General features: G+C 34.3%; 2 non-coding genes across 2 annotated transcripts; both read left to right on the forward strand.

Annotated features, from left to right (window-relative positions):
- Positions 1-246,555: 246,555 nt before the first annotated feature.
- Positions 246,556-246,627, forward strand: Trnae-cuc (transfer RNA glutamic acid (anticodon CUC)). Its single transcript has one exon. It is a non-coding gene; the product is annotated as a tRNA-Glu (tRNA).
- Positions 246,628-286,272: 39,645 nt separating this feature from the next.
- Positions 286,273-286,344, forward strand: Trnaf-gaa (transfer RNA phenylalanine (anticodon GAA)). The gene has a single exon. It is a non-coding gene; the product is annotated as a tRNA-Phe (tRNA).
- The last annotated feature ends 2,014 nt before the right edge of the window (positions 286,345-288,358 follow it).

Genomic DNA, 288,358 nt, shown 5'->3' on the forward strand with positions numbered 1-288,358 from the left:
GGGAATTGTTTATCAGTATTAAAAAATTATTTCGATCAAATTACTTGAATTTTATATCGGCAGTGTTCTGTGCAAAGTCCGTTGAGATTTTTAATAACTCATTCAGCTCTTGTCACAAACATTTTTGATAACAATTTGGTTTACCTCAACATAATAATTATTGATAGACATCATTTGAACATCATTTTTATATTTATTGTTACACATTAAAGTACTTTTAACGGAATTAAACGCGTTTTATTTTAACCGTATTTTTTACGTAGTAATAAAGATTTTATATATTTTACAAAGCAAATCTTATGACTATATTTGCAATACTATGACTACATAAAATTTAAATTATCATTACGTGGAAGCGTACCAAGAATACTGGCAGCATTACCGCGTTGGATAGCAAGGCTGATCCGTTGACCGAAATAGCTACCAGCACTTGGGCTTCCAGTAGCCTTATTGAGGTGCGAAGATAGTATTTTGTACATTCTCCGCGCCTGCCCCACGGGCAAAGTGTCTCGACACCAAACGGCACAAAGATGTATGACTCACTGAGACCAACATATTTGCGACGCTTGCTGTCTTCGGCAGTCGAAGCAGCAGCCCCAGCACCAACTGACGTTACTAGGACATGAAAAGGAGCCAGAGTGTCGACGCAAGTAGCGTCGCACAACAGCGCCCTTCCCCGTGCCCAAGCCACCAGCGTCATTCCATCAGGACGCTTGCCATCGCGGCGGGTAAAACCAATTGGCTCTAAGACAGCTGGTATATTAAGAGCGGCAAATGCCCTGCGGATGACTTCATTAATGTTGGCGTGATGACAGTTACGGCCTGCCGATTTTAGGCAGGATAACCCGTGACGCCCAAGACCAAATATTATGATTTTTTAATAATAATTTGGATGCTTTACTATAACATTGCGAAATATAATGATAGATTGAAGGAATTGAATTTTTAACTTCCCTATCAACAGAGTTCAATACCACCATCTTTTTTCTTAAGAGAAATCATTTTTACGTATGTATTGCAGGGACGCGTTTTCAGGGTGTCTGAAAAAAGCAAGGTCACGAAAGGTCGGGTTATATAAATAATTAATAAAAAATAATGGAGTAAATAACAGAAACATCTTATATAAAATATAAATTGGGAGTTTTAGAGACTGCCGGTAGAACATAGAACTTTAGTTTTAACATTTTAATTTTCATAATTATGAAAAACAATTTATTTTAAACATATTTTCAATAATATAATAATCACACAAAACACCAAAACACTAATTCAACAATTCACAATGATATAAACACTTTGATATTTTCACTAAATCCATTCAATTTCACTTATGAGATATACATAGCACTAATGTTGCACAATACGTCAGCTGTATAGCTACAGATATACTGCTATAAGTATTTTGGTGACGCAAACTCAGGAGATTTCACCCATACAAAAAGCGTCCAACTATATATATTTATTTTTTAATTATTTATTTATGCGCGCTCCAGTCAAAAGCATTTCGGTGACGCGAACCTATAAGTTTTTACTCTACCAAAAAGCATCCAACACGGTTAAAGAAGTTTTCACTTCAAAAATACAATTAAAATTACACGTGTGTTAATCCTTCAAAAGGAATTTTATTCGTATATATACATAATTTATATATTATTGCAAAGCTGCATAACTTTGTCAGTAATATCTCATTTATAGAGAATTGTTCAAATATTCAATCCATGTAGGTGTCTTGAGTTATAGAGTCCGTGATAACCCACTCGGGTATGCATTAATTAAATAATTATGACATATTGTGCGACCGTTCAATGAAAGGCGGGGCTGATAGCGCTAAATTATGGAAGGTCCTGGAAGTTGTTGAATATGATACAATGTATCATTTTATGATAATATTATTTATAATTTGTTTTGATAACCGTACATATTGGAGTACTATTCATAAGGATTATAACTATAGAATTCGGACGGACAAAGAGTGCAAGTGTACTTTATTGTCATAAAATGCGACGCGGCGACTATTTCTGCCGTGAAGCAGTAATGTGCAAGCATTGTTGTATTTTGGTCTGAAGGTCGCCGTAGCTAGTGAAATTACTGGGCAAATTAGACTTAACATCTTAAGTTGTGTTAAGGTGACGAGCGCAATTGTAGTGCTGCTCAGAGTTTTTGGGTTTTTCAAGAATCCTGATACCATCACTTGAACGTCCTACGTCTAACGCTCGCGATTTGTATGTCACTTTGTGTGTCACCAGCCAGCAACGCATGCAGCGTTGCTGGCTGGTAATAGAGGTAAACAGTCGACTTCAATTTTTTCGACGTTTTTCAGTCTCATTTATCCTCCTCTTTTATAAAAAAATCGTAAATGAGTAATTATTATTATGAGAACATTCTTTAAACCTAATTATTTTCAGTCTCATAAATTTTCATGAAAGTTACCGATAATAAGGAATTTTATGATATCATTCAGCCGTACCATAATCATTTGCATATTAATTAAAATATATAAATATCCTTTTCTTTTTAAACACACAGCTCGTTAAAGGCTTGTTTGTCGGATTCGATTCAATTTGCTCGAATGTTTTAATTCGTTTTGTTTATTGATCATAATAACAAAATGGGTTTATTTAACGGCTTTATTTGTGCAAATTGCAGCCACCTTCAGGCTAAAAATGTAATGTCTTTTAGTATTTTACATTTGATTCCCTTCGGTTCGAGTCAATGGCGTTATTAAATTTTATATGATATGATTATTTGATAATTTATTTTTATACTATTTTGAAATCAATCTCGACAAAAAAAAAAGTTAAGTAACGTTAAAAGCTTACATATTGTAAGTAAAATCTTAATATATATAATTTACGTGTCACGTTATTTGGCCGCGATGGACTTCTAACTAATTAACGGATTTCAAAGGGGATTACTTCATGGTGTGCAGTTTAGTCCAACTTGAGAGATTTGGGAGAACGTCATTGTTTGGGACCAATAATTATTTTTATTTCCAACTAGTTGACCCGACAGACGTTGTTCTGTATATAATAAATAAAATAATGCATTTATATGAATTTGTCATAACATATCATAACATCAAAAATTACTTCGTAAAATATGCACCCTGCTGTCGTAATGAAATTGTTTCACAGCAGAACTGTCAAACCGTGCGTCAATAAATTCTCTCATAGAAATTATGTATGGACACATTAAAGGAAAAACAAATTTGTTGTTTTTATTTAATTTAGCAGCATTTTCCTATTTATTCACCTTTTAAACCTTCTCTGGACTTCCACAAAGAATTCAAGACCAAAATTAGCCAAATCGGTGTAGCCGTTCTCGAGTTTTAGCGAGACTAACGAACAGCAATTCATTTTTATATATATAGATATTTGTTTTGTGTTGACATCTTTTCTGTGACAGATTATATTGACGCACGGTTTGACAATTCTGCTGTGAAACAATTTTATTATAACAACAAGGAGCATATGTTACGAAATAATTCTTGATGTTATAAAAAAAATATTGACAAATTCATAAAAAACAGTATTTTATTTATTATGTACAGAACAACGTCCGTCGGGTCAGCTATAATATTATATACTCGTAATAATTCGCACGTAACTATTTGTAATAGAGAGTAAAGCCATTGAGAATGGAGATATAATTTGTTATCATCATACTATTGTAATTGTATTAAGAGTCTAATATTAAGTGCCATATAAACGAAATCTCCAAAGAAATTGAATCCTCATTCGGTTTCAGTTACCAACGGCGACAAATAAAATTCCCGAATACGAAACAACGTCTTATTATCAGCGAACTGTATTTTATAAACGACAGTAGGTAGACGGCTGAAATTATAACTTAGTGCCAATATAATGCCTAATTACAAAATGGCAAACATCTAGCATAGGGTCTGCCTCTGTGACATACCCCTTGAGGTCTTGTAGACGTGTCATATGTCCCACCTATTTCCGTTTCATTACATAATTTCATGTACATGTATATAATGTGATAGTTTGTATAATGTTACGTAACCTTTTGTATGCAAGTCCGAATTGCACTAACAGTTTTTTCTCTATGATCTTCCCTTCAGTTAAGTTCAATTAACCTTATATGGTTTTTAGTATGTTTTATTGTAACATCAGAAATATTATACTGAACCCAGTAACCATTCTGATAGTTACTTCAATATGATCTAAACATGATGGATTATAAGACCATTCAGTTTGGAGTTAACATAAGAGTTCTTATGATCATTGTGATGTATCACGCGCTGCTATTGCGCTATGACGGATCACTTCCTTTTACTAGTTGAATACAAACATTAAGAGTTCCAATTTTTAAGTAGATGGTTTTAATAATTGTCTATCACATTTTATATCAGTGTCTTTTTCAACAATGTTTACTGAACTCCGTTTATCATCATCCACATTTTGATTATCTTTAAACTTTCTGAAGCTGATGTAAGCATGTCGATAGGATTTCAAAACTAGCACTTTCAACATAGTGGAAATTTGAATTGACATTCATTGTTTCATACAGTGAAATGAGTAAATAACCCGTTGTAGTAAAAATAACCCAATTAAACTTCCAATGGTTTGCATAATTTTACCTATTGTTCTTCTTTCATTACAAAATATCTTTGAATTTATCGAGGGTGTAGTGATGACAAAAGACAAGAAGAAAAAAGTCATTACTCTATTACACAAAAATTGTAATTTGTACGTTTGTACAAAAAAAAGGAGGAGAAATTGTTATGACAATATGTAAATATTTGTTCAATTGGCATTGGCGATCTTTTCTTAATAAAACTAAGTGACATCACCTAATAAAAGTCAAAAAAACTACCACCCATTCCAAAATGAATGCATCATGCCTGAGGAAAAACTCAGCGAGCATAAATATTTCGTTTTATGAGAATCTGTCTCATTCATAGTGTTACGGTACACGTCTGTATCTTCGGGTACTTAAAGTACAACTGCCAGCAAACAAATGCAAGAGTTAGACAGCTTTAATAAACCATTACTTCAAACATTCTCAAACAAATATTTCTACGCAACTGTACACTTTTGATTTAACATAATATCCTTTTTTACATATTCACAAATCGTAAGCTTAACATTTAGAAGTTAAAAATAGCCAAAAAAATGAATCGATACTAACTCTTGACTAGAGAATCTTTGAACATTGATGAAGAGTTTAGTTTCACTTTATCAAGTTGTTTTTTATATTGTAAAAGCGCATAGGGCACAGCTATCGTAAATAGTTATTTTTAACTTAGAAATCGATTTGCATCCAAGTTAAATCAATTCGTTAGTCAATTACAAAATTACGCTAATCTTATAAATGAATGTAAGTATGATAGTACTTCTTAACACAACAATAAAAAAATCTAACGTAGTTTCAATTAAGGAATTATACAAACGTGAATGTAATTTCAATGAATTATAAAACATACAGCATTGAAATTTAAATATTTACAAAGAAGTACGCTTGTGTTATGCATTCAAAGTGTTGAAGTGGCACGTGGCGAAGTTGTGTGTCTTTTATTCCAAAACAGTAGTGAGTGTCTTCCATGACTACAGAATATGAAAACCTTTTAACACTTTTGAATGTTTTATTTTGTTTACTCGAGTTTTGTAACGACTGTTAAAGAGTTTGTTATTTTTTTAAAGTGATATTGCTCACTTTTGGGATTAAATATACAAATATAATTTGTAGCTAAATTTATGAACGATGTGGGATTCAAACCACAGCCTTAAAGATTACGTCCCAACCTTCTTGTTTCGTTCCCTCGTTCTGCAAAAATCTTGGTATATTTTTTTTCAAATTTTGTAAATGGGGCTACAACCACAGTACCGCATAGTCCGTTAATTTTGATCCAAATTATATTTGTATTCTGTTAAAGAATAATTCTAACATTTGCATCCCAGTTTAAAGTAGTTTATATAACACATTGCAAACTGTTTACGCCAAAAACAGTAGTCGTAACCAAACAAATTGTTATTCCTTGTTCAAACTTTGCAGTTCAGGTTTGGAAAAGTGTACCTACTAGTGGATAGATCATTTACTTCAGAAATTGTAATGAGCAATTGAATTAATATATATTAATTATTTATGGGACTAATTTGCTAGTAAGTAATTAGGTGATGCAGCTGTGAGTACTTTAAGTTCTACCAATTAAAACAAAAAATAAAACTGCACTAGTTCCACGACACATATTTTGTAAAGGGTTTTTCGATTCTTAATCGGACGTAATTCCAGAAAATCGTTCCAAACCACAATCATGTCGAAATTGAGTTAAGAACACAAAACTGCTCACGTGATTCATATTAACGGACGACAAAAAATGGCAGCCCTACTGTCACTCTTAAATGAATCATGACTTAGTAGCCAAACCCACATGTATGGAATACAATAATATTTATTAAATTTTAAACACGAATTCCTTAAAATGTGATGTTTGTGGCTTGGAACGTTTTTCTGGAATTACGTTCATGATCGAAATTTTATTAATCATACTCTTATTTCATATTAAAAAAAAACATTGAACTTCCGATTTTGTATGATATTTTTGCAAATGTTTACTAAAAGGCCAGCAAGATTTCTTCTGGTATTGCAAGAGATCTACCTTCATGTGATATGTATGCTTATTTGTCTTAAAAGTCATTAAAAGTCAGTTAAAAAAACCATCATCGCTTCGGAAGCAAATGGTATTCCAAGAAAGAATAAACATAAAACATACAATCTAAGTGGCAAATCATAGATATAATATCGAGAATCCAACCCGCAAACAGTTGTGCATGAAATGCCTGTAAAGAAGTGACACCAGTGGGAGGCTCCTTTGCACAGGATGCCGGCTAGATTATGGGTACCACAACGGCGCCTATTTCTGCCGTGAAGCAGTGAATGTGTAAACATTACTGTGTTTCGGTCCGAAGGGCGCCGTATCTAGTGAAATTACTGGGCAAATGAGACAAAACGTCTTATGTCTCAAGGTGACGAGCGCAATGGTAGTGCCGCTCAGAATTTTTGGGGTTCTTCAATAATCCTGAACGGCACTGCAGTTTAATGGGTAGGGCGTATCAATTACGATCCGTCCTGCTCGTCTCGTTTCTTATTTTTGTAAAAAAAACTTCTCTTATCTCGCCTTGAGAATAATTGCAAGATTTACCAATTATTAAAAAATTCTAAAAAAAATTTAAATGACTGATTTACACCTTGCTTACATTTTGTACAGCCGACATTCCAGAATAATCCAACCCATAAATTGCATCACCACAGATGGAGTGATATAAATCGTATATTGTATAAAAATGATACACAGCAGAAAGATAAAATATACAAGCTCGCGACATCATACGATATCAAAAAGGGTCGATATGGGCCTTTGTTCTTCGACACGCGATGCAAATGTATCCTGACCCGCTTGATTTACACACATTATAGATTCAGAAAAGTGCATTGTTTCAATAGAATGTGCTATTGTTTAATTATAAACAGTTATTGGGTTGGTTTTAGCTTTCGTATCAGAATAATGACACCGGATGGATGCAATATCCTTTTGTTAAATATATTTTAGTGTGTAACCTTTTTCCTGAGTGCTGTCTTTATTATAGTCTTAGAAATTAAAACTGTTTTAAAGCTAATTAAATACTATTTACCTGGCTTCGAAAAAGAGGAGGTTCTCAATTCGATTGGTATTTTTTTTATGTATGTACACCGATTACGCAGAGATTTATGATTCGATGTTGAATGTTTGCCATTTGGTCCCATTAATATATTTATAAAATACTATTATTTGTATGTGCTGCCTAGGTAGGTTTGAAGTCGGTGCCAAGCCAAAAATAATAGCAGGTACCTACACTCGTCACGCGTGAATTTCAGCGGGTAGCTTCGTCTAGAACCAAACAACCCAAGCTGGCAAGCACCGGTATCAAAATCTTATATTTGCATAAGAGTTGTATTAAATTAAATCTCTATTTAATACTTTTGAGTTTTTGAAGTCTGTTTTTTTAAGCGTAGTTTTTTTTCTTTAGTAGTTTCTTTGTTTAACGGGAGTGCTACACATTTATTGAAATAAAACACAATTTTAATGGATATTTTCTAGTATTTTATTGCAAACATAAGGTGATGTCTGATTCCAAAAACTGTTGAATTTGTAGTTGCCAAAGGAATATTAAAATTTCATACGGTTCTGATACTTGATCTCTCAGTTTTGTAATTATTTTCATTCCAAGAAAATTTGAAAAAACTCACTCCCCTCTTTTTGTTTATGGTTAGTGATTATAATAATTATCAAAATTATTACATAATTATTTAAATTATTGTTATTGGCACGCTTCACTAAGACTCTAAGTCTATGCAGCACAATTTTGAGGCAATTATAACATAATACATACTGTAAAGATTTTAGGTACGTTTGAACGATAATAGCTGGCATAATGCAATAACATCTCTTAGTAAGTTACGATAGCGTACAAAACAAAGTATAGAAACATCAATGAAAAACTACGGATGGGAAATTTTGACTAAGAAATTATAATTTCACTCACCTTCACGCCACATAAATATAATAAAACAAATAATGGAAATAAAAATAATTATGCGTCCCAAATCGAAGTAAAAGCTATCCTATCTCTCAAGTTGGACTAAACTGCACCCCATGAAGTAATACCCATTAAAATCTGTTCATTAGTTTAGGAGTTCACTGGGAACAAACGTCAGGACACTGCATTTATTTATATACTAGCTGACCCGGCAAACGATGTTTTCCCATTTAAAATATTTTTGAGTTAAACCGTTTCTTGGACTTTGCAACATTATTTTATTTTTATAAAATAAAAGAATATTTCCAAAATTAACGTCGCTTAAGTTACTCCTGCCAATAAAAGTCCCGTCAAAATCGGTCCAGCTTTTTCAGAGATTATCAGAGACAAAAATTGTAAGAAATGTTATTTTAGTGTATATGTATTGCATGTAGTAAAAAACGGTTATTTAAATATTACAAACAGACACTCCAATTTTATATATATGTATAGATAAGCATATAAGTACTGTAGTACTACACTGGTGTACCGATACAATATTAGCTACTTCTATTCTTGCACAGAACCACAAACATAAATTCACAATGATGCGCCATAAATTTGTCAAATATGCAATTAATCGATTCACAAGTTGTTACAACTTATTGTGTTGGCTATAAAGTAGACGCCTCTCGTTGGTCTGTTTCTGATATTGCTGTATTATTTATAGGATATTGTGTGAAACTCAACACGAGAGATTGAGATGCCTTTTTGGTTTTTGTCAAGCAGTTTCGATAGGTTCATGGCGTGTCTATAAATAAAATATTATTGAAGGCTTTGTGCCGCACAGCCTCAGAAAAAACTAGTTCCACTTTTTAGATTCCCCTGTTTCACTCTTTATTTTTTTGCTTGCTCGGTTTTATCATATTTTTATAAGATAATTGCAATTTTCTTCAGATTGGGTTATAAACTGTAAATTAGATCCTGTAGATGGAGCCACAACCTTACAGTTGAACAAGACATACTAAAATTTGTGAACGATAAGTCACTCGAATGGTTGGCTCAGTGGAAGAGCGCTCGGGCGTAACCCAATAAGTCACGGGTGCGAGACCCGCATCACTCATAAGTTTTATAAACAAAATTATTCTCTTATTTAATATTATATATTATGATATTTTTTTATATAGTAATAATTGAAACATGTTTTATTCTTTCAAAATTTAGAAAAAATAAAAATATTTTTTATAAAATATGACTTTAGTTCTGACACTTGCAAAAACAAGTTTCATTTATGCAATAATATTTTATTTATATGGCTTTATATAGCTTTATATAGGATCATCAAACCGCATTTTAATGCATTTAAATCCATTTACAGTTACAGCAGTATACGACAATATAAAAACAAGAGGATACATTATTCCAAGCTTATTATCGGATGTTATCTTAAATATTTTATTCATATTGACGCCGTATATCAAAAATGATCCGGGCTTAACACTAACTGGAATTTATAGTTGTAGATATCACACGACAAATCGTCCAGCCGACCTATCATCTGCCGACACTTGTATTGTTTGGCTTATCAATGTCACAGACTAATGTCATATAGATTGTACAACAATAATAATATAATATGAATTTGATAAAACACTATTAAAGGACGCGTGTAATTGTTACTGTGTTTTACTTTAGGTTTTTGCGTAAAAGTTGCATTTTCATTCCCCCTTTTAGTCCCCCTGAAAATGAGATCTTGAAAGGTTTTGCATCGTCGTGTTAAATAAAACAATAATAATATTGTAACTTTTACGCAAAATTCTAATTTAAAAACATAGTTACATTTACACGCGTTTTGATCCTTTAAAGAAATCATTCAATGAAAATACTACATAGTATTTTTTTACGAGAAATGGATAACATGATTGATTGTGGAGCTATTTGCATACATATCACATTAATTTAAACATGAATGAAGCTTTGGACTTTATATGTTGGAATAATATTTTTTATTTTAAATTAAAATTATCAAATGAATCCGATACTTACTGTGCAACTCAATTTCTTTCTATTTTCATAAATATAATTTTTTTTTAATATAATCCCTCCAAACTGATGACGAAATAAAGGGCATCGAATGATCGATAAAAACATATCGATATATTACAATCGTCGAGATTTTTAGATTTTTCATTTGAATCCATTTTTAAATATTGGTTGCCTGAATGATAATAGTGTAAGATTCCTTCAAATTGTAAAATTGTACTACTAGCGAAGAAGGCTTAACTTTTTTATTTCTCGCAGGTTTTATTCTGATTATTCAGTACTCTGTGTTTACTTAGCAATCCGTATCGGATCGAAGGCGTGATTTAGTGCCCGATATCTTTCCAAACTGATTGTGAATGAACTCTCGCTTTCTATAAAATGTGTTGTTTTATCGATTTTATGTTACCATAGAGACGATTTTGTTTTTATCTCAAGTACAGACGCGACTTTATGCTAAGATAATTCCGTAGATTTTTAGTGATGCTTAAGTATGGCCTTCGTGATATAAGGTATCAGCAAGTATTAATTTAGATTAATAATGAACCTTATAGTGCACTTAAGTTAGGTTTATATTTATTTGTAAGTTTTAATAAAATTACAATGATATAAATTTATATTAAGTCGCTCAGTTTTTCTAACATCGAAAAAAACAATAAAAATATAAACTAAAATATATAAACTAAAATCTAGCAATATAGTGGCGATCTTACTTGTCGTTAAATAAGTTTCGGGCACATTAACAATGGCAGTAACAATGAATGTGCAACCTACACGATTTTTTGTTAAATAGTGTAAAACAACTAACCCCCTTATTCATAATGGTCCGCTAACTTTAAATAGCCGCTTAGGTGTGTTTTTTCTCATTCTGACTTAGGTCAATAGAAGAAGACAGAATGAGAATTAGCAATGCTTTAAGTTAGCAGACTATTATGAATAAGGGGGTTAGATTAAGGATTGGTCTCCGCTGCGTACCAACTAGATACTGCAGGCGTAGTCGCAAAGTGTGGTAACCACAGATAATCTAAACTATGGTGGTAACTAATACTACGCCCAAGTGGGCGTACTCGAGCAAGTCTCGAACAATGTGTGACGATGACGTGCCACATGTTCTGTTAAAGTTTGCTAATAATTGAAACTTAAATACCGGGTTGCGTAGTAAAACTTTGTAAAAATATTGCTAAAAGTAATGAGAAAGACACTGGGATCACATATCATGAGTAATTATTTTGTATTTTATTAATTTCCATGTAAAATAACACGAAGCGTATGTTACAAAGTTTGAAAGATGGCATTGAGTGTCAAGATGCCACGCACACTAGCTATTAGATATATTTGTTCTAAGGTACAGGCAAACCTGAAATAAATTGAGAATAAATCTAAAATATTTATTAAAAATAATAGGTTATAACTATATTGTCATGTATTTTTGGTGAAAACAAATCATGTTCGTTGATAATATAAAATTTAGAATTCACCTTATTCGATATCAAATGAAAAAAAATAAAGTTCTTTTAAAATAAAGATAAAATTATTCATTCTTTAGATTTTATGATAATGGCAATAGGATTGGACGTAGTAAACGTCTGTGCATACAGATAAACACTTTGTTTTAGACGTTCTTCAGTTCGTTTATAGCTTCTTAGCACGATATTCTATTGATTTTCTTTCAACAACATTTGCTGGTATCGTTTCGGTGCTACTTCAAGACTTGGTACAATTTTATTTCAACGAAGTTTTTCTGAGTGAGAATAAGCTAAGGGTTCTATTGACTGTGCTGTGGCCTACCATGCGCTTTCGAGTTTCTTTTAACCAGGACTAAAAATAACAGTAGAGACGCTGTGTTGATGATATATAAATATAAGATACATAATAGCTTTAAGGGTAAATGTATACACTTTTATAATAAAATCCTAGCCACTGTTCAGGCATTATCTATAAATAAATTTAAAGGTTTTATTAAAAAATGGCTTTGTCATAAATACTACTAACCCACAGCTGAATATCTAAGTGATCAGACAGCCTGGGACTAGATAATGATTATTTTATAGCAATAGCAAAGACAATGCAATGTTGTATATTTTAAAAAAGAGCGCAAAAAAATGCTGGGAGAGTTTCTTGCGCCGCTTCTTCTCTCACAGAGCGCCATTTGTTTCCGAAGCGGTAGTAGTGTCTAATATATTAGAAATTACATCAAAAAGAATTCTAAAGAAATTAATTTTGAGAAAATAAATGCCTTTTATGTCTCATTATGCCTTTTTAATAAAAAGACAATATAGGTTGATAACCATTGGCAGTTACTAGAATATTCGTTACATGATTTCAGATCAACAATTTTTCAATTTTTTATCAAGTCTTGGATAGTATTCAATTATATTTCTTTTTGGGATAAGCACTATAGATACAGGGAAACATTTACAAAATATAACATACAAATATGAATAAAACTTTCAAAACGTATGTAGAAATAGATAAATTCTAAACAGAATCTTCTAGAAATTGAATGGATATATGTTATTGCAACATATTTAAGAAGATTGAAGATATTGAAGATGTTCCAATGCGTAAGCCGTGTTGTTTAGTTTTGTTTTGTTTTGTCACTCTCTTCATAAACGTAATAAAATTGATCACGTATTTCGTATTAAGATGCCTTTTGCCTTAAAATGGATGTTATATTTATATATTTTTGATAATGTAATTAATGTATGGTCATAGGCAAATAAGTGAATTTGCTAGAAACTTTCATAACCATAATGTTAATACCAGGAACAGACATAAACTTATAATGACTACTACTCAGCTAAGTCGAATTAGTTAGTCTTTTGAGGGGCGATGTATAATATGCTTTTACAACAAGATCCCAGAAAATGTTCAAAACAAAAGTATTGAGTTATTCAAAAGAATTGTTAAAAAACGTTTGTGTGGTAAAGGTTACTATAACATAAAAGACTTTCTTAATGATACCACAGATTGGGAATAGAGCGACCGCCCTTTAGCTATTAAATAATAAGTTTAATTATACAATATAACTTTGTAAACACATTTTTTTTGATGAGAATAAAGGCCCGTTGAGTTCGTTGTGCTCACTCAGGTCTGAGGTATTTTATTCGAATTGGTGGTAGATTTTTACTTTCAATAAGTGATGTCACATCAATATTTTGAATAAAAATATGTGAATTTGAAATTTGAATATTATTATATTCTACAGTTTTGACATCATATACGACATAGGCACAGTAGACATGTGCATACTGTGACATAGGTAGGTACAAACAAAACTTATTTAGAGCAACTAACAGAATATCAACAAAAAATGAAATAATATCAGAACGCGTTCTCGAAATCACGTTATATGAATTCAGTAAACAAAAACGCACATAGCTCAATATCGAATTTGCGTTTGATTTATTAAGCATCAACAACGCACGAGCTAAAGCGATAAAAGATGAATCACCGGGAGATTAATATTGTTTTCCCAAGAGGGCTTATCAAGAACATTATGTTGGCAAATGGTTCAGTGGATGGGAAACAAATGAACATGGGCAATGCGTATTTGACTTGTATCTTTGCCTCTGAGTAATGGTAGATGCGATCACAACTATAATGTGTTTGTTGTCTTATCGAGATGATGTGTTGGGCTCGAGCGAAGAGCATTTATTGTGAACCTAAGTGTTTACTTGTGTTTCTTGTATCATAATAGAAGATAAACTATTCGTAAGAGTTTAACTTTTTATTCTCAACTTCATTCAAATTCATATAATCTTTACTGAACTACATACTTGAGCCCGACGCTCAAACTAGTAAATTTTTAATGGTGATGAAATTTTTAAATTTAAATATAATGTATGTTCTAAAAGAGTACGGTTCACAAGAGTTGCCACTGTTTTTAATCGTAAAAATTATAACGGTTAACAATTAAAGTAATATCATGAAAATATATAAATACATTTTACTATTATAGAACCTACAGATATCTCACATAATAAGAATAACATCAATTAAGACAAGATAGACATGTGCTAACATACGATATACTATGACGAATAACATTACAAGCCAAACTTAATACTTTACTAACTAAAACAAAATTTTTAACAAATGTTGAAAAAATCTAGTTACAGCAGTTAAACTTTAAAAAATCATTTTCAATCTAAATAGACAACGAAAAAATATTTTTAATGCATGAGAATAAATTTTCCTTAAATAATTAAAATAAACCATATATTCATCGTCAGAGATAAATTTACAATTACCATATTATTTTATTTTAAAACAAAATTTGCATTGTCACAGTAAGGGTCAGTAAAGATTTCGCAATAAGCAGCATTTTACTTGTATAAAATTTTAACGAATAAGAAATGTTTTAATTGATTTATTACTGCGTTACTTCCGAAAGAAAAAAAATTCTAAGTTACTCTCAAGACACGCCTTTAAATTTTTTAATACACAATACAAAATGTGAATAAAGGTATTGGGAATTATCGATCTTAACTGCAACGCTTAAGATGGAGATGTACGACATCGAAATGAATGTTTTAAAAACTTCTATTCCCTTTAAGACCTTTTCAATAAGCAATTTGTGAGTTGGGAGATAAATTTATTTAATTACACAATGTTTTTGTCTGTGGCAAGTCATTAAAAGGTCCTCAACGTAAATCTGAATCCACGCAAGTAATTATTAGCATAAGACACCCACAAGCCTTACAGAATCTGTCAGTAATAACAAATTAGGGTAAAGGGACGAGAAGGGATAAAATAAGAACAATGCAGAATAATAAAGGTCCAAATCATTGAACAAATTATATATTTAATGTAATATTAATGAATGACCGTGCCTGAAGTGTTTAAAATAAAAAGTCATAAAATATATTAAAATATTTTTTGGGCTACAATAACATTATATTACAAAACAGAATTTAATAATTACAATATTAATTTACAAAAACTAAGCAAGAACCACGATAAACCTTAAAATTCATTCTCTAAATTCTCATGGTACTATTGACGCTCAGATGCGTTCAACATAAGAAGTTCTTGTGAGTTGTATAAAAAATAATTATATATATTTAAATTTGATACCAAGCATATCAAATAATGTACGGTCTACATTATAAAAGTAATAACAAGTATTATACTCACGACAAATCAGCGATTTGTGAGAGAGGGACAAAGAGAGAGAGAGAAAGAGGAGAAGAGAGAGAGAGACAAAAGTATTATAAAAGAATCTAAAGATACGACAATAGCCACAAAGTTAAAAGTGTATCGTAATTTGGTGTATTACTAGTAATACTTACTACTGTATCTACAAAGTAATTAATTTTATATTGGTTATTGTTTCAATTTTAACTTCACTACAAATATAACTATTGAGATTAATACTAATAGCTTGCAAGATACTTAAGTTGGAATGAGATATTCATAAAATGGTAAAACTTATGATCCATCGGATATGGAACCAATCTTTTAAGCAAAGTTCACGGGACAAACTTTATTCAATTTCAATCTGTAAATTTATAAGTTTAAAGATTTGTTGAATTTGCAATGTATGTTTTAAAAAAATATAATATTTAGCTTTTATAGTTCAAGTCTTATTTATCAATCTAAGAGTAAAGTTTGAAGTTATGTAATCAAGAAGTTAAGGAAGTTAAATGTTAAGGCTTGGCTAAGCTAATGCTAGATTAGATTAGATTTGTTTTCTAGCGAGACCTTAGTCGATAATAAGCGGGGACCATCTGAGATAAAACCTTGTTGTATTAGCATCTGCTTGACGCCAACAGTCGTCAGGATCCAAGCAGTGCTTATGATTCGTTGCCGGCACCTGACGCCACTGAGATGGCCACCTGTCCCATTCTCAACGTGCGGATATTCAATAGCATAATACGAGTATTTTATATCGATATATCAAGGAACGGGTTGTGGGTATAATACTGGGTAGAATATTTTAATAACTCGAGTGGTAGAAGAGTGGCTTCAAAATTTTAATCACCGTTCGCAAATGCGGATCAAAACCAGATTAGTCTTGATTAAATTTTACAGGCCGGTGAAAGTACAATATTTTCTGCAGACTTTGGCAGGCAAAAAATTTGAACATTGTATGAATTTGTATTATGTTTTTTTATTGATGATGAAATTTGTTTTTATTTTCCGCTATTTATAATAATTATAATTTGGGATATTTTAGAAATATTCCAAGTACTCCAATTTAAAATAAAGTTATAAGGTATAATATGATGAAGACCTTGTGTGTGAAATATTTTTTGTAGAAACTATTTTATGACTGTTATTTATATAAAATTTATAAATAAATTTTGATTGTATTAAATTTAATCAAATGGAATTTCAACATTTGATTCGTCCAGTTTCATCTATTATAATTTTAATAATTTTCACATTGTTATTATCATATTAGTCAGAAGCAGCTCTTATTTACTAAAGGAAGATACAAATTTTTATAGTTCTATATATCATTATATTCCTGTCAAATAAAAAATGTGCCACGGTAAAGAGATTAAGAAAGAGACCGAGAAAGAAATTGAGACGGTACATATTATAGCGGTCATTGGAAAATTTTTCCTTACAATTTGTGTTGTTTGGTCTATCTCTTAAATTTATTAGCGAGTGGTTTCGGCTTGGTAGTGTGAAGCAACAGTTTTTTTGCTGTGAAGCAATAATGTGCAAGCAGTATTGTTTTTGTTGTTTCGGATTCAAGATCGCCGTAACTAGTAACATTACTGCACTAAGGAGACATAACATCTTATGTCTCAAAGTGACGAGCGTAATTGCTTGAGTGGTGCATTCTATATACTACTGCATTGTAAAGACTTACTATCAGATGAACGCAGCGATACGTTCTAAGTCTTGTCAATATTTTTCATATAATAAATACCCATACCAAAAGTGCCCCACTTGCCCGACTAAGTTTTCGCACAAAGTTTAAGTATCGATATAACATATAATTTTAAAGATTTATTATATTTTGTTGTAAATGTTATATTTATACATCATTAATACACATTACATAGCTATAATTCAATAATATAATATAAAATAAACATTAGTTTGTACCTCTCAAACAATAACTATTAAATTTGTGGCTAAAGAATTTTAAATAATATATAATATAATATTGACAACTTTTACACAAATTATCTTGCTCCAAACTAGGCATAGCCTGTACTATGGGTACAAGACAACGATATATTTAATACAATATACTAACTTAAACATACATAAATACATATAAACATCCATGACTCGGAAACAAACATTCATATTCATCATATAATTGATTGCACCTACCGGGATTCGAACCCGGGACCCCTAGCTGAGTAGTAAATTATAGAAGTATTTATCTTTTTAGCCATAATTTTAATTTTTAATGAATTATTATATTAGGCATCTCTTTAATATTTTTGGAAGGTAGTTAAAGACCCTAATACACATAACATTTGCGTTATTTTGATGAAGTGCTGTTCTACAGTATGGCAACAAAAGGCGAGTTGGATCTCTTAATCCTAATATTTTAATTTGATATATAAAAATGTATATAATTATGATAGCCAAAAAAACAGTTGTAAATCCTCCCGGAACATAATAGGCGTCAGTACAAATCGCAAATGTTACTCAGTTGAAATCCTCTACGAACCGTACGTGGCCCATTCTCGCTTTTGTCCTCGCCCCAGCCCGTGCTAATTGTGTTTTTGTTTGCCTCTTTATGGACAGTCCTCTCGTAATTTCAGATTTCAATTGCCCTCGATGTTCAGTGCGGGCTTTGTGAAAACGACATGTTTGATGACCCGTTCCGATATACATTTTGTTAAAGTTTAATAGTTCGCGATAAAAGTGGAACTCGATTCTACTACATTGTTCTATTTAACGTTCATATGGTTGACAATGTTTTTGAGTGAATGATAGTGAATTATTATTATCATTTGGTTTGCTGTTGTCTTTTTAAGTGTGGTATATTAGTTAAACTCAATTGATTACAATATAAATTAGATGTTCACTGAAGCACTGATATATAGAAACTCTTAAATCAACTCTTATAGGTTATAGGTTATCACGGGCTATTATCCGCAACTCGACGACTACAGCGCGCCTATTTTGCGTGGTGAGGAGGGCGGCTAATCCTGCCACCCTAGTTCCTCAAGGTAATGTATCAAACCTCTGATGTCACCCATGACCTCGGGGAGAGTCCTCGGTGACCCCAGGTGTTTGGCCCGGTATGAGGCCACTAAATCAACTCTTATTAATACTCTTCAAATAGGTGACAAAAGCCATGAAGTAAATGGTATGGTATTATTTGGTGCTTCACTTCAATAAAGTTGTTTAACTTTTGTATTATTATATTTGATAACATTTCTATGATTAATTTGTATGATCTCTATCCTTATTTTGATACAGCTAAGTCCGGTCATAATGATATAATATTATAGTATAATTTGATGATCGTGAAATTGAAGTGATAGTTGGAAGGGCACATAGCTCAAAGGTAATAATAGCGTAACATGTACTGGAAAACACAGTGTTGGTAGGCCTCCCAAAAGATGGATCGATGATCTGGTTAAAATCGCTGGAATGGGCTAGATGAGGGCAGCGTAAGACCGATTGTCGTAGAGATCTTTGAGGGAGGCCTTTGTCCAGCAGTAGATGTCATTCGTCTGATAAGTAACTAAGTATACATACTCTAAGCTGATTACTCCAAAGTATTTAGTAATAGGTGTACTAATCTAGTCCGAATAGCTGATGTTAGGTAAGTAGTCAATAATAATAGACGCGAATTGAAACTTCTGCCACATTAATTATTACAGTTTTACAAAGCGATTTCAAAACCGACAATATACTTGCAAGTCCAGACAGTGTCATAGTCATCAATATCTCAAATAGGTATATCAATTTAAAATTCGATTTTGTAACCATTTATTCAATAGAATGCCAATATTCTTTTGTTGTAGATTAATTTGTATTGTTAATAAATTCATTTAATGAAATAGCCTAGAATCATAATGCTAAAGGTTTCTTAGTATTTGATTGTTATATTATACTAACAGTAGGTATATATAACCGTAACATTATCACATTCGACATTTGGCTAGCCATTCGCTAATTTGGTGTGGCAATAAAAGAATGTCAAATAATCACTCTTTCAAATATCAGCAATCCAGGATAAACCACCCCCGTCATATCACCCATATGCCAGCACTGACAATGGAATTAGTCGGCATTCAAAATACCGTAGTGAATTCGCGACATATCTGTATAACGTGTAGCAAGTGCACTTATGGGGAACGCTCTGAGCCCCAATACTGTCATTATGTGACAGAGGAATAGGGGCGCGACACACAATGGACAGTCATCGACGCCCTACATTCATGACTCTACGAACATTGAATATGAAATTCGAAGCAGAATTTTAAATTGCCAATTCACCTCAAATAGACTATCTGTAAGCTGTTGCAAATAAGGGTCTATGAAGCTTGCATAATGTACCAATACTATATTAACAAATTAAATCTGTTTGCGAATCAATACGATCGGGGTAGGTAAGAAAAATGTATCAAGCCATCCTAAAAGGAAAAAAAACGCTGTCACTACTGACGAAACTTTTATAAAACTAAAATGACCGACAATATTCTGTTTAAAAGCGAACAAGTACAATTCTGACTTGCTCACCAATTGTTTCTAACTTATGAAATAAAAATAACAAATACCTAAATTGTTCCTCTAAAATGTAGATTTAACTTATCGTAACAGCAAAACACAAAATAAATAATAATAAATATCTTGATTTTAGGTCACAAGGACAATGTTTTTTTTTATGGAATAGGAGGACAAACGAGCGTACGGGTCACCTGGTGTTAAGTGATCACCGCCGCCCACACTCTCTTGCAACACAAGAGCGTTGCCGGCCTTTAAGGAAGGTGTACGCGCTTTTCTTGAAGGTACCCATTTCGTATCGTCCCGGAAACACCGCACAAGGAAGCTCATTCCACAGCTTCGTAGTACGAGGAAGAAAGCTCCTTGAAAACCGCACTGTGGAGGACCATCATAACTCATGGCGTGTCGTGCGAAGATGAAATGAATGATGAATGAATGAATGAAAATCGAAGCATCTTGCTAATATAGCTTGTGTTCTCAGAGGGAAAAATCATGCAACACCACAAAGCATAATAGTTAATCTGTGTATTGAAATTCCAATGACAATCGTTATATTCTCTCGAGCATACCAATTTGAGAGGGAAATAAATTTAAACCACAATTCCCCATTTGAAATATTCAATGACGAGATTTTATGAAGGAAAAAATCTCATTAGCATCTCAAAAGAGACGCGAATTAATGAAGAGTTTTATATGCGGCCCACGTAAGCCGCGGCTACCCTTTACTCGACACTTAAAAATTAGACGAATAAACCTTAAAACTGAAGTAGTAACAAACATATTAAAAACAAAATTATGTGACTTCCTTTGAACTTTTTTAGGGTTTTGCGTAGTTAGTGTTTAGTATAATTTAAGTAGCTATTGATCATACTGCTAGATCGGGAAATAATATTTCAGGTATACGATTTTGTAGTAGATAAGTTGTAGGGCTAGGAAATAGTATTTAAATTGACTTTATATGTTGATTTTTGCAATCCTTAGTCCTACTTCCATGGTTTTTAATATTATATTTTCCATAATTAATTTTAGTTACAAAGCAAAAAATAGTATTTCTTTGATAAACGCGTTATCACATGTTTATTTACCGTGAAGCTAATGAAACATCGGAACAAATAAATAATATAAACAATATTCTAATAATAGATGTAAGAAATTTAATAAAATACATGTTATAATCAATGAATTTACCACTTGAAATGTTTAGTTCATTAACATTATAATCATAATTTTATTTAGATTTAATTATGACAATAATTAATAATATATCTTCATCATCATCATCATCATCATCAGCCGGAAGACGTCCACTGTTGGATAAAGGCCTCCCCCAAAGATGTCGACGACGATCGTGCCTGCGCTGCCTTCATCCAACGTATTCCGGTGATTTTGACCAGATCGTCGGTCCATCTTGTGGGGGCCTACCAAAAATGCGTTTTCCGGTACGTGGTCGCCATTCGAGGACTTTTCAAAGATTTAATTTATTCTAATATTATTTAAGAGAAAGCAAGATATATATCTTTCTATTTCTTAATGACACAAAAGAGGAAGACAAACGAGCGTACGGGTCACCTGATGTTAAGTGATCACTACCGGCCTTTCAGAAAAGGCGTGAAAGAAAGTTCCTTGAAAACCCAACTATGAAGGAACCCCATACATCACACCTGATGCTGCGGATAATATCCTAATTTGTGACGTTTAGTGCTAAGGTGGAATTGGGTGGCAGGAATCAAATCAAACAGCTCTTCCGTGTCTCCAATTTACAAATTAATAATTATACTTTCAACTATTCTTAATTTGAATTAAATTGTTTTTATACTATCTTTACGTAAGTATATAATTTAACCACAATATTATATGAAAATATTTTAAATATGTTCAATGGAAATTTACCATTCAATGACGGCCCAAATGAAATTAATTGCTCCGGTCATAACTTCCCGATAAAAGAGTACTATATAATTATGCAAATGCAGATAAAATCTTCAGATCACGTCATCGATTCAAGAGCCGATTCTAAAATGCGGGACCAATTTTATCCAAGAAACATTCGGCTCGATAAGATCTAAGGAGACTCCAGAACAGTCTAAGCTGATTTTAAAACAATAAACACAGACTATTGTTAGTGTAGAACTGCTGATTTGTATGGATATGGAAAGTTGGGACATTGTTTTTGTACGAAATAATAAGGTCGTATACTTTTATTTCTTACTTAACTGGTGCTTGCATTTTTGCAAATCTATTTACATACATACATTTTTTTTTGGAAAAGGAGAACAAACGAGCGTACTGGGCAACTGGTATTAAGTTTTTATTTAAGATATATAAATCAAATGATGAAACAAACAATGAAGAGATTTAAAAATTCTGTTGATATTTTGTTTGCTGCAACAAGGAGGTAGTTAAATAAAGGTAAATTAGAACAACCCAAAGGTAGTTTATATTTTATTTATGACAATAAAAACTTACTTACTATCAGCTGAACGTCCTGCTCGTCTCGTTCCTTATTTTTATAAAAAAAGCTACAAATAACTTACAAACTCGACTTAACCGCATGTATAACAAGTTATTAAGGTTATATTAATCACAATTTCTGAAAAAAATAAATAATGTGCTTATGTACATTATCAAGAGTTATCGTTGAGTTTTAGTTAATCTGCTATTTATAAATGCTATATATAATAATAAAGAAAAACGCCAAAAGCCTACTGTAGCACAAGATCATACCAGTATCGGCTGCATATTTGGCCCATAATTATATACGAAAAGACATAATGCTGTGAAATTAACTTTGAGCTTTTCTGACCAATTTCTATATATATATCTTTGAGAAATTGAAAAAGATCATAATAAATATAGCTTTTGTGCTAACAACAAAGTTAAGGGTTGGACTAGTTTTGTTTAAGTAAAATGTGAAAAACTGAAGCTGTTCATATTGACTAAATAGTGGCCATTAATGTATTACTATGTCTTCTCATTAAAGTTCAACTGTCCCTAAGACACCTCTATGTTAATGCTGTAGGAGAAAGAACGCTAATGTTATAAAAAAAAATAACAAAAAACAACCGACTTCAAAAACACTATTCCAAAACACTAGATAAAATGTGCACTAAAAAGTATAAAAAAATTCGTATTTTTATACAATCTAATTAATAAATCTAATTCGAGTTACGATTATTTTATATTTTTTGATATTTTTTGAATCGGTGTTCTTCCGCAGCCACCCGCTTTCGCCTCTCGCCTCCTCAAGCCTCAAGCACATCTCACCTTAACTATGTATGTAGTAACTATAAACCTATCTTGGATGACACCGACTCCAAAAACTAAAATAATCGTATCTAGAATTAGATTAATTAAGTAGAAAATACGCAATTATTTTTATACATTTTAATGCACATTTTATCTAGTGTTTTGGAATAGTGTTTTTGAAGTCGGTTGTATTTTGTTAAAAATAATATATTTTATAATATTTTTGTGAATTTGACACTAACAATTTGTCTAAATATGTGTAGATATACTAAATTTTTCAATGCAGCAATGAACGTAAGTGCTTTGCAATTTGATTACAGACAGTTAGAAATTCTGCCACAGATCGTACCCTTACTGCAAGTCGTTAAGGAGTTCCATTGGTCATCATATTCGACTACGACAATTACTTGTAACTAGATGACTTAAATATCCGAATAGCATAATAAAGATTCAGCCGAGTATCGTTAATTTGCTCCTAAGAATTGAAGAGTTCCGTTACTTTGTTATGGATTCCGTAATCAGAACCTTACCAAACTCTCACCAAACTATCTTGAAGTATATCCTTTCCAATAAAAAATGAATCATCGAAATCGGTTGGCGCAATATTGAGTTATTCGTAAATTTATCATCCACTTTGCTATACTACATACACTTTGGTATAGCAAATATAAGACTTTTATGGTTTTCTCATGGATACCATAGTCAGATCTAGACCAAATTACAATGGAACTATACGGGAAGCACCAGCTTTCAAATAAAAAAAGAATTATCAAAATCGTTTCACCCAGTCGAAAGTTTTGAGGTAATAAACATAAAAAAAAACATACCGACGAATTGAGAACCTCCTCCTTTTTTGAAGTCGGTTAGAAAATAAACTAAATGATTGCCTTGGAAACACTAAGTAAAGTATAAATCTATAATTACAATTAGCTATTCATTTAACAATGTCACGAATAAAAACTCGTGCAAGCAAATTAAGAATTCAATCAAGCGCTTTTTATCTGAAGCAAGAATTTTCATCAAACTAAATCCGATGAAGATTCGCTTAAAGAAAAAACCATGATAACGGCGTCAAAATCTGAGTGAAGTCCCAATTATTATTAAAATCTCTCGATAAAATCGAGTTAATGAAGAACGGTATTCGATATCTCGATCAACGCGTACCAGCTAAAATTGATTCTGTTCCTTTGAAGCGAGTCGATCGTATCACTGATACGATTTGTGGAATCGATTTGCTTTTCAGCCAGTATTCGATATCAGATAGCTTAAAAATGACTTATTGCGAATTGTTCTTCTATTACAAGTTATCATATTTTATCAGTTGCTAGAATGAGCAAGTTACATTATTAGCGTCTATGGTACTCTAAAGTTTTTAATATTTGAGTATCATCTATTGTCAGTTTCAAAAACTTTTATGGGAATATGTAATAATAGTATAGACCCATAATAGAAACAAAATGATGTAAGTGTAACACGCTATAAAATATTATAAGGAGTAGTGATCTGCGAAACGATCTCCAGTATATCAGACAAAATTAAAAACTGATTTTTTTTATGAAAATAAGGGACGAGACGAGCAGGACGTTAAGCTGTTCAGGATTCTTGAAAACCCCAAAAATTTAGAGTGCCACTACAATTGCGCTCGTCACCTTGAGACATAAGATGTTAAGTGTCATTTGCCCAGTAATTTCACTAGCTATGGTGCCCTTCAGACCGAAACAGTAATGTTTACACATTACTGATCACGGCAGAAATAGGCGCCGTTGTGGTACCCATAATCTAGCCGGCTTCCTGTGCAAAGGAGCCTCCCACTGGTACTGATCAAATATGAGTCAAACTTCATAAGAAGCCTTCCCTGCCATTGTACAAGATATTATAACGCTATAAATATTAAAATACTTTTCTAAGCAGCAACCAATGCGGGTGCTATAAAAATATTATGTAAGAAAATAAATTTTAGATTTGCCATTTTTTTTTATTATTTATCATTATACCGGCAATAGTACACGCTATCGGTTCTTCATGTGTCTGAATGCTGTTTATTACTACGGTTTATGTTTTAATGCCGCTGAAATCCGCAGTAGCCAATAGCGATTGTTAACAATATGTTGTCGTTACTATTTGACCAATGACGATACGCCGTGACTTTTACCTGATCAATAAGCATTCAGTACCTTGCACCCGCTTACCTCGGTTGGTTAATTGAATAGTTTGCGGAGCGAACATAGAGGAATAAGGAGTATTTTACTCCGTAGTTAAAAGGTCGCTGGCCTTCGGTTACAGAAGTCTAGAAATGTTCTATTCTTTATTAATATTATAATTTTTGCATAATTATAATGATAGTCGTATTCAAGAATTGCTTGGTTAATTATACTTCATACACTTTAAGTGACACATATGAAGGACTTATTATAAATTTCTGAACTCCAGATGTTTTGGCCGTTTTCCAAGTGCCATGATCGCGGGTTGATTTTAAAATACTTATAGTAACTAACGTAAACTCTTGGACTATCATGCAGATAATAACATAACTAAGTTTCCCAAACATTTGTTGCCAAATAGAAATGGAATATAGTTGACTGATATTTGATATTAAGCAAACAGTCAGTAAGCCGCGCCCTCGACATTTGGTATGTCAAATGTAATCGCAGATTGAAACGGTGAATAAAATGATTAACCCTGGTCGTATAGGGGTGAGCATTTACAATGTATTTGCAATAAAACTACACATTGCAATTATTATAAATATGTAATTTAGTTATTGCCAAGCGAAGCGGATTTCATAATGCTTTTAAAGCAGATAAGAATTATAGGCACATGAGATATAATATAATAAATTTGACACACTTTTTCACAAATTATCTTGCCCCAAACTAGGCAAAGCTACGGGTTCAAGACAACGATATATTTAATACAATGTACTTACATAAACATACATAAATGCATCCATGACTCGGATATACACATCCATATGCATCATATAAATGTTTTCACCTAACGGGATTCGAACCCGGGAATCTAGCTCTCTAGCTCAGTAGGCAAGGTCACTAACCACTGGGCTGTAGGGGTCGTCATATATATGATTTGGGTAGCATAGTATTAGCCATGCCTATACTAACTGACATTTAACTAACTGGCTATATCCTATCTAAATGAAAAAAAGATGTTTTTTTTTTTTATTTTCATAAGCCATCACGCATTTAGAAGCAAAGTAGTTGGCACTGAAATTTTTAGGATATCCAATTTGTCTGTTTTTTGGAGTTTTCCCTCAATAAATTAACTACAGAAACAAAGCATCTAAAAGCTTAAAGATATTCCAACACGAATCAATATTACACAAATTAAATTTGAAAATAAAATTTATGTACGATGCGGGACTCAAGCCCGCGACCTCTTGCGTTCCGTGCGAGCGCTCTTCCACTAAGCCAACCTATCGATGATAAATCTTGTATGTCTTGTTCAATCCTCAGGTTTCATTTTTATCACTTTAAGAAATAATAAATTGTTTACGAATCAATATATTATGAGTAGTTATGTATAACAGGATAATGTATGGAACAAGATATTGTAAGATTTATTATAGTGAATGATTACATAGAAGAAGACGTGGATAAAACTAAAGTGAATAACTTTGTAAAATATATAACAACTTAATAAATACAGTTATATAATTTAATCATAGTTTACTCTTTCAAAATCATATCAGACTGTAAAATGTTAGATATGTTATACAAAATTCAGTATTTAGGTAAGAAAGAGTTTGAATTTTTTGAGTTTTTTAATATGTTTCTCTTTCGATATATTATCTATACATATAATAAAACCTTAACAAGGAACAAAAAAAATACCGAATCCAAAAAAATTTTTTTTGAATATTTTTTCGTTTTTTCCCTATTTCGCAGAAAAGTTTCACATTTTCTCCGAGCACCACAATATTGTAGTAATTATATTCAATTTCAATGTTAAACCGAAATAAGGTGGTGATGACAGACATGACACTTGACGTTAAACACGTGATTTAAAATAATACTAGTAATAAAAATATATGAATTGAATCGGCTGCAAATTCCTAGATTTAGTGTTTTGTAGATTTTATCAATTACAATTAGTTTGTGTAAATTGTATGAAATACAAACAATATTTTAATCTTTAGTGATGACACACAGCAACACAATTTACGTAAAACAATAAAGTCATGTATCATTAACATTGTCGTATTTATTCAATCTCGCAAACAAAGCAGGTTCATATTTTGATTTCGTAATATCAGCCATTGTTGATACAAATGTCAACAGTAAATTCGGTTCAGAGGGTAGACTCGAATATGACATAAATTTAATATTATTGTGAACCCCTGTTGGCTGAGTGAAATGAAATAAAGACCATATGTACGCCAGTTCATATTACACTAGAGGTTACCGATGCTAATTCCCTTGAAGTTTTAAATGATAAGCGATAGCGGTTCACAAAATGTATATATTATGTATTACATATCTTCTTATACGTAATAATAATAATAAGTATTTTATTATTATGATAAAGATTTATGCCAATAGTAAATATTTTTTTCTTGAGTATTTATTTATTTAGAATCACCAGTGATCATTACAATATTACATTTATAATTATTATGCTACAATTACAAAGGTCTTATTACTAAATGCATTGCCGTTTAAGGTGAATACCGCATGCGAAGAAATGTGTGAAATAGTCATATAAAATAAGTATAAATTATAAAACAACCATTCAAGGATGTAGCGAAATTAGGATAAGAACAAAATCTACCAAACAAGTCGAGATATAGATCTTGACTTGTTTGGTAGATTTTGTTCACTACAATTTTTTGTAGTATAAAATAAATAGTTAGTTTAGTTCGTTAGTTAACATCTCATGTTAAATCTTTAAGATATTATTTTATATAAGACTAGGTATATAAAATACAGAGATAATATATAAAACTTCAAATAAATTTGAATTATAAATAATCACGTTAACATTATCCTATAGGTGTGTTAGTGTTGTGTTCAGATACAAGTCTAAGAAAAATATACCTTTCCCAAAACTATTGCTAAAAATTTCAAAACATTAAGATTCATTTAAAAAGTATTATCATCTATTACTTTTAATTGATGAAATATCCAAAGAAATCTTGAAATTAGCTATTTATCATAATATTGTTCAGCATTGATCGCTTATGAACTTGAACCATTTCAAAACTCTAAACACAAGTTCAGTTATTTCTTGATGTTCCTGAATCAATGTGACAGTTTACTGCGGTAATAATTATGGGGCATTGTTCATTTTATTAACAGCAACATACGATGTGAGTGCACTTTATATTATAAACTTATTTCTAATTCTTTTTAAATCATTTATATAAAAGTAATATGAAGTGTTGGTTTGGGATGCTATAATGAGAGTTCTTTCCTAAATATAATATCGACTTTTACACAATACTAATACTAGAATACAATTTTTAAGTTTTTATGTCTATCTGCCTATTTATCTATTCCAGTATATCTTCAAAGTGGTTGGACTGATTTAACGCGACTTTCACTGATAGAGCTATACAAAGCTCATAATATTAATGAACTTATTAAATAAAGTATAAGGGCTTGTGTTCGATATAGAAAACAAACAACTTTATCAAAGAATGTCAATAAGGGTTCCAAAAAAAAAAATTGTATTTTTTTATTTTTAACCGACTTCAAAAAAGGAGGAGGTTCTCAATTCGTCGGTATGTTTTATTTATGTTAGCTACCTCAGAACTTTTGACTGGGTGAACCGATTTTGAAAATTCTTACCGGTCGGTGACAACAAAGGTAGGTTTGTATAGGTGAGATGTGCTTGAGTCGCACGCGCGATGTGAGGAGGCGAGACGCGAGAGCGGGGACGCGGCGGAAGGACACCGATTCCAAAAATAACAATAACCGTAACTAGAATTTAATTAATAAACTAGATTATATAAAAATAGGTATTTATTTTTATACTTTTTAGTGCATATTATATCTATTGTTTTGGAATAGTGATTTTGAGGTCAGTTATTTTTTTTATGTAATTTTTTTTTTTAAATACCAATGAACTTACGTTTCAAATGATGTAAGTAACGATTGTAGCCCACTATTCTGCAACACCAGAGGAATCACAGGAGCAATGGTCTTTAGAAAAGTGGATGGATGCTCACCTTCTTTTGAAGAAACCATTTCGTATCGTCCGGATGAGTCGGAAGAGAATGAGCTTCCAACACCGAGCAAGGAAGCTCATTCCAACTTGGCTGAAAAGCCTTGAAAACTGCGCTGTAGATAAACGCTACACATTCATATTGTGATGAAAATATTGGAAGTCTGTGAATTTGTCGTGAGAAGGTGAGAATTCGGTAGACATTTTAATTAATTTCAACTCTCAATTAATCGTCGATAGTTACATGACCAGGTCACTAGATTTTTCAGATACACAAAAACCCAAGAGTGCCGTACGGCACACTAGTCCCTCACTAAGCTTTGACCCTTATTTTGTTTATAAGATGGTTTATTTTGCATTGTCTTATAGATTTTTTCAATAGCTTTCTGATATATTCACTTAAATCATACTAATTATAAACTATATACGCCTAAAATAAAACACATTGAAAGAACGCTGCACCAGCGCCAAAATCACGCCGATCTGATGCATACCACGAAGGTTAAACTGTAATTTTGTAAATAATCGCAAAAAAAAAAGTACAGGTGAGTTTAATAATTAGCATAAAAAGGCATAAAAGGCATTTATTTTCTCAAAATGTTTCCTTTAGAATTCTTTTTGATGTCATTTCTCATATACTAGATACTACTACCGCTTCGGAAACAAATGGCGCTCTGAGAGAGAAGAAGCGGAAAGAGAAGAAACTCTCCCAGCATTCTTATTTTGCGCTCTTTTTGATAAAAATATACAATATTGTACTTTCATTGCTTTTGCTAAATTGCATAATCTAGTCCCAGTTTAATTGTCATTTGTTCACGACCGATTAAGTGATTTTACACCGAAAACCTTCGATAGGCATTAAGTTTGAGTAATAACCTGCTAGCAGTAGAAATGAAAATAAAAGATTAATTCAATACATTATTGAATGACCACATTTTATCGCGTAAACTAATTAAGGACACACACACATGAAACCACCACAAAGCAATATAATTAAAGTATTATTATTCTGTATTTCTCTTTTATTGCCTCTGTTAGGTGACTTTACTGCTACAATAGTAATGTAATTGTAGGCAGTTTGTTACTAATGTTACCAAATTATCGCAAAAGTCGACAAAATGCTATTTATGATATTAATTGATTACAGTAGGATTCAATTGGGAGTTAATAATTGTGGTGTATACGTTTATCTATCAGATAACCTATGTGTTACGATACTTTTTTTGTATAAGTGGAGGCAAACGGGCAAGAGGCTCACGGGATGGGGAGAGGTGAGGTAACCGCCCATGAACATCCGACACAACAGGTGTCGAGAGATGCGTTGTCGGACTTTAAGGTGTATGTACTGTTTTTGAAGGTCCCTACGCCGTATCGGTTCGGGAAAACAGCAGCCAGACAAGCACGAATTTCTTTCAAAACATGCGGATGTGGAATGCGAGACGTCAACGTGATGCGGGTGGTACTTTGCATTTTGACCTAATGTGCGGGATGAAATTCGGCCGCTGTAATCAACCCGAACAGCTCCTCTGACCACTCCCCGTGATAAATGCGGTAGAAGATGCAGAGTGAACCCGTGAAATCTGTACGCAACGTCAAAGAAGCAAGCCGTCCGTAGATAACTTCGCCGCTCTTCGTTGTATTCAGTCAAATGGAATGGATGCTGGAACTATGGAGCGCCCCCCAGAGGTGAGAACAGTACTCCATGTGAGGTCGAATTTGCACCTTATAAAGTTTCAGGCGGTGGCTTATACTGAAGTACTTTCTCGCCTTACTGAGTACACCAACCTGTTTAGAGGCCAGTTTGGCCTTCTCTTCCAAGTGACCACGGAACTGAACGTCGCTCAACATATTGACGCTTTCGACGATGATTTCGGAAGGTTTAAGGTATCAATGAATTACGGCGTTATAAAAGATTTAAAATCATCTGTTATACAATGGAATGTTTGATAAATTAATAGCCTGTACATAAATATTTCAGAGATAATATATATCGCGTACTCGTGACGTAAAGGCACATCTAAATTATGACGTTCCAGCTATGAGCTAACAGCTCCAGAAGATACTTGGTGTAGAAGCAAAATACGTGTGGAGGTGATAATAGGTGAAACTTATTTCATATTATTTATGCCTCAGACTTGAGAAGAACGAGCGCAAGACTCTGTGGGGTTCTTTTTTTTTTTCATAAAAACATGGTTTCAATGTAAAATCGTACAATAAAATTTATGATTTAATAGCCTGATTGCGGTGGCTTCATTCCCAATCTGAGGTATAATTAAGAAAGTCATACAACTCTCATATAGTTTTATTTACAATACCGACCATCGACTTATACTATCAATAATAACATATTGGTAAAGTATGTATCTCCGTGAACCCCGTGGAAGTTGTTTGAGACCCAACAGCTGCACAATTCGATCTTGTTTACGTAACTGTAGTTGCGTTCGGGAATTAATTTGCAATACAGATGAGGATTTTGCGAAATAAATTAAAAAATAATTCCTACTGACAAGGCTTTCTTTGTTGTCAATTTTTGCAATTTATTATCAACTGTTGTAGTAAAATTTCGTTGAAATAAGCAGCTTAAAATTATTTCAATTCACCAGTGGCGTGGCACTGCCTTTTAACAACAGCTTTTCTTCGGTTATATTTTAATAATTTAACACAATTTTAAGATTGTTAACTTATTTATAGCTTTGAATAAGCTTTATATATATAAGAATATTTAAATTGAGCTTACTATAGATACGTATTTTTTGTTAAGAAGACCGTTTCATTTAATTTTTCATAATACATTTTCATTTTACATTTGGCACATACTGAAATATTTTAAACAAATAAATTAACTTAATTTAAATGATTGGCGATGCTTAAGCAATGCATCGTCAAAGTAAGCAATATGAAACTTTAATACCATTCCCTATACTTATTTATTTTCATAGAAAAATTTTCAGTGTTCAATATAATGTGCGTGACATATCATACCTTCATAAAATATAGTTCAAGACGACCAATAAAAGAGACCATACATACGGCAATAAGATTGATTATATATACGTCCTAATTAACGAAACGAGAATAAATTTAGTACGCGTAAAATCTATATTATTTTAAATAATTATATATTATTTTAAATATTAAAGATAGAACTGGCGCTGGTGTGGAACGAGACTTGCGTCGACACTCTGGCTCCTTCTCATCTCCAAGTTACGTCTGTTGGTGCTGAGACTGCTGCTTCGACTGCCGAAGACAGCAAATGTCGCAAATATGTCAGTCTCAGTGAGTCTTACATCTATCTTACTGCCGTTTGATGTCGAGACACTTGGCCCGTGGGCCCAGAGGCGCGGAGTATGTACAAAGTACTATCTTCTCACCTCAATATCGCTACTGGCAACTATTTCGGTCATCGGAAAAGCCTAGCTATCCATCATGTAAATGCATGGAATGGGTTGTATAGGCCAGCACTTTCTTGGTTATTTAAAAGTAAAAGCAAAGAGTTATTTCCTAAGTTCTTACAAAAATGTATCGTTTTCAGAAAAAACAACATAAATGAAATATCACGTAATTGTGTTTATGGTTTTAAAATTATCTTAATATTTCACATATTCTACATTTAGATATTTGGTATATTACTAATAAATATAACAGAATAAAATGCAATCGTGTGTGCGAAAATCAATACCACTGAAACCGGATAACTTTTCTTTAATAAAACTTTATTTGGTCACAGATCTCCGAGTATTATAGAGAGGCTTATTGAGACTTCAGTTCGATATCAAGTCAAATAATATAACAGCTTTGGGACTTTTTCTCTCGTCGAGGAAAATTTTATTGCTTTGTGTGTTGAAATATCTTCTGGATACAATTTGCAATAATGTTGATTATTGCTTAAAGAAAAATTATTAACTTTAAACATGTGTACACCACGATGTAATTAACTACAGTTAATTTCGAATACTACTGACTTAATTTCATACTAATGTCAATATCTCGCTACCCGCGGGCTGATTACAGTAGAAGAATATTGATGTGGCATGTGTGTGTTTTCTGTTCACTTACGGGAGGAATAGTGCAGCACTATGTATCAATTATAGCGCTTATGTTGATTTAACAAAAAAAAAGTAATATTCTACAAAGTGTTTGACATTAGAACAATATTTATTTTTAATTTAGTGTGGGCTTTGTTTTTTGTTATACTGTCATAGTTTAGGTGTTATTCCAAAATACTTGGCACAGTCGCCGAAAAGTATTAGTTTATTAGTAAGTTTCCTTTTTTGTTATGTTCAGATGCAGATGACGAGAATTCCATGAACCCTACCTACCTGTTCCTTATTGGCATCTCCACTAGCTAGTCTAATCTCTAACGTGATCTCCTGTGAATGCTGGTGTTGAAAACTTTGTTAAATATACTGTCATAACCCTGCAAAAAATATAATAGTGTTTAATTGGATTTGCATTTTTAACTGACATTTAAATCAAATAAGCTCCTGGACAAAACTGCGAATACGTAAACCTATTTTAGTTTTAAATTATATTACTTATAGATTATTATTTATATAGATACAAATAAATTAATCGAAATATGTTATTATCATGTTACATCATATACAATATATTAATGGTATCAAAATGAAAATGAAAATGAAAATTGTAAGCAATTATTTCAATAAAAACATACACAAACCTTACAAATTTCAAACGATCAAAACACTAGAAGGGTTTACAAAAAGTTAGCTTCGATACTATATAGGTGATTCTTATTACTGTCTTTATAAATACTTGATTGTTGTTATTTTGCTATAAGGTTCAAGAAACGAGCATACTGGCCGACGACGCATCTCTAAAACCCTGGTTCTGCGGATGTTCATGGTCGTCTGCCTCGCCACTCCCCGTCACTTGAGCCTCTTCCCGTTTCATCATCATCATCTTTTCAGCCGGAAGACGTCCACTGCTGGACAAATCCCTCCCCCAAAGATCGCCATGGCGATTGGTCCGGCGCTGCCGTCATCCATCCTACTCCGGCGATATTGACAGATCGTCGGCCCATCGTGTGGGGGGCTTACAAACACTACGCCTTCTGGTACGTGGTCGCCATTCGAGGACCTTACTGCCCCAATGGCCATCTGTCCGTCGAGCTATGTGCCCTACCCATTTCCACATCAGTTTCGCAATCATTTGGGCTATGTCGGTGACTTTCGTTCTCCTACGGATCTCCTCATTTCTGTTTCGATCTCGTAGGGAAACTCCAAGCACAGCCCTCTCCATTGCCCGCTGAGCAACAATAAGCTTCCTCATAAGGCCCATACTTAGCTACCACGTCTGCGTTCCGTATGTCATCACTGGCAACACACATTGCTTAAAAACCTTCGTCTTCAGACATTTTGGACGAGAAGATTTTACAAAGCTTCCCATTTACTCCTCTTATATAAAACTCTGTTTAGTATTCTTATATAAGAAAAGCTTTTCAAGAAATGAATCACTACACTACATTACAACGCTTGCTACAATTTACGTGGTACATAATTTGAGTGATATCCGCCCATCAATCATGTCTGTACACTGTACAGCATTCGGGATGGGGAATTGATTCGTAATTAATCTCTCGAACCGTGCTGATGTGCTAATCTATGCAGTTGGCCAGTCGTATTATGAATTTGTGTTGTTTGAGTTCCATCAACTACAGTTTGATTTACAACTCTAGATTCATATGAAAGTGATTTACTCTATTCTGTCGCCAAGCCAACACAAAATATACTGTAATCCTAAATCAAGGCAGATGACAATTGAATAATTCTTCAAGGCGAGGTTAGTAATACCAGTAATCCGAAATAGAACAATTTTATTTCTTCTTTATTCGTAAATTAGCATTTACAATATATGTATATCTTAACAAGCCAATCCAATGATCTGCCCATTAGATAAAAATCTGGTAAATTTTATACAGACTAATCATACTCCTTTAGTAGACTAGAGTCGAGCCGACGTTTAATCGCAGGTCTCACATTCGCTTAGCTCTGCTAAATTCTAAACAGATATATAGACAGACACAGAAGCATAATACAAAATTGACTGAAGATGATGTAAAAATAAATAATTAACAATTAAGACATAATATCCTGATTACTAAAAAAAACTAGAGATCGGAAATAACTAGAACTTCAAACCCAAAAAAAGACAATCAATAATTGCTGTTCCCCATTATTTTAGTTAAAATATACATAATATTATAGAATAATAACTTATTCATCGCAGTCCATATACTTTATTTAATTTGAATAAGATACCGACCAAATGTGAATTCCTATGTATGTAAATCTTGTTACCCTCACTACGGATGGTTTCCCATGACAAGGCCTCACAATGGCAGACATAGCGTGCACGCGTGACGTACAAGCCGTGAAATAACGTTAGAATATGTGGATTCTGCATCCCCCTGATATTGGTGGAACGCGTCTGTTTCCACTATCATGCATACACTACATACATACGGGAAGTCGTGTTTATTTGCAATTTTTTCTTTTATTTTTCTCTGATTGCAGGAGATATGTCATGGTAGTGATTTAATGGTCAACCACATAATATTTTCGTACTTAAAAGCACCCTTCTCTTATTAAGTAAGGAAGTTTACTACTGTTTAATGTCTTCAAAAATATTTCGCTTAAAGGAAATTATATAAGCAATGTATTACTTAATCCGTTAAGAATGTTAATCCTGACTAATATTTTTCTAATATCAAGTACATTACAGAGGTTTCCCGAAATTTTGAACCCCATATATTGTAACACGGATGAAATAACCAATAATTAACATTAAATTAATCTTTTAAGACCACACACACACAGGCAGCAAGCGGAGACAAGACCACACACACACATTTTAAAAGAAACCAATATATATTATTGGTTTCATTTGGCTAATCGCCTGAATTTCATTTTATAAAATAATATGAATTAAATTGTATTTTACAGACAATGGAAACAAACACGGTGTTACTTGGCATGTCGATAAGTTCAGATATAATTTTTTGATATCATCAGAGGAGCGCTTTGACACCGCCGAAGCGATTCAGATAAATTCGAATCTACAACCAATATCAACGTTACTAAAAAGGAATTTCTATAGAGGAACGCGATCGAAACGTTCTGCATGTTAATCTCCGTCCATTTTATGATCGCCTGGTACTAATCTTAAATTGTTAACTTGTTTGTTTTGATTCTTACGGTATTTAAATTATTTTACGACTTCTTTGATTGACTATTGATTCGTGTTAAGGAATACAAAATCGAAATGAATTGTTTTTAATAATTTTGTAACTATCATGATATCTTGGAGGACAAATATATAATATTCGTTGTGTTATGCATAATGTTTTCTAGTTTATAGAAGCGTTGTGATAATTTGTTTTAAGTTCAATTAAGAGTCTCTGCAGACTTTCTATCTATCTATGTATATTATTTTGTGTAGATGTTAATATGATGTCACAATGAAATATTATGTTCTGTTATGTTAGAATTTTATTGTTATACAATGACGTGGAGCTAATGTAATTTGCATGCCCTTTTTAGCTAATGTGTTGATATGTATAGTATTTTTTGTTTACTTTAATACACACATTATGCAAATAAATAATTATTATATTATTATTATTATCGGACGATAGTTTGATCGGCTGCTTAATCAGTATGAAGAGGTATGCTAATGCGCATATTACAGCAATTCAGTATCGGCCGATAAAAAGTTTGATGGGCTTCACAATTGCCTTGATAATGAACTATCGGAAAACTATCGCGCGTCTTGATCAGTACGGCCGCGGCGCTCTTCCCCGTCCATACACTCGCCGATTGATTATATCATCGGCCGACTGCGTTGAGAAGTTCTATTTCTTACTATTAGTATTGACACGGGAGTGGGTCAGGGATTGGAAATAATACTGCGCTTATAGGAACGAGTCTTTATTTGCGTTCACTTTTTCTGAACTTGCACTTCGCCGGTCTGCCGCTGTCCCTCTTGTGGGCGGCGGTACCTTCAACGCGTCACACCGCACCGAACACTAAGTCTCTTCTATCTTCTTCCTCTTGGAACACTTCTACTTTTCACTACTTCTTCTTTTCTTCTTCTTCTTCTTTACACTTTCGAGTCAGAACTAGAACTGCCGTAGGCCACGCTTAGTACGGCTTATATACCCCTGGATCCGTTCTATTTTCAAAATGATTCTCCCATTCCATCTTTAAATTTAAATTGTACTAGAAAAGTCTTTTAACTATTTTTATCCTGCTTACGCATTTTCCATCCCTTTTTTTACTTTCGATTTGATCCTGAACTTACTAGAAATTTCCTTTAACTTTACAAAACCCAAAAAAATCCATACACTGGTAGGTGTATCGAACCCGGGTCTACAGCGTCTAAAGTAAACACTTTTCCGCTGAGCTACGAGTATTGCTGACGGAGCTGACGAACATCGGACGGCTGCCCAGTACCAGAGGGAAAAAAGGATGAAGATGATTCATTCTTCTTTGTATGTAAAGTATAATAATATTTCTGGGCACCGTTCCACGCGTGTGTTGCTAGTGTGTGTTGCCAGTGAAGGCCTTGTGAGAAAGCTCATGGTCGCTCAGAGGGCAATGGAGGGGGCTATGCTCGGAGTTTCCCTGCGAGATTTAATTAGAAATGAGGAGAACCAAAATTACGGACATAGTCCAAATGATTGCGAAACTGAAGGGGCAGTGGGCAGGGTACATAGTTCGACGGACAGGCAGCCGTTTGGGCCAGTAAAGTCCTTGAATGGTATCCACGTACCGCAAGACGCAGTATTGGAGGCCCCCCTACAAGATGGGCCGACGATCTGGTCAAGATCGCCGGAATACGTTGGATATGGGCAGCGCAGGACCGATCGATGTGGGAGGCCTTTGTCGAGCAGTGGACGTCTTCCGGCTGATAATGATGATGATAATGTTCCACGCGTCTGATCACCAACTCCAGCTAATGTATCTAACGGGCAACTGTTGGTTGGCTAATATTTGCACCTACGTCCAACCCATCTGTTTTGTTGGGCCAGTATGCGCACTAGCAGAACAATCCGACCAAACTATTGGATGATAGAAAGTGTGTAGGCTGCGGGGACTCTTATATTCACTTAGAATTATAAAAGATAATCAAAGGAAATGTAATAGATTTATTTGCTAGCGTACGTGTGGTCTAAGTAATATAGACTCTTTCCGTTTAAATACGGCACAACTTGGAAGTGTGCAAAGACGAATATCATGAATAAAGTTACATTATAACGAGTCAAGTTTTTGCGTTGTTAACATCGCTGTGGGTTTTTGCACGCGAATTGCTCGTTTTTAAAATACTGATTGAGAAATAACAACTTGGTTAATTACTTTATTTTTGAATTAAATTTTTGTAAGAAATGTTGCTTTTATTATTTTAAATGAGTGCAATTAACATAATTTTAATCTTATTTTTTTTAATATTTGAATATATTTTGTAATTTTAATGGAAGAGGGGGAGGAATGAGACGTTCGGGTACACTGATATTAAGTTGTCACCACCGCCTACAATTTTTCTGCAACACTAGAGGACTCACAGGAGCGTTGCCGGCTTTTAGAAAAGAATACGCGCTTTTTTTAATGGCAGCCATGTCGTATCGTCTTAGGATTTAGACTTAATCACGAAGTTGTTATGGGGCACTGTTTTTTGGAACTATTATTGTATATTATCGTATAATATACATATGTGTTAATATTCAGATCGAATGGTATTTGGGTATGCATATTAATCAATCAGGTAGGTAACTAATTAGCGGGCTTGTTAGACTAATGTCGTTTGTTGCAGAATGCAGTCCCGGAGACAATAATAAGGTTTACTCGTAACCTGAACAGAATACACAGAGGCAAAATACTAACCTTCCACTGTCCTTTAAAAAAGCACTAATTTACCATTGGCACTCCAAAGGCAGCTCTTTATGTAAAGGATGCATGGAAGAAGAAGTAACACAAACCACGTACTTAGAGAGTGCAGGACAGATGCCGAATAATGGGCAAAAATATATTCAGATCTCCGCTCTTGCTTCCTGATGCCTGGAACAGTCTGAACAGGCTGCCAGCTTTCTGGTTTTTTTTTTTTTGACTGAGAAGATGAACTCAATATGCTTATTGCGTAAACAGTCCAGTCAAACTATCTTTCTATTTTATAAGAAGTCTCTTGACAAGAGTAAAACATGGAGAAAAATTTAATTTTAATTCAGACCTGAGAATGGGCTTCCTTTTTTATAAAAATATGGTTACAATGTAAAATCGAACAATATAATTTATTATTTAATAGCCTGAGATTGGTTGCTTTGTTTCCAATCAGTAGTATCCTTAAGTAAGTCATAATTCTAGTAACCTTTACCAGACAAACGTTTTTTAACAATTTTTCTGAAAAATACTTACTAACTCGAATGTTAATTATTAATGATTTCGACTGCTACTTGTTTCTGTTTTAATTTCAAATTCTTACCTTCTACATTTTAAAATACAAAATTTATGCGGCAAACATCTTTACAAAAAGTAAAATTAAACCCATGAAGATTGTCAAAGAGCAAAGATAACATTGTTTTTGTTCACACTTTGTCTTTCGAAAATTTAGTCCATTTTATCGATGCTATCACCTCTCGCTTTGTTACATTGTATTCAGAATAAGGGACTAGAGCGTCGCAAAGATTGTATCCAGGGATAACGTAATATGCTCTGACGTGTGAATAAAAATAATGGAAGATAGATACCGTATGAGATAATGTTATGTTTTAATTAAATCTGTTGCTACGTGTCATAACTTTGATATTCCCACTATTCATACTGATAACATAATATTATACACAATAGACTCTGGCCTAAATACACTGTACTACTGCTTTCTGCTCAGCACCAATCCGTGGAATTATCTCAAAGTTGTTCCTTGTTGTACCTTGGGTTTTTTATTTATTACCTGACAATGGATACTAGTCCTTCAATCTGAATAATAAAGTAGTTTTCCAGCTTGCAGGTTTAAATGTTGCCCAATGTTTAATTTTTAATATATTGACCGTTTGTATCAATGAATGAAATATGCCAGTGTGGAATACACGGGCCGATTTATGCTCAAATTGTAACATTTATGAAAGTAACACATATTTTAATTTATTTGATGAAATATTCACGCTTTACACAGGTTCGTACATTATGATGTTGGTGAGTGTTTGATTTTTGTTTGTTTATGTTGATGTTTGTTTCCGAGTCATGAATATTTATATGAATGTATGTATGTTTAAGTAAGTATATTTTATTAAATATATTGTTGTCTTGTAGCCATAGTACAGGTTATGTCTAGTTTGGGGCAAGATAATTTGTGTAAAAGTGTGTCAATATTTATTTATTAATGTATTTGGGTAATTTTTAAAATGATCAGTTTGTATCATATAAGTCATTTGTACAGATTTAATCACAACAATGTTTGAATAACTGTTTAGTATTTTTCTTTATTGAATTCTCAGCTTAATTAAAACACGATGGATTTACTTATGCATAGTTTTTTCAAATCAAACAATACACTCAACATCAAGACTTCCTTATGATCATGTTTCTCAGGATGGAAAACACTTTTATAATTAAAATTTTGAGTTGCTGTGAAATCGGTTTAAACAAATAAAGACTTTCACTAACAATTTTTTAAGCTATTATTAACCTTTCGTTAAAATATCGTCTAGAATTGATGTCATTATTCCAACTAACAGTATCCAATCATTTGAAAATTCTGTTGAGCTGCCAAGCGTGGCTGACTGTTTACGACTTGTTAATCAAAATCGGTTACAGTTACAATATTTGCTTTTCTTTTCTATCTTGCTGTATCTCCATAAGAAATGTGCTCTTGCAGACTTAGTTAGTCTAGACGCTATTATATTGTAAGCCTAAGGTTTCAGTGCTTTAAAGTAGTCTAGCACCTACATAATCAAAAATATAAAAAAGCAAAAGGGAGTGAGACAGGTAATGGTGATATTGATCTTAATGGAAATAAAGCGGCCAAGTGCGAGTCGGACTAGCCCATGAAGTGTTCCGTAGCAGCAAGTAACATAATATAAAACTTATATAGAAAGGAAAATGACATCAAATTATCTGAATGGAAGAGGCAAAAAATCTTTGCTCAAAATCATACAGTGCAAATGAGCTCTCATCTTTAAAAAAAACTACTGACTCGATCTCGTTCATACCAATTTTCGGTGGAATTTTGCATGGTAATGTACTATATTTTTTAGTTTTATTATTCTCTTATTTTAGAAATTACTATGGGTTTAAAAAAAATTGTGTGTTTCAGTTTTAAGCATTTTACCAACCAAAATTGATTGTTTTTTCTATTTTTGTGTGAAAATGTTCATGCGGTAACAGAATACATCTACTTATCAACAACAACTTTCAACTTCTTATAGTTTAAGACATGACGAATCCGTTATTTGCCATTTGGCTGCGGAACCCTAAAAAATGATCTTGTCTTATAAACTAAGTTTATATTTTCTGCTTTCTGTCGAGAACGCTTGTATGGAAAAATTGCTGCTGATGTTTGCTGTTTTGTCAAAGAATGATGAAATGTTTTCCTAAGCTATAAGTTTTTCTCCCACATTGCATGACTTATCATTGTGTTATGTATCTTCTAGATTTATAATGAAAATGGTCTCTTTTCGAGGCTCAATCACTAATCGTACCACCATTCGATCCGAAATATTAATTTCGGATCGAATGGATCTAGATGGTTAATGGCTTCTTATTTTTTGTATTTCAACGTTTCTTCCTTTTAAAATTTGTCCAGCAAAACGGGCGGGAACGGCTAGTCTATATATATATATAAATAGTGAAAATGGTCTTTGTTTGAGGCACAATCACGCCTAAACCACTGATCATATAGACATGAAACTACCACCATTCGATGTGAAATTTATCTAAGATTGTTTATGGCTTCTTTTCTTATTTTTCGAATTCCAACGTGGAACAAGGAGGGATCCTTTTAAAATTCGCACAGCATAGCGACAGTAGTAAAAATAGAGTATCTTAAAATAATTTGATAGTTTGGATTTCAATTAATTTATATTTTCAGTTCGTTTATTATAAATCATGTAACGTCTGTATTGTACAATATGTATGCCTTTTCCCCACCTATATCTATCAACCCTAACGCCCTAAGGTGAAAAGCCATGGCTTATTAGGGGAACTTACGATTCCAAGCCAATGTTTATCTACGTGGCTTGCTGTCTTCTCATTACGCCTATCCCCTTTCCTTTTTATCATTTGGAAAGAGACAGAATTATTAACGAAAAGTGCCGAAGGCTCAGGGGAAATATGCAGAAGCTGAATAAGTCGTTGGGGATGAATGTACGAAACGAGTTCGTCATGTGTTTTTCAATTTGTTTATGTTTCGTACTTCGTAGTAATGCTTCATTGCCACGGGAACTACTAACGGTATGGATAAATATGTTTATGTTTATTATGTTATGCGTTTAATTTCGATTCTAATATCTTTGAAATAAGTTTCCTTCGCAATAATAAATTGAAAAAGCTATTGTCTTTTTTAAGGTCAAATATAGTTACGGAGGCAAATCCAAATTGTCTTTGAAGGATCTGGACTCATCTGGCCGGCGGATTTATAGTGTTATAGAAGGACCAGCTCTGGCTACATATCGAGTATTTTTAGTTTCTCTGGTTTGGTGCATACCAGTATCACACCTCGAACCTTTGGTTCGCTTACAACGCAGAGCTGCTTGAATTGTCAGTGATCCCACTCCAATGTATTTCTTAGAATATAAATTCTTGGAAAAACTGTAGGAATCACAGGGATGTCCCTGTCCTTTTGAAGGTAATAATACCAGTGGGAGGGTTCTTTGCACAGGATGCTGGCTAGATTGTGGGTACCACAACGGCACCTATTTCTGCCGTCAATCAGTAATGTGTAAACATTATTGTGTTTCGGTCTGAAGGACACCGTAGCTAGTGAAATTACTGGGCAAACGAGACTAGACATCTTATGTCTCAAGGAGACAAGCGCAATTGTAGTGCCACTCAGAATTTTTGGATTTTTCAAGAATCCTGAGGGGCACTGCATTGTAATGGGCAGGGCGTATCAATTACCATCAGCTGAGCAACCTGCTCGTCTTGTCCCTATTGTCATAAAAAAAGTTATCCTAATCGCAATATCGTCCTGGAAATATCGTGCAAGGAAATTCATTCCCATTTGGAAAATCTTTAGTATATTTATATCGTATATTGCTGTATACATTTAATATTGTAGTACTCATAGTATACAAAATATTCCTTGGTTTCATCTCGTTCTTCCTAATAAGTGTACAAGGAAAAACTGTTGTTAATAGTTCGTTAACTTCAGCAGTCGTTCGTGGCATTAATACGACTACGAATAATATATTAGGAAGCTTAATTCTATTTATCGTAGTAGTGAATGTTTGGTTTTTTATGAGAAATGGACATTATATGTTGCGTGATGCGCTTTTTCTAGTACAATGGAGTGCTAGATTCTTATTTGATTGAACCTATATTTCTGAGTGGCATCACAGTTTCGGTTGTTAATTCCAGAAATAAGATGTTATAAGGCGCATTAGCCAGTAATTTAGAAATACGGCATCTTTCACAACAAATATGACGTCCTCTATAGCCTAGTGGTTAATGACCCTGCCTACTGAGCTAGAGGTTCCGGTTTAGAATTCCGGTAGGTGCACACATTCATATGATGAATATGAATGTTTGTTTCCGAGTCATGGATGTTTATAAGTATTATATATATATTTAAGTAATATACCGTTGTCATGTTCCCATTGTACAGGCTATGCCTAGTTTGGGTCAGTTTAATTTGTGTAAATAATTAGTGTGTGTGTCATTAATTATTTATTTATTATTTATATCACAACATACATGCGGGCAGAACCTAATACAATAGTGATTGCACATTACAGCTTGATAGTAGGAAAAGTGACCGCTATGGGGCATCAAATCCTTGGTGGAATTCTGTGAAAGGAAGCCTTCCACTGGTAAAACTTTAATGTACATGCTTACCAAGTTTCTTGAAAAATTACAAACTGCGCATATTATCAATCCTGTCGTTATTTGAAAATCCTATTGATTTTCAAATACCCTACATAAGGTTTATTATAACATTTATTAAAGACAATATGGATAGCTGTTTAGTCCATTATTTTGAGGTTGACCTTAATAACTAATTAAATAATAGCCTGAGGACCACATTGCAGAAGAAAATACCACTTCTTCCTTCCTGTGACTTAAATCTACGTCAGTCCTCAAAGCGTTTAAAGAAGTTTTTACTAATATATCATATTATGTGCTTTAAAATTTATAAACACTGCAAACAATCAATCACCATATTATTATATAATTCATTGCTGGCTTCTTCCGCACAGTTCACTCATTATTTACAAGCTCTAGTGCATTTGCTACTAAAGTTCTGATCATCAAATATACACCTAGTCTTCCAGCTTTCCTTGTAATTCCAAACATCAAATTTCATAAATTTTAACTTTCATCCATTTTCTTAATATGACCAAACCTTTAATAACATTCATGGATGTTTATATGTATTTATGTATGTTTAAGTAAGTATATTGTATTAAATATATCGTTGTCTTGTACCCATAGTACAGGCTATGGCCTAGTTTGGGGCAAGATAGTTTGTGTAAAAGTGTGTCAACATAATTATTATTATTCAATTACATTTTTTTTGACTCCATATTGCAACTCTCTCTCTCTCTCCCTGATAAACATCCACTCCTTTTTTCGTAACTACTACAATGACCACATAATCGTTATTCATGTGAAATAGTATAAGTTAAAAGCTTACCAGTTAAAAATATTTCATTTCAATTTTATCATATATTTTATTCGTCCATCCTTCAACAGAGAAAATTAATAAGAAGTCGCGCCAGGTGTCATTGACGACTGGATGTCAAATTGGTCTGTCGACGCCGACTACATTATGCCCTTATTAGGGTTCACGGGATTATTTTACAAATTTAATATAAAAGTTCAACATTTCAATATACTTTGCCATTCTTTGATATTGCGTTAATTGCTACGACATAATCAAAATGATATTAAAGGTTTTAAAGAAAAGAAAAAGAACTTGTTCCATATGTTTGACAGCAATTTTTGTGCCTATTTGAAGCGCCACTGCCAGCGTCCAAAGAACTAATTTTGACGTATAATACAAATGGCTGCTATAAAAGAATACGTACAATAATGTGAAGTATTTTTGCATTTTGAATTAATTTATTTCGTTTTCCGTGTTATTTGTACTTCAAGAAGCAACGTAACAATTTTTTTTATAATTTTCCACCATCTATCGATGTTAGCTGAGGTTGTCATCACTAATTTTAGTACCGCAGACTCTCGGTACATGCCCAACAGCACCAAAATGGCGAATATCAAATAGGCACAAAAGCACTTTGTCCAGCGGTGTATTGTGGAGGTCAGTGGTACATAGATATAGATATGTATTTTGATCTCATCATTGAGATTGGAGGACAAATGACCATTTCAGGGTAAATACTTAATGCCGCCAATGCTCTCTAGGAACACCAGAGGAATCACCGACTTGTGGAAGTACTCATGTAAAAGTTTTTTGAAAAAAATATGAAAAACGACCGAGAGAGAAGTCTCGTTCTAGAGTTTGGCGAGTCCAAGATCTCCTGAGAATGTCTCGTATAAAGGCGAATTACCTGTTGAATTAGTTTAAACAGAGTTTTTTGGTGCTGATTAACCGAGGCGACTGGTGGACTGATAGTTCAGAGTGGGTCAATTCTTCAGAGTAGGGTGCGTATAACACTCTAAGCTTTTCAGGCGGGTGTTAAGGTTTAATCTGCATGTAGACTAACAAGTATTAGTAGAAATATCACTAAAGATAACTGATACCATTAAGATAATTATGGATTTCCGTAAAATAACGCCTAATAAAAAAAATGTCATTAATTCTGCATGTTATTATTTATTCTGCATTCGTTAGTAAGCCCATGATCATAACACATAAAACAGCTGCAAACAATAGAGAGGCTAACCGTTAATGAGAATTAAAGTATGGAACCAATAAAGCCAAATAAATTATATTATGTAATATCATCATCGTCATTATAGACGACCTACATATCCCAGTGGTTAGCGACCCTACCTACTAAGCTAGAGGTCCCGGGTTCGAATCCCGGTAGGTGCAAACATTTATATGATGATTATGGATGTTTGTTTCCGAGTCATAGATGCGTATATGTATTTATGTATGTTTAAGTATGTATATCGTATTAAATATATCGTTGTCTTGCAAATGGCTTTGCCTAATTTGGAGCGGGATAATTTGTATAAGTGTATCAATATTATTATTATCAGCCGGAAGACGTCCACTGCTGGACAAAGGCCTCACCCAAAGATCTCCACGACGATCAGTCCTGCGTTGCCCTCGTCCAAAGTATTCCGGCGACGTTGACCAGATCGTCGGTCAATCTTGTGGGGGGCCTACCATCACTGCGTCTTCCGGTACGTGATCGACATTCAAGGACCTTACTACCTCACTAACTACCTGCCCATCGAAGTATGTGCCCCACCCACTGCCACTTCAGTTTCGCAATAATTTGTTACATTGGCGAAACTTCCTAAAAAGTCTAATTTATTCTATGATCAGTTTTACCAAGCGTGACGGAATAAGAATACATTCAAATATTTAAACTATACGGAACCTTGTAACAAAAACAATGCTTTATTATATGTTGTTCCACCATCCGTGCCACCTGCCGCGCCCATTAGTGCCGGAACTGAATCCACGACCGCGCGAACGTTACAAATAAATATAATTATATTTTGATTACACCTCCTAATGTTTGTTTTACGGTTATTGAGTCCTCGTCGCCAACCACTCATAAACGTAACACATGCTGAAATCTACTTTATTAATAGGCTTTAGGGATTGGATTTAGTTTAATAGTCTATTTAATGATGTTTATGGTGATAGCTAAGTGCAATTTAATATTTAAAAATCCATACAGTTTAGTGACAATCACGTGTAAATAAAAATTTATTATGTGGTTCCTTACAATCTAAGTACAGACTAAATGTAGTACTAAACATACTAAACACGTATATGCTGTACGCAGCAGGCGGTGATGGCCACATCAAATGAAAAACGTCCAAGTGTATATGTGTGTCCATAGTATGTTCCATTGTAATCAACGGAGAGGGCGACCGCGGGGGGAAGTAGGGATTCCTCTCAACGCGGCATTATACTCAACTGTAACCGTGCGTACATTGGGGCCGCGTACGCAGTGTTGTACGTTAAGTTCACGAGACCTTTACCGCAAACTCACGCACGCGGTGTGGCGCGAGAATATATCAACGTCATCAATTGATACTTTTGCGTGAACTGAATGTGGTGGCATAAATTTTTCATAGAGTTTGAAGTAGTCTTTTAAATATATTATGTTACCCAAAACTTCCTATTAGTCCGTAATTCTTCATACAGATTGTAAAATTCCCCTTAAATATGGCTTTCTTGGTATCACTTCTAAATACTTCACAGCTGTAGGCACTTGTATATCGCCGGAATACGTTGGATGAGGGCAGCGCAGGACCGATAGTCATGGAAATTTTTAAGTGGAGACCCTTATCCAGCAGTGAACGTATTCCGGCTGATGATGTTGATACGCACTTGTCGGCGACTGTGGTGCGGAGTGATTTGCCGAGATGATAAGATGGTGGGAATCGCCCGAACACATGATTGTTAAATGACATGACTACAATTTCAGGGGAACTCAATATCAAAACATGCTTAGGTACGTACTATCAATACTATCTATCTATATAGTTATCAGTAAATCCTTATACATAATTATGACATGCGAACGAAGGAATAACTTTATTATTTTACTTAAATACCTTTTATGAGAAATGCACAATAAGCGATTGCACATTGCGTATTCCTTCCTTATATCTCAATGACAAAAGAAAATACCAAGTACAAGTTTAAGATTTTAAAATAAAAAGAGTTTTTTCTAGGAGCTCAATAGTCGAAGATAACTTCATAAATGAATAACTTTATGTACTAGTTATTAATAGCGAGAATTATCAGATTTATCAAGAAAGTGGCTTTCTTATCTAAAGGCATTATGCATCAAAATATTGTTTGGGGCAACAAAGTTCACCATAAACCATCGACTTTCAATATTTACGATATCTATTAAGCCCAGTTTAAGACATCTTGGCTACAAATTGTCTTTTATTAGCACATGAAACATTTATTGTTATAGGCGGGGCTAAATACATTGTACTATATTTGTGAATCATTTTCACATTGTTACGATAATCTTTAACACTACAGTTATTTATCAAAACATTATTTTGCTTGGTATTTTCTTATTGATCCACTTATAGATCTGTTTTTTACCAATGGGAGGCTCCTTCGCACAGGCTAGATTATGGGTACAACAACGGCGTCTATTTCTGCCGTGAAGCAAGCGTGTAAACATTACTGTGTTTCGGTCTGAAGGGCGCCGTAGCTAATGAAATTACTGGGCTAATAAGACTTAACATCTTATGTCTCAAGGTGACGAGCGCAATTTGTAGTGTCACTCAGAATTTTGAGATTTTTCGAGAATCCTGAGGGGCACTGCATTGTAATGGGCAGGATGTATCAAAAATCTGGGTTTGATTCTCGGTAATTATCTCCTGCAAAAATTAATAAACTGTAGCAAAGTATTGGAAACTGAATGGAAAGGCTTCATTCATTCTCCGCTTTCTGCAGGAATTTCTTCGATTATTATTGTTTGATTTAATAAGCTAGGCTTCTGTTTGTGGTTTATTTAAATCAGCCATTTGAATCACTTTTTAATCAAAAAAGCAAAATATTTAATGATGATTCAATATAGTAGTAGTAATATATAATTGAATTATTTAAAAAAATATATTTACCTAATTATATTAAGGAGAAAAGAGTCAAGTTCTTTTCATAATGTTTATTTTCTTATTATAATAATATTATACAAAATATTATAAGAGATGAACCGCTAAGGAAACGCCAATTACAAATAAATAATGCTTTTTTTGATGTTAAAACTTATTACGAAATGTTTTCAGTCAATGAATTCACTCTAGTGATGAAAATTAAATTAAATCAGTTATTTCACGTAGAAATATTTATTGGTGATTTTGAGCTTCATTATTTACGTATATATTACGACGTAAAAAAGATAAAATACAAAATTAAGCCAGGCCTACTACAATTACAATCTATTTTAAATTAAGATGAAAATGATAAAAAAAAGTATATTCTTCACCAGAGGGAGAAAATTTACGTTACGAAGGTAGATTTAGCAAGGCACTTTTTAAGCCTATTATATATATAGACTTAATTTAAATGTTACAAGCCAGTATTGGCTTCTCTCAAAATATTTAATAGCTGAACAAATACAATTGGTGAATACGTTACAAATGGAAATCCATAAATTTGTTATGGCCGCGTGGTTTACCACGCTAGAAATGGATTTTATACATACAATTTTTCTGCCAAAATATTTGCACGATATGACGTAAAACAATAACGCAGTTCAGCTTAGTTGTTACATCAATACAAAGGTACTTTCCGAGAAAAAAGAGAGAGAGTGTGTGAAATATATTTTTCCTTAAAGATTTGTAAGCATGAATTTGAACTGCAGCAAATGGGGTTGGTCCTACTTTTAGCGATTTTGCTCCATACACTCACTCACGCCTTGTTCCCGTCGGGGTAGGCGGAGACAATAGAACGCCATTTGCTTCTATCCTTACAAACCTCACGCGCTTCCTCTACATTCATTACTCTTTTCATACATGCTCGCCGGTTGCGGGTGCTTCGGACCTCCCCTTTTCTCAAAACGTCCCCAATTTGGTCGACGAATGTTCTACGAGGTTTCCCGCGACCGACTTGCCCACACACATTTGCCTTATATATTTGATGCGTCATTCTTTCATAGTGATTTTGATTACAGTTTATTAAAGTACTAATTAAATATTTTGTTGATATTCATAATTTAAATTGTACATGTTAGATTTTAATCACTAACCCTCTAAATAATCTGATAGCATATAACTGGCCTTGCATTAAAATTGTTATATTTGATTTTTTAATTTTGTTAGTAGCATTTTTCACGACCTTCCCACAGTTTTATTCTATAATATCATATATAAAATTCTCATATCTCGTGTTTGTTACCAAACCCCTCCACAATGGCTGAACCGATTTGCATGAAATTTTGTGTGCATGTCGTGTACAAACAATTTTTTAATAGCATTTTTTTATATAATAAATAATAATATTAACAAATTATTTTGCCCCAAACAAGGCACAGCCTGTACTATGGGCGCAAGACAACGATATATTGAATACAATATACTTACTAAAACATACATAAATACAAATAAACATCCATGACTCGGAAATAAACATTCATATTCATCATATAAATGATTGCAATATATATGGATGGCAATATAATGTTTGCTGGGTCAGCTAGTATTATATAAAATTATTATTGTACGCAAGCCTTTAATAGTTCACAAAACATGTTATTATTCATTGTGTTATTTCATTCAGCTGTTAATTTTCTAGAACTACAGGCCAACAACGAGCATATGGGTAAATTGATGCTATGTAATCACCGCCGCCCATAGTGTTCTGAAAAACCAGCGTATCAATACAATTAAACACTACGGTGTTGAAGTGATAAGATCATGTGACAGAAAACTACGTGAATACGTTAATAATACGAAGTACAACTAATGCTCATACATAAATAATATTTATAACATTTTAATATAACTAAAATTTTGTTTAATTAATCTCATAAATTAATTTAAGTTGACTTTACCCGAACCAGAATGACAGCTGATTTTAACTCAATATTAAATAAAAAATTAACGTTTTACAAGCAAGTGGCTGGTCTAAAGAAAAGTGAAAACCAGCCGATCATGGGTTTTCCGCAAAATCAGAGAAGCCTTCTGCCTTACAAGATAAGCCTTTGAAGTATGCTCTATCCGTGAAGCAACCTAAGTCGTACCGGAAAAATAAAAAAAACTCTATACTTAGATTAAGGATTGGTCTCCACTGCGCTCCACCAAGATACCACACTATCTAAGAACGATAGCTTTTTTATTACGGCAACTAAATAATGTAGTGTGTATTGGCTATTTGTAAAGATGCTTGTATGCGTGGCATCTTGACACTCAATGCATCCTTCAAATAATGTAACATACGCTTCGTGTTATTTTACAATGACATTAATAAAACACAAAATACTGATGATGTGTGTTTAAAAAAGCTATTGTTCTTAGGTAGTGTGGTATCTAGTTGAAGCATAGCGGAGGCCAATCCTTAATCTAAGGCAAGCTTATCTTAATAATTTTGACAATGAGGAGTTCAACTACAATTTCAACAATTCCAATCAAAGCTCGGAACAGGTTCAAAATTTAACGGTTATTACCGATAAAAATCAGTTTGCATCTATTATTTTCGGAGTGTAAGTGTTATGAGACTTTTTTTATTACCCAAAGTAACCGGTTGGTTCACCAAGAGTCGACATGAAATGATCGTAGATACCAAAGGATAGACTCTAACGCTGATTTTGTACGGTGTAGTAAAACAAATATTGAGAGAATATCACTAAAATTGAATTTCACAAATTACTCGCCGTAGGAAAAAATCATGTAAAGCGGTTTATTCTAGAAAACCGTTATAATGAACTTTAGCCAAAATTGAAAAAAATCGGTTTGTACTTATGTACTACAACATTAAATTGTTTGTTATAACACAAACAACAGAAAAAAAAGGCATTTATTTTCTCAAAATTGATTCCTTTATAATTCTTTTTGATGTCTATTTTAATATACTAGACACTACTATCGCTTCAGAAACAAATGGCGCTCTGAGAGAGATAAAGCGGCGCAAGAAACTCTCCTAGCATTTTTTTGAGCTCTTTTTAATCAAATATACAATATTGTACTGTCATTGCTATTGCTACAAAATCATCATAATCAAGTCCCAGGCTGTCCGATCACTTAGATATTCAGCTGTTGAGTAGTAGGACTTACGATAGAGCCATTTAAATTTAGTAATAGAGAATGGCTGAACAGTGGCTGGAACTTTATTATAAAAGTGTGTACATCATACAATAACAAATAAAATAGTAAGAATTTTCTCGTTGACAAACCTTGCTACTAACTTTAAAACTTTTTTAAGACTTTTGTTTGACTAAGTATATTATGCTTTAAAAACGTGTAGTGATTGTTACTTTAAACATAAATGACAGAAATGATACTACAGATTGAGATTGGAGCAAAAAGCTTCAGGCTATTTAATTAATAAATTTAATTGTAACGAATCTTATTAAAAATAGAATCCCATTGAGTTTCTTGCGCCCTTTCTTTTCACATATTAGGCACATATTTTCGAATGCGTTTGACGATTAATAAGTAACATAAAAAACTCTTTGAATAATAATATTATATGAATTTCAATTTGGTTCTTTTAATGAAGAAACTTTACGTAGACATAATGAAAATACTTTGTGCCCTGTGCTGCCCCGGTGCGTAAAAAGAATAGGGTAGTCCTAGGTCCAAGGGTGTCGTAAGAGGCGACTACGGGCTTTTTTCGGGCCAGACTCGTCTGGGTTACTTACCACACTCGCACAGAATACCGGCGTGAAGTAGCGGCCTAGTGCCGCTATGTTTCGCATAGGTTAGTGTCGAGGACCGCAGGCCATGCCAGACCGATGCCTCATGCCGGGGTATGTGTGTACGTTAGGGAGGATATCTGCTGTCGCCGTCTCGGCAAATTTGAGGGTAGGGGCCTGTCTACTCTCTGGCTCCGCGTAGATTTAGAGGACCGCGTCCGCATCTATGCGTGTGTCTACAGGTCCCATAGTGGTAACGCAGAAACGGATCACCTCATGGGCTGCGTTCAAGCGGCATTTGATGACGTGCTTGCACAGATCCCCACCGCTGAAATCGTAGTCTTGGTTGATTTCAACGGGCACAATGCCGAATGGCTTGGATCACGTACCACAGACTACGCAGGGCGATCTGTGCATAATTTTGCATTGGCGTATGGTCTGTCCCAATTGGTTGAGTCGCCGACGCGGCTCCCGGATGTGGATAGCCACATGCCGTCCTTATTAGATCTTCTGCTGACTACACATCCCGATGGTTACCAGGTCTCTGTCGACGCCCCTCTCGGAACGTCCGACCATTGCCTGGTCAGGAGTGTAGTGCCTATCCGACGCCAACGTCGCAGACCACCAGCGAACCGCAGCGTTCGGCACTACAAGTCAGCAGATTGGGATAGGATGCGTTCCTTTTTTGCATCCTACCCTTGGGGCAGGGTTTGTTTCCCTTCGGATGATCCTAGTGCCTGCGCTGTTGCAGTAGCCGATGTGATACTGCAGGGCATGGATATTTTATACCAAGCTCTGTAGTACCGATCGGTGGCAGATCACAGCCCTGGTTCGATGCGTCAGTTAAAGCAGCATCTGACTGCAAAAAACAGGCGTATCGAACTTGGGTTGCGGCGCTGGGCTCAAAGGATCCGAAATGCAAAGTTCTGAAGAGGAAATATAACCGTGCCTCCAGATTTTTTAAGCGGCAAATCACTCGTGTGAAATCGAAGCACGTCGTCAAAATTGGCAAGCAGCTTTCCAGTTACCCGACCGGAACACGCAAGTTCTGGTCGTTGTCGAAAGCTGCTCTTGGTAACTTCAACCAGCCGTCCATGCCGCCGTTGCACATGAGGAATGACACCCTGGCCCATACGGCAAAAGAGAAAGCCGATCTCCTGTGCACTTTTTTGCCTCCAACTCGACTCTTGATGACAACGGAAAAACACCGCCGACCATCCCGCGGTGTCGGAGCTCCATGCCTGAAGTACAGTTCCGACAAAAAACTGTTAGGCGAGCTCTGTTTTCGTTGGACGTCAGGAAGTCCAGCGGGCCGGATGGCATTTCTCCAATCGTGCTTAGAACTTGTGCCCCTGAGTTGACGCCGGTGCTAACGCGTTTATTCCGGCACTCTTATTCAAAAGGCGTAGTCCCTGATTGATGGAAGTCAGCCCTTGTCCATCCGATCCCAAAAAAAGGAGACAGTTCGGATCCGGCAAACTACAGGCCTATTGCTATTACCTCCCTACTCTCCAAAATCATGGAGAGCATAATTAACCGCCAGCTCTTGGTATACCTTGAGGGTCACCAGTTGATCAACGACCGGCAGTACGGCTTTCGCCATGGTCGGTCGACTGGCGATCTTCTGGTATACCTAACACATAGATGGGCGGCGGCTATTGAAAGCAAGGGGGAAGGCCTGGCAGTTGGTCTGGATATAGCGAAGGCCTTTGATCGTGTATGGCACAAGGCGCTCCTCGCAAAACTTCCATCATTTGGTTTTCCCGAGAGCTTATGCAAGTGGACCTCTAGCTTCCTCACTGGGCGCAGCATACAGGTCGTTATCGACGGTTATTGCTCGAATCCCAAGCCCGTGAACGCTGGAGTGCCCCAAGGCTGTGTGCTATCTCCCACGCTGTTTCTTCTGCATATCAATGATATGTTGGACACCGCCAACATGCATTGCTATGCAGACGACAGCACTGGTGATGCCGTATACACGGGCCATGCAGGTCTCTCTCGGGAAAACGTCGACCAGTGCCGGGAGAAACTTGTGTCTTCTATCGAGTCCTCTCTCGAGAAGGTCGCGGAATGGGGTAAGTTGAACCTTGTCCAATTTAACCCCCAGAAGACTGAAGTTTGCGCGTTTACTACTAAAAAAACCCCATTTGCCGTTTCACCGCTCTTCGAGAACACTTCCCTTAAAGCCTCGCCTAGTATCGGAATACTGGGTCTCGAAATCTCGAGCAATTGCCAATTCCGTGGCCATCTGGAGGGCAAAGCCAAACTGGCTTCAAAGAAACTGGGCGTCATAAATAGAGCACGGCAATACTTCAAGCCGGCCCACATTCTAGCGCTCTACAAAGCGCAGGTCCAGCCTCACATGGAGTATTGCTGTCATCTCTGGTCTGGTGCACCCCAGTATCAGCTCGATCCATTTGACCGCGTGCAACACAGAGCAGCTCGAATTTTCGGGGACCCAGTGTACAGTACTCTGTGAACGGCTGGATGCCTTGGCGTTGCGTAGAGACGTCGCTTCATTGTGTGTCTTCTACCGCATTTATCACGGGGAGTGTTCCGAAGAGCTGTTCAACCTGATTCCTGCCGCCGAATTTCATCTTCGCATGACACGCCACAAGTTACGATATCATCCCCACCATCTGGATGTGTGGCGGTCCTCCACAGTGCGGTTTTCAAGGAGCTTTCTTCCTCGTACCACGAAGCTGTGGAATGAGCTTTCTTGTGCGGTGTTTCCGGGACGATACGACATGGGTACCTTCAAGAAAAGCGCGTACACCTTCCTTAAAGGCAACGCTCTTGTGATTCCTCTGGTGTGGCTGGAGAGTGTGGGTGGCGGTGATCACTAAACACCAGGTGACCCGTGCGCTCGTTTGTCCTCCTATTCCACAAAAAAAAACTTATACGTCTAGATAGACTGTGACAGTTGTGAAAACGTCGAAAAAAAACCTGAGGTTGACCTGTATTTTGAGCAATGCACGCACACTGATACAAAGTGATATATAAATGGCGCGTGTAAGACATAGCTTGTCAGGAACACTAAAGTAATAAACCCGCCCTGTTTTCACCGAATGTCTAGTAGCGAGACGCTCAATCTACACGTATATTTATTTTGAAGAAAAAACATTTATTTCACAAATCACTCACAGGATACACTTACAAAAATAAAATAAAGGTACATACAAAACAAAACAAAAAATAACGTATTTAAATAATGATTGATTTAACATTAGAGAGTTCCTGTGCACTACAGGAAATGGGTCGCCGACTCAAGATTATCTGTGACACAACCATGGCTATGAAACATCACTGATTGTCAAATTATTTGAATTTTCAATGTAACACATTTAAAATAACTGAAATAAATAACTCGTCTAATCTGGATGTGTGGCGGTCCTCCACAGTGCGGTTTTCAAGTAGCTTTCTTCCACGTCCTACAAAGCTGTGTAATGAGCTTCCTTATGCGGTGTTTCGACGACGATACGACATGGGTACTTTCAAAAAAAGCGCATACTCATTCCTTAAAGGCCGGCAACGCTCCTGTGATTCCTCTGGTGTTGCAAGAGATTGTGGGCGGCGGTGATCAGTTAACAACAGGTGACCCGTACGCTCGTTTGTCCTCCTATTCCATTCCATCAATGAATTTCAATCTCACTTTAATAGAGCAACAAATGTATTCAAAGGACAGCAAAAAAACATATCAACAAGACGTATATTTATAGCAAGATATTAAATTGAAATGAAATGTACTTTTTATAATACAAAACATTAAACATTGCGGAACGCAACCCGTCTTTGCGGACGCCCGCTAAATTATACAGACTGGGTCGGCGGTACCCCATTATGTAGGAAATACCCACTAATGCATCTCATTCTCTATTTGTCAAATTATACAGCGCTGGTCGTAATCTTGAAATAAGATAATGGCGAGAAGTGAGAGTATGTCGTGAGCGATGAACAAAATTGACATTCGCCGTAGAAAGTTTTGAATTTTAGCCGTTACATGTCTAATAAATTCTTATTAGATATTAAAACTAAGAAAGATTAAGTACTTATATTTAATTACTTTTTTAACAGTGGGAGGCTCCTTTGCACCGAATGGCGGCTAGATTATGGGTACCACAATGGCGCCTATTTCTACCGTGAAGCAGTTATGTATTTGCTGTTATTTTACTGTGAAGAGAGCTGTAGCTAATGAAATTACTGGGCAAATGAGACGTGACAACTTATGTCTCAAGGTGACGAGTGCAGCTGTAGTGAGCTCAGCATTTTTGGGTTTTTCAATCATCCGGAGCGGCACTGCATTGTGATGGGCAGGGCGTATCAATTACCATCAGCTGAACGTCGTGCTCGTCTCATTCGTTATTTTCTTAAAAAAAATACTTTTTAGTCATCAGTCCTCGTGAAAACATGCTCCTGCAAAAGTAATGAAACTTCAAATATATAGCATATAATATGAAATTAATAAATGAATGACTCCAACGGCGCTTATTTCTGCCGTAAATCATTACTGTGTTGCAGTCTAAAGGGAAATTCCTGGGCAAATGAGACTTAAAATCTTATGTCTCAGGGTGACGAGCGCAATTGTAGTGCCACTCAGAGTTTTTGGGTTTTTCAAGAATCCTGAGCGGCTCTGCATTGTGATGGGCAGGGTGTATCAATTACCATCAGTTGAACATCCTGCTCGTCTCGTACCGTAGTGGCATAAAAAACACAAATTTTGTGATATAATAAATAAATTCAATTTAGCCATAAGAGCAGTCGATTATAATTTCAAACGTTACTAAAATGTAAAGGGAATATACGCAAAACGCATTCACATAAAAAGTACTTAGCAACTACAATTATTTATATCTACCATTAGTATTGCAATGAACATGTAATAAGCACAATTCAAAAATAAGAACCGTATTAATTATAGACTGTGTACACATACATGGTCAACGTTCATAGGTGTCTACTTTGAAAGGTGCAATTATTAGGTACAATCTCGAACAAAAGTGAATTTTTCTTAAATTAGATTTTTAGTTCAACGCATAAATATTTAAATTACTACTGGAAAATTGATTTATTCTAGATACAGATAAAATATGGCTAACGAGGCTTTATTTATCCCTGAAATTGTATTTCCTTGGTTTATTTCCTTCAATTATTTTATGGTAAAATTGTACTAATTAAACTACTGTTAATATAATAATAGTACCTAAGCAGTCAGTTTCTATGAACTGGGTAATTATTATTAAACTAGGGTTAAAAACTTTAGAAAACAATTGAAATATTTAAATCGTTTGATGTGATGTAATTAATCATTTATTAGATTTTTGAACAGGAGTAGATCTTTATATTATTTTTAATGATTTTAGAGAACTATTAAAGTAAATTTTATTTTGTAAATCTTTTGCACTCGTGTTAATATATCGATGTTCATTGTGTCATTATAACTAATATGGTACAATTCAACATTTTTAACATGACTTTCGAATTTTTTCTTAATTTTATTTTATAACATTTGAATTCATTTTATAAAAAAAAACATTCATGTTAATTAATATAAATTTATTATAATTACGCAAATTTGACGACAAGTATACATCTCCCATTATCACACAAACAAAAGTGAGGCAGATATACTAGATAAATTGTAGCGATAAGCTTCGGTGAAAGAAGTGTACAATAATTACACGTTAGTTGTGTGAAAGCGCGAATTACTTTCGTCTAAATTGCTCCCATTTGAGGGTTTAATTTACATTACATTTCAATTTCATAATTATTTCAACTTACAAATCGGTATTTCTTTGTCGACCACTTAGCACACTGACTAGTAGCCGCCGATATTTAGAAGCCTAGCGCTTCCAGAATATGTTAAAATATTTTTAAGTTTAAATCGTATATGAATATATTTTTTTTCGATTATATTTTTATAACTTTATTATCGCTGTCCGGCACCTAATTTGGGCCTACACTTGACATTAACTAATTATTGTCACTGAGGGCAGAGAAAAGTTCAGTATAGATAAAATTTAAAATGACTTAAGACGGTTGTTTTCTTTCGTCTTATTATATTTTTCTTTCGTTATAGTTGTATGTAACATAAGTGCAATAGAATTACTGTTGTTAATTATATTTTATTACATTGTTCTTATTTCAATTTCGTTTTAGAACAGGTCCTCATATAGCGAAAGACGGCAAAAAAGAGCGTGATAGAATGTGAAGACCGTTCACTAAGAGTCGTTGCTCTTTGTGTGTACCCGGCATAAAACGAAAAAATAATACGAAAAGCGTCCAAAATCCTACAGTGTGATTGACGCTTCACAGCTGTATTACTTATTAATTATGTAGAACGATATATTTCCAAATTCAAATATTTTTATTCAAAATAGGATTCAAAAACACTTATTGAACATCAAAAACTACCCATTCAAAAAAGACTGCCTCAGGCCTCAGAAGAAGGGGCGCAAGAAACTCAGCGGGCTTTTTTTTACATAAAAATATGTATTACAACGTTATATCGTACAATAAACATTTATAATTAAAGAGCCTGAGGGTGTTCGCTTCATTCCCAGTCTGTGGTGTCATTAAGAAAATCGTTTATGCTATAGTAATCTTTCCCACACAAACGTTTTTTAACAATTCTTTTAAATTTCGTAACACATTTGTTTTGTACATTTTCTGGGATAATATTGTAGAAGCATATACATCGCCCAACAAAAGACTTACTTACTCGACCCAACCGAGTAGGCATTACAAGTTTATGTTTGTTCCTCGTGTTAAAGGGCCAGCACTGAAATGCTATACAACAAGGTTAATTAAATATGACTGTTTAACTTTATTTCAACCAATTTTGATTCACACTACACTATTCATTAAATCAATTAAAATTTGCGAGCAAATAGATTTAGTACTCCTGACATTTGAACTTTATCGGAATTCTTTTAACAACGCTGAAAAAGTCTCATTACGCAAATATTTAGAGAAATTCACACACATAAACAAGCAACCGAACGATCATTAGCAATTAAGGTCAATATTAATACTTGCAAATCACTGAATTTCAATTCAAAAGACCTCATATAAAACTTTTCTCTCAGCAAATACCTTACGGGCTTAATTTATGATGTGAAATTAAAGAAATCTTAAATCCAGACCACGTCAATTACAGAGTCAGGTAATTGGAAGTTTTGAGATTGTTTTAAATGATCTGATGCAGATTTTGTGAACTTGATACGCAAGGACTTATTTAAAAACCTGTGCTCCACATAAATGCTATAGTTGTTAATTTAAAATTTGTTAATTTTAATCATTTTAGTTTTTTTGGACTGATTGATATATAATGGGTATTTTGCTTCCTACTAGTTGATAATATTACTAATCTTTAAATATGCAACACGGGTTATTTTTTTTGTTTATGCCAATAAGGGATTTGACTAGTAGAACGTTCGACTGATGGTAATTGATACGCCCATCCCATTACAATGCAGTGCCGCTCAGCATTCGTGAAAAACCCAAAAGTTCTGAACTACTACACTACACTTTCGGTCCGAAACACAGTAATGTTTACATTACTGAAGTCTGAGTCTGAAGGGTGCCGCCAAATGAGACTTAACATCTTACGTCTCAAGGTGACGAGCGCAATTGTAGTGCCGCTCAGAATTTTTGGGGTTTTCAAGAATCCTGAGCGGCAATTACCATCAGCTGAAAGTCCTGCTCGTCTCCTCAATTTCATAAACAAAAAACAAATTCATTTGATCCAATAGCTTGCATATAGCAATTAACTAAAGTATTAAATATCTGCGCAAACGTTGGACGAGGTTCATAATAACTTGATATTCTGATACCGTTAAGGGATTATCTTGAGTGACGCAAAACTCAATTAAGTTCGCGACGTTAAACAGGAACGGATCACGCTACGACTCTTTATAATGTAAGTGACACTGAATACTTGAAATACGGCTTGCACGATCTTGATAGCGATCGGCTGCAACAGTTCTGGAACAAAATGGCGTTAATGTTAATTTCGCACGGGTAACTGAGTAGGGTATTTATTTAATTAAAAACAAAATTAAAAGGTCTTTGTATGTTTACCGGAGAAATAAGAATGCACCTGCAGTCCAAATACTTTCGTATACGTTAACATTCATTAATTAATTATAAGAATATAGGGTTATACTTCTAATAAATGTAGTATTTATTCCTTTTCATATAGATTATAATGGGTTTTCCAATAAGGAGTTGACAACTTTTTTTCAAAATAAAATGAAAACCATTTGAGATATTTCAAAAAGTTTATTATCGGGTTGAAGTACATTCAAAACATTTATGAATGGAACTCGACTTCGCTCATATGGTCAACGCAGGCACGTTTCCAGGGGTCGATTCGTTGGACCCAATTTGTCATGACTCGGACACACATTTCGGCCGAAACGGCTGCTATTTTGGGAACAATGTTGGTTTTGAGCTCTTCCAATGTCGTCGGCTTACTAGCATTGACCAATGACTTGACGTAGCCCCAAAGAAAAAATCTAGAGGCGTTAATTACGACCGAAAATCGGAGTTGACGGTCTTAAAGTAGGGGCCACCGACTTTGAATTTCTGTAGCAACGTTTTAAGATTTGCAGAAGTTGTTCGTTCGTGTACTTCACCATGATGAAAAGGTTATGTCTATTGAATAAACTGACAGCGTCAGTTCAATGTTAAGTTAAAAGGTGCATTCACAAACTAAATTCAAAATTGTCAAGCAGCTATTGGAAAACCCATTACAAGTGAATTTTAATAATTATTGATAGTGAATATTTGTATATTTAATATATATATTTAATAGGCATATTTTAATTTTTTATTCAAAACATTAACTCATTAAGTTTTCTTTATCACATAATATTTTGTATTTGTATTACATATGACTATATTATATGTACCATAACGGTAACTATTTCTGCCGTGACGCAATAATGTGTAAGCATTATTGTGTTTCGTTCTGAAGGGCGCCGTAGCTAGTGATATTACTGGGTAAATGAGACTTAACATCTTATGTCTCAAGGTGACGAGCGCAGTTGTAGTGCCGCACAGAATTTTTGGGGTTTTTCAAGAATCCTTAGCGGCACTGCATTGTAATGGGCAGGGCGCAACAATTACCATCAACTAAACGTCCTGCTCGTCTCGTCCCTTAGTTTCATAAAAAAAAAACCATCAGCTGAACGTCCTGCTCATCTTGTCCCTTATTTTCATTTAATTTAATCGTACCATCTTTAGTATTCTCACAAATATAATGTAGAATGTATCTAGGAACTTGATAATAGAAATACAAAATTGATAAATATAGCTTCACTTACGTGATTTTCAATTATGAAGATAATATACAAGGTTTTTAATATCACGCGCCATGTTGATCCCGTTTTCGCGTTAATTTGTGCATCCAGGTAGTTTTTTTTTGTATAAGAGGAGGCAAACGGGCAAGAGGCTTACGGGATGGGGAGTCACGGAGATAGAGAGGGATGCGTTTCCGGCCTTTAAGGTGGAAGTATGCTCTTTTATTGAAAGTCACTGAGTCGTTTCGGTTCGGAAAAACAACAGTCTGTAATTGATTCCATAAAGAGGCTGTGCGAGGCAAGAAATTTCTTGCAAAACGCGCGGTTGTGGAATACTAGACGTCAACGTGTACGGGTGGTATTTTGTAGTTTGAGATCTTACCCTACCCCTCTTTCTTGCAGCCATGGAAAGGCACTTTTTCACTACATATTTTTCGGTACTTGTATAGGCTTGTTTGTAATATAAAAGCAAATTCCAATCAAGACTGTTACTTTTATTTTTAAGTTAATAGCTGGCGTTATTAACTTACAAAAAAAAGGATAGGCGCGTTGTTTCGTTTCAATTTTAAAGCTTGGCCTAGGACCTCAATCAAAAGGGTTTATTAAATATAATTGGCGTCTGGCCATCACCATATGGTGAGAGCAGGTTAAAGAATTATAGGCTTCGGTCGCAATAAAACATAAGAGAGGTATTCATTAATGCGTAGCGTGGAAGCAATATGTAAAAGCTATTAAAATAAAAAACCTCACATCTATCATATTCAATTTTTGTTAAATTGTTTCTCACTTTCATTATAGATTCAAAATTTATTTCCTAAAATTAAAAACGACATTTTAGTTTAAAACTTTTACCGCTAGTATAATAAAACATTAATAATTATTATGCATAATACAATAATACCATTCAATATTGATAGAAAATACAGAAATGAATCACTCGATAAAATAGAATCTGGATTCAGACTTAAAAAGATAAGTTCGTGTTTATAAATTCAAAGCTTAGTATCGGATTACCATTGACAAAGGACACTGCTTTGGCATGAAGATATTGAAGTACTAATATTGTAAATACCAAATTGCTTTAAGACCTCGTAGCTCTAAACTTGGCTGCCTTTTGAAAGCTTAAGATGCCTTAATATCAAGAACCCACTAAGTTGTTATTGAGTCTAATATTATTTGATTGTTTGTTGTATTTTTAGAGCAGGCTTACAATATTATAATTAAAAGCATTATAAAATATTAATATCTAAAATAGGAATAAAAAAATGTAAAACAAGAGGAGAGGTGAGAGCCTGCTAAGTTTATTGTGCCCGTTATTTTATGATCTGAGGCATAAATTCACGAATGTGATTTAAAATCCTATTTTGAATAAAATACTTTGCAGCCGTAAAATCATCGTAGATTTTTTTTATTATCTAGTGATGGCGAAGATATTTTGTTATCATTAACATGTAGTATAAACATTAAATAATCTGCAGTTTTATCGTAGCACATTATATTTTCTGTGAGAGAATTTACTAACGCAGGTCTTGACAATTCTGCTGTGAAACAGTTTCATTATATTGTAAAGGGGAGTATATTTTACGAAATACGTCTTGATGTTTTTTTTTAATGGAAAAGGAAAACAAACCAGAGTACGGGTCACCTGATGTTAAGTGATCACCGCCGCCCACATTCTCTTGCAAAACCAGAGGAATCCCAGGAGCGTTGCCGGCCCTTAAGGAAGGTGTACACGCTTTTTTTGAAGGTACCCATGTCGTATCGTCCCCGATACACCGCACAAGGGAGTTCATTCCACAGCTTCGTAGTACGTGGAAGAATGGTCTTTGAAAACCGCACACATCCAGATGGTGGGGATGATATTCTAACTCTTCTCTAACTTGTGGCGAGTCGTGCGAAGGTGGTATTCGGCGGCAGGAATCAGGTGATGTTATGAAAAATTATTTAAAAAACCATAAAAAACAGTATTTTATTTATTATGTTGAGAACAACGTCTGTCGGGTCAGTTAGTAATGCATAAAAAAAGCAAACACTCATTGCACACTCGCCTGAACTCAGTGCTAAGATCTGTAATATCGGTTCGTTACGCTTGTTCATGTTAAGTGAATGGTACTTTACATTTTATGTCTTGTTAATCGAATAATCATGTAGCATAATATAATCTACTCAAGATAGTTTTATTTCGTTAAGAATATGATGGTTTTGTTGCATTTGACACGTACATTATCAGGCATACATCGTAATGATAGTAAATTACTTTAAATATTTATAGAAGAAATTTAAAAGGCCTGTAATTTTAGGTGTGTTTTCACATTAGGTTTATGCCTATTTTTTTATTATAAATTAAGTTAGCCCGAGGTTTCGTGAACTTTGCTGAGTATTATAAATTAAGCTATATGCGTAAATTGCATTTGTATACAATAATAAGATATAAATAGAAAGCTAAAGTGTTATTCAAATTTAAATATTTTAATTCAAAACAGGGTGTGATATCGCTTATTGAAAGTCAAAAACTACCACCAATTCCAAAAAGTATACCTCAGACCTGAGAAGAACGGCCGCAACAAACTTAGCGGGCTATTATTTAATAGCCTGAGACTGGTCACTCTATTCCCAATCTGTGGTATCATTAAGAAAGTAATTTATGTTATAATTTATGTAATGTTACCCTTTACCACACAAACTTTTTTATAAATATTATTTTGAATATCGTAATGCATTTGTTTTGAACATTTTCTGGGATCTTGTTGTAAAATCGCCCCACAAAAGACCAGTAACTCGAATTAGTCGAGTAGTTAATTATTTTGATTAAGTATATTATCTGTTTTAAAATAATATCGTCCTGTTACTAATTGTATAAATATCTACTTATTCCTTACAAAGCATGAATAGCAAAACATTTATGAATTCCAAATTGATCACTGAAATTTTCCCCATTATTTTCCGTTTCTTCTACAGAGAAGATTTTTTGATGTGGTGTTAGTCATTAGGCTAATATAAAAAAAATAAGACAGGAAAAGGTAGTAAATGGGAAAAAAACCTGATGTGACGCTCGTCTGTTTAAGACCGATGATCAAAAATAAATTCATTATTATGAAAGTTTGTTAAGAAAATTAATAACAACAATAATCTTACGTCGGACACTCACTTTGTGGTAACAATACCGGTTGCAGTTTTCCTAAACCCATTCTAAGAGATTTTTAAGTCGAGAGATTACTTTCAACTTTAAGGCCGCTATCCCAACAAAACGCCAAAAGAGCGCATAAAAGAAACCATTTCTTGAAGCTTATATTTAAACAAAAAATAATTATGTTATATCTACAGGATATGAGAAGAAAATTCATTTTTTCTTTACATTTCTATTTTTTATAGACAGTGCGAAAAAATCACCAAAAAACCTCATATTTTTACTGTTGGAGCCATGATAATCATTCAATTAGGTAAAAATTGTACAAAAATTTATTAATTGTACACCAATACTATTTAACATGACATAGTTTTGTAAAGAAAGTTGTATTATGTTTGTAATAAATTAACAATACTTCTACTTCTGAATTAAAACTATCTTGTGCGAGAGATCTAACTTAGCCCCGCTCGGTTACTCAAGGCCATTGGCTCGGTGCCCAGCCTTAAGATATACTCCAACCCCCGGAGTTGCGGATGTCCATGTGCTGTTGCATCAGAACTGTCAGCAGTTCCAATGTGCCTATTGCCTGTTTTCCGCCTCTTAAATTAGTAATAATATTATTAAGGGAGAAAGTTTAATTATGTTAGCCAAATTTCACGACTAAATCGTGTTGGGTAAAATTACAGTTCTATTTGCTTCTAATAAAGCCAACTAATTTGATGAGTTATATTATTTCATTAGCGGTTTACGACCACATTACCAAGATTAAGGTGTAATAACAGTAATTCATTACCAAAACCGTAAAGCCTCTGTTTTGTTTAGATGTTTGAAACGAAATGAAATTTAATACAGTGCCGTGTATTGAACATGGCTTTGTAAATAAGATTGTTCATTTGTATATAATCGTAACTACAATATAAACCAGTAATCAACAGTATTTCAAATGCGTAATAGTATACTACTTCTTCTATTTTATAATAAAGCTAAAAATCTTATACCTTTAAACGAGCTATTCTTGTATATATATAATCTGAATCTCGGAAACGGCTCCAACGATTTTAATTAAATTTAGTATACAGGTAGTTTCGTGGGCGACAATTCGATCTAGCTAGGTTTCAATTAAAATATTATGTAGTTTTATCTGTATTTTAATGAGAAACTGCTACAATAACATTAGAATACAAAGGTAAATTTCGCCATTATTTACAAGACTATAATAGCATTTGCACATTGGGTGATCCGGAAAAATAGGAGACCTCGGTTCGAATCCAGATGTCCTATTAGTTTTTTTTGTTCAAGTTTTGTAACTTCTTAAAAATCCGAGCATGGCTCGATCGTCCAGCTACTGGTGTTTTAATTATGATACATGTATGCGAATTTATTCACTGTTACACAGGAGAAGATATCGTGCTTGAAAGACGGCGCGCTATAAGACAGCTAATAAAAGCGTTATGCTCAAGTATTTCTTCTTCTTCTCACACATTGAAATGGGTTACAAGTTTTAAGAAAAATGGTAAAAATGATCAAAACTTACATAAAAATTTTATGAGAGAATTATTTATCCTATTTGAAAAGTTAGTAATTGTGAAATGCGGGTAATTCGTAAAAAATATGTTTTTGTCAAAATTAATGTACACATTATATCTTGAATATAAACTCTTTATTAGTGTAAAACATATATTTTGTAAAATCATTTCACTTGCATATAATAAATATTTATTATAACACTAATACAGTAAGTTTAAAATAACTCCTGCTTATTATCTTAGAATATGTTGTTTAAGATACGTTTAACAAATTTAAATTCAAAGGAACATGCAATTCAAATGTAATTACAAATTTGCACTTTAAGCTGTTGAAAGCAGGAAAATGCTGAAGCCTAGGTTTTCCGTTAGTATCGAGATAAACAGGTTAAAACTTTAACCCTTACTAAGTCATAATCTTATAAGTACGCATGCACGCATAGCAATATTGTAATTAATAATTATAATAATGTTTTTTTTTATTTGAAAATATAAGTTTACAGAAAATTGTGGCCGGAGTAACCTTTTAGTCAAATAATACCTGCAGGTGGCTCCGCTCTTCCATTACAAGAATATGTTATTTATAACAAAAGTTGGGTTATTCAAGTGATAAAAGATAAGTTTTATTGACATGCTAGTTAAATGATAAATATCCGGACGACCGCGCCTTGCTCGGATTTTTAAGAATGTACAAAACTTTAACAAAAAAATAACTAATAGGACATCTGGATTCGAACCGAGGTCTTCTGCTTTCCGGATCACCCAATGTCCCATCTGAGCTATTACAGTCTTGTATATAGTGGCGAAATTTACCTTTGTATTCTAATGTTATTGTAGCTGTTTCTCAATAAAACACGGATAAAACTATATTTTTTTAATTGAAACCTAGCTAGATCGATTTATCGCCTCGGAAACCCCTGTATACTAAATTTTATGAAAATCGTTGGAGCCGTTTCCGAGATTCAGATTGTATATATGCAAGAATTGCTCGTATAAAAGATATAAGATAACGTTTTGAAATGAATAAAAAATAAATTAAAATTGACAATACAACCTAAACAATGCAGCGATATAGATTTACAGATATTATGAAAATAATTTACTTCTTAATGTACAGGTAAGTACATTTTTTATATCAACTTAAATGATAAATTTGTGTATGTATATGTGTGTGCATTTGTGTGTGTTGAATGCATTTGCAATTGATAATACGTATTATTAAAGTTGTTGAAGGAATTTCTCTGTTTCCTCATAGTCGAGAGACTTTTACCACTCCTCTATGATTTTTTATAAGCATACGTTGCTTGCAGTAATGTGTGTATTATTGAAATGTTCTTAGACTAAGGTACTATTACGTTTTCTGTGGCCTAGCTCTGTTGTGACTTCATAATCCACAATAAATATAAAAGTGTTCCATAACAAAATATGCCCTTGAATCTGTGTCACAATAGTTACATGTGCTTTCGAAATGAGACTATGTGCCTTGTTAAAATCATATCCGATTGACAAGTCGAACAACCGGAGTCTACCGGCTTAACTTCTAATCGGATTAGCAGGCAAGTGCAACGGCTTAACTGATTGCGTTTATCATGATGTAAGTATCGGTTGTCGGCCCAAATCAATCCGATTGAAAATTATACATTTAATGACACCTAGTAATCGGATTTGAGATTCAGAGATGAGTCGGTCGTTTAGATGAGCCGACTATCCTAATATTTGTTCGGCATGTCATTGTTTTGTTTGCTTGTAATATATTCCCAAATGGTTAGTCATCATCGAAGGAAGAATATTACGGGTCTGATTAAGCTATTTCAGCTTAGTATCATACGGAAGAAGACTGCTTAAGACTTGTCTAATTCGCTCTAAATGTTACTTCGTATGTAAACTTCATATAAGGTACAAGGTCTGTCATTAATTTTCATCAACATTACGATTCTGTAATCATTTCTTGTACACTTTTATTGTAGTATTATTTTAATTCTAATAGGTGTGAGTTTTTGTTTTTTTATGAAAATAAGGGACGATTCATGCAGGACGTTCAGCTGATGGTCATTGAGACGTCTTGCCAATTACAATGCAGAGCCACTCAAGATTATTAAAAAACACAAAAATCTGAGCGGCTCTAGGTACAACTGCGCTAGTCAAGTTGAGACATAAGATGTTAAGTTCATAAGCCCAGTAGTTTCAATAGCCACGGCGCTCTTCAGACCGAAACACAGTAATACTTACACATTACTGCATCACGGCAGAAATAGGCGCCGTTGTGGTGCCCATTAACTAGCCGGCATCCTGTGCCAAGGAGCCTTCCACTGGTAAATTTCTTGAAAACTTATGTGAAGCTTGATTTTTGATCTCTAAATCATTTAACATCTCGTATTCCTGATAAAAACCGCCTTGACAGATCAACTGACAGATGACCTAAAAACATTGCATATCTTTGTTTTAGAAAACGTAACATGGTACATCTTAAAACAATAAAAATGTTTCAGTCAGCTAGTATAAATTTCACAGCTCATTTCTCACGATGAACGTTTTAGGCTTTATTGGATACCAGGAAGGAAGGATTGAATGCTTAACTTGAATTCTTTCGTGCTAACTACCACGATAACAATGGAAATATTGAGAAATGCGAGCTACGTGTTCCGGCTTGAGTTTCTGCAATGACGCACTTTAAAGTTAAATCGGATTGATTTCAAATTTCAATGAAAACAAATTGGTGATCGTTCACAGGCAATTGACGTCAATGAAATCTTGAAGTATATGATGGGTTTTAAAAGCATTATACAAACGGACAATAGAACTGCCTTGAATTGAGATTATTGTTTCCAAGTGTTTTAAGTTTTCTTAAGTGTTAATTCCGCCAATATTTGTCTTTAAACAATTCGACACGTGTTTCACCTCTACACGAGGCATCCTCAGGACATGTTGACTCGCTAAACTCTGGTACGAGACAGAGACAAAGACAAATATTGGCGCAATTAACACTTAAGAAAACTTAAAACATTTGGATAATTATGCATTTCCGCAAAGTAACGCCTACTTCAATAAATTTTATTATTGTTTCCATTTCTTAATAATACTTAAGAAATACGTTACTGCTACCACTAGCAGCAAACCTTAGTCGGTACTCTTGACATGGCATAGACTGCCGTACCACAAGAACTTCCGAAAAAGTTAGTGGTCAACGGATGGTCAGGCTTCTCAGACTGTGGTGAAACCCAGGTTAAGTCCAATAACCATATACCGTGTATGTTTTTTTATATTATATAAAAGAGGTTAAATGGACATCCGCAAGACCAAGGGTCAAGAGTTGCATTGCCAGCCTTTAAGGTGGGAGTATGCTCTTTTCTTGAAAGTCCCTAAGTCGTAACGGTATGTGGCGAATAGAAAGGTATTGTTTGCTATGCGCTTTTACCGCCGGGCAGAACCATCGATTTGGATACTGCTAACAACTGATCAGATTAAAGCAAGACGTTGAAAGATAGTGGTTCAAATTAATCAACAGAAAGAGTGTGGTCCCTCACCACGATAACACTAGATCACACACATATGTAGCCATTCATCAAAAATTAAGAGAGATCGTTAGTGTTTGCATCCACCACATAACCTTGACCTTGTACTTTCAGATTTCAACCAGCTGTTTCGATCTCACCAGAATTCTTTAGGCAGTGTCGGGCTAATTGCCAAAACTACTCATCGCGTTTCTTGATGTTGAATGGAGTCGAAAATTTCTAGAGCAAAGGGATCATATCACTACCTACAAGATGGCACATATTTAGTGAAAGTAATAAACTTTGAAATTGTGACCGACATAGCTGAGATGAATGCGGCTGATGATAGCATACATAGCGACAGACAGCTGGAAGCGAATTTGTTTTGTACTATATTGTATTGATTAAAATCAAGCTACTAAATTTATCCAATCAAAAGATACGACCTTTTGTACATATTATTTTGATTAAGATGTAACCTTTACATTTTTTTATCAATGTATTGCTTAAAAAGCTGGAAACACTCAAAACATTACGCAATCACAACAAATAATCGAGGACGTTCTAATTCTGTTAGCAAATACCAGTAAATAGCTGCGCCAAGACAAACAGACCGCCGTGACATGATAAATTATCTGAATATATACATTAAATGGGACGTGCCTACTGTTTCCCGTCTGAATTAAAGGAAATACAGGAGTTGCAATATTTGAAATTTCCTAAGACTTGATACTATTTAACAGAATGTTATTTATTAAGTTGGAGATTACCAATAACTTTGTACAATTGTTGCAGAAGTATCTTGCGATTTTTATAGTAACCAATGGGTATTTTACCTGTTCTCTATCCATGTGATAAAAAAAATAAGAAATTAAGAATATTTTGGAATGGTTAGGGAATAATTTCTCACGAATTGCTTTATTTATCAGTATAAAAGTACTAGCATTTATGTGGTTCAACACAATATTAATTTATTGCGCTATGCTCCGCAAAAATGACAATTTACGTTACATAAAAATTTAACACTTAAGAACTATTTATTACATAAAATATTTATCTCTCAAAAAAATTAACCTTCATCCATCATTTCCACGGCTGTCTTACGAATTTTCGATCAGGTCACGTGTCCTGACGCGAGTTTAACATTTTATACCCGTTCAATAAAAAGTGCTCAATGCCGCTATAGAAGTTTTCACTGCAAAAAATTCAAAACTCTTACACGATAAAGCTCACTAAGGTATGATAGTATTTCCTTTCAAACGCCTTTGTAATTAAAAGTTCTTATTAGGTCTACGGATGTCATTATGCGTGCCTTATTTCAATTTGTAGTGAATAAATTAATAGGTAGTTCCAATTTAACATATAAAATATTCCATATCGATGCTTTGCGATATGCTACGTCATAAGTCGTTTTGTGATGTGTTAAGATGGAAATCATACTATCGCTACTTCTACTTACTTTGTAATTTATATTATGTTTCCTTTTGTAAGTATTTATTTCTATTATTTATATATTTTTCTACTAACAACGACAGTTGGTACAGATAAAGATAAATTTCTACCTTCTATTGTCAGTATAATAATGTCAAGCTGTCCCAATATACCCGATAAGTCATTCTTATCGCCTTATATTGGGATGCGTGAATTGCAATGCAATTCCCATGCAAACTTCTATCGCTGGTATGCTATACGTCCTCCCATTGACAGACAGCGTGTACGGATAAGGTGAGTTACCGTCGATAAGTTTATTGGGACACAAAAGTCAACGACAGTTACGATTTTTATCTCAAGAAGGACGCGACCGGAGATACCGATAACCGGACTGAATATTGGGAACGGCCGTTAGACTTTGCTCAGTCTTTACTTACGTAAAACTCAGCTAAGTATAAGAAAACGTGAATTTGATTTTTGCATTGGGTTATCTTAGCGTAATTTTTGTTAATTTCAACTGTCGAATGCTAAGTTTACACTCAGCTAAGTATTATGTATGTGAAGTCTGAGAAAGTCTAAGTACGCTTTTAGATTTCAGCCTTAGAGGCGATAGCGTGCTCTTACTTAAAGTATAATACAGTAGATGGATCAATCCACACAGTCATATCGTAAAAAAAATAAAGGCATTATGCCAGCATTTTATTAGCTTTTACATAAAAAAATTATGTACTTAATAACTTTCATTTAAAAAAATTAAGATTTTAAAAGAAATAAAAAAATGTAAATCAGATTTCCCGGTGAGAGGACCATCCAGCCAAAACAAGCAGCGCACGTTCACGAGCATGACGCATGGCCTCTCTCGAGGACAGCAGAGGCAACCAAATCCAAGCATCTGTGCTTACACACTTACCTTAGCAAGAATTTTTATACAATTTTAAAAAGTGATATGCGATTAAATTTCGTATACCACACATTTACATCCACGTACATCTTCAAAATGAAAAGCATCACCCCCTAATTGACTGACTATCAAATACATCGCCCTTCAAACAATACCGCCGCTGTTATGTCGAAATCAAACCATCGAAACCGGTTTGAGTAAGGATTAAGTGATGCTATTTCAATCTCCGTGTACAAGAGTAAACAAAGACAATCCAAAGATTAAAGAGCTATCTTGTAAACAAAAGACGCATTAGCCCAGTTACGACGTGTCGATATTAAGGTTCGGCTAACGAAATTTAATTAAGGGGCAGTCTTGTTTACACGGCTATTCTGCACACGATTCGGGGCACACGATTTGCTTTATCATTATGCGCGCATCAATGTTGTTTAATAGTTGTTTATGTCACTGGGAAAGTCCTGTATCAACAGATTCCTTAATTGGTTCATTTAATTCATAAATAAGTCGAGTTAGTATATCGTATTGGGCGCTCAATATGCTTATACAATATGATCTCAGAAAATGTCCAAACAAATGTGTAACCAAATTAAAAAAAAAATTAACGTTTTTGTATGTAGGTTACTATAACATTATTTTTTTTTTAATGATAATGCGAATGGAGCAAACTCCTCCAGGCTATTTAATTATAAATTTTATTGTACGATACTAGACATATTGTAATAGAGTTAAGAAAAAAAAAGAAAGTCCGCTGAGTTTCTTGCGCCCGTTCTTCTCAGGTCTGAGGCATACTATTTCGAATGTGTAGTTTTTGACGATCAGTGATTTTAAGTTTTATTTTAAATAAAAATATTTGAAATTTAATATAAAGTCATTAAAAGGTCATTCTGATTAATTATCATTATAAATAAAAAATTGTAAATAAAAAGATTTGATTGGAGTTTGTGTCAAATATCATTTTATATTGAGATATATAATAACGTGAACAGTGACTTATTTATAATATGTGAAAAAAACAATGAACCATTTTTTATTCATCACTTTTTCCTCCTAAGAACTAATTGTGTTAAGAGAAAATATGGTTTGGTAACTGATAAACATATAAATTCCTTCAACAATTTGTAGAAGTACCATAAGAAACATGTATTATATATTTGTTTGAAATCGCTGGCTACTTCAAACGTATCAAAATTGATTGCCAAGATATTAAAATCCAATTGGAATCGACTTCCCCTTAACATTCACGTATGAGAGTTTTACTGCTGATAGAAAGATTCGTGACTGTGGAATCACAAAACGGTAGCCGGAGTCGGAAATCAAATCCAATTTTCTTCATTTGCTCGCCAGTAAATTTCACATCTAACTCTTGAATTGAAAGGATTACCTTCCAAATGAAGTTCCAACTTGTTCGTATTTACTCGGACTGCATCGCTTTTATATAAGCCCTTAGACATTAAATTTTACTTATTTCTAATTTATTGTGACTTATTCGCGTTATTATTTTTATTGTATTACCATGCAATGTTTTGTTGAAATTTAAGTTAAGTATACAGACACATTTATAAGATATCTTTATATTATACATTAAAATAAAAATGTTTTAAATTGAATGTAAATAATTAAGAAAAAATAAATAAAATAATATTTTACATTAGTTTTAAAAATTATAAAACACGCTAAAAGCACAAAATTCTCTTTGGTATTCGAAATTTTTCCTAATTAGTCGGTTAATGATAATGGTTAAAATTAAAAATTAACATCAATTTCTGCCTTGTCAAAGACAGACAAAAGTTTTAGAAATGAACATAAAACTTTTTTTTTTTTGAAAAATGAAAAATTGAATAATTTTATCAAATTAATGTAATGTTATAGGTCTTCGATAAATCTACAAAGTTTGACCGAAATCTGGCCGTTTAAAGTGGGTCAAAATCGCGCCCAAATGTGTCGGTCACACACAAACATACAGTTGAAGCTGTAAAAAAGGCTTATTTTTTTGCTTATTTATAGTAAAACGTTTTAATTTGATAAAATCTAGGTTTTTCTTTGCTAGGTCAATATTATAGATATATTATACATGGTTATTATATTCAAACGACGGTGATACAACAGATAGCACCGTTACTCTCACCAAGGTACAACGGGTTCAATCGTTGCCCGCCTTGTAGTAACAATATTTTTTGTCTTTAGTATTCATATTGATTATACAAATGATTAAAGTTTTCTTTAGTGTTAATTCCGCCAATATTTGTTTTTAAACAATTATACACATGTTTCGCCTCTAAACGTGGTAATCTGGATCAATCTGGTCAGATTCTGGCGAGACAACTCGTAATGAGGATGCCTCGTTTAGAGGCGAAACATGTGTATAATTGTTTAAAAACAAATATTGGCGGAATTAACACTAAAGAAAACTTAAATCATTATCAACCGCAAAGTAACGCCTACTTCAATAAATTTTCATTCATATTGATATTTATTCGAGGATTTGTAAGGTCGGCAATATTTATGATTTCTTTTGTGTTTATTTATTTATTTAGAAGGGAGTATGAGTCTTGGTGATCACATACCATCAAGTGACCAGTATGAATGCTAGTATATCCTCTGTTTCCATAAAAAACAGAAACCTTTGAGATTCTGAAATTCCATCTTCTCTCTGCACTCCAGTAGAACATGGATAGTTGGAAAGTTGCCGTGACTTAGGGCTGCACATCACGTCATATCACATCTTAAGTCGGACGGAAGACTCACGTATTACCCTTCCCCGAATTACCACCAGCTACTCAGTACTCGCTGACATCTAAGTACACCGTCCCCGCCAGCGTCTGTTACCCCGTGAGAAGGTCGCGCACGAAGTTCTCGCAAGTGGGCACAGCGTAAAGGTAATTTGCCTTGCCTGTAATCATGCAAGTTGTACCCACATTGTTGGAGCAAATTCACCATAAACATGTGTAATGTTATTAAAAGACCATGCTCGTATCATAAAACACGACCAGTAGTTAAACTCGTAATAACAACTAGCATAAAAGTGGAGTTTAATATTGTATCTCCCTTCTAGCCAACGTCAGATAAAATGAAAGTGCAGCGAAACAAAATAAAATTAGAATGTTTGTAAAAATACACAGCGCAGCGTGCAATATAAACGGAAGTTCTGTACCATCTAGAAAATAAAATAACCATTAAGTAAACAGATTTTATCCATAAAAAGTTAGGAGCGAGATAACGTATATTTTTTGCCTTCGAACGGGTCACGCAAAAAGAGTTGCAACTTTTTAATAACGGAAGCCTCAACTCGAGCGATATTTTAAAAGTTATGATTTAAAATATTCAAAACTGTGTGCGAAGTTTCATTTGCTTAGCCGTTACCTAATTGAAAGTAACTACCATCGCCATGCACTCTTCGAATAACAGGAGCGTTACTGACCAGCTATGGAAAGACTATGCGAGTCACCTTCGTCATAAAAAGGCATAAAAGGCATTTATTTTCTCAAAATTGATTCCTTTACAATTATTTTTGATGTTATTTCTAATTTACTAGATACTACTACCGCTTCGGAAACAAGAGAGAGAAGAAGGGGAGCAAGAAACTCTCCCAGCATTCTTTTTTTGCCCGTTTCTTAATGAAATATACAATATTGTATCGTCATTGCTATTGATGTCGGATCACTTATATATTTAGCTGTGGAGTATATAGTAGCATTTACGGCAGAGCTATTTTTTAATAAGTCATTTAAATTTATTTATAGATAATGCCTGAACAGTTGCTGGGACTTTATTATAAAAGTGTATACATTTACCATTAAAGCTATTATGTATCCTGTATATTACAATAATCTATCTCGATTCCTGTCCTCTAATGTATCATATGTATTTAGGCTGGAGAAATTTAACTATCTATGTCAGTGACATCACTACCAAGCATCGTCACTTTGAAACAATATGTTGTCTCCCTAATCGAGTAACTTCATTATCTACGGCTCCTTTCAAATCGAAACACAATAATAATTGCACATTAGTGTATCCTGTGCAAACAAATCCCCCAATGGTAATACACCCGACTTTTGTGATTATAAAACTTTTATGACGTATGTATATGTGTAGCGCATGCAAATCTATGAATTTGTATCACAATCTTGTATCTTGAAAAAAATCAATATAAAATTCACCCATCCAAAGCAATGCTATGTATACCTTTACCATAGATATTTTATATTAAGTATTAATTATAAGAAATGTAATATTGTAAGGAGTATTTATTATTCATCTTCTTGGTAAGCTTATTTCAAATAAATAAATAAAGTGTTAAATCTTAAGATATATAAATTACGTGACACGTTGTTTGTCCGCGATGGACTTCTAAACTAATGAACGGATTTAAATGGGGATTACTTCATGGAGTGCAGTTTGGTCCAACTTGAGAGATAGGATAGTTTTATTTCGATTTGGGACCCATAATTATTTTTATTTTCAATATGTTTGGACATATTTTCGATGAGAGAATTGAGTGACGCACGGTTTGACAGTTCCGCTGTGAAACAATTACATTATAACAGCAGGAGAATTTTTTACGAAATAATTCTTGATGTTTTGAAATTTTGTTGGCAAATTCCTATAAAGCAGTATTTTTTTTTATTATATACAGAACAAGCTCTGTCGGGTCAGCTATATGTTATGTTAACAAAGCAGTTAATAGTAGTACAATACAAAGTAGTTCCAAATAAATATTACAAAAATATCTTAATAAAATAATTTATTATGTAGGTAAATGTTTAAAAATAAGGATTGTAATTGCACTTTTGACACAAGTCTATATCTGAGTAAAAGTAAATTTTATAAAAGGGATATTGATTTTTTTTTATAATTAAACAATCTAGGTTATAATGATTTTGATAAGCAGAGTAAACAACAGAGCAATAAACTAGGAGACACTTGGTTTAATGAGGCAATAAGACAAGAAGTAACTATAATAGTTTCAGTTTAGTATCAGACATATACGAGTACACAGACTACAGTTCAGCTGGCTATAAAACACGATATTTTCCACAATATAATAGTAGTCATATTCTACTGAAAGTTTTTCAAAGGATTTAAGATACATCAAATCAAATATCATTGATTAATTTAAGTCACAAAATTTTCACTCCCATGTCAAGTTTAGAAAGAGGTTTTAACGATTACCAGAGCCTCGGAAAAGTCACGGATTTTTTTTATAAACATGGATTTTGGACGAGACGAGCAGGACTTCAGATGATGGTGATTGATACGCCCTGCCCATTAAAATGCAGTGCCGCTCAGGACTCATGAAAAGCTGAAAATTCTGAGTGGCACTACAATTGCGCTCGTCACCTTGAGACATAAAATGTTAAGTTTCATTTGCCTAGTAATTTCACTAGATACGGCGCCCTTCAGACCGAAACACAGTAATGCTTACACATTACTGCTTCACGGTAGAAATAGGCGCCGTTGTGGTACTCAAAATCTAGCCGGCAGGATGCAATGCGCAAAGTAGCCTCCCACTGGTAACTTGACTGGTAAGTTGACTTTATGACTTTTTTGTATGTTATATCTTTATATATATATATTTCTTGTGTGCGTGTGTATGTCACTGAACTCCTCCTAGACGGCTGGACCGATTCTAATGAAACTTTCTGTGTGTATTTAGGTGGATTCGAGAATGGTTTAGATTCACAATTGAACAACCTCCTAAACGGCTGGACCGATTTTGATGATTTTTTTTGTGTGTTGCAGTGAATTTGAGATTGGTGTGTGTCTTCAGGTGGATTTGAGAATGATTTTGATTCACAATTGAACTACCTCCTAAACGGCTGGACCGATTCTGATGATTTGTTTGTGTGTTCCAGTGAATTTGAGATTGGTTTAGATTCTCAATTCCGTCCATATAGTGTATTTTAGAGGACTCCTTCTAACAGCTGGACCGATTTTTCAAATTTAAGACGTGTGTCCGAAATTTCCGACAGAACAACGTCTGTTGGGTCCACTAGTATTGAATAAAAAGAAAAATATTATCAGGAATATTATTTAACTATATTAATTACACCGACCTTCCGCTATGATTTTGAAGGTATGATGTGACCACTTAGATACCCGTAACATCAATATTTATGAATATAAACTTGTATCGACAATTTTTTACAGACATAATTCCAAAAACAAAACAAGTTATCCATAAACTTGACTATTTAGGACAGCTAATAACATTCGAACATAGTATGAGTACAAAATTAATATATGGAAATATAAAAATGATACCCATAACTAAAAATAGGTTGAAATTAGTGCAAGAATCTTTCGTTTTTATCGAACAACTTGTCTTGTCTTCAAACAATACGTACACACCCTAATCCTTTCAAGGCATAAAAAGGCACAAAAGGCATTTATTTTCTCAAAATTGATTCCTTTAGAATTATTTTTGATGTCATTTCTAATATACTAGATACTACTACCGCTTCGGAAACAAATGGCGCTCTGAGAGAGAAGAAGCCGCGCAAGAAACTCTCTAAAAGCTAGAAAGGCGATTCCACTGGTGCTTCCATAAAATAATCAACGAGGTTGACTTTATAACAGGACTTCCTCGTTGTATACATTTATGCGCTGATGATATTTTTTTATTTATTCATTAGAGGGTTTAGCACTATGAAATAAAAAGCCATTTATGCGAACGTATAATATGTGGACGATATTTAAAGCACTTAAAAATTATGACAACGGACATGTCACGGACTAGTAAAAAAATAAGGACTCCGTGTCACCTTACGTAACAGTGTAGCACCAAAACAAGCCGATTTACGTGTAAATACCTATGTATTTGTACGTGGGGCTATCCCCACGCACACACTTACACTACTACAGGCCGATAGACGGCCATTATGATAATTGTCATCGTCTGTGACAGTCGAGTTTGCGTCTCAATAAAATATTTTTAAAATGCCGTCGTGCGTTGTGAAAAAGTTTAAAAACGATACTATATAAGTAGTTGTGGCCATATATGATTATTTAAGGGAGAAAAAATTGTGTAACTATTGTACCCCGTAACCGCACACACACTAGCATAACGGTGCTTCACTTGCTAATATCACGGCGCGGAGTCCTTCTTTTTTTACTCGTCTGTAGACAATCGTATAAAGTTGAAAAAAGTCTCGCGACCATGCTTACCACATTTTCTAAAGCAATCTAATATTCAAATTGCGTTGTCACTTCATAATAAGGCAGTAAATGCCTTAGGTTTAACTTAACTTAGGTTTAATTGAAACTACTAACAAAACAGAGGTTGAACCTTGTAATTAATATAAATATGTAAAGAGTATTACTACTATGTAATACTAATTCCTTAAGATGACTTGACACTTGAGAAAGATTGGAATGTCTTGGTGAAGTGTAACCTAAAAATAGTGATTAATATTTAATATTAAGAGATTCGAAATTTAGAAAAGATAATATTTTATAGGCTTTAAATGTTTTTTTTTCATCAAAGAGAAAAACGCAATCAGGCTTTTCTTTCATACTCTTAAGTATGATGGTATTATCATTATAAATATATAATTTTAAGTAATATTTTTACGACTATATTTATTTAAAAAAATGTTCTAAAACAATCAAAAACTCTGAATGCGATACCAATTTTCCAAATATTTATTAAAACATGAAACAATTTTCCATCAACGCAATGCAAAGACAAAGGGAACGTAAATTTAAAATGATGTAATCGAATTGTTCATTTGGCATAATTAAAATAAAGCATGCCCAGGGGAATTATAACAATTCACAAGTTGAAAATTCCATTAAGAACCAACCAAAATGAAATTACTTAAGCCCTAGAGCAAACGATACAAGTTTTATTGTAAAAAAATTGTGTTTTTATAATATAATACATTTTCTGTATAACCTTTTTTCGTGGGCCATTCTGAAAGTTTCTAGAATGGTCATTAGTAATTCAAATATTTAAAAAAATGAAGTATTTGAAATAATAATTGCCCGAGTTGAAAAAGTTTGCCCTCACAACAAAGCCGCTCTTCTTCCTCACTTTCATAAGTTTTTGATGGCCTCAATCAATCCACAAGGCAGTCCTATCCTTGTGATTTTTTTGGTCCCGCATTATCGCGTAGTTTTACGTTTCTTCCAATACGATGTTAAAATAGAACTTATATTATGTTGCAGGGATATGATAATGACAGAGATTTGGTTAAATTCCTAAGTAATTTGATCAAATCACGAAGTATGTAAAATAAACAACACGATATTATCATTCCCGAAACAAATCTAGTGCTATCTAGGGCTATCGAGGGCAAAGGGGAGGGCCTGGCAGTTAACCTGGATATAGCGAAGGCCTTAAATCGTATATGGCATAAAGCCCTTCTCTGTAAACTTCCATCATTTGGGCTTCCCGAGAGCTTATGCGAGTGGACCTCCAGATTCCTCACTGGGTTATTGCTCAAACCCGAAGCCCGTGAACGTTGGGGTACCCCACGGCTTTGTGCTATCTCCTACACTGTTTATTTTACATATCAATGATATGTTGGACACCTCCAACATGCAGTGCTATGTAGACGACAGCACTGGTGATCCCGTATTCACGGGCCATGTAGGTCTCCCTCGGGAAAACGTCGACCAGTGCCGGGAGAAACTTGTGTCTTCTATCACCGCTCTTGGACAACACTTCCCTTTCAGTCTAGCCGAGTATCGGAATACTGGGTCTCGAAATCTCGAGCGATTGCCAATGCCGTGGTCATCTGGAGGGCAAAGACAAATTGGCTTCGAAGAAGCTGGGCGTCAAAAATAGAGCACGGCAATACTTCATGTCGGCCCACATTCTAGCGCTCTAGAAAGCCCAGGTTCGTCCACATATGAAGTATTTCTGTCAACTCTGGTCATTTATTTAAATTTAATCTGGTATTCAAAATTAAGTGTTTCTTTACATTACGTTTCATAAAACAATAAATCTAATACAGAATACAAAATTATATTTTGATCTTACGACAGACGATAATCGTATCAAATAAGAGGTTAATACTCGGATCGCTACATCAAACGAAATGAATGCGAACGTGATCACTTGAATTTATTATCAAAACAACAGACAGATTGAGATCAGATTTAACTTATTATAAATTGAAGTCCAGAAGGGAATACTGGAGTATTAATAAGAGGAGACATTCATTTTTAAATTTGTTGATCGCCGAGTCACGTTTCAAGGATTTCGGGAACGCTTAAAAACGCTATTAGGTCGATCGTTAAACTTTGAATGAGTGACATCTTTAAGATAACCAACACAAACTTACGTCTATTTCATCTAAAATTGGATTATTTTAAGCCTTACGAGATTGAAATAAGCTTCACATAGCAGCTCCCGAGAGCTTAGGTTAATTGGTAATCATGAGTTGTCGACTCCTCAGTCGAGAAGTCTTTTTTGAATCGTCACTTGCGTTTGATGCTTTTCAAGAAATGGGAGGGATTAATTTTAGTTTTAAGATGAATTGTGACAAGTTAATGATACTTGTAAGTTTAGGAATATATTATTTTGAACGTGACAAAGATCAATGATACTAATAGACAAAAAAAATTGTTAAGTATTGTACCAGATTCTAGGTTAAATACCTATTTGTATAAAACATTTACATAACGAAAAAATATTTGATAACACTTCTAGATAATTCATATTAATTAATTATAATTTATAATGAGAGTGTGAATTAGGGTAAAAATAAAAAATAAACTCGTATTAGGCTTAGTATTGGGTTTGTTTTGTCATAAAGGATATTTGGAACATTTTTTTGTAAGCTTGAGTCGTTAATAATGTAATTTGTCCTCTTAATAAAAGACAACAAAAAGTTAACCCATTAGTGTCTGTCCCAAATTATTTATCACATAAATACTTGTGTTTATGCATTACCAATTATAGAAATAAATTTCCTAGTATAATCAAAGATATAGCCAGCACGTAAATTGAAATTCTATCCGATAAACTTACATCAATTTAAATTACAACTTACATCAACTTAAATTACAAAAAATAAAATAAAATTACACCAGATTGTTTTAAGGACTTTTCTACTTTGTTCTCAAATGGTTTATTTTATTGATTTAGTTTGTAGGAGATTAAGCTATAAACTCCGGATACAGCGGGCGCGAAGCTGAGCACCGCGGGATGCAAACGGCTGTGAGCATTACACATTTTACAACTATTAATGAGCGCCTTTTCAACATACGATATCTTTTGATTAACCATTTTATAACAAATTTAATTTAGTGTTCATAAATTGAAAATAATGTAACATTTGTAAATGTTTTACTATTTAAGTTATTTGATCAGTACTGAGTAGGTTTGAAGGGTATACCTTTTACGCGTAGCATAGACAAAGATAGTTAGTGTTTAGTTTCTATTTTAATTATTTTCGCAGTCTCATTGGAACATTATTAAAACATTTTTTGCAGTCAGATAGTCTGCTAACAGTCACGTTAAAACATTAATTAAATACGAAAATTATCTACCTAGCAGCTAAAAACCTGTCATTAAAAATACAAAATTTTAATTTGAAGGTAAACTTTAAATTCACGACACGACAGCTTCTCGAAATTAATTGATTTACAGGAATGATGAAGTGTAAAGTCAGCAAACCTACTTTTGAAAATATTGTTCCTTACTCAATCTAGTTACAAGAAAATCTGTGAAGAAAATATATTATAATAATTATTTGGACGTTATTCCAGAAAAAAGTTCCAAACCACAATCATATCGAATTGTATTCATATTAACAAACTGATAAAAAAATGGCAGCCCTACTGTCACTCTTTAAATGACATCATGACGTATAAGCCCAATCCACATGTATGAAATACACTAATATTTATAAAACGTGATGTTTGTGGCTTGGAACGTTTTTCAGGAACTACGTCCATTTAATGTCGTAATAGCTAGTGTGTTCATCATACGATACGATGTCGTGTCGTGCCTATAAATGCACCTCTCTTCATTTTACAACTATTAGTGACGGCATGTGGGTTTATAACCATGATATTAAACAACACATCACGCAATGAGACGACGGTACAACTCAAAGTTGTTTAAACGTATTGTTAATTTACGGTAATGAGACTGTGTGAAGATTCTTTATTTTTTACTGCGCTGTAACTTAAGTATCGTGCCAGTAATAAGCCGGTAATTATAATTTCTGTACGTTTATATGCTTCAAACATGCTAGTTATTGGCAACACATCCTGTCTTATATATTGTTTTTATATTAAATATAAGGTGGAATTTCGATTTTTATAGAGAATTTTGTTATTAAATTTGGTGGAATATAATTTTCGATGCCGGTATGATTGGATTTCTGTTAATCTATCCTCTAGACGGCGTCCAATATCCAACTACTATCTACTACACTCACAATTAGTGAGCATTTTTAATGTCAGATACTCCAGATATTTCTAATGACCTTTCGTTTCGTCAATAACTGTTCGCTGAGCAGCTTTGGAGAGATGCGTTTTCGATTTCAATTTGGATTCTAGTATAGTTTGCCTTGGTATATATGTGAGAGTGTAGGATTCGTCAATGACTATTCATTGCGAACTGCTCTGAAAAGCTACGTTCTCATTTTTAATTTGGGTTTCCGTATAGTTTGCCTTGATATATGTTTGAGAATGTAGGGTCTATCAACCTATTTTGTATTTGTAGGTTTCTTTAGCTTATCTTTCTTGTTTAATATTATTATATGTGTTCTTAATTATGGCAAAGATTTCCGGAGCTCATTAGATAATCAACCCATTAAACAAGCAAGCTGTAGAATGAACTTCCTTATGCGGTGTTTCCAAGACGATAAGGCCCGGTATCCACCAAAACGGAGAGTAGAGGGGATGAGAGCAGATAAGCCACAAATATAATATATAATATAATATATAATATATATATAAAAACTGATTGGTTATCAAAATACACTTCCTCTCCTCTCCTCTCCTCTCCGCTTTGGTGGATACCGGGCCCAACACATGGATACCTTCAAAAAAGCACGTAAAAATGGCTCCAAAGGCCCGGCAATGCTCCTGTGATTCCTCTGGTGTTGGAAAAGAATGTGGCCTGGTGGTGATCACTTAACACGAGGTGACCCGTATGCTTGTTTGTCCTCCTCTTTCATAAAAAAAAATAATCAGTTAACGTCTGTAATGATTTTTCAGTAACATTGACGGGTAAAAATTAATCCAATTGGATTCTATGACTGCATAAATAAGTTATCACATAAAAATATTTCAAACGAATAAACACCTACTTGATTCGTTTATATAATATATTTCCACTCGTATTATCTATAATTAAGTTGAACAGTTGCATATTTATTCCAATTCCTACTTTATTCGCGACTTGACACGGACAACTATAAATTAAAATGCCAAAACCAGATAACTTAGTTAAGGTTGACACTTGACACGTCAAGGCTCATATTCGTTTATTTTTGTAAAATTATATTTATTACTATAAAATGGTAAAATATATCTAAATTCTGTGCCAATAATTTGACAAAGTAAAAGAAGACCTGATTGATATTTGAAACATAAAATATACAAGTGCTTTAGTCTCGGTCTTGAGTTTGCGGATTGCATTTTAACAAGCAAAAATTTTATTATCGATTTTATGGACAAGTGTTATTATCTATTATTGTGTGGTTCAAAGTCTTGAAAATATAATTTCAAGGGACACAACCACCCTACCAACGTCTCCATGGCGCCCAGTCGCGGTTGATGGTGCGACGGCGCTCTGTGTCCGCCGGCCCTGACGCCTGTCTATTATAGTGACATTACTAAAAAGTGTTTTATGTGTACATTTATATTATTGATTTCGTTAGTTATTTTGTGTGTAAGTATTTTGTGTTTTTTCTTACGTTGCAAAAATATTATGTTGCAGTCGGCAGGCCTGTTCCATGTTATTCGAACGACTGATTAAAATAATACAACTCTGTTAGTATGCCCACATTGTTCTCCAGCTCGAATATTCACATTGGTAAGGCACATAAGGTACTCTCCCAATGCGACCAGTCAAGTCCCCCTATTCCCAGCTTAACTTCAACAAGTCATTACATTCAACAAACACATTCTCTGTCTCAATCGCAACAACAACCATTTTGGCAAAATATTTCACAATCGAAATTAAATACTCCAATAATTAAGAGTATTCCGCGTGGTGCGAGGATAGTTGTAGCACAGAATTTATCAATTAAAATTAAAAAAGCCATCAATGAAAACTCAGAATGTGCTTGGGAGCAGCTGCTATACTTTCCCTTTCAGGTTCTACATGCCAATTCCAAACATAAATCATTAACATCCACACTTAAAAATAATTGTACAACCACGGCCCCACAGAACATAAATTTTACTTCCCCAAATACTTTTAATAAGAAAAATTATAGACAACCACCGACATCAACACGCTCTTTATCCCAGAAAGTCGAGTCTATTATGACTAAACTTGCTGAAAAGTTTCAGCCACTCCAGCTAGGATTTGGTTCGAAAGGTGGCTGCGAAGCTGCAGTACACACGCTCCGTTCCTTTTTGAAAAATGATGGAGGTGAGGTGGTTTTGAAAGTGGATGTAAAAAAATGCCTTCAATTCTGTAAGTAGATCAAGCATTTTATGAATGAATGAATGAATGAATGAATGAAAACTTTATTAATAGCAAACACAAACCACACAGAATAATAAAAGTAAAAAAGAACTTACAGAGGTAAAAAAAATTAAGAACTAATAACATAAAAATAATACAAATGACAAAAAAAAACAAGTATATGTATAATATTATAGGAATTATCTTAATTTAAAAGTACTGTGTAGCAGTTATTGTTATTAAAAGGAGCTGACTCAGCGTCATGCTACGTTGGTATAATACCAACACAGCGCTGCTTTTCAGCAGCCCCTTGGTGACCCATTGAGTAACTACTATTGTTAAATATTTTTTGTTTTATTAAAGGTTCCATTAACTTATTTACTTTTAAAAGATGAAATTTGGTACTACTGTTCAGAAATTAGGTACATAAATATTAAAATAATTGCAGTTTTAAAAATATTGGCAGCAATATAAACTAAAAGTTCGATCCCATTATGTAATATTAATAGATATATCTAATAAAGTCAGACTTATGCACACAATTTATGAGCATATACGTCATTAATTAAACAGACATAAGAGTAAAGTTTTTAACCTTTTTCCGGAAAGTTCCAACAGTCTTTAAGCTGCGAAACGGTGGTGGTATATCAGTATGTTTTTAATTATGTCAGCAATGTATAGAATAAAGATAAGGGGCCCTAAAATAGAGCCCTGGGGAACTCCCCTCGTTATATTGGTACGTTCTGAAAAATTTGTGTTACCCTGCTCATCTATCACTGAGACCGTCTGTGTTCTATTAGTGAGATAACTTCAAACCACTTAATACTATTTTCACTAAAACCGTAGTAGGCTAGCTTGGAAAGTAGGAGATTTATATTTAAAGTATCAAAAGCACGTGAGAAATCAAGAAGTATTAAGATTGTTACTTTTTTTTCCTCTTGCGCTACTAAAATATTATCTACTCGTCAATGAGGGCCGTAGTGGTGCTTCGCTGTTTCCTGAAACCGGATTGATGATCCGGTAGTATATTTTGTGTTTCTAAGTAGCTCATCAATTGCTTATGCACAATTTTTTCTATAATTTTTGAAGGACACGGAAGTATACTAATTGGTCTTAGGTCGGAAAAATTGCGTGGTATGTCATTTTTTGGCAGAGGACGAATCAGGGCATGCCGCCAAAGGTCGGGAAAAGTATTAGTTTTGAAAGAAATGTTAATAATATGTGTTAGTATGGTTAAAGTTAGTATTTTAACAGAAATTCAAAATTCGATTCCAGAAAAATTTAGCTATCATTGGCAATGTTATGGTTCATAGTCAAAATTATTTTATAGGGACAATGTTATCCAGTCTTCTACTGGTTGTCAACAGGGCGATCCACTCGGACCGGCAATATTCAGTCTCGCTATGCACCCAATAATTAACTTACTAAACTCTAAATTAAATATGTGGTACTTAGATGACGGCACTTTAGGAGGTGAAACAAATACAGTTCTAAAAGATCTCAGTTTTTTGATAAAAAAGTTTTATGAAATTGGTTTAGAGCTAAATTTTTCAAAGTGTGAACTTTTTATCTCAGATTTGGTACCTTTTGATAGAAGAGATGCGATGATTAAACAATTCAACATTATTGCCCCAAATTTAAAAATTATAGAAAAGCAATCTCTTCGCCTTTTAGGTGCACCAATTTTGGAAGAGTCTTTCTCAGAATATATAAATGAACAAAATTCAAAATTTGAACAATATTCAGACCGCTTACTATGCATACATTCCCACATGGCCTATCATATAATTCGGTTTTGTCTGTTTGTCCCCAAGCTAACCTATGTTCTCCGATGTTGCCCTCTTTGGAATCATGAGATACTTTTGTCAAGTTTGGATGATTCTCTACGAAATTTACTATCAAAAATATTAAATCGTTCATCGTCTGATATTTCTTGGTGCCAGGCTTCTCTGCCCATTCGTTTTGGTGGAATTGGCATCAGAAAAATATGTAGTATATCCTTAACAGCATTCTTATCTTCTGTTCACAGTTCTTCAGTGCAAAATCATTCAAAAAAGGATATTATTATCAAATCACAATATTTCGGATCAGGCTCGTTTTATTGCTGTTAGCGAACGAGATTCAGGGTACTGGCTTCAGGCCACTCCTTCGAGTAACATAGGGACACTTCTTGATAATTCTAGCTTCTCAATCGTAGTTGGTTTACGCCTGTGTATCCCTAGAACAGTTCCCCATATGTGTCGCTGCGGAGGCAATGTAGACAGCCTTGGTCACCATGGCTTATCTTGCCGCCGCAGTGCGGGCCGTCTCTCACGCCATGCCGCCTTAAACGACGTCTTGCGTCGGGCCTTTACTACCCTCAACGTGGATCAATGGAATTTCACGTGATGATGGTAAGAGGCCTGATGGCATGACGTTGATTCCTTGAAGTCGTGGAAAGTCACTGGTGTGGGATGCGACTTGTGTGGACACGCTAGCCCCCTCTCATATTCAAAATACATCGAGAGCGGGAGGTGCAGCGGCGGAATATGTCGAAAACCTAAAGCGGAGTAAATATGCACCACTCGGTGATGGATACATATTTGTTCCCATTGGGGTGGAGACGATGGGTCCTTGGGGTTCATCGGCACCTATCCAGGCGTCTAAACGATTTAACAGGTGACTCAAGATCTGGTACGTACCTCTGTCAAAGGATAAGTTTGGCTATACAAAGAGGTAACGTTGCCAGTTTAATGGGCACCTTAACTGCCGATAGCGATCTTAATGATATTTTCTTTTTGTAGTTAATTAATTTTGTTAGATTACTTAAGTTTTATTTTATTATTATTTATATAAATAGCGTTATTAATTATTAAGTCATATGTACATAATTTGAAATAAAAATATTACTTAGTTAATAATTTATTATTCTAGTCACAATTCTTCTTTCTTCTTCAACCTTGATCTACCCAATGCTGAGTAAAAGTCTCTTCCATTTTAGACCATTTTGTGCAGTCCTGAGTTTTCCGCATCCAGTCCTTCCCAGCCGTTCGCATCAAATCGTCCGTCCATCTTGCTGGCAACAACTTTTTACTCCATCTTCCATCGGACCTACGACAAATATGGCCCGCCCGCTTCCACTTTAGAGGCTATGGGTTTCGCTATGCCGTTAGTTAATCCCGTTCTCTTGCGGATTTCGGTGTTCCGAACGTGATCGCGTAGAGAAATCCGTCAAATGGTCACAATTATGTTTTGTAAACTAAACAAAAAAACAAAAAAAATATAGATTATTGTATAACTTTTAATGCACATTAAGTAATAGGTTAGGTTACGTACCAATTATTATGTATCCGTGAAGGCGTTCCAAATCCAAATTTCAAACTATTATTTTAATTTCATAAATTACATAATTATTATTATTATTATATTTTCAATTTGCTTTTTTTTATGAAAATAAGGGATGCGACGAGCAGGACGTTCAGTTATGTTATGTCAGTATGGTAATTGACACGCTCTGCCCATTACAATGCAATGCCGCTCAGGATTCTTTAAAAACCCCAAAATTTCTGAGCGGCACTACAATTGCGCTCGACGCCTTGAGACATAAGATGTTAAGTCTAATTTTCCCAGTAATTTCACTAGCTACGGTGCCCTTCACACCGAAACACAGTAATGTTTACTGCTTCTCGGCGCCGTTGTGGTACCCATAATCTAGCCGGCATCCTGTGCAAAGGAGTCTCCCACTGGTTCTTCGTAACTTGCTTCTCCTTAAATTATATAATCTTAGTTATTATAAAATTCTTAACTGAAAGTAGCGATCGCTTTTGTACACGTTTCTATTTTTTAATTAAAATTCAGATCAAATACATAAATAATATCCGCTCAATATAAATAAACATGTATGTATATCGAACGAATATTCTACTTTTTATCCAAAAAAATTATAAATTGATAAACAGCACACACAGGGGAATCCAAAATAATTGTCTCATAAAACTTATACTTCAGGTACTTTTAGATTATGACTACCTATACTAAACATACACAAAACCCCACTCAATGTTTACAGTACCAAAATCGTAAAACGATTCAAGCTGTTCTAGATTTACCTTGATTGTAATAAAAGCGAAAATTGCGTGACTTGTTTGTATCACCAAATGTGTAGTAAGTAGTGTCTGGTCAAAAGCAACGTAGAGGTTTTAACGACTTTATCTCATGGAATAATGCCTACTTAAGCACACGGCCGAGTCGGTGCATAACTATACACAATTTATGGCATTAAGAATCGGCGTCTAAAAATTATAAAGATTCCTCAATTTATGGCTCTACGACCGGCATTAATCCGCTTAACGTCATACAAATTATTGAGTGGGACTTAGGCTGATATATTTTTCCCGTTTACAATTTAAATTTATGCAAGTTTGTTATTTATTAAGGATACCTACCTTAAAACCAATAAATGCCAGGCTTATAAGAGCTACTATCTCAAAACTAGCTTTCGTCATTACTTCAAAAATTGTCGAATCATCTAAAACCGGTTATGATTTCATATAGTTTTTGAGAGGTTGGGTAGGTTTAGGTAAATTCTTAAAAACAGGGCCCATAATATGTCGAAAATACGCGGAGACTGACTAAAAACTTCCCCTATGCTGGTAGGGTCATGGGGACCAAATTTGTAGCTCGCAAGCGCGGGACATCTTTTTAATCATTCATAAAATAAAAATATAATGCAATAAAATATTTTGTTCGGCACACCCTTTGAACCCCACAGGGTTCATACTCACACTCCCTCTCGAGAATCGTAGCTTGATTCTGGCGCCTTAGACCATTCGGCCAGTCTGAATTAAAAGCAGTAGATGAAATTCAACGTCACCTCTACCCCACGGCCGGTCGTAGAGCGACACGCGTTAAGTGGACGCAAAAATTGAGGTGATGTAATAAAATTTTTGACGTTTGTTCAGTAAATATATTCATGGGTCATACTTAGATAAGGGAAGGTTCAAAAGTAATAGAAACTCGAGCATCAATTCCGGCCAAGTTAAATATTTTCTTTATTTTTTTTTAATAAGAAAGGGACGAGACGAGTATGACGTTCAGCTGAAGGGAATTGATTCGCCCTGCCCATTACAATATAGTGCCGCTCAGAATTCTTGAAATACCCAATAATTCTGAGCAGAACAAATATTGCGCTTGTCACCTTGAGACTAAAGATGTTAAATCTCATTTTCCCAGTAATTCCACTAGCTATGGAGCCCTTCAGACCAAAACACACTAATGCTTACACATTACTGCTTCACGGCAGAAATAGGCGCCGTTGTGGTATCCATACCATGGTACTTACTATGTGTTCATTTCAAGTATTTCAAGAAAATTTAGGTTTAAAATTAGCAACAAACGATCGAGCGAGCCAGCTAAAGTAGTAAGGAATGTAACGACCCGTCCCACGATTCCACCACAAGCAATGATATTTTGGCGAGGAATCATCACGAGATGGAAGCAGCTGCGCAAAATAGAACTGACTATTATAGGTTCTAGCCAGAAGCGCCCCGTTAGTATGAACGATATAACGTGCTTATTAACAGTAGCTTCAATGAAATATGGACACAATAATATTTAATTCAATGGAAACAATCTTTATAAACACAAATACACGTTTCTCATTGATTTAAATCAGACTCGGATAGTGTCACGTAGCGCGGTTAAGTCGCACGCAAACGTTCAAATATTCTTAGTTTCAATTTATATTGTAAGGGTTGTTTCATCGCAGTTTTTGAAATTCTGGAAAAAATACATAATATTATGGTTATCTTTCTTAGATAAGTACCTATATACACTTCTATATCTATATCCATAGAATACTGTGGGTATCTAATTAGGTTCTTCATTAGCAAAAAAGTTATGTTTTTATGATATTAGTATGGTACTTCATTTGATCCATGGAAAGTGATATCTGCCACAACAAAGGAATCACATTCATACCTAAGTACCAAGAATTATAAGCAAACTATCTTAAATTTCATTCCAATATATATATAGTATAGTAAATAATCAGTCTACTACATTAAAAATATATGTAACGTCGTATTAAGTACTAACGTCGTACTAAATTAAGTGTTAAGAGCAGGACGGATATATATTTTTTTAATCATTTATTTCTGATACAACATTACAAAGCGATAAATACATATTATGATAAACAATTATAGTAATAATTGATGAAACATTTACTAATAATTATAAGAGAGTCTATGCCCACAGAATACCTTTATTTATTTACGGTGTGTGCGGATGATGCAGCTACTGTACTCAATAACTTTTGTTTTCTATTAATTTACATTTACTTTTTTGACTTACTCGTGTAAGGCATTGACTATTTGACGTTTGCGCATGTTTGTTGCATCACTTTACATAATATTATATTGTAATTGAAATGATTCGTAAATCGATGAAAATGTAAATCTTGATTTAAGAGTTGCAATCTTCTTATTAGCTCAACCCTTTACGAAGTAGCAGTAGATTCAATAAGAAAAAAAAAATGACATTCATAAGTGTCATTTCCGTGACCTAAGTATATGAATAAAGTGATTTTGATTCGATTTGATATAACGAAGCCGTTATCGTGCCAGCAGAGCTCAAATAACTACTTTGAAAATATTTTTTCTATTACCTCTTACAATATTTGTCATTACTGAGGTAAGAACATACTCGTCTCCTAGAGATTAAGTCCATTTTCGCTAGGTCCTATGTATAGGTCCTATATACTTGCCTGGTCTCTTCCACTCCCATTTTTAATATAGTAACTGACAGATTTTTCATTAAAAAATACACATAATCTATGGTTCACGTAAATACATACACAAATATTCATAACTCAAAAACAAATATATGCATTAAATTTGTGTTTTCATCCACCGGCATTCGAACCTGGGCCTATGGAGTCGTCAAAACAACCACTAAGCAAGCTCCTTTTCATGTATCCCTTTTAGTTCCTGCTCTTGAGTTTTTAACTCATCCCCAATAAAACCGTAGATGATCATACAGTTCTGCCTTTCAAAACAATTCAATCAACTTTCGCTAAACCTCAACTATGACAAAGAGCCATGAATTGATATCATCAAAGTCATGAGTGAAAAATAATACCCGAACAGTTTCTCAACAGACGCACCACAAAACAATCAACACAGTAACAAATATCAATATCGGGTATCATCGCGTAGTGGCATCTTAAGTTTCATCATTACTAGATTCATATCACGAACCATCGGGATGATCGAATAAACAAATGATACTGTCGAACAGGGTCGTCGGACTGTGCTGTCAGATAAACGATATCATCCAACAATAGGAATCTATGCGATGAATAATAACTCATTGTCTTACTTTCCGTTCAACTAATCACTTTATTGTTTCAATCGAATAATCAATTATTCGACTAAGTTTCGTGTTGGATCGAGTCCTGTTGAGTTCTCGATTTTTTGTCGATCTATCTTCCCATTCAAAGCTGGTTATAATTATTAAAGTATTTGTAGTCTTCGTTTTATTAAACAAGGAATTCCTGTTTTTCTTTTATTTATTTTTTATGAAGGACAAACGAAACCTATATATATTTAAATAGAGATAAATATAAAACATAGATACTAAAACACATATTATAATTATATAACTAGCTGACCCGAAAGACGTTGTTCTGTACTTAAAAATAAAAGTAGTTTTAAAAAACTAATAAAAACACGCTTGAAATTTAATAGGAACATCAATTCTTGCCTTATCGACGATAAATAAAGAAATTATATAAATTAACAAAAATCTTATTTTGCAAATTGAAAAATGTAATAATTTTATCAAATTCATGTATTGTCATCGGTCCTCGATAAATCTACGAAATTTGAACGAAATCTGGCCATTTAAAGTGGGAGAAAATCGCGCCCAAATGAGTCGGTTACAAACAAAGATACATACAAGTGAAGCTAATAAAATGCGTGTAATATTTCAAACCATCAAGAATTATTTCGTAAAATATGCTCCCCATTTTTATAATAAAATTGTTTCACAGCAGAACTGTCAAACCGTGCGTCAGTAAATTCTCTCATAGAGAATATTATGGCCGAACAAAACAAATATTGGAAATAAAATAATCATGGGTATCAAATCGAAATAAAAACCATCTCTCAAGTTAGACTAAACTACACACTAAATCCGTCCATTAGCTTAGGAGTTCACTGGAAAAAATCATCAGGATTTATATAATATATTAATAATATCAAAGAATTCAAAGATCAAACACAACATTGGTAGGCAACTAGAGAGGATCGAATCTACGGAACCGTGATGAGGGTCAACGGTTCTTCGTTTAGTTCCATAATTTTTATATCGCTTTAACCGTGCTAATTTTTGAAATGGATAGATTTTCAGTCGCTAGTCGAAGGGAAATGTAGATAATATAATTATGCTTTTATGCTGATACGCCCTGCCCATTACATTGTAGTGCCACACAGGATTCTTGAAAAGCCCAAAAATTCTGAGCGGCACTACAGTTGCGCTCGTCACCTTGAGACATACGTTATATGTTAAGTCTCATTTTCCAAGTTATTTCATTAGCTACGGCGCCTTTCAGACCGAAACACAGTAATGTTTACACATTACTGCATCACGGCAGAAAAAGGCACCGTTGTGTGTACCCATAATCTAGCTGGCATTCTGTGCAAGGGAGCCTCCCACTGGTTCACCATACACCATCAACACAGTTCTACCGAAAAGGCATAAATAACCTCCCTATTAGATGGCAGCAATGTTTAGATAATAATGGTAATTATTTTCATTTAATGAATATTATGTTATGTTCAATAAAAATTAAAAATAAAAATAAAATAAAATACAAACGAATTTAAATTTTTCAGTACAAATCGGCAATTTCATTACTTAACCCCTAATGCTAATATGATTTTCTTAATGATTCCACAGACTGGGAACGGAGCGTATACCCTCAGGCTCTTGAATTATAATTTTTTATTGTACGATATTACATTGTTGTTCGTATTTTTTATTTATAAAAAAAGTCTGTTGCGTCCGTTTTTCTCAGGTCTGAGGTACACTATTTTGAATGGGTGGTAGTTTTTGTCGTTCAATAAGTGATTATAAATCCTATTTTAAATAAAAATATTTGAATTTGAATTTAAGGAATCGCGATCGGTGTGTGTTTTAAATTATGAATCGAGAGTCTATCTTGTTGCATTTACAAAAGTATAAAAAAATACATAGTGTTACAACTTTTTAGTTAGTATAGCTGTGCTGTTTACACACACACTTAGCCTCTTGATTGGGCTATTGTGCGTGCATTGTCTTCTTACTCCAACCAGCCCAGATCGTTCCAAAAGTCTAGCAGTATTTTTAAATTTGAGCAGGCATCCGGGAGCGATGCTAGAGATCAGAGGATTTGTGCCCGTTGCTCAGCCACACTCCTGCACTCCATAAGCACATGTTCTGGCGTTTCTTCGGCTTCCATGCATGTTCTGCACAAAGGGCTGTTCGTTACATCTAGTACGATAGTATATAATTTTTTTATGCGATGGCTACTCGCACTTAGCCACTTTTATTTCACTATAAATACTTCTCAAAGTTCCACATTGCAGATTTCTTACAATACAGAATGGCTGGTCTGGTGTTATTACTAACAAAATATACAATATGTATATTTAAAATTGTTATTTCAATGAAGCCACCAGATTATATATTTTGTTTCATTTTGCGCAAAAGATCAAATTTGATTATTTTGACTGCACAATGCTCAGACACCTTTAAGGTCATTAACAAGAAAATCTTGATTATATTTACCTATAATCGGCTTAAAAACTAGCACCCAAGTAATTAAACACACTTTATATTCTCACGTCCGTGTGATACACATCTTTAGGATGAAAAGAGAATTATGTTTATGTTTTATAATTGCCTTTAATGCCATCTTGGCCAGATCTGATATCGGCTGTTGCATATAAATTAATACCTTGCTTTATTTGTCGTGGCGATGTATTATTGGTTTTGAACATCTTGTATTTTTAAGTAACATCAGCGTTCTTCTGCAGTTGCATCTTAAATTGAGTTCGAAGTACATTAGCATTATATTAAAAATATTGCTTTGTAGATAAAATTAATTATTTATAGCCATGTATTGCCTTCAGTAAAGCAGTATTCGTGTAACCATTGATCAGGTCGGTCCCAGTTACCATTTAACCATTCGTCTATAACAATATATATTATATATTATAGTTATTTAACAAGTGCCATAGATTATTTTAGTACCTTAACGAAATAAATATTATAACCATAAAATATAAAATATTTATAATATCTACCCCTAAGTGCATCCCTTTTCATGGTCCTTCGAGCCGGACAGTTTTATTTAAGTAGGTATATATACACAATATTCGTTTTTTCTTACACTATGGCTAAATTATTATTGATTTTTGTATTGTATTTATTGGGTAAAATGAACCTTGATACGTTTTACTTCTAAAAAAATAAGATTGCCCGTTGACCTGCAAGCGCTTTTAATTACACAATAAAACTTTCAAACGCCTTCTTTCAAACAGAGTCATCATAGATATAGAACAGTGTACATACAACCTCAGTTGACCAATCAAACACCCATTGTTCTCATGATGTCCCGTCTGCGTACAGATTTACTTAGATATTATCACTTCTTTGTCTTAATTTTGTATTGTTTAACATCCCGTACGATTCACCCACGCGTTTGATTTCTTAATTTGTACCACATTAATAAATCCGGCCCAGTGCGGTTTGAAGATGGTTCCGTTTAAAAAAATAATTAGTATTTATAATAAATTTATTGTTAAATCATAAATATAAAAATTGATGCATTTTATTACAAGCCAAACACTTGTATAAGTTTAATTGAGTTTGAGTACTTTTATTAGACAAAAAAAAACTTATTTAACAGAGAATATTTTTTATGTATCAATCAATTTAAAATGGTGCTCTAATAAGAAATATTAGTAAATTAAATCCATCAATTATATTGATCAACTATATTTACGACCCATATAGCCCAGTTGTGACTCTGTCTGTCCCGGGTTCGAATCCCAGTAGGTGCATACATTTATATATGATGTTTGTTTCAGAGTCATGGATGTTTATTTGTACTTATGTATGTTTAAGTATGTATATCATATTAAATATGTCGTTTACTTGCAACCGTCTGGGGCAAGATTATTTGCATAAAAGTGAGTCAATATTATTATTATTAATATTTTTATTATTATATACAAATGACAACATATCAATGCTTTTAATACAATATTTGTAGTAAGAACTATATGTGTACCTAGAAGTGTATCAAATGTACTGATAAGTGGTATCATTTAATCTTGGTTAATAATTGTTTATAAACATTATTATCAGAGTATAACAGGGTTGCTATTACTTTTATTTCCGCACTGGGCGCCTTGTACCTATTACTGATGGGCCATATTACGCATTATCCTCAAATGCCGCTAATGTTATTAAGAGGCCTTAGCTAAACATTAAAATATATTGTGTACTAATAAAGTTGCAAGGAACTCTAAAATGTAATGAACGAAAACAACTTATATTTTTATTTATTGAAATAAATAATAATTAATTTTATTTATTTAAATTATTATTATTTTTTAAAATTGTTTTTTTTATTAATGTTTCAAAAAATATAACATTTGAAATTCAAATAGTTGATAAGTTGACCAGAGATGACAGCAATACTCCATGTGTGGCCGGACCTGCGCTTTGTAAAGTCCTAAAATGTGGGCCGGCTTGAAGTATTATATATTATTATTATATCTTCTCGCCTTAATAGGGCTACTGGCAACCCAAGCGCTGGCAGCTATTCCAATCAACGGATCATCCTAGCTAACCAACGTGGAAATGCTGCCAGTAATCGTGGTACGCTTTCCCGTAAAAATAGTTTTAATTTAATGTAATCACAGTATTGTAAATATAGTTATAAGATTTGTTCGTTTGAATAAATAGCTCAACAAGAATCCTAAGTGAAACTGCATTGTAATAGGCAGGCCGTATCACCTACTATCAAGTGAACCTCTTGCTCGTCTTCTCACTTATTCTAAAAAAAAATATAGTTACACTTTTTTTATCAGTTTTATATGGCTCTTTTTATTACCAACAACTCTAGCGATGTAAGATCATATCCTCCGGTGTAATATAAGTGTACGGAACATTTCACACATCAACACCTATTTGTCAAAAGTGCAATCAACACCAAAGAGCGACGAATAAAGAAGTAAGTCGTAAACTTTACAAATCACATATTAAATTTAGTGTCACGCTAATAGGCTATTGAAAGAATGTCGGTTTATTTTTAGTTTATATTCTGACTTTAATCCCCATAATGAATAAATGTTTGTATGGTAGAAATTTTATGTTATTTCAATCTGAGTTATATCCGTTTCCTTTTTTATACAGGTTTATAAGTATATAGTATATAATATATATATAAAGTACTGCTATAGGTCATCAAATAGATAAAATATACTCACTAAGTAAGTAATTGTAACAATGTTAATAAGTAATATTTATTATAATGGATGATAACTGTAATATAACTGTGAAAATGTAATTTAATAGTAGATTGTAAATAAATAGCTTTTATTATTAAAGTGAAACTTTTATTACATCGTCTCAAACTTTTTCGTCTGTGTGTTGCATGTCGCGTGACGGTCGGGCGGCGCCTATAGTTCACAGCAGCTGACCGTGTAGTGTATAGATTAGTGTATAAAGTATATAAAGTATAAAATTAAGATAGTTAAAGCGATTTTTATACACTTAATGTATTATTATTCCAAAAAATTTTAGTTAAATCTCTATAATGTGAAAAGAAGTTTCACTTTTACCGTGGTTTCATAAAACCACACAATGCTTTTTTATTAATATGTTTATTAATATTATAGTCTTCAATCATATTTTTGAACTGTAAGCTTCCCTAGGCTCTCATTACTTTTGAATGTGACCGAGCTGTCTTGCTCGGCTATCTAACGCGGGTTTGGGCAAAGTAGGCTCAATTCGACAATGAATCAGTAAAAACATTATTAAACAATGTAATTTATATACAATTTGAATTAAAAATATCGAAAGTATAAATATATATAAATCTTAAATATAGAACTAAAAAAGTGTGTGTATACTTAGGTATGTAACTAGGAAGTTATACTTCTTTGGCCTAACGAAGCAAATCTCATTAAAACGATTTATTTTTCGTGCTACGTTTTTAGAAAGAAGAAATTTGTAAAATCTTGCAAATATTGCTTTGACAGTTCATTATTAGATAATGAATACCGCTCTATGGGCTTGAACCAAAGAAATATATAACGAACCTGTTACTTTTGTGTTAGAGTGATGCGCGCGCATCTTAAAATTTCATTCTCATCATTTTTTCATATCGCGCCTAACGAAGTATAACTTCAAAAATAATGTTATATTTTATATTATTAGACTAGATGAAGATTTTCAATTGTGTTATTAGGTAGGTACACACCGTTTTTTATACTTTGTAACAACTTTTTATTAATTTTATAATCTGATATGTTTTGACATCTCAGATTATAAAGATTCTTGAAAAAACCCAAAAATTCTGAGCTGCACTACTCTTACTCTCGTCACCTTGAGATATAAGATGTAAAGTCTGATTTACCCAAATTTTTTTTTTACCTTTAATTTCACTAGCTACGGCGCCCTTCAGACCGAAACACAATAATGCTTATAAATTATAACTTGATGGCAGAAATAGGCGCCGTTGTGGTACCCATAATCTAGCTGGCATCCTGTGCAAGGGAGCATCCCATTGGTAGATCTCAGCCTAAATCATGCCATCTACTATAGTGGAATACGTTATAATTACTCACAATTCTTATTAAAATCCTAGTAATATAATCTCTCTATTATAAAACATAAGATATGATAGCAAATAGGCAAGGCGCCTCTGGTCTAAATTTGTACTATTCCGAAATAAGCCCGCCCCAACACATTACCCAGTTTTATGACCTATAAACGTCAGAGGGAACGAACTACGTTTGTGGGAGCCCTTATTTTCTGAACCTAATATAACGCTTTTTTATTAGCCACTCTGTCGAATAAAGTGAAATGGTTTGCAATGAATAGATTTCTTGTCAATCTATATTGAAATTTATGTAGGTATTCTGAATATGAAAATTTGGTACTTCTTTTACGAAAGTTAAGATTTTTTTATGATAATAAAGGATGAGGTGACCAGGATGTTCCACTGATGGTAGTTGATACGTCCTGCCCATTACAATTTAGTGCCACTCAGGATTCTTGAAACACCCAAAAATTCTAAATGGCAATACAATTGCGCGCGTCAACTTGAGACATAGGATGTTAAGTCTCATTTGCTCAGGAATTGCACTAGCTACGGCATTGTAAATATAGATGTAAAAGACGTTAATATTTAGAACTAAGATAAACACATTTTTTGGAAGTCCAATGAATTTAATACGTTACTTAATTTATTGAGTATTTTAGAAATGCTGCCCGATGTACTGACTATCTGGTATTATAAATAGTAAATCATCCGAAATATATCTTTTTTGTTCCAGTTTAGGTAGTGTTAAGAAACATATTATACAAGATTATTTGCAAGTCACAGAAAACTAATACAATGACAACATAATATATGTATACTTTAAGTCAATTTAAATTGCAAAAAAGGCGTAGTTAACTAGTACATAGTAATCCCTTTAATTAGTTTAAGCATTTGTAAAAACGTAAAAAAAACTACTATTTAATACCTATTTGTGGAGGCTTTTAATTGGCCTATATATAAACATGTAGATATATGTTTTTGTATTGACGGCTGTTAGCCACCCTATGGAAATAAAATAAAATAAAAATAAATTTAAAATTATATTTGTACTACTATATACTAAATTGAACTATATTTTTTTAATAACTAGTCTGATAAAACACAGGACTTTGCGACACAATCATTTTAAAAAAATTTGGTTCATTGAGACTATATATTTAGACTTCAAGAGAGACTATAACTAATTCGAGTATTGGAATTTTCGACCTATAGAGGATTTTGAGTTGATGGATTTTGAAAGGAAATTTCAACATACACAGGTTAATATCAAATAAAATATGTTATTTCTTTTCGATCATAATCTTACATCATATTATGTACTTTTATTAAGACCCATGATGGGTTAACATTTCTTGTGATGAAGGATTGAAGGAAGCAGAACAAAGAATTTTTTGTATTGATTTTGCGTTCAATGTTCTAGCTTATTTCGACTTGAGTTAGAAACGTTAAAATATCTAGAACTTATTTTTTTGTATTTTTCTTTCTTTTTTACCCCTACTTTAAATATATTATATATTACTATCTGATGCCCGCGACTTCGTCCGTCAATCGTAGACAAAGGGTTTTTAAAAATAATAAGCAAGTTTGGAATTGATCATTATCTCATGTTTCCAGTTTTTCCTTTTCCAGTTCCGGTTCCCGTTTTCGCCCCCGTTTCGAACATATTATATGAATCCTATTTCGAGGAAGATTGCTATGGCAAACTAAACCTACTATTGGTAGTTATAGCTCATCGACATGAATTTCAGTTTTTCACAAATCCCGCGGGAACCATGGATTTTCCGGGATAAAACGAAGCCCTTTCCCAAACTCAAGTCTATCGCTGTACAAAATTTCACTAACGTTCGGTTCACAAACTTACTTTCCTATTTATAATATTAGTAGGAATGTTGTTAAAAGTTTTTGAAATTAACAAGTTATATCCTTTATCATAAATTTAATACTTTTAAAACATTGACTTTCTTTCTTTTTTAAATGATTGACATGTTGCAGCTGAAGACAATATTGAATTTTACTTCATTTCATTCGTTTTAGTAATATAACATTAGTGAATACTGACATCTGTATAATATTCTGCAGTATTGGACCTTACACAGCCTCAGGATGTGACCGGATTTGGTAACATAAAACAAGCCCACTCACCTGTAATGAATCAGGGACAACAAACACGCTCTGCCATCTGCTAATACTTAATTGAATTATCACTTTTTGCAAATTCTCCGAAGCAGCAAGATTGCCGGCTCCCCGATGTTAGAATAAGTTTTAGCTAAGGTGAAATACGAAGTAAATTCTAGGTATCAAAATCTGTGGAAATCTACTCTAATCTATAATAATAGCACAAAATGTATTACAATACAACTAAATAGAAAGTCATAAGAGATATTTCGTATGGATTTTGTAACAACGAGAATATGTGAGCGTACGTGTCACCTGATGGTAAGTGATCACCCCTGCGTACTCCCTGATGCAAAACCAGTGGAATAACATATTCGTTTCACCAATAACTTAAAAAAATAAAGTATAGTAAAACTCTTTAAGTGCTCTATGTAATAGAAGATTTTCTTATAGAGCACCAAAATTTCAAGCAATAATATGAATTGTATTAAAATATGTGGAACATGTACCTACTCATAATAAATATCTTAAATATTTAGATTTTCCCTTAAAAATAGTATTCATGTGACCCAAATCTTTGTTAACAGATCAGCCATAAAATCAATGGTGGTGAAGCCATAGGTATTATTTTGTCTTCAATTATTGAAACTTGTAGAAACTATTCCTTATTAGTCAGTAATAAAGTAAATAGACGATTTTTATGACAATAAGCAACGAGATGAGCAGGACGTTCAGCAGATGGTAATTGATACGCCCTACGCATTACAATGTAGTGCCGCTCAGGATTCTTGAAAATCCCAAAAATTCTGATCGACAGTGGTGTCTATTATTCGATTTCGCAATTGTGGAATTGCGCTTATCTCCTTTAGATATAAGATGTTGAGTCTCATTTACCCAGTAATTTGAATAGCTACGGCGCCCTTCAGACCGAAACAAATCATAATCAATAAATACCCATAATCTAGCCGGCATCCTGTGCACAGGAGCCTCCACTAGTGAAAACAATCGCTCAACAAATATTGTGATTTGACGGTAAATGACCTTCTATATATAATAATACATATAATATCATTAATGATGCACCACTCAACCTGTTTTGAACAAATGCTGAAACCTTCACACTTCACATACTTTAAATGAATAACGTTGCATTTCTTAAAGATTTTATACCATTTAGACAGATATGTAGTCTAAACATGGTGAACTACGGATGCCAGGAAACTATAATATATTACCACTATGTGTAGAGATTGGCTAACTAAGCATCGAAGAGATAATATAAAATATGTGCAATGGTCGATCAAGTCCGCAACTTATTGTTTAAAAGACAGATAAATATTCAATGGTCTTATCAACGTGTCAACCCCACATATTCAAACTAACGTCACAAAAATCCAGGTGTTGAGAGTCATTTGTTGAATATAGAACAAATCGATCCCTAACCCAGTAAAATTGCAACTCGAAGAACAGTAAGCACAAGTTGCCCGAAATGGAATACGAACACATCGCACGATATATGTCAAAATATTCCCATTCAAAACTTTACTTTGCCGGTTAAAAAACGCAATGAACAATCACGTCACTTAACCCCTTTGCACAAGCGTGGGAATACAAAAAACTCTCCTTGAAGCGATCCCGGCAGATTCAAACGAATTTCCTGCATGTGATGAAACCGCATCAGTGCGCTACCTGCTAGCAATGTGTACGCGAATTCTTTGCCATGTTTTTCTATGGGACACAAAGCCCCGTTGAAACTTAAAGGTTTTCTGATTCTTTCATAAACAAATATTAAGTTTCAAAACATTGTAGTGATGTTTCTGTTTGGCTTTTAAAGTAAAACAACTTTACCCTCGCTTGACTTTGGGAGTAAGCTGGTGAATGTGTGACGAGAGCGTTTCGAACGAACACCAGCGTTACGCAAACTGATTTCTGGATTATTTCAAAATTTCATTTTGTTCTTGAACAATTTTATAATTTAATATTTTGTTTTACTTCAGTCGTTTGGTCTAAAGCACATTCGCTTTTTTATAGGTGAATTGTTTTTATCTATGAAATGTATTTATATCTAGTATAATTTAAATTTGATATAATTCAATTAAAATAACTAAGTCTTTTGAGCTAGTAACAGTCACAACAGCAATTGGTAGTTTCTACAATTATTAATTGATGCTGTATAAGAGGGTGCGCGTGAAAAGGAAAAAAAATAATATTAAAAATGAAAATTTGCTATGGCGAAACAATAGACACACCTGAGGTTTCGAGGAGGATGGTCTGGGAGCCCTCGCTAATCCTCTAGGAACTCTCATGCGTAGGTGCTAGTGTGAATGAATGCGTTACACCCAGTACTTTAATGCGATGCAAATATACCGGTGCCCACTGATGAATGATTTATTAACGAGCGCGAGAATCAATTGCTATTAGATCAGTCAATCAGATACTAATGCGTCTATTGTCTATAGGTATCTCTCTATTGCTACAGGAACTATCTGCACTATAGTTTGCCACAACAAAGAGAATACACAATTGCGGCGCAAACAGTTGCTTCATAAAATTTTGTATTTTGCTTATGTTCGTAGCATTATGGGGTACGCCTCACCGATCTGGTCCCCATCGTATGTTACTTACATATCTCAATTAGAGTCTATTCAGCGGTCCTTTACAGGTCGCCTAAATTATGTTCTTCGAAGAAAGGACGAATACGAGGATAGGCTTACATATTTTGGTCTACTTACCCTTGAAGATAGACGGAAACTAGCAGACATGAAATTATTATTTGATGTGGCTAACTCTGCAATAGATTGTTCGCTTCTGACCGGACGGATCGGAGTATGGGCCAGTACAGCACATACACGGAGTAGACGCCTTTTCGACGTTGGCCAACCGCGTACTAATTATGGCAGACATTCTGTTTTGCACAGGATAGTAAATTTATACGAAAAAAAAATTAAAGATATTGACATTTTTTTCATCAGCCCTAATAAATTTATTAACTCAGTGATCGAGCACATGTCCCAAGCTGACAACGATGCCCATTAGACTGAACACTACACACTACTCACAACTCATAACACTCTCACATATTCATACACTATGTGTGTGTATGTGTATAGTACACATACACGCACATTATTCAGGACTTCTTCTTCTTTATTTTATATAATTACTTACCATTTATTTGCCTGCGTTATTATTTCATCATAATTTAATCTGCCAAAGTTTGTTAAAGGCAATACATGTATATAGTTTATAGAATTAATCTATAGAATAGAAATGCTGTAAAGTTTGCTTAAAATAAATAAATAAAATATTATGTTTTAAAATTAAAACGAAATTGTTTTATACTCTATGCTATTTTATTCGTGTATGTTTAAAAATTGCTGTACATTGAATAGTTTTCTTAAAGAACACTTGCTATTTGTTTTACATACAATATATACAAGTAATATGTATTATGTGAGGGCAAAATATAATACTAAATAGACTTTAATTATATTTAAATTTCAGGCTACATTCTAGCATGCTAGGTGCAGACATAGTATTTTTACCTGCTTAAAGCGTTCACGCGGAAGACGTCGCGGGCATCAAACCTTGTAAGTTTATACAACCACTTCGTAAAAGTTGAGCATATAATAAGAAATGGCAAGGAACTTATTGCTACTAATTTAAATTATTTACAATAAAGCTTCATCATTTCACAATTCTTATACGTAATGTGTAAAATGAATGAAATAAATCACACAAACGTTAAAATTTAATTGATACAATTTAAAAATGAAAATAATTGAACTATTGCTTTTATTCCATATTCACAAAGATAATTGTAATATAATATAAGTATAATTTTGTTTCGTCTATTCACGCTCCCTACAGTTCGAGCCGACTTTAATCGAACGAGATATTCGGGCGTAACAGCTCAGTTCTTAAGTTTTGACTTAAAAAAAGTCCAATAACTTTGATCAACCTATTCCTTTCTGTGGGATTAGTAATGCAACGACCAGATGACTCACTTGATCATTATAGTCTAATAAAGCGTACAAAAATGAGCTGAGCACACCATTTAGTGGCACACATTCAACAGTGCAATACAGAGATTTTTAGCACCATTTATTCTCACAAAGCGTCCATTTCTTTCCGAAGCGGTGGTAGTACTTTAATTGACATCTAAAAGTATGTGAGAGAAATCAGTTTTGAGCAAATAAATGCCTTTTCTTGACTTTTATGTAATGTTAATGTTATGAATATAGGTATGTCGCCTATGAACATCTGCATCCCCGAGGGGGTCAAGACATGCGTTGCCGGCCTTTAATAGACCAGTGCTGAAGTTTTTTTAAGTATCGGAAAGTAGAGATTTTGACAAACAGAAAAAAGAATTTTTTTTTGAAAAAGCTGATATTTTGACGGGTGAATTTTCGATTGAAATAAAGGGTTCTTTTTCGATATTTGAGTCAAAATAAGGTGAAAAAATAAATATTACAGTGTATTTGAGTCATAAAAAGGTAAAATTCAATAAATTTCGTGAAAAAAAAAATATTTTTGAAAAAGATAAAAGTAAAAAACCAAAAACTTGGTTTTTTGAATTTTTCACATGAATTTTGATGTTATGTCAAAAAATTGTAAAAACAAAAGTTGTAGATCTTTTTATTACCTACAACTTTGCCATTTTTTTTATTTCCATAGGACTTGCAGTTTTGCCGGAAATCGAGATAGACCGTTTTTTACCCTTAATCACCCCCCTTTTCCACTTCCCGACCTCAGAACGCCTGTAATTTATTTTTTCTTTTAATGCTGTTATATTCTCTTCCATTTCCAATGGTCTTCATCCTACTATTATTTTTTTTGGTTTCAAAAATTATCGATACTGGTCGGTGGAAATTTGCTTGAAGGTCCCTGACTCGTTTCGATTCTGGAAAACTACAGCCGGTAATTGATTCCACAAACTGGCTGCGTGAGGCAAGAAATTCCTTGTAGAACGCGTGACAATACATGAATTGCTAAATCTAAATACAACAGTTATCGCTAATTCATATGCGTCATAGAAAAATCAAACAGTTACAAGAAAATACATAACGCACCCCATTTCAGGAAAAATTACAATAAATGGCATAAAAACGTTTCTAGGAAAATCAAATGTAGGCCACTATTTTGTTTACCATTTACGTGACCTGTCACAAGCATTACCAAGTCATAATTCATTAAAGGAAAATAATTTGACCTTTCCGTTTATCAACTTGATAAATACGCACTCGGCTTAATGTATTGTCGCGTTCATAGGTTTCGTTCACTAGATTCTATCGAGCCGTGATAAAGTGACTTGAATATGAGTACCAATAGTATTATTTTTAATGACTCAAGATGTTTTGACGATGATATGATTTTGTGATATAATCTTGACGAGTTTCGATATTCAACGGCAGAGGATCCGTTAGTGATAGAAAATAACAGTTAACTATTTACAAACATATTTTGTCGAAAGAATAATGTCTTTTGAATATGCTGGTTTAAGATGGTGACAAAAAGGATATTGCAAACATTAATTAGAGAAGAATAAAGTAATAAAAAGGTGATGGCTATCTTATACAAAAGTTTTACCAGTGGGAGCTCCTTTGCACAGTATGGCGGCTAGATTATGGGTACCACGACGGCTCCTATTTCTGCCGAGAAGCAGTTATGGATAAACATTAATGCGTTTCAATCTGATACCATGTTTTGATTCAGTCAATTACCATCAACTGAACGTTTTGTTTCGTCTTGTCCCTTATATTTCATAAAAAATATATAAAAAAATTATTATTTGTAAGCTAATCGCAAGGACCTGTACTAGGTGTGAACCCGTACTACTGGGTATCCACCAAGACTAGAAAGTCAACAATCAGAGTGGGAATAAACTAAAATAAAATTATGTACATGTATAAGTACTGTGTGTGTGTGTGTGTGTGTGTTTGTCAACCTTTGTGTACGGAAAGGTACTTAAATATATAGACTGCTCAGGTATTATACGTGTTGTGATTGGCCGACATTTTTTAGCTCGTCAGTTCAGTTTAGTTTCAGTTCAACATGTTAGACAAATAAATATATCACAGAATGACAACGTGGCAAAGGGTTGCCAAGGATAAGTTATATACTTCAAATCATTAAGAAGATAAATATGATGGTTCATAAGAAAATCTAAAATCTAGGCTGAAGAGTTATTTTTACCGCCTCGTCCAAACATACGTAAAATTCCTGGGTTAAGACCTTTATAATGAACTTATCAATATACTTGAGGCAGAAGTAGAGAACTACTGAGCAGATTTCATTCAAATTCAGCATTTTTAACAAAAGCACGATTATTTTACTATAAATTATTCTAACTAGTCCTTGTCCTTGGACTTAATGCCCAAGGCTGTGTTGCCACGTGGTTTTAGTTTTATCATATTTTGAGCTTCTTTCTAGTTTTGTGATTGTAAATATTATATTTCAAATCAAATCAAAGCGAAGGAACTTGAATATGCTATAAGTAAAGTAAGAGTAAATGTATACACTTTTACAATAAAGTCCCAGGCACTGTTCAGACAATATCTGTAAATAAATTTAAATGTTTCATTAAAAATAGGCTGTGTCGTAACCCTACTACTAATATTTAAACTACTCCACAACTGCGTTAAGCATTCGGACAGCCTGGGACTGGAGTATGATTATTTTATAGCAATAACAATGACAGTACAATATTGTATATTTTATTTAAATTATTATAAGCAACAATAGAATAAATAACCACCATTCACAATTAATGTTACATACGTCAGCGTGGAATTGCAGGTTTCGAATACGATAAACTTTAATTTCTATAACATTTTATTCATTCAATTCACCTTTTATCGTAAAATAGTGATTTAGATAAAACACCTTTACTAAAGTATTTCAAAAATTTCTGTATACACTTCGAAATGAAATAAAAATAATACTCCACAAAATAAATTCTTTTCAGACGCCAAAAGTAAAATATTTTTTCGCATAATTGATGAGCTCGTGTAACCCTGTTGCTTTTTCATTTAAAAGGAAATGTTTTTCATTAAGAAAACTGTTTTTATTCATTATGAAATTAAGTACCATCCGGGCATGTTTTAATAGATGATTTTTATTTATTTAATTATTATAATTTAACAATAGACGCTTGTATTAATTTGTTCTTGTCTACTTTGCAATACGAAAGGAAGTAAAACCTACTTCTTAAATATAATAGTACTGATATACAATTAAGGTTTGAAAAATAGCTACGGTACTATACTAAATTGAAAGTAAAATATGCCACAGTACTTGAATTATCTGAGGTGAATCGCAATTAAAATGCTTCTTCTTATCACTAACATTTAAATTGAAAAATAAATAAATAAATATTATTAAGAGATTAATTTATTTATTTTTTAAATAAATAAATAAATTTATACTCTACTCCTATATTACTATATTCTGTTATTACAATTTTTATTATTACTATTACACCTATAAGTAAAAACTGTATTAATACAAGATAGAGATTTCATAGTACATTTACAATACATACCTACTAAAAAAAGTGTGTGTGTACTTATGAATGCACGCAAGAAGTTATACTTCTTTGGCGTAACAAAGCAAAAATCCTTAAAATTATTCATTCCTCCTGCTATTCGACGTTTGTAGAAATAAAAAAATCATGCAAAGATGGCTTTGACAATTAATGACAATGAATTAATTATCAAATAACGAATACGGCTGTATGGGCTTGAACCCTTTGCCTGTCCTAATAATGGACGAAGAAACCAAAAGAATAACGAATATCGCAAACGTCAGAATATTTAGCAACAAACTTCACACAGCTACTTTTGTGTTACAGTGACGCACGCGCATCTTAAAAATTTCACTATCATAATTTTTTCATAACGTGCCTAAAGAAGCATAACTTTAAAAAACAATGAAAAAGGCCGTCTCCGTTGATAAAAAAAAGAAATACTGTTATAAAGCATGGTCTTAAAAGTTCAACTACACAAAGCATGTTATAATTATTTCAATAAGTTATTGTCTAATTGCGACCACTAGCGATTTGTAAATACAATTAGTGGGCCTTTAACAAGTATTTTGAGCAAACCTAAAACTGTAAAACAACGTATAAAATTACCTTCTACTAGCATATATTCTGTTACAAATTACTATAATCAGAAGATAAATCCAGCATTAAGTTAAACTGACTAGAGGCGTATATCGAAGCGATAATGGCACCAGTTTTGCTGAAGATCCCTTATAAATAACCAGCAGCGAACTTCGCAAAAATACACATTAGTATGGCAGAGAATATTTAATAGCCCCAAAGGGCAATGTGTCCACATCATCTTTATTAATGGGAACAAATTAAAACCTGCTAAAGCCGGGAGCAACCGATTTTTCTCTTTCGTTCTCCAAATTAAAAACATCCAATGTTACTTAAGCCACCAACGTAAATTATTATCTTAATTTGAAACTTCAAGGCCTAAATAAGGAGAGGCAGCAAACAAGACGTTTAATAAAAATGATAATTTATAATAAATGTTTATGTTAGTTATAGTTTTGTCTGACGATTAAATATTTATCCAGAAATACGAATGAACATACGAATATGTTATTTATAATGTTTTTTTATATACTTAGGCATACAGGAATTCTAGGAACTGTGATAATCATAACATTAACACTAGGAACAAAAATTAACTTGCTATGCCTACTACTTGGTTAAGTTACAAGTTAATAACTCTAAAGAATTCTAACGAAATGTTTATGTGGTAAAGGTTACTATAGCATAAATGACTTTCTTAATTATAATATCACATTTATTATCTCAATCAATATAATTGATAATATATTATAAGACCGCCCTCAGACTATGTAATTAATAAATTTTATTAAAAAGAAAAAGCCCACTCTGTTTTTTGTCTTCTTCTCAGATCTGAGGCATAAATTTTTGAATGGATGATGTGATTTAAAATTCTATTTAGAATAGAAATATCTAAATTTGAATTGGTATATCTGCTTAAACTCCTCCTAAGATGTAGCCTTAGTATCTAGTGGCCTCAATAGTATATAAACATATTGTAATAAAATATGTATCACAATCATAAAACACTTTGTCTGTACACACTATAAAAGGATTACCTATAAAATCAGATGAATCATAACATTGTAAATTTTATAGCCTTTGTTCGAACTTGAGCTATTAGGTGTTTTATGCGGCTTACTAATTCCCAATTCTTTTTACATACTTATCTATGAAGGCCGTAATAAACTTTAAGCATTCCACTGAAATTGATAGACACGGAGTTATCATTTGACAGTATGCGTGTTGGCTGCTTTTGTCACGCAACGCAGCCCTGCCCCAAACATAAATTATTTACAAAGATCAAAAATTAATATTACAGATCTTCCTTTCAATCATGCCTACGAACAACGACATTCTCATATGATTCTAATATGAATACAAACTCCAACAGAATCTATTCTTATGAGGGAAAATGTATTAACTTTTGTTTGGTCTAAATATTATATTAATTATATTCATTATATTTAGAGTATACGCTTTTAATGCTGCGTAATAGTATTGGATCGCCTTTTTTAATACATTTTTCGTATCATCGTCATCATCATATAAGCAGGAAAACGTCCACTGCTGGACAAAGGCCTCCCCAAAGGATCTCCACGATGGTCGGACCTCCGCTACCCTCATCTAATGTATTCCAGTGATCTTGACCAGATCATCGGTCCATCTTGTCATTTTTGGTATAAGATATTTTAATCAGTCATATAAAGTCTCTACTCTATGCAACTATACGCATTAATTGGATTAGTGCAATAAATATTATCATAAGAATATTTGATTAAATCCCAGAATGATATTTCCCCAATATAAGTTAATAATTAAAAAATCAAAAATAACTTATAATCGATTAAATATAAAAATTGCAGCAGATTCAAACATACACTAATAAACATAATAACGCATCTGAAATAATAAAAATGTTCTATGAAATTACGTATTCGTCAACACTCTGTATAATACAATTCTGAGACCCGTCATCGGGCAAAGACCTTAAATTTTTATGACCCTTTTTCACTATATAGCAACCCTTTCTCGTGTAAATAGCTCATGTGAGATATAGATTCCCCTAAAAAAGTGAGATATAGTTTTTACGACCGCCATATTATCGCTTGTAAAATTCAATAACATGGTTTGTTTTAGTGTAATTAAAAAGGTTGGAAGAACTTATTTTGTTAAGGATGAGTATTTAATTATTAAAAATTATATTATCATCTATTATTAAGAATTTATTATCATTGAGTGACTTTGCGAGTTTTATCAAATAATGGCAACAATCATTTTTTATTCAATTTTGTAATGTTATCAACATTCCAACGTACTCAAATTAAATATTTGTGAATTAATAATTACAAGGTAGGTTTAAATTTGATCTGCGAATAATTTATTAAAGATAGATAAAAAATATCCTTACTAAATTAGTTTTTTTTTAAATATTATCACTAGTCTTAAGGAGCAAAAACACTGCATATAGTAAAATCATCGTATTTGTAAAAAATATTATAATTTTTTTCCTAAAACCAATTTATACACTTTTACATTTCTTTTGCCTATAATACACATTTCTTCCTCATACAAATAAATAGGGAAGAAAATATGTAATTGTTTAAGCTTAACCCATTAATAATAGACATAAGAGAAATAATTTTACCAGCAACAAAAAACACACAACACTTTCAACTTACTATAATAAAAAATTGTATAATATTGAATAAGAATTAAAAACAAAATTAGAATAAATGAAAATTAGAATAAAAAATAAATGATTTCCTCCCTTTTATATTTTGTTTTTCCATTGAATAGAGGTAAAACTGTCGTTATTTTTTTATCTTTCAAATTTAATGTATTTTTATATTTTGTATTTTCAAATTCAATTTCAAGTCAATGCTGGTCTCGTGTTAAATACATTCATAGTCAAGCAATTTTAAGATTAGCATAGACTACAAGTATCTGCAAGGATGTGATTAGTAAGTGTCACCTGTTAGGGCTGGTTTTGCTTGAGGATAATTATAATCATATTTCTTTCTTAGTAGTCGGCGCGTTGTCACCTGTTCTACTGGTTTTTAATGGCTTTTTTATAAGATTTCGATTTGCATCTTCGGTAGACTAATGTCTTTTGTTGACATTGTAGCTAGATACCAAAGAAAAGCAATTAAGGGAATGTTTCAAGATAAACTTAATAAAGTCAATTTTCTCTTAAATCTTCCGACTATATTTTCATAGAGATTAATAGTTAGTTTATTTTGTAGCATTTCTTGTGTTGAGTTGATGATAAAAATATAAATATACGGCTAAGATCAGCTTATCAGATATGAAAATCCGGATTCGAACCTGCGACTTCTCGGGTTCTGACCGGGTACTGTTTTCGACTGAGGCAACCGTTCGAGTATGCATAGGTCCTAAATTTCGGTATAAATTGGTCAACTCTGAGGTTGTGGCTCCATCTACAGGATGAACTTTATAGTTAATAACCTCTTAAGTAAATAACCTCTTAAGCTCTTAATCCCAGAAGTGAGGTATATCACTTTAAAATAACAAATGGAATGAAAATAAAATCTCGTATCGGAGCATACACAAGTACCAAGCTAACATAACACAAAGCTAGTGACAATCGCTTCACAAGAACTGTCCTTTTCGAGTTTGGAAATCGAGCAGCTTAAAATAAAAACACGATAACCCCTTTTCGTTTCGTTGTTTCTATTATCATTGTGTTTCGAGGGGTCGGTGTTTTGGGCGAAAACAAGCCGGATATAGGAGCCGTTTCCCATCTGTTTTATAAAACTGGAATATCGATCTTTATTACCAAATATTGGCTACTCCAATGTTCACTACTCGCGATGTGGTTTGGTTGCGCTTTCACAATGATTTTGGGTAATTGCAAAATGTAATAAATACGACATTTTTCAAAAGCCTCTTTATAGTTTTAAAAAAAATAATGATGGAAACGCATTCGACACAAACATAAACGATTCGCCCACGAAGGGCTTCATGCCATTATCTATAAAAACATCATTAATGAAAATCAGTGTATGGGAGCTCCCTAAAATATTTATTTTATTCTGTTTTTTAGGTTTTCTGTTATAGCGGCATAAGAAATACATCATCTGTGAAAATTTCAACAGTCTAACTATCACGGTTTATGCGACACGGCCTGATGACAGATGGACGGACAGCGGAGTCTTAGAAATAGGGTATCCGTTTTACCCCAAAGGTTACGGAACTCTAAAAACGTATATCAACCAAACGAAAATCAAATTTACAATCGAGCACTAGCTACCATCCTTACTCACATAACCCCTGTGAGGTTTGTGTTTAGCGTAGACATATTCGTAGTCATACCTGAATAAAACTATATTACTAATTAAATATAGTAAAATAATAATAAGACTTTATTTTGAAGTAACTACACACTCAAATAATGCTAGTTACACTAAAAAAACTACTTTAGTACTAAAAGTAATCTTAACTAACTACTTATTACTATTATTTGAGTCACTATTTCTCCATTCCATTAGAGATAGAGTAGCAGTGACTCATATATTTGCAGTATAACCTGCTACCAATCATCTTCAGGATGCCGTTACTGTTGCCGCTCATTCTGCGCATCATGGAACCAACCACATCGATTGCGCATAGTTGTAAAAACAATGTACTCGCGCCGTCACGAACAGTAACCAAATTATGATGTTGAAGATGTTGTAAAATAATTTTTAGTTTTAATTCCACTGAGCTTCACAAAATTACTTTGACATGCGTTTCGCTTCCGAGGCATTTTCAGGAGCTGTTCACTTGCAATCACTTTAACTACAGTGGATACTCTCGAAACAAATTTGAAACTTATTTTGTAAAATTTTGCGGAATTAAAATTATTATATTTGATCCATTAATTTTCTAATTCCAAATATAATTTTAACACCTACATTTAAACAAAAACTTATAGTATGCAACCCTATGTAGAGCTAAATTCAATCCAATTGCATACTCAGTGCAAAATGTATCGATTAATCACAATTGATTCGATTTATCATCGCCATTACTCAGTCAAGAGCTTCACGCCTTCTTTACATTTGCTGATTGCTTTACTTATCGATACATCGATTGCACTGATAAATGTTTCGAGTAATCAAATCGATTTATAATCTTCCAAACGCATCGGTATAATAACCAGTTACTTATCCAAAATGTAAATAATTAAAACCAACTCCTTGATTGTATTTTTCTGAATATTGCAATAATAAATTTACGAAATTTTACGGTTATAATAAAGATCGTATCGTTTTAAATATTACTTAGAAAAAATAAAGTAAAATCATTTATTCAATTAGGTCAAATGGACACTTATTAATGTCAAGGATCTTACGAAATATTTGAGCTTTAACGAGAAGATTTGGCAATAAACACATTGTCACTCTTTTATGAAGCCTAGTTTTCGATACTTCTGTGCTGGTCGATATTTTTTGAAAAATTATATATATATACATAATATTTTGAAATATATATTGAAGGTGAGAGATGTATATTATTTTATTCGTATTTAATATTAGATCTACCTTGAAACACGGTGGAATAAAGTTCTTTCTACTGTAAAATGAAGAAATTTCAATGGGCATTGGCATCGTCATTCTCATTGGTTCATCCAGAGTTGCTTACTATGGATATGCATTTTCTGACTTTATGTGGTTTGATGGTGATATTCTGCAGCAAGAATCAGTTATTTCGCGTCTAGTTTTTTATCTAAATACAAAACCACACGCAAAATCGTTCTATTTCATTTGTTAGATTTTGCCATCATCGCTTCAGTCGAAAGACGTTGACTGTTGTACAAAGGCAAAAGATTCCCCAAAGATCTCCACGACGCATCGTCCTGCGCTGCCCTCATCCAACCTATCCGCTGATCTTGACCAGATCGTCAGTCCATCTTGTGGAGGCCTACCAACACTGCGTCTTGTAGTAAGTACATGATCACCATTCAAGGACTTTTCTGTCCCAACGACCACCAGTTTTTCAAGCTATATTCCCTGCCCACTACAACTTCAGTTTCGCAATCCGGGTTATATCGGTGACTTTGGTTCTCCTATGGATCTCCTCATTTTTGATTTGGTCTCGCAAGGAAACTCCGAGCTATCTTGGCTATGGTATGAAAGATGTATCCTCTTCATTACCCTCTGACCGACCATGGGCTTTCTCGTAAACACCATAGTCTGCGACCGAGTCTTCGTCCCGTACGCCGTCCGTGGCAATAGCACACTGGCTTAAATCCTTCGTCTCTAGGCATTCTAGTTAACATCGTTCCTTATAAATTGTGGACCAAAACAAAGGTGGCCCAAACTACCCTTCAATTAAAATATTAAAATTTCCCTGCTAACAGTAGAACAATAGAGTTTAAATTTATAAAACGCTTAAAGACTGTTGAAACTATGGTACCCCACCATAGTTTCAACACGTGGGGTAAACACAAATGATATAAAAAGTTTATGCTGTTTAATATATGTTAATGTTATTACAGCGACATAAAAAACTACCATCCCACAATGCATTGTAATAACTTACGGTATACATCTACCACTAAAGGGCAACGCGACTTTTTGCGATCCTTATTCACTGTACGGAGAGTTTATCTGTTATATTTCAACTGTTTTCATCTCATTTTTTACAACCACAAAAACATGTAACGCAATGTAACATTCAATTTATAATGATAGAAAAACTACAGAGACAAAACTGGGCCTATTTACAGAGAATTCAATCAATTACGGTACCGGACAATCGCCTCCAGAAATATATGGACGCTTAAGATGAGTTAACGATAAAAAACTTTGCGGACAGACGATGACAAAAAGTGCCGATCGGGAACGGAACAAAAACAGGCTTCTTTATAGCCTCGTCTCTCAACAAATACGGTGACAACGCAGAATTAGGAGATTCTTGATTGACAGTGAAACGCTGACAAGTTATATTTCAGCCGCTTTGATTTTCGGCTATAGTAGATTTTTTGTCGATTTTAAGCTTTCCTTTTATGATGATAAAATATTTGTTTTACAATAGCCACAGTTAACACCACTTAATACAAGAAAACTTCATTTAAAGCACATTTTTTTACAAATTTATCGTTATTAGATGGATTATTATGAAGACACATTTTTAATGGATTTATAAATTATTATGGATATTACTGTATATTTATTATAACTATTCATAAAAAAAATATTATAAAACGCCAGCATACCGCAATTATTTTTTTAATATAACCTTAGTCATTTTATTGATAGAAGCTTATATTTTTTTATGCATTTGTACATAACATAGAAGCATTCCTATATAAAACCAATATTGACAGTATAATGAATCAGTTAATTCCAAATGAAAAGCATATTTTAACAAACAAAACGAACAGTCAATGGGAATGGCGTCGAAGCGAAGTGAAATGAAAGGAAGGAAGGCTCCAAAACAAAAGTTGCTTCCGGACATATATCACTTGTTGGCAAATAGTCCGTGCCACTAAATCGTGCGTTATACCTACGGTATCAATGGACTAGCAGTGTCATTACGTCGCTCCATTGCACGCACGCTCCTGTTGCCCGCTCCGATGATAACAAATAATGACAAAGAGCAAACTAAATACCACGCAGAACTTATATAATTAAAAAAAAACTAGTATATATTTTGCGTATTGTTAATCGTATTTGATAAAATGAAAATGAAGTGAAAATCATTTATTGCAATAAATACATACAACATTAGTGTTGGGGTCTTTTTTTAAGCATGAAAGCCTGTAGTAGTAGGCCCCGCTCGTCCATAGCAAAAACCGAGATATAATATTAAAGCAAACAATTACTGTAAATAAATATTTTAAACTAAAATAAATTTTACTAACAATAATATTAACATAATATCAACATAAAAGTTGATTGGTATGAGTATCAAAGTAATCAGTGCGCCAAGTGTGTGTGTGTATATGTGTGTGTTTGTGTGTGTGGGCGTGCATGTTCATGTGTATGTGGGTTAGAATACTACAACATAATATCTAATGTTGTAATCTCGACCTCACCTCGAATATTTACACTGCAATTATATATTTATATATATTAACTGAAAAAGTAATCATTACAAATAATTGTTACCAATCTTTAAACTATGACAGTGTTCATGCAAAAATTGACATATAAATAATTTCTCAACATAATATGTAATCATGAGTTATAAATGATTCAACAATGGGATTCAAATCTATAGAAGCGAATAGGTTAAATAATATAATTTTTATTTTCATATTATGCAAATGCCAATTCTATCAGTTTTTTTGTCTTTGACATTAACTGCTATCGTATATTTTGTTTCACCACTTATTTCCTGCAGCCAGCATCCGTACCCGTACTGTATTTCTGCTCCAACAGAATTAGAAGGGTGTACTTTATTATCTTCTGAGGTGCGCTACCGATGTAAAGTTTTATTTTCTGATTTTATCTTAACAGTCGTTCTAATGCAAATATTGTGGACAGTTAATATGTAGAGTGCATGCAATCCACCTTAGATTAAGGCGATTATGTAAAACATAGACCTCTTGTGTACACTGTAGTCAGTCAACATAAAAATTGAGTAGATTTTCACAATAAAAAAGTAAATAAGAACTAATAAAAACCCGGTGAAGTATGAGTTTATTTTAAAAAGAGACGAAGTGCTTCAATTATTATCATATTATACAAATGATTTGAGTTTTCTTTAGTATTAATTCTGCCAATATTTGTCTTCTTGTTTCGTCTCTACACGAGGCATCCTCAGGACGTGTTGACTCGTCAAAATCTGGACTGCTGCAGTTTCGTGCCAGATTTTGGCACGTGTCAAATTGTTTAAAGACAAATATTAGCGGAATTAACACTAAAGAAAACTCAAATCATTTGGATAATTATGGATTCCCGCAAAGTAACACCTACTTCAATAAATTTTTTTTTATCATATTACATTATACACAGATACATAGCGTACTCACCGAAAATGGATCTCCAATTTAGCCACGATTCTTAAGAACTTCACTGGTTTTATCAACTCGTACGAATGCTATTCAACAAGCACTCTTATTCACGATAATTTTTAACATATACCCAATACTTATTAGGGTTAGGGTGCCGTACTCAAATAACTACTCCATTGCCCGTTTGTTAATCCGTCGGTTTGTCAGTCAGCAGGCTGTATCTCGTAAAAACCGCAATAGCTGGACTGATAATTTCATCTCCTTCACTCAAATATGTGCGAAGGGAACGATGGCTGGTCCATGCATCAATTCGTGAACGGGTGCTGCTTGTGGTGCCAGGTCTACCTGTTATAGTTAGTAAAATATTATTGTATTTGTTGGAGGCTATTACTAATTATGACATTAATCACGACCATCATGTTCACGAAGCATCCTTACACAAACAATGAATTCAGGCTCTAAAGGTTGATTCATTCAATAAAGGCTAATTTAAATTGTTACAATAGTTTATTCGTTATTACTTTTTATAATATATCTGATATTTAAAACGCATTTAACTTTGAATACGATTCATATAGGTATTGGATGCAGCACCTTACAAACTGTTTATATTTCTATTTTATTTTTTAGATTAGAATTATTAGAGATATTGTATTGTAATGGGCAGGGCGTATCAATTACCATCAGCTGAGCGTCCTGCTCGTCTCGTCCCTTATTGTTTAAAAAAAAAATAAACAACAAAAGTGATAGTATGAGAATTTTGTCAAAATTAATAATATTATTTATATGCAGCAAGCAACTCGTAGGGTCTTTTTTATTTATATCTCTTTTTAAAGGTGTCATAGTAGAAGTAAAGCCTTATTACAAGTATTGTAGTGTGAATCCAAGGCCTTAATTGCCTAAATTGTATACATAAAGTGTAATACACTTTAAAATACCACAGTGTCTGAAGACAATGGTTTTCAACCAGTGTGTGTTACCAGTGATGACTTACGGTACGCAGAAGTGGTCGCTAACTATGGGCCTTATGAGAAAGCTCATGGTCACTCAGAGGGCAATAGAGAGGGCTATGCTCGGAGTTTCCCAGCGAGATCGAATCAGAAATGAGGAGATCCGTAGGAGAACTAAAGTCACCGACATAGCCTAAATGATTTCGAAACTGAAGTGGCAGTGGGCACGCCACATAGTTTGACGGACAGTTGATGATGATGATGTAAGATTATCTCATTAAAAGGTATAAAAAGCTTTTTTTTCTCAAAATTGAATTCTTTGGAATTTTTTTGATGTCAGTTCAGACACTAGTTATACCACCGCTTCGGAAACAAATGATGCTCTGAGAGAGAAGAGACGGCGCAAGAAAGTCTCCAAGCATGCTTTCTTGCGCTCTTTTTAATAAAATATACAATTATAACAATACTTATTATTACCAGTGGGAGGCGCCTTTGCACAGGAAGCCGGCTAGATTATGGGTACCACAACGGCGCCTATTTCTGCCGTGAAGCAGTAATGTGTAAGCATTACTGTGTTTCGGTCTGAAGGAAGCCGTAGCTAGTGAAATTACTGGGCAAATGAGGCTTAACATCTTATGTCTCAAGGTGACTAGCGCAATTGTAGTGCCGCTCAGAATTTTTGGATTTTTTGAGAATCCTGAGCGGCACTGCATTATAATGGGCATGGCGTATCAATTACCATCAGCTGAACGTCCTGCTCGTCTCGTCCCTTATTATCACAAAAAAAAAATTCATAGTCTAGTCCCATTTGCACGGAACCCTCAGAAAATTTAGTATTTTTTCGCTGTTGCTGTTTCTAGAATGGCGTTGTAGATACCGTAGATATACTGTTATTAAAAAAACATTAAGGCCTGGTTACACGATACATCCACATAATATAACTTTGATTGAGCTATTAACGTTAAATACACAGTGCTAACGTGTTGTTAAAAACACAACGGTTATTGTTACAGAATACAATAGTAAATTGCTCTTGCAAAATCGTGTTTTTAATTCACATTAAAAAAAATCAATATGTTTATATGTAAACATGAGAGCTTCTATCTGTTAGGCAACTAATAATAACAGACCAGGTTTATTTACGACAATGCTATTTTAAGATTCCGGGATGATATGACATGCGAAAAAAAGCGCGTACACCTTCCTTAAAGGCCGGCAACGCTCCTGTGATTCCTCTGGTGTTGCAAGAGAATGTGGGCGGCGGTGACCACTTAACACCAGGTGACCCGTAAGGTTGTTTGTCCTCCTATTCCATAAAAAAAAAAAATTTTGCTTAATAATGTTAACGAATCATGATTAAATTTTGTAACAATTAAACGCAAAGTTACCATAGTTATACTTGTGGAGCCTAAAAGCTTAAAAGGCTATACATCTCAGAATGTAAATTAAATTTCATTCTGCAATAAAATTTAATTCTACGTTATTGTGAATGCTACAAAACCTTAACAATAACTATTGACATTTGAAAACATTTTCAACAAGCGCTTTATAAAAGAATATTCTGGAAAAATACAGAAGTTTGAACAAAGAGAACAATTATCATCTGTTGAATGTCAAGGCCACTTGGCTTGACGGACTCATTCTTATCCAAAACTTGGAAAATATTTCGCCATTGTTCGCAGTTCTGCTGGCGCAATGCTTCAATTTCTTAACTAGCTATGTTCATATGTCTAATGACCAACTCAATTTGTGACCTAGTTTTGAACCCTGAATTTTTTATATGGCCACACTATACGTACTATGTATAAAATATGCAATGCTATTTTTATGTGATTGACAGTTTTGATAACAGTTGATTATTTTGACCACGAAGGCTCATTTAGTGACTTTATTCTGCGCGCTGCTTCCTTGACCTTTGGTATAAGCCCTAATGAAATGAAGTAAATTAAGAAAAAAAAATATTAAAATTAAAATTATTGGGCTATAAAAAATAGATGACGAACGATTCTCAGTCGTAATAAATATATCGTACATAAAATTTATCGTACTACAATTATCAGTTTATTCAATCGCCATCTTGCAACTCTGTTGCGTATCTGTGGATGGAATAGAATAATATTAAAATCGCGATACAAAAATAGGTGTTGATCATAGATGGGTGAAAATTTCAGGTTGTGTGTATTTTTATAAAGCTAAATCATATTGAAATTAAAATAAAAAATTGTAAAAAAAAATATATTATGGGTGGGTTATCATTTAGGGATATTAAAAATAGATGTTGGCCGATTCACAGATCTACCCGAAATACACACAAACATTCAAGCAAAACGGTTTAGCCGTTACGGATGAGTTTGGTAACGAACACCGTGACACGAGAATTTTATAAATAAGATATTATGCATGAATATTAAGAATAAAAATAGTTTTTATATAGTCGGGAGGTTTGATAAGAATTTATTAAATATAATATTAATATATTTGGTAATTTCACTAAAATCATCATAATTTTATATGTAGATACGTAACAATGTCTTTCAGGTCAACTAGTATTACACAAATTGAAGTCATAAGTTAGTTAAGTAATCCCATAAACTTCCCTATATCGACAAAATTTTAAGAACTTCATGAAACAGATAAAGGTGTTGTGATCGATGTCGATCGTGGGTATTCAAATTCAAAAAAATGATTGTCGTAAATTCTTACAATTTAATGGCCTGGTTTTAGTGACATTGTAATGTCACCGGTGCACTATAGTGATAATGTAAGACAATGATATTTTGACAACTTAACTGGTCGTTACTTTATGAGGCCGCCTCTGATTGGTTTGTTTTTTGTATTTATTGTATAGTCATTATTTTGTAGCTATACAGTTGTGTAATCAACTAGTAGTTTTTTAACTTTAACTAGGCTTTTGTTTACTAGTAGGTCCCAAAAACAAATTAAGAGCCGAGCGTAGCATGCCGCGGCAGACGCCGGCGAGTGCCACAACCGAATCGGCCCTTGTTCACTACAAGAGTAATTTCAGATGGAAAATTACGTACACGCTCAAATGTTTACTGTTATTATTTTGCAAATTGCGTATGAAAAAAAAATACCTATCAGTCACTAAACTAACTAACGGTCTGTCACTAAAACCAAGCCAATTATAAGAAATGAAGTCGATTGACAATCTACTGTTTCATTATAATTATAATTAATTATATTATAATTAATTTAACTAGGCAAAATGTAATATCACAGATTTGACAATATACTTACGATATAATATCTAGTGTTTTATCGTTTTGTTTAATTTAAAATTAGAACTGAACACTCCCTCAAGTCACAACAATGGTCTCGATATAAAAACCCACGAAGCATGACAACGAAGCGCTTAATCAAAAAGCGGTGACTCGTTAATATTCATATTTATTGTTTTAAATTATATTTTATTGTTATTCATTCGTTCTCGCGTACACCAGCAGGGGGCGCGTGGCGATACGCTTAAGTTATTATCGTATCAACAAAACCGTTTTCGGAAGTGTGTTTTATAGGCGGTAAGATGATCGCGGGTTATATTGAAAATCACGTTTCGCGCGATAATCTGATAACAGATTAATAAAACGCCTTCATAATATTTATTAATCTTAACGTTGGGAATTCAACCTTTTCGTTGTAAATTTTCTTTTTATTGTTTATTTAGAATAATTTAACTTTTACAAACACAAACTAACATTATCTTTAATTGAACACATGTTACGTACGTACAGAAATTCATAGCGTTAAAAAGTAATAAGTAAAATTTTAGTTAAAATTTTTAATAGGTACAGTATGAATTAAGTGATACATCGTTGTATACCTCTTAAGTCGATTCCATCTTTTATTTATTTATTTTTTCTATTTTCTCCTTTCATGAAACCTACTTTCTAGAATCATGTGGTTAAAAAATTTGAAAATAATCCCTAAAAGCGAAAGTTGAATTGAATTTAACAATTTTTCACAATTCAATTAATTTTGTTTTATTTAATGGCCATGAACTTGATTTATTAATTTGAACAATATTGACACGGGAGTGGGTCAGGGATTGGAAATAATACTCCGCTTATAGGAACGAGTCTTTATTTGCGTTCACTTTTTCTGAACTTGCACTTCGCCGGTCTGCCGCTGTTCCTCTTGTGGGCGGCGGTACCTTCAACGCGTCACACTGCACCGAACACTACTTCTCTTCTGTCTTCTTCTTCTTAGAACACTTCCACTTTTCACTACTTCTTCTTTTCTTCTTCTTCTTCTTTACACTTTCGAGTCAGAACTAGAACTGCCGTAGGCCACGCTTAGTACGGCTTATATACCCCCGGATCCGTTCTATTTTCAAAATGATTCTCCCATTCCATCTTTAAATTTAAATTGTACTAGAAAATTCTTTTAACTATTTTTATCCTGCTTACACATTTTCCATCCCTTTTTTTCTGTTCGATTTGATCCTGAACTTACTAGAAATTTCCTTTAACTTTACAAAACCCAAAAAAATCCATACACTGGTAGGTGTATCGAACCCGGGTCTACAGCGTCTAAAGTAAACACTTTTCCGCTGAGCTACGAGTATTGCTGACGGAGCTGTTGAAATTAACCATGTCTTGAAGTTTGACAACTCTCGTCATATACTTCAAAGGGTTGCTACGCAACACTGCCCCCTCCCAAGACATGATCGTCCCGATCATCGTTGCTTCCGTAGTACTTAGCCACCCGATCGACATGTACGATTTTCGGGGGACTTCGAGGGGTACGCTGGATCCTGAGAGTCACATCATTTATCCTTGTGATTACTTTATATGGTCCCTCCCAACTTGGTTGGAGCTTCGGAGACTTCCCCTTTCGCCTTACAGGATTGTGTAACCAAATCAGGGTTCCCTCTTCAAAACTAGCAATATTAGCTCTTCGATCGTAGCGGGTCTTCATCCGTTCACTTGCCTTAAGCCCAGTTGTTCTAATTTCCTCGTAGATGTCAACCATCTTTTTCCGTAACTCATCCACATATTCTGTTATACTTTTCGGAGTATCCGGTGGACAGCCTGAGAGTAAATCAGCTGGCAATTTCAATTCCCTTCCAAAATTGGCGTACGCAGGAGTCACCGTTGTTGTCTCGTGTATTGCGCTTCTATACGACATAAGAAACAGTGGAATGTACTCATCCCAGTTATCCTGATGACTGTCCACTACTTTTGCCAGATGTCGCTCCAGTGTTTGGTTAAACCTCTCCACCATCCCGTCCGACTGTGGATGATATGGCGTAGTTCTGGTCTTATGGATTCCCAAGATCTTGCAAACTTCTTGAAATACTTGTGACTCGAAGTTCCGCCCTTGGTCACTGTGCAACTCCAAAGGCACACCGAATCTGCAGAAAACTTCATTCACCAGTTTCGTCGCAACGGTAACTGCTTCTTGATTCGGTAGAGCAAATGCTTCCGGCCACTTCGTGAAATAATCCATCACCACCATTATGTAACGGCTTCCAGCTTTGGTGACTGGAAACGGTCCGGCTATATCCAGAGCTACTCTCTCCCACGGAGCCCCAACATTATACAACTTCATAGCTCCTCTGCTCCGGGTTTGAGGTCCTTTGACAGCTGCACAACTCTTGCATTTACGGCACCAGTCTTCCACATCATCACGGCAATGCAACCAGTAAAATCGTTCTTTAATTTTTATGAGAGTTCTTCTTATTCCCAAATGTCCACCTGAAGAACCATCGTGATAAGCTCTCAGGATCTCGTTCACCTTCTCCCTGGGAACGACCAGTTGCAGATGGCAATCCTTTCCTTGCGGGGTTTCCCATTTCCGGCAGAGCAACCCGTCATGCATCACCAAACTATTCCATTGTGCCCAGAGACTCTTGGTAGCCGTACTGTGTCTAGCCACTTCAGACCATTTTGGTTTAAGTGATCCACTTGCTAGCCAATGTAAAAGTGGTTGAAGATCTTTATCATTTTCCTGAGCTCTCCTCATTGCATCGTTGCTCCAGTTCCCATCGATCGAATCTGTTCTGATCAGTCGGATTATTGGATTTTCTTTCTCCTCCTGACGAATGCAATGTTTGCATTCCGTCGGACAAGGTCTTCTGGATAAAGCATCTGCGTTTCCATGAGTTTTTCCTCCTCGATGTTCGATTTCAAAGTCATACTCTTGAAGTTGCTCAATCCATCTGGCCACTTGTCCTTCCGGATTCTTGAATTCTAGTAACCACTTCAAGGCGGCATGATCAGTCCTTACTAGGAATTTGCGACCCAACAAGTACTTTTTAAAATGTTGTAATGTCTTCACCACGGCAAGTAACTCCCTACGAGTTACACAGTAGTTTCTCTCCGGCTTCGATAAAGATTTGCTAAAGTATGCAATTACAACTTCTTGATCTCCCCTTTTCTGAGATAACACTCCACCAATTCCAGAATTGCTAGCATCAGTATCTACTATGAATCTTCCCTCTGTGTCAGGATATCCGAGGATAGGTGATTCACATAGCCGTTTCTTCAACTCTAAGAAAGCTTGTTCGCAGTCTTCATCCCAGGAAAAGGCTCTTTTCTCCTCTGTCAGTCGATGTAAGGGCTTAGCAACATCAGAAAACCCTTGCACAAAGCGTCGATAATAAGAGCATAGTCCAAGGAATGCTCTCACATGTGTCTTTTCTGTCGGCGTCAGCCAGTCCTTGACAGCACTTATCTTGGCAGGATCCGTCGCAACGCCTTGCTCCGAGATAACTTGCCCCAAGTAATTCACCTGACGTTGAAAGACGGAACATTTCTTTGGACTCAACTTCAAGTTGGCACCCTGCAGTTTTGCGAAGACTTTTTCGAGCTTCTTAAGATGATCTTCAAAACTTCGTCCCATAATGATTATGTCATCCAAGTAGACAAGGCAGGTTTCTCCCAACATACCTGCCAGCACATACTCCATCAACCTTTCGAAAGTAGCTGGGGCGTTGCATAATCCGAAGGGCATTGTTTTGAACTGCCATAATCCTTTTCCGGTTGAAAAAGCCGTCTTCTCCTTGTCTTTAGGGTCCAGATCAACTTGCCAGTAGCCACTTTTCAAATCCAGAGTAGAGAACCACGTCATGCCACAAAGTGAATCTAAGGTGTCATCGATTCTTGGCAATGGATAACTGTCCTTCTTAGTAACATCATTCAGACGCCGATAGTCCACACAAAATCTAGTTGATCCATCCTTCTTCTTCACCAGAACCACTGGAGAACACCATGGACTCGACGACGGTTCTATCACACCATTTTCTTTCATATCCCGAATCATGTCTTCCACTTCTTGTTCGCGTGCAAACGGAATACGTCTTGGTCTTTGCCGTATCGGAACAGTGTCTCCTGTGTCGATCTTGTGTTTCACCAAACCAGTTCTTCCGATGTCCCCGTCGTTCTTTGAGAAAATCCCGGAGTAGCGTAGCAGGAAATTTCTCGCTTTTATTAACTGTAGCTTGGTAAGATTGTCCTTACAGCTATCCAGAAGTTTCTGTATGTTCACATCCTGGTTTGCAGCTTCGGTCTTCCTCCCTTCTTCACACTTTCTTAACCAAGCTATCTCCTCACAAGCTCCGATCACTGTTCCCTTCCTAGTGATTTGCTTGTCCCCATGAGGATTAAACACGGGAACCATCGCAATCTGGGAGTTACCCACAACAGTCCTGGCTGGGATCCATGTCGTGTCCGATGTCTCTCTTTCTATTATAGCGCATTTACAAGGTTTTCCTCTGTCATCCCTTGGTAGGACTACCGGGACTAGGGTCTGCGATCTCGGATTTAAAGTAGTGTCTCTTAAGCACAACACTTTCCCAACAGTTCCGCCTTTTATTGGAATTTCTTCACTTCCATGCTTCAATACACCATGTTTCATGTCAATGGTACACTGATGATTTCGAAGAAAATCCAACCCAATGATGCAGTCATCTGTGATATCCGCGATTACCACTTTTTGCCAGTACAACGTATCCCCGATTTTCATGGCCACGACCTTCTCTCCCTGGACTCGTATGCGCTGGCCGGTAGCTGTTGTGAGTATTAAGTTTACATTTTCTCGCATATGTCGTCTTCCGATGCTCTCTAGTCTTCTTTGGCTAACGACTGTACGTGAGGCACCCGTATCCAAAGTGAAACGGCAAGATTTTCCATTTATCATTCCTTCTATAACTAAAGTGTTTCCGTCACATGTCTGCTTAACGAAGATCCTTGGGGCTTTGCTTCTACCGGCCAGCACCCACCCCACTGCCCTGGCCTTTTCTAGTTTTCCTGCTGCTCCAGCGGTGATGTTGAGACCGCCGCATCCTTCCTACGTTGCGTTATGCTCTCACGCCTGGGGCAAGTGCTCCTAATGTGTCCTCGCTCCCCACAACCATAGCATACTGGGTTATATGCTTGCCTTCGGCTGGAATCTGCTGGTACAATTTTGCGGAGTCTCAACGCCCGAGAATCGTGGCGAACCGCTTCCACTTCCAAAGCATGTGCCACCGCTTTCTTCAAGCTGGTATGATGACTCAATCGTACGGCTGCTCTAACTTCGGCGTCCCGTATTCCATCGATGAAAACTTGGAGCAACATTTCTTCTATTGCAGTTGGCGACGACTGATATGCTTTACGCACTAGTTTCTCGGCTTCCACGGACCACTGCTGTAGAGTTTCGCTAGCCCTTTGACTGCGGTCCTTAAGTTGCGCCCGGTACACATGTTCGAGGTGTTTATCACCATAGCGTGCCTCCAACGCGTCAATAAGGTCTGTGAAGGTCACTTCCTCCTTCCCAGCGCCGAGTGCTTCCAATACGGAGAGTGCTTCGTCACGGAGCGCTAGTGTGAGGGCAGAGTGCGCTTCTTGGTCACTCCAACCGCAGGCTCTTCTGACCGTCTCCAATTGTAGCTTAAAGGCAGCCCAGGAAGACTTGCCGTCGTAGGGAGGTACTTTTAAATTTCTGCTCGATGTGGTTCCGCAGGAAACTCCTGTGTTGGCTGAAGGACACACGACCCTCCCACTGAGCTGATTAATGGTAACTTCCATCTCTCCCATCTTCCGTTGAAAGTTCTCTTCAACTTTGTCCATCTTCTTTTCCACACTATCAATCCGGGCGATCTCTTTTTCCACAGCGTCAATACGGGTGGAGTTTTTCTGCACAACGGATAAAATGTCTTTGGAGAGGCCTTCATGCAGGCCTCGCAGCTGCTCCTCCTGTCGGCGCGCTTGTTCCTCTTGCAAGGCCCGCAGCTGCTCCTCCTGTCGGCGCGCTTGCTCTTGCATCATGGCGGCCATCTGCTGCATGAGCGCGCTGATATCTACGGCAGGAGCCTGCGGTGCTGACACGGTCGCACTGAGTCCAGAGCCGGATGTTTCTGACTCGTCCTCTGCCGCTGCAGCTGCTCCCGCTCGCGTGGTCACTCCCTTCTCGTTCCTGGGCACTAATGGCATCTTTCCAATCCCACTTCTGACACCAATTGACACGGGAGTGGGTCAGGGATTGGAAATAATACTCCGCTTATAGGAACGAGTCTTTATTTGCGTTCACTTTTTCTGAACTTGCACTTCGCCGGTCTGCCGCTGTTCCTCTTGTGGGCGGCGGTACCTTCAACGCGTCACACTGCACCGAACACTACTTCTCTTCTGTCTTCTTCTTCTTAGAACACTTCCACTTTTCACTACTTCTTCTTTTCTTCTTCTTCTTCTTTACACTTTCGAGTCAGAACTAGAACTGCCGTAGGCCACGCTTAGTACGGCTTATATACCCCCGGATCCGTTCTATTTTCAAAATGATTCTCCCATTCCATCTTTAAATTTAAATTGTACTAGAAAATTCTTTTAACTATTTTTATCCTGCTTACACATTTTCCATCCCTTTTTTTCTGTTCGATTTGATCCTGAACTTACTAGAAATTTCCTTTAACTTTACAAAACCCAAAAAAATCCATACACTGGTAGGTGTATCGAACCCGGGTCTACAGCGTCTAAAGTAAACACTTTTCCGCTGAGCTACGAGTATTGCTGACGGAGCTGTTGAAATTAACCATGTCTTGAAGTTTGACAACTCTCGTCATATACTTCAAAGGGTTGCTACGCAACAATATTATTATAACGTTTAGAATCGAATACTATATTAAAGTATTTTACATTTTTGTATATTATAGCAATTCATTGTGCATATATAAAAATTTAAATTATTACACTTGGTTTATATACTACTTCTTCTCTTTGTTTTGTGTTTAATTAATAAAAAATTTGTATCTTACTGTGTGTGCGATTGTCCGATTAAATGTATTTTTACCAGTGGAAGGCTCCATTACATTACATTACACATTTCTGCTTCATGGCACATAAAGGCGCCGTTGTGGTACCCATAATCTAGCCGGCATCCTGTGGAAAGGAGAGGGTCCTTCTTACGTAAAAAAAAATAAATAAATAAAAAAATAAAAAAAAGTGTAAATGGGTAAATGTAAAATTAGTACGCAAAAACAAGAGTTATTGAGTACAGTAGATGCATCAATCCACACTTACCGTAAATAAATTTAGGTATTCTGTTAGCATTATATTAATGACTATTAAAAACATAATAACTTTAATTTTAAATACATGAAGCAGAGTTTCTGGTAACCGGATCATCTTGTCACCACAAGTAGCGCCCGTTTACGACCATGACACATGGGCCAGCTATCCCCTCCATATTTTAAGGGAACGACCCTTCCCACGTCGCCACCACGAGCAGTGACATTTAAGCGAGCATGACGATACCTGTCACGAGAACTCAACGAAATAACAAAAAAGAATATTCATACTACCTGATCGTTAGCAGTCACTTCCATTGTTAAGTTTTCAATCTAATTGAACCAAATCTTTTAAAAAAGCTAATATGAATGAGTTTGTTGCGCCCATTCTTCTCAGGTCTGGCATTCGTTTTAGAATGGGTGGTAGTTTTTGACTTTCAATAATTATTGATGTCACATCCTATTTTGAATAAAAACATTTAAAAAAAACTTGTTGAAGTTTAATTGGTAAACATAAATATTACGCTTCTTAATACTATACACCCCGAAATGTTTCGCTTGATAAATCTAGAGCCGTTCCCTTACACTTACAGTATACATTATTATCTATAGAAATCGTGCTCGCTATTATGTTAAACGCCGTGCATAGATAACAACTGCAATACCATAAATAGCTAATCAGAACTGGATTTAATACGAACATTACTTCTGTTATTTTTATGGTCTAAGTCGGTGCTTCATAATGCATTGTACTATTGAAGAAATTGTATTAATAAACAATGTCGCTTAAAGTTGTATTTATTTCAAGACATGCATATTATGTACTAGCTTTCACCCGTGACTTGTTCCGCGCAAAAATCGTATCACACTCCTGCAAATTTTAAATTTAAATTTTATTAATATTAATGATTGAATTGTGAAAATCAACATGTTTCAGTATGACAGTTGTTGTACTTGGTACTTGGACAACATATTTTGCATGTCAATTGACGAAACATATTGGATTATTAATAATATTATGTTAACATCTTAATGTTACAATACTACAATGTTTCGTGCAGATAAAATTTCATTTCATTTCAATTTGAGAACTCCTAAATCAAGTTGGCTGTATTAGTACGACTAGTATGTTATGTGAAACATCACAGTAAATAATTAAATTCCTATATAATATTTGATTGGTTAAAAGTTTTAAATTACAATGATACATAAAAACTTATAAATGTACTAAACTAAAAAACAATAATTTAAATTATTATACCAACGTTAGCAATTTTCTTTTCTTACTTAGCACAAACACATACACACACATCCATACACGCACATACTTCCATACACACACATACACGCAAATTTATTTTAATTTTATTTTGTACTATTATAGGTTAAGAGACTGGACCTCACGACACAGGGAATCCTAGTGTGAGGCCCGAATACTTGTAAAATTAAAGTTACTTACTTTAAACCAACGTATACTTTGTAACAGATATTTTGTCAATCTATGTAACTAATATGGTACTGCAATAAATTATTCTTATTCTTATTCCTGATCAATATAAACCTATAGTTAATAACAAATTTGGGGTAAAATAATAATATAATTATGTGCTATTATAATAGTAGTATACTATATTTGGCTGTTTATTCCATCTACGGTCTATCCTACACGGGTTCCGGTTTTATTTCACGCCAGAAATATCGTAAGTGACATCCAAATTATTGCAATGATAATTTAAATTTTCATCAAATCATGCGTTCGTGTTGAATTTCAAAAATGATTAGAAATTCATACTCTGCTATCCTAAGAATTTTGTAAACGAAATCAATTTTGTTGCAATCATTTTGCATGGCGGCAGTCTTGCATTTGAACAATTATCTTAAATTTGTGGTGTACTCATATAATTTTACGCATAGATAATTTTGTATAGCAGCCATCTCAGATTTCATTAATAATCCCAAATTCTGTCTCTGCCATTCTGAGTACGTTAGTAAATATTCTTTTTTTTTTGACTTACGCCGCTCATTATTAGATGCGGACTAAAATTCTCTTCAAAATTTAGAGATAAAAATATATTCCCCATTTTTTGTATTTGAGTGCATAATTTCATGATAACAGGTTGAAAAGTTGAGGTAAGAATAAACAAATTCCCAGTTGCATTTGTTATATTAGAGAGGACAGTAAGGATAAATAATAAAACCCTTTTTAAAGAAGTCTTACAATTCTGTTGTATTTTGAACATCGTGTTTCTCAGTATTCATTGTTTTTGTCAAGTTTTCCAAGAAATTAATTATAATATTTTGAAAAATTATATATTATATCTGCATAAGACCGTTGCACAATATTTTAACAAAATCAATCCAGTTTGAATATTTTCAAATGAAATTGATACAAGTAAATAGGTGGCTACTCGAATAAACCTTGGAACTAAGTACATTACGAAATCGATAACTCCAGTAGTACAAAATTTTAAGCGTAGTTGTAACATATTGCTATCTGATTTAACTTTAATTATTGCCGTGAAGATACGTCCATGTAGCTGCAACAACGCCTACTTCCTTCACAAACTTGTGATTCGGGAGTAGAAATGACCAGAGTGATGTTTTGCTTTATTTTATTTTTGTTTGAAATGAAAAACATTTGGCTTTTAATTTCAAACAGGCTTGGCTAAATAAAATAAACAAAAATAAAACATGTTTCATACTTAATGCGAATACTAAGGACACATAATCACATCTACCTAGGTACTAGGCATTATTTTAGGTTTGTTTGTTGTTAGTTAAATATTAGATGCAAAAATCGCTGTATAGTTCAAGTTAATGTAAAATTAAAATAGTAAATGGCCATACATTTTGGGAAAAATAGGTTGAAACGAATCACTACTATATTATAAATGTGAATGAATGTAAGTTTGTTTGTTACGCTTAAATGCCTAAACCACTGAACCGGTTATGATGAAATTTAGTACAGAGATAGATATACCTTTTATCGCGAATAAAAGGCTTGGCAGAGTTGAAATAAGGGTGGAAGTTTGTATGAAAGTTCGTCATTATCGAAGATAACACCTTGATGTTTATAATAACAAAAATAAATAAATATTTGTTCAGGTTTTTTAAAATTTACACCTGTGTGGGGATGAAAAAGGGGGATGAAGGTTCTATAATTTGTAGCTTATAAAAATTTATTAACCACAGCAGTTTCTATGTGTACTATTTGCAAAGTGAGTATATTAAAAAATAAACAATGCTGCTTAAAGTAACTATTGCACACGGATGAAGTCGTAAGTAAAAGCTAGGTACTAAGACATATATTAATCAATTCAGAAGAGAAGCAATTCAGTTTCAGAATAGGTTGAACCGTCGACTGTCACTACGAAGCACCCGGTTTGATCCTCGCCCTACACGTACCAGTGTATTTTTGGTTTTCGAATTCACATACGACTTCATAAGGTTGGCTCAACTCACTTTGAATTTTTTTTTGAGAAAAATATACAAATAAAAGTATTATGCTTAAGAGACAGTTTAACTAAATTAAGGAAAAAAAAGATACTTATAAATTCTCAACTGCATAATTATTGATAAGTTTAAAAACTATGCAGTTTGCTCTGTATTTTAACAGCTCTGTGATTTGGAACTGACGTGTGCTACTGGTGAATTTGATTTTAGATAGTAATGTTGATGTTAGTGGAAATAGGTAATTGGAAACAATGAGAGATATTTTTGTATTTTTAAATGTAAATTTCCTTTTTGCCTGGTCGATACTTTTATCGAGAACGCTGCTGTTGTTTGTACAAGTTTAAATTAATAAATTAAAAAAAAATCATGTAATGATAAAAGTTCGCATAAAACTTTTTTTACTCATATTGTGTGGGTGGACTGACCAATCTGTTTTGAAATTTTTTATTTAAATATTTTTGTTGCATCTATTTGTTTACATTTTGTTTAAATATAAAATTTATTTTTAATCTATGAAACCGCTTATATTTTTTAAAGTGGCAAGTAATAAAATGTATAGCTTAAACATTCGTGTCCTTAATTTTTGACCCCAATGAATAAATTTAGTAGGGACTGATTTCAGAAATAAATTTATTAAGGATATTCATAGTATGGACGGTAGAGTAATATAAACCTTCTCAATTTTTTAATATCGTAAAATAAAGAAGTTCTTCGAACAACAAAATCAGTACAATCTAGTATAACTTATATATATAAGTCACAAAACTGTCAACATTTAATATTACAGAAAAGTGTCACGCTCAACTATTTCCCAGAAGGTAGCCAATATACTAACTAAATGACGTCCACCTAATCTTGGCATGATAAATACACTTTTAAAAGAATGAGCCGTGTAGATTACCACCACCGTATCTTGTGTCCGTTTTATAAATCTGATAATTCTTAACGAAAATTAACGAGCGCCCGTGAACAGAATTTAAGAAGGCTGTGTAACAAAATGCTGAATTCAACTGATACATTTATAACTATTTTTTGTTTGTCAATTTCAACAATATTCAATTACATTATTAAATTTATTTATTAAAGGATAACCTACAGCTTATGATACATTATAATATTTATTACAGAACATAAAACAAACAGCTAATTAACGGTTTTCGCATATAGAAACAGAGAGGAAAATATTTTTTTTTGTATGATAATAAGGAACTAGACGAGCAGGACGTTCAGCTAATGGTAAGTGATACGCCCTTCCCTACGATGCAGTGCCGCTCAGGATTCTTGAAAAACCCAAATATTCTGAGGGGCGCTACAATTGCGGTCGTCACCTTGAGATATAAGATGTTAAGTCTCAATTGCCCAGTAATTTTACTAGCTACGGCGCCCTTTGAAGGGTACTGTAGTAATGGGCAGGGCGTATTAATTACCATCAGCTGAATGTCCAGCACGCCTTGTCTCTTATTGTCATAAAAAAAATAGGACAAGTGATAACACGCGTGGACAACTGCGGGGAATAGTCTTATGTTAAATAAAAAATTAATATAAATAGATTCCGATGAGGCACATCCTTGCTGTCCTAAACTGTTAAAGCTTCGATATACAACAAATTGCACATAACTCAGATTGTGAATATCTACAGTGCCTTGATATTTAAGTGAAAACTCAACTACTAGAGCAGTGTTTAAAATTATTTAATTGGAGTAAATAATCCCTACTATGAATTGATATTCGTCATCAACGAATAACTGACAAGTATTTTTTTCTAAATAAATAAAAAAATCATAATTTTCCTACTCCACCTATATAAAGGTACCTCAATGTTTATACATTGTTAAAGAATATTCTCGATTTAATGCATAATAAATATTTCTCCATGAATCCGTCATCATATTGTAACCGCCGTAGCAACACGACATAATAATATATCGATTCGTATAAATACTAAGGAGTCCAATTTGTTATTAAATGGGTCATTAACTGAAGACAGAGGGTTACTTTGGAATCTAATGAATAAATGCTTTTTGATCGTTTAAATATTAAACAGGGGATTGCTGTTTCCGTTCCAATGTCAAGTTACGTAACACTACCTGAGCTTGCATAATTTTATTTGAAGACATTCCTGTTATACGACCATTTGCAATGGGAAGTTAGACTTAAAATATTTAATAATAGAATTAGATATCTTGTTTTTCTCTATTTTCGTTGCAACTATAATTCTTTGCAGATTTTTAAATGTTAAAAATAAATGGATAGGTCTCAAAACAAATAATGAAAAGTTAAAGTTATAAATTGCATTTAAAAGAAAATCTCAATCTCCTTCTATGAGTACTAATTAAGTTTAATTTTTTTATCAAGAACACAGGTGTCCTTATAAAGCGTCAAATATGCAGAGGATGAAACAAACAAAAAACAGACAAATAATTTTTATTTCGTAAGTAAATTGCATTACACTTGAAATATTTCAATAATTTCAAATTAATTTTAGAAATCATTTCAATTACAATATATGCAAAGTGATGCAACAAAATACACAAACGTCAATTATTAAATGCCTTACACGAGTAAGATAAAAAAAAATATGTAAATTAATAAGTAAAAACATAGTAATAGTTATTCGGCCTTACAAATAAACTTGGTATAAAGTTATAACTGATGTTAAACAAAGAAAATGCAAAATGTTTACAATATCGTTGAAAACACTGTCAATACAGTGATAATTCTGAAGTTTTCCGAATGACAAGCTGCATTGCAAATAAACGCGGGAAACGTTATACGTCCGAAGAAACCATTCGTTAGCAAAATGTCTATTTGTAAACATTTTACATATTCTTGGTTTATGCTTAGTTATAACTTTATGCCAATTTCATTTGTAAGGCCGATTGAATACAAACTTAAAAAACAATACAATGGATGCATTAATCCACACATACCGTAAATAAAAATAAAGGCATTATGCGAGCATTTTATTAGGTATCATTTTATACATCAAAGGGTGACATCGTGATAAATATCAACAGTTTTACCTATTCCGTTACCAACGCATTTAAGTTGCAGCAAATTTAGTAAGTAAAATAATGCTTAAAACAAATTCACATAAAATATAATATTATACATAATGAAATAAGGAGTACTCAGTAGCCGTAAACAGGCTTAAACTCACACATATTATGTATGTCCAGCGCCGATCTTTTCTTGAGCCATTCCATAACTTCTCACAGCTGTCCCAGCACTTTGACGCTAGGTAGTAGGTACCTACTTAAACGAATTTTTAAGACGCTTTGACTTACGACTTTCTCATTGTAACATCACTCGTTGTTTCGGAATTATCTGTCAATAACGCCTCCCTCTTCTTATCTGATGTGCTAACCAGACAAGCAACCAGAACACAAAATCAGAGCAGCACCTTTGATTCAGCGCCTGAAATTAATAAAAAAAGTCAAAGTTATTTCGTGAAACTAAGCGAATTTACATAAAAGATTATCATAACGTTAATGTTCGGTAGAAAGAATGTTGGAGCCATGAACTCCGTTAGTTGCAAAAATTTATATTATGACAAATATAGATGGTTGTTTCCGAGTCATAGATGTTTATTTGTACTAATAAACATCTATGACTACGATGCTATATTTAATACAATATGTATAACATATAAATATAACATAACATATACACACGTAGTCTTGCAAGTTGCAACTCATAGCACAGGCTAAGCCTAGTTTGGGGTAAGACAATTTGTGTAAAAGTGTGTCAATATTATTATTACATTATTACATACTTCATTTTTCGTAAACTCTCTTGAAGTCTATATGATAGGAGTTCAGAGATTAACGCCTTGAGTTATACACGATCGAGAAATTTGGCAAAATTGCCTCGCATTAAAACTGCACATACATTTAGCACTATTATATTCAAATGTTGTGAGTGTAAATTCCGCCAAGATTCGCCTTCAATCAATTCCACATGTGTTTCAGTCTCGTGCCAGAATTTAGGGAGTCAACATCTCCTGAGGATGCCTCGTGTAGAGGCGGCAATCATGTCGAATTAATTGAAGACGAATCTTGGTGGAATTTACACTCAAGAAGGCTCACAACATTTGAATAATTATGGAATTCCGCAAAATAACGCCTAATTCAATAAATTAGCACTATAATAAATAATATTTTCCATCCAGCCTTGTATATTTTAAAATATTTTGCGACTCACACTTAACCTTTTAGCATCAAATGACTATAAAATATAACACAGAATTATAATAAAAACCAGTGTGCATCCCCACACAGACGTTATCGCTGCATCGTATAGAGATTAAGGCTGCTGCAACCATGCAACGTCATGCCTCCGAATACACAGGCTTAAGACGCAAGCGATAGGCGACATTGTTATATTAATATAACTACAAATAGTTGAAGCCTATTGTATTAAAAAAAATCTGGTGTTTATTTCGGTAAAACAGCCTTTTTCAAATGAGAATGGTATGACTTGGCAGTGAATTCATTTTCATAACAAACGTAATAGAAGACATAACTATAACTATTCAAAACTTTTACCGCACTCAAGGTAAGGCCATATGGAGTATTGCTGTCATCTCTGGTCCGGCGCACCTCAGTGTCAGCTGGAATCATTTGACCGCGTACAACGCAGAGCTGCTCGAATTGTCAGTGATCCAGGGCTTTGTCAACGACTAGATCACTAGGCGTTACGTAGAGAGGTTGCTTCATTATGTTGCTTCTAACGCATTTAATACCGTGTGAACTAATTCCTGCCGGCAAAAGCATGACATACCACAAATTACAATGACATCCCCACCATCTGGACGTATGGCGTTCCTCCACTGTGTGGTTTTCAAGGAACAACTTTCTTCCTCGTACAACCAAGCTGAGGAATGAGCTTCCTTGTGCGGTGTTTCCAGGACGATATGTGAGTGGCGACGATTTAATATCAGGTGGTCTGTACGCTCGTTTATCCTCTTCCATAAAAAAAACTTCATCAATCTTTTCATGTGTGTCTTCTACCGTATTTATAACGCAGAGTGTTCCGAAGAGCTCCTGTGATTTCTCTATGTTGCAAGGGATTTTGGGCGATGGTGATAACTTAACGTACGCTCGTTTAAAAAGGCGGAATTAACACTAAAGAAAACTCAAAACATTTGGATAATTATGGATTTCCGCAAAGTAACGCCTACCTCAAGAAAAGAAATATGTATGTTTATTACGTCGAATACAATATACATAAATAAATAAATAAATAAATAAGCCTTTATTGCTGTTACTAACAATAACATTTTTTAAATATATATCCTTAACTAATTGCTTACAATTTTCTTAACAGCTTGTCCTTCGACATAGGCCTCCTCCAAAGACTTCCATCGTTCTCTCTCTCTCGCCATTCTTATCCATTCTGGGCCAGCCACTCTCTTAAGGTCATCCTCCCATCGTTTTATTTGTCGCTCTTTGCTTCTTTTGCATTCTCGTGGATACCACTCCGTTATGATTTTTGTCCATTTTTCGCTTTTGTCACGTAGCATATGTCCTGCCCATTTCCACTTTAATGTTTTGCACACAGTTTTGACATCTTTGAATTTAGTTGTACTCTTAATTTTTGTTAGTTTTATTTTATCTCTTCTTTTAATTCCAATAACACTTCTTTCAATTCCGTTTTGGCAGATTTCGATTTTTTTCAACAACTTTTCTGTTAATGCCCATGTTTGGCAACCATACGTTAGACATGGCAAAATGCAGGTATTATATACTTTTCTTTTTTCTTTAATTGGCATATCTACATTTTTCATAATCTCGCTAAGAGACCAAAATCTTTTCCAGGTGTTGGCTATCCTTCTATCAATTTCTTTAGGCATGGTGTCAGTTGCGGCTATAAGCTGACCTAGATAAATATACTCCTTTACATATTCTATTTGTTTCTTATTTACTGTGACGTTATAGGATTGCGAACCATTGGTCAAAATTTTTGTTTTATTTGTATTCATCGAAAGTCCTGCAATGGCACTTTGATCTGACAGTTGTTGTAACATTTGCTCAAGGGTTTTTGGACATTCAGAGAATAAGATTAAATCATCTGCGAAACGAAGGTGAGTTAGCTTTTCGCCATTGATGTTGATTCCATTCATATCCCATTCTAGGTTTCTGAAGATCATTTCTAGGGCCGCTGAAAACAACTTCGGTGAAATTGGGTCACCCTGGCGGACGCCTCTCTCTATAGGAAACTCTTCACCAATTGTTTCGAGCCTAACTTGCGCTGTACTTTTTGAATAAATATTTTTAATTATTTGTATATACTTCTCATGTATTCCCTGTCTATGTAGTGCTTGCCAGATATATCCGTGCTCCAAGGAGTCAAACGCTTTATTATAATCAAAAAATCCCAGATAGTATGTCTTGTTATATTCTTTATATTTTTGTAAAACTTGTCTAAGAACATGGATGTGATCTACTGTTGAATATTTGCTTCTGAAGCCTGCCTGCTCTTTCGGTTGATTTTGGTCAAGAGCAGAGGTAATTCTGAATAAAATTATTTTTGAGAAAACTTTATATATATTAGACATCAAGTTAATTGGTTTATAGTTCTCTATTTCACCTTTATCTCCCTTCTTATGTAGCAATATTATTGTTGATTTCATCCAGTCTTTGGGAATTATTCCAGTCTCTATAATTTCATTAAATAAGTCCGTTAATATAGGAGCACTTACCGAAATAGTAGATTTAAGTATTTCATTTGTTACTTGATCAATTCCGGGTGCTTTATCTCTTTTTTGACTATTAATTGCTCTTATTGTTTCAGCCTCTAGTATTTTCGGTATATCTTCAGAGTCTATTCCGTTACTTAAGTCTTTCACTTCTTGGGAGTTTGTTCTTTGTTATAAATTTTGAAAATAATGCGTGGCTAGTTAGAGAATTTCTGACCTTTTTTTTGTACAGTTTCCATCCTTTTTTACCCTTAGCATCCAATCTTTTTTATGGTTTAGTTCTTGAAATGCCTTTTTGACTCCACCAGTTCTCTCAATGTGTTTCTTTAATGTACTTAGCCTCTTATTTTTCTTGTCTTTTCTAATACTAACATTTATTTTTTTACTGATTTCTGATATTTTGAAACGGTTACTTTTCTTCTGATTATTCTGTAATAGCTCTTTTCTTTCTTGTAGAAGACATTGTGTTTCAACAGATATTGTTTTTTTGCTCTTAGCATTTACTTTACTAGTTTCTGTTTTCAATAGGTTAATAAATTGTTCGTATTTAGCCTGAGTGGGCATATTTATAATTTCAGTATATTCTTTTAATTTATGTACATTATTTAAATGGTGGTCGCTGTTTCCGGTACAAACTATGGCTCCATTATCGTTATTAAATCTTCTGCGTCTTTTTATAGGCGTGCTTGTTAACTTAGCACGAACCATTTTATGATCGGAGTGAAAATTTAAGCTATGTACGATTGATACATCTTGAAAAATGTTCGTATTGTTAGACATGATGAAATCAATTTCATTCTTGTGCAGTCCATTTGGGGAAATCCAAGTCCACCTTTTTGTTTTCTTTTTTTGATAAAAACTGTTCAAAATTCTCAGTTTATTTTCTATAGCAAATGTGACTAATCTGTTACCATTTTCACTTCTTTTACCTGTTCCGTATTTCCCTACAGTGTACTCTTCTCCATTATTACGCTTTCCAATTTTACCATTAAAGTCGCCCATTACGATAACATTTTTGTGGGAATTTAGAACAGCTTTTCGTAGATCGTCATAAAATCTTTCAATTTTTAGTATTTCTTCTTTTTTGTTTGATTCAATTGGCGAGTATGCTTGAATTATAGACCATTTCTCATTGTTCTTTATTGGCATCTTTATGTCCAAGACTGCTATTCTTTCCGATATACCATTAAATTGTTCGATGTTATTGGCGAGTCTCTTTTTGATTAAAAACCCTACGCCGTACAGACCTGGTGTCTCGCCTTTGTGGTATAAAATGTAGTTCCCCGTGGTCTTCTATGCCTTCCCCAAACATTCTCATCTCGCTGATGCCAATAGTATCCCATTTTACTTCTGATAGAGCGAATTCGAGTTCGAGACGCTTCTCAGCAGTTCGTAATGTACATTGTATGTAGCAATGTGTATATCTGTGGTTATATTGGAGGATTTTTTTTCTTTCTTGAGAGGGTTGTGGTCTTCTTCCCCCACGATGACCAGACGGCTTGGGGGAGTTGTTTCTGTTGTTTTCTTTATCTGTATTGTACTTAGTTTTTGTTTGCTGTATTTAGTTGCTATTGTTTATTTGTAATCTGGTTCGTTGAGAGAGAATTTGATCGCACTCTCATGATGTCGTATACATTTGATCTGTGGTTTTTGGATGAGGTTAATGTCGGTTGTTTTGTTGACTGTAGATCAGTTTGTGGAGAGGTGAGTATTTCTCTTTTTCGTTTATTTTTAGCATTAAAGTTTTCCCTGATAATAAGCTTGTCGTGTACTATGTAGGCGAAATTCCCCTTTTTCCGTTCTGCCAGAAGCTTGGGTTGTAACGCTTTTCTCCTTTCTAATGTCTCTTTAGAATAATCTTCAGTAACATATAATTCCTTTAATTTCTTTTTATTCTTCATTATTTCTCCCTTTTTGAACCCACTTACTAGGGAGATCAGGATGGGTCTTGGTTTATCGCCTTTTTTGGAATGTCCAATACGATGGATTTTATTTATCTCCACGGTCTCTATATACATACTAGATCTTAAATTTACAGCAGTATCTTCTATTTACATATGTAAATCAGCATGCAAAAAAAATAATTAAAATAAAAGATATTCTTGACACTGGAAGCTTTTTAACAATCATTCATTGAAACGGAAGGCCTAGAAATTGTTATAAGTAAAAGTATGAATCATCGATCGTATAAGTCCGAGTAAGACAATACTAGATACTTTATGAAAACCGGTCAATTACAAGTAGGAATTATACGAGAGGGGAAAATAGCAATGGTAGTAATAGTAAGTTTAATTTTGTTATTTTAATTATTTGTGCTTTCGGATATAGTATTGACGAGTCAGCGGTAACAGTTATACACATTATTTCAATATTTCAGCTGCCTGACTTTCTAAGACAAAAGCAATTGACTCGATTGTATGAAACGTGCAGTGATTGACAGATTTACAGATAACGGCTTTAATCTTGTAAATAAAAGGAGATAGCCGAAATCCACTACGCACGTTATAACAAACTGTTCGCTTTCAAACTTAGCCGGATTATACTTCGTTGCCAATGGCGATACTGTAATTACTACTATTTCAAACTTATGACAAATGACTGCACGTTTCATAGTAAACAAAATTTCATTTTTACTTACATCATTACGTAAGTATTTACATCCTCTTTATCCAGACCATTGTGGTTTGTAAGTAACAGCCCGTTGAGAAACAGATAACGAATGACAGCATTCTTTAAACATCATATTTTTAAGGATTCTCTTTCATTGGAACCTATTTTACGAAAAGAGATATGACGCGCCGATAGATATTATAGAGTGTAATGTCATCTTTGGCAATTGTACTACTTAGCTACTACAGATGCTAAAATTTGCGTTCACACTCGTAATATAATAATATGAATAATAATTTTAATTTTATTTGTTGTAAGTACACATTTAGTTACTATAATTATATTATATAACATTATGTTAAACATTTACATTTATTTGGTCCTTCGAGCAGCTAAAATATTGCGACGGAGCATATTGTGTATGCTCATAAATAAATTATTTATATAGAAAACCTGATAGCCCAATGATGCATTTCCAATTTTTATCTGTCAATGTGTGCATTAGCTAGTGGTTTAAATTTCAAAATACAAAGTAGCTAATGTCAAGCGTGGCTCACTGTTTACGACTTTTAACAATATTATATTGACTTTACATTTATATCTCGCTGTAATTCTGTTATATATGTTCTTCTCTCTCGCATCTCTCTCTCTCTTGCGTCTATAATTTGTACCTACAGTAAAATAAGAGTGAAAATGTAAATATATACTCAAATGCGTGATACCGTGCCTCGGTATAAACTGAAACCAAGTACGGTTTGAAAATATTAACTGTATCGAAAGCTCTTAATACTTAAACCCGGCATGGAACAGTCTAAGCCTCGGGGAATGGACAAAATAAAAACGAGCAGCCTCCTTGTTGGCTTATCGAAACAGATTACTTTTTAGAATCGTCTTCGGGGGATCTTATAAAGATATTCTCAAAGGATTTGAAGATTCTTTTTATTAATCATTTTCCAAAAATTCCGCGTTGCATTTATTGAAAACTAGTTTCTGCCCGCGACTGCTTCTACGTTAAATTAGTATCGCGCTGACTCGGGATGTGTGTAAAATTTGTAATAACACGTCCCATATCGTTTTTTATGCAAATGAGACGATGGGTAGAGTACAGTCTAAAACCGTATGTGAGGCCTTTGCCAAAGTGAAAACTTGTAATACCTAGTGCTAAAATCAGACAACTAATAATGCGATTTATTATAGTGTACTAAATGCTTATTATCACTATCACTTCATATTATAAAACAAAGTCCTCCACCGCATGTCTATCTGTTCGCGATAAACTTAATAACTACAGCACCCATTTTAATGCTGTTTTCACCAATGGATAGCGCGGTTCTCGAGGAAGGTTTAAATATATAATTTGTTAAATTTTTATATACATTTTTGTATACATTTACGATATTTGTTTGAGGTGTCGGAACAAATAAGCCGTCTAGGAGTTTTCAACGAAAACTCTGTCAGAACCATTCGATTTATAACAAAATATGGAAATGTGCATCTAATATAGGTGTACAGAAAAGTCCATGATGGAATATGTTTATCCCTTCAGGATCACATACTTTACCCATTTTAATACTTAAAATATTGGCAATTATAAAGCGGTAATGTATAAGTTGTTTACAAAAATACGATATGACGTTTTTGTTTCATTTTTAACTTTTTAACCTTGATTACACATTTTCGACGGCGTTAGACTACATTACTTTCAATACTCACATCATTATTATTCTATTGACAGAACAGCGTCTGTCGGATCAGCATATAATCTAATATCAGTATATAAATAAAGCGACATAACGTGACGTAAAGAGAGTTTTCAAAAATACTTGTTCAAAATAATTGTTGTTCAATAATACGCTCATATTATTTCTAAGAGCATTTATCAATATTATAAGACGACCGCCGTATAATTTTTTAGTTGAATGCTTAGCATGGGTGGGCGCATTCGTAATCCAGCCTCTTATAGAAAGTCAAACAAAATTTAAGTTCGTTAAGTCTCTTCCATGATAAGGATTTTTAGAGACTCGCCTTATTCAATTACCTCTATGATAACTACTGTTTTACGTTAATTACATAGAAACAAGTTAACATTATAAAGATTATTACAAAGTTTTCATTTCTATTTACGTTTCTCATTTCGTTAGTTGGCAGTACAAATGTTCTATTAAAATGTTGGAAATAATAGTGCTCACAATTTGAAGTTCTGTTCAAATATTAACGTAAACAAATTCAATTCACAGTTATTATATTTAAATAGCAAAATTTGATTTATATAATTATAAGCTCTATTCGCGTAAAGCTAATATTAGAATTATAATTATTTCATCATAAATAATTATGTTAGCATTCGGTAATTCATAAATATATTTTGTTAATATTATTTATACATACATAAATTAATACATTTACTATTCATTCTTCAGTTTTTACACCTTATTTGTTTATTTAGTAACTTGGCTGCGTCCAGCTGTGGCCACATCAAAATTGACAAAGTTTCAAATCCAATCATATAAAAATGTGCATTAGAATTTCTTAATAAGTAACTAGTTCTAGTGTCGGCATTACTTAGATGTCAAATGGGAATTTGCATTATATTTAAGAGGAAAGGTTTATTAAGTGTAGTTTTCAGAACGCAGTGTAGTGTAAATCCAATTCAGACTCTCCCTATTCAAATTTATAACAACCATCGCTTAACTTGTTACAAGTCTTTCGTCTCCATTAAAATGTTACGCACACAAATAGCTTGATAGTTTGCCGAGTATGTACTTCCCTACCGCAGTGATTTTAAAGTGTTTAAAACCGGCCAGTCATTGTTTGGTTTGTGACATTTTTAAACATTGTTATTGTAAGCTTGTTGCGTGTGCCCATTCGTGATATTATAACTGATTTGCTTTGTTTTGACTTTACACAACACTTACGTCGCGTGTTTAACTTTATAACAAGGAGAAATTAATATTTTGCATTTTTCATATTAAATTTTAAATGTCTTTAAAATCGTATATATTTAACAATAATTTAGTTAAGATTCTTAACCGACGTCGAAAAGGAGGACGTTCTCAATTGGATTGGTATTTTTTTTGTATGTTTACCGATTACGCTGAGATTTATGATCCGATTTTGGTGATTCTGATCTTTAGTTTGATGCGGAATGTTTGCCATTTGGTCCTATAAAAAAATGACAAAATTTGGCCCAGTAGTTTTCATTTTATGAATATTTTTGTTTACGTGGATGATGCTATTATAGTTTGTGTACTACTTTTAAGGAGTTTTTATTTCGATAGATTAAATATTATTATTAGTAACCCCCCGTTTGCCGATAAGTGATAATTTTTTGTAAATATACATTTGATTTTATTATTCGAAATTATCCGCTCGTCAATGACACTCCCCTTAATGTCTCGTACTAGGTATCCACATTTTGAGCGATCGCCAATTCTGCGGAAGGTAAATCCAAATTGACTTCGAAGAAACTTAGCATCATAATTAGAGGTAATACTTCAAGCTTGCCTACATTGTAGTGCTCTACAAGGCGCAGGTCCAGCCCTATTTGGAATACTGCTCTCATTTCTGGTCTGGTCGTAGTGTCAGCTGGACTCGTTTGACCGCGTGCAATATAGACCTGGTAGAATCGTCGGAGATCCAGCGCTTGATTTACGGCTTCACTTGGCATTGCGAAGGGGACGTGGTTTAATTATGTGTCTTCTGTATGAGCTGAGCGCAAAAAAACAATGCTGGGAGTGTTTCCGAACAGATGTTATAGTATTTGACCTGACATCAAAATAGTTCTAAAGGAATCAAGTTTGAGAAAATTCATCAGTGGGAGGCTATTTCTGGCGTGAAGCAGTAATGTGTAAACATTATTATGTTTCGATCTGAAATACGCCATAGCTAGTGAAATTACTGGGCAAATGAGACTTAACATCTTATGTATCAAGGTGACGGGCGCAATTGTATTGCCGCTCAGAATTTTTGTGTTGACGCAAAGAATCTGAGCGGTACTACATTGTTATGGGCAGGGCGTATCAGTGACAAGAGCTGTTAGACCTAATTCCTGCCGCCAAAATCCACTTCCATGCGACACGCTTCAAATTCATGCATTTGATATCATTCTCAACATCTCGATGTATCGACATTCGTCTACACCAAGACCTCACGTCTTAAGAAACTTTCTGCTACGTTCAACCTAACTATGGAATGGGATTCCTTTCGCAAAAAAAAAAAACATAAAATTAATGAAACACCCATATGTTCGGAGCTCGATAGCTTCATTTGAGGAACAATAAATTGTATTATAATTCGCAACGGGGAGCCACCGTCGGTTTGGTCTACACTATACTACTAAATTGTTTTAATAGCCACACAAAATCGTCGAATCATTACTTATTGTGTTTTAGAAAGCTATCCCCATCTGGACAATAGAATAAAAGAGGCTTTTATTAAAGTTTTTAGGAGTGGATTTAAAATTGCATACAAATGTTTCCTTTTGCAAAGGGTTTTTGGATGATTTGATTAATGAACCATTGGCTGGTGCGTTTCGAGTTAAAAAAAATGAATGTGGTGGCATAAAAGGCATTTATTTTCTCAAAATTGATTCCATTACAATTATTTTTGATGTCATTTTTAATATACTAGACATTTGGGTAACAAATGGCGCTCTGAGAGAGAAGAACTCTCCCACCATTTTTTTGCGCTCTTTTTGATCAAAATATATACCATATTGCAATGTCATTGCTATTAATATAAAATAATCATAATCTAGTCCAAGGCTGGATCGCTTAGATGTTCAGCTGTAGAGAAGAAGAATTTACGACAGAGCCATTCTTTTACAAAACAATTACATTATTTTCTATATAATGCCTGAACAGTAGCTACGACTTCATTATAAAAGTATATGTATACATTTACCCTTAAAGCTATTATGTATCTTATAAAGCCTACAAGAATTAGTTACAAGCAATCCCTTATTTCTAGAGTTATAACAACCTTAAAGAGATGCTTTTCTCATTTTATAAACAATAAATAAACTAGGTGAATGATCTATCCTGCAAATAATTTCTAATAGTTAACAATTATAGGAGAAGTTGAATTAATCGCCAAAAACGGTAAGCCAAAGATATCTTTTGCTAACAGGCTTACTGTTTTTTAGTTTCTTGCTTTTGATGGATGCAGTCTAGTTAAATACTGTCATGCCCATTTCAGTTCAGAAAGGTTTAGAGGTTTGTGTTCACGTTCCCCTGATATGCGACTTTCCTCATCATAAGTTCGCGCTTTTGATTGACGCGGCGCAGGACTTCCACATTCGTGACCTTGTAAGTCCAACTAATGGCCAACATGCGTCTATATGCCCACAATTCAAAAGCTTCTATACGTTTCCTGAGGTCTTCTTTAATAGTCCACGCCTAACATCCATGTCGAAGTATTTGCCAGATGTAACAGCGCAGTAAACGGTGCGAAAGGAAATCTTAAGACCGCGGTTGCAAAGTTATTTTTTTAATTTTGCTAAAGTTGCTTCGAGCCACTTCAATTGTGGTCTTGATTTCTTGGTCGCTATTCCAGTTCTCATTTAACCACGTATCTTTCTGTATCCTTTAAAAATATTATTACTAAGCAAATATTAACATCGAATCAAGCCATGAACTTACAAATGCAAAATGGCGGTGTTAGTTCCAATTTCAGCCACGTCACTGAGATAAAATGTGACTACAAGGATTCATATATACACTTATGTATAACAACGAATAAAAATTATGAAACGAATCAATTTTATCCGAAAGGAAATCGGAAACGTAAATGCTCGATATAGTTTTAGCAGAAATGTGTTCTATTTAGTGGCTTAGTTTTCTTTACGGACGCAGCGGACGGCGAAATTGCTTCAAGACAGGTAAGCGGCTTTCTTTGATACAGGAATTTGTACTCACGTGAATTTTATTTTTACAGCTGTTGAAACTTATGTGGTACATGTCTTCTTACTGCTTCAAATCAATTTGTGGATTATGAAAAGTCATTAAATAAAAGTAAACCTAGTTTATGATTTAGATAATATACATAGACTTAGACTAAAGTAAAGACCTGACACTCCGATAGATATATTTTGGCCAATAAGTGTGTTATCTGGTGGTTTAATCTCAGATCAATAATACGTCTTGCTAGACTGTGACTGCTGTGAAAACTTCAAAAAGATTGATTGAGAGCAGTTAACCTCTATTATGAGCAATGCGTTGACACTAACACAAGGAGACATACAAATCGCGAGTGTACGACGTAGCATGTCACGCACACTAAAATAATAAACCTGACCTATTTTCATCGGTTGTCTAGCAGCAAGAGGCTCTATCTAAACATATAAATTATCTAAGGCCTTAACAATGCCAAGCGTGGCTGACTGTTGACCACCTGTCAGTGAAAATAGGTTACAGTTACATTAGATGCGTTTACCTTTTCTATGTTGCTGTAACTCCGTTAGGGATGTCTTTCCCTATTGCACGTTGTGTTTGTCCGTCCGCTTATTTAAGTCTATTTATGTATTAACTGTCTCCTATGTTTGAAGGTCTGTGCTACATTTATTTAACAGTATTAACTTAGAAGGATTGGTCTCCGCTGCGCAACACCTAGATACTGCGGTATCTAGGTAGTTCTCTACCTAAGAACAATAGCTTTTTTATTGCGGCTACTTACCTACGGATGCTTGCGTGCGCGGCATCTTGACACATAATGGCATCATTCTAATTTTGTAACATACGCTTTATGTTATTTTATATTTTAAAAAGTTTATTTAAGGTTTGACAGAATATGAAATTTGTGACACGTCAACTTCACACATTGTTTGCCACGAGACCACACGAGACTGGCTCGAGTGCGTCCTACAGGCGTAGTATTAGTTACCGCACTTTTCGACTACACCTGCGCTATCCACTTGAAGCGCAGCGAAGACAGATCATTAATCTAAGAGTATTAATTTGATTATTGAATTCCACTGAGCTATATGACGTATATTTGAGTAGTAAAACAACTGCCAAATTGCTGTAATGACACATGATTTCTATTATTTTTTGCCAGTTCTGAAGCTCACTCTCAGAGAAGTAATATAAGTAGAAGTAAGAAATTCAGTCTGCTCTAGTTAACGCTATCCGAACGATCGTAACATAGCCGGGCGTGACAGTTCAATTCCCACAAAATAAAGTGCACCTTTATAATTTTTCACTACAAAAAGATAAATAATTTTTTTTTTGGTTATTATATAGATAGGTTTTTAACGATATGCATCGATTTATAGTTGAGACAGTTATCAGTCAAATAAAAAGTTTGAAAGTAGTTGCAAGCGAACAAAATATCTTCAAAATGTCAACCCAATTGAATATGTCTTCAATGCTTCAAACTTTTAACAATCTCACATCAAAAGTTATGTCTGTGTCGTCAGATATTCATGTGAAGGGACAATATTTCAAAAGCTAGTTTACTTACCCACAAATCTTGGTCCCCCTCTTGTGTCTGCTAAGTGTCAAATACTCATATGTTACACGGTCAAACATTAATTCAGTTACAATTCATAAGCTTGAGAAGAAAATATTAAGCTTCATCTATTATAACATAATATTATATATATGTTTTTGTATTGTTTTACCTTAAAACGTCACCGTTTATTTTGAATCAATTAGTTTTTTTTTTACATTTTTGATTTGCAAACTTCTTTAGAGGCGTTGAGCACTTTTCTCAGGATGGGTAAAATGTTAAAGTGGCGTCAGGACACGTGACCGTAAGACATTCATTGAAATTAATTTTATACAGTGCTTTGGTACCAGGCGATCATAGTAGAAGAAGAGATTGTCTTATGTATGACGCGAGTATATCTTAATATATTCTGACGTCATTTGCACGACGTATACCTAGACTCTAGGAGAATATAAATATGGTAGGGGTGATAGTAATGTATTTTATAGCGGTTGAAATCATGTGTCAGCTTAGCAACATGTAGCAGGACTTTATGTGTAGTATCGAAGCACAGGTCGAGCCAAATATGGAATATTGTTGTTAACCTTGATTGGTAGCGTACCCCAGTATCAACTCGAATCATTCGACCGCGTGCAACGTAGAGCTACTCGAATTGTCAGGAATCTCTTTGAACGGCTAGATCACTTGGCGTTGCTAAGAGACGTCGTTTCATTGTGTGTTGGGAGACCACATTTATCATGAAGGGCTGTTTGTCCTGATTCCTGCCGGTGAACGCACGACAATCCACAAATTACAATAATATCCCCAACATCTGGATGTGTGGCGTTCCTCCACAGTGCGGTTTTCAAAGAACTTTCTTCCATGTACAAAGCTGCGAAATGAGCTTCCTTGTGCGGTGTTTCCAGGATGATATGTGAGTGGCGGTGATTTAATATCAGGTGGCCCGTACGCCCGTGTGTCCTCTTCCAAAAAAAAAACTTCATCAAGGTGCGGTTAGTAAAAACTCTTTTTAATGTCTCGAGCTGATTTTACTGGAAGTACCTAAAGAAGTTTTCATTTCAAAAATGTATATATTAAAGAACGACATTTTAAATGATTAAATATATTAAAACTTTATATTATGAAACTTATACCACAATCAGCGTGAGCAAGTATGACATTGTCTTCTATAAATAGGTTTCACAGATGATGCAATACAACTCGATCCTATAACATAAGACGAAATCTTTCTTTCTGTCGAAGACATTGTTTTAACTATATTTCTTTCCACATCTTAACGATCGTGTTGTCAACAATATTGTGATACTATTATAAAGAAACTAATTACTAAAGTTTAAATTTCTACAGCGATAGACTTTATAATTAGTATCCCATATTCATATGATTAGTATTTATTGATTATCGCGAGTTTAAATGAAATACTTTTAAACAACTAAAGCACACGTTTACCTTTGTATCTTTAGTAACACAATCGTAGACCGACAAAGCAGAGAAAGAGCAAGGTAACTCAATGAATAGATGGTAGCAATAAAGATAGAATGATGAACTAATTGGATGAGGCTTTACCCAACTTTTAGATAAGTATTAAAAAAACATATTATTTAGCAATTATTTTAAGCCAACTAATTCACAAATATGCATAACTTTCATATCTTTTCGTATATATTACTGAATTGTGAAGCCAAACATGAGCATAGTCATATTGTCAGCTGTAAATGTAATTTTTGTAAACTTAATTAACCATTTGAATAAAAGATACGCTGACTGTATAATTTAATAGATATAGTTTCCAAAACATCTATTATCTTAAATTGATTTTTTGTTTAAATACAGACATACTAACAGTTGTATAAAATTATGAGTAACGTACGGTCTTGCAAAACATCTTTGCTTGTCAAACTGCTCGTGTCTTGTGAGGCTAGATTACTTGGCGTTGCTAAGAGACGTCGCTTCATTGTGTGTCTTCTACCGCATTTATCACGAGGATTGCTTCGAAGAGCTGTTCGACCTGATTCCTGCCGGTGAACGCACGACACGCCACAAATAACAATAACATCCCCACTATCTGGATGTGTGGCGTTCCTCCACAGTGTGGTTTTCGAAGAAGTTTTTTCCATGTACAACCAAGCTGTCGAATAGGCTTCCTTGTGCGGTGTTTCTAGGACGATAAGTGAGTGGCGGTGATTTATATAGCAGTTGGATATTCTTAACCATAGCATTTTGCAGTTGAAAAATAGTAGTCATGTCTGTAAATAGTAGAAAAAGTAACCCTCGATGTTGCTGCCATAACTTTCGCCCTTCGTTTATATACTGCAGACACCTCTCAAACACGTCACTCTGTGTCCTACGAATAAACTTATAATTGCACCTTGTTTAATTACGCAAGTCTCGAGAGGTGTTCAGTTTAGGACTCATTTAAGTATATTTTAATTATGCTTTTCCCTTCTCATTATGTCTAAGGTGCTCCGGAATTGTCAACGGCAGCCTTTTACTTGTTAAAAACATTTTGAAGATGAGTTATTTTTCAATTATTGTTCATTAAAATATGTGAATGACAGTTGAAAATTGAGTAATACTGCTGTAAGCATTTGACGTGTTTATATTTTAAATTTATCATACTAAATTTATTCTGAATCCCCGAAGTAGGTTGAATAAGGGCAGCGCAGGGTCGAGCAGTTTAATGAACACATGATTAGATACATGACACGATAATGAACTAGGCTAGGATGACACATGATTTCAACCGCTATAGCAGACATTACTATCACCGCTACCATATTTATGTTCTCCTGGTGTCTACGTCTATATATGATAACCTGTATAGCCGAGTGGTTAGTGACCCTGACTACTAAGCTATAGGTCCCAGGTTCGAATCCCGGTTGGTGCAAGTATTTATATGATAAATATGTTTGTTTGTTTCCGAGTCATGGATGCTTATATGTATATAAATACATATAACAATGCATGCACAAATATGTTTAAGTAAGTATATTGTATTAAATATATCGTTGTCTTGCAACCCATAACACAGGCTATAATATATGCCTAATTTGGGGCAAGATAATTTGTGTACAAAGTGTGTCAATACGTCTTGCGAATGACGTCAGAATATATTAAATTATACTCGCGTCATACATAGGACAATCGCTGAATTATTTTTCAATACCGAGAGAGACCTGCATGGCCGTATACACGGGCCATGCAGGTCTCTCTCGGGAAAACGTCGACCAGTGCCGGGTGAAACTTGTGTCTTCTATCGAGTCCTCTCTCGAGAAGGTCGCGGAATGGGGTAAGTTGAACCTTGCCCAATTTAACCCCCAGAAGACTCAAGTTTGCGCGTTTACCACTAAAAAAACCCCATTTGCTGTATCACCGCTCTTCGAGAACACTTCCCTTAAAGCCTCGCCTAGTATCGGAATACTGGGTCTCGAAATCTCGAGCAATTGCCAATTCCGTGGCCATCTGGAGGGCAAAGCCAAACTGGCTTCAAAGAAACTGGGCGTCATAAATAGAGCACGGCAATACTTCAAGCCGGCCCACATTCTAGCGCTCTACAAAGCGCAGGTCCGGCCTCACATGGAGTATTGCTGTCATCTCTGGTCTGGCGCACCCCAGTATCAGCTCGATCCATTTGACCGCGTGCAACGCAGAGCAGCTCAAATTGTCGGGGACCCAGTACTCTGTGAACGGCTGGATCACTTGGCGTTGCGTAGAGACGTCGCTTCATTGTGTGTCTTCTACCGCATTTATCACGGGGAGTGTTCCGAAGAGCTGTTCAACCTGATTCCTGCTGCCGAATTTCACCTTCGCACGACACGCCACAAGTTACGATATCATCCCCACCATCTGGATGTGTGGCGGTCCTCCACAGTGCGGTTTTCAAGGAGCTTTCTTCCTCGTACCACGAAGCTGTGGAATGAGCTTCCTTGTGCGGTGTTTCCGGGACGATACGACATGGGAACCTTCAAGAAAAGCGCGTACACCTTCCTTAAAGGCCGGCAACGCTCTTGTGATTCCTCTGGTGTTGCAGGAGAGTGTGGGCGGCGGTGATCACTTAACACCAGGTGACCCGTACGCTCGTTTGTCCTCCTATTCCATAAAAAAAAAAAAAAATATTGTTCATTAAATGTGCTCTTTCTTCTTAAGTCGATGATGATGAAGATAATGAAGACGATGATATCTAAGACAGACATTATCACAGGGTTCCTTCCGGTATTACTTTATATCCTCCCGATATACAAAACTGATTCGTCCAATATACAGGAAAATATTTTGATGAATGCAGAAATGAATGAAGTTGTGTCCATGGCATTTTTATTTTCATCTTATTGAAAATGCTTGTTTATGTCATTTAATGCCGTGAATATTTTTACCAGTTATCAAAAAGTGAAAATCAAAAAGTGAAAAAGTGAAGTGAAACTGTAATCTATTACTTTTAACTGAATCAAATATACCACTTAAACACTGGCTTAAACCTTATATATACATAACGTTATCTTATAATAGGTTTTGCCGCCTGCAGCTATATTAGTCCTAAGTTTGGCCTCACCTGGACTACTTTTCTGATTTTTGGGTGGGTCCTTCCCATACCAGCTTCTTCTATTCTATTTTGGCATTCTTACAACCACGCATTTTGTGAGGAACACCTTGCTTCGCACAACCACATTGTGGAATCACATAATAGCTGCAGTTTTTCCGATCCGATACGACTTAGGGATGTTCAAGCTCAGAGTATATTCCCAACTTAAAAGCCGGCAACACATCTCTTGACACCAGCGGTGTTGCGGGTGTCCTTGGGAAGTTGCTTCACCACTTTTCATCACGTGTGCCCGTACATTATGTATTTTATAATCTCGCATCAATAGAAATTAATACAAGGATAATCCCACATAATTACATAAAGTCCAATTTAAGTGACTGAAAGTAGGTAGTAACAGATCTTGCTCATTCAACTCTAAAAAAATTCAAGTCATTAAAAATAAACTAGTTTCATAGGTTTCAATTCGAAAATGTTTCAAATATGACTGACTCTATATAAGTCGAATCAATATAGAAAAATTGCATTACAATTAGTAAATTTTAAATTTTAAAGACTTAGTCTTACATCTTATTTATATTAATAATACGAAAGAATGTTTTTCATATTTCATCAATTTGTCTTCGCTTATTTTATAAATTTCAAACGGAATTCTAACAATCCAAAAGTTTGCAAAGATAACCCGTGTTGCTCTTATTCCCCGGGGCAAAAAGTATGGATAATCAAAGTCTATTATTATTCGAGAATTTTTCAAGCCGATCGAAATATTTCACAAGCATGATAACAGTGGTCAAAGGTACACCTGCAAGTAGGAGGAACGAATGTTGGTTTGATTGATTCAGATGCACTTACATGCATGTGGGAGGAATAAATCTGTACCGAGCTTCTGGCGTCGGATGTAAATCGGTAGTTATTGTGTGGATAAGACTGTGTAGTATATTATACTGAATGAATATTATTCATGACGAAAAATTTACTTGTGTTTTATTTTAAAAGTAGGTGGTAATAATGTGTAATTAATCATGAAATGAATAAATAAGTTTGTAAATTTCCTCATATTTCTTTGTTAAAATACCGATTGTATCGGTGGCGTATATTTATATTATTAGGGTGTGGGGGATAGTTACCAATTATATGTTGTGTTTCAAACTCTTCCAATTATAGCTGATACACAATGTACTTACGTGTATATTATGTATGTACATACTGTGGTTCCACTTTCACCGTTGAATGTTTAAAATTCAAAATTTATTTACGAATTAAAATTTTAGTCTTAAGTTCTTCCAATTCTAATTCATATAAGATGACCTTATGTGTATTGTGGTCTAATTTCATATTTCAATATTAAGCAGAACACAAAATCCTCCTCAGATGCTGATAAAAGTTTCATGGCTAAAATGTTCTGTAATATATTGTTTTAATCTAAATTATTATATTAAATTGTTCAGAAAATATTAATATTTATTTATAATAACTATTAAAGATGATAGTGATTAAAATTATGTAATATCATAGTGGAATCATCAAGTTTCAAATAATAAATGTGCTTTATGTACGATGTACAACATGGTAATAAAACAACATTTTAATATGTTTATGTTATTAATTTTTCTTGTTTGATATATAATGTAAGATTAATAATCAATACATATACATCACTACAATATTATACAAAATACACCTGTAACTAATCAAAGTGGATTATCCATATGTTTCCAACGTAAGAGCATAATAATATTTTCTTGTATAGTACAACCATGGCGTACAATATCCCGGTGCGGAATTACGTCAAGTCATCCCGACCTCCTCTAAACAGGTTTCGATATTCCTGAGGAATAATTTGGTTTTCGTGGTAAGGAATTTAAGTAGTTGTAAGATTAAAGTTTTAAAATGAAAAGTATCACTAGCCTGAGTTTATTTTCCGCCACCTCACTTCTTGCATTTGCGAGTTTATCTTAACATAAGTTTCAAGTAAGCATATGGATGGTTCATAGACTGAGACCGATACGTACAATCGGTACTTAAAAAACTGATGCGTGTTTGTTTTTTATTTGAGATTCTTCAATGCTTTTTATTAGTTTGTGTTTGTCGAAGCACAGTTTTTTTTGTAGGAGCATTACACAAACAAGAGTACGGCTCACCTGACGTTAAGCACCAGAGTAATCCGGAAAACATAGCACAAGGATGTCTTTTTTTAATGTCATTCCATTATTTGATTTTACTTGGTAGAAAGTTCCTTGGTAACCATACTGTAGAGGAACGCCTAATCCAGGTGGGAGCTTTTTTTGTTGACGCTATGACCAGGACGCATCTCCGTTCAAACAGGTCTATCAAAAATAAAAATCAGAAGTTCGCAACTTATTTTAGTTATTTACATAGTATTAGGTTCTATGGTATATTAAGAGTAGGTAATGCAGCTCATATGATTACCACCTTTGTGTCTTGTGTCAAAGAGTCAATAAGAAAAATATTTTATTAACATAATTTTATTTCAACTTTCTTACCTTATATGTTCTTGACAATGTAATGTATGTACATAAGCAATGTTTTTCGAAACTGTTATAATCTTAATGTTAACACCAAGAACAATCAAAAATATGTTATGCCCACTACTCGGTTTATTCATTAATGATCAAGTTACTTATTTTGAGGTTTGTTAATTAATCCAGACCAGATTAAGTCCATAAACCAAATTTAACCAGTAAATATATTAATCAAAAATTACCTGCAGAATGCTCCTATACCCAATATTTCCTACTAAATGAACCCATATCAAGCGTTTTATCCTTTGTAAAAACAAGTCACATGTCAAAGTATCTTTGACAGTTTCGTAGGCTCGAAATTTAAAGCAGATATTTGATGACAAGCACACGTTAATCTGGATCGGCTTGCGATCTCGCTGGCCACGTCATCTCAGAGCTGGGCCCTGTCATATTTTAAATTGTTCTCTTTAATACTTTTACATATCAGCTTTACCCTTGTTAAAATCCTTAACGTTATCATCTTTATACAATGTTTTTTGTTATTTCATATTGAATGATTCATAGTAGATCGTTGACTAATCACTTCATAGCTCCAAAATTATTGTTTATATTATAAATGTCTATTAAGCTCTCCATTTTATGGAGGAGGCGAAATCTCAAAAATTATCGACAAAACAAGGTAATGCAACCTGCAGTTGCCTAAATGTATTCACTAGATGTCACTTTTAGGTTGTTTATTATATTTATTATCTATATCTTTGTTTAGGCTTTTGATTCATCAATAATAGTAACAAAAATTACCTCTTTAATCCTTAAATACTTTATATTGTCATTTGACATATTGACCCTTAATTATATTTTGTTATTTTACAATGTTATTTGTTTTTGTTTCTGGACTTCTTTACTATGCCGAAACTCAATCTACTCTATGCACGAGGATATAAAATCGCATAACATACAAAAAATTGATAAAGACATAAAATAATAAAATATATTGATTCATACTTTTGGTCAACTTTTTCTAACAAAATTATTCTTTGAATCTGTTCCCAAGCATAACATTAATATTCCATAGATGACATAACTGCAATATCAGATTACTCGAGTCATTTAGATGTCAAAATTCCGAAACCACTGTTTTGAATCGAAGTTATTCCCATAGTGCGGTGTCCTGGCCATTAAGTTTTACAGGAAAGATCGAGATAGAAGGCACAATAGGCCGAACATAAAGACATCATACCCAACAATAAATATCGTGGGGCGGTTGATTGTCACAAAGAAACCAACTCTTGTGTTTTTTCAAGCTTCAAGTTACCATTGTATTTACTACAAAGGGCGTGATCAAAACAGTTTTAATGTTTGGTAAATTTATGGTATTACTTTTGTGGTTTGATTGATAGAGGTGTTTGAATCCAATTTTGAATCTATATATTGCAAAAAAGAAAATATTTTTTTTTCATGAGATAGAGTGATGAGAAGAGACGACGTTTTCCTCATGCGAATCGATTTACCCTAAATTCTCCACAAGGATAGGTCCTGCGCTGCCCTCATCCAACCCATTCTGGGGATCTTGACCAGATTATTGGTCCATCTGATGGGCTTACCACACTGCGTCTTCCAATACCTGGGCCGAATTCAATTCACTTTGCTGCCTCAACAGCTATCTTTCCTTCGAGCTTAGCGCCCTGCCCATTGCTACTACAGTTTTGCAATCACCCAGGCTATATCTGTGATTTCGGTTCTCCTACGGATAACCTCATTTCTGATTTGATCCCGGAGCTGAACTCTGAGCAAAGCCCTCTCCATTGCCCTCTGCGAAAATGAGCTGATTACCATTTATTCATATTTAAGACTCCAATTGTAAGTTTTCTACTGCATTGCAATAACTAATTTATATTTAATTGGTATAAATTTTACGATGGCACATACTAAATAAATAATAGACTCAATGTCCACTTCTTTATTTTATTTCAAAAGCTATTAACATATTATTATGTATGGGTATAAAGCAGTTAAGAGCAATCCCTAAGTCTCTAATGTTTTAATAAAAATCTACCTTAAAATCTGGAATATTATTCGCATAAAACAAGACCGTTTATTTTGTAATCCGTATAACGACACAGAAAATACATTTAAAGTTTAATTTAGTACACGCTAAAGTATTCCGCAACTTTGTTTCAAATGTATTTAATTTTAATGGGTCTAAGAATAGTTTGCTTCTGACCATACATCGTTTACGACTTCTAGAGATTACGGCTTGACCGCTAATAGATAAAACATAACTAATGATTGGTAGTCCTGAACTGGATCGTCGGTTCTGTATTTAGTCGCCAGTTGGAATACTCAAAATAGAAGAAGCTTAATTATTATTACTGTCTGGTCATCGCAACATGATCTAGTTTCGTATTATATATTATGTGTGTTGATAATAACCGCCGCCAATAAATTTATAGGGATCTGTACCTGTAGTTTTCTACAATTTTATAGTAATGTAATAGAATGAAAGCTGACAATCTGACAGGGAGCGTATGCCGTGTGTATTAAAAAAATAAACCAAAAATATTATGATTATTATAAAAATGTTTATTTTTTCACAAGTATTTAAAAAGTATACAGTGTTACATCTTGTTCGATGATTTAGAACTATATTCTTAGGACTTAATACATTTTTTGTCTTCAACAATACTCAAAGCTTATCACAAAAACGTCTATAGTTAATGTGACTTACAATTAATAATGCTGTCCCATTATGTTAAATAATTTGATTAAATATTAATTCTTACTTAAAGTTTTTTCTATAGCAATCAATGAAATGTTTGACAAGAAAAAAAAATGGTCTTTGGAGCATCAGAAAAAATAGACAATGAGTCTGAAGGACTCGGAAGCCTTAAGGTCTTTGATTCACAATTGTTCCAAGCAGAGGACTTTTGAGGAGAGGTTCAGACTTGCGAGTTAGTTAGTTGTTATTAATTAAATACTTAAATAATTCAGTGTTAATCTGTCTATTAATTATAATTTATTTTCAAATAAGTAGGTATAAACGTCATTTTTTATAAGTCATTGTTCTCTGTTATGTAAGTAGTAAGTGATAATGTAAAATTTAATGTGTTTGTGACTTTTTAGTAAAAGTTCACAGAAGTTTTCTTTTGTCTTATAAATTTTATGATTCGAATCAGCAAACAATACAAACTCATGGCTATCATCTTCCACAAAAGGTAAATCGTTAATATATATAAGAAAGAAGAATGGACCGAGAATAGAGCCCTGCGGAACACCTATTCCAACAGGTTTACACGAAGACCGTTTGCCGTTATATCGACTATCTTCATAGTCTCATTCAATACCCACACAGCGATGAACACTTTTTGCAACTTTTACAACTTAATTGCTAAATGCTCTGATTTTTACTTTCGCACTCGTAGTGGCTCAATGATCCTTTAATCAGAAACTCTATTTCATATTTTTATAATTTAAGTTATTATTTTATATTTGCGGCTTCAAATGTTATAGTCACAAATAATATACTCCTTTTTGCGTTTATTTATTTACAGTGGCTGTGGATTGATGAATCAACTGACTAGATAAATATCGTGTTTTTATTTATTAATTTATTTACAATTTTTGTCTTTTGTAAAGCATTATTTGACGTTAGAGTCATTTCCTTGACTTCGACAAATAAAGAGATATTTATTTGCTTTGATTTCATTAAATAACATTAAATGTATGATTTGGGGGTAAGGATGATTGCCTAAAGTTATGCCATTTTTTTTTTAATGTTTATTCCAGATTATTTCAAGAAGTTTATGTTATGGGATAGGCAAAAAATGTCGCCTATGCAGTTGTGTACCCTAAAATATTGTGACGGCACCCCGCTGTTGTATATTTGCCAAAATGCGGGTTCAAATCAAGATATCGCACCGCAGCTGACGTATTGTTATCTACAAACGCATATATCTGTGTCTATTCAATAAACATTTGGGCATGCTTTCGTAATTTAAGTCAAGTATGAATTATTGTTCAATGATTTAATGTTTAGTATAATCTGAAGTTATAATCATAAATAAACATCAAAATTTCCTAAATATAATATATTCCTTAAGAGACAATCTGCAAAAGGTTCAACTGATGGTATGTGATATTAATTGAAAAAGACTAAATTCCGAGCGGGATTGCAATATCACTAGTCACTTTAAGACGTACGATGTTAAGTCTTATTAGCCAGGTAATGTCACTAGCAATGGCACCTTTCAAACCGAAACAGAAATAGTTCTGTCACTCAACTGCTTGACGAGAAAAAGGCGCCACTATGGTGCCTATCATCCCGGCATCCCGGCAAAGAAGCTTCCTATTTCATCAAAATGAAGGGATTTGAGAAATGTTGAATTGGTCTGTGCAGTCGTAGAGGTATTTGAATATCTGTCGAAAATGTAGCATATAAGGCTTTTACGTACATTCCACGATCGAATCGTAGTTAACCGAAAAGAAGCAAAGTCAATAGTAAAAATAATATAATTAGATATTATGCTAATATTATATAACACGTGTCATATATTGGTCACTACACTCGACGTATAGTATTATGAGCGAGAGACAAAGCCGAGTGTCATGATTACACGCGTTTCATGAAACATTATTCAACAAACTTACATGGAAAATATTCTTTAGTTAATCATCCAATGAATACATTGCAAGCATAAATGATGACATAAGCTTGTGGAAAATGGCTGGAAAATAACAAAAATAAAATCAGCATGTTACAACGAAGAACGGTTCGAATCATTGACGATCAAGTCATCTCCGATCAGCTTTTTTGGCATTGCGCAGAGATGTGGTTTCTCTCTGCGTCTTCTACCACATTTATCACGGGAAGTGCTCAGAGGAGCTGTTCGGGTTAATTCCAGCAGCCCAATTCCCACACTGGACATTACGTGCATAGTACCACCCGAATCATGTTGACGGCTTGCATTCCACAACCGCGCGTTCTGCAAGAAATTTCTTGCCTCGCACAGCCTCTTTGTAGAGTCAACTACCGACTGCGGTTTTACCGAACAGATACGACTTAGGGACCTTCAAGAAAAACGCATACTATACCATACCATCCCACCTTAAAGGTCGGCAACGTATTTCTTGACACCTGTTGTTGCGGCTGTCCATGGACGGTTGCCTCACCTCTCCCTACCCCGTGTGCCTCTTGCCCGTTTGCCCCCTATTATATAAATAAAACCACCATGGTTCATGTATGTAACATTCAATAAACTTACACAGAGGTCTTATCACAAAGTGAGACCTAAGTTCTTATCATTCATAGATAGATTTATATAAGTGTAAAGTTTCACAGCTTAAAGAACTCTCACAAAAGAAATATTAAATCACAAGAGATGCCTTGAATACCAGATTATTCTTAGAAATTTTAATTTCTCTGTAATGTCTTAAACGTGTCCTTACCTGAGACAAGGCACCGTCCTATGCTAATAATTAAAAAGCAACGCACGTGAGATAAGTAAACTAATAAAGCGTTTAGTTTCATCTAGTTGACGTGTAAGAATTCCATCGTCCATACTGATGTTGAGATAAGAGCTATTATTTATAACAAACTGTGCTATTGCACGCGATCTAGACAAATTAAACATGTAACTTGATCGGTTGAAACTTTAGAAAAGACGGATAATACTCTCGGGGAAATTAATCTGAACGCCTTTCTTACTTGAACTGTCATTTTTTTTTTATCAATTAATTGAAAGGATTGGATTACTGTTATATAAGCATCAGCTGTACGAATTTTGTCACGTTTGCCTTGATTAAAACATCTCTCATCTCATCAAAATTTAGTAATTAATTGCTAAATTTAATGTTTTTATATGAATTTTTTCTCTGGTCAATTTAAAATACGATTGTTGTTTCAATACTTTAGAGGAATATAAAAGTTATTTCCAAAGTACATTAGTTTTTTATGACAATAAGTGACGAGACGAACAGGAAGTTCAGCTGTTGGTAATTGATACGCCCTGCCAATTACAATGATGTGCCGCTCAGGATTCTTGAAAAACCCAAATTCTGAGCGGCAGTACAATATTGCGCTAGTCATCTTGAAACGTTGTTAAGTGTCATTTGCCCAGTAATTTCACTAGCTATGGTGCCCTTCAGACTGAAACACTGTAATTCTTACACATTACTGCTTCACACCAGAAATAGGTGCCGTTGTGGTACCCATTATCGGCATCCTTTGCAAAGGAGCTTCCTACTGGCAAGTAAAATTGGTAAGTAAGGGTACTTGCTTAGTTCATTTTTTTAATGAATTTATATATCATTCATAAATCAGTAATGGGAGTATATTGAGTGGTTATAACTAATTTTGTTTATTATATTATTGATTTAGATATTTATAGTATTTTATCCCACTATTTCAATCTAACATTCAAACTCCACGACACAAACACTAATACATTGAATATAGTGTACAAAAATTTCGATTTTTATTAAAATGCTTGTATCTCACATTGTTATAAAGGAAAGAACTACACAACGGTCAAGCAATTCAAATCATACTCAAACATGTTTATGTACATTGCGACCACACTCGAACCCTCCTCAAAGCGGGCGTCGAGCAAAAACTGAATAAACGCTTGAGAAAAAACCGCCAGGTGGCCACCAAAAGGCCTCATTGTTCCACCGAGTGAGATTAATAAATCTTTGAAGAGTTCGTATATCTGAGATCGATCTCGGATGTAAGCTCAGGGGCTAAACGCTATACTCAGGCCATTCAGTTGCCAGGATTCAAACAACCTTTGTCAAGACAAAGGTGTCGCGAAAAGAAAAAGGGCCGTATCGCCGATCTGCCTTATCAGATTCGGTTCCCTTCCAAAGTCTCAATAGCATAGTACTTGAATGGATCTAATTCCCCCGTTCGTAATAAACAGCCACCAATTTACTTGCACCACATGCGATGTAATAAATTGATGGTTTGATAACGTATCTAGTCTTTTATTCATCGTGCTACCACGTGGCTGGCTTGTGGTTTGCTGTTGTCATATTGTCGAATTGGGGGTAGAGAAGCAATTTATTTTATCGATTCGTCTTTCCAACAACATTTTTTTGATTGATAATAGAGACCGTAAAAATAGAATATACGGATAAACAACATACGTTCTAACATAACAATTTCAAAGTTTATTGAAACTATCTTGAATATTTATTGGCTTAACAACCTATTTGATTTTATTAAATTTAGTATGAATTTAGCATCAAAAATAATAGTCATTGTCAGTTGTTCTATTACTTATAGTTCGCTAGTTGTGCAAGATGAATAGACCAAATATTAATTCTTCAAAGTAAAATAGTACTAGGGTACTATAATTGGACGACCCATATAGCTCAGTGGTTAGTACAAACCCTGCAAACTAAGCTAGAGGTCCCAGGTTCGAATCCCAGTAGGTGCAAATATTTATATGATGAGTATAGATGTTTATTGCCGAGTCATGGATGCTTATAAATATTTATGTATGCATAAGTAAGTATATCGTTATCTTATACCCATAGATGCCTAGATTGGGGCAAGATAATTTGTGTAAAAAAGTGTCAATGTGTCAAAATGACACATTATAAGCGGTAGAGGTGAAAAAAATAGTAGTTTCAATATTGTACATCTCGTTAGCAATTTAGCAACGACCTATCTAAAAGAGTCTGATAAAATTAGTTCGAATTTCGAAATTTTCTCGTATAAAAAGACCTTATTCGTTTATTCACTTTCATTCAAAAGTCGTCTCCTAATGAGAATGTGAGGTCCGAAATTTGACCATTATAAATGCATAATTAACATTAAACATTCTTGATCATTAACATTAAAAAACGCCTGTATGGTTGTTGGTTAATATAAAACTGAACCTCTTTGCCAAAACTTGAATAATAAAAACACACTTTAACACAAATAATCTTTCCCCGAGCTAGACATAGATTCTTATTTAATACACTATACTTATTCAAACATACATGTAAACATCCATGACTCAGAAACAAACATCCATATTCATCATATAAATGATTACACCTAAAGGGATTCGAACCCGGGACCAATAGCTTAGTAGTCAGTGTCACTAACAATTTGGCTATATGGGTCGTGGTAATGATTTGTATTTACTGATTATGAATATATTATTAGTAAAATACAAGTAAACCTAAAATACAAAAAAATATGTTGAATATTTCTGCAAGACGATTTATTAAAATTGTCTCTACAAGGAAATGTCACTTGTCTGCCACAAGTATAAGGTGCATAATCGCTCAATCATTCGAAAGAACCTCAAATGTTTGGTAAAAAATCCATCAGCAACAATATTAACAATTGCTTCTATCGAACGGAATATTAACTTCGCTTGTCATTTTAATAGACAAGAAAAACGTTGATTTTGCTTCTCGATTATAAACTCTTACTGCATTATAACAAAACTCAATTTATTTTATTGATAAGAAAGCGACTTGAAAGCCTCTATCAGAAATTTTTATGAGTTATGATTTATGACTCCCGATGGATTCTGTGGTAATCTTATTGAGCTTCTCTGAAATACACAATGCTACCTAAATTAGCTTCGGCCATCATAGGTTAGGCCGTGTGTGGTATATACAAAAAAGGAATTCAAACTGATAAAGGTAAGTCAAACTTATTATATTATTGTGTTTCGTAAGTCATGCTTACCAAAGTATTAAGTATCAAAACAACTGGGATACTCACTTCAGAGATTACATACCAAATTAATTCTCTGGAGATTTCAGCCCAAATGCCTGAAGAGGATAACTAGTGGGAGGCTCCTTTGCACATGCCGGCTAGATTATGGGTACCACAACGGCGCTTATTTCTGCCGTGAAACAGTACTTTGTAAACAATACTGTGTTTCGGTGTGAAGGGCGCCGTAGCTAGTGAAATTACTGGGCAAATGAGACTTAACTTCTTATGTTTCAAGGTGACGAGCGCGATTGTAGTGCCGCTCAGAATTTTTGGGTTTTTCAAGAATCCTGAGCGGCACTGAATTGTGTTGGGCAGGGCGTATCAATCACCATTAGCTTAACGTCCTGCTCGTCTCGTCCCTTATTTTCATAAAAAAAAGATTGGCTGCAGTACTCTTAATCTGTATAATTTTAAGCGTCTATTTACATAAAACAATCATCTTTCTTCAATACATGAACTGCAAGTTTGTCTAAAACTTTGAATTTTATACTTATTTGTAACTTCTCGACATTTTAATTAAGGCTTCGACAGCTTCCGGACACTTAGCTTCATTATGGCATATTCTTACAGTTACCATCTTGTGTAAAGTTATATTGAAATCATGGGCTAGGAAGCCCCCAAGACAAGACAACCTAAGTACAACTTTTCATGTATGTATGTATTATTTAACTTCTCATCAATAAATATAATATTGTAATAGTGAGAATGGAATTTGAAAAAAAGCACAAAATAATAATTTTTTTTTTGTTTACGAGATTCCCACACTACAACCGTACGCGGTGGTGTTAGACGCAGGCACCGGATTATTATATTTAAGTGTATAATAAATAGTCACCTCGATAACAAAACTCATCAAATTTTAATTTTTCATACACCTATATTATACATAGTTTTCTTTATTGATTTGTCTTGACATTGGAAGAATCTCGTACCAAAATTCGGCGAGTCAACATCTCCTGAGGATGTCTCGTGAGAGGTAAAACTCGTGTGGATTTGGTTAAAAACATATCTTCAAAGAATTAACACTCAAGAATACTCATTTGCATATTTTTTTACTTCTGCAAAGTAACACTTATTTCAATATATTTTCAATTTAAAACATTCCCACTTCCATTTTGTACTTGAGATAATTTATTACTAGCATCAAATCATATCTCTTTGGTCTATAGATGTTGTAGTATGAAATTATATAAAAAAAAAAAAAAAAAAGTGTCTCAAGATCTTAGAAGAATTGTAGGACACGGAAAGAGTATTTTTATTTGTCGGGGGGTGACCGCCGGACTTCGCGAGCATTTATTTTATTTACGTGACAATCTGACAATTGTTTCGGATCCGGTTTACAATTTCATGGGTTTTTTAGATAATCATAAAAAAATTAACTTATTTTCTCAAATAAAACAGCCTTAAATACTCCATAGATCAAGAGTCAGCCAGTGAAAGACTCGGCAAAATCGTTTCAGCAATTTTGGAGGTATGCTGAGATAGACATAAAATAATCTTAAAAAAAAAATTCTGGTCCTTCTTCCTTGTGATTTTTAAGTATTAAGCAATTTGATTCAAATTCCCGTTGGTGCAAATACTTTTTGGTGAAATATTTTTGAATGTTTGCGCATGTATATTCTATAGATAATGAAAAAGTCCTTATTTGAGGCCAATCACGCCTAAGCCACTGATCGTATCGACATGAAAATACCACCATTCGATGCGAAATTTAACCTAGAGGGTTTATTATTTATTATTATTTGAAGAGGGTGGCTATTTCCTGGTCCTAAAAGGTTCCTAGTAACACCGCGTCCAGAATTGGACTATTGTGTTCGCCACTCATACTAAAGCTCATCGTCAAGCCCTACCGCCTTTACGAACCGCAGTAGTTCCTTGACGCGAGTGTTGCAAACACTGTCTGGTGGTACGAAGTAGTTACCAAAGATTGTGTTACGCTTATGCATTAGTGGGCCGCAGTCGCAGAGTAGATGAATAGGTGTTTCATCATCCTCAAGGCAGAACCTGCAAGCTTTGTCGCTTCTGATGCCGACCACACTGAGGTGCTTGTTTAGGCGACAGTGCCCGGTTAGCATCCTAGTGAGTATGCATAGATTTTTCCTGTTCAATGATAGGGCTTCATTCGCATAGCTACTGTTGAATGCCCTTATCAGTGCTTTAGAGTGGTTTAAACCTGAAGAGTTGTTCCAGCGTTTAAGTGCTTCTTGTTTACATTGGTTACTCAGGGTGTGTCGGATGGCGCTCTTGGGCAGTCCACAAATGGGTTCCGGACCATATCGGACTGCTTTAGCCCCAGCTCTTGCGAGCTCATCGGCCAATTCATTGCCTATGATTCCGGCATGCCCTGGGACCCATCTGAGAATCACTCTGTTTTTCATGCCTAATGAATTCAGGCATTCAACGCAATTATTGACTAACTTAGACGACGTCAAGTCAGCGTCTAAAGCCAACAATGCTGCCTGACTATCAGAGTGAATGTATATGTTATGATTGAAGTAGCCTTTTTGGATATTGGTTTCCGCGCATTCCAGGATGGCGTACACCTCTGCTTGAAATATGGAGGTAAAGCTTCCCAGGTTTGTGCTGGATTTAAACCTGGGGCGTTCTCCATAGACCCCACAGCCGACTTCATTTTCCATTTTGGACCCATCGGTGAATCACATGAGGCTCCCGTCCTTCCACGTGACTTTGTTGTTCATCCAGTCGTCCCTGGAAGGTAGTTCCACGATATAGTGTTTAACAGAGATTAATTGTGGAATCATCTGATCAGGTAACATGCCTAATATGTGGTCTCGCAGAACTGAGTCCTCTAAGGTCCTAAGCGTTTGCGACATCCAGTTACATGAACCCCCCTGGGCGATTGCCCTCAGCATGCTTGCCTTCGCCTCTTGCTGTATGAACAGTAGAAGAGGTGGTAGGTTTAGCATTGCTTCAATGGTCGCACCAGGAGAAGACGTCATGGCTCCGGTTACCAACATACAGGCAAGTCTCTGCAGGCTATTTAGTCTATCTGCAGTTGTTTTCTGGTTGGCTTTGTTCCACCACACAATGGAGGCGTATGTGATTGTTGGTCTCACAACTGCTTTGAATAGCCATAGGAGGATCTTGGGGCGCATTCCCCAATGTCTCCCTACCAGACGTCGACATACACCCAAGGTTGTTTTAGCCTTTTTCACGGCTTTGTCGATGTGAGAATTCCATGTGAGTTTCTGGTCGAATGTGACTCCCAGATACTTAACCTCAGCTGAGAATTCCAAAGTAGAGCCGTTCAAGGTGGGAGACTTCAGTTTGTTAAGTGTCCGTTTCCTCGTGAATGGCACAATAACAGTCTTTCCTGCGTTGACTGACAGTTTGTTGGCTGTACACCACTGTGAGATGGTGTTTAGCGCCTTTTGCAATATAGAGCTTAGTAAGCTTTGGCAGAAACCTCTGACGATAATAACTAGGTCGTCTGCGTACCCTAGTGCATCAATTCTGAGTTCTGCCAGCTTACTAAGTAGTTCGTCTACTGCTAGTGTCCATAGAAGTGGCGAAAGAACGCCACCTTGTGGGCAACCTCGCGTAGTGTATAGCTCCAGTGATGTCCCGTGGAGGGAGATTAGAGCTTTGCGATTTGAGAGCATTGACCTTACCCATTTGACAGTAGTGGAGTCTACATTTTTGTTAATTAGTCCCTTCACTAGCGTGTCTGTCGGGGTATTGTCAAAGGCGCCCTCAATGTCTAGAAACGCACAGAGTGCAATCTGTTTGTCTTGTAACGCCTTCTCGACTCTATCCACAAGTTGTAGAAGGGCCGTTTCTGTAGACCTGCCTCTACAGTAGGCGTGTTGAGAACTATGAATGGGCTTTAGGCTTAGAGCATGCTCTCTTATGTGTCTGTCCAAGACTTTCTCAATAACCTTCAGGAGAAAGGAGGTTAGGCTTATGGGTCTGAAGGAGCTTGGCAGGGAGTAGTCCTTTCTGCCTGCCTTAGGTATAAATAGTACTTTAGCCCTAGTCCATTGCTCTGGAAGATAGCCCCAGGCAAAGCTTACCCGGTATATCTTGACTAGTAGCGGTACTAGGATATCCAGGCCTTTTTGAAGAAGCGCTGGAAAAATGTTGTCTAGACCGCTTGACTTGTAGGGTTTCAGAGTCTTGATGGCGCACCTTATATCCCGGGGTCTGAATATCTTTGCCGCTCTACGCCAGTCCTCGTCAAGAGGCCGTTGTGTAGGCGAGGGTGTAGGTAGAGGGTTTATGGCTACTTATTTTTTTATTGTATTTGTAATAAGATGAATAAAATTAAATTTATTTCCTTTTAAACGCTTTCAAGCTTTTTTTCGCGGTAACGGTAGTGTACATATAAAATATTTTGCGGCTAGAAAATGTGCGTAAATGTGTATAAGTAATTTATTATAATAATTAAACTCGTCAATTCCTCGAAGAAGTAAAAGGTTAAATAAAAAAACGACCAATTACAATATGACAAGACATTAAAGACCAGGGACTGTCAACTAAAAAAAAAGCAAAATTTTGATCTCACGCGACCTTTTTGTCAATCTGTCACACGTCCTGCTTCAGTTGTAATAAAATCTCAAAAAGTCAGCCATTATTCAACCCCATTGTACTACGGTGGTATAAGATTAGTCTTGGATAAAATCTTAACGATGCATCTCTGGAGGGTAGGGAGCATTCTTCATATTGAGATTTTTTCTTGATAAGCCTTCGAGTCATCCATAAAGGGCTTAGATATGTGAATGCGGTTGTACCTTTGGGTATATATCTGAACTATTATTTACTCTGTAAGGTCAGTCTGTGAGTTTATTAACTCAAAAACGGCTTAAGTGATTATGATGAAAATTTGTTTGTAAGAGGAATATGTTTTTTTATATGAAAATTTTGAATATGAAAATAAGGGACGACACGAGCAGGATGTTCAGCTGATGGTAATTGATACGCCCTGCCCATTTCAATGCAGTGCCACTCAGGATTCTTGAAAACCCCAATAATTCTGAGCGGCACTACAATTGCGCTCCAACTTGAAACACAGTAATGTTGACACATTCCTCCTTCACGGCAGAAATAGGCACCGTTGTGGTACCCGTAATCATATGTTAAACCGAATACAGATGTAACGACTGCGAAAAAAAACTTAGAAAAGAAAGAGTGTTTATAGATAGAGTGCCTTAGTGAGATGAATGTGCCTTGAATATAAATGGAGATAAGACTATGTACCTTAATAATGTTGAATTATTTTCTCAGTAACATAAGTAACACAAACAGTTAGCTTTTTTTAATGATGAGTATAGAAAAGCAATTACCGCACATAATTATCACTTACACGCAATATTAGATTTCATCGGTACGTCATTCTGTGGGTTCCGTAGCCAAATGCCAAAAAACGGAAGCCTTATAGATTCGTCATGTCTGTCTGTCTGTCTGTCCGTCCGTATGCCACAGAAACTTCTTTCCGAAACTATAATAACTATACTGTTGAAACTGGTAAGTAAATGTATTCTGTGAACCGCATTAAGATTTTCACACAAAAATAGGAAAAAAACAATAATTTTTGGAGACAAAACAAAACAAAACCCATACGTGTGGTTAGATGAGACGTGAGAAGTAAGGTCTCATTTGCCCAGTAATTGCACTAGCAACGGCGCCCTTCAGACCGTAACACAGTAATTTTTACACATTACTGCTTCACGGCAGAAATAGGTGCCGTTATGGTACCCATAATCTAGCCGGCATCCTATGCAAAGGAGCCTCCCACAGGTGAACGTGGCACCTGCCTGGTATTCAATATAAGTAAACTATTAACCATAGGTGGTGGCGTTAACAAACTGGAAACATCCAAGTAAGTAGTAGAATTGCATTTTTAATCCAGTGATACAGACTACACTGGATAAGAAAATTAAACACAACTGGAGAATTGAAAAACGCGTCCAAGAATTCCATAAATCCAATTATTATGCGTCACAATGTTGGAAATCAATGTAATTTTGAAGGTTTAACTCGAATCCACGAACTCCCGCGTTCCGTGCGAGCACTCTTCCACTAAGCCAACCGTTCGAGTGACAAAAGGTTCATAAATCTTCATGTCTAGTTTAACTCTCAGGTTGTGGCTTCATCTACAGCATCTACTTTACAGTTGATAACCTGCTCAACCCCAATATTTGTATATTAGGAAATTGAGTTGAGATGTCGCTCTTTCAAATCTAAACAATTTGTTATCTTTTAAACTGCACTTCTCCTTTCTCTTGTATGATAATAAAAAAATATATTAATTATATCAAAAATAATAAATAATATTTTTGTTAAAATAATGATCACTATTTTCGAATTAAAAACCGCAAAAATGCACAATCGAATTTGTAAAAACACTTATTAATTTAAAATTCTAGATTTTACATAAAAAGTAAATAGATCGGGGAAAATGTTTCTTCGTGTCTTAATGAAATTTTTTTCAAAGTTCCGCACATTTAGTTACATTATATAATATATGCCATTTTTAAAAGAGCCAGACCCAAATAGTAGAGGCAAAGAGATTTCATTATAAGGCATAAAAAGGCATAAAAGGCATTTATTTTCTCAAAATTGATTCCTTTAGATTTCTTTTTGATGTCATTTCTAATAACTAGATACTACTACCGCTTCGGAAACAAATGGCGCTCTGAGAGAGATAAAGCGGCGCAAGAAACTCTCCCAGCATTTTTTTTTGCGCTCTTTTCAATAAAAATAAACAATATTGTACAGTCATTTCTATCGCTATAAAATCATCACAATCTAGTCCCAGGCTGTCCGATCATTTAGATATTCAGCAGTGGAGTAATAGGACAGAGCAATTTTTTTATAAAGTTTATACATACTATAAGCGAAAGACTATTCCCCTAATAACACACCAAACTTTTTATTCTGTCAATAACAACTATAGCAAGACACTTGGAGTCAATCTAAAAGCGTCATTCCACTTAATTACTGAATACCGCCGGATGTTTTCATTTACCATAAAATCTTTATGAACAGTTTTTACAATGTTTACTTGTATTTGAGACGGTTTGCTTAATTACTTCGACGTTTAAGATCGCTCGCTCCTTTCATTCACCGGTGCGGAACGTCGCCTCGATGTAATAAGATTGTGCTATCATTAAGAAAATGGAGAGGAATTACTGATGCAATATTATTGATGTGCAAATTAATTAACTGTGAGGATTTTGAACAATGAGGCCTTAGATAAATTATACGTCTAGATAAGAGTCTCTTGCTGTTAGACAACTGATAAAATAGACCAGGAGTATTAGTTAAGTGTGCGTGACAAGCTACGTCTTAGACTCGTGATTTTTATGACACGCAGTCTATAAACTAAGTCTATCTAAGAATGAGGCTTTAATTTACTCATTGAATTCTTTTTACACGCTTATTTTAGCTTCACCTGTATGTACGTTTGTTTGAAACCGACTCATTTGGGCGCGATTTTGACCCACTTTAAACGGCCAGATTTCGTTCAAACTTCATAGATTTATCGAGAACCGATGACAAAACATTAATTTGATAAAATTATTCCATTTTTTTATTTCCAAAATAAGATTTATGTTAATTTATATATTTTTTTCATGTATCGTCGTTAAGACCAAAGAGTGTTTTTTAGTTTTTTTTTAACTGTTTTTATTTTGTATTATTTTTACTAAGACTCAACAAAGAACAACTACAAAATAAAACATAGCACTCTGTTAATATGTCCTCACTCGAAAATTCAAAACTATGTTAGAAAACATTTGTTTGGCAATTGATACTATAACTTAAATGACTTTCTTAATGATACCACAGATTGGGAATGGAGCGATCACAAGCTATTAAGTAATAAGTTAAATTATACGATGCTACTTTCTAACCATATTTTTTATGAAAAAAAAGAAGCCCGCTAAGTTTGTAGCGCCCGTTCTTCTCAGGTCTAAGGCATATTATTTATACTTATGTACTTAATTGTTTAAGGATTAACGCTGTATTGCTTAAATAATCCATCACTATCTAGTATAAAAAGGATAAAAAAAATATCCATAATTGATGCATTTATACCTTATGCGGACTTTTTCGTAGACCTTTGAAAGGTGTAGAATACTGTTATACATTATATTGATCTAGCTCATAGAGCCTTAGCATTTGCAATGTAAGCGCAAAAACTGTGTTTATTGATGACATCATAATTATCAGAAACCTCTTACATTAACAGTGTTTCTGTACATGTTTTAGTTTTATACATAATATAAAACATCCTCTTGAATCACTCCATCTATTAAAAAAACTATTTCAAAATACATTGCGTAGGTATATAGGGACAAACAGCGGAAGCGACTTTGTTTTATACTATTTAGTGATGTATAACAATAATTTATTATACGTGGGTGAATCGTGTCATAAGAGAAACATTTGAAGTATATTATATTTTCTTTCCTCCTTTTCTATTTGCGTTTCTTCTAATTTTTATTTCATAGTCTTCTCGGCTAGCCTTTCCATTTCATACCCTTATCATCAACGGTTATTAAAAATGTCTGTGCTGTTAGCCGTTGAAGAATATTATTGGTAGGAGACAACTTAAAGCACAGTTGCCAGGTCATGGTGATAAATAGTCTGCAGTATCGTATTTTTATTTATCGATTAATTAAGTGTTGTTCCCTTATGTGGATCTACCTGCACGTAAACTAAGGTCATGTTTTTTCATTAAAAAAACGAGACGAACGAAATGTTGACCTATTTTTTGATGATACGTGCTGCTCATTCCAATGCAGTGCCGCTCAGGGTACTTGATTAAATCTAAAATCTGCGGCATTGCAATTGTGCATGTCACTTTCAGACATAAGGTGTTAAATCTAAGTAAACCTATTATGACACCTTTGAAACCGATACACAATAATGCTTCACAGCAGAAAAAGATGCTACTGTAGTACCAACTTAGCCTGAATACTTTGCAAATAAGCAATGTACCAACATGATTCTTTGGCGTTGCGTAGAGATGTGAGTTTTTTTTCGGAGGACTAGTTCAGGTTAATACCAGCAGTTGAATTCCACCACCTGACAAAACGTCAAAATGCGATATTCCACCCGCATCATTTTGACATCTGGTATTCTACAATCGCGCAAGAAGTTTCACCTCACACAGCAACTTTGTAGAATCAATTACCAGTTGCAGTTTCCCCAACCGATTCGACTTACAGATCTACAAGCTAAGAGCATACTCCCAACTGAAAGGCAGGCAACGCCTTGCTTGACCCTGCTGTTGCGGATGTCCATGGGCGGTTGCCGCACACCTTCAGATGACGTGCGCTTCTTGCCTGTATACCCCGTCTAATATAAAATAAAAACATGAACACACATTCATTGCTAATATTAACAAAAAAAAAACACAACTGACTTAATAAAAAACTAATCTAAAAAGTAAAAAAAAAATTATTGCATATTTTTATAGAATCTAATTAATTATATTAATTCGATTATTATTATTTTTGGAATCGGTGACCTCCCGCCGCGGCCTCACCCTCTTCGCTCGCCTTGAAACGTTGCGCGTGCGACACAAGCACATCTCAGCCACAAGTATTTATACAGTAACAAACCTTTCTTGGTTGACAGGATATGGGACTAAAGGGACACATGGGAAGCATCAGCTTTCAAATAAAAAAAGAATTATCAAAATCGATTCACCCAAACGAAAGTTCAAAAGAGGTAATAAACATAAAAAAATACCAACCAAAATTGAGAACAACAATCAAAACAACACTAATTCAATTTAAATTAATCAACACTTTTCCACTTGATTTACTCACAGTACCTCTCAATGGGTATCTCTTTATTTTTTATTAACATTCCTAATGTACGCCGGCCACCATTCATCACGGCGAGATACCAGTGCTTCTGATAACACCTTTGTCTGGCCTGCTCATAATGGATTATTGATAAATACGTGGGTGTCCTCAATCCCTGTGACTTAATATAAGACGTGAATACAAATAATGAATTATTTCTCATTATATTTTAAGATGTAGATAGCATGGGTTTTATTTACTGTCGCTATCCAATACGTATCACTCAAAGTAAAATAATAGATGATTTTATAGCACACTACAGCGTTGAAGGGTTGATAACACAATAGTTAAAACCCTGGATTCTCAACATGGTGCCCTCGATTCTATCCTCGTCCACCACGAACCAATGTGTTCTCAGTTTTCTATTTAATATTTACGCTAATTCGAAGGTTTATAATGTCGAAAAGGAGGCAATCACAAGAGCGTTTTCTTGTGACTCCTCTGATGTAACAAGAGAGAATGGGCCGTGACGGGTAAGTGAGTATGACCCGTCAATGTTTCTCTATTATGTAAGAATTTATATGAGAATAGAATAAACATGCTCTAACTCATATTCTATTTATTCTCTTTGTTTTAATTTGTTATGGCAGACTATAGTGCAGACGGTTCCCGTAGAAAAACATAGAGAGATACTCTAATCTAAGGCCAATTGGCTCTCGCCCTGTAACCAAAATTGTCCCCGAGCATCTGCACAGTTCGCACGTAATACTAAGCAATAAGCATATACTACGCAAACATAATTAATACTTCATAAGTGGTCAACGACCTAATCGCATCGCATCAATTTTCTACAACGCCGAGAGGACAGTAACATCCACTTTAGCACCAGGAGTTCCTAGAGGATTAGCGGGAGCCCCCGGTGCAGACCATCTCACCTCGGAATCTCAGGTATGTCTGTCTATATTTCGCCATAATCGATTTGCATTTTTAATATCATATGTTTTCCTACTGCTGGTACAATATATTAGTACTTTTTAATACAGAAATATAGTAAGCTAATGGAAAAAAAAATTAGAAATCTGTGTGTTAATTTTTAATAAATAATTTTATTAAATATTATTAATATTTAATGTTAAAAAATTCTAAATGTGTGTATTTTTCTAAATTTAAATAATAAACAATGGTTTTACTATGCAAAAGTTATTCCATGCATTAAAATTCCTTTAATTTTCAGCATGAGTAAATTAATTTAAAACGATTAATATAATAAACAGATCAAACTGTGAGAACACAAGTCAATTACTGAACAAAACTGACTCACAAAAGCGATGCATTGATTCCAATAAAATCCGTAAACAAATCATCGTCGGAAACTAATTGAAAATATAAACGTTATGAAATGCATTGTTTAATTCCGCCGCATTAAATGGTGCACCAATTTATCCAGACCTATTCTATCCGCAGTCATTATAGTAACAATGAGGCTTAAAGTGCAGTAACCTATCTGGCTAACCGCTCACCAATTAAACAACTTCTCGCCTTCGACCTACTTCATATAAATGACATTCATTAAAAGCTATTCACTCACATAACCAGGACTCCATTTATTTTTTAATTAGTTCCTTAAAGGACGCGGGTAAATTACATTAATGACGCAGATATTGTATTTATGAAGTACAGATATAAGAATAGAGAGAAATATTGCTTATTTTGCAATGGTCTATGGTTCTTAACTAGCACGTTTTTTTTATAGTAGAAGTGGCAAAAAGGCAAAAGACTCACGTGGCAGCAAGGCAACCGCCCATGGACTTCAGCAAAACCAGTGGTCAAGATATGAGTTACTGGCCTTTAAGTTGGAAGTATGCTCTTTGTTCGGGAAAGCTGCAGATTGTTTTCACAAAATGGCTGTGTGAGGCAATAGCACCAAGCTATTTAGAGGCCAATATGATCTTCATTTCCAAGTGACCAATTGAATCAGGTCGTTGCTAGATATATCTATAATTTGTTTCAAAAAAATCATAGTAATTGTACTACATATAAATCATTTATATTCTAAATTATTCAATGTCAAAGTCAAATAAACTCTATTTAATTACGATTATACTAAGCCCTTTTGAATCTTCACTATAAATATTTCTTTAATTATTACTAAATTTATCATATTAAGTTCGTAAAAAGTTGAGCTCGTAAGAAGAACTTATTATAAGAAACTCAACGGTCACTCTTTTCAATCAAATAGATATTTTACAATGGCTGTAATAAATGGCTTAGTTTGTAAGGTGCTGTATCCGTCGTGTTTAATTTATATAAATTATTTCATAAAAAGTAATAGAGAATTGACTGTATAAATAGAAATTATCGTATATTGGATGTATCATTGTTTGTTTAAGGATGCTTCGTGAACGTGATGGTCGTGATTATTGTCACAATTAGTAATTGCATCCAACAAATACAATTAGATTGGCATTTAAAATATGGAATCTGTAAAATCACAATTGTATAACAGATATTATTATTATGCTTTTTTATCCTGGGTATATAATAAATTTCTCATAATTTTAAGTAATGTAAAATTTTTAAATGCTAATATTAAATTTTTTAAATTTATTTTTTATATATTGAAGGAGAAATTTTTTATTGATGTTATAACCCTTCAATTTTTCAATATTTTTTTCTTGTTTAATATTGTTTAAATATCAAGTTGAATTGTAATGCTCTGTTTATGTCCGTTTCATAACTTGATTTCTATTCGCATCTATAAGTCACTTTGCTAATCAATCATCCTAATTTTCATTTGAGGTGGCCGATGACGTTCTATACATAACGTCATTGGAGGAGGCAATAAAAAATATGATCACTAAGAAGTTAATTATTTTATAGTTATTTTGCTACATAAACGTCTTTTAACAATTCTATTTTTTTTTAATCTGAGCTATCCTCAATTTGCGCCTAGAGAAGTTTTACTTCAAAAACTCACCTCAAATGCCAATAACTTGATGTGATTCAGCTCACCTACCAACAGGGGGCCTTTTTTTATGAAAATAAGGAACAAGACGAGCTGGACGTTCAGCTGATGGAAATTAATACACCCTGCCCATTACAATGCAGTGCCGCAGGATTCTTGAAATACCCAAACATTCTGAGCGGCACTACAATTGCGCTCGTCACCTAGAGACATAAGGTGTTAAGTCTCATTTGCCCAGTAATTTCACTAGCTACGGCGCCCTTCAGACCGAAACACGATAATGTTTACACATTACTGCTTCACGGTAGAAATAGGCACCGTTGTGGTACCTATAATCTAGCCGGCATCCTGTGCAAAGGAGCCACCCACTGGTAACTGGTTGTATGCTTGTTTCTTCCTTTACATCAATAAAATAAACGTTCAAAGTGATTTTGATACAACAAACACAATCAATTTTATTTTTAATACTTAGATGAATAGATTTCGTTACAATATTTCAATGTTAGGTTGATTCAAATACATAAGCCCCTTTTTGCTCTGGAATGTTCTAATAACAACTGAATGAAACTTTACTGAAATAACTCTTTGAAGAATTGAGCAATATATTATTTGATGTGAAGTATTGTGGAAACGGAGATGTCAGCGTGACCGAATATTTCAAGCGTGGAAAGTAATAACTAAATATAGATGCTTTTGATGTTACCAAGATCATTCACGAATCATGACTTAATACAAGTAATATGTAGTGTTGTTTTCTTCTGTAAGAGCTGTAAGTTCAATCCCAATGAACTAAGTTCTGTCTATCTCTTTCCATATCTATTTTAGTGTTATGTTATTTGCAAAGGTTTTGTTTTATATAAGCAATAATATGAAATATTTGGTTAATTATATGTCTTTAATTATTGTTGATACAGTAGTAGTAGGCCGTGACCGTACTCAATAGATCTTGTTTTTATGTATTAATTTACATTTTTTTTTTGAGTATTTGTAGTTTGACTTTATTGCTGCATCACTTTTCATATATTGTAACTGAAATGATTTCTGAGTGAGTGACTGTCAGAAAGAGTTTCTTGCCACTTCTTCTTATTAAAGCTCAACCCTCAAAGGAGGTGGATATAAAAAGAAGAGTCATTTCCTTGACCTGCCTGAATAAGGTGATTTTGATTGGATTGAGCTTTTGATTACTGTTAGTAAAAATATAATATTAATTACAAGTTTAAGCAGAATTCAAATTGTAGGTAGAGGTATTTGGTGAGTATTGCATGATATGTAGATTAGGATTATTTAATTGTTGTTTGCTGAGTTCTCGTAACAGGTTTCATCATGCTCGCTTAAATGTCACTGATTGTGGCGGTGACATGGGACGGGTCGTCCCCTTCCCTAAAATATGGTTGAGGGAGGTGATGGCTGGCTCATGCGTCATGCTCGTGAACGGGCGCTGCTTGTGGTGGCAGGATGATCCTGTTGCCGGAGACTCGGTTTCAGATTCTTAAAAGTTATTGTGTGTATATATATGTATGGATATATACATATTTATTTATTTATAATCGCTTATAAAATGCTCACAGAATACCTTTATTGATTTATGGTGTATGTGGATGATGCAGCTACTGTATTCAATAACTTTTGTATTAATTTACATTTACTTTATTGACTTACTTGTGTAAGACATTCACTGTTTGACGTTTGAGTGTGTCTGTTGCATCATTTTACATATTATATTGTAATTTGAAATGATTTGTAAATCGATGTACTTAAATGTAAATCTTGATATAAAAGAGTGGCAATGAGTTCCTTGCTACTTCTTTTCATTAGCTCAACCTTTTACGAAGTAGCGGTAGATTCAATAAGAAAAATATTTAATTTTTTGACATTCATAAGTGTCATTTCCGTGACCTACGTGAATAAACTGATTTTGATTCGATTTGATTATACATCTTGTTCTTGTTATTTAGTAACTAAAATAAGAAATAAATTAACAAAATTAAATGACTCAATTTTAACATGACGCCATTTTAAAAGTAGCAACCCTAAAACATATGCTTACTATAAATCTGTACTGAAATCATAGAAAATTCAACTCTGGAAAACTTCGAAGAACTACATTTCAAAACCGGTTAGTTCATTGCATAGTCTAGCTCTCCGAGGTACTCACTATTCACTGGAGAGGATGTTAATTAAGCTCCTGAAAGCATTAGTAAAAAGCCCTTTGAATTCTACGTTGCAATATGAAGCTTCTCGTCCGTGAATTTAAATGAGGGTAGATCAAAAGTTTAAGTATGTTATTGGTAAAAATTGTAAAGAATTCAGTAAGAGGATCTTGTATATAATGAAATGGTTTGAAGGTCACCTTTTTACAAATCTTAGAGTCAAAACAGAACTCCAAATATTATAGATTTGAAAATCAAATATTTTTATTCAAAATAGGATTCAAAATTATTGATTGAACGTCAAAAACTACCTACCAAATCAGACTTTCAAAATAGACTACCTCAAACCTGAGAAGAACGGGTGCTTCTTGCACCCGTTCTCTTTGGGCACCCAGTGGGCGCACTCAGTGGGCTTTTTTAAATATGGATAACAATGTAATATCGAACGTTAAACATATCTATGAAAAGAGCCTGAGGGTATCCGGGTGAAAGTGTAAAGTATCGATCTTTTGTCGTCACAGAAAGAGATTCAGTCTGGGAATTCTTCTAAGGACGTTTCATAATATCCATGGGCATAGACATATAAGTACATTCACGATATGCGCGTACACCAACAGATTGTGGGTGGAGGCGATCACTTACGTGCTTTTGCTTTTTAAAGTTAAAACTCGACACGTAGGTACAGTATTGTATATATTACTAGCTGACCCAGCAAACGTTGGCCAGAGAAGGTTTAAAAGGTGAATTAATATGAAAAAGCTCGGAATTTAATAAAAATAACAGTTTTGTTTCTCCTTTGATGTGTCCCCCGCCGTTCAGAAATCAAATTGAAAGAATAATTTAAAATGAATAACTAATTAGAATTTTTAAATCTTTCTACCTTTCTCAGGAGGTAAAAAATAAACTTTATTTTAGCTAACTATAGTTGGAAGATTAACTACAGTTGTTAACTATCTATCAGATTATTTTTATGTAGATTAATTAATAAATCTTAAGTTTTGTCATAAATAAATTTCTGAACGCAACCATAATATTTGACATTTGACAACCAACTATATGTAGATTGATATATTATCGTAAATATATTATTAACAAATTAATAAAAAACTTTATTTTATTTATTATATACAGAACAACGTCTGTCGGGTCAGCTAGTTAATAATAAATCTCTACATGTTTTTGGATTTGTGTGTGTACCTACATGTACAGTCAGCATATAAAAAATAAAGCAATACTTTTACATTTTATTTTAATTATTATAGCCAGTATATATATATACTTCATATGGAACTAATAATATTAAACTTTTTTTAAAATTCTGAATTACTTTATCTCGAGTTATTTCCCACTCATCCTCTTTCTCACTTTCATCTGATCAATTATTTGTATTAACTGTAATTTTTTCTGATAGTACATCTAAAGTCTCATTCGTGCCATGAAATTTCCAATAACCTTACAGTAATAACACTGAATAATAAATCTTATAAACCATAAGAACAAAGCACAAATAAAATCGATTCATTCATTTATTAACTAAAACCAAATAGTCAGACCTCACAACAATTAGCAATGTTTAAAAATATTATAATTATTATTTATTTCGCATTCACCATTGACTTTTGACTGTCAGTTTATTTTTTTCTTAAAAATATAACGAAGCTCTTTTTTCTAACTGTACAAGGAACTTCAAATTTCAAGTTTAGATGTCCTGTAAATATACAAAGTATATATCTAATAATAATAATAATATTGACTAGGCATAGCCTGTACTCATATAATTTACCTGTAGCAGATCCAATCTAGAATTTTGAAATATTAGGTGTCCCAAAATTAAACAAGAAAACTAGATTATGAGCACAGTTTTGCCTCACACTATTTTGATAATAAAGTTTATATGAATTATTCATGCCCGCAACATTTTCAAACTTAAAATAACAATTCATTATAAATTCAGATAAATTGCTTTCACTTGTCCTGAACGTAACTTGTTCATTAGCGTTAAAATAAATTCATTAATTAAGAGAGACAAGCAGTCAACAAATGTATCTATAAATCAAATTCTGGGGAATGTCAGAGACGAAACGACCACAGATTATGTATTCTCTCTTTACCTCATAGATTTACTAAAGATATACGTTTTTTTTCTCTTTGTTGCACTTGTCATCTGTTGGTAATTTCCAACAATGAGCAATAATTTCCGGGAGGCTCATTTGCACCGGATGCCGGCTATATTATGGGTATCACAACGGCGCCTATTTCTGCCGTGAAGCAGTAATGTGTAAGCATTAATGTGTTTCGGTCTGAAGGGCGCGGTAGCTAATGAACTTACTGGGAAAATGAGATATAACATCGTATGTCTCAAGGTGACGTGTTTCTCAAGGTGGTTTCTCAAGAAGCCTGATCGGCACTGTATTGTAATGGGCAGGGCGTATCAATAACCATCAGCTGAATGTCCTGCACCTCTTGTCCCTTACTGTCATAAAAAAATGTATTTGCATATTTGAACTGAATATTTTTTAAATCATAAGGCTGTCAAAAACGAGCATTGCCTTGACTTGGTGGTAAGTAGATCTCCTATTTCATCATTTATAATAAGTCGTCTCGATGAAGTTATAATTCACATTATTAAACAGACGTCAAATAGTATAATATCCCTAGTGAACTTGCAACCCCTCGATATCGCAAAAGACAACTTGACCTTTGACCAATTTAATGAAACACAAGAATATTTCTCAAATAATGATATCAAAATGTAATGAAACGCAGTGTCCCTGTCCCTTTAATTCAAAGTCATTCGCACTGTTCATCAACGCCACAAATCCAGATTGTAATTTAATTTGGGACATGGAATGTAATGCTGAAAATCAGCAGTAAAATAGGAATTGTATTTGAAGTCAAAATATAAATGCCAACACAAGCAGATTTTATGTGTTCTCACAAATACGATAATCAATCACTTAATTTTACTAATATTTGTTACATTACCTACAATTTGAATATTTAAAATTAAGATTACAATTAAATTTTATGGCTATCATAAATATAACATTGGCCACGGTGAAACAGGGCTGTACTAACCTGTACTGCTTAACAAACCATTACCATAAATGCTATTATAAAGCTTTATTTTATATTATTATATAAGAAATATAATCTTATTAATTTCAAAATTCTAAAGAAAGCTATATTCAATTATAAAATCTTTGTATTTTTATTATACTATTATGCCTGTAATTTATGGGAATATAATACTAGTATTAGTCATTACTGAGCCAAATCTTATGTGACCTCACAAATATAGCACATTACTTCATTTAATTTCTTTCTAACGCTATTAAATAATGATCGCCTGAGATTACGTTATAAAGCCATCTTTAATCTTCAAATATATAATAATATCACTTTGGCAAAAATATGAATTTAAAAAATATACCTCCAAAAAGATTATATTTCAGGCTTACGATGTATTTATCATCTGTAATCTTCTCAAAGGCTTTCAAAGGACCCACGCATGCGGCTGAAATCACCTTTAACCCTAAACCGATTTCGAAAGGTCGTTAAGGAGGCCAATGTAGCGAAGGCTTCCGAACGATTTATCTGTGTTTCACGTGAACATAAAGTGCTAGATGCCATAACGCGTATTATAATGTATCATCAAAGTGAAATAGATATGTATTTTTATGTCGCTCGTGAAATATGTGACATTATTTGTATGCTTTTTACAAAATTATAAAAATAATGATTGAGTTAAGTTACCCATCCAAGGGCTCGTCATTAGATGTCCCTCGCCTAACTTATTTCATTGCAACACCAAGCAAGTATTATATTCACAGATCACTGAAATTTTAAATTTTATTTACATGATTCACCGCGTCGAAAGGGCGGAGGTATCGTCAGTGAATCGACATAGATATTGACAGACGCAATCCCTACTCCCAGCGTCTGGCAGTTTCTCCAGGTTTGGCGAATGGTCTAGGGGAGTTCCATTAAAGTGACCCCCTAAACAAGGCTAGTGGACTATCCTTCACGTGGTTGCCGCCCGTTCTTTGGCCAATTACCTTTGTAAAGTCGCAAATATTTACGGCAATTGGCTAGACAAAAACCTCTGGCCGCCCCACAATCTTTACCCACCCCTAATCCCTTCCTCCCCCATCCTCCTTCACTTCACCTCATGTGGTCGTGAGGTCGAAGGCTCATTACACTAATGGGTAAGGGACTTTCGACCACCTACGTGTTTGTGCCGTGCGGGGATACCCGTACGGAGGGAGCAGGGAGTCCTGGTGGTTGAGCGGATAGCGGGTCGGTCAGTTACCTGCTTGACGTAACACACCTCTTTGGTCCTGGGCTTCCTCTTAAACGGGCGGTCGAGGGCCAGCCACCCTTGATCAATCGGCTGTGGCTTCCCTTCAGAGGGCTGCCGGCGGGCTACCTAAAATCCATGTGGGTGCCTATTGCCCGGTCGCGGGCGCTGAGGTGAGCGCGGGGGGGTCTCTTCTCCCCGTATGCAGCTCCTGCATTTCTCGACCGTCAGTCATCAGACATTCACGGTGAGGGTTGCTATATCCCCGCAGTAGTCCTGGCGTCCATTCACCTCAGGGTGTATGGCGTCCCCTACTGGGGCTCCATGGCGGGTGGGGTGCTGTCGGGGATGAAATCTACAAAAATCTTAAGTATGGACAAAAAGAGAAATACTGACACGCCTATTGTTCCAGCTGCTCTCCCGGGAGCGCTTATTCAGGTGAGCGCAAAGTTGCCTAAGACCCAAACCTCGGCTGCTCCTGCAGCGCCAAAAGAGACTTTAGACCTCTCCACTCAAGGAAGCTATACCGGCAACAACCTTCACGGACGATGCCTGGACGCTTCCTATCAGAAAAGAAGAGAGCAAGCCCAGCTACAAAGCACCTAGTAAGGCTGCTCGCAACCGCGCGCGAGCTGAAGCTAGTAAGGCGAGGAAAATTGCCGCCAAAGCCAACCTTCCCAAACCCCAAGAGGTTAAAGGAGGTGGCGCGGTGGGAGACAAAGGCAAGCCTCAAGGACAGCCTCACATCCCACTAAGAAAATCAGATAAACAAGCACAGAAAAGGCCGCGCGGGAAACACGCGGGCTCTTCTGTGTTCTGCGGGCTCGAGTTCCTTCCGGGCAGGGATCACACCCGCCCAAGGGCAACTTACGAGCTCGCCCTGATGACACTTTGTCACCACGTGATGACGCAAAGCGCACGCTTACGAACCCGTGGGTCACTTCCAAAAAGGGCCTCATAAATTATACGGACATATGCAAGTCTAACGACCTGCTAGTCGCTATAATGAATGAGCCCTTTAACAACATCAAAGCTGAGCAAGCCGAGGCAATCCAGATGGCTATAGAGGAAGCGATAGATGCAGAGATATGCGCCGCCACCTCCTCTACAGACCCGCTAAGGCTGCCCAGCTTCAGAGGCAGAGCCAACCACGGTGAAAGTACCCTCAAGCTTTGGTGCGAGGATACGTAAACCGTGCAATAGCTTAGAAAAACGGTCGCAACAATTAGCTCGCCACTGCCACACACCAGACTGGTTGTTCGGCGCCAAGCCGATATTCCCAGGAAGGTGAAGGCGGTGATGATTATTCCGAGGTTCACCAAGGGCGAAAATCTGAGCCTACTACAAACCAGATTCGCCGGTCAGAATCCTTGGTACAACGTCCGCACCTGGAGTCTGTACCATATTCCAGAAACGGACGAAAATGGCAAAGTACGCATCGTCCTTGATATTCCGGAAGAAGACGTAGCGGAGATCAAAAAACGAGACCGACGAGTCTCGTACAAATGTGGCTCCATATATGTACATTCTAACATATATGTACTCCGAAACCCAAATCGGACTCGGCTCCGCAGCTGAATCTGCCTACCTCGTATGCTCCTGAGGCATCGCCCGGCATCCGTATAGATGGCAAGCCGGAGGGTGGACAAGACCTCACCTCAGGCACAGCCTCTGCGGCCACCCGTCAGGGGACAGATGGTGTCTCTGTGACCACTACTCCTTAAGAGGTTGGAGCTCCCACAGAGACCAAGCCGTACTCCAAGTACTGGTGGCAGCAAGGGGTCGGGGAAGACCATCAATTAAAGAAGCTGGAGGAAAGTCTGCTGCATAGTGATGGCAGCCCAGACCCATCCACCTCCACTCCTTAAAATACTACAAACCAACCTCCAGCACAGTTATACCGCAACGGATAACCTGCGAAGGGTGCTGGAGGAAAACACCGGGACCATAGCCCTAATCCAAGAGCCGTGGATTAGGCATGGCAAAATATGTGGTCAGAATAACATCGGAGGCAAAATTCTAGTGGACACTGCCACCGAAGGTAAACTACGTTCATGTATCTACACACCGAAGCATGTAACGACTACCATTATAAACGAGCTATGTTGCAGAGATCTAACTGCTATCAAGCTCCAAGCAGATGACCGCCTAGGCCTGCCAAGTGTGGTCCTAGCATTGGTCTACATGCCAGGCGACGAAGATGTACCATCGTCGGAGCTCTCTGCGCTGGTGACATACTGCGAGACAGAGGGTCTCGAGCTCATCATCTCCGCAGACTCCAACGCGCATCACACCATCTGGGGCAGCCAGAACACCAACAACAGATGTGAGGATCTACTTACTTTTCTCTTTTCAACCAACCTTAATATACTAAACAGGGGCTCCGAGCCGACCTTAGTCACAACGCGAGCCCAAACCGTTATTGACCTAACGCTAGCAACCGATCATGTATCCACACACATCACCGACTGGTACGTGTCGGATGAACTTTCATGCTCGGATCATAGGTGGATTAGGTATAACCTACACATAAACATAAAAACTGCCCTACCAAGGCGTTATCCGCGCAAAACGGACCGCGCCAAGTACAGCAAATTGGTGAGGAATGAGCTTCAGTCCATCACCCTACCGTATGAATACAACGGCACGGCGGGTATTAACACACATTTAACTGATTTATCTCATGCATTAATCAACAGCTATGAACATACGTGCCCTCTTACTTCGACAAAGTCTATTTCAAGCAACAGATCTGCGTGGTGGGGTCCAGAGCTGGAAAGGCTGCGAGGTAAAGTAAGGAAGCTGTTCAACAGAGCTAAGAACATCCGGGCACCAGACGACTGGGACGCGTACAAGCAAGCCCAGTACCGGTTCAAGAATTGTATCCGCGATAGGAAGAGGGAAGAATGGAGATACTTCTGCACCAGTATAGAATCCACTAATCAAGCGGCTAAAGTTAAAAACATACTCTCACGCGACCCAGAGCGAGACCTAGGTTGCCTGAAAAAATCTGACGGAACGTACACCAAATCTGACACTGAGACCTGCGAATTGCTCCTGAAAACTCACTTCCCTGGCGGCCGCATCACCAACAACCAATCGTGGAATAAGGCGTCGCAGAGTAGCACACCGGAATGGATGGATTGGACTACAGCTCACAGGGTGGTAGACACAGATAAGGTAATGTGGGCAATTAATAGCTTTCTTCCATTTAAAACAGGTGGCCTTGACGGTATTTTCCGGGGTTGCTACAATGAGACACCGGGGTGCTGGCCCTGCATCTCACAGCTATATACAGGGCCTATCTTGTATACCGATACTCTAATGGTGAAAGTAGTATTTATCCCTAAGCCCAGCAAGAATGACTACATGAATCCCAAATAGTTCAGACCAATAAGTCTCACATCCTTTCTGATGAAGACTTTAGAAAGACTTTGCGATAGCGATATTAGGGAAAATGCTCTCATACACAAACCACTACATATCAACCAACATGCCTATAGTCAAGGCAAATCAACTGAATCTGCCCTTTACTGCGTAACATCACTTGTAGGTAGGTCTATCACGTAAAAAATCAACTTTAGGTGCATTTATTGATATTGAAGGCGCCTTTGACAAAACTCCTTTTACTAGCATAGGCCGAGCCTACACAATGTCGATCCTACAATTGCCGGGTGGATAGACAACATGTTGAGGCACAGAGCAATACGTTTTACTGTGAACAACAGCACAAGATGTGTGGTGGCAACTGGATGCCCACAAGGAGGGATACTCTCAACACTCCTTTGGAACCTTGTGGTGGACGAGCTCATCGCGGAGCTAAACAGAAAGAAACTTTACACAGTAGGCAATGCGGACGATCTCGCCATTCTAATAACAGGTCCATTCGAGAATGTCCTATGTAATCTCATGAGATCTGCTTTTAAGATAATCGAAGAATGGTGCACACAACATCGGCTAACCGCTAATCCATCAAAGACTAAGCTAATACTTTTCACTAACAAACGCAATTTTGGCAATCTTACATTACCAAAGTTGTTCAATACCGAGATAAGCCTTACTAATGAAGTTAAATACCTGGGGGTCATACTGGACAGTAAGCTGCTTTGGAATAAACACATAGACCACAAGCTGGAAAAAGGATGTATAATATTTTGGCAGTGTAGAAGACTCGTGGGGAGACGGGTCTTGCTCCAAAGATATGTAAATGACTATATACAGCAGTTATTAGACCAATTATCACCTACGGAGCAATAGCTTGGTGGCCCAGGACAGAGCTAACAACCGTACAAACCAAGCTGCAGCGATTCCAATGGCTGGCCTGCACAGCCATAACTGGTTGCATGAGCACTACGCCAACGTCTGCCCTAGAAACCATTCTAGGGCTCACACCGCTTGACATACTTATCCAACATGAGGCGACAATGTCGGTTCTCCGCCTGAAGCTGATGGGTGTATGCAAGAATGATGACTGCCTCACAGGAAACCACTGGAACAGAGTAAGGAAAGATTTCCCACTCTGTGAGGCACCCTGTGATAGAATACCCAAAACACACATCTTTCAAAAGAATTACCGCATTCAACTGTTCGAAGTGGGAGCAGACCAGTCAGGTGTAAATGAACTCAGAATTTACACAGACAGTTCCAAAATGGCAGCCGGAACTGGAGCTGGCATCTTCTCACAGGACCTGAACATACACACCTCTATACCCTTAGGCACACACAGCTCCATATTCCAATGCGAATGCATTGCCATCAGGGAAGCTGCAGACGCGATACTAAGTAGGTACATACATGGATATTATATCCGTATTCTATCCGATAGTATGGCAGTACTGACTGCGCTGGGGAGTAACACCTATAACTCAGCGCTGATATACGAGTGTCACCGTTCCTTAGAACGAGCTGCCTCTAACAACTGGGTAACTCTGCAATGGATCAAGGGACACAGCGGTTCGTTGGGGAACGATGCAGCGGATGAACTTGCAAGGCGGGGGTCGGAAACGCAAGTGGCTGGCCAAGGGCCAGTCCTGCCGCTACCCTTCAACCAAATGCGGTCATGGATACGCTCTCTCACTAACAACCTACACAGAACCCGATCGACAAATGTCTCAGGATGTAGACAGTCGAAAGAGGCGATTCCTGCACTATCGCCCAAACTGACACGTCGACTTATTAGCCTAAACAGACACGACATCCGAATTATGGTCGGCATCCTAACGGGTCACACATCACTGAACAAACACCTATTTACAATCGGCGTTACGAATAGTCCTAAGTGCAGGGGCTGTCTAACCGAAGATGAAACGGTCACTCATGTAATCCTGGAATGTGCTGGGGTGGCCAACCAACGGGCACAAACCTTATTAAATACAAGGTCGCTCCAGGAAGTCTGCGAACACCCCAGGAGTGTTCTGAACTTCTGGAAGGAGCTGGGCTGGTTGGAATGACTGGCCAACACTGCACGCAAAATGGACCCAATTAAGCGGTCTAATTGCGGAAACAGGAGCCCTTTTTAAGTTTTACATTATTTTTAATTTTTTTTGAATAATTTTAAATTGTTCAAAGAACTCGCTAAGTCCATTCCACTATTATTTTTTATGAATAAGCACGAGATGAGCATAATAGTAAGAACCTTTGCATTACAATACAGTGCCACTCAGGATTCTTGAAGATCCAGCAATTCTGAGCAGCATCAAGATATTGTTCGTCAATTTAAGACATACGATGTAAACACTCATTAGGCCAGTAATGCTTGCACATTTCTGCTTCATGGCAGAAGAAGCTGTGGTTAGGTAGTCACTATGCACCTAGCACCCTATCCATAGAAGCATGCCATTGGTTACATCGGTTTGTCTTCACTAATAAAGTCCATGATACGTGGGCTATATTGAATTGGCTATTTATAATACAACTATTTAAAAATCAATTACAGTGTTTGAAAATACTAGAGAGTAGATAAAGTTTTTGTTTGTGTGATTGTCATTTGTATTTACGTGTGCACCGATTTTAGCTGGAGAAAATATTAACGTCATAATTTGTTTTCATTTTGGCTGTGGCTCAAGTCAACAAGGTGTTGAAGCTCCGCCTTGTAGTTCTGTGTATTCTTGGTTCAGTGAATTCCTACGCAGACGATCACGTCTGTCGACGACACAAAGATCACTTTGTGACGATTTTCATGAAGGTCGCCCTGCGGCTTCTGTTACTGAAACTAAATTTGATAGGATACGACATCTGATTGAAACTGATTAAAAATTACATATCAGTAAATGTGTAGTGTATTGGGATGAGATAAGTGAAAAAGATTTTTCATCAACACCTGAAGCTTTGGAAAGTTTGCACTAGATGGATATGATTGAACGGATGATTTAACGAATGACAGTAAACGACTTTGTGTAGAGTGGTAACGTAAAATGATGAAATATATAATGAAGCACAGTCTCAGATGGATCAGCAACAATGTATTACATATTATATTTTTCCATCCCATATAACATTCTTGCCGGTGACGAAACATGCGTAGGTATATTGCTTTTATCCTAAAATTTTCTCAAATAAACGTCCAAATGCACTAAAAAATATAATAATAATTGCGTATTTTCATGAAATCTAATTCATTAATCTAATTTTAGTTACGATTATTGTTACTTTTGGAATCAGTGTCCTCCCGCCGCGACCCCGCTGACGTCTTCTCAAGCCGACGTGCGCCTGAAGCACAACTCACCTATAATAACTATGTACCACCGACAATGCGTTTTGGAAGGGCTCAAATACAGTACAAATGAGTCTGGACTTGGCAACTTCAGAAAATTTTTATTTCTGAAAATTAAAGAGCTAAGAGTTCTACGATTTACAAGTCCAAAGCCGGTGAATGCGTTCCATGGGACCATGCAAGACGTTCCTCAAGAATACTGGAGTAAATTTTTATAATATAAGAGGGGGCAAACGGGCAAGAGAAACCTAAGTTCAAAAAATTTTCATATTTGAAAATTCTCACTCAAATGTTTGTAAATACTTGGTAATTTTAATAAAAACGCCAAAAACTCAGTATTCAGTTTTAGCTGTTAGTACAACGCATTCACGATATGTTTGTTGATATGTTTAATATTTTATCTACGACCATACCTTAAATCCTCTAGTTATCCGTTAGCTTTTTGCCAACATTAAAACACCCAACCATTACATCAACCAAACGAGTGTTGTAACGAAACACTCCTTTGGATGGTATTATGGTTATTATGACTGGCTTTTTTAATGTTAGCAGTAAGCTAACTAATTCAGACTCTTTTTTATAGAGGATTCATATTTTGGTTGTAGATAAAGTCTTGTATGCAACTGCTGATAATTATATACTAAATCACTAATGTGGGTTTATCACTCGAGATGAAGCCGAGTGTGATAATAGTATCACATGAGTGTTTACTACTTATACCTATAATGATTTTTCAGCGAATATCCCAAATTTCTATAGTCAAAAATTTTTTTTTTTTTGGTTTTTCTTACTTGCAAATTTTGTTTAAGTTCTCTTACACCAATAGGTTCTTCATCAAGTTGTTAACTACCATAGAGTAACTTGTTCCTTAATGATTCATTAAATATCCTTCCGATCTGTTCCATATTTCAAATTATAGATGGTGACCCATATTTCGAGGGTTGTCAGCCGGATATCAAGAGCCATTACTCATTAAACAGACTCTGTTCAACCGCTGACAATAAATTTCCCTTTACCTTTGGTTTTCACGGACTTCAAAATCGGAAATGGAACATTTTAAGCTACGTTTGATCCTTTACCCCTGTGAAGTTTATATTGAATGACTTTTCGAATAATAATAATGTCCTTGTATTTTTTTTTTGCTGTAATATTCAAATGTCTGAGTGAGCACTATGGTGCGTTACTGGATCTTCGATGTTTTCAAACAAAGCATTATCTTGAATGTTTAACTCACAAAATTATAACAAAACACAACCGACTTCAATGGAATGAATATCCTCCCGCCGCGGTACCGCTCTCGGGTCTCGCCTCCTCACATCGCGCGTGCTACTCAAGCACATCTCACCTTTGTATCTAGTTATAAACCTACATTAGCTGACACTGATTACGACAGTTACATGGCCATAACGATGTGACGGTAGGTGCCTCAAATATCCGGTTGGCATATAAAAGATTTGGCCTAGTATCGTTAATTTGCTCCTAAGAATTGAAGAGTTCCGTTAGTTTTTCATCCTCAAAACCTATGTAACTCTCACCTCACCTTTGAAGTATATCCTTTCCAATTAAGATTTCAATTAAAATTTATTTCGCACAAACTTATAGCAAATTTAAGACTTTTATGGTCTTCCCATGGTTGCCATTATCAGATCTAGAGATCTTAATTACAATGGGACTACACGGAAAGTACCAGGTTTCAAATATAAAAAAATTATCAAAATCGGTTCACCATACTGTCGGTATGTTTTTTTATGGTAATAAACATAAAAAAAATATCGACGAATTGAGAGCCTCCTCCTTTTTTGAAGTCGGTAAAAAATGGATACTTTGCGGTCTTTCAATTTGATGTTATTTTTATAAAGTGAGTGTTCACCAACTCAAAGGTCGATAATACTCCCTGTGATTGCCCTGCAAGAGAATATCATGGAAAATAAATAGGTATTGACTTCGGAAAAAAAACATTCAATTAAATTTATAGCTTTAATATTGGTAAATGAATCTTATTAGATTTATAAGCCAATAAGAAATCTTTTAAAAATAAAAACAATCGATAAAATATCAAGAAAATTGTCTTATTATTTGATGTTTCTGCACAAATTGTAATCATTAATGGATTTGTATTGTATTGTGTAATTAATGCCAGTAGTGTGGGTTATCACTTTAAAAACCATAACAAATTATCCGGCTCATCTTCTACTCCAATGTCGCTATAACTGTACTATTTCAGATAGACATGCTTATAATCTTTTTGCATTACATAATTCCTTATGATCCTCCATCAGTATTTTTATCAGATTGAGGTATTCTATTAGGATACGTATACAATAACTTTCCTGTTTGAATCTTGTAATGGAAATAAATGACTTCATTCTACAAAATGTTCCAGCGCAATGTATCTTCGTTGATTGAACAAAAATAGACACTTTCAGGGACCCATGGAGCTCCGCTGGCGCATATTTTTTAATTAACTGTATAAATAATGTTGGGTTTTATTTAGAAATATGCAATGTTTGTGAATATATTGTAAATTTACCAGTGGGCTCCTTTGCACGGGATGCCGGCTAGATTATGGGTACCACAATTGCGCCTATTTCTGCCGTCAAGCAGTAATGTGTAAGCATTATTGTGTTTAGGTCTGAAGGGTGCCGTAGCTAGTGAAAATACTAATTAAACAAGAGTTAACATCTTATGTCTTAAGGTGACGATCGCAGTTGTAGTGCCGCTCAAAATTTTTGGGTTTTTCAAGAATCTCGAGTGGAACTGCAATCAATCACCATCGGCTGAATGTCCTGCTCGTCTCGTATCTTATTTTCATTAAAAAAAATAAGCGGGTTATGTTTTAAGCAGCCGGTCATGTGAGAGTGGGACTTATACACTAAGTATTATATAGTTTAGTTTTTCTTATATTATAAGTACATGATAGTACCATGGTATCATGCAATATATTAATTACACTATGTAACGTTTAGGGGATTCCGCATCCTTATGTGCTGGATCTCTGAAGCCTCGATAGTAACAGTTTTAAGTTTGACAGTGTCATTACTTTCTTCAACAAATATTCTTCAATTTGGAAACTAGCAATGGAATAAGTTTCCCTGTGGTGTTTCAGGTCTACATGACATAACCTTAAAGGCTGAAAATTCTCCGGTGTTTACTATGTACTGCAACAGTGAGTGATTCCCAACTTATACTCTGTTAACCCCGATGCTCATTTGTCATTGTGGACCTTATAAGTTATAACTCAGTCAACTCCTAATATCTACATCTAATATATAAAATTCTCATGTCGCGGTGTTTTGCAGTTAAACTCCTTCGAAACGGCTTGACCGATTCTCATGAAATTTTGAGTGTATATTGGGTGGGTCTGAGAATCAGACAACATATTTTTTCATCCCCCTAAATGTTAAGGGTGATCCAAGCCACATTTTTTTTTAATTTGTTTGATTATGAGTCAGCATTAAAAAATATATACAACTTCCAATTTTACCCATCTACGATCAACAGTTGCTTTTGTATCGCGATTTTAATATCGGCAATACAACGTTTGCTGGGTCAGCTAGTCTTTTATATAAAATTCTCGTGTACCGGTGTTTGTTACTAAACCAATTTGTTTGAAAATTTGTGTGTATATCGGGTAGGTCTGAGAATCGACAAACATCTATTTTTCATACCCCTAAATGATCAGGGTCACCCACGCCTAATTTTTTTTTATTATTTTTGACTTTTATTTTTATTTTAATTTTATAATTATTCAGCATTAAAAAATACATACAACTTCAAATTTTCACCAGTCTACGATCAACATCTATTTTTGTATCGCGATTTTAATATTATTTCATTCTATCTACAGATATGCAATAGAGTTGCAAGATGGCAATCGAATATAATGATTATTGTAGTACGATAAATGTTATGTACAATATATTTGATAGGTCTGAGAATCGGTCGTCATCTATTTTTAATTATAATTGATTTTTTTTATTACTTTATATGGAAATACACGTTTGTTGGGTCAGCTAGTAATAATATATATTCATGATGCAAAAAATTACTCAATTAATAGTTCAGCGGGCGCGGGGAATACTGAATTCTTATTGGTCAGTTAACTATCAAAACTATCGCTACTGGTTTCTTCAAACTACGACATGTATTTGAAAGCATGCACCCTTTATAAAGTATCTATAATCTATGTAATATAAGGTTGATCTTTGTCTTACTATTCCATAAAAGTATATGTATAATTAATTTTTATATTAAATATATACATAGGTACACTTCTATAATAAAGTCTTAGGGGCTGTTCAGATGTTACCTATAAATAAATTATGTTTTATTAAAAATGGCTCTGCTGTAAGTACTCCTCGACAGTGGAATATCTAAGCAATCAGACAGCCTGCTACTAGATTATGATTATTTTAAAGCAATAGAAATAATTAAGTATATTATTGTATAATTTTTAAAAACGCAAAAAATATTTATGGACGAATTTCCATTTGTTTCCGAATCGATTGCAATGACTTAACTTAAGTCAAAAAGAACTCAATAAACATTTTCGAGAAATTAATGCCTTTTACGCCTTTAATTCGTCATGAAGAGATAATTTTATAGATGTTATTATGATGTCCAACGATCTGAAACCCACAATTGGAGTTCACAATTAAATAAAATGTCAGTGCCATCGTCATGTACTAATCCAGACTACGGCTTCGATGTAGCCTAGATTATCACTATCATATCTTTATACTGAGGCAATATAAGCTAAGTCTGTGAGCATAGATATTAGTACAAAAACTGGCTGTCTCTCTAAATTAAAGTAGTGTCTTAACTCCATTATTGGGAGTTTAAAACCAATCGAAGATTTGAGAAAATTTGGTTAAATTAACTGCAAAATAAAATTTTTTCTTTATTTTTTTCTTATTTAAAAGCAGAGCGTTTAGGGTAACGTATTCCAGGAAGAAGAAGGAATCGTACACTTCGCTATCTTTCTGTCTGTTAGGCCCTCAGGATCGCGCTTATATTGACATTGTTTTGACACGTGCTTAAATTAACATTATTTATGAAAGAGTAAGTCACAATACGAGCAAGGCAGTCACCTGATGGTAAAAGTTACGTCTTGACCATTCCAATGCAGTAGGTACCACTCAGAATTCTTGAAAACGTATAAAATCATAATTGCGCTCGTCATCTTCAAACATTCAAATATTTTTATTAAAAAAAGGATTTAAAATCACTTAACGTCAAAAAGAACCACCCATTTGAAATGTTATGCCTCAGACCTGAGATATAAATTATCTTGCCCCATTTACGCATAGCCTCTATGGTTGCAAAGCAACGATATATTTAATGCGATATGAATACCTAAACATACATAAATACATGTAAGCCGGATAACTAAAAAATATGTTTACAAAGTAATATTTGTACAATTAAACTTATTATTTAATAGGCTGAGGGCGGTCACTCCATTCCCAATCTGTGGTATCATTAAGAACATCATTTGTGTTATAGTAACCTTTACCACACAAAAGTTTTTTAACAATTCTTTTGAATAACATAATACTTTTGTTTTGAACATTTTCTGGGATCTTGTTGTAAAAGCATATACATCGCCCCACAAAAGACTTCAGTTTATACATCTAAATAATAAGGGTTGAAAACCATCAGATTAAAATCTTAGTAATTAAAAGATAATGTGATATAAAAAGTAGTCACCCATATATTATTTCATTGGTAAGGAAATCGTGAATCAGTCCTGACTATATCTTTTATATATTCACTAAATTTCAAACTCTGCAATCAACTTTATAAAAATAAAGATTCTCTTATAAATCACATAATTATGTCTTACGATGCTTTTAGAAAGATAAAAAATAATTACAGAGAGAAGACATTGTCTTAAGTTTATCTTGAAATTCATCTAGTCACGACTCTATTAACTGTATTTGCTAAAACTTGTGTTAGCTTTACAATTTCACTTAGATATTACTTATGATACCAATTCATTTCATTTCATCACGCCAATAGACTAAGAGCTGGTATGAAAAATAATATTCTCAATATTTTATATAGCTTTTAAATAATTTTGTGTGCCTCATGATGATACTGAAATTTACAAGAAGACTTAGCTTTATAGCTTTTGGATATTATCGCTTAGTTTCTTGATAGATGATTTGAGGAAAAAATATATAAATAAAAATATGTCAGTGCGGCAGTTTGCTTTAACTCAAAAAATGTATTCTATATTTAAAATATAAATTTCACGTGAGACTTAGCACTTTGGTGACCCTAACTAATATTATAGATGCGAATGTGAGTAATTTTTTGTTAAACTTTCACACTTTAACCATGGATTGTATCATTTTTCACATATGTTTTAGAGGTATAGAGAAATATAGAAATTAAATTAAGTCTCGGGCAAAAGCAAGATTACGTTACATGCTTTATTAATATTACATGACGACAGATTTATCAATTCTATAACTGAACCGCAGCACACATTTACATATAAATTGGAAAAGAAGAGACACTTTATAATATGGTTGCTAAAATTATTTTTCGTAGTTTTGAGCAACGTCTCTTGGGCTATACTCCTTTGTTGCGAAAGACATTATTGAAAGCGAGTTTTATGAAATATCTTTATGTGAATCTCTAACAAAGCGATATTGAAAAGTTTGAAAATGAAAGTGGAGTTGCTTATAATTCAGAATTATTTGATCACTTTCGGATTGCCTTATGTTCACAATGTCTTATGACGCACAATAGCTAATTGCTTACCATTACGTGGGCTTCATGATCAACAACTGCTAGAAGGTAAATTACACCGATTACACCTGCCAAAAGATTTAACAGTATGTGTTTTTTAAATGCTGACTGCAAGACCGCCGTAAAATTGATGCTTCAGAGATGTGGTGTTGGAGGCGACTCCTGAAGATCCCTTCGACGGCTTTGCAACCCAACTATTCCATCTTGAATCTCTGGTCACATCTCCAGATCGATCGAGCGGTTGATAGTGCAGGGACAGGTGGGGGAAAAGAGCAAGAGGACGCTCACCAACGCGATGGATGGATTTAATGAAAGCAGTGAGCCAGACACCGGTGGTGGAGTGCTCCCGCAATGGAGGGAGTGGAGGAGCATCGCGCGAGAGGCAGTGCGCCCAAAACTAAATAGACCAACGACTAATGTTGCATCATCTTAGCGGCCACGACCACTCTGACAAGAGTGACCGACTGAGAAGAAGAAATTAAATGTTTTTATTGTAGAGGAGGACAAACGAACGTGCGGGTCACCTAATGTTAAGCTTTCACCGACAGCCATATTCTCTATGAACACAAGGGAAATCACAGGTACGTTGCCAACCTTTTAGGAAAGTGTATGTGCTTTTTTGAAAGTAGGTCATTAAATCATCATGTCGTATCGTTTTGAAAACACCACACAAGGAATCTCGTTTTATATTTTGTTGTACATTCTTTAATTTAGTAAAAAAACACGTTATTTTAATTTGCATGTCAACCATTTGGGGTTTGCAATAATGGTTTTATTTTTGCCGCCATATTTGCTATTATACCGAAAATAGTAAATTCTTAAATTTTTAAATTGAATTTCGCTTCTTTAAATTTTCGAAGGTCGGAAAGAATTTTCGACATTGTTTTTAATTCCAACTTGGCACAACCTTGAAATTAATAAACTTACATTCAGAACAAAAAACGTTCAAAATTTTAATTAATGTTTTTTGTTGTACCTTAGTTGCCGTCAAAAATAAATTGCTTCGTGTAATGGCGTTCGCATGTCACTGTAACCAAGTTTTATCACAATCTGGTCAATGGTTTCGGAAAACATACTGCTAAAATATAATAATATTGATTTTATTCATCGGTAATTGTTGAACAGAAGGGAATAAATTAATTATTTAATAAAATATTTAGTTTTATAACGTAATCCGGTAGTTGGTTCGTTACAATAAAAATTCTATTTGAATAATCTTCAACGCAAATGACTTTTGTAATGATAATTTTATGTACATAATATTATATTCAATAAAACAATTTTTTACTCCGTTTCTTCAACATACTAGCGAGCATAGATAGAGAATATAGCTATACTAGTTACATACTTGAAAATCGATGCAATGAAAATTAATATAAAAGTGATATTTTAGCACGGATTTATGTCGACGTATGAAAAGGTAGCATTGGACGGCCCTTGTGCCGCCTTGATTTATAATGTGAACTGGAAAGAGGTTCCGTAGTCGCTTTAATATCATTGATTTACGATTGGAACGACGCGTATAAGAACACTGGCCGCGTGGCCATACAAAGAGCGTTTTATTAAGCATTAATAAAAAACTAAATTATATGAAAACTTAAATAAACAAAATAATTTAGGCAATAGTAGATATATATTTAATAAGTATTCATAATGAATGGTGAAGAAAATAAAATAACAAATGTAAGCAATATTTTTTCTAATTTGCAGGCTAAGGGCAAGGCCAAGTTGACCGTGTACTAAAACAAATAAGTATTTTTTCATGTCTGTATATTTGTTATTTCATTTTACGGGGCAACAAACCAAGGTTTATAAATAAAGAGCCCTAAATATTAAGACTATCAAATGTAATGTGCGTTAAACGTGTGTGAAAATACGACAGAAGTAAAACCTCAGTATCTCCCTTCGTGGACTTGAGCCGATCTTACCCGAATTCAATACTTTTGAGTATTAATAAGCACGCCAAAAGAAGTTTTCACCTAAAAATTATGGTATTTTTCTTAATAACCAATAATAATCAACTAAGTAATATATTAATGTCCATGAACTAAGTATATATAATTATATTATAGTCGCTGGTTTGATGGCTGCAATATCAGATACATTCTTCAATTGCATTGAGTTGTTCATAAAGTGACCACTAGTTCTTTCCACTGTGAATACATTCATTGAATATAATTAATAAGTGTGTGAAAATGTTTTACACTTGCTATACTTTCGTTATAATTAGAAATCAGCTTATACGAGATATACATTATCAATTATCCACAGTTATTCTAAAGACATTTTATATTTTTTTAACATACGTATAATAATATAAAAATTAACATAACGTTTTCGTTTACCTTGACTACGTTTCAAAAGTGGTGAAAAATAGTGTTAATAATAATAATTTATATCTCAATAATAAACAATATTGAAATTATAACATCAAATGTCACAAATACTAATTTCCTTTAAACTAGACAAAACTTTTAAATTCCCAGATTATACGACATTTATAAGGTGCAGGGATTGTCTAGAAAATATTTCTTTATAGAACGTAAACTTCAATAGAAAATCTAGCGTAACCATCTAGAAATTTATAGCGTGAAATAAAGCGCTATATTGGCGTTTTCATAGTCCGCAAGAAAGTGGCAATAACAAGTGCATTCACATTTTAATACAAGAAAGTATGAAGTCTACTCCGAAAGGCAGATAGTTCGATGAATTTTTTTTTTGTTGATGAAACTTTGTGTATAAAAATGTTTTTTTATGACATTAGCAATATAATCAGCTGATGGTAGTTGTAACGACCTGCCCATTACAATGCAGTGCCGCTCAGGATTCTTGAAAAACCCAAAAAATCTGAGGGGCACTACAACTGTACTCGTCGCCTTGAGACATAAGGTGTTAAGTTTCATTTGCCCAGTAATTTTACTAGCTACGGCGCCCTTCAAACCGAAATACAGTAATGATCACACATTACTGCTTCACGGCAGAAATAGTCGCCATTGTACTTGTACCCATAATCTAGCCGTCATCCTGTGCAAAGGAGCCTCCCACTGGTATCCCAATGTGTTTCAACATATCATTAAACATTAAGAACAATCACATTAGGATCTAGCTAGGGAGCTAATGGTTAGCTCAATTGGTAATCGAACGCCGGAGGTCGTGGGTTCGAATCCCGCATCGTTCATAAAATTTTATTTTTCAAATTTTATTTGTGTATTAATCCTAGAAGTGAGGGTTATCACTTTAAAAACATAACATATGTTTACAATTATTATTACCAATGTCTTATTGACAATGAAATGCGTTGTATTACAACATTAATATCTATTTTATTTAATAGATATAAGTTGGTTCTTATAATTAAGATAAAAAATTGCGAATTATCAATAAATTCAAAATGTAGCAAAGCTTGATAACCACTTTTCATCGAGTTATCAACATCACGTTTGTAAAAATATTTTATTCCAAATAAAAATAAATATAGTGATAAGTAATATGAGTTAACAATCTCTTATTAAATATATAATATCAAATTAAGATTCTTGGAATTAGTGTATCTAAAACTAGATTAGGTGCAGTATCATTAACGAATTATAGTTAAAAAAGCTTTAAACTTTAAAAAAAAAACTGTGTGTGCGTAAGACGAAACTGCTTCATAAAGGCAATAGTAATAATACGAAATAATATTTCAAATCAATACCTTCAAATAAAACTGCCTATTGCACTTATGAAGCCTGCCCTTCAAAAATATTTAAATAAAATAGCTATTGCATTTTTAAATACTATTCAGTTCAATTCGTGGTATGGAACAAACAGACGTAGGTACGTACTAAGAGTGAATGAAATTGACAAATAACTAAAATAGTTATTATTTTCGTTTAAATTTAACGAACTTTATAATAACCCCTTTATATTTATGTTAGGCAGCTTATGTATGCGAGGAGTGCAGCTAAAAAAACACGTCTTCCTTGCAATAGTTTACCAAACGTACAACTGCGTCAAACTTACGAAACCAAAGTCTTTATCCAACGGTAATAGGAGTCAAATTTGAATAACCTTTGTCTTGTATACAACATCGAAGATTGTTAATCCTTTTTGCCATTTCGAAATGGCTGTCAAAGTTGCCAATTGTTTACTCTGTGAATAAAGAGACCGTAAATGACAGGCCTTTGTAGATTCTTTGAGCAAAATAAACATCGTAAATTCATTGCTAGATACTTTTGTTTATGCCACACAAATAGAATCTCTCCTTGTTTGACAATAGGCGATACAGGAGGTTTTGCAAGTGACAGTTTGTTGAGATGAAGGAATTAATCAAATGATGTATATTACAAAGAGATTATTGTAATTAAAATCTTAGGCTGGGTTGCACCAAATAACTTTAGCAATAACAAACATTGTAAAGCACCTGTTAAGCAAAAAATTTGTTGCATCTTTTTACAATTTTTGGATGACGTCATTACTATAACACTGTTAACCTTTTTTTTTTTCGAGAGGGGGAAAATACATTTACGTATTGAAGACTCCAAAACAGGGCCCACATGTTGGGCTCAGGTGTAAACACCCCCTACCGACGAAAAAACCTCCTCTGTGCTGATAGCCCTAAAGGCTTTTACAGCGTAGCCTTGGAGGCCAAAAATGTAGCTGACAGGCGCGGGGCGTCTCGGAAGGAAACTCGAACCTCGGCTCGCCTGCTCACTTGGCTGAACCCTCATCCAGCCTTCTGGAGAGAAGATCACTAACGATCTAATATATCTGTTAGTCCAAAATGGACTCTAGGTTAGAAGAGACTTCGCACGCGCCGGCGAGTGCGGTGATATATGTATGTGTGTTTGTAAATATGTGTGAATGTATGTAAGTGTGTGACTGATTACTCCCACTTGTGTGTTGTGTTATTGTAGGTGTGTGATTTGTGATGTGTGTGTGAGTGGTGATAAACGATTACAGGACGAAGACTATCTCGTCGGGCTTCTAACAAACTGTTAACCGTAACGTCCAATGTTAAAAAGTTAAATAGCGACCTGTCAAAAGTGTTTATCTGAAATGAACTTTCGATATTGACTTGATATTTCTACTTTAACTATGCCAAGGAATACGATGTTGAAACACATTCTGCAGCCTATTTTTAAGTCAGTGTTACTGTTAATAACCGGTTTTTATAGTTAAACCTTAACTATAAAACCTAATAATATAATGCAACCCAGTTTTAATGTGTAGTTATTGATGGATCCAAATCTAACCAATACGTAATACATATACTTTGATCAACCTGATTACTCCCACTGGATTCCGACATTGCAATACACTCTTTATACTAAAATAATACTTTTCTCACGGTCTAGAACTGTACACGTATTCAGCACAGTGATATTTTTAGCGAACTATCCACGTATAGCCAAACTATTTTTTCAAACTTTATGTATTAAACGAACACACTGTATAAGTAATAAGTAAATTTTATTTGCAATAGTAATTTTTTCTGGTTCAGTATTTATGGCTAGACTAGGTATATTCAGGAAAATAAGGGTTCTTGTAAACAAATACGCGGATTGCCAATGAAACAAAAATAAATGTCTGTCAATGAATGTGATAATCCGATCACTACCAAAGTACACAGGATCCATTGCTGGGCTAATACAAAATTACCTGAAAAGTTCATCAAAATCAGTATCTAGGTTTTGAAGCTAGTGGGTAACATCCACACATTGAATATACATATTGAAAAAAACTAACAAAATAACACTAACTATAAATTATTATATAAGGCTTCCTTTATTACATCTTACACAGATCATTTTCCAATAAATGGGAAATTCATCACAAAACCTATAGAGAAATACATGATATGGCGAAATTATGATTTCTTTTAAGTTAAATACTAACATTTTCTTTAAACTAATTCAAAAGAAAACGAAGCAAATATAAACATTTATTGGCACTGGTAGCGGTGGAAAAATCAATTTGCAGCAGGGTACTTCTCATCAAACAATCAAGGGGAAAATAAACCGCATTCGATCCTTTATGTTTTGAAATGAAAGAACTTGTTAGTTGTGAGGCAACAATAAAACCTCAAGGGTTTCTGCAACTCTTGGAGTCTATAATTATAATAAGGTTCAGCTTCGGTAACATTTATAGGCATAAAAGGAAAAGAAAGAAAGAAAAATCAATTATTCTGCAAGTTTAACCTAGTATACAAGTACACGTATTAATTAATTTACATTAACATGCAGAATTGGAGTTCACCTCAGCTTAATACTGATCATACCCACAGGTGATATGATCAGCGCTGGTCTTCCAGAGAACCCCAGTTAGTCTAGCGGATTGTCAAACTAAATACAGGTTATACACATATATGAAGGTTTACCATACTAATATAAAAATATAACAAAAAAAAATTTATAAAAACAACACAAAAATATCGTGACCAGACCTAATTCAACAAGCTAGTAACATAATGAGGCATAAAGTACTTACATACAGGTCAACTGATAGTAATTAAATCACAGAAGCATTGCTAGTCATTCCGGTGGTTAAAGGCACAATTATTGAAAATCATATAATCTTGGACAGATTCCTGGAGAGAAAAATGGCACTTAATAGAAACGCTACATATAATCTAGATAGATGGTTGTAATTATATTTGTGGTGCACGCAGCGAAGCTGGAATAAATCAGGGATTATGTATCTATTTGACATAATTCCTTTTTTCGAAATTCGAATATCGACATTCGAAATAATTCCTTTTTTATATATATAAGAGGGGGCAAACGGGCAAGAGGCTCACGGGACGGGCAAGAGGTGAGGCAACCGCGCATAAGGTGGGAGTATGCTTTTTTTGCCGGCCCTTAAGGTGGGGGTTATGCTTTTTTCTTGAAAGTGCCTAAGTCGTATCTGTTCGGAAAAACCGCAGCCAGTAATTGATGTCACAATGTGGCTGGGCGAGGCAAGAAATATCTTGCTAATCGCGCGGTTGTCGAGTACCAGACGTCAATGTGATGTCCAGTGATGGAATTCGGCCGCTGGAGCACTTCCCCTGATAATTGCGGTAGAACCCACATCTCTACGCAATGCCAAAGAATCAAGCCGATTTAAATCCTGTGATAAAAACTGTATAAGACACACAACCGAAACAACGCGCGATGGCTGATCCCGAGCATCACTTGAGCGAGCAATTCGATGCATCTCTGTATTGCACGCGGTCAAATAGTTCGAGCTGACACTATCATGAATCACAACAGAATATATATAATCTTTCTTCTTCTCTACTTTGTCCAACATTACAAGTTGGAGCCGTTGTTATCGTATATCAAGGCCCAAAAATTCAACTTTTCTCTTCTTGATGGTTTGCAGTAACTCCCCGCTATTATATATATATTTTTATGTTTTCAATTTCAACATTTAAAAAAAAAACAAAATTCAAATAACAGTGACATAATTTTTTAAGCTGAAATTACAACTCGAGATATCTTAATTAAAACATAAGCCTGTAGAATAATGATTGTTGTAATATATTTTAGATGAGACCATTAATTCCCAGTGCCCACTTAAGTAAAAATAAGCAACAGAAAATAATACGCATTTCGTTGCCTAAGGCATTCTAGACGGTAGGAATGAATAATTACGGTAATCCGCTTGTGGCAAGCCTTAAGCGAAGGGTTAAGGTTCTATAAGTTTTTATTTATTGTAGTTAACGTCAGCGTTAAACTAACCCAAAGTTATTTTGAGATCCAAGTTGACGTATTTAGTACTTGAACTTAATTGAAGCCCAAGTGAATTTTGGAGGTTCAAAGTGGAAGTGCACAAGGGTTACAGTAAATAAACTCTAACAAACTCTTATATACATAAAAATTTGAAAAACAAAATTTCATGAATGATGCGAGACTCGAAACCACGACCTCTGGAGTTGCGTGCCAGTGCTCTTACCAACTGAGCTTACCGTTCGAGTGACGTATCGTCATAAAATCTTGTATGCTTTGTTCAACTCTCAGGTTGTGGCTTCATCTACAGGTTCTACTTTACAGTTGATAACCTGCTCAACCCCAATATTTGCATATTAGGAAATTGACTTGAGATGTCGCTTTTGTAAATCTACACAATTTGTTATGTTTTTAAAGTGATAACCCTCACTTCTAGGATTAATACACAAATAAAATTTGAAACACAAAATTTTATGAGCGATGCGGGACTCGAACCCTCTTACTTATATTTTTTGATATACATACATAACTTCACAACTCTTTTCCAGGGGGTAGGCAATGATTATTTCCCTAGCTTATTTGACTCACATAAGTTTTGACACTACCCTCCCTTTCAGCATATGCCCAATCCGATTTTAAATATTAAATTTCTGCCAGTGACATCTTATCCAGCATCATGGCTAAGCCATTTTTAATTAATAGAAGAGGAGGACAAAAATGAGAGAACAATACTTGCTTTAAAGTGATCTCCCCCCACGTCCTCCTGCAATACCAGAGGAACTAATCACAAGAGTTTACTGAGCTGGATTAGCGCTGCTTGTGGTAACTGGTGCATCTATTATTTTTTGTGAATAAATCTTTCATTACTAGTTTTTTTCTTGGAATTATTTACTGTATGTGTATGTTTAAATTATATGCATATCGATAACACCACTTTCTGTTATCTTTTCAACTAAAACTACTTCATTACAGGTTGCCTGGTAGAAATCGCTCTTAAGCGATAAGGCCGCCTATTGCTTTTTGTAGTCTCGATTTTTATTATGTTTAATTATTTTGTGGTGTGCAATAAAGATATACTTCATTTCATTTGTTTGTGTAATTACTTATAACATATTGCAAGTGTAGTCGTCGATTTATAAAATAAATATTGTTTTTATGGAAAAAGAGGACAAACGAGTGTATGGGTTACCTGGTGTTAAGTGATCACCACCGCCGCTCACATTCTCTTGCAACACCAGAGGAATCACAGGAGCGTTGCCAGCCATTAATATTTTATAAATATATATTCTCATATGCATGTACCTTCCTTATGTACGTATGTATGTATATATGTACATTTATAGGCGTTTTAGAAAGACAACAATTCTCTCTTATTCCTCTTGTGCTACAAAAGAGTATGGGCTGCAGTGATTACATACCAACAGGAGAACCGTATGCATATGAATGAATGAATCCCCCCCCCCCTTCCATTCAATTAACAAGTTTTATCGATATTTTTTTATAAATAATACTTTTTTTTATACATATATACATATATTGGGAGTGGCCTCGCCCACGCACCAAAGGTTTTAATTGTTTTACTCTAACTCTTTTATTCCGTAACTACCGCATGAATACGAGCATTCGAGTCCTCCTCTTGCATAAAAAATATTAACAATTAATTTGATCGTTATTTTATGAATCCGCCTTAAATCTTAACAAATCTATCAATATTTAAGCATAAGACTACCTAGAAATATTCGTGCATAACAATAAACCATTTCCGACAGCTCACTACATCAACCATAGCAACGCAGTGACACATATATCAAAGAAATAGTGGAACTGTCCGCGTCCCCTGTATTCTTGTTGAACAAACCGCGGGGCAAACACAGACAATTTGTTACCGGAGGCATTGATTAATATCCTGTCTTCCGTCATTCCAATTTAGTTAATTTTACCCAGACTGTTGACGTCGAAGTACGGAGACAATGAGACATATTCGTTTTGGAAATTGACTGAAAAAATACGCTTTTCAAATATAGTTTTCACAAATACATGTATATATGTTTTTATTATTATGGACGAGCAGGACGTTCATCTGATGGTAACTGATACGACCTGACCATTACAATGCAGTGTTGTTCAGGATTTTTTAAAAACTCAATAATTCTGGATGGCACTACAATTGTGCTCGTCACCTTGAGACATAAGATGTTAAGTCTCATTTGCCCAGTAATTTCACTAGCTACGGCGCCCTTCAGACCGAAACACAGTAATGTGTAAAGGAGCCTGCCACTGGTAAATGTTAGTATTTGACCAATAAATATGGGGTTCACGTGTTTGTGAACGTCATCTGTTTCAATAGTGGGCCGATGAATGAATTTAGATATTAACGAGGAGATTTCATATATTATCTAATATTAGTCATCAATATTAAAAAACACGACTTCTACATTTATAAATTTAGTTTTAATCCTGTCATAACTTTCTTGTCTCTTGGATTGGATTAGAATTTTTAATACCACAATAGTATTAATTTAATAGAGAATATAATGTAATGCAAATAAATATCCGTTTTTGGTCCCTTATAATATTTCTATAGTTTATAATTAAATGTTTAGGTTATCGTTACTAATAATTTTTAAAATCAATTTAAAATTTTCCTAAAAAAAATTATTGAAGTAAGCGTTACTTTGCGGAAATCCATAATTATACCAATGATTTGAGCTTTCTTTAGTGTTAATTCCGCCAATATTTGTCTTTAAACAATTCGACACGTGTTTCGCCTCTACACGAAGCATCCTCAGGACATGTTGTCTCGCCAAAATCTGGCAAATTTTCCTGTTACATCAGCATATTTGAGTAATTAAATAACGAAAATATTATTGTAAATTAGAATCCTTTACACAGATTTTTGTAACAGATTATTTGCGTTACAAAAGTGAGAGACTGGTCTGATAAACTTTAATTACCTATTAGTTTACCACTACTGTCATATTTTAAGTAAATACTGTTATATTGAAATAAACATTCAAACAAAATCATTCGATATTATAATCAATCTTATGTAACAATTGCGTGAGAGTGAAAATATTTATTTAATAAATACTGCGTACAACAATATCGACAATATTTAATAATAGATATGATTACATGGCATTAAAACTTTCACGAGGAGGCAGCATTTCTGTCTTGGATAGCTAGGCTGATCCATTTACCAAAATAGTTGCCAATGCTTGGGTTTCCATCGTTTCTGATTTGTAAATTATCCGCGTCTCTAGGACGCAGTGTCTCGACATTAAACGGCATAAAGGTGTAAGACTGAGACGGATATTTTTGCTATCTTCGGCAGTTAAAGCAGCAGCCCCAGCACTAACTGAAGTAGCTTGGACATGAGAGGAGCCTGAGTGTGCAAGTCACGTCCCATTAGCTAAATTAGTAAAAAAAAATTAAATCAAACAACCAATACGCGTAACTAATTAAATAAGGAAATACTGTTATTGATTTCAAAAGCCTAACAACACTCAAAGTGCCAATTATTTTAACTTAAATTGCAGCGTTCAGTATTGTTGATTCGAAGCTTCGATTAAAAAATAATTGCTTTTAGTCAGTTTTCTGTACAAACCAACTGTTCGATCGATCTCGTAAAATATTCATTTGACAGCTTAAAGTGTTATTTTTAACTACACAGAAAAATTAAGTTTTATAGAAGGCTACGATAGAATAAGTTATGAACAACCATTTATTGGAGCAGTAATTAAATTTCCTGGAACTTTCTACTTACTATTACTAGTTTCATGTAAAAATAAAGTCTTAATTTAAGTTAAATTATCTTAAAAGGATTTAAAAGTCAAGTAATTTAATGCTGAATTTTTATATTGATGTGAATTTGTAATATTAACTTCATCAAAGTCATGAAGCTTCATCAGTTCGTCAAATCGGGCTTTGACATTCAGAATTCACACATTCACAAGAAGAACTGATAAGAAACTCTCAGCCCCTCTTTTAAATCATAGAATAAGACAATTTCTTACTCTACTTATACATATATAAAATTTTAATTGGTCTGTGCCAATCAAGAACCATGTTCTTGTCTTCTATATGATAAATAAGGATTAGTTAAGGATAAGCTGGAAGAAAAATAGGAAAGAAACGTGAATGGCACCAAGATTTTAAAATGAATTTATAATGTTGTCAGTCTTTTTTTATGGAAGAGAGGACAAACGAGCGTTCGTGTCATGATGTAAGTGATCACCGCCTCCCACAGCTCTAGAGCTATCCATTTCTTTCATAAGCGAGTTATTCTGACCATAGACTACGATATACTAGCGTATAGATAACTTGACGGCCCGATGATGCGAACCAATTTTGATTTTCCAATGTGTGCACAGGATGCCGGCTAGATTATGGGTACCACAACGGCGCCTATTTATGCCGTGAAGCAGTAATGTGTACGTAATGTCATGCTCGTCTTCTCCCTTATTATCATAAAAAACATCAAAAGAACTAGGAAATCAGGAATATCCAGAAAGTGGTGCTCACCAACAATAAGCTAAAATTGAGCAGATTTCTTATCATATAATGTATCACATTTTGGAATCATTAAAATATTAGAGCAGATTAAAAAAAAAGATTGAGAAATTTAGTATGTGTGATGATTTAATGTCTAAGTATGGAAAAAGATAGAGCAATTTGATTTATCTTATAAACAAAGTTTTTATTCATTTATAGATTATCTTTTATCTAATAATCCTGCTTAATATCGTATAAGCAAAACAAATAGAACCTGATAGGTATAAAAAAATGATACAGGAAGGGACATATCCCACAAGGAGCTGTACAAAAAATCTAATCAGAACGCCGTGGTGTTAAATAATTGATCTCTAAATAAAACGAAGGCGCGTCTCTATATCTAACTCAACCGATGACATCTATAAATTGTTCTCCTAATTATTTTAGGATAACAAAACCGCCGCCGGCGATATTGAACCATTTTAACTTTATTAAAACAGTAAATTAGTTCACTTGGGCCTAAATATATTGGAATATATTTCTCATAACGATGTAATCATAAAGTGATAAAGTATTTCTGGAACCTTTTCAAGTATACGTATATATAGGCAAAGGTATCACTATTCAAATCCTGTAATTAAAAGATGATAGATTAATGATTAAAGATTCATATAAAATTCAGTATAATGACTTGTCGTATATAAAATATTAAAATATCATCGAATGTACTGCTACACAAATTAAATTTGTAAACAAAATTTATGAACGATGCAGGACTCCAACCCGCCACCTCTCGCGTTCCGTGGGAGCGCTATTTCACTGAGCCAACCATTCGAATACATAAAATATATACATATACATCATAATATAAATGTTTTCACTTCAGAATTTTTTATAAGTCTAGATAGACCGTGACAGCCTTGAATACGTTGGAAAAAGGAATAAACCTGGCCTGTTTTCATGCGTTGCCTAACAAAATGAGTCTCTATCTTAACGTATAAATTACCTAAGGCTTACACAATGGTTCCACCTACCGGAAATCGAAGCCAGGCCCTCTAGCTTAGTAGGTAGTGTTACTAACCACTAGGTAACATCCGTTTCATATTATGATAACTGGGCTGTGAAATGCAACTCTATTTTTGATACAACTTGAAGCAGCAACGCGATGGTTATATTTTATTTAAAACTAAAATTAAATTTAAATTTTTAATTTGAACACATACACAAGTAACTTTATATCAACTATCAATTCAAATTATCTAGGTACGTTATTCTTTAACATTATATTTTTAATTTTTCCTTAAAACCATAACGCTGGATAAATTGATCGGACCCCTTTTGCCTAGCAGCACATCTTGTTAAAAAGTTAAGAAATTTTAAAGCAAGAAATCTGATTTAAAAGTCCCAGAAATCAAGGACTCAGGCGTCAAGTTTTCAACGGTGTCCTTAAGACAAATTAATTTACATTTATTTGTTTTTTAATTAAAGTTTCATGAATTGCGAACTCGGCGATGTTAGGCTTAATATTTCATAAAAGATGGAAATTCTAGTGGCGCCATATTGTGAGAGAAGGCATTCATTCTGGCAATATTTCGCATCTGAAGGTGGATAGGTTTATTTAATGAATAATTCGACCCACTTTTTCTTTTTAAGGCTTCGCTACCGTTTCCATTTCATACACCTTTAACCTCAATGGCAAAGATTTAATTCAGGTCATGTTGGCTCATATTTTTCAGAAGGAGTAATTTGCATTCTGTTTTATTCAGCAGTAATGCTGTTCTATTTTATATTCATATTTATAAGCTTATACTTTGTAGCTTAAAAGCATAAATGAGATATAACCGTATACATAATGGTTTATTATTTTATAATAATAATTATAAAATATTAAAAATTATAATATAATAGTAATTCTTAATAATAATAATAAAAACTGAGTAATGGATTTAAATGAAACTTTACAATGTGTTCATTTAATCAAAACAAATCTTATAACTATATTTACAATACTACGACTACATAAAATTAAAACTATCATTACGTGGAAGCGTACCAAGAATACTGGCAGCATTACCGCGTTGAATAGCAAGGCTGATCCGTTGACCGAAATAGCTGCCAGCGCTTGGGTTTCCAGTAGCCTTATTGAGGCGCGAAGATAGTATTTTGAACATTCTCCGCGCCTCTGGGCCCCACGGGAAAAGTGTCTCGACACCGAACGGCACAAAGATGTATGACTCACTGAGACCAACATATTTGCGACACTTGCTGTCTTCGGCAGTCGAAGCAGCAGCAAGCACCGTATACATATATTATATTATATTATCTGTGGTTGTACTTGTAGGTATTTAGTTTTTTATTTATTTATTAAAGCCTATTACAATATTAAAACTATTACTAATTTATTTACAATATTTTTTTATATATCATCCCACTGCTGGGCAAAGGCCTCCACCTTCTTTTTCCATTGGTCCTTATTGTATGTTGTGCGTGACCACATCACTCTTTCATAATTTACTAGATCGTCTCTCCATCTAGTACCAGGTCTACCTCTTCTTTTGGCGTCTAATGGGTACCAGTTTGTTGCTATACTGCTCCATCTTTCGTTACTGGCCCTTGATATATGGCCTGCCCAATTCCATTTTGCAGTTTTTGCGATTCGTATTATGTCTTTAAGTTTACTTTTTTTCCATGTAGGTATTAGTAAGTAAGTAATGTACTTGTAGCCGACTGTTACTTTCTAAAGATATTAATAATTGTATGTAGGTATAGATTGTAAGAAACTGAAATAAGGCGTAAAGTAAGATAAAAGCATTGAGGCCAAAACTCTGTGGTTTGTACAATGTATCTTATTTGATCACATTTTGTAAAACATGTATTTCGATAAATAAATAAAAATAAAAAGACTTACGATTACATTGGGGTTATTAAAATCACATATGACGGTATCTGACTACTGGTCTAAGGCTAAGATCTATAGAGCCTATTTAGACTTTGCTCACACTTTACCTACGTAAAATTAGTTCAGTGTAAGCTTAGCATGATCTTTTATTTAGAATAGAATAGAAAACAATTTATTAGCAATAAAAACACACTCCTTCAATTTATAATATTAATTGCAATCTTAAAATACTAAATTAAATGAAATAGGTAACAAAAACAATTAAAAGATAAAATTTAAATAAAAATTATATAAAATTAAAAAAACTGCGCGGCGCGTGATTCTCTGCTAAAGGGAGCTGACTCAGTACATTGTTGGTCAGTTCGTTTCATTTCGTTTTTTCAGTCATTTGACAGCTGAATTAATTTTGAATTTAAGCTGAGACAACCCAATGCAAAAGACGAGTGTGCGTTTTATTACACTCAGCAAAATTTATGTGAGTAAAGTGTGAGCAAAGTCTAATTTCGCTCTATAAATCTCAGCCTAAAACACAGGCGTTTATGTATGTAGTTTAGCATAAGAGTGGGTGATGAAAATGAATAGTTATTATGACAGAAATTGCATAAATCCATCATCAGCTGGAAGGCGTCCACTGCTAGACAAAGGCCAAAGATTCCACGACGATCGGTCCTGCACTGTCCTCATCCAATGTATTCCGTCGGTCGTCGATCGTCGGTCCATCTTACCTACCTACACTGCGTCTTCCGGTGCGTGGTCGCCATTCGAGGACTTTACTGCCCCAACGGCCATCTGTCCGTCGAACTATGTGCCCTGCCCACTGCCACTTCAGTTTCGCAATCATTTGAGCTATATCGGTGACTTTGGTGCTTCTACGGATCTCCTCATTTCTGATAAAAAGAATGATAAAATCCTAATACGTATGTACAATTATATTTGTCAACGGTGAATATTGCATGCATTCATATACATTTAATTATGATAGTAGGTATGTAGAATAATTTGATTTTATTGGAAATAAATTTATATAACCAACATAATATTCAATCACTACATATTATAAAACAAAGTCCTCCGCCGCGTCTGTGTGTCCGTTCGCGATAAGCTCAAAAACTACAGCACTGATTTTCATGCTGCTTCCACCAATCGATAGCGTGGTTCTCGAGTAAGGTTTTAGTATTTAATTTGTTAAGCTTTTTTTATACATATATATGTCTATATTAACGATACTTGTTGGATGTGTCGGAAAAAAATCTCTGAGAAGCTTTCAACGGAAAAGCTATCTAAGCCCTTTGAGATAAAACATAGTAATAAGTGGTGGAATTGTGTATCTTATATAGGTCTTCATAAAAGTCTGCGATGTCATATGTCTATCTCTTAAGGATAACATACTATATCCATTTTATTGATTTTAAGAATTGGCAATTATAAAGTGGTAATGTAAAAGCTGTTTACACAAATGCCTACTAAATTAATCTTTATGATTTTAATACTATCATATATCATAAAATCATTCAGAAATAAGGAATATAGGCCTTTGTCCAGCAGTCGTCTTCCAGCTGAAATGATAATTCAGAAATATTTTTTTTATAAAAATAAGGGACGAGACGAGCAGGACGTTCATCTGATGGTAATTGCTATGCCCTGCCCATTACAGTGCTGTGCCCGTCAGGATTCTTGAAAAACTCAAAAATTCTGAGCAGCACTACAATTGCGCTTACCCTTGAGACGTAAGATGCTAAGTCTAATTTGCCCAGTTATTTCACTAGCTACTGCACCCTTCAGACCGAAACACAGTAATGTTTATACATTACTGCTTCACGGCAGAAATAGGCGGCATCCTGTGCAAAGGAGCCTCCCATAGTAATCATTAATTTTGATTATACATTTCCGCTTTAGACTACATTATTCCCGAATCACATAATTCTTTTTCTATTGACAGAACAGCATCTGTCAGGTCAACTAGTTTTTATTATATTTGCTAAAGCAAGTTTTAATTTAAAAGTCACAAGCATTTTCCTATTTATTGATGCTGTGATAAGCAACGGGCTTTTGAAAGTTCCAACAGTATCAACAAACTACAAAACAAACTTATTCAAACAATTCAAAATACAATTCAGCAACATTTACTTTGCATATTATTATAAATAGGTTTATGTATTTACGGAAATGTATTTATCAGTCCGATCCCAAACCTATAATAGCCAAACTCATTCAAGCGAATATCTCAATCGGGCGCCATAAGTAAATTTTTGTTTACCGCTCATCCAACAATTTGTAAACATTGGACCGATTTTGAGCTCAACATTCGGGATCGAATTCAGAACACGCCAACGCATCAGAAACCCAATCACTTAGTGGACCATAGCGGCGCTTTGGTGCGGCTAAATTAACATATTTTCCCTTATCGGGGAATATGGACGTGTTTTGAGTTTATCTAAGTTTAAAAGTATACAAGGGAGGTTTCCCGATTCACATTCGAACAAATGCGTCCGGGATATAAATCTCTGGGAGACAATAATGTGTCTCCATTTGTATTACCTAAAATAGTTGTAGACGTGTTCAAAAGATGTGGTTTCTAATTTATATCGTGTCTGTTGAAATAAAAACATAGCATTATCATGATAATATACATTTATATAGAACGTAGTAATATATTAATATTATAATATTGAAGTGTCTTTTTACTAAAAATAGACTAGCTAGAAGTTATGGTATTAGATACCGTGCCTATTTCAATACAGTGTCGTTCATAATTCTTGATTGAACTCAAAAATCTAGAGACTTTGAAATTGCGTAAAAAGCAAAGAAATGACTTTGACACGTAGAGGTCGTAAGGTATTATTGAGTCTCATCAGCCCAGTAATTTCACTAACTGAACCCCTTTCAAGCCGAAACACCATAATGCTCGAAAATTACTTCTTACAAACAAACAAACAAACAGAAATATTTTTACTTCATAGGTAAATTGCATTACACTTGAAATATTATGTCATTTTTCTTACAGCTTCGTTCGAAGGACAGATTTCCTTACAGAAGAACGAGCAAGAATCTCTAAGGTTGCTCTTTTCAAAACAGAATGGTATTACAGATTCTTATTTTCAATTTAATTTTACAAATCATTTTAAATATAATATACGCAAAGTGATGCAACAAAATACAAAAATGTCGATTACTAAATGCCTTACACCAGTAAGTCAAAAAATATAAATTATTAAGTAAAAACATAGTTATGTAGCTTCACGACAGAACAAAGCGACGATGTGGTAACCACTGGTAAGAACTGGTGAGATTTTAATATCAATATAGTAATTATCGAAAACCATTTACTTGCCATGTAAGTTTAATACTAACTAATATAATAATAATAAATTATTTCTCTTAAAAACATAGTTTACAGCAGCTAGTGGTCGGAGTCACCTTTTAGGCAAATAATGCCCGAACCAGGTGGCTCCTCTCTTCCATTTCAGCAATGTATTATTTTTAACAAAAGTTTTATTGACATGGTAGTGAAATAATAATAAAGTTATGAAATGAATAAATATTAAAATATTTGGAAAGTTTTTTTTGAACACCTTAACAAAAATAATGTTGCTATGTCCTTGCTACAAGCTTCTGAAGTTATAGAATATAATATAATATAGAATAAAATATTTGGTACAAAAATCGATATTAATATTTCAGTAATTGGTAAGCTTAACATCGTGCTTCATACGTGCACAGTCATAAAGAGATCTTTCGATCAACATATTTTATGATATTAATTTATATATTCAAAAGAACAGCCCCCACATTGAATTATTATTTTAATTTAAGTCAAACTGTATTTTTGAATATCAGCTTCTCTAGTAGGTTTTTTTAAGCATATATTTGATCTTTATTTAAGCAGAATGGTTATATATGCAAATTTTTTGTAAATATATGCCAATTGTCTAACTTGAATTAGCTTAATATAATGACGTGATTTAAGCTATGTTTATTTTAGAAAATTTTGCAGGGTTTCACACAAGCAATTTAAGCTAATAAAATTATGAATAAAAACGGGTTGCACTCCGGGAGTGCCGGCAGAAGTGAAAACTTGAACATTATGCATTTTCAAAAATGGAAGTTTTTGGAATTGTTAGATAATAATTTCTCACGAATTGCTTTATTTATCAGTATAAAGATATACTAGAATTTATGTGGTTACTTACAATATTCATTTATTGCATAAAAAATTTAACACTTCAGAACAATTACAATTATTGTACATTAAAAAGTTTATCTCTCATAAAAATCAACTTTCATCCATAATTTCAACGACTCTTCCTCCATCTTCATTACCAGCATCATCATCGCCAATCTCTATAAGTAAGAAAAAAAATAATAAAATAAAAAAACCGACGACGAAACGCCAAACTGAATGTCTATACTCGGTTTGATATCGTAACATTAGATTTATTAAAAAAAAAATTATTAATCGGCCGTTTACTATTCTTGTATTATCTGTTGTTTAAACACTAGGTAAAACAGTTGTTATAAATTTTATAGCAATAAATGTTTTTTTTTATTCATTTAGACGCGTCCGCGGTCTGCTATATGCTATATGCAATAGCTGCGTCTCGTAACGATGTCGTGAGTCCAGAGATGTTTTGTCATCTAAAAATATGCATACCGCCGCTTAAAGAAGTTTTCACTTCATAAAACTAGATTTAATGGTTATTTTGCTACATAACCGAAAAGAAGTCGGTAAGTCGTGGGCAGTAGTACCCCTTAACCATATGTTAATGACATCTTGATCAGTAATAACATAACAAGACGAACATGAAAGAAATCAACAAGTCTAATGTTTTATCATAAATGACCTCTTCACAGCTTTTTGATTTATACTCGCGCCGTCACACGATAAAGATTTGTTATCGACGCGCACATGTTTCTGATTTATCGTACTGAGCCCCATGTAGACCTCCCCTACATGTCACAATTCGAAATTTCTTCGTTTGCTTTATTTTTAGAAAAATACAAAGTTGTTCAATGTGGCAGATGAAGTTTGATTTCAGCTTAGCTGTTTTGGTAACAATTGTTTCTATGTTTATTCTTTGGTAACTGCATGGATATATTATTTTGTGTATATTTCGTCTTTAAACAACTATACTCACTATAAGACATTATTTTTCCTTACATGAAATTATAAATTACGATTTAAATATTAAAAAAATAGGTTATGTTAGCTATAATAATACTATAAAATATGTATTTAAAAAATAATGTTAGTCTTAATATGGACATGAAATAACCTATCCATTTTAATAGAATTTATCCTTATTATCAAGCGTAATATGTTTCTTTGAAGACTCACTTTAACCTTTATTGCTGAATTTATTCTAATTATAAGCATTATTTTGCAACACGAAAAATAATACGCTTTCACGCGCGTAAAATTCGCGCGCCAAAATCGCTCGGCAATCAACGGAGTTGACGTCATAGTTTGAGCATTCCTTACTTTCAAGGGTAGTCTGCACTTCATAATTTATTCTACTATTGGAAGTTTTATAGTAGAATTAGAAGTATAATTTCTTTCAATTAGAAAAAGTATAACCACCTAAAGAATTCTTAGTCTTCTTTCTTTGTGTAAGTTCTCTTAATTTCTTATAGTTGTATCAACTATATTAATTGTATAAACATTGTATGTGATTCTTTTATTTTCAATTTGATCTCACCAATGGCATTACATCAAAATTATAACAGAAATTTTTCTTTTTCAAAATTTAATTTCGTGCTTAAAATAAAATTATCATCTTATTTATTGATGATTGAATACTAATTATGATATGATTATTTAATAGTAATAGCAATCAATGTACAATATTGTATATTTTTTATTAAAAAGAGCGCAAAAAAAGAATGCTGGGAGAGTTTCTTGCACCGCTTCTTCTCACTCAGAGCACCATTTGTTTCCGAAGCGGTAGTAGTATCTAGTATATTAGAAATGACATCAAAAAGAATTCTAAAGGAATTTGAGAAAATAAATGCCTTTTATGCCTTTTTAATAAAGGGATAAATAAAAATATGTGTGGACTGTATCTTAATTCATAATAATATTATTTTTATAATACGTGTAACGGAAGTAATGAAACTTGTCATAGCATGATCTCAGTAAGAAGTCCTTAATGATTTGGAAGCGGTACTTTAGGTTGGTATTTTTTTATGATTTTCCTTTATTTTTAAGTTTCTATGACGTCACTAGGCCCTCATTATGCACCTCTTAGTCTCAGAACAGGGCTTGAAAACAAAGGAAATAAAGAAGACAACCGTACCATGTTACTACCGGAGAACTTAATAATATTCAGTTTTGTTCATTGTACATTTAACCACTACTTACGGTTTCTAGTTATTAAAGTTTATCATAAAGGTTTCGTTGAAATAAGTGGTCAAGAACTGATTTTTTTACGTATCTTCATTTGTCAGTGCAAATTAGAACAACCACTTTGTATGGGGCTTGGTACTGAAATAACGTTCTTTTTACATCAAAAAAACAAATGCCATTAAAAACCTTTACTGTTTTAGTGTACTTACAGTTTTTATTTGACTTTGCTAGTTAGCGGGGTTCATGAGATATCAGGATTTTTATGTTCATGAAAGGTGCAATTCAATATAAGTAATATTTTCTCACCATTGGACCCGGCGAGACGAGAGTTTAGTATGTCATTAGTTGCACTCGTCTTGTATTGACCATCGCGGAAATAGCCGGTTCAAAAGGGTTGTTAGAACATTATTTTAAAGACTAACCAATTTTAATCCTCAATAATCCAATCTAAAAACTATTTCAAGTTTTTTATGAAAATAAGGGACGAGACGAGCAGGACGTTCAGCTGATGGTAAATGATACACCATGCCCATCACAATGCAGTGCCGCTCAGGATTTTAGAAAAAACCCAAAAATTCTGAGCGGCACTACAACTGCGCTCGGCACCTTGAGACATAAGATATTAAGTCTCATTTGCCCAGTAATTTCACTAGCTACAGCGCCCTTCAGACCGAAACAGAATAATGCTAACACATTACTTCTTCATGGCAGAAATAGGCACCGTTGTGGTACCCTTAGTCTAGCCGGCATCCTGTGAAAAGGAGCCTCTCACTGGTAATATCTTATCTCAGGATGATAGCCGTAGTGCATTATACTGTGTCTTACGTAAATTTTTGATCCAATACGACTAAAATCGTGTTATATTTCACCTAGACTAACAACTATTAGATCCTTGACATAGTTTCTTGAAAAAATCTCATTTAAGAGATATTTTTACTCGAAATAACCATTCCTACTAAATGATAAATAGCAAGAGCAATGTAGTGAAGCATCGTTGTATTAAGAACTCTTATATTTATTGAATCAGGAACTAATCACACTAATATCCGTCAGTAAACGAACCTCATCCCTTCCCAAGGGATCTCTTGAGTACTCAGATATATTTAGATATCAATAAACTTGCCTAGATCCAATGTATTAACCACGTAATAGATATTAACGACCTGTTTTATTAAGACAACATTTTATTTACTTTATATATAAAAGTAGATGAGATTACCACGGACTAGTAAAAACGTAAAAAATAAGGACTCCGCGCCGTGATATTAGCAAGTGAAGCACCGTTATGCTGGTGTGTGTGCGGTTACGGAGGATACCAGATACACAATTTTTTCTCCTTTAAATAATCATATATCCACAAATACATAGTACTGTTTTTACAATTATTCACAACGCACGGCAGCATTTGTAAAATATTTTATTGCGACGCAGCTGATCTGTCACAGACGATGGCAAATCTCATAATAGCGGCCGATCGGCTTGTATTAGTATAAGTGTATGCGTGGGGCTCTGTATTTACACGTTTACCGGCTTGTTTTGGTGCCTCACTGTTATGTAAGGTGAAACGAAATTTTACTCGTCCGTGGAGAATATCCCAATATTATTATATCGGTAAGTATACCATAACACATAACTAATATAGTATATTGCGTTCACCACTAAAAAGTCTCCCTTTGTCGTATCCCCTCGGTTCGAGATCACTCCTCTAACTGCCACAGCCTGTATGCCAATACTTGGCGTCGATATATCGAGCGACGTTCAGTTCCGTGGTCACTTGGAAGAGAAGGCCAAACTGGCCTCTAAAAAGCTTGGTGTACTCAGTAAGGCGAGACAGTACTTCACTAAAAGCCACCGCTTGCAACTTTATAAGGCGCAAATTCGGCCTAACATGGAGTACTGTTCTCACCTCTGGGCGGGTGCTCCCCAGTACCAGCTTCTTCCATTTGACCGCATACAACGAAGAGCGGCTCGAATCATCGACGATCAAGTCATCTCCGATCGGCTTGATTCTCTAGCATTGCGTAGAGATGTGGGTTCTCTCTGCATCTTCTACCGCATTTATCACGGGGAGTGCTCAGAGGAGCTATTCGGGTTGATTCCAGCGGCTGAATTCTACCATCGGACATTACGTGCAAAGTACCATCCGCATCACGTAGACGTCTGGCATTCCACAACCGCGCGTTTTGTTCGAAATTTCTTGCCTCGCACAGCCACTTTGTGGAATCAACTTCCGGCAGCGGTCTTCCCGAACAGATACGACTTAGGGACCTTCAAGAAAAAAGCATACTCACACCTTAAAGGCCGGCAACGCATTTCTTGACACACCTGTTGTTGCGGATGTCCATGGGCGGTTGCCTCACCTCTCCCTCTCCCGTGAGCCTCTTGCCCGTTTGCCCCCTTTCATATAAAAAAAAAAGTATTTTTAAAACAATGTAACTCTTACGAATTCAAACCAAAGAGTCCATATATTTTTTATTTATTTATTTAATCTAAATGCATTATCGGTTAAGGTAGATACAGCATGCAATTAATCTGAAGCTTACAAATATTTATATCAAGATGATAGAGAAAACGCTTTTGTATCCTCTCAATTCTAAGGCAGTGTGTTGGATAATGTGGCCTCCATATGACACTACCATACTCTAGTACACTTCTTACCAAGCTGTTATATAAAAGTATTTTGGTGTGTACATTTCGGAATACTGTGCCTCAGGCCAAAACCCAACATCTTTGAGGCTTTACCGACTATATTATTTATGTGTGGAATAAATGTTAGCTTCTCATCAAAGACCACACCAAGATCCCTGATAATATTTAGGCGATTTAAAGGAACATTAGCAATGACATAAGGGTAAGAATTGGGATTAACTTCAGGATTATTCCGAGTGAACGATATACAAGAACATTTTTCTGTGTTAAGTACCATTCCATTAACCTTACACCAATGATACAATCGATTTTGATCTTCCTGTAAGAGTTTAACGTCTTCAAAGTCCTCAATGATCTTAAGGAGCTTAAGGTCATCAGCAAACATGGAGGGTGTTGAGTGTTGAAAACTATTTGGCAGGTCATTAATGAAGGTATTAAAAAGTAAAGGACGTAGGTGCGAGCCATGAGGAACTCCAGATGTTATGTTAAACTTTATAGAATCATAACATTTGCAACAACATAGAAACACCGATTATTGAGGTAAGATTTTAACCAGTCCAATATAGATCCAGTTATACCATATGCTGATAATTTTATAAGGAGAACTGAAATGGGAACCAGGTCAAATGCCTTGCTAAAGTCTGTATAGACTACATCAACTCTTCTTCTTTTGTCAACAGAGTCGATTAAAATTTCAGTATAGGTAACTAAATTGGTGTTGGTAGATCTAAAGTCCCATAATAGTCAAATACCTTAAAACTTGTCCAATGTAACATTATGAACAGGAAATCGATCGTGATATTTATAGTACCAGTGGGGGGCTCCTTTGCACCGGATGCCGGCTAGGTTATGGGAACCATAACGGCGCCTATTTCTGCCGTGAAGCAGTTATGTGTAAGCATTACTGTGTTTCGTTTGGAAGGGCGCCGTAGCTAGTGAAATTACTGGGCAAATGAGACTTGACAACTTATGTCTCAAGATGACGAGTACAGTTGTAGTGCCGCTCAGAATTTTTGGGTTTTTCAATAATCCTGAGCGGCACTGCATTGTAATCGGCAGGGCATATGAATTACCATCAGCTGAACGTCCTGCTCGTCTCATCCGTTATTTTTATATGAAAAAATAATAATAATCATCTGAAACTTCATCATCTAAAGATTCAATCCAACGGTGGAGGATACACGTTTTAAAGAAATAAATATAAAATAAATAAAACGAAATAGATCTTACTAACTAATGCGGCAAGTAAACTAAAATTTTGCAAAACTGGTGAATTTTCTCACTCAAAACAGATTAGGAGACAGTAAAACAGATTTGATAGTTTTTTCTAACGTAAGTGTCTAAAGGCCATTCCCAATATACTATCTAAACATAGAGATAAATTACTAGCTTCTACTGTCAGTAATTTGCTGTCAATAATGTGTAGCTGTCCCAATATACCCGATAAGTCATTCTTATCACCTTATATTAAGACGCGTGAATTGCAATTTCCATACAAACTTTATATCGCTGGTAAGCTATACGTCGTCCCATTGACAGACAGCGTGCGTGGATAAGGTGAGTTACAGTTGATAAGTTTATTGGGACGGAAAAGTCAACGATAGTTAAGATTTTTATCTCAAGTAAGAGATAGACTGAATATTGGGAACGGCAAGTAACAGTAGTAACCAAATTTTAATAAATCTGAAAAAAAAAATATAATATATTTCAGTATCAGCAATAAAAATCATGTATATATGTATATCAATGTATATTTAATATATTAATAAATATTATATAGAATCCAATTCAAAATTAATGCAGACCTTTAATGTACCTGACAACTGTTTCCATGGAAAACCCTCGTTTATATACACAATGAGGCGTCAATGTTAACTACCAATGTATAAGTACCATAGTAAATTATCACCTAACCCACATGGGATCATTATTAACACAGAATATTGACTATAATAATAATTTCGTTGTGGCCAATGCAATTATTTCATTTTACTCACCCCAAAATCTCATTTCGTATGATTGCGTCAATTGTCCAAAATGCGGGTGGCGACAGCTTGTTGGTAGATGTTATAAAATTATGATGTCAAGTGCTTGTAATGTTGCTATTGTTAGGAAAATGTGGGTTTCGTTGAAGAACAAACGTAAAAATATTACCTGCTATCCAGATAATATATTTTTTCTTAGTTTATAAACGATTCGTTTTTAATTTTATAGTTTAAAAATTCGTTTTATAGTTTAGAAAACTTATTGAAGTAAACGTTACTTTGCGGAAATCCATAATTATCCAAATGTTTTGAGTTTTCTTAGAGTCTCGTGCCAGATTTTGGCGAGTCAACATGTTCTGAGGATGCCTCGTGTAGAGGCGAAACACGTGTCGAATTGTTTAAAGACAAATATTGAATTAACACTCAAGAAAACTCAAAACATTTGGAATGTAGCTTAGATATTTATATGTCTAGATAGAGTCTCGTGCTGTTAAAACCGGTAAGAACCGGCCAGGATATAGTCAAATTAGTTTAGTGTGCGTGACAAACTACGTCTTACACTCGCGATTTGTATGACACTTTGTGTTAATGTGCGTGAATTACTAATTGCTTGGTTAGTTCTAAAGTTTATTTTTTTCGACGTTTTCACAGCTTTCATAATCTATCTGACATATAAATGATCTAAGTAATGTAGGTTAAGTGATGCAACAAAATTGCGCAAACGCTTTGACGTACTCGTGTAAGTTAAATAAAATAGTATTTAAAAAAAAATATTAAAATCTGAAAAAAATAATTTTGAAATTTAAAATTAACACCAATTCCTGCCTTAAAAACGATAGATGAAAATTATATAAATTAACAAAAACCTTATTTTTTTGCAAATTGAAAAATGGAAGAATTTTATCAAATCAGTGTATTGTCATCGGTCCTCGATAAATATACGAAGTTTGAACGGAATCTGTGGGTCAAAATCGCACCCAAATGAGTCGGTTACAAACAAACATACATACAGGTGAAGTTAATTAAAATTTTTGTAGATGAATCAATTCGCATACACAGTAAATAAGTAAAGGTATTCCGCGAGCAATTATATATTTAAATTTTGAAAAGTCAAACGAAGTCAAAATTTTACAAGAAATTCGATTTTTTATGATTCTGATAAAAATGTAAATGACACACAACAAAGATGAAGACATCGATGCAAGGTATATAAATTGGATTATATATTGTTTGATGATTATAAACAATTTATATTTTGATTTTGTGTAAAAATAATGCTTCTACCTTGATACTTAAATTGAAAACTACATAATATTTCCAGACATCATTCAAATTGGGTAGTAACAAGATTTCACATGGCAATGCTCATCTTTAAATAAAATATTTCATAAAAGAAAACAATTTAAACAGTACACAGTGTTGATATATCTAGCCACTATTCCATGAGCCAGTATTTCAATTACAACTTCAGACAAATCACATCATAGTATTTCAAATGAAAACACTAACATTGATGTAAGTTAAAAATAAGCATAAATAAATTTGTAAGAGCTTAAGAGAAAATTTTACAGTATATAATAACTAATGTTCCACTCTCAACAGCTACTTGTAAATTCAAAACTTTTCACTTAACCTACTGAGTACTGAGCCCCATCAGAAGAAGTATTCAAATTCAGAAATTAAATATTCTCAAGAGTTGACGCTCACCAAAAAACGATTTGTTTCCTAATGGATTAACGCAGAAACGCCGCACTGGCTTATCAAATGATGGGGGTCCCGTACAAATGAAATGTTTCTAATGCTGGCTTATAACTCTTTCGTCTCTTTTACTCTTCAAGAATCTATATGAGAAGGTTGAGGCAGGAATTAGTTTTATGAAAAACATAATATCGGGTTGGATGTGGTTGTTCGTGTCACGCCGCAGGTAGATCAATAAAAAGGGTCGTTTCATTAGCTTTATGTCTGACAGCACTTATAAAGACATTAAAAACTTCAATTTGTGACTTCGATAGTATTACCCCTACTCTGTGGTATCACATTACAAGCTCAATTTTTTTTCCACTTTATCTTAAACTGTTAATGTTGTCAATCAATAGCTACATGTTAATTATATATTTTTATCAGAAACATGAAAATTCTTATTTCTTGTTAAAGGAGATTGTTCATACACGGGCCTTGGTTGTGTTAGTAAAATATATTATTGTATATTTTATAATTTAAGTTACATTTTTACATTCAGTTTGGGACTAAAAATAAACGCTAATGCTTCATATCTCGAGTATTCTTTTATTTTAAAAGTAGGTACTTTATGTTATTGAAATAATAAAATCGATCGCTGGTAATCGAATAATAATCGATTAAGAGTGGCCTCTTCATAGTAAATTTAAAAAATATTCGAATTTTTTTGGAGTATATCTCGTTAAAACCGAATCGAAACATCTCGTCATGTGGTTTGTCTGTGGTTTCAACTTACAATCATTGCCATTTTAACGTACTAAATATCTATACGTAGTTCGCAACAGCAAAGGATATTTGAACTTTAATTTCATTCCCATGCCGTTGTTTTGGGTTTATTATTACGTGAAATTGAGATACTAATTATATTATTTCCGTATGCTAAAACTATATCAGTGAGTCACTGTTATTCGAATTGATACATCTACTGTGCACGCTATTCTATTGAGATTTTTAATTATTAATCTCTTCATTTTTTTTGACTTATACGAGTAAGTCAAAACGTTTGCTCAATTTTGGTGCATCACTTAACATACATTGTATAAAATAAAATGTGAAATTCTGAAACTGTAAATATAGAATAAAGGGAGTAGAATTCAGTTTCTTGCCATGGCATTTCATTAAGGCTCGAAGTGGTGAGAAATTTTTGACACACATTCTACACTTTGACATAATTGAATAAATGTTTTTTCTTTATTTCTGACTCCAGTTACGGCTTTCAAATGTCTCAGGCAAATTACTGAAAGATACTGTATTTTACTGTAGATTCTTTAATAGTTACTGTATAGTTCTGTATACTGTACATTCTGAAGATGATGTTCAGAGAGTGCTAGATCATAAAAATATTAATTAAAAAAAGAAATAGTAGTAAAAAAAACTAAAAAACGCTTTTTAGTAGAAAACCGAACTAAAACACAGAAAGCTTATTTTGAAATTTAAAATTAACATCAATTCCTGCCATATAGACGATAGCTGAAAATTATATAAATTGTCAAAAATGTTATTTTACAATTTGAAAATGGAATTATTTTATTAAATAAATGTATTGTCATTGGTCCTCAATAAATCTACGAAGTTTGAACGAAATCTGGCCGTTAAATTGGGTCGAAATAGCGCCTAAATGAGTCGGTTACAAACAAACATACATACAGGTGAAGCAAATAAAAAGCGTATAAAAATACAAGAAATTACACCAACGACTTTGCATTCGGTCGTCATTCTATCCATCCATCCATACGTATATATAAATAATGCTAAAAAGCGACCACATCATAAAACATTCACTATTGACATCGTTAGCTAGTAATTAAGAACAATATAAAATTTATTGCTAGCTTATTTAAAGCGCCATTATCACAGCTCTCCAGAGGTCATATAAAGTGTGAAATTATCATCGTAAATTAAAGAGATTTATCCTTATTTAAAGTGCATTATACTGCACTTATCTGAAGCTCTCGAACAAATTTATTAACAGATTGAAGATATCATAGAATTCCATTCAGAGCGAGTGTTACGAATCGTTATCGGTAAACTAAAGCACGCAGATTAGATATATTTGCGTCATTTAATGAGGATAATATATACATAGGAAACAATATAAGGGCAAGGTTGCATTGTTGCAAAATTTTTTGAATAAAATAGAATAGAAACACTTAATTAGCAATAAAGTGTGAGTGTAATTCCCTGCTAAAAAGAGCTGACTCAGTATATTATTGGTCAGTGCAGAAGACTGGTTTTCAGCAGCCCCTCGTGACATTTGAAGTAGACAGTTGGTTTAGTCTTTCCACTGCAATTAATTTGTAGGTGTCAAAGGGAATGACTAAATATTATATTTTCTTGATTTATTTGTCTTTTTTCTTAGTAAAAATAAATTAATATTTGAAATAATAATAAATATTAAATCATAGTATAATCTCTACGTAACTGTATATAATATATTAAAGGTGGCATTAGGTACTATAAATGAGATATAAATATATTGGTGAACATTTAATATACATAATAAAAATACAGAATTGTGTTAATTTATATGATACATTGCAAATCAAGGATAATTATTAAATTCATTAGTCTAATTTATCGATTTTCAACGTAACATCTGTGTCTGTATATTTATTTAATAAACAGTCAAAATTGTCGTAACAATAACAGTTAAATAGTAAACTTGTAGAAAGAAGTGGCTCTAGCTCTGATTAAACAAAAATATGATATTTAAAGGAGATTCCAACAAAACAACAACATAAAGATAATCAAGCCCAGTTTGTTGTCAGTGACCTTCTCTGATACTGTAGCGACAAATTGATATATAGTTGATTATATTTTAAATTATCTTTTAACAATTCTTATAGAATATTCCAACCAACATTCAGTAAAATTTAAAAAATGGATGGCATGTATGTCATCAGCTATCAGCTGGTCCTAGTTATTTCATAACAGAAAAATTCGCCACAGTAAGCAATAAACCATGAATATTTTGAGAAGCATAATAATATTTAAAATAACAATTAATATTATTGCTTTTTATTTCACCCACTACGCTGAGTTCTACTAAATTAATCAAAAAATATATCAGACATTTGAAATTTTACGTAAACAACGAGAAAACGAATGTAAACACGCAATGGCGGTAAAATATTTGCTTATGCATTTGACGGAAACTAGTCGGTGCAGTACGAAATTATAAGCATTTGTTTTCTCAAAATTGATTCCTTTAGAATTATTTTTGATGTCATTTCTAATAGTACTATAGAAACACAAATATGGTTTACTAGAAATCTTTTGTAAGAACCATGCGGAGGATATCTAGTTGGCTCCAACCCTAAGTATTGTAAACTGTAGTGTCCAATGCTGGTTGGTATCCAGTGTATAAGGCTATTAAGGAAACAACTATGCACAAAAACATACTGAATAGGTCAAACATAGCCTGCTTTATATCAAAGTTGTCATAGACCGTTATATTCTGAAAGCATAATATTATAATATACCTCATTATTGAAGTTATACTTCTTTAGGCGCGTTTTGAAAAAAATATGAGAGTGAAATTTTAAGATGCGCGCGCATCACTGTAACACAAAAGTAAAAGGGTGAGAATTTTCTAACGTTTGCGACATTCGTTATTTTTTTTTTGGTTTCTTCATCCATTATTAGGATAGGCAAAAGGTTCAAACCCGTACAGCCGTATTCGTTATTTAATAATTAACTGTCAAAGCCATCTTTGTAAGAGTTTTACACTATTATTCTTTCTACAAACGTAGAATAGCACGAGGAATAAATAATTTTAAGGACTTAGCTTTGTTAGTAAGTATAACTTCTTGCGTGCATACATAAGTACAAACACACTTTTTAGTCCTTGAGATACTCATGACTGTACTGGACCCATTAAAATTCAGTACTTCTTCTTCAACCTCGATCTACCCAATGCTGAGTAAAGGTCTCTTCCATTTAGACCATTTTGTGCGGTCCAGATTTTTCCGCATCCAGTCCTTCCCAGCCGCTCGAATCAAATCGTCCGTATGGACGGACGATTTGATGCTTTGCTGTATATTAGTACATTGATTATAGTTCAGTACACGTAGTATGGCATCATTTTAGGTAACAAAAAGCTACACTATTTGAGCATCAGAGAGGTCATGCATAGAGAACCAGTTTCTAATTTCTCTGAATTATTTTTCAAAAGTTTTTCTTGTCGAAACGCTATAGCTTCCACAATTCATGGATAGCGTCCATGAATTGTGGAATACATTTTGGGGTTTCTGAACGCGAATACTGGATTCCATGAGGCAATTTGTAAACCACGGATGGAAAGAATGATTAAGGAGCTTTTACAGTGTACATCACATCTACATAACTTAAAATGTAACTTAAATATTTGTATCAAAAAGTAATCCAACTAAGTGTGATTTTATCATAAGCTTGACCTCGCTCGGCTATCCAGGACAACGCAATGACGGAACTCTTCATCGGAGAAAATTAAGTACATTACTTAATTTTCTTTGATGAAATTACATACAACATTAATTTGTAACCACTTCATCAAAGAGGATGTAAATACTACGTAATAAAAGACGAGACTGGCTTTTTATTTTAGTATGAAACGTGCAGTGATTTGACATAAGTTTGAAATGGCAGTAATTACAGTATGGCGATTAGCCACGCAGTATAATCGAGCTTACTTGTCATCATGATATTGATACTGCGCTTATGGCAGGCTCTAGGAGCCTGCCAAGGGAACTCCTTACCGGTTGACAGTACAGTTATTATAAATATTGTAAATCCGTTATTTGAAGTAAGTTCTACAAAATAGTATTATTATAACCTAATTTAAGTTCTGTGGATTTTGTGATGTTTTAAATAAATAAATAAATTAAAAAAAGTTTTTTTATTAATCATAAAGATTATCTCATGTAAGGAGAACTGTCAGCATGTTCATAAATTGATACATTTACAATGGTTTCATTAATCCAATTAAAACACTTAAAACCATGCCACGTTTCGGTGTAATTCGTTAGCGTTCCTCAAGAACGCTAGAGCTATATAATTGGCATCAACAACGTCGCGTCGTCACTGAGCCGTCGTCTTTGTTTCCAGACATGTTTTGTTATTGAACTTGAGAGATGTCTCAGACATTGGGCTCTCTCTTACTATTTATCAAATGCCTTTTGTTCTGGTTCACGGGTAAGGTTAATGTTCTTAGCACGCATATTATGATTTTAATTTGAAAGAAGTGTATATGAAATGCGGTTCTCACCATATAGTATTAGACACCACTAGGTTTTTTTAAAGAGGTTGGGCAATGTATTATAAAATCTTAAATATGTTGTCAGTTTTTTCGTACTGGACAGTACCTAGCAAAATTATTATAACTGTATATTTTTACAATAATCCTGCCTAAAATTATGGACACTCTACTCATAAAAACACTACGTTCCATTTTGTTTACATACTGAGAGCGGAGACGTTAGAGGAAACGGTACAGGTGAGAGGATAAAATTGTGAACTGTATTAAACCTTGTTAATGATTTGCTATTTTCTTGGGATAGTTTTTTTCAGTCTATATCTTCAGTAATGGTAACTGACCAATCGGTTTTTAATAGTGTTTCACAGATGATAGTTGTTTTTTGGCTTGTTAATAATATATTTGCATAATTTTTGCCTATAACTGCGGCATTATTAAGCATTTGAATGTTAGTTTAATTAATTGTAAATGTATAATATTATATTTTATTTTAGGGTTTACCTTGTTTGCAGAATTGGTATATATTGTTACCCCAGAATGTAGTATATTTTGTTACCCCATAAGGACGTGAAAGAGTAATGGATAGACTGAATTTTTTTCATAATAACTTGTATAAAAGTATTGACAAAAAATAAATTCTCAGTTTAATCCTAGCATCACATATCACGAGCTCAAACATCCAAAAATATAAGTCGAAATACACTGAAAATAGTCGACCCTAAGTATTTCAATTTAGGGTTTTATATTGCAGCTTTGAACCTAAAATGATGAAAAAGTATATTTGATTAGAATTTACATTACCGAAGTAATGAAAAACTTCAATATTTATGTAGAATTGCAACGTTTTTTTTTGCTTGCTAGTAAGAGTTAAGGAATATTAATTCAACAGAAAATTATTACGAAAATAATATCGCAACAGTTTAATGAAGAGAGCATCCTATTGCATAACTAATAAAATTAAAATATTCTTATGTTAATATACTACGAGTGTTCAAGCGACGACACAAAGTAACCGGCACAATATAAAGCGATAAAGCTCGATATGAAGCATAGCTTGTAAATGCATCGGCAAAGGTAATCTTCATGCCTTAATAAGGAAAGTCCATGCAGAGGCTGAGTTCCATATGTTTATAGCAGCGCTTAGAGCGAGAGCCACCCACTGTTGTGGACCTCACAATATTTAAATGCCTTAGAGATATCTTTAAATTATTACTTCATGCGGAATTAAAGTTCAATTCTGTTATTGTTCTTGCAATTTATACATCGATATGATTTACAGAGCCAATTATTTATTGTGTAACATTTATGTTTATTATGAAATAGACTTACTAGTGTCTCTGTATCTCCTTCTCCTTCTGGTGCAGAGTGCGTCCATATCTCACTGACCTATATAAATACCACTGCACAGGCTGTTCCATATGATTGACAGCAAATTTTTTGTACCTCTTTGAAGCGGCACTCGCGAGCGTCCAGAGAACTAATTTTCACGTATAATATAAATGGCTGCGAAGGAACGTACAATACTCTGAAGTATTATTGTTTTTTTAATTAATTTCATTCGTTTTCCGTGTTATTTATACTTCAAGAATCAACGTAATCAAGTACACATTTTTTTTGTAAATAGTTTCCCACTATCTATCGATGTTTGCTGAGGTTGTCATCACTAGTTTTAGTACCGCAGACTCTCGCTACATGGCCTACAGCGCCAAAATGGCGAATATCAAATAGGCACAAAATCACTTTGACAGCCGCCAGTCCAGTGGTATAAAGTAGAGCGTCCATATTGCATCTACATCACCAATCGCTCCTGTGCATCATTTTGAATTTTAGCTCCAGGTTTTTTTGATAACCATCACTTCAACAATGAAATTCCCATCAACGCTTGCATTTTACTGGAGGATTCTAATACTTACCATGATATATGATTAGATTCCTTTTGGTGTGCTAATCTATTTTTTTTATGGAATAGGAGGACAAACCAGCGGACGGGTCACCTGGTGTTAAGTGACCACCGCCGCCCTTACTCTTGCAACACCAGAGGAATCACAAGAGCATTGCTGGCCTTAAAGGAAGGTGTACGCGCTTTTCTTGAAGGTACCCAAGTCGTATCGTCCCGGAAACACCGCACAAGGAAGCTCATTCCACAGCTTTGTAGTACGTGGAAGAAAGCTCCTTGAAAACCGCACTGTGGAGGACCGCCACACATCCAGATGGTGGGGATGATTTCCTAACTTGTGGATTATCTTATCCTATTTAGTTCTGTTTGCTGTGATTTTATTATAATAAATACTTCTTAGCCGACACTTATTTGCAGTTTTTTCCAAAGATCGAAGTTGTTGGAAATTTTGCCAGGCCAGTAAATAGCGAGTATTTTGTGACAGCATTTGCTTACGAATAGTTGGAGAAGAAAATCAAAATATAAATTACATAAATTCTTACAACAAGTAGGCCCCATAAATTTTAAGTATGTTTAAAGGGAATGTTAATTAATATTGAATGATTGAGATAAAAGGCTGCACGCGTACCTTTTTGTGGGAAATGATGATGAATAAGTACATATACGGGTCACCTGATGGTAGGTGATCTACGGGGTCCTCTCTCTATACTACTCTCTTGTAATACCAACATCACAAAGGTGTTGCCGTCCTTATAAAGAGTTGAATAGACAGATCAATTCGAAGACACTTTGTTACGTGGCGAGCGAGGATTGTTCTCATTATAAAAGCAATTATCGCAGTTTCATAATTTTATGATACATTTTTAGATTTCTACAGTCAAGACATTTTTTTTTATATGAAAATAAGGGATGGGACGAGCAGGACATTCAACTGATGGTAATTGATACGACCTGCCCATTATTGCAGTGTGGATTATTGAAAAACCCAAAGATTCTGAGCGGCACTACAACTGCGCTCGTCAACTTGAGACATAAGTTGACAAGTCTCATTTGCTTAGTAATTTCACTAGCTACGGCGCCCTTCAGACCAAAACACGGTAATGTTTACACATTACTGGTTCACGGCAGAAATAGGCGCCGTTGTGGTACCCATAATCTAGTCGGCATCCGGTGCACCGGAGCCTACCACTGGTAATGTTTTATATACATATAAATTAAATTTATTATTATTATTTATTTATTAATTATATTTTTTATTTTTATATAAATGAACCTTTTCGTATGAATGAGTATATAGCTACTCTAATAGTCATTTAAAGTAGATGCAGTAAATAATAGTATTATATTATTAATGATGAATTAATAATATATTAAAAATTAATTTCTATCACTATTCAAAAGGCCAATAGCTTAAAAGCTCTGTATTTGGGCGCTGATGATTCCAAATGTAGTTTTTATATTATATAAATATAAATATATATTAACTATAAATTAACTTTTTGCATTTTTTATACATCAAATCAAATCAAAATCACTTTATTCATGTAGGTCAAGAAAATGCCACTTATGAATGTCAAAACAATTTTTTTTTTCTTTTTGTATCTACTATATATTGTACAGTATACACTGGCAAAATAGCATGGGGTGCGAAAATTATGACCATGAGTGAGCTCTTCAATACTTCTATTAATTTATAAAAAATAAATATCTCCTGTAAAGTGTTTTACTTAACAAGTACTTTGTCAAACAATAAAAATTATTCGGTTCTAATTAATCTGGGAAGCGGAAGAAAATAAATACTTTGAATAGTTTAAATAAAAACAGTGGAATGGCGTCGTTATGAAAGAATCAAGTCTCGTTATAATTAACAACATCCATTTTGCAGAATGAAAAGAGACTTTAATAATGGAATATTTTTCACTTCTAGGAAGAGATTTTTGTTCAATTTAATAGAGTTTATTCTATGGAATAACTTAGAATTATATACCGTTATTTATGCGTTTTTAGAACATGTATGGACTATATAATAATTTATTTATTTATAAAGGCTTACCAACTTAATACAATTTATTAACTTATGCACTGAGAATTAAACAAATATAATAAAATAGTTTAAATGTACTTAAATTATAGGTGGGCACAACATTACTATACGAAATACATGTGATATTTTAAAATCAATAATCTATAAATTATGGATAGCAATATAAATTTGTTTTTTAAAATTAAAAAAAAATTAAAAGAAGATTTCAATGTGTTAAAAATAATATATCATTAATATGAGGAGAGTTATCGGAACTCGATCCTCGTTCTTATTATAAAATAAGATATGTTGCTTCATTTAAAAAAAAATTAAATTGAATAAGTGGATATATATATAGATAATGGATACTGCGTGACTCCGTCGATAAATAAGCGCAAGTGGCGACAGGTCCATATGCCCACCTCCCCACCTCCTACACTTTGGCACCCCGCGAGTTGCGTGCGTCCGGACAGTCACCATATGTTGCAATTTAATTTTTGTTTAAGTTGGAGAGCCTCCAACTTAAACAAAAATTGCACAGGATGCCGGCCAGATTATGGATCCTATTTCTGCCATGAAGCAGTTATGTAAAAGTATTACTGGGTTTCGATCTGAAGGGCGTCGTAGCTAATCAAATTACTGGGAAAATGAGACTTAAGGACGCGTTCTCAAAACAGAGAGGTATCGAATCGCACCACTACACTGACACCGCTCAAACACATACACGTACTTAAAGTTAGTTGCGGGAATGAAATGAATTTGATACTTTAACAAGTTTGAATTTTGTTTTTTTTTGATACCTATGTATTTTTGATAATTATTTGATGTATTCGTTTAGTAGTTAAATATTAGAACTTTAGATGGCAATTCGGTTGCATAACGTCGTGTGTAGTAAATGCAGTTTTTTTTAAATCCAAGATGGCTGCCGCACAAAATTATGATTTCAACAATATGGGTATCGTATCCGAGGTTCTCGAGGGTGCAGAGAACGATTTTGGGATCATTTTTGAAATCCAAGATGGCCGCCGCGCAAAAATATGATTTCCACAATATGGGTATCGTATCCGAGGTTCTTGAGGGTGCAGAGAACGATTTTGGGATCATTTTTGAAATACAAGATGGCTGCCGCACAAAATTATGATTTCAACAATATGGGTATCGTATCCGAGGTTCTCGAGGGTGCAGAGAACGATTTTGTCATTTTTGAAATACAAGTTGGCCGCTGCGCAAAAAAATTGATTCCACAATATGGGTATCGTATCCGAGGTTCTCGAGGGTGCAGAGAACGATTTTGGGAACATTTTTGAAAAAAAAAAGATGGCCGCCGCGCAAAAAAATAAATAAATGACACCCATGAAGAAAATTTTGTAGATTTCATAGGCGCCATCATGGATTTCGATTTTGACCCGATATTCGTTATTGTTGACCCCAAAAACCATGAAAATGACACCCATGATGAGAAGTTGGTGAATTTCGTAGGCGCCATCTTGAAATTCGATTTTGACCCGAAATTCGTTATTGTTGACCCCGAAAACCATGAAAATGACACCCATGAAGAGACGTTGGTGAATTTCATAGGCGCCATCTTGGATTTCGATTTTGACCCGAAATTCGTTATTGTTGACCCCGAAAACCATGAAAATGACACCCATGAAGAGAAGTTGGTAAAATTCATAGGCGCCATCTTGGATTTCGATTTTGACCCGAAATTCGTTATTGTTGACCCCGAAAACCATGAAAATGACACCCATGAAGAGAAGTTGGTAAAATTCATAGGCGCCATCTTGGATATCGATATTGACCCGGTATTCGTTATTGTTGACCCCAAAAACCATGAAAATGACACCCATGATGAGAAGTTGGTGAATTTCGTAGGCGCCATCTTGAAATTCGATTTTGACCCGAAATTCGTTATTGTTGACCCCGAAAACCATGAAAATGACACCCATGAAGAGAAGTTGGTAAAATTCATAGGCGCCATCTTGGATTTCGATTTTGACCCGATATTCTTTATTGTTGACCCCGAAAACCATAAAAATGACACCCATGAAGAGAAGTTGGTAAAATTCATAGGCGCCATCTTGGATTTCGATTTTGACCCGATATTCTTTATTGTTGACCCCGAAAACCATAAAAATGACACCCATGAAGAGAAGTTGGTAAAATTCATAGGCGCCATCTTGGATTTCGATTTTGACACGATATTCTTTATTGTTGACCCCGCAAACCATAAAAATGACACCCATGAAGAGAAGTTGGTAAAATTCATAGGCGCCATCTTGGATTTCGATTTTGACCCGATATTCTTTATTGTTGACCCCGAAAACCATAAAAATGACACCCATGAAGAGAAGTTGGTAAAATTCATAGGCGCCATCTTGGATTTCGATTTTGACCCGATATTCTTTATTGTTGACCCCGAAAACCATAAAAATGACACCCATGAAGAGAAGTTGGTAAAATTCATAGGCGCCATCTTGGATTTCGATTTTGACACGATATTCTTTATTGTTGACCCCGCAAACCATGAAAATGACACCCATGAAGAGAAGTTGGTATATTTCATAGGCGCCATCTTGGATTTCGATTTAATATAGACCTTATATTTAGAGATGAAAATAAATCACTAATTCTTCAAAAAAATACAGAAACATAATTTTTTGAAAATCTGACTTCGTTCAAAATATGTAAAGTATCAAAGACAGTATTGTAGAGCTTATAAAAAATATTCATGTTCGTACAGCGATCTTTCCGAGTACGAGCTGCTGCTTACAACCGACACAGTGTCTACCCACGACGGCGGCCGAGCGCGGACTGACGTTGTTTCGATAGATCTCTCTGTGCAATGCGTACGGAGGGACAATATAAAATAACCCTTAATACCACACTTTAAAGCTCATGCTTATTAGAAAAATATATGAATTTTAGACGATTCATTTTTATTTTTTCCTGAGATTATTTATAACATATTCATTAATTTATTTCCCGTTTTTTTGAAATTATTATATCTGTTATCCTTACGTAATTTTTAAAAGACAAAATTAAGTAAATAGTAGCAGAAAACTGATCCTGAATGAAGCCCCATTTCGTCAATTTTGTGTGAAGAGGTAACGGATAATCGTTTTTACGACATAAAATATCAAAATTTTAAAGCAAATATTTCCCGCTAATTGGAGATAAAGAAGTAATCTGTGTGTGACAATTTTTAGTTTTGTTAGATTTAGTTTCATTTCATCACAAACTCTACCGAAAAATATCTTAATTTTGTCGGATTCGTAAACGCGTCCTTAACATCTTATATCTAAAGTTGTCGCGCGCAGTTGTATTGCCGCTCAGAACTTTCGGGTTTTTCAAGAATCCTGACCAGCACTGCATTGTAATGGGCAGGGCTTATCAATTTCCATCAGCTGAACGTCCTGCTCTTCTCATCCCTTATTGTTATAAAAGGTTAAGGCTTACAAGGTATTATTTTAAATGGTTTTCTTTTTTTTCATATATAATTGCGAAAATATATAACTTCCTCGAGTTTTGTTAGTTTCTTGCCAGTCAAGAAATAATAGTGATGCATATTTTGTGTTTTTGATAAATCATACTATGAATGTGCGAATTATTGTATCAAGTAAATCTCTAAAATCATTAAAAGATTTAATAAAAAAAAATTGTCTCAATGAAATATTTATTTCATCAAACTAATTGCACTTCAATGATTCAGGCATTAAGGACTATAATGTTATTATTATGTACATACTATTAATTTTCCGAATAAAATTTGATCTGAAATTGAATAGTATATTACTTCATTGTCCTAGCAAATTTGAACAGGGATCCCCTACAATGATCCCCGCAAATTTCCACTTTAAATAAAAACTAAATAACCTATAAGAACTGTGTGTGTATGTATTCTACCGCATTTATCACGGGGAGCGTTCCAAGGAGCGCGGCAGGAATTGACCTTCGCACGACATGCCACAAATGAGTATATCATCCCCACCATCTGGATGTGTGGGGCGGTCCTTCACAGTGCGGTTTTAAGGAGTTTTCTTCCACGTACTACAAAGCTGTGGAATGAGTTTCCTTGTGCGGTGTTTCCGGGACGATACGACATGGTTACCTTCAAAAAAAGCTTAAAAGCTTCAAGGGAATATAGGCGATGATGATCTCTTAACAACAGGTACGCTCGTTTGTCCTCCTTTTCCATAAAAAAGAACATGTATTCCTATGAAGCAGAGTTAAAATTTTAAATAATTTCAGATAAGAATAAAACATGCTTTATAAAGCGAGTTGCAAACTTTATCCGATGAATAATAATCAAGGCATTATTTCCCACAGCGAGCTGAGGTTTTGATTTATAAATCATGACAATATCTCGTAATGGACACCGGAGATACCTCCTAAATGACACACGTATTTTATTGGTTCACTCGGTACATATGTAGAAAATAAATTGCTGTTTTCAATTTAATTTTGTGTTTTGTCAAGGATATCTATTCTATGCACAAATAAAACTGACAACAAAATTTTATGCACGATGCGGGACTCGATCGGGAACCAGGAACTACAAATTAATTACATTGTTTCAAATTAAAAGCGTTTTTTTCGTAAAGTTTTATTAAATTAAATATTTAGGTTTTGGTTATCATACCTTGGTGTTATTTGTTCTATAACATTCGGTTCGATACTTTAGTAGTGAAAAGGAGACGGATAGACTAAAGAGTACCTAAGTTCCTTCGTGTTGTTGTAATAAAACTATAAAAAGTCTAAATTATAAAATAGTAAAACTAATTAACATACAATAATTATATAAATTAATATTAAAATTAATAATTATATTTTATAAATTATATTAAAAAGTAATATTAAAATAAAATAATGATTAGAATGTCAGTTTATCATTAATGTTTTTTATTTTTATTTTAAGGATGTCTCAACGAAAAGGTCTCCAACAGATTTTTCCAAGTCTTTCGGGTTAGAACCATTTTTCTAAAGTTTCATTGATTTCGTTCTCCCAACTTTCTAAAGGTCTACCTCTCTTTCGTTTCTTAACTGGGCCATGCCATTCAGTAACAGTCTTGCTCCATCTTTTATGTTCTATTTGCGTAAAATTAATATATAATTTTACATATATCATTATTTTAATAATTCTATCATTCAATTTCGTTTAAATGTAATCTATTTTAAATTTCTAATGTTACCAGATAATAAAACCAGTGGGAGGCTCCTTAGCACAAGATGCCGGCTAGATTATGGGTACCACAACGGCGCCTATTTCTGCCGTGAAGCAGTAATGTATAAACCTTATTGTGCTTCGGTCACATTAAGGTTTACACATGAAGTACACCGTAGCTAGTGAAATTACTGGGCAAATAAGACTTAACATGTTATGTCTCAAGGTGACGAGCGCAGTTGTAGAGCCGCTCAGAATTTTTGGGGTTTTTCAAGAATCCTGAGCAGCACTGTATTGTAATGGACAAGGCGTATCAGTTACAATCAGCTGGATTGTCCTGCTCGTCTCGTCCCTTATTTTCATAAAAAAAATTATTACAATGATAATATCAAATCTGTAGACACCTACCTGCCAACGCTCTGTCTAAAATGAAACCACCACAACCGCACGGCATCTGCCAAGACAAAGCACCTCGTAATCCATATTATTTAGTTAGCACCTAATTTGAGTATAATGACAGTGTTAGCTATAAGTACGCCGCAAACTAATGTGCCATATGTTTTAGGCTTCAATGTCACCTTCTAATTCGATTTTGATAAATAGGCCGTATTAGCTATGTTACCCCTACCATATATATTTTATACGATTATTATAGCTTTGTTTTATTAAAACAAATTTAAGCTTTATCTATTTTATCAAGTCCTCGCAAACAGTATTTTCATTTATTAACACGAGTGTTACACATTAATTTAAACAAAATACTTTTAAAGAGATTAAGGCGCAAGTAATTATGTAAGAGTATTTTTACATTAGGTTTACAGGCAAATGTTACATTTCCTCCTGGAAATGTGACCTGCAAAGGTCATGAAAGGTCGAGTTAAATCAATAATCACCTTTGCTCTGACGTAAATCCTACTACTCCATAGCTGAATATCTAAGTGATCGGACAGCTTGGGTATAGCAATGACAGTACAATATTGTATATTTTATTAAAAAGAATGATATGAAAGTTTCTTGCGCCGCTTCTTCTCAGCGCCATTTGTTTCCGAAGCGGTAGTAGTATCTAGTATATTAGAAATGAAATCAAAAAGAATTCTAAAGGAATCAATTTTGAGAAAATAAATGCCTTTTTATTTTAATAATTAAAATTAAGGTTTTAGGAATACACCCAAAATTACACTCTTTTAAAATAAATTGTAAACAGGTAGGTACTTTATTCAATTAAAAGTCTTTGCATAACAGTTATCTATCGTTTTGAACTCTCATGTTGAGAATGTCCAAGAAGGATAGTATTCACTATCCATCAGGGGAATCCATCTATACAAAAAAAATTAAACAACAATTGAGTTTTATATAACGTTATAGCGACGTAAGCTCAATCGTAGAATAAAAATACATAAATGGCCTTAAATATTTCTAGAAAAAATAGTTTAATTCTCGGAGTGGTTCTCCTTAAGCCTGACCCATCTATACATATAAATAAAATTGAAGTGTCTGTTTTTTGCTACATGTATATGAATATATATACATATACATAAACAAGATTTTTTACAATTTTTGTCTGTCTGTCTGTCTCTTCGTTCCGGCTAATCTCTGAAATGGCTGGAATGATTTTTACGGGATTGCTATTGGAAGGTAGCTGATATAATAAGGAGTAACTAAGGCAACGTTTATTTTAGTAAAACTCTTATATTTTAGAAATAATAAAGTAATGTTGTTATGTCCAAGAAACGGTCTAACTTTTTATGGCAAAACAACGTTTGCTGGGTCAGCTAGTCTACCAATATATACCTTACCACAAATGTCAATTACCAAAATTTAAAACTAGAAATCTTCATTTCCACTGTTGTTCTATGTTGTGCGGATGTTAAAACTAAAAATCCATTCACTAGTTTCATATTTCTGTACTGCATTCAAAACATTGTTTTTACTATCGTATTGTATTTCGTTTATTTTTGTTCGAAAATGTCTACAATCTACTATCGACTACGATCAATCTTGATACGTAGTTTCAATTCGAGTTCAAGAAGTAAGAGGCTAATAATGTGGATATTCACGCCTGCAGCATATGGTTAATGTAGATCTTCAATTGATTGACGTGACGTCTGTTCCTCGCGTTATAAGTCGTATTACATAATAATGTGTACTTGAATAATATAATGTTACAAATTAAAAATATGTGCTTATTTAGACTGGATAATCTTTATTTATTCAGGCGGGATGTACCTGTCAGCGAAAACTGTGCTTTTGTTATTTAACTAAAAACTATATTTTCTTTAAATAGTTTTAAGATGTTAGCATGATACCTTTATTAATAGTGTGTTTGAACTAAACTCTTGAGATGTTAAAAAAGAATAAAAAAGCCCGCTGAGTTTGTTGCGCCCGTTCTTCTCAGCTCAGGCATTCATTTTGGAATGGGTGGTAGTTTTTGACTTTCAATAAGTGATGTCACATCCTATTTTGAATAAAAATATTTAAATTTGCTCTTTTTTGTGATTTGATAACGTTAAAAATTGTTTTTTGTTGAATCTATTTGCATTGATTTTATTTAAACAATTTTAATATAAATTGTAACTGGACCGCACCGTTTCTCGCTCAACTTTAAATTTTTCAAAAAACAAAACAAATTTAGAACATGTAAGATGTAGATTTTTATACATTTTTTCGCATCGGCATTCGCAGTACGAATTAACTCTTCGAGTACTTATAAGAGTATTTCTGCAGCATAATATCAAAATATCATCCTCGGTGCTTTCCTCAATATACTTTCGGCAATGAATAATAGAACAGGAAAGCACTTCATTCCCAAATGTTTTTAGGTTGACATTACATCATCATCATCATCATCAGCCAGAAGACGATGATCGGTCCTGCGCTGCCCTCGTCCAACATATTACGGCGATCTTGACCAGATGCACTGTGTCTTCCGGTACGTGGTCACCATTCGGACTTTACCGCTCCACCGGTCCGTACAGCCATGTGCTTGCCCTAACTGCCACTTAAGTTTCGCAATCATTCGGGCCATCGGTGGCTATGGTTCTCCTGCAGATCTCCTCATTTCTGATTCAATCTCGCAAGGAAACTCCAAGCATAGCCCTCTCCAATGTCCTCTGAGTGACCATGAGCTTTCATTCAATCATGAAAGCTCATCCATTCCAATCCAATCGAAATAAAAAGCCAATCCCATTCCAATTTTCACATTCCAGCTTCTCAGGCAATGTTCTTGCTGACCTCTGTTTAAAAATTATCAGTCTGGTAGGGCTATAATAGGTTTATTTTTAAAATACCTCACTCTGTAGCTATCTTCCACCTGTAAAATTGCACCACATAATTCCATTTAGATCTCCTTATTACTTACTAGCTTAGTGTATGAAATTAAAATATTTTTGAGTAAACACACGCGAAAACATTATTTGCCATTATATCTTTTTGAAATAGTTTTGCTTGCAATTAAAATACATTGAAGTAAAAGTCAATACACAAAGTTAACTGCCAGAGTCGAAAGATGTTGTATTACCCAAATAATAATCAGCATAGAAAAAAACTGACAATTGGTGTGAAATTTTGTATTTTTAAGTTTCAAATCCCTTTATAATAAAGTTTCTTCAATAAATTAAAAAAATCCTGTAGCCCTATTAGGCCAATCGGGTAGAAATATGAATCTCTTTTTTGAGTGAAGTATAAACCATTTGGACATACACAATTTTTTTTATATTATATTATATATTAACAAAACTGGATCAGTAGTTGACATATCATATAGTAGAGAAGATTTCTGTACTACGGTTTTCATATTCCAAAAATCGATACTTAGTCGGTTTTACCATTAACACGACGAAGTATTAAGTATATGAATTGATAATTTGATATAGTTTAAATACCACATAAATATGTATTGTGTAATGATCATGTTCAATGGAGCATTAAGAGATGTTTGTTCACTTCTCTGGTAGCAGGTACCTACTCATAAACAATAGTTCACACATCGTGTGGGGCCACGCACCTTGGACAATGATCTCTCTATTCCCGTAAAGGTTAGGGCTGTCACATCTTAATATGGATATGAGTCATTATAATATTAAGGTTGTTCAGACTTACAAAATAAGCTGCTTATCACAAACAAATGCGTAAACGGCTCAAATGACTAGGAAATCTATAGCTGGACAAAAGGACTGACAAAGTATGAGGACATAATTATTTATTATCATCAGAAAATAATATATATGTAAGTTTAACGAAGTTTACTGTACATATTATGTCGATTGGATGAAATAGTTACAAGATGTACACATATATGTAGATATTTTGGGAAAATACACAAAAACTTGTTAAAAATTCTAGTGATTCGGCTTGGAAAAACATGAAAATTAACATATTTATTGTAAGGAACCCCGTAATAGCGTGAACAGGCTATTTTTACTCACTCTTGTTCTGTTTACGATTCATTGTTGTTGGCTAATAAAGCCAATTTAAACGAATAACGTCATTTGCAGAAGTTTTCACATCAAAAATTATTCATTAAAAACCACTACAAATCCACCTCCATAGTGGGCAGTCTGCTATTCTCATTTTAGCAAGCACAAACTTTGTACAAATAAAAGTTACCGAAACTAATACATAAATTCAACAGCGGTGTCATATCCGGTATGGCCTAGTGGCTAGGATACCTAGCTCTCACCCAGGAGGCTCGGGTTCGATTCCCGGTACCGGAATGAACCTTTTATTCATAAAAAAATGTACACATTTTATATTGATATCATAACGAATTTTAATTTTTTGTAGCATCAAATCTAAATCAATATTAATTAGCAAATTGTTAAAAACGTATACGCAATAAATTTATTAAATCTAATATTATAAATGACTTTTTAACGAAAATATCAGATATGGTGTAAGGCATATAAGGATTTCGGTTGCATAATGCTTTAAAAACATAAGTCACACCGCCTTTTTCACTCGGTCTATTTGGATCTTACACTTGGACATGGTCTTAATAAAGATTGCAATACGTACCTTTCAGATTCATCACTATAATTATTATTATTATTAGTTTGATTTCTATTTTCACTAGAAAACTTAAAATTGTGTCGTTATGTAAAGTCGCTAAATATCTTATATTATTTATATAAATAGAAAGTATATAAAATTCTTGTTACACAGTGTTTGTCACGAAACTTTTCCGAAACGGCTTGACCAACTTTTATGACATTTTTTTCGTATCTCTGAGAATTGATTATAACCTATTTTTATACCCCTAAATGATAAGTGTAACCCATCATTAAGTTAGCTATTTTTATTTAGGTACTAAAATATTCACTAAAAATAATTTATATGGCAAAATAACGTTACCAAATTTAAAAGATATTGGGGTATTTGGGGCTTTCTTCATTATTTTCAATTCACTAAAAAGTAATTTCTCGCAGCATTTTAAATTTACGATTTTTGATTTGCTTTTAAATAAAAGTGTATAAAAAATAAATAAATAAATATAAACCAAAACAAATACAATCTGCGGGGTTGAACTATTTTAGGTTAGTACTTAACATATCAAATATATATATATATATATATATATATCAAAATATTAGGTTCAATCAAGAATCTTGAGCGATGTCACTCTGGCTAATGCTATGCATTGTAATTTGGGATAGCGTGTCACTTACCATTAGACGAACATCTCGACACTTCTTTTCATAAAAAAAAATGGTGTTGGTGATTCTATCTTATAAAAATGGCCACTCTTAGCCCATAAATATATAATAGTTATACGGGCCACTAAATCATTGACGTTCCGGGATTTGAATACTTCGCGTGACAGCATAACGATTGTCTCAGTAAATTCTGAGAATATGCAAAATCACAGTGAAAAATCTAGCGCGAAATTTACATTCGAGATTCCATAGAGAATGGAATTCCCTGGTTGCGTCAAAATATAATTTATGCTGTCCCTTGGTTTATTGAAACGTTTAGCTTATTTATTAGTGAGTTCTTAGAAACTAGAAATTGTTATATATACTTAGTTAGGGACAGGCTTCTTGTATAATTGATCATATAACATTTTCTTTCAAAGTGCAAGAACTATTAATTATTGTGAATGCGCCGGCATAGGTTTTAAATGCATTTAATTGCCAATATCATCTCAATTAATGATAAAAAAAAGCTATTATATCGTTATACCCAGCGAATATTCCAAGATCAGAGATCAGACAAGAGAGCAGAGAATAAGACTTGTATGAGAGTGAAATATGCCAGTGAAGTATATCAGAAACTTGGTAAATGGAATTCTCTACCTTACCCGTTTGGAAAACTGGCGTGACTGATTAGTAATATTTTTTGATTATTCGTCTACTGCTTACTACAATATGGTGTCGCTCAGGGCTATTGAAAACAAAAATTTTTGAGCGGCACCACGACTTACGACTACCACTACCTGCGCACCTTCAAACTTGTTTGGCGGCGGAAAAATACATGTCACTGCTGTACCCAACTAGTCAGTACAATGTACAAAAAAGTCTTCCAGTTGAAGCATAAAATAGAATGTGAGATAGCACTGAGAAGAGTTTGTATGTCATCATATGTAAAAGTTAAAAAAAAAAACTAAAATAGAGATTGGTAGATTCGTACCATTAGAGGAAAGGACAAATGAAGCAGAGCATTAACAGAGTGGTATAGAAAAAGGGGGAGATCATTTAGAGGATGGGTAGATGAGATTAAGAAGGCAGTATTGCAATACGTGAAATATGTGAACAAGGACATAAGACCGAAGAAGGTGGAAAGAGTTGAAAGACTTTTGCCAAAAGGCAAACAGACAGGGAAACGGATGAAGAATAGAATATATAAATTCAGATTGAAAATGAAAGTAAAAATTAAGAATTTAATTGTGTAGTTATTTATTTATTTATTTATTATTTTTTATTTATTTATATCTTATTAACAAATTACATATTATAGGTAACACAATTATTGTACATACATAAACGAATTTGAGTTTTACCGTGTACAATAAGTTAGTTAAGTATTGTCTGAATAAAGGCTATTTTTACCATAGTAAATGACATATCATATTATGCACCATAAGTCCTTGGGATGATATGGAACTGATATTTCGAATAACACTTATAGCGGCTTATAGAAAGTGCAAGAATCAGTCTGTGCATCTTATCATCTCTCATTCTTAAGTTTTGGTACAATATCAAGGATTGAAAAATATATATTTGTTTACTGAATCCCTTATAAAATTTCTTCTCTACTTAGTATTTTTAATAACAAACACATAAATTAGATTTCTAAAAAAACTAGATAATGCACGTCTGTATATTAATGTACTACCCACTTCTTTCCTGCCAATATATTCTATCTAATGTCGTTAATATTGGCAATATCAATTTATAGATTTGTTTATTAGTGACTTCGTATCGGTGGTTCTTTTAAATTCACTTTAATTTCGGCTCAGTCATTAATAGACTGATTACTTATCTAAAATCTGCCAAGCAGAGTTCTCTGAATACTTTTATGTTTTATTTATTGCTCTTTTAATAAAAGTTTATCTGTGAATTGATATTCATTCTATGCTTTATTGTTTTTATCGTGAAACAATTCGTCATTCGCATTTTTATGATTGTGTTTAGCATATTTTTATGGGCATATTGGGCAGCATAATATAATGTTTTTTTTCGTTACCAGTTCGATGTGGCAGCAATAAGATTGAAATTCGTCGGGCATGTATAAAAAAACAATATCCTTTAAAGTAGTACCTGAATTAATTTGCTGTATTGGAACTTAGCTATATGGCTATATGCCATTAAAATCTTATTCTTATTATGGAAAACCAAATCAAGACATCTAGATAACTCGAGGTTAAAAAAATATTTTAGTATGTAATGAGAATGAAATATAAGAGAAATGTATTAATGAATTCCTGATAAAATTGATTTGAGAAGTGCAGCGAAGATAATAAATTCTATTGAAATAGCTACGGTTTAAGTAAATTGAAGTTCTAATTTTTAGTATTTTTTTTATTTTCCTTATAATATTTACAAAGGTGTCGCTTATTTCGGACATTTAAATTTGAATCTGTAAGTTGAACTGAACTTAAATTTATGCCAGTCGTATTTTGTAAGAAAAGTCATCTAAAGGAGGAAATCAATGAATATGTCTTTGATTACGACAATCTTATAAATTTCAATAAATATGAAGTATATTTATTGAGCATCTTAGATAAAATAAAAGCAGCCATAGTTTAAATACAGATGCAAATATTTCTACTGCAAATTAAATAATAATTCCTTTTGATTCAAACAATTCTTCAAAAACTAGTTTCGAATAACGTTTCAACTATTATAATTCTCTCTATTTCACTGCTCTGAACTTATCACTTATTTAAAATGTCTCTACTATCCTATTGAGAGCTATTAAATTAAATAATTTATTAGGTGATAGACATAAAATTAACTCAAAATAAAACATAAGATTTGTTTTGCCATTATATTTTTAATAACGAAAATTGCATTAGTCTCTATAATCTATTTAATGCATTGTTGTATTAGTAATAAGCAATATTTAAACTCGATTTTTTTATCGGCAACGGCATAACATCTTTATTTTTCATCAAATTATTGATTTGAACAACATATTAAGGCTTATGTTTTTCGCTTAATACAAATGTTGCAAAATTTATACACAAAAATCAGTATGCATTAGGCAACACAACTAAAGTAAAACAAAATATTAATATATAAAATTGTTTAAGAACGAAATGAAATTACGAAATAATCAAGAAATGTGTGCTGGGACACAAAGTAGAAATGGAACTTCAACGGATAAGTTTAAAAACAAATATTTCAAAGAAAATATTTAAATAAAAATAAATATAATATAATATTATAAAAAAAATAATAAAAAAAAATTTAAACACATTTAAAAAAATTATGTTAACAAAAATTCCTTTGGCCTCGCCCGATCACACTTTTTATAACGCTCTCGACACGAATTCAACAACTTACGTAAATAAATTTTATTTAAAAAATGATAAAAACTTAAGAATACAGTCTGTTCACAGTCAAGTAATTTATTTTATTGCTAATTTAGGATTAAGACAATAGAAATTTAGGACTTAGGATGCGCATTTAGGAAGTGCCATCAATCATCATCATTTTGTTAGATACTTTTCAGTATTGCCTTTTATTGAATGTAAAGAATTTGCAAAAGTGAAATAAAATTTGTAAATTAAAATTCAAGAGTTATTTCTTATAATTTTTGAAGCAGTACAAATGTATTCATGTGTATAAAAAGTGAAAATTACCTCCCAATTATACGTGTTGACTAAAACTTGTACTAAATACATCCATATTACTTTATAATAATATATTGTTTTAAAACATAAACCAAACTCTATCCAAAAACACACTAAGCACATCATTTAAATAAAATACTAATACAGCTATGTTCCATGTCTATAAATGTATTCGTATGTAAATAAGATGATAAGTGCATGCGAATCTAGAAACAGTAACGGCTTATACAAAGTTGGAAGACATTTCCTATGAAATATGGCAGTTTAGATTAAGATAATATTTTCTCGGGACTTATGACACCGGGGTGTTATAATAAAAGGCATATCTTGGACAGGTGCCGTATGTTTGTACCTTTGTAACTTTGTTTATATAGTAATTTATACAAATGTGTGAGAATTAGTAATTTTTATATTGGCCTGGACTATTCAGCATACTTATGGACACCTTGTTTTTCACCTTGAGTTTAATTAAAATTTGTCATAATTAGCTACTATGTAGATTATTCATTATTTAAAGACTTGTCTAAATCATGTGTAGTGCATCAGATCCATTACGTTTTCCATTTCTGCGTTACTTGCAGTAACAAATATGTTATAAGATAGCTACATGAATTTATCATAATAATTATTTTTGGACAAGAAATAACGAACGCTTTTTTTAATTTGTTTCCATAACGTGCCAAAATAAGGTATATCTTTAATAAATAGTAGAATCTCCAGTACTGTTAATTACTGCTAACACCAGTGAGGCAAAGACTCTTATATTTTTGAAAATTCACTAAATAGAGTACCATTCTGCTACTACGCTTACGTGCGAACCACGCAAACGAATATCAGCACAGCTCTTAAATTACCACATTGCCAAATTGCCAGCATTATAAATATTTGTGAAGAATTTTGGAAATTATAATATGAAATTCTTGAAATTACTGTTTTCCATAAATTAAATCTAAATTGTTTTGTTTTGTAGCAAAGTTCTGTTACAATAGCAGAAGAATCACAAAGTTCCCGACAGTTTAACATCTAGCGCATTCAATATAAATATAACAATTTTTCAATTCTTTTACGAGAACTCAGTTCACTGTTTCATTTCCTTTCCCGTCCTTCTCAATACAAATCATCTGTTACAAAGAGCCATTTTCTTCACCAGTTCTTCACTTACGATGCGAGCAGAATCGCATAATGTCACGCTGCGAGACACGCGTTCTTAACACGCTACAAAAGGTTTGACGCTAAACACTTCTATTATTACATTTATAATAGACAATACAACTATGCCATAGACAATAGCATCGGGAACGTTCTCGTCATTATTTTTTTAACTTGTGACATGTAACGGTCTTTTATATTTAGCACGCTTGAGTAAAATCGCGCAGCGTGTGTGCGAGCCTTAACGTTTGACTAATTCTTTGTTTCGTACAATACAACGAAGTTAAATATACCTGTTGTTCATGTTAAATACCGTTAATTTATTTAGTCAGGCTATGAATTATGTAATTAATTACTACTTTAAAGTTATTTCCATTATGGCTTAGGTTTTTTTTGTATCAGATATAATTATATGAAAAGACAAGTATAATATAATATAACTAACTGCTGCACTTTCACATAAATTATTTTTTCCTAAACTAGGCGTAGATATAAACATTAATATTTATCATACATTAATGTTTGCTCCTAACTGAATTCGAACCTCTTTGGTTAGATCTTTAGAAGTCAAGGTCAACGACTAGGATATGAGGTCATTGTATGTAACAGAAGTTTAAAAGACACACGAATTGATAACCACCTCCTTTTTTGAAGTCGGTTTAAATAATTGTTTATATAGTAACAACTATAAGTTGAATTATACAATAGCCAAAATGATTAGTATTAAAGTAAGAAATACTTAGTGAAATGTGTTTAAAAATATTACAATGAAGTATAATTTGTATGGTATCGCAGTTGTTAATTTTTTTTTTAATTTTACCTTGTATTTAAAATATGTACAAGTTTCGTATAAGTAAGAAATTATAATAAAATAAAATATGGCTTTTGTATTTAATATTTCAGGAATATGAATTGAATTTGTTACTAAAATTTATGAGTGATGAGGGTTCCGCCCGAGCACCCTTACTAACTAAGCCAACAGTTTGAGTGACGCATGTATCGTACATATCTTAAAGCTCATGTTATATGTCCCGCATCGTTTATAAATTTTGGTTACAAATTTCATTTGTATAATTAATCCCAGAACTGAGAGATATCACTTTTAAATAACAAATTATTTGTTTTTTAGGCATACCTTCCTTAAAGGCTGGTAACGCTCCTGTGATTCCTCTAGTGTTGCAAGTGAATGTGGGCGGCGGTGATCACTTAACACCACGCTCGTTTATCCTTCTTTTTCACAAAAAAAAATTCATATCCAACGATATCAGTAGTAAGTAGTATTATTACCTAACATAATGTTAATACTAAGAATTCCGCCATAAGTCGTACATCAAAGCGAATCTAATCGAAATTTATTCGATTTGTTCACATTTCGCTCCAACAATACCGTTTAAAAGGTTCTATACGATACCCAAATTAGTGACGCATTGCTGTCACCTGAGCCGAAAGGGACCTCACGCGGTACAAAGACTTGTATTTTGGTTTCCAACGGTGACTATACACTAAGGATAATGAATTATTACTACAGACCTACCAACGAATATCTTCTTATAATAATTGTAATATATGATACTCCTGTAATTATTTATAGCCATAACTCGAGGTTATAATTTGTAAATGCTACATGTTTCAAGTTTCGGTAATTTCTCTGATCGTCAGATGTTCGATTTGAGATAAGAAAACAAACATGTTAATGTTATTTGGTGGCTATTTATAATGTTAATTTGACGTTTGTATTAGTGTTGAGTTGTTCTACTTTGAATTTTAACTTACTTAGCTAAATATATTATATACCTACTGTGTTTTTCCTACAGAGATATAAATAAGAATGTACTGGAAGTGACATGCGCCTTGCATGTCACTTCTAGTAGTTTTAGGACCGTTCCCAATATACTATCTACAGATAGAGATAAATTACTACCTTCTACTATCAGTAATTAGCTGTCAATAATCTGAAGCTGTCCCAATATACCCGATTAGTCATTCTTATCGCCTTATATTGGTAAGCGTGAATTGCAATTTCCATACAAACTTATATCGCTGGTAAGCTATACGTTGTCCCATTGACAGACAGCGTGTACGGATAAGGTGAATTACCGTCGATAAGTTTATTGGGACTGAAAAGTCAACGATAGTTACGATTTTTATGTCAAGTAAGACATAGACTGAATATTGGGAACGGCCGTTAGCCTCTCGATAGGTGACTTACATGCCATCGTAAGTAAGTAAGTAATGATTTAATACTAGTTAGCTATCCGCGACGTCATCAGGGTGGAAGCTATAAAGTAGCAAAAACTGACCATATGTAGCCTATATGGTTATCCCATCATCTTGTTAATATTCATGGAAAATTTTAATTGAACGTTTTCTGTAGCTTCTGCGTTTTGCGTGGTCATAAATACAGACAAACCGATTATTAAATGTATAAAGTACTTTTTTGTATTCGGTGTTGTTTGTTGAACACACTGCATGTATTCTTTAAAAAAAATGTACAGATTTTACTTTGTTACGTTTTTAATATTATATGTAAATATTATTTAATTGCATCGGTGACACAACGTACATATCGTGTATTTTAGAACATATAATTGCGGAAACTCTTACACAACCTGCAAATATACCAATCAAATGATTACATTTCATCGGTAAATCCTTTGTCATATAATTCTTTATGAATCCAAGTGGACTTATTCAAATTCAGGCGTACCACAGGGCGATATTCTAGGGCCCTTATTGTTTCTGCTATATAAATAATTTACCAAATATTGCATCACGAAAATGCATACTTTTTGCGGACGACGGCTTTATTCCCATACCTGATCTTCATCAATCAATAAATAACACAGTTGTAAAAGATGAAATCTTGACAATTATAAATTGGGCGGAAAGCAACAAATTACATGATATAAATATTGAAAAAAAAAAAGTTACGTGTAAAAGTAAACAGCTTTAAAAAATATGGGAGGTATTATTAAATATGGGATTAGTATTGTCGTCATTTTGCACAACATTACCAGCACACTAATCAGTTCTTGCCATAAATAGGAGGAGCTTCGACGGATGATTGATGTCAAGAAGTTGTAGATTATATTAAATGTGCTAGCTGGCAGAAAAAGCTGATTTTAGTAATGTTGCAATGAGTTATTATGATATGGCTTCAATGTCACCCTTAAGATTCTAAAAAAAAAATTTTTTTCAAGATATTTCAGTACAGTTAACCAGGTAGAAGATTCAAAATTTATGAGCAAATTCAATCCCTGCCTAATTAGGATACTTGGAACAGTTTCTAAAGATAAAAGAAGTTCAATTAGCATTGCAGAAAATCTCAACTTATAATTAATAGGTCATACAGAAAAAAAAATTGTAAAAGTGATATCTATTATCTAAAACTAACCATTACAGGTTTACCTCATGAACCACACATTAAAGTGACAATAAAAGACTTCGAAATCAATGAAAACTCATAGCACTCGAATGAAAATGCACATGAAAAAAATGTAATTTGTTAAAACGAATCAAATTACCGGAGAATTTTATTTTTAAATTTATATGATATTATATTTCAGTTGCAGAAATGTTTTGTATACCTACTCCACGTCTCACAACGCATTTATAAGAGGATACATATTATTTTAAAGAAAATGGGTAGTATATAAGGTAAAATCGACTTCCAGATTTCGATCTAAAAGCTTAGGAGCTAAATCCATTTCATGAAATAGTTGTATAACACGAATGCCAACATTTACAAGTTAGCACATCGTAACTCTAGGATCCATTACGAACATTCAAGATTACAAGCTTTATGAGCTTCTTCCCAATATAATTCTTGAAACTTCTGTGGATGACGGCCGCGTGCAAAGTGCGCTATTTATAAGAAGGTTATCTGTTCATATGCCTAATGGAGGACCTGAAAGATGTCTAAACAACCAACAGAATATGTTTTACTAACGAAGTAGAAGAACGTCAGTAGTTACGCTAGTCAAAAGAATTAAAAATGGCCACTTATTAATGAAAATTGTATGTAGAATATAATTTTTAGAGCACAATGAATGCATTATATAAACATATATTGCGGATACTCTATTTTTTCATGACAGTAAGGGACGAGACGCGCAATACCGCTCAGGATTATTAAAAAATGTTCTAAAATTTCGCTCGTCACCTTGAGACATAAGATGTTAAGTCTCATTTGCCCAGTAATTTCACTAGCTACGGCGCCCTTCAGAGCGAAACACAATAATGCTTACACATTACTGCTTCATGGCAGAAATACGCGCTGTTGTGGTACCCATAATCTAGCCAGCATCCTGTGCAAAGGAGCCTACCGATACCGTAGCTCAAATGTATAAAAGTCTTCAAATTAGTTCTTTTACTGAAGTTCAACAAAATACTTATTTATAAAATTATTAAAGGTTGAAATGAAATCACAAGATAATTAAGATATCAACGTTAGCGTAACCCTAAGTTCGTAACGCTCTCGTCACGCATTCAAAAGCTTACTTCCCAAGTCAAGAAATCACCGTTTGCGTAACGCTAACGTTCGTTCGTAACACTCACGTCACGTCACGAATTCACCAGCTTAATCCCCAAGTCAAGCCTGCGTAAAGAAGTCTTTCTTCGAAAATGGAAACAGTGGCAATAGTTGAAAACCTATTCTGAGAGGATATCTTTAAATGAAAAATGTGTTTTAATATGCATTTTAATACACGTTTTACATTTGCATTTACTCCTTGATAACCAATAAACTCCCATATCTGTAAATCTACTCTTAAATCTACTAAACTCATATTTGTGCTCAAAATTTCAAAGCAAACAGCACAAAACACTTATAAAAAAGAACTTATTCGATTAACACATTAGAACTAACCAGCTGAATGCAACAATCAATCAATCTGGCTCATCATTCACAGTCGATTATCATCGGCAATCATTTATAGACAGCATAAAGATTGGGGGGCCATTCATCATCAGATTTATACTGACGGTTTTCGTCCACAATTCATTATAACTCATTATGTACACCACTTATCAATTCAACTAAAGAAAAAGTTTTTAGTCTTGGAGAAAATGGTAATATTATCACATTCATATTTATTGTACGCGAATATTCATAAGCTAAGAGAAAACATCGCGAATCAGCGCTTGTTCATTTTAATATCCCGCTGGGTCTCGTTCACGGGACTACGAAACAAGTACAAGACACACACAGCGCCGATACAAAGCGTAGGAAATACTTAACGCACACATTTTGAAGATCAAAGACCGCGCAATCTGTGGAAAAAAATAACGTTTAGGTCCCAACAGGGCGGACCCGTTTACGCGACCCAATTCACGCGAACGGCCCGACGTTGAAGAAATTGAATTGAAATCAGTCCGAACTACAAATTCAAACGCGTATCGAATTGTTTTACATTTGACGTATTCGCATTTTGAAATTTTAAAATGGCTACAATAGGCTTTAATGATGCGGGCCATTTCTTTGTCTGGCTCGAAATTCGTTTGGACATATGGAATCCGACGTATGAGGTTGAACAAGCGATTCGCGATTAAAAAATTTGTTGATAGTGATCGTGTGGCGATAAGGCAAACGAAACAGACAATATTGTTTTTGTAGTATTGTGAATAAATCACATACCAATGAGGGCATTCTATTTTTGAATTTTAAATTTGTTGAACAGCATGTCATACTTCTTATCTATTAGAATATTTTGCTTTTGTTTCTCAGAGAATTTTGTCGTCATCCGTTTTGTTTTGTGATTAAATTGAATTGTATTGTCTTACGACAAAAACATGTTTACGCGCGTTGATGAATAAAAACATCGTTGTAAATTATTATACTCGTGGTTAAAGTAATCGAGCATCGTGTATTATGTACATTAATCATCTCTGATAAAAGAGAAAATTGTCTGCCCTGATCGGCGGCAATTTTCTTAAGATATAACAACTCGCAACCGGCTTCCATTTGTAAGTGTCTTGTTTAGAAAATCACATCTGCTAAACTTTATTACTGGCTTTTGACAAAGGTAAGTTGATGGAGGCGCGTATCAAATTGTAGTTCACTGCGCTCCTTACAGCTGGTTGGGCGAAACGAATCATTTATTCGTTCAGATATCTCGCATTATTTATGAAAATCTTTAGTCATTTCGGCGACACAACGGATAGTGACACCTTGCCTAGGATTAGTCACGCATTCTATCCTTAATAGTGTTTTCTACTGATTTATATTTGAGCATTGACTCGGCCTTATTGCGAAAGTATATTAGTAATGCGGAAACTATACATATTACAAACTATAGATTAAAATATGTGTAATATTAATACGAATATAAAATTATTGCTTACATTTACACAGTGTTTTTCAATGCTTCATAAGATGCTATTCTATTTTTATGTAATACTAAGTTTAAAACATTGTTTATTTAAATAACTATTACTTATACCTATTTGATGAAATAAGTATAAATCAAATATTAGGTTTGTTTTTAAGATAATAAGGGACGAGACGAGCAGGACGTTCAGCTGATGGTAATTAATACGCCATGCCCATTACAATGCAGTGCCGCTCAGGATTCTCAAAAAACCCAAAAATTGACCCACCTTGAGACATAAGATGTTAAGCCTCATTTGCCCAGTAATTACACCCTTCAGACCGATGTTTACACATTACTACTTCACGGCAGAAATAGGCGCCGTTGTGGTACCCATAATCTAGCCGGCTTCCTGTACAAAGGAGCTTCCCACAGGTGTAACAAAACGAATAATTATGTAATTTATGTAACTTTTACTTAAACTGCTTTGTGATTTATTTTTCATATGAATAATAAGATTAGATAATAATCAAGGTTTTCCGTATGAAATTCGCGTTTTAATGTACTGGCTTAATTATATTAAAATAAAACCTCTTTAGTGCTGTCAGAGTAAAACATTTTTCATATGACAGTTAAAACAATTTTCTATGACCTTCAATTGTTTTTAGATGTATAATAAATGGATATATTAAAATTGAAAGGATTTTTAGCAGCCTAGCGAAACTGTCTAAGAAAAAAGCGATTCACTCGATTGTATGTAACGTGCAGTCATTGATAGATTGACAGATGACGGCTATAATTTTGTAAAAAACTTAGAAAGCCAAAATCCACTACGTTTTCAGCAACTGTTCGCTTTCAAATATAGCCGGATTATACTTCTTCGCCAATCGCCATACTGTAATTACAACTATTTTAAACTTCTGTCAAATCACTGCACGTTTCATACTAAACTAAATTAAAAAATTTACATTGGCAGTCCTGCCTCTTATTACGTAGTATTTACATCCTCTTTGTTTTTTAGGAAATGGTCTTGAAACGTTGCAATTGCAAATCGAAACAATTTGATTAGATCGATATAGTACGCAAATTTTAAATATACAGGTGGCCGAGAAGTTGACGTCCAAAGCTAAAATTTGAAAGCCTCATGGTGATGAGTATACGAATCATCCCTATGTATGTTCTACGATTTAGCGTAGTTTAGGAGATAATATTTTTTTCTCCTTTTATCCGCTTCTTTCACCTAATTGTGGTTTAGGACTTTTTTCTAATTTTTTTGAACACTTTTAGTTAATTTTTTTGTTGATAATTATTAACTAAATACAGTTGCAATTACCACATAAGAAACTATGAATAGTTTAGACAATGCGGAACTAGTTTAGAATTGAGTCGTTAGTTCCAGATAACTGCTCCAGCTAAATTCACGAAAATGTTCAAGGTATCAAAAAAAATGGGGCCTATGGATTCTAACTATTTTTAAAAACTTCCCAGAACATTGGCCAATAAAATGAGCCAAATTCAAATTTTAGCTTTGGACGTCAACTTCTCGGCCACCAGTATTTACAAATATCAATGATTTAAAAATTCGCAATTGTTCAATAAGATTTCATATAAGAACTGAAGAAAAATAAATGATGACATGCCTACAACTAGTCAACCATTTTGAGATCTTTATTTCCTGGCACAGAAACGTCTGTAACGAATCCGCAGCGGACGCAATCTACGAAGTTAAAACAAACAATTACTTGGGTTTATTTGAAAAGGAACAAAAAGCGAAGCAATCAAATCGTTGCAGCGTGGAACAAAAAAATAGCCCGTTTGGTTCTAGCTGTTATACGGAAAACTGAGCTGGAGAGCCGGTCTTATTCGTTTCAAATCCTGCACGTTTCTGGCAAAAATATTTATTTCGAATAAAACTGAAATTATTCTGAATTAATTACAATAATAGTTGGACGTAATTCCAGAAAAACGTTCCAAACCACAATCATATCGAAATTGAGTTAAGAACGCAAAACTGGTCACGTGATTCATATTAACGGACTGACAAAAAATTAAATGACATCATGACTTATTGGCACAACCCACATGTATGGAATACACTACTATTTATTAAACTTTAAACATGAATTCCTTAAAATGTGATGTTTGTGGTTTGGAACTTTATTCAGGAACTATATCCAGTTATACATTATTACAGAAATGTAGAGATAAATAAATAGATAGTTATATAAACACAATATTTGTCTCAGATCATTTATACGTCTAGATAGACTTTGACAGCTGTGAAAACAACAGTTGACAGTTAAACTCTATTTTGTGCAATAACTTAAATTTACGCACAAAAACACAAAGTGAGATACAAATCGCGAGTGTAAGACGTAGCTTGTAATGCACACTGAAGAAATAAACTTAGCCTGTTTTCATCGCTTGTGTAGCAGCAAGAGGATCTAGACGTCTATCTAAGAAATGCTTAATTTACGTTTTATTATAAGATGGGGACAATGGACAAGAGTGATCACTTGATGGGAATTGGTGAGCCAACCGTCGATAAACATCCACATTAATAGGCGTCAAGAGATGCGTTGCCAGCCTTTGGAAGTTGGAAGTTGAATTCATTATCTATGTAGATAAAAGGCATTTATTTTCTCAAAATTGATTCCTTTAGAATTCTTTTTGATGTCATTTCTAATATACTAGATACTACTACCGCTTTGGAAACAAATAGCGCTCTGAGAGAGAAGAAGTGGCGCAAGAAACTCTCCCAGCATGCGCTATTTTAAATAAAAATATACAATATACACCTAGCCATAAGTTCTGCATGGTCCTTATAAATATGTATTTTCATGACGTAATGGTATCTTAATAAAACTAATATATATTTATTTTTTACTGTAACTATTGTAATTTAATTTGTAACCAAAATTTATGAGCGATGCGGGACTCGAACTCGCGACCTCTCGGGTTCCGTCCGAGCGGTATATCACTGAACCAACCGTTCGAGTACGCATGGTCGTTAATTTTTGTATATCTTGTTGAACTCTCAGGTTATGGCTGCATCTACAGGATCTACTTTACAGTTCATAACCTGCTCAACCCCATATTTGCATATTAGAAATTTGACTTGAGATGTAGGTAGCTCTTTCAAATCTAAACAATTTGTTATTTTAAAGTCATATCCCTCACTTCAGAGATTAATTATACAAATAATTTTTAAAGAAAAAATTATGAACGATGCGGGACTACCTTTGGATTTATTGAGTCTCACCACGAATCTATAAATTAACGCACTGTTTTCATTGGATAGGCATAAAAGGCATTTAATATCTCAAAATTGATACCTTTAGAATTCTATTTGATGTCATTTCTAATATACCGCTTCAGAAACAAATGGCGCTCTGAGAGAGAAGAAGCGGCGCAAGAGTTTAGTTACAGTTTCTTCAGTAGATTGCCATAGCGAATATTTAAAACCTTGTCATGTCATACACCGCTATCAAAATGATTGAAGGCCGTAAGTTAGCAATTAATAGATTTACAAGTTTTTCTTTAGTTTTGCAGTTAAATTTCGAAAAATTTCATGGTACTAGGACCCCGTAGGTTATGATTTATCTACGAGCTGAATTATATCAGCTTCAATCGAGGAACACCAAAGTATATAAGAGGTAAAAATATTCATGTATTGTTTGTACACAACGTATAATGCTCCTCCACGCAGTTCTCGTTTCAAACTAGTTTCTTGTACTATGTCAGCTTATGATTTAGCTTCGTCAAGGCATTGATGATTTTCTCATACCGGCATTGATACCAAATAAGGTATAACGCCTGCACCTCTTAGTTTTATACTCACTAAGACGAGTTTAACGATTTCATTGATTATCAGTACAACTGTAGGCCACCTTTTATAGAGATGATATTATTTTTTCATTGCTCGAATATGGTTTTCCTGTTGCTTATAAGAAATAACATTAAAAGGCACATTTACTAAAGGCTTTCATGTCCAGATTCCCTAGTGAATAAATCTTTTAGGGTCATATGATTAATGTTACATTAATTAAATAATATGAACAACCCTGCCTGGGATACTTATAAAAGTATTTGTTTTAATAATATATATACAAATTAATTTTGTAGTAAGGCTTAAGGACAGTGTGGGATCGAGTTCGCGCCACCAGTGAAACGCCCCACCGCTCTAACCACTGAGACAACCGTTCGAATGACGCATGATCCATTAATTTTGATCAAATGTGGCAGCACCTACAAGATCTAATTTACAATTGATCTGATGAGAATTTTCATCCCAAAATGATGAAGTATGAAAAAAAATTAATGATGATATATTTACGAGTGGTATAATCATAGGTTTGATAGTATTTACAACCACGGTGCCTTTTTCTGTTGTCTTCAAGCCCGTTTTGTGTCTCTGTATGTAGGGTGCCGTAGTTAAGACTGGTGTACACAGGTAGAGTATACCAATGTTAACAGTATTTGTAGAGTAGAGTATGAATGGAGTACTAAAATATAGAGTAGAGTAACTAGCACCGCGGGCAAGGTACTCTACCACTTTCCCACTTCCCGCACACCTGCACCTCTGCATCTATTCTACTATTTCGCTTACTTCACCGGCTATTCAACCAAATTACACGTGTAGTAGAGTAGAACTTGTTAAGACGTACGGCGTAACTGATTACTTAATTAAAAAATATTTAAACACGTGTAAACAATTACTCAAATAATGTTGGTAGAGTACTTGGAACTGGTAGAATAATACGCTTATTAACTCTACCTTCAACTCAGCCCGTGTAAACTAGGCTTTAGACACATTACAAGTCTGATGGCCCTTAATGTTTTTTCAAAGTTTTACCAGTGGATTCTCTCCTTTGCACATGATGCTGGCTAGATTATGGGTACCACAACGGGACCTATTTCTGCCGTGAAGCAGTAATGTGTAAGCATTACTGTGTTTCGGTCTAGCTAGTGAAATTACTGGGCAAATGAGATTTAACATCTTATGTATCAAGGAGATGAGCGCAATTGTAGTGCCGCTTAGAAGTTTTGGGTTTTTCAGAATCCTGAGCGGCACTGAATTGTAATGGGCAGGGCGTATCAATTACAATCAGCTGAACGTCCTGTTCGTCTTGTCCCTTATTGTCATAAAAAAGCGCAATTGCAGGCTACTCAGACTTTTGGGTATATCAATAATCCTGAGTAGCACTGCATAGAAATGGCTTGTCACTCGTCCTCAGCATATCTTGCTCGTCTCGTATAGTGCGTCACTCTCGTATTCACTATGTCTTGCGCGTCTCATATAGTGCGTCACTCTCGTATTCACTATGTCTTGCTCGTCTCGTATAGTGCGTCACTCTCGTACTCACCATGTCTTGCTCGTCTCGTATAGTGCGTCACTCTCATATTCACCATGTCTTGCTCGTCTCGTATAGTGCGTCACTCTCGCACTAACCATGTCTTGCTCGTCTCGTGTATTGCGTCACTCTCGTCCTCACCATGTCTTGCTTGTCTCGTGTAGTGCGTCACTCTCGTACTCACCATGTCTTGCTCGTCTCGTGTAGTGCGTCGCTCTTGTCCTCACCATGTCTTGCTTGTCTCGTGTAGTGCGTCGCTCTCGTACTCACCATGTCTTGCTCGTCTCGTGTAGTGCGTAAATCTCGTGCTCACCATGTCTTGCTCGTCTCGTGTAGTGCGTCACTCTCGTCCTCAGCATGTCTTGCTTGTCTCGTGTAGTGCGTCACTCTCGTCCTCACCATGTCTTGCTCGTCTCGTGTAGTGCGTCACTCTCGTCCTCAGCATGTCTTGCTTGTCTCGTGTAGTGCGTCACTCTCGTACTCACCATGTCTTACTCGTCTCGTGTAGTGCGTCACTCTTGTCCTCACCATGTCTTGCTCGTTTCGTGTAGTGCGTCACTCGAACTCACCATGTTTTGCTCGTCTCGTGTAGTGCGTCACTCTCGTACTCACCATATCTTGCTCGTCTCGTGTAGTGTGTCACTCTCGTCCTCACCATGACTTGCTCGTTTCGTGTAGTGCGTCACTCTCGTACTCACCATGTTTTGCTCGTCTCGTGTAGTGCGTCACTCTCGTGCTCACCATGTCTTGCTCATCTCGTGTAGTGCGTCACTCTCGTACTTACCATGTCTTGCTCGTCTCGTGTAGTGCGTCACTCTCGTCCTCACCATGTCTTGCTCGTTTTGTGTAGTGCGTCACTCTCGTACTCACCATGTTTTGCTCGTCTCGTGTAGTGCGTCAATCTCGTGCTCACCATGTCTTGCTCGTCTCGTGTAGTGCGTCACTCTCGTACTTACTATGTCTTGCTCGTCTCGTGTAGTGCGTCACTCTCGTACTCACCATGTTTTGCTCGTCTCGTGTAGTGCGTCACTGTCGTTCTCACCATTTCATGCTCGTCCCGTGACTTTTTCTCATTAACAAAAAATTTTTAGTGAATTAAAAACTCCTCAATATCTGTCTCATTTGAGCATATAACGAAATCAAGTTATGATTCGCTTAGCAAAGAGCAAATAAATTTATAAATGAACCAAACTTTAGACAAAACATTTAGTCCGACGTTTCACATGCAGGTAGACAAATTAGATGATTGATTTTTAAAGTGATCACAAAAACCGCCATCCCTTATTCTAAAATGGCGCCGAAAGTGTGTTTGCTCTATAATTATCAAAATGACCTTAATTTCTTTGTTTTTAATTCGCCTTCCCATCTCAAGACTGCTAATGATAAACATAAACCAACATTCATTTTTTTTTTGTAACAAACCTTCTCAGGGTCCTTGTGTTGTTGTTTCAACGATTAGAAACTTTCATTTGTCTGTGAATAAGATAGCATTTGGGAACCAACTGAGAAATAAACTCTATAATATAATTGTGATGGTAATATAAAATCTATGAATGTCTCCCCTTAGCTATAGCAATGTTAAGACGATTATAAATAGAATTATGGATGTTATATCGTACCCCTTCAACAGATTTGTGAAGTTCAATTGAATTTGACAAGGGTTTATCTTGACACATTGAAAAATGTTATTATAATCCCTATACCTTAACGGATTCTTTAACAATCAATTTAAGGAATATATTAACCCTAAACATGAAGATACTAATAATTTTAAACTAATTTTAATTGAAAAAAAAAAACTATATTATATTTTACATACATACATAGTTTAAATTGTGTTTCTCTTTTTATTATTTATAATATGTACCTATAACAATATGTTTAAGATAGCGTTGCTTAAAGACTCGTTTTTGTGTTTCTGAAGTGAAATCTTATTTCTCAGAGCTGAGCACATAATATATTATTTTAAGGTTATTGAATTGGGCTGAACTGTCACACTCAGCCATGTAAAGCTCGTTCTCATAAAGTCGGCTCGATTCGACTAAGCGAGAGCAATTCTATCTTTCTCATTGGTATGAGGAGGTCCTGTTAATGAAATTTTCAGTTATGTCATCTTAAGCGCACACCATTATTTTAACTAATACAATTGATTGTTTCATTATAAAAAATAAACTACACTTTATTCTGAAGTATGCAATAAGTATTAACGATTAAGCCAGAATGGGTATGATTCCTTTTCTCGTTCTATGTGACAATGTATAAATACCCAATGGCGAAAGAAAAAAAACTTGTACAATATAATTTTGATAAAAATCCTGAACCTTTGCAAAGCGCTTTCAGTCTGGACTTACAGGTTGCAGATAATGTAATTTAGTGAACTTTTTAAGTTAAATTAACAAATTCTAGCTGTAATAAGTCAGCTTTTTATTACAACTAGTTTTTCATTAGAACAGCCATGAGTGAAATAATTATAGGTACCCAAAATTAAAAATACTCCCACTGCTTGAAAAATTTATTGAAAAACAAAGAAAGGTAAGATAAATCAGATACCACATAGGAAGCAGCATTGTTAAAGTGAAATATACGAAAAACACATGTTTTTGGCAACAGCTATAGTCGTATACACGATTAATAAAATAAGAAAAAAAAATCTTATGAATCAACTTGCTCTCAAATTCCAAATAAATCCTTACAAAAAACACGACAGCCCAGACATTAATCCACTAAATTCCTCAGAGCCACCCGGGATTAAAAAAAATTAACAACATAATGACAGTGACCGATGTCAATAAAACTCAATGTCGGGAATAGGAATTAATTTCGATTTAATTTGAGAACCTATCATTTTTGTGTTCCGAAAAGGGCAAAAAGGAAATTTCTTCTTGGCCTTTTTCGTTGCTTCGATATCAACCGCTTTAACATGTATTTAACAAACAAGTTAAAAATAACTAAGAATATTGAATACTTCTATTATAAAACAATACCATATAAATCAGTTACAATACTGAGTTAGGTCTTTTTTCCAGAAGAACGTCCAATATACCACAGTGTCTGAAGACGAAGGTCTTTAACCAGTGTGTGTTGCCAGTGATGACATACGGAACGCAGACGTGGTCGCTAACTATGGGCCTTATGAGGAAGCTCATTGTCACTCATAGGACAGTAGAGTTTCGGAGTTTTTATGTTTGGAGTTCTCTGACCGATCGAACCAGAAATGAGGAGATCCGTAAGAGAACCAAAGTCCAGCCCCGCTAGCTGCTAGCCCAGTGGTTGCGAAACTGAAGTGACAGTGGGCAGGGAACATAGTTCGACGCACAGATAGCCGGTGGGGCAGTAAAGTCCTTGAATGGAGATCACCTACTGGAAGATATAGTGTTGGTAGGCCCCCCACAAGATGGACCTATGATCTGGTAAAGATTGCCGGAACAGGTTGGATGAGAGCAGCGCAAGACCAATCGTCAAGGAGATCTTTGGGGGAGGCCTTTGTCCAGCACTGGACGTCTTCCAGCTATCTCTATTTTGTATCTTTTGTACACAGTTACGACGACTGTTGCAAAACACAGTGAATATATATTTTGACGCCTTTTGAAATACGGACCTCATATTTGACAAACCCGTTGGTCGACCTACAGAATAAGGGTTTGTTTTTTATTCGGAATATTGTAATCTCCCTTGCTGGGTGATTGTTATGATTAGGAAAGATCACAAACTGTCATTAGAGCCCGATACCACAGTAGAATATGTATACCTATGTCTACTGTGCCGATACTTATATTAGAGTGGTAGAAAATACAACGCAATTATAATTCCTCGGCTGAAATTTCTTAAAGAAAAAAAAAATAGCTTACACCTTTAACAAACAACGCGAAGATATCGAGAGAATAGATATTTCAAAACTCTTTCTCACCCGACACTATATTTTGGTCTAAGTATAAGCAATTCTTTTAATTCATGTTATCTGTTTGCAAATATGAAGAAAATAACGTATACAAATATACTTCCGTATTTAGAAACTTTTGCATATTGGAACGTCAGAAAATAGAAACAACTACTCAAAACAAAAGAAACGGAAATCATCACTTACCTGTGGTTATTTCATACCTCATACAAAGATTACCATGTAAAGACCTTTAATACATAAGCAATAAGGTCAAGAATTGTATAAATATTGATTTACAAAAAGCAAACACTAATGTTGACCCACGTCACATCTCATTTCCCGAGATGAATTGTTATGTTTGCGTAAGCTTAAATGTGTGTTTACTGAAGGTATACTTGTATTGGCAACAAAGTATCCTGACATGCCAGATGTTGTTAAGATGTATGCAAACGAGTGTAAGAATCACTCCATAAGATGTTGTTCGGGACATAAACCTTCAAATCATCTTGTAGGTTTGTGTTGATTACGATTTATGCAGTTCTGCAGTCGACTATTTTACACTAATAACGCAATGTTTATCATAATTCGAGAATTTGTGAGATTTCAGATATTCAAACATTTTTACCAGTGGAAGGCTTCTTTGCACAGGATGCGGCTAGATTATGGGTACCACAACGGTCCCTATTTATTGTGTTTCGGTCTGAAGGGCTTCGTAGCTAGTGAAATTACTGGGCAAATCAGACCCCATCATCATATGTCTCAAGGTGACGAGCGCAATTGTTGTGCCGCTCACAATTTTTGGTTTCTCAAGAATCCTGAGTGGCACTGAATTGAAATGGGCAGGGCGTATCAATTGATTGGTAATTACCATCACCTGAACGTTCTGCTCGTCTCGTGCCTTTTTATGATAAAAAAAGACATATAAGACTGATTAGAGGTTTCTTTTGGAACAGAAGAGTGGTGGTTTTATTTTCTATTATGGCAAAACATAATTTACAATTGTGTTTTTTCACCATTATTTATCTCTTACTGCCTATTATAAGCATGAAATTTGAAACAAATAAATTACATCAATAAATCATTTGCACTTTATAAATATGAGTTATCATACTTCTAATCTTCAATATCTTAGATAAAAACTACAAGAACAATTTGTATGGATTTACCGGCACCACGTCGTTGTGTTACGTGTGAAGCTAACATTAAATGCAACTCTCACATATAGTGACACTAACTAATTGTGACTGATGTCATTTTTAATGAAATCGACTTCATTAGTCTCCCAGCTGTAATTTGCTCCCACAACTTATAAGCATCTCATTTACATAACCCTTTTCTCTCCTACCAGTAATAATATGTACAATGTTGGTTGAAGTGTACTATGGTTATTGATATTAATAATAACCAGACCAACTTAGTATCTATTTACAAAGTATTATGATCTAAAATCTATGAATATAACAAAATTATTTTTATTTGCTAAACTAGTCGTAATATTTTCTATTCTAATACTTAACTATTTTTTGTAGGTCTGTTTGCCAAACGGCAAAGGCCTCCTCCAACCTTTTCCATTCCTGCCTATCTTGGGCAACTCTATTCCATGTAACTCCTGCTACTTGTGTTATATCATCATCCCACCTTTTCTGTGGTCTGCCCCTTTTCTTTTTCCCTTCTCTAGGGTACCATCGTGTCACAATTTTTCTCCATTTCTCTTGACCTCTTATCATATGTCCTGCCCATTTCCATTTCAGTCTTTTGATTTTTGATGTTATGTATAAGACATTCGTCTATTGATATTAAGAAATTTATAATATTTTGGTGATCCATATAGCCGAGTGGTTAGTGACCCTGACTACTGAACTAGAGGGGGACCTCTCGCTCAGTTGTCTCTTGTCAGTCAATCGATTCGGGATAGATTCAGCGACAGAAAATCTTTCTATTTCGATATATTCAGCAATATTTTTATTAAGAACTTAAATTATTAAAAACTATATATTTTAATTAGCTTTTTAGATTATATCGAAATCGATTATAAAGTTCTTTATTCTTATATATTTTATACTTATTTCTTAAACGTCTACCGGTTACATTTTTGCTAGTTCCCTAGCCTTGCCAAAGATTTAATGGGTAGAATAATAATAATTACTAAGATATAACAGTGTCATTCAATTATACTATAAATGTTGGTCAAACGAACAGGCGACCGCATTGTAATATTAAATGTATATATTCATTACGTACAAAAATTGTGCCTAGAAACCCTTAAGGTGTGCAGCAATCTTATCCAAAGCCTTTATGTTACTCAAATGAATACGTCGCCACATAACTTGACCATATTAACTTTATCAACCAAAAAATCAAGTTTTAAAATAAAAAAAAATCAAGTTTTAAAATTAAACAAAGTATCTTCGGTTCTCATAAAAATATAATTAATAAAAGTGTATCAAATGAATAGTTATTATATGATGAAAATCATTTAGCATATCTGGAGCAACTATCCGATTCTTTTATTCATTTAACAAAGCAAAAAGTAAGCTCGAACATCAAGACTTACGGTTAAAAGCGTTAATTATATCTTATCACCAATCAACATGATACGGTACTAATTAAACAGAGCTTGAATTACGTAGAGGTCAATAGTCACCAATGCACAAGTAATGTAGAATAAGTGCTGAGCGCTCATAGTGGGGAGTAGGTCAAAGACAATTAAGTTGTCCAGATGCTTCTTTTTCTAGTTACATATCTATATAAGGATGCACTGTGATTAAATAATGAGTTTGAATGGTATATTTTTTAAATATAATATATTTATTAAAAAAAGGACATACGTTATTTAAGAATATATTCAATTTAAAAAAATCACCACCCTCCACAAACACCACGCAAATATCAAATATTGCAATAAAAAATACCAGTACAACATTTAAAAAAATCATATATATGTCAAGCCATATTTTTAAACATCATTAAAAACATAAGATATTACGATAATATTGATTTAAAACTATAAAAATATTATCTCATAATATTTGAGTACACTAAGTTCGTGTTCTGCCGTATCTGAGAGCGTAATGCATTATCTTTGACACGTGCTTACAGGAGGCGTTTCTTAGTTTCATACATGGACGCGTCCGCTAATGTACCTCGCCACTCATCTTTTGTCTTGTCCATCAATACTTTTAACTTTTTATCAATATTAAAATATGTACTGCCTTTCTTTGTGTCGGAACGAATGATTACTTCCTTAGAAAATATACCGTTAAATAGATTGACGCATTGAGGCAAACACTTTTTGCTTGCAACTGAAATGCTAACAAGGCTAACGAACTACTTTTCTCAATATCTATTTTTATCAACACTTAAACTCTTGCTAAATGCTAACCACAACAAAAATATATTAAAGAATTTTGTTTGTGCCATCAATTTATTGTGGGATGTTGATGGTTTCATTTATGCTATAATACAACAACTCCTGGGCAACCTATTCTATATTTTTAATGGAAAGGGAGGACAAACGAGCGTACGGGTCACCGGGTGGGTCTTTTTTAAAGGCACCCATGTCGTATCGTCCCGGAAATTCCCTTTAAGGAAGCTCATTCCATAGCCTTGTAGTACTTGGAAGAATAATCCTTGAAAACCTCGCTGTGGAGGACCGTCACACATCTAGATGGTGGGGAAGATATCTTTATTTGTGGCTTGTCGTGCGAAGGTGGAATTTGGTAGCTGGGATTCGGTGAAATAGGAACCTTTACATTGCGTGGATATTTATATCAGTTAACCATTTTGTATAAGGCGTCAGTAGGAAACCTTGTGAAGCTGAAACTACTTAACTCAAATAGCTTCAGCTGAAAGTCTTTATACCGTAATATTAAATATCTGCCTAAATTAGGAAAAAACTAGAAAAAAAAACTTTGAGTCAGAAAAATCAAATTGTTCAGTCGTATTCATATGTACCCGTTGGTTTTTATGTTATTGAGTATAGAAAAATGCCAACCAGAAAATTACTAACAAATATTTGCAAGACAAAATATATATAAGAAGTGTTTACCTTTGAATTATTTTAATTTTATTTGAAACATAAATTGCGTTAGGAAAATGGACTTCATGATTTTAATGATCTGTAAGCACTTCTGTTTGATAAACAATGGTGATTTGCCAGGTAACCAATTGCATTCCGTTTTTACGATTTTGTAGGTTATAGTGAGAAACACAGAACGAATATAAGATTGCTCGTGTGTATGTCTATTGGAACAAATTATTTCACATTAACAAATCATGTGTGCACAGTGTTAAAATAATGTAAAATGGAATTATTTTAATTAATTTTTTAAATTGTTAGTCATGCTACAATATTATTTTTGAGCTTTCTCCAGATAGAAATGTACACTGCCAGTACACCAAATCAGACACAAATGTATTGAATAATGTTTGAACTAGTACACCCTCCATTTGTATAATATGTGCATTCATTTAATATGACAACGTATGCATACTCGCAGTAGGTACATAATTACATTTTCGTGTAAGTAAGCGAAACGAACAGTGGGCGTAAACAAAGTACTGCCGGCCTACCTGTCATGTATGATAATAATATCATACGCAGCTGTCTTGAGTTATTACAACGTTTTATTTAACTGCCCTACTGAGTTAATATCTTCGTGTACACTTTTGGGTAGTATTGGCTTCAATTTTACATTTACTTACTGGGAGAGTATCTTGCGGCGATTCTTTTCTCTCTTGTAACAAGACAAAAAATTCACAAAATATATTATGAAGGTCCAACTCGGGTTGCACATTATAACCTCAGTATGTGCTTCTTCACAGTCGTTGAAATAAAAAGAAATTTGATTGGCGGCAGAACATAATTAATTTCATAGGTGATTCATTGCATTAAGTGAGGCTTATATCCGTCATATCATTAGAATGACACACTTTTAAAAGCTTATTTGGTGACTTTGAGGCTCTGTAAAAGCAATAGTTTGCATAAAACACATTTTTTTGGATGTGTTTATTCTATAGCAATATAAACTGACAATTATTTGCTAATTTATAACAAACTATTGAATTCGCTAACTATGGGCGTTATGAGAAAGCTCATGGTTGCTCAGAGGGTAGTTTCCCTCCGAGATCGAATCAAAATGAGGAGATCCGTAGGAGAACCAAAGTAACCGACATAGCCCAAAGGATTGGAAAACTGAAGTGGCAGTGGGCAGCGCACATAGTTCGACGGACAGATGTCCGTTGGGGCCGTAAAGTCCTAGAATGGGGACCACGTACCGAAAGACGCAGTGTTGGCAGGCCCCCCACAAGATGGAACGACGTTCTGGTCAACATCGCCGGAATACGATAGATGAGGGCAGCGCAGGACCGACCGTCGTGGAAATCTTTGTCTCTGTCCAGCAGTGGACGTCTTCCGGCTGATGAACATGATGATGGTGATTAAATTCTGTATCGCTACAAAACAAACTACTATATTTTAATAAAATTTTAACTTATAACTTTTCCTGCCATCAAGTGTAATTTTAAGATTTTGAAACTATACTTTATTTTTATTTTTTTAGTCACAAAATGCGTCAAAATACTTATATATTAATTAAAATGCCCAGTTTCACCCTATATCGTTTGTATGTTGATATATTTAATATCCTAGTGTTCCTAATTGCTTGTAAGTCAATTGTAATAAAACATTTGATTGTAATCGACAAGTGATATCTTTTCATAGTTTCATTTAAATCTTACGTTTTTAGTAAAAATCACCGTCAATGATTTAGTTTTTTATAAAAGCATGCTTATTTAATAATGATTGCAAAATAGTTTACACAATTTTACAATTGTTGCGACTGCAATTTCACTCTTATAAATTTATCCCTTTTGTTTCCTGGTGTCGGCAAAGACTGATGAAATCACCATATTATTAAGATTACCCGCGTCTTACCTGCTCTTACAGAAATATATCAACTAATTCATTGCATTTAAAAAAAATACATTATGTCAATTTGATAAATTGTGAAATTCGAACAGACGTAACACATACTAAGAATAAACCAGTTTTATTTAGTAAGTATCTATTAAGTAAACAAATAAGAAACCTTAACTTGAATAAAACATTAGCCTTTGTCTACGGTTGTAATCAACGCAAGTGACCAGCAAGGCTTTATTGATTAAGCTTACTTTAGTATGTACATTACGTAGTCTATTGCTAAATTATTACTCTATAAAGTAGGAATTTACCAATACTACCTACTTTTAACATTTCTGTATCTTTACCATTTTGATCTGATTTCTCTAATAAAATATAAACAAATTACCTGATATGATTATATAATCATATCGAAACTAGACCGTATGGTCTAGGGGTAACCAGCACGAAACCTATTCTGTATAATATCCACTTAGAATCTCTGAAAGTCCATCATAAACAGCAATATGCGTGCAACGCAGAGCTACTCGAATTGGCGGGGACCCAGAGCTCTGTGAATAGCGATGCGTAGAGACGTCGCTTCAAAATTACTGCCAATAGAAGTGAAAACTTAGAACTTTTAGTATTTAAATTTGAAATTTCATAATGTTAAAAACAATTAATAATAATAATAATAATAATAATAAACTTTTATTTCAGGCCATTAGACCCATAACTGTGTTAGTATGACAAATAACTTAAAACTATGTTAGTAGGTACTTATTTCTAGCTTAACAACTAATTCTATAACTAAAAACTATAACTAAAAAACCCGAGGGAGCCTCTTGGCGCCTATGTGCGCACCCCCCCAGCACCTCCAGAGAGGACTATCTAGTTTCCTGGCCAATGCGCTGAGAAGAGTGTTGGTACTACTCATTAGCCTGCGCATCATGGACGCGGCACGCTTGCGCAAGATCGCGTAGAAATCATCCACGCGAGCATCCGCAAACATTGCCGACGCACTGCAGTGTCGAGGCTTCCTCAACACCGCTCTCAGCACATTGTTATATTGAACACGCAAGGCACCATAGGTCCGCTGCCTGTAGTCCATCCACAGACTGCACGTGTAAAATGACTGGCAGTAAGCCCTGAATAAGGTCAGCTTTACTTGCCCAGTACAGCGCGCAAATCTGCGGGCTAACATATTGCCTCGGACCGACAGAGCCCGGCGCTCTCGTTCCATGTCACTATCATCCCTCAGGCTGTCGGTTACTACATGACCGAGATACTTGAACTCAGTCACTTGCTTCAGGGGATTACCACATAATTGTATCTTTGGTTTAAAGCTGGATAGTTTGTTCTTTCCCCTGAAAATAAGGAACTCGCTTTTTTTGGCGTTGTAACTGAGTCCATTCATCCCGGCATACTCCTCACAGAGTTGCAGCAACCTTTTAAGACCCCCAACTGAAATTAAATTATGAATTCTTTGTTTTTAAAACTTGTTTTCAGTCATTTTATATTTAAACAAAAACACTATTTAAACAATGCACAGTTATAGAAAACACATTGAACTTTACACTAAATTTGTTCAATTTAACTTATAAGATATACAAAGCACTAATGTAACCCAACAAAATACTTCAGTAGTATAGTTACACATATATACTGCTATAAGTCTTTCGGTGACTTGACTCACGAGATTTCACCCATCCATAAGGTGTCTAACTATATATATTTATTTTTTTAATTATTTATATTTCACGTGCGCCAGTCATGATCATGTCGGTGACGCAAACCCATAAGACTTTTCCCTACAGAAGAAGTTTTCAGTTCAAAAATTCGAATCACAAAAGATGCAGGCCATTATCGAACTTACCTGATAAAACATAAGATTTATTAGAAGTTATATACATATATTGATGCATAAGTTATCAATTTTCTCAAAACTCGAACTGTTTGTTCTTGTTAATTCTAAGGTTGCAAACAAATCATATTTATTATGATACATTCGGCAAAGTATCTATTTACCGATTCCAAGGTACTCCTGCGTTCAGTAACGACCACACAGGAGCTCCATGCAACAAGAGTTGATATTAAATAGAGCAATGGCAATCTGTTATTATACGCTTCTATAATATTAGCTTCTTATTAGTAATATATTTGAATTTGATCTATAAATTTATTCGACACGTCTTAGAAATCAAAATTCATTGACTTTGTGTACTTACCAGGATAATTAAAAAATATCAGCACACATTCGATATAGAAGTAATAGAGTATTTTATTTACTCTTCTTATATTTTTATTTCATGGGATAAATGTTGGTAAAATACCGGGAAACTAAAGAATTTTCATGTTATGGCAATTAATATCCCCTCCCCTTATTTTTTTGTAAATCTAAACAATTGAAACTACAAATCAAATTAAAACTACAAATCAATAATGATTGTACAAGATAAATGTTACATAGTACTCCACTTCTGCATAATTAAATGAAGTAAAATGTGTTTCGATTTCACCAGTAGTATAAAGAATATCAAAAAACAAAAATGTGTGCGTACAAAGTACACATATCAGAAGTGAAACTGCATTGTACATAAACCTCTAAGCTACATATGAAGTCCTGGTACATGTTCCTAGGATGCAAATGAATTCAACAGCTATGAAAGACATTACTACCATACTTATGTTCTCCTGGTGTCTATGTAGCAATACGTCGTGAGCAATACATTAAGGTATACTCGCGTCATACATAAGACAATGTCTTCTTCAACTATGATCGCCTGGTACAAAAACACTGTATAATGCTTCCTATCTCATTTTCTCCCACATTAAGTCTTATGAATTTATGTGCTTGTCTCTTTTTACTGTCGCGCTTTTTCGTTTCATCGCCTTTCAAATCACAACAATGCTAAAGACGTTTTAACTTCAAAATCATAATTTAATCTATACCTGTATTCCCATCCCATACCCATCAAGTTAATTAAGTTATTACAAATTAAATAAATGTCAATATACCCTGTGTGAAAATCTTGATAATATTATGTTACCTACAAATTAGTGAGATCCATTCACATCGATATTCAAAATTAAATTGAGTAACCCGACACTCTGATTAATTTACTCTGTAATGTTATGAAGTTGATAGAGCTATCAAAGTGAATGTTTTCATTTCAGTACTATTATAGATTAAAAATAACGCAGAGCACCATAAATAATTTTATTATTTGAGCATTTAAATTATGAGCTGATGAGTTTATGAAACAATAAAACATAGGTAGTAAAAATTGTTGTTTGTGGTTTGAGTTAAAGTCAGTTTTAATGTTGTAGTAAATGAAATCTGGTGGGCATAATATTATAGTTCATTAACGAAGCTATATTAATAACTGAATGTATATAAAAGTTATTAAGGTGTCGGTATTTGTAAGATATACAAAATTTTTAATATTTGAACCGTGACAGTACGTATGAAATTGTAGGGTTGGTCTTGGGCTTGATGAAAATGGTGTGTAGTAATATAATTATGCAGGCAACATTATAAGAATTAATTTATATTATTATAATATAACCATATGAAACAAACACATCATGCTTTTAGGTAAATAATTTTGTCATTACAGTAACCGATAATAGCACAGAAAGAACTAAAAATAGTTACAATAACTATATATGTTTTATGAAAATAAGGGACGAGACGAGCAGGACGTTCCGCTGATGGTATTTGATACGCCCTGCCCATTACAATGCAGTGCCCCTCAAGATTATTGAAAAACCCAAAAATTCTGAGCGGTACTACAACTGTGCTCGTTACCTTGAGACATAAGATTTCAAGTCTCTTTTGCCCAGTAATTTTACTAGGCACGGCGCCCTTTAGACCGAAATAGGCGCCGTTGTGGTTCCCATAATCTAGCCGGCATCATATGCAAAGGAGTCTCCCACTGGTTATAAGTGTGCATATTACTTTTTATGTTATGTTTTTATGCCTTAGTTATACAGGCAGTCATGACATTTCGTACACAACTTTTTAAATATGCAGGATAGATCATTTTATTCCAAAAAGTTTTACTGTTATGAATTTAATGCGGAGAAGGCGTATCTAGTCATAATTAGTAATATTGTAATAATACATAATATACCATCACAGAAGCAAATAACATTTGGTATTCAAAACAATGGACCCCCCCTCTTGTCTCCCATAAGAACGCTGATTGAAAATTCTGCGAAACACTGAAGTTAATTTTATGAAACTATTGTTGTGCAAATTTAATTATATTAATACTCAATGGACTTCACTAAAATGTGATTCGTTTGCTTAAAGAGGAAGAAATATTTGAATCAGAATCTTCAAATTTAATATAAAAATGTATGATCTTCGATAATAAATATAGATAATAAAGAAAGGAATACCTATTCGTAATTTCTACTTACACTCGAAGAGAAAAAGGTTTTGAAAAAGTATATATTATTCAAATTATTTTTGATAGGATATATTTTATTACTTGCTTTTGTAACTCCTCAAACATCTTCTAACTTTAAAAGTTATAAAAGGCATTTATCTTCTCAAAATTGATTCCTTTAGAATTCTTTTTGATGTAATTTCTAATATACCTACTAGATACTACTGCCCCTTCGGAAACAAATGGCGCTCTGAGAGAGAATAAGTGGCGCTCTTTTTAATAAAATATACAATATTGTATTGCTATTGCTATAAAATAATCATAATCTGGTCCCAAGCTGTCCGATCACTTAGATATTAAGCTGTGGAGTAGTAGGACTTACGACAGAGCCATTTTAATATAAAACATTTAAATTTATTTATAGATAATGCCTGAACAGTGGCTGGGTCTTTATTATAAAAGTATATACAATTACCCGTAAAGCCATTGTGTATCTTATGAAGCCTAGTAGAATAAGTGACAAGAAATCTCTTATTTTTAATGTTATAATAATGAAAATCACCATTAAGATAAAAAGGTGATTGTGAGGTGGAATTTTTTGTGAACATATATTAAATTTTCATAAATATACTGACAATGAACAGTCATAATATTTATTTCTTTGGAAGCATAATCTTAATATTAAAATTTCCAGACAATAATAAAAGTATTATCTTTTTATCAGATAAACCCTTTTTCTTCCTGTAGTATATATCTCTGAATAATAACTATTTAATAAAGCCATGTTTTAAACTCGAGCAATCTTAACACAAGATCTATGCAAATCGTTTTATAAATTGCAAGTCTTATAATAAATCTGTGTCATATTTTAATATAATGAAGTAGAAACCAGCTAAGAGCTATGTATAAATATTCACAAATATTCATATCCTTTACTTGCTTTTATTGGACACTTGTATTGCCTCAGGCTTTGTAGGTAGTTTAATCTTTAACGAGCTCAGTTATGTCTTTATCACGACTCAATAACATATTTATAAAGTATAAAGACTCTAGTCATACTAATTCACTAATCATACATACACGACTTTTATAGCCGAACTTAAAAGGACACTTCCATCATCATCATCATCAGCCGGAAGACGTCCACTGCTGGACAAAGGCCTCCCCCAAACCACGATTTTTTTCCACGACGATTGGTCCTGCGCTGCCCTCATCCAACGATGGACCGACGATCTTGACCAGATCGTCGATCCATCTTGCCTACCAACACTGCGTCTTCCGGTACGTGGTCGCCATTCGAGGACTTTACTGCCCCAACGGCCATCTGTCCGTCCAACTGTGTCCTGCCCACTCCCGCTTTAGTTTCGCAATTATTTGGACTATGTCGGTAACTTTGGTTCTCCTACGGATCTCCTCATTTCTGATTCGATCTCGCATAGGATCTCTGGACATAGCCCTCTCCATTGCCATCTGAGTGACCAGGAGCTTTCTCATAGTAGGCGACCACATCTGCGTTCCGTAAGTCATCACTGGCAGCACACACTAGCTGAAAACCTTCGCCTTCAGACACTGGTATTTGGGACGAGAAGATTTCGTTTAGTTCACTTAAAAGAATAGTTTGTTCTGATAAGTGAAAGTTTTCATCATTGGTTATTTCAACAACATTTGCATTTGCAAACAAAAAATATTATTTTTTAACAAATTACTGATAAAGTATAGTACAATTTGCAGCAATTATTTTCTATGAGGTATACAACGTATGGCAATTTGAATTGAATTGAATTTTTAATAAACAAATTTAATAATTCTTATGAAATAGGACTATCACATTAATAATAATGCGATAAATTAATAAAGTAGGAAGGCAGGCATCACAACTCAATAAACAGTGTATGTTAGCAATAATTGGAGCTGTTATTTCTAAGCGTTCCGCGATATTTTGTGCTGTTAATTTTGTGTGTACTGTCAACTTAGGCTCTTCACACTCGGCAGCTTAAAACAACAGAAATCAACAGAAGCTACACCACACACGACAACTATATTGAACATTTTCACATCTTCATATCTTAAGATACAGAGCGATACGAAAATATTACATTTATATTTCGATACATCTTAAAAATCTCAATACAAAGTCAGGTCGCATACCAATGGAATAACAGTGTGTGTGATATATTAAGATAATTTAAAGCTGTAAATCCCGGAATGTAATTGTTCATAGTATACAATATAGCTCCCGTGTGTGAAACTCTTTACTAAGTAACATAAGTAAACTCGTACTTAATGTGAAGTTTTTATACTAGATTATATTTTTAACTAAAAATTAAAATATAATTAATTATAATATAACTAACATTACTTATTTACTTATATATAATTTGTATGGTAAATAAATTGGCAAAAACTTCAAGAATGTGTAATAATATGAATATTTTAAATATTGGTAACGTTGTGTATTATAATACGGTATTCAATTTTAATTTCAATTTATTATGTTATTGAAATGGAAATATGGTAGTGGAAATAGGTATTTTATGTATAATAAATATGTATGTATGTGCAGTGACGACTTGAAACAATTAATTCTTAAGCACCATCTTCACGAGAGAACATGGTCGTTTCGCGTATACGTATACAATCGGATAGAACTGTTAATGTAGCGACACGAGGAGAGGCGAATGTGAGCAAAGCGTCACCATATTATCGACGCTCGGTACACGCGGCGTCGACGTCGTACGCTCCCGGCGGGCTCCATCGCGCTCTCGTGGCATTTTCATAATGAGTACATTCGATACCAGCGATCGATAGATCTAATGAAGAGTGGACTCGCCGTGATCGCAGTCGCTTGTGGAGGTAGCGCATTGACTCTTGAGTAGGCATTATAATACTAAAAGAAAATAATGAACAGTTAGGTAAGTTTTGCAACTTACTTGTCGCAATGGTAAGCGACTTGGTCGTATGCAGCTGGTAGCTTGGTGACGGGAAAGCTGTTACGGGACATATTTCATGTTGATAAATTGCTTATTCTCAGCTTCAAGACCTTATTGTATGTACCGTTCGGTAGCAAACGGTAGAAGCATCGTTATTCTACATACATAACATTCATTTTAGATACAATTATGATTTGTAATCATTCAGCAAGTATTTATAAATTCCGAACCCGAAAATTACTCAATAAGAACCCTATTACTATGAAAGCAACGTCCATCCATTTGTCCGTCTGTCTGTCAGTGGACACAGACAGCAAAATTATTTACAGAGTGTGTAACAATAATAACCAAAAGTATACACTGCAATGTACAACATTTTTTACAGTAACTTAATGAAAACAAATAAAGATATAAATGTCTTATAGCGCCATCTCTTATTCAATTTACAAAAGTATTTAAAAAGCGGTGGAATTTCGGTGGAAGTTTGCATGGTAATGTATGGTAATGGTAATGGTAGTAAAGCATATATTTTTTTAGTTTTATCATTCTCTTATTTTAGAAGTTACAGGGGGGACACATTTTACCACTTTGGAAGTGTCTCTCGTGCAAACTATACAGTCATTTTTGAATAACAACATAAAAAGTTTTGAGTTTCAGTTCTAAGTATGGGGAACCCCCAATGTATATATATTTTTTCTATTTTTGTTTGAAAATCTTAATGCGGTTCACAGAATACATCTACTTATCATGTTTCAACAGTATAGTTATACTATCGGAAAAAAGTGGCTGTGACATACGGACGGACAGACCGACAGACATGACGAATATATAAGGGTTCCGTTTTTTGCTATTTGGCTACGGAACCCTAAAAATTACCATAACTTTACAGGATGGCACATAACTCGTAATGTGCAAATTGGACTGTCGTTCAAGCGCGTTTAGTCTCAATTTTTTTATGAAAACATAAGTTTACTTATTTAGTTAACACGGTGGTGTAGATTTGAATAGAATATTTCTACATAACTAAACAATATCTTTGACATAAAACACGATCCAAAAAGGAATACGATACAGGTCAAGTGGAGAACTATAAAAGCTTTTAAAACGACTACAACGTGTGAAAATAAAGTGAATTGAATTTTCGCATGTAATGGCTTTCGGCTGCTGCAGGTATTCTAAACATTTGGTTATTGTATTCATTGTTTCATTTTTATATACAAAATAATATTTCGTTGAATGTTTGTTCTTTTCATTTTAAAATCAAAATCTTATATATGTTTTAGACTAACTGTTACCTCGAGTGGATTCATGTTGATGTAACATTAATAAAGGTTACTCATTTTGTTAATCGTACTAATAGTCTGTGGTTAAAATTGTCAGTCTCTCTCTCTCATCTCAAGGATAAATATCGAAACTATTCTAGTCAACAAGTGCTTTATTGTTCAAACATATTAACGGTTTAAAGGTATCACATTTTTTTTAAATTTTGTTTACATTCATATTGGATGAGTAATTTATTATGAGGCTTCATTGTGGAGTATATTTTTATTATTAGAAATTATCATATCTGGAATGATAGGTACCTAATGTCTTCACATCTAGATGATTTAAAATAAATGAAGTTCCGCTCAAAAAATTACAAAAATTAAAATAATTTACTAAAAAAGGTGTTCAGGGTTTTGTAAATACACATCTCAAAAATAAATTAAAAACTTTGAGGTCTAAAAGAAAATTTAAATAGAAGAAAAAATATTCTGAAAAATTATTAAGGCTCACGAAACTGTATGACCAAACTATATTATTTATGACCATATTACATAATGTTCATAAATTTTCCAGAGGGTTCAATAAAAGGCCGAAAAAGGATAATTTTCTTGCGCATCCAACGCCTACTTCGGGCATTTTGACAATAAAATGAATAAGCAATGTACTATAATATACATATAGTAAATATATACTTTAAAACCTGCATATAAAAAAACCTTTTTTTTTTCAATAAAATAAAAAAAAATTAAAAAGTTAGTTAAGATAAGTAACAGACTAAGCTTACAGCTTATTTAAACATTAAAATAAATGGGTTTACATCCGCGTGGTCCAACATCAAATTAACTTCATATACTAGTTTTCTTGATAGGTTTTTAGATATACGATTTATGGCTATGTTTTAAAATATAACAAGATCGGAAACACAATTCAAATATATTAATGGGAATAAAAACACTCTGCGCCCGTCAACCTAAAGTATAAAGACTGTGTCCTGTGCCTGTTATTATACCAGAAACTTATTAAACAAAACTACACGTCCAACGCTTTGTTTGCGACAAAAATAAGTTTGGTGGTAATACAAATCTATATAAGAAGGTGCTAGAACATGGTACATGGTGAATTATAGACCATTAGCGTGTAGGTAGTGATTTAGTATTAATCCAAACTGTGAAAGTAAAACTACCCGTAAATATATTGTATTTCAGTAGGTATATATAGCTACAGTATCTTTTAAATATCAATTAAAATATAAAATGTCTTCGGTAAGTTTTTTATAATTAAATGATATCATCATCATATCAGCCGGAAGACGTCCACTGCTGGACAAAGGCCTCTCAAAGATCCCCATGACGATCTGTCCTGCGCTACCTTCATCCAACCTATTCCGGCGATTTTGACCAGATCGACTACTGTTACTGCAACCGATTTTGACATTTTTAATGAAAATAAGGTACGAGACGAGCAGGGCTTTCAGCTGATGGTAATTGATACATCCTGCCCATTGCAATGCAGTGCCGCTCAAGATTGTCTCGCATTGCGCTCGTCACCTTGAGACATAAAATGTTAAGTCTCATTTGCTCAGTAATTTCACTAGCTACGGCGCCCTTCATACCGAAACACAGTAATGCTTAGAAATTACTGCTTAACGGCAGAAATAGGCGCCGTTGTGGTGCCCATAGTCGAGCCGGCATCCTGTGCAAAGGTGCCCACTGGTTATTGAAAAATTGGAAAGAGTCAGCCACAATTCGAATAAGCTTTTTTGTATTTTGAATGTTACACCACTAGCAAACGCTCAAATTGACAAATCAAAATTTGGTTACGCATTATCAGGCTGTCACGTTATCTATACGCTATTATATTTTAAGTCTATACTATTTAGAAATTCAAGATTCAACCCAGCCATAGTCAATTATTTGCTCTGTGGAAAACATTCAAAGTACATTAGGGTCACGTTACATTGGCTGTACGAAATTTCGGGTCAGATATGTGAACGGATAATGTGCTGTCCATGTTACCCACACACATTTCTTCAGCCCATTGATTTTTATGTACTCTACGGAACCCGCACGTGCGATTACTAACATTAAACTGAGCGATTTTATACATCAGTTTCATGGAGTTTTGGTTTAGTATTTATTTTTGAAATTCATGCTTTCTATACAGAAGTTAGCTTATAATATCAGGTGCATGATCCGAATCATTGATATTTTAATATTTTTATCTTAGATTAAGGATTGGTCTCCACTCCGATCCAACTAGATGCCGTACTACCTATGAACAAAAGTTTTTTATTACGGAAACTATTAGTTGCTTGTGTGCGTGGCATCTCGACATTCAATCTTCAAATTTTGTAACATACGCTTCGTGTTATTTTGCGTTGAAATTAATAAAATACAAAATACTTACTGATGATATGTGATCCCAGTGTTTTTCTTATGTCTTGTAGTATTTTTTTACAAAGTTTTACTACGCAACCATTTTAGATTCAATTATTAGCAAAAATTAATAGAATATCAACGTCACACTTTGTTCGTTACTGGCTCGAGTACGCCCACTTGGGGGTAGTATTAGTTGTCACACTTTGCGACTATGCCTGTGGTATCTAGTTGAAGTGCAGCGGAGACCAATTCTTAATCTATTATTTTTATCTTAAAGATTGTATTGACAGTTCTTATTAATAAACTGCCCGCGAAAATGCTAGTTCACGCCTACTTACGTCACAATTTATCCAACGATAAATACAACTGTCACCTATCAAGGCAAGGTTGGTTGTGTTAATATGTCATATCAATTCCATGGATATTTTTTTTATGGAATAGGAGGACAAACGAGAGTACGGGTCACCTGTTGTTAAGTAATCACCGCCGCCCACAATCTCTTGCAACACCAGAGGAATCACAGGAGCGTTACCGGCCTTTAAGGAAGGTGTACGCGCTTTTTTGAGGGTACCCATGTCGTATCGTCCCGGAAACACCGCACAAGGAAGTTCATTCCACAGCTTTGTAGTACGTGGAAGAAAGCTCCTTGTAAACCGCACTGTGGAGGACCGCCACACATCCAGATGGTGGGGATGATATCCTAACTTGTGGCATGTCGTGCGAAGGTGGTATTCGGCGGCAGGAATTAGGTTAAACAGCTCTTCGGAACACTCCCCGTGATAAATGCGGTAGAAGACACACAATGAAGCGACGTCTCTACGCAACGCCAAGTGATCCAGCCCTTCACAGAGCACTGGGTCCCCGACAATTCGAGCTGCTCTGCGTTGCACGCGGTCAAATGGATCGAGCTGATACTGGAGTACGCCAGCCCAGAGATGACAGCAATACTCCATGTGTGGCCGGACCTGCGCGTTGTACAGCGCTAGAATGTGGGCCGACTTGAAGTATTGCCGTGCTCTATTAATGACGCCCAGTTTCTTTGAAGCCAATTTGGCTTTGCCCTCCAGATGGCCACGAAATTGGCAATCGCTGAAGATTTCGAGACCCAGTATTCCGATACTAGGCGAGACTCTTAGGGAAGTGTTGTCGAAGAGCGGTGATATGACAAATGTGGATTTTTTTGAGGTAAACGCGCAAATTTAATTGTTGTTTTTTTTTAAATCATAACCGTGAGGGTTAATGGTTTCTGGGATTAATTACACAAATTAAATTCATAAACACAATTTAAGACCGATGCGGGACTCGAACCCGCGACTTCTCGCGTTCCGTGCGGGTGCCCTACCCCTGAGTGAACCGTTCGTGTGACGTAACGTTGATAAATCTTGTATATGTTTTGTTCAATGTATTTTCTGTAGATGAAGCCAGAAACTGAGAGTTAAACAAGACATAATATTATATAAGATTTATCAATGATAATAGAACTAACTATAAATAACTATAACTCGAACGGTTGGCTCAGAGGAAGAGCACTCGCATGAAAAGCGAGACATCGCGGGTTCGAGTCCCGCATCGTTCATAAATTTTGTTTAACAATTTATTTTGTGTAAAGTGTTTTATTACTTATAAAAGATATTCCGTATTTGTCCCACAATGTTTAGAGTAAACAATATTGTTGAGACTGTTACCATTATTATCCACTATTAAAACTTCTTTAACGAATACTCAATATTACATACTCTTTGTTAAACTAGAGTTTAAAGTGTGCAATATTTTTTTTATTATAATGTGACTATAGAACAGCGTTTTCGATCACGTGATAGGTCCTCGATATCTTCGGTATACTTCCTAAGGCTTCCCAAGCTATCATCTGTAATGTAAGTCTAAACTTAAAAATACAGCACAGAATTGTATTTATGTAATATTATAATGTTTAAAATCATACTTATAGGAATTAACTATTAACTATGTCATAGTCATGCTGTTAGACAATCGATACAAACGATACGAATATTCATCTAAGAGTTCCCAATAGAAGGTCTTCAAGACATGAACAGCCTTTTATCATTCCGTTCTGCAATAATATCGTGTCCTTCCATAACCCTATCTATAGAATTTGTCGTCAATATAATGCACTACTACTCGAAATCAGTGAAGTACCTGACATCCACAGTTCATCTATTTGTGAATGGAAATCTAGTTTATATAAATTCCTTAATTAGTTTAAATTTTTAAAAAAGCATCCTTATATAACTACCATAATTATTCACTTCTATTTGTCCAAATATATATTCTCTCTATCTTTTTCTTTTATAATACTAAATTACCTAAAGTTAGTTTTAAAATCGCTATTACTGTTGTATTTTCATAGTTATTAATTTATGCTAAACATGCTGAGTACACACCCTCGTGGAGTTGCAGCCTATCTTGTATTTAGCTGATAGTTTATTTTTTTTAATATGTATTTGTTGTAATTCGGTTGTGTGTACCTATAAAATTATTAAAATAAATAAATAAACAGGCCAGTAATAATTATTTAGTGTGCGTGACAAGCTACGTCTTACACTCGCTATTTGTATGACACTTTGTGTTAGTATGCGTGCATTGCTCAAAATAGAGGTTGGTTCTTAATTCTATTTTTTTTGACGTTTTCACAGGCTCTGTCATATATACATAAAAGGCATTTATTTTCTCAAAATAGATTCCTTTAGAATTCTTTTTGATTTCATTTCTAATATACTAAATACTACGACAGCTTTGGAAACAAATGGCGTTCTGAGCGAGAAGAATAGGTACAAGAAACTCTCCCAGCAATTTTTTGCGCTTTTTTTTAATGAAATATGCAATATTGTACTGTCATTGCTGTTGCTATAAAATAATCATAATCTATTCCCAGGTTGTCCGATCACTTGGATATTCAGCTGCTGAGTAGCAGAATTTACGACAGAGCCATTTTTAAATAAAACATTTAAACTTATATAATATAGATAATGCCTGAACAGTGGCTGGGACTTTATAAATGTGTATACATTTAAGGCCATTTCGAATAACGCATCTCTAGTTACGGATATAGGTATGCTATCACCATTGAATGACAAGATCTTATCTATCCATAGTTATGTCCGATATTATTATATTATTAGTAATAGTCCAATGCTATCTGTCAATAGGTTATTGAAATGTAAGTAAGCGTAAAAGGATAGATTTGTCTACCCCTAGTAAGTTAAACTAAGGATATATAGGTTATTGAAAACGGCCGTTAGACGTAAAAATGATATAGGTACCCAAGTATCTGGTAAAGTTAACTTATTGAATGGTAATTGAGATTACCTTGAGTACTATCATCACAGTAAATATCAATATACAGTATTAACGATTCAATTAAGGTACATAAAACATTAATATCGACAATACATCGATCGAAGCACTGAACAGCTATAAAGTAAAATCAGTGGCAAGAGAGTGTATGTTTGTAATTAACGGATGATCTTAAACGCAGACATTGTTCTGCGATCAAATAATATATAAAATAACAGCAGGACTTGACGGGAACAAGGAACAATACTGCATTATTGATGTCTTTGTTTTATTTG

This window comes from Leptidea sinapis, chromosome 35 (genome assembly GCF_905404315.1).
Source record: "Leptidea sinapis chromosome 35, ilLepSina1.1, whole genome shotgun sequence".
In the NCBI taxonomy this organism is placed as follows: domain Eukaryota; kingdom Metazoa; phylum Arthropoda; class Insecta; order Lepidoptera; family Pieridae; genus Leptidea; species Leptidea sinapis.